This window comes from Diorhabda carinulata, chromosome X, assembly GCF_026250575.1.
Source record: "Diorhabda carinulata isolate Delta chromosome X, icDioCari1.1, whole genome shotgun sequence".
Lineage (NCBI taxonomy): Eukaryota > Metazoa > Arthropoda > Insecta > Coleoptera > Chrysomelidae > Diorhabda > Diorhabda carinulata.
Window position 1 is genome coordinate 44,647,238 of NC_079472.1, and position 288,358 is coordinate 44,935,595.

A 288,358-nucleotide genomic window follows, 5' to 3' on the forward strand; every position below is an offset into this window, starting at 1 on the left:
CATGCGATTTCAAAGAAAAAATTAAAAGTATCAAAATTCCTAATGAATATGTATTTATTTCGTTAGATGTGGTTTCTTTATATACAAATATTCCTATTACCATTGTGAAAAATATAATAATCAAAAATTGGGACAAAATTAAAGAATACACAGAAATGCCTCAAAATGAATTTATAAAAGCTATAGAACTCACACTTACAACAACATATTCCAAATATGAAAATGAAATATAGAAACAAATTGATGGTTGTGCTATGGAAGCTTCCATTTCAAGTGTTATAATTATTAATTGGTAATGGAAGATCTTAAGGAAACGGTCCTAAGCAAACTTGATATAAATATTCCATTATTTTTCCGACATGTAGATGATTGCATTTCTGCTGTATCAAAGAATCAAATTGAAAACATAAGTAAAAAATTCAATTCTTATCATGAAAAACTTCAATTCACAATCGAGATTGAGTAAAGTAACAGAATCAATTTTCTTGATGTCACATTATATGAAATTAACAATAACATAAGAACAGAATGGTATACGAAACCAACTTGGTCCTCAAGATATTTAAACATTTAAACAATTCGTGTCATTCTATGTCACAAAAAACATTAGTGATAATAAGTTTGGCTGATAGATCTATCCAACTATCAGATCCTGAATTTAGATGCTTAGATATTCAAAAAGTAAAAACTGCATTGAAAGAAAATAATTATCCGGAAAAAATGATAAATAACATATTCCATAAAGGGATAAACAGATACTACAATCAATTTAAAAACAAAATAGAAACGAAACATTAAAACATTTTTCCTTACCATATGTACAAGGACTTACTACTTATGTACAAGGAATTATTTCAATAAATATGATATTAGTATAAGTCATATAGGACATAATACATTATCCAAATATTTCACTAAATTAAAATCTAAAACACCACAAAACAAAAGAAGTAATATTATATATCAAGTGCTTTGTACTAATTTTGACGTTGTCCACATAGGGCAAACATTTCAGTATTTAGAAAATAGACTAAGAGGTCATCAATACGATAAAAAAATAGAACTGCATTAACGAACTATGAAATATCAAAAAAACAAATTTAATTATAAAGATTCAAATATTCTTGAAACGGAATTTAATGCACAAAAACGGAAATTTTTAGAAATGTTTACATTCATAATAACGAAAAAGCTATAATTGATAAAAAAGATCTAAATAATTTAGTATAATTTATAACTCTATTTTGTAAATTCTAATAAATTTAATTGATTACTGCTATATATTTAAGATGTGGAAACAAGGCAAAATTTATGTTTCTTATTGGAACAAAGTTCTAAGTTGATTTTATCATCATTTTGATATTCATGATGAAGATGATCTATAGATCAATATAAATAAGCAAATTGTCAGTGTCAATATCATATTTTGATAAAGACAAAGAAAAGTCGAAAAAAAATTTTTCTTTCTTCACTATCAAAAAATAACTAATTTTAAAACAGAAGAGACCTAAAATAAAGAACATTTAGATGTATTAATATATCAAAAGGTCATGTACGTAATAATGCAACTGTACTACGCGGGGCATATATTTTACTCATTAATACTTTCTAGAATCATTTCCAACAAAACCTAGAGCTAAGTGTAAGAGAACTAATAACAATTCAATCATACAGATCTCGATTTTTTGCCAGTTTCACTTTTATTTATACAACTCATACTTCCTATACATCTAATGTATTTCTCTATCTCTTAAATATTTTTTATTCTACTCTCACAGTTCTGAAGATGAAAATGTAAATTTTTTCCAAAGTAAGAAAAGGAGAGGTTTAGAAATAATAAATATCTGTGTTATATTAAATTTAATACCCAACAATATGAAAATGATTTTATATAACCACATATTTATTTTTTAACTTATTTTCCCCACCCCCAAAGTCCTTTAACAAATCCAGAAATACCAGCCCCTTGTTTCTGTTTAGATTTTCCATCATCCAGTTTCTCGCTGAGATCAGGAAATTCTACAAAGTTTAATGCTAAATCGAAAAAGAATGGTTTAGCAGGCACTGGTTCCATAGCAGGAGGCAAAGTGACCAAATTGGGATTTTTCAACAGTAGTTGGGTTTCTTCTCTAAATTCATCCAATCTTTCCACCAGTGGTTTTTTACTCTTGTATATTTTCTGACTTTGAGGAAACTGAATCAGATTTTCTTCTGGTTTCTGATCCAGCACCAAATTTGCTTTAGCTATTGCAAGTTCAATTTCTGATTTTTCTTTAACTCTTTGCAAAAGATCTTTTACTTCAGACTCAAATGTACCTAAAAATATCGTTTCATCAATATAAAACCATAAGAAATCAGCAATAAATATAAAAAGAGTACCGAAAGAAATGCAGAAATAATCAACCAATTATAAGACACATCTATAGATGCGTCAACGTACAAGGGAGGACACAAAAGAAAACACATAAGTATAAGCAAATCATACAACTGAACACAATCAACAATGAATAGTAAAAAGTTCTATTAAGAGACATGAATTGACGAATCACAAAAATTCAGAGCAAATGAAACAGGTAAATGACCGAAATGGTAAGAGAAAATAATTATATCTTCCTTTGTCTTAAGGAAAAAGCATGAAGCGTATCGGGTTATAAAAGGTTTGAAAACAATTTGTAACAGACAATATTAATTTTTTCTATATCTATCATTTGAATTTAATGGATAGAATGAATCACTTTATCAGGTATAAGTGAAGTTGAATAAAAATTAATTTTCAGCAATTCTGTACATTATTTTCTTAAGGGATTTCTATATCCATAACAATCTTAGACTACATTGTGTTTTTAATTTATATAATCGTATTTACCTTGATTAATTGTTTGTACTGATTTAAAAGTATAATCGAATAACACTATAGCCTCTTTCCAACGTTTCTGTGCTACCTGCGATTTGGCCAAATAGAAGAATCTAAGTGTTTTATAAGCTTTAACTTGTAAGTCATAATATTTCTGCACCTCTTCATTGTCTTTAATCGCTTCATTTTGGGATAATTCAGTAGTCTGTTGGATATTTATATCCAAAAGGCGAACACAATCCTGTGGCTTCCTACCAACCATCCGGAAAAGTAAATAAATAGAAGTATTTCAAACAATAAATAAATATTTATTAATGTGGACATAAAATAAGGAGTATATAATGGTACATAGAGGACATTTATAGCCAAAAGGAAGAAAAATGGACTGAAATTAAACTTATTACAAACTTTTATTAACTTGTATATAATATCCCATCAATGTTGGCTTTCTGAAAGGATTTTTTCAAGAAGTAAAAAAAGGTGCATATTGATTAGAGGAAAGAAAAAATTGGTTATAAAATATGAAAAAATTGTGAAATTTATTTGATGGAGAGAGGGAAATTAAATAGTATTAGAAAATAGCAAAATTAATAATTTTAAGAAGCGCAGTTAATTTTATTTCACTTAAAATGATCAATATTTATATGAAAAAGTGATTTTACAAATCAAGTAAGAAAATTGAATAACGAAATACTTTTATAGGAATTTCATTGTTAAATATTTAACCAGCTTTTTCCAATCCAACAGTATACATATCAATATATTGTCATACTACATTAGTTGCAATTTGAGCACCCAATCGAGCACATGGGTGCGCAATGCCATATTCAAAATTGTCGTTTTTAAAACAGTTGCGTTTTCTACATGTCCACACCAGACAAATGTTTGGGCTCCATGAGCTTCAAAATTGTGGTTTAAACACAAACTGTAGAATTGACGTTCTGCGGACATTTATTTGAAATTCATTTAGATTTACATTTGTATTTCCTAGAAACAAAATTTTCTTATACATATTATTGAATTCATAGAAAAATTGGGAATATGCATTATTACTTAATAAAGAAGACATAAAATGGCTTAAGAAGGTATATTTAGTAAAAAGTATAGTTTCAAAGAAGTGCTTCCATAATATTCATATTTTTTATTCAATTAATCAAGTATCTTGTATTTGTGTGCCAAGCTCATGAGCGTCGAGTCCATGGTTTTCATGCACAAAGTACTTGATAAATTAGAAAGCAACTATTATAATAATTTAAACTGTTTCACTGTATTCCCACTTAACTCTTTGAATACCTCACTTTTCTGTAACTTTATTAAGTTCATTAAAAAATGAGTATGTATAAATGACAATTTATTAAATTAAATAAATTCTGAAAAATAAATAATTTTTTTAGATACTAATTATGTTTGCGTTATAACAATTTTCGTTTAATAGGGAGATTATATTGCTTGGGCACTTTTTAAGTAGTCTTTCGTTTCTATATATATCAAGTTTTTAAATATATGTAAAAATAAAAAATAAAATACCACTAAATAAAACTTAGCATTGGTACAATGTTACCACTTTTCAAGCACGTACATCACAGAATTTTATTCAATTGACTTCTCACATGAGAAAATTTTATTTTTTTATTTTGGATAATTTTGATCTCAATCACATTTAAAATTTAGAAATTGTATTTTCCGAACTGGTTTGTAAAATCAGCCACCATGTTAACTATAAGTGGATCATATAACTGAACACGATCAACAATGTGGAAACCATATTTGATATTTGGGGGCCATATTTACCAACCTTGTCTGTAAAATCAGTAAAGCATTCCTATGTGATGTACGTTCAATACGAATTGAAAGCAAATAGGCCAATAGTTGTTGATATTCCTTAGTTTGTTTCGCTGTTAGTTTTTCAGCACGACTGCTATCCCTTGCAAGAGTTATAATGTCCCTCAAATCTATAAATAAGTTTTCTAGAATCTTAATTTTACCCTGATTGTCTTCAGCATGTATCAGAGAATCTTTCAAGCCTTCAATGCTTACAAGGAATAATCTAATTTTTTCTATTCTCACTGGAATAATGAGGTTGAACCATTTTATCTAAAATATTGAAATTAATTGAATACAGCAGAGCCATGAAAAAAAAGGTAAAATACATTTTTCATCATCAATATATTTTGATTAAGGCTAAAAGTAGTCAAAACATCAAAATTATATGCTTTTAAATGAAATTTTAATTGATAGAATCCTAAAATCAAGATAATTTATCAACAAAATTACTATGATATATACCTCATATAATACATCTTCAGTTTTTTCTTTATTCTGAGATACGAGTGCATCAAAGTTCTCCAGTACACCTTGAGTACGAAGTTCTAGCAGATCTACTGCTTTCTCATCTCCAATATTATAAGCACAGTAACGTAGGCTGGGACTAATTTCTTCTACTCTTTGTTTGTATGGTAGCTGTTCTTCCTCAGGCAGTGTAGAAGCTATTTTTTCATAAATTACTTGAGCTTTTTTAAGATTCTCAACTGCTTGTTGCCATAATTGGAGCTCAAATTGCAAGCTACCTTGTATCCAAGCAAGATATGCTTGGGCTTCCAGTTTAGTACGGGCGTCACACCTTTCTTGCTAAAAATATGGAATTGTTAACTCTTTAAATTTATATTTACTGAGAAATTATATCATTTTTGGCAAAACGTGAAAAATACAGATTTCAAGAATTATAGAAGCATAAGTTGCTGATTTTTTAATTAAGAGATTACGAAGGTATCTTAGAGTACTGGTTAATAAAAATAATTGGCTTTTGGAAAGAATTAAGTACATAAAACAATGTATTTACATTATATTTACAGGTAATAGAGTAAAAACTGAAAACAAATTAAGAAGAATACCATAAGTCTATACATTCAAAAAGCATTTAATAGTGCTGCCAAAAACAAATTTGCAGAAATATCACAAGAATGAAAATTTTGTGTTAAATTGAGAAAAAATATTGAATCAAAATGATGAGAAATACTAATGATTAATCATTAATCATGACAAACAAAGGTTTAAAACAAAGATTCCAAGAAGGACATTACAGTTGTTTTTCCAAGTTTGAAAAAAAACCTTTATGAGGTTTGTAGATTATTTGAAATTCTCAATTGATTAATATATAGTGTGAAATAATGTATTACCTACCTTTTATATAATTAATAGTTTCATTACATCATATTTGAAATAAAAAATGGATTAATTCTATAAATTTTTTTAGGATTCATCAATGATAACTTTTTGGGGCCAAAACTTCTGTTTTGATTCGATTGGCCAATTTTTTATACCAAAGGTAAAACAGTTCACAGTAGGTGAACTTTAAAACATTAAGATTTCTTTAAAGACACCAACCTATTAAACTTTATAAATATTTTCAACAAACTTTATTATATAATGATTCTCACCTTACAAAGCTCATCTAACTGAATTGCATACACACAAGCTTTTCTCATCTTCTGAACTAAGTGGAACTTCTTTCTGGGTTCAGTATTGGATTCCTGTCTCAACTGCATCGCATATGCCCAACACCTCTCTGCTAGTATTAATGGGATGTGTAAAAACCTTTCATCTGATCGAGGACTTATTATATGGGCTTCAGTGACATCTCGTTTTTTGAAGTGCCTCCTATCACCTTGAGGTATTTTTAAAACTTTCCGCAACCTACTGATCCTTCTAGAGCAATAACCCCTATAACGTTGGTAATCTCCATGTCTGAGACCATGCTGCTGTTGAATATCTTTAATTAGTTTTAGAACTGAAATATGACAAAAGTTTTATATAGTTTAATTCCAACAAAATTTTAAATATATGCACAAATCTTCAATATTTTGTATCTATACCTAACATAATAAGAAATATCTGTCCCTGATGTGATTTATCATTAACAGAGATTTGTTAAATGGAAAGTATCTTCTGTTCATATTTTATTTAAAAACAGAACAACTTCAAATATTCATATATAAAAATAAGTATTTTTTATTTGAAACTCTTGTAACAGATGTCAACAAATTAAGGTTAATTTTATGAATTACAATAAACTTACTTTCAAGAGTGAAGGGTTGCAACGGATCCGATTGAGGAGTTTTATTTTGGGTTGATTCTGATTGAGGGTTTTCAATTTTTTCAGTTCCCATTATTCTTTCCTATTAACAAATTCACGTTTATAAACGACGTTTACTAACGTCAATTTTTCACTAAAAATGTCAATGTCAGTTAACGGGACACGTGCGTATAAAATGTCAATTGAGTGTGTAAGTTTGAATTTGATTTTACATATACTTTTCTTTTATATTTAACATAATATAATGATAGATAACAATTACTGAATTATTAAAGCCAGTGCTGGCTTATTGAAATTTTGAATCAATCAATCAATAGTATCATTATTTAAAAAATAGCAGCAAGCATCCGGGAAAATTTGTTGATTAAATCAAATGTTTATTGTAAATTGGCAACATTGTCGGTTCTTGTTTATTTTCGGCCATATGACGTCATCACTACATTTAAAGTTTTCATAAGTTGTAGGTGTGCGTTTATATAAAATTTTAAGCCATTCTTTATAAAATATATTTGTTTTAAATGTGGTAAGTATACAGATAATTAAATTTAAACAATATATATATATATATATATATATATATATATATATATATAATATAAAAATTAGGAATAGATTTTCTTATACACTAATACTCCAATTAAAAAGATCCTACTTATTTAAATTTATGGATAAGTATGCAGAATTGTATTAAATCGACTTAACATATTGATAAAACTAATCAGAAGTTTCAAATATATTGATTTGATATAATTCCAGCTTAGCAAAAGTTAGAATAGCATTTATTCCAATGAATAAATCCCATACTAATGAATTTATGTAATGTAAACAATTTGTATATTCACGTTTCCTTGAGCATGCTTTACAAGATTACAATCGAGATCTTTGGTTGTCATTTTCATCTTGTAATAGTATAAGTGGAGGGAACTGACTACCTATTTTTAGAAACACACATGGGGTCATTTCTTATTTAATCTTTGAAGGCAGAGTGTACCTAAGATCAAAATGGAGTTTTCAATTTTCAGGACGAGCTTGTTATATACCTATAATGGATTCTAGATCGAGGAAATCAAGATCGAGAACACCTCACACTCAATTAGAAGCTTTCAGTAAGGAATTTGTTGATAAAGAAGTCTTGGCAGAAGAAAGTGTTCGGGTCACACGAAGCACCACTACATCTGAAAAGTAAGCTAATTACTCCTTCATTGAGCAAATATATCTACAATGTATCGTATACCTCTAGAAGTAGCAGTGATGATTTTATATACATTTGATTTTTTTGTCAGGCTAGTGTTCATCTTTTTTGGTTTTTTATGGTCAATTCTTAATATTTAGTTTAATAAAACATGTATAAAAACATGTATATAAAAAATCTATAAAAATCATTATATACAATTAAATTTTTTTGCTTCCACTTTACATGCTCATGTAAATTGAAGAAATATACAGATATGATAATAAGAATAATTTTATTCACAATTAATTATAATGGTTTAATGAAATTAAATAAGGGAATAAGGATGAAATGAAAGATAATTACCTTTGATCTTTTTTTTATTATGAACACTATTATGTTTCAACTTATCTTGTATAGACTAAAATAGCATCACATATTTGTACAATGTATGGGGCTTGTATCATATTAAGTGTTTTCAATGATGCAGTGAAAATGTCTTTGGATGATTATCATTTCTTTTAAATTGCTGAGTTGAAAAATCGCTCAATTTGCTATTGTTTTTGAGATAAAACAGAAAAGCAAAATGTTTTGGAGCTATTCAGATCATATAAACTCAATTAGTGCCATTCTCTGTTATTTTGGTTGTTTATATGTTTTATTATGTTTTTTACATTTATAGAAATGCTTGATAAGAATATTCCTATTTAATATTTTTCAATTTATGTATTATATTTTTCAATTTATATTATCAATGATAAATGGATTATACTTTTAACTGAATAAGTGGATATACTACACTTAATATAATTATATTATATCTTATTGGAAAGTGCAAAACCTACCAAAACACTCCTCAATAATGACATTATCATTGTTTCCATATTATTACAGAGTCTGGGAGGTAAAAGCGAATGCTGTTACAGTAGATGAAGTTACATCTACAAATGTTCAACCAGTGAAAAAATTATCAAGTAAGTCTGAACGAGTGAGTTACAGATGGTTCAAAACTTCGGATTATTCTTCTGAAGATGGTGAAAATGAAGTTAGTTCAACTAAAACAATATCATTAAATGAGAAAAATCAAATAATAAAAGACGCCAAAGCAGCCTCGTCTAATGGTAAAGGACAAATATCAGCTTTAGATCTATACAAACAATCAGGAAGATATTGGGAGTAAGTATAACTTCTTTTCAGAGCTACTAATATGCTATTGCAATTGTATCTTAAATATTTCCCTCCATTGAGATACAATTTTATCCAAATGAAAATGATACTAAAGACATAAGTTGATTCAAGTTGTTTCAATGTAGTATTGAAAATTCTGCATCAAATTCAAAAGTGAAATAATTTTGGAGTTATCAATAATTTTCATACCCCTGTGGAATAACCAGTAAAATATCTTCTAAATCTCAAATGGAATTGATAGTTATTGGATATTAAGGAGTGAAATGGGTTAAGGTAATATTTATCAAAACTATTTAAAAGCAATTAATCAATACTTTTACAAATAAAACAGTAATTTGAATATTCATATATTCATTGTATGCTAATCTATTAGATAAAAACATTTGGAAATCAATTTAGGATAATCTAAAGACTTATTATCATTGTTATTAGTAATTCGTAACAACCGAAAAACATTATAGATATTAGTTCTATAATCATTTATTCTATAAAAATACAGATTTCTATGGACCTTCCTATATTGCATATCTCCTATCACATTTCACAGCTGTTTGATATAACCATTTAAGATATTACTATGTGCTTTTACACAATTGATTTTTTTTATAATGTGGCTGAAAAATGATGATATGTATTGTCAAAACTTATTATGACAAATATTGAAAGCTTTAAAAATCTTATTAAAAAATTACACTATCAGCTCTGTATTTTTTAATAATAATTAATTATAAACTTGACATTAATATTAATAACTAATGAAATATTTTAACAATAAAATACTGAAATTAAGTTGTACAATAAATAATGCTATATTGCGAAACTAATTACAAAAATTTTTTTTCCAGTTTTGAAATGGTTTCAATATAATTTCTGAGTGTTGATTTAATTTTGAACTTGTCTTTGTGGCTAAAAGCTCTCTTTTCTTAGTTTGTTACTTTTTGGGAGAACATTTTAACAAAGTTTATAGTTTGTGTTCCAAATTCCCAAAGTTCCTCTCATGATTGAGTATACGAGGATGGTGCCTGAAGTACCTAGACCCACAAAGAAAGCACAAAAATTTTAGAAAAAATATATTTATTTTTCAACTTATCTCCTTTTAGCTCCATACATTTTTCCGAACGATGTTCAATAAGTTCAATACCCTTTTTATAATAAGAATCGTCAAGCTACTCAAAATAGACATCACCTCTTCATTGTTGGAAAATATTTGACCACCGAGCTATTTTGTCAACCTTGGGAACAGAAAATAATCTGAGGGGGCTAAATCTGGCATAAGGTAGCAATTCAAACTTTAATTCATTAATTTTGACCTTTGCTGCACGGATGTGTGGATGTGTAATCCAGTGTATTGTATTGATGAAACAACACTTTCTTCTTAACCAAATGCGACCGTTTTTGCTTAATTTCTTCGCTCAAACTTTGCAAAAAGTTCGCATGGTACTCGCCGTTTTAGTTTTAGTTTTTCCTTTTTCAAGATATTTATCGAAAATTATCCAACGTGCATTCTAAAAAACCGACGCCATGACCTTGCCTGCAGTTGGAACGGTCTTTGCCTTCTTTGGAGCCGGTTCTCCATTTTCAGTCCATTGTTATTTTGTTTCGGATATGAAGGAACTAAGTTTCATTCATGGTTATGAAACTGCGCAAAACTTCGGTTTTATTTCTAGGAAACATTGCCAAACACTTGATAAAAACATCTTGACGACACTTGTCCATTGTGACTAAACGTGGCACCCATCTTACGCACAGTTTTCTCATGTTCAAATTTTCAGTTAATATACGACGTACCGCCTTTTTGAAATGCCTGCTATGTCTGCTAGCTCGCGCACTTTCAGTCAACGATTGTACAGTACCGCTTCGTGGATTTTCTTCAACATTTCTGGAGTTGTTACGTAATTTGTATAACCACTCCTTTAAACTGTACTACCCAATATTTTACTGTTTTTATCGAAGGAGTAATCTCATCCAGAGTAGAAACTAGTTCAACTTTTATAGTGGTCGGGCTAATGTCTTTCAACTAAAAGTATTGTATCACATAACGATGACCGATTTTTTTAACGCTTTAATTCACTGAAAACGCTCGTATTTTTCAAGCAGCTACCGCCATCTCTAGCTCTGCCCAGGTACTTCTGGAACCATCCTCGTATACCAACTCTTCATAATACTTATCTATAAGGTTGGCAACCCAAATATTTTCGCTTTTTACTTATAGAGAGCCTTGCTCTATTTTTTGAATAACTTATGTTAGTGCTGTACCTTATCGTTTGTCACGTGATACTAGTCACATTGACGTAACTTTAAAAGCGAGTAGTGCATGATTTTTATTAAAGCTATTAGTTGTGTGTGCATATTTTACTTTTTTATTTTCCTAAAGAAAAGGAAGCTGCTGCGGCTCACAAAGAAATATGTGAAGTTTATGGTGGTGATTGCTTAACAGAGAGCACGTGTCAGAATTGGTCTAAAAAATCGGTACTGGAGATTTTTCCCTCAAAAATGAGCAACGTTCTGGTCGGCCTGCTGAAGTTGATGATGACCAAATCATAGTTATAATTGAAAAGAATTGTCATATAACTGTTCGATAGGTTGCGAAGACATGTATTGCACACATCAATTGAAAAACACTAAAAATGTCTTGGGCTAGTTAAGAAGCTTGATATTTGGGTAACTCACAAATTGAAAGACATTCATTTAACACAAATAATCAACATTTGCGATATCCAACTTAAACGAAATGAAACCCTTTCTTGAAAAGAATCATCACTGGTGATGAAATATGGGTCCTGTACAGTAACATGGTTCGTAAACGATCATTGACCAAACACGATGAACCAGTACAAACCACATCGAAAGCTGAAAAACAACAAAAAAGCTCATGCTGTCAGTTTGGTGGGGTTACAAAGATATTGTGTTTTTTTAGGTTCCAAGGAACCAAACGATCAATTTTGATGTTCTCAACAATTAATGAAACTGGATGAAGAAATTCAAGAAAAACAGTTTGCATAAGTCTTTGAATGGTCAAACTTTCCCAAATGACGATGACCTTCAGTCGCATCCGGTTTAGTTTTTTGCTGATAAAGACCAGAAAAAATATAATAATTGATTAAAAACTATTCTTTGTTAAAAAAAGTATTTTATTTTACACTACAAAACCGAAATTACTTTGTCGCCAACGTGGACGTTGAAAAAATATATTTCTTTTTGTAATAGAATTTTTATTGGTGAATAATTTCCCATTAGTGATTTTAAATTGATTCCGCACTGCAATCATCTTATCAATTAACTAATAGTACAAAAACTTACTTATTTTTTGCCTCTTTTTATTAGTAAACTGACATTCAATTTTAAATTACTATGTACTTATATGATTGTTGAATGTTTTAAAAATAGAGGATATTGTTTATAATACAAATCAGTGTATACATTTCTTTCAAAGCTTAGATAGGTATGTTCATTTACAAAATCTTTGATTCAACATAACAGTTTAAGTTTCATAAGTTATTAATTTTGTTCATGGAGCACCACATTGTCAGTTTAATTTATTTATGTTTTAAATCCAACAACTTTCTTAAAATATGTGTTGAATTTGTCATAATATAAAGCTAAGAATATCTAAAGAAAATAATACATTAGGAAAAAACTTCATCTTATTGTAATGGTATATAGTGGAAATAACATACAAGTTAGTAGGAACACTGATTAATTTCACTTATATTTGTATATATTGATTTTTAATCTTGTACATAATGAGTTGAAACTACTTTTCCTCACATATATTAGAAGTACAGTTAAAGTAATCTCTACATACCAACATCAATATCCAGTTTTATCAATTTCAGTTTGAAATGATCATCAAATATTTCCTCAGTGAATTTGGTATTTTCTGAACACCGAATTAATAAATCAATCAATTTTTGTCAAATAATCACCATATTTTCTTAAATCGCCTCCAAATGAATTATACTCCCAAAAATTTTATTAATACAACCATTTCCAATCAATAGAAGACATCAACAAAATTCTTGGCAAGTACCGGATTATAATCAAGAACCAATAAATTGTCAAATAATCACTATATTTCCTTAATAAGGCTTCAAATGACTTTTATATTCCCAAAAATCTAATTAATGAAATTAAATTAATGATTCAATTACTTGTTACTTCTAGTTTATTATTTGTGAAAAGATTCATAACAAAGACAAAGATAATGTATACCAATAACACTGTAATAAATTTTACTAGAAAAGTAAATTTGTATCCATATTGTATTTTAATTCAAAATTTAAATTATATATTGATTGTTTTTTTTTGTTTTAGCATTTACCCAAAAACAGACTACACCTATTCACCCCATTCAAGAGACAGAGTCGAAATAGCGCCAGGCGTTGTGGCTATGCGCCAAACATGTCTCGAAAACCGATCCATTCCATCAGTTCATCTTCAGACGATTCTCATTTATTCACAAGTGTAGAACATAAACAAACTAACACGGAATTATACGGTTCTCGAGGCGTCGAAGATATTTACCACAATTATAAGCCGAGGCAACTATTCAATAATAACTATGAAGGTACTTATTCAATATCTACCCAGAAGACTAGATCTGTTTGGTCGAGGATAAGAACTACAACTGTAACATGGATAACAACTATTATCACAACGTTTTTGTCGATTGCATATTTTGGTTTCAAAGTTCAAACCTCTTTGTTTACCAAGTTGCATAAACTTACCAGTAGGATAATGCTTATGGATACGTGGTTGTTATGGAAGAACAAGGTCGGCAACAAGGCTACGAAATTAGCGGCTCTGTGTGTCATCCCATTATTACTTTTAGGAGGTAAGTGGATTTTTTTTCTAATAATGAAAATGCTACTCCAACTATATTGGATAATGAACCAATTGTCATCTGTTTTAACCTGGATATTAATACTGATGTGGACTTATTTTGAAATTATAATGACGTCTATTATTGTCAATAATCTTTAAACTTCCAAGTTTGATCCAAAACTTTCTAGCATATTGATAGATATGCCTGCTGAAAGTGAAATACTTTAAGAAAATCATCAGATTGAGCAATAAATTTACTTCCTACTACTTGTTAAGGGAGAAGTGAAAAGGAAAAGAGAATGTCCACAGAAAAAAATGAGAGAAACATATAGAGAAGATTTAGGAAGAATAGGAATAGAGAATAAAAGCCATGAATAAAAATAGATGGAGGAAAGGAGCATAGTGACTCCAACCATTGGGCCTGCAATGCCTGTTGAGCTGTTTATTATATATATATATATATATATATATATATATATATATATATATATATATAATCTTTCATTCACTCAATGATGCTAACAGAAATAAGAGGCATAAAAATATATTAGGATATTCTCTTTCTACTGGTTTACCCCATCTTTTTCAGAGTTAGCTCAAATTCAAGTAAACAAATTGCCCAATTCACAAACTCGACTTTGTTCGACTTCAAATTCGACTCTGCATTGCTAGAGAGATTGGACACGACCCAATCTCCTACGTTTCTCTGCATCCGTGTAGGTAGCTTGCTGTTACAAAGGCCGGCGCATCGTACTGTGTGCCAAATGTGGTACCTCCTACTTCTCTATTCGCGTCGCAGGTCCTGGAGAACTTTTTCGGTGAAGGTTGTCGTTGCATTCCATTTATTTTCAGAGCTAATCATTGCTTCGACCAAGCTATTAGGGGTGTTGCCTTGATCTAGTGTGACTCCAGCTCATATCGGTATATCTCAAATCTTAGGCATTCCAAAAAAACATGCTCTGTTTCAATCACGTCTTTTGCCATCGTAGCATACTCGTCCGTCTCTCCTCAGTTTTGATATAGTTTGCATCTCCATTGTCGTTTTTTGTTCGGCCATGTATTCACCTCCTTTTCATAGCTAGTTTTTCAATAGGTAACATTCCTGCAATTACTTCGGCGGCATTCTTCGAAATCGTACGGAATGCACTTATTACTCAGAGGCACTCAACTGGTAAATTGCTTGGGTCTTCCTGTATTGGGCATTAGTCTTGACAATGTCACTCTGACCCTTGATGCTTGAGTGGCAGCGTTCTCCACCTGTTGCTTAAACTAAGGCAAGCGTCACTTGTCACAACCAGATATTAGATTGATGGCTGTGATGTGATCCCGTGTTTCCCCCGCGAAATGTGATCGTTTCGAGTTTCTTCTTTGCTAGTTATTAGAACCGCTTTTGTTTTATGCTCTGCTAACTCTTGAACAATATGATTAAGGTACTTCTGATATATTTTGAAAGAGACATTGAGGGGGGCTTTACAGATCTCCCAAATGAATGCTTAGAATGACAATAACTATTTCATAGGCGAATGCAATAGGTGTGACGGCTCTTGATAGTTTCAGCTGGAGCATACCGTTGTGATCTATTTGATCGAATCTTCCCATTTAAACTTTATGAATAAAAGTATCTGTGGATAGCAAATTTAAATGACATTGTTGTTGGACAAGCACTTGAAACTAAATCAACTATATAAAAAACCAATTATGTATGAGATATACAGAGTTCTTAAAAGCAACAGAAAAGGGGGTGTAATATAATATAATATAATATAATTTAATAGTATTGGATAAATAATTTGTGACTATGAACAACAATGTCAGACTCGACCATTAGAAGAAGAGTAAAATAACCGAATTTTCAATTGAAATCATAGTGCCATCTATTTAATTGTGCAGCGTTAGCAAAGTACGTTTATTTCAATGAGAAACAGTAAACGCAGGGGTGTTCAATTATATTTCGCATATTTAGGTTATGTTCGTGAGGTCACCGTAAAAAAAATAACCTCGAAAGAAAGGAAATATTTTAACATTTTGCCTAGTATGGAAGTTGATATGTTTCATAAAATTATGAAGATTATATGTAAAAATCAAGTTGTAAATTGAAATATATCATTATATTTCTGAAATAATACTAATAATATACAACAAACGATTGAAATTATTAAATTTATTAGCTTGTTTTATAAATTAAAAAATAGATATTTGTAAGGTTAAAGCAAGAAAATAATAAATATAATTTTGGGATCATTACAAATTAACTTCAAGTTTCTGTAAAGAAGTAATCGCAGGCGCGCACATTAGCCTCTGATCGCGCAGTTTAAGCAAAAAATTCTTAATCCACTAAACAGTTTGATTTAATACTTATGGTCCGTCAAGGTATGTGAACTTCATTAAATACTTACCAATTTTTTTTAAGTCGTTTAAACTTAAGAAACGACTCACTCAATCATCACTATTATATAAGTTTGGCAATTTTTTTTAAATGAAACTTAATAATTGCTCTGTGCGCTAGCTTCTTTCGAGGTTATGTATTTTACGGTGACGTCACGAACATAACCTAAATATGCGAAATATAATTGAACACCCCTGGGTTTACTGTTTCTCATTGAAATAAACGTACTTTTCTATCGCTGCAAAATTAAACAGATGGCACTATTATTTCAATTGAAAATTCGGTTATTTATCTCTTCTTCTAATGAGTACACTCTAAACTAGCGATGCACAAACTGCGAGTTGCATGCGTCCCGCGGGTGTTTTACTTGTCTGTCCGTCAGCGAATTAAATAATTTCGAAACAAAAAAAAAATATTTTGGCAAGTTTTTTGGCAAAAATATGCAACAGAAATACCGAAAAAATAGATTGTTGACAAATTAATGTGAATCAACCTTATGCGCTGCGTATGAGGTTACCAGAGATTGCACTACCTGCACTCGGAACTGTTTGGTTAGTACTCGAGTGAATACGGGCGAAAGCGGTGTCATTACTAGTATGAAATTAATAACGTATCAAGTACCTACTGTTTTTTTGTTCACTTATACAACGGAACCTCTCGTACCAGATTATTATATCAACTTCGATATGGACTAACAAGCCAGGACCTAGTAAAAAACGCAAGGTTAAAGATGAATATCGACAGTTTCAAGACATTTGGACGAAGAAATACTTTTTTGTTATGTCCCATAACAACATCGTTTGTTTAATATACAAGAGTTCGGTTTCTATTTTAAAGGAATATAACGTGAAACGACACTATGAAACACAACATACTGCTTTTGCTAACTTAACCGGCGAGTTACGGATGCAAAAAATTTCTTCATTGAAACGGGAACTAATTAGTCAACAGCTATGTTTACGAAACCCGTTCAAGATTCTGAGACTGCTACTGAAGTGAGCTTTGAAATTTCTCGATTAATAGCGAAAAGTTGTCGGCCCTTCAAAGATAGCGAATTTGTTAATAAAATGTGTCCGGAAATGGCCAAGAAGTTTGAGAAAATTCAACTCAATCGGATGACCATTCAAAGAAGGATCACGGCTTTATCGACTGATATAGAACAGCAGTTAGGTATAAAATCTAAAAACTTTGAGTTTTTTTCATTGGCACTTGACGAATCTACTGATTTTAGTTCTACTGCTCAACTCTTATCTTACGAGGTGTGACGCAAGATTTTGAAGTCTGTGAAGAGCTGATTGGTATGAGTTCTTTCACAAGTCAAACAAAAGGAAGTGACATGCTCACGGCCCGTCTGCAAGAATGCTCTAAAATGGATTCAAATTCAACAAAATTATCTGGAATTACGACTGACGGAGCTCCTTCAATGGTTGGGAGCAAATCTGGGATAATAACTTTGTTCAAAGAATATTTGAAAAGTCTAAACATAGACACGGAAGAAATAATGCAGTTCCATTGCATTATACATCAAGAGGCCCTCTGTGCAAAAATATTGGGATTTGAAGACTTGATGAAGGTTATTGTTACAACAATAAATTTTATAAAATCTTGCGGTCTTAATTACTGATAGTTCAAAAAATTTCTCGAAGACATTGACAGTGAATATGGTGATCTGTTATTTTATACTGAAGTAAGGTGATTAAGTCGTGGATTGACACTGGAGAGATTTCTTAATTTGATAGAAAAAATCAAAATATTTCTGACGGAAAAGAAAAGAGAACTCGTCAATCCTGACTGGTTGTGTGACTTAGCTTTTCTAGTCGATATCACTAGTCATTTGAATATCTTAAACACGCGCTTCCAGAGTAAGGATCAACTGATTTCTAAACTGTACGCTCATGTATCGTCTTTCAAATGCAAGTTGAGTCTTTTCAGGTCCCAAATAAATTCAGCTAATTACGCCCATTTCCCAACCTATAAAAAATTTGCAGAGAACATTTCCCCTGAGAATGCACCCTAGTCAATGCAGCTGGAATTAATAGACATTCAAAATAATGAGAATTTAAAAAACAAATTTATTGAAGGAATTTTACTCAACTTCTACAGTTGCCTTGATAAAAACAATTACAAAGAATTGCGAAAAAACGCACTAAAATGCAGCAGCCTATTTGGTTCAACCTATATATGCGAACAAACGTTTTCTCTCATGAATCTCAACAAAATGAAAAATAGGAACCGCTTAGCTCATTGGCTAAGTTTGGAAGCAATTTTACGTGTGGCGACATCTAATTTGGAGCCAGATATTAAAAGATTCGTGAAATTTATGCAGTGTCATGCATCAAAGTGAACTTTTAGTTACATAACAATTAAGTTTAGTTTTATAAGTTTAATTAAGTTTGTTTTTGATATTATATAGTTATATTTAATTTTTAATATAAATAAATATGTATATTAAAATTATATTTATTTACATTTATATAAATAATTAAATATTTAAATATTCAGTTAGTTTTGGAATTATATTATTTGAAATTAAATATTATCCGGCTGTTTTTGTTCAGAATTCAATCCATGACAGCAATATTTTTATTTCTATGGACACAAGAAAAGATCAGAAGACCAGAAGATCATTCTGGGATCATTACAACTTCAAGCCAATGTGATCCCAGAAGAAAAACAATACGAAAAGAGAACACACACAAATACACACACACACACACATGTTGTCAATCTCTACAGCAAATTTGTTATACATATCGGGTGCGGAAAATTGAGGGCGAATGATGATGATGATGATTTTTATTTGTAGCGGCCCGCCTTTGGATCTTAATCCCTCAAGGGGCCTCTGTTTTAGATAATTCTGTGCACCCCTGCTCTAAACGAATAATCGAGTCTGACATTGTTGTTCAAACAGTCCCTAATTAATTATCCAATATTATTAAATTATATTAAAATTGAAATTACACCCCTTTTCTGTTGCATCTAAAAACTCTGTATATCTCATACATAATTGGTTTTTTATAAAGTTGATTCAGTTTCAAGTGCTTGTCCAAGAAAAATGTCATTTAAATTTGCTATCCATAGATACTTCGATCAAATAGATCACAACAAACAAGAAAATATCAAGTCACCGGAGAGGTCCCCAAATCTCGCTACTAGGGCAACTTCTCTGGAACGTTATATACGACGGTATGGTTTCTTATTAATTTCTAATTATTCTAATTTCTAATAATTTCGAAATTATTAGAAAAGTATTAAAATTCTTACATATTAGTTGAGGCTAAAGGAGGATGTCAACGAAATATTTCCAAATAGAAATGAAAGCTTGGGATAGTTGCGTACGTTTCTTAGTATATTAATTAAAAACCGTATATTTCAGGTGTGCACTTGTTATTGGTTAATGGATACACTATTGTCCCTTCCTGCCACCCTAATTGCGGAAAAATTGCCTCCACTTACATAAACTCATACATAGATAGAGCATACAACTTCTTTAACAACACAGAATCATTGTAACACATGCTTTTAATATGCATTTATAATGGTGTTTTATTAACAAGCAGAAAATCCTAAGGAGATCTTTATTTTATAATTAGCAGTAATTGATTCAGTTCTTTAACTGGCAAAAACCAATAGGATCTAATTTTAAAATATTCAGTCATCCCAATTTTACAGAAATATATCGAAAAGCATCCACCTAAACATCTAGACTCAATAGTCCTTTTAAATAAATTATTATTTCTGTTTTAATACAGTTAAAATCTAATATGTAAACTTGAAGATGATATTTAGAATACATTGAGAGCTGGATGGAATCTGGAAACTATATTAAGATCATTTATGCGCGTTTCGATAACCAAGGTTTACATAGGTTTCTGAAGATGATAACCTGGATATCGAAACGCGCGCCATACCGTGTAATTGTAGTAGTTTCAGTAGTTTGTTTCAGAAATTTAGACATGGATATTATGCAAAATAATAACCGAGGATTATTTCTCGATTGTAATACTTTCAATTGATTGTTTTAGTGCCATTTAAGAATTATTTTCTGTACTGATGTTTTTGAAAAAAAAATACCATCATTAGAGTTGACTTACTGGAACCCTATTGGTTTTTATTAGTTTCTACACCAAAAGTGTAGTGTGTATTGGATATTTTGTGTTTTAATCCGTGTTTAGAAATAAACTTGGTTGCATAAATGTTTTACAAGGACCGTAAACAATGATGCTTTGAGTACATACATAGAAGTTTTCGGATAATTTGATTATTGATTTGATAATTGATTTACATGATTTTTTTGGTGACTTCAATCATTTGTTGGATAATTAATTTGCAAATTTACAATCTACTTCACTATTAACAATTATACCGAGCTTCTGTTATTAAAAAATAAATTTTATCTGTTGAAAGAAAGAAAATGTATCTTGTTTATTATTTTTTTTAAATTAATGCTTGTATATTAATAATATTAATTATTAATAAGTTTTTTTGCTAACTGTTATGAAAACATGATATAATTAGACGAGTACATAGGAATTATAAAGTCCAAACCAGCAATACTTGATTGGCCTAGAGCTTTGTTGATGGTTGTAATGCTAGACGCAGTGGAAACTAATGGCTTAAAATCAAAAAGGAAATTGGTCTAAATTATTGGAATTTCAAAGGTTAACAAAGGTTTGTCGGAAAACCCAAAACCTATCTAATAACTGGACCCCATCAGTAATTTTCAAAACCAAAATTGCGCGTTCCTAAAGTCATCATAAAGTTTGAAATTGTTTGCAGTATAACCTAACATTTAGAATTTATGAGTTTATTGGCAAAAATTTGTTGAAAAACCCAAAACCTATCTTATAACTGAACGGAATTTTTGTAGTGCTCTAAACCATCTTCACATAATTGCCTTCCTAGGTTAACGATAACCTCTGTTAATTCCTATGTCTTTTAGGATTGGGTTGATTATTTGGTGTCTGTTACTTCTAGAACATAACTTGAACTGGGGCTGATTGCATAATTGATTATGTAAGCCTAAATTTGAGCATTAGATGATGATAGAAAACTTATTAAAATATGATTATCGAAAGTAGTTATACCTAAAAATCATCCCTCAAAACAGTTTTTAGAAATTTTCAATTCAACAACGGTCAAGTGAGAATTAATGCAAGGAAGTCATTAAAACTGATTGTGAGCCTATCTTGAAATATTAGTCAGACAGTAAAAGAAATAAATTTTAATACATACATCGATAATATTATTAAAATTATAAATAAATATAAAATTAATTGAACTGTAGGTTAGGTTATTTATTAAATAATTGATCTAAATAATAGATCTATAGCGATCTATTGCCTTAACAGACTAAATAAAAATTCATATTATTTAAACAATTAGCAGTTAAATTTTCTTTTCAAATAAAGAACTTAAAGTTATTAAAAGTTCAATTTGTTTATTTAAAAGTTAATAAAAAATATAATCATCATATAATCAAAGAATCTTATTTAAATTATAGATAGAATTATACTATAATCGCTGAAAATTTCGTTATCTTCAACAACGTTTTTAAAATTAATTTTTTAATTTAAAGTATTGAAAATTTTTATTCTAAAAACGTTGTTGTTAAATTCCAAATTTTTGAAAACTGGCTATTAAAATTCATATTATTTAAACTAATACCGGGTAGTGACATTTTCTTTTGTAATAAAGGACTTATAATGCGTATTACTAAAAAAATCGATTGTCTTACTGAGAAGTTATTAAAATTTCAATTTCTTTATTTGAAAGTTAATAAAAAATATAATAATAAAGAAATGAAATTTACAAAAAAAAATGTTATTGAAATTATAGATATTTTATTATAATCGCTGAAAATTTCGTTATCTTCAACAGGTTTTTTAAAGTTAATTTTTCAATTTAGTGCACCGAAAATTTTTATTGTACAAAAATTCCAAATTTTTGATAAACTGTTTTGTGGGATGATTTATAGGTATTGATATGAGCTGAAAAAGTGTAGGTTTTGTTATTCAAATATTTTATTAGTATTAAATATGTAAATGTCATCAAAAGATTTTTTTCACTCATTCAGAGAAGTTAGTGTCCTAATAGTCATCAATGGTTGTAGGTAAAATTGAAATCATATATTTCTTCTTTGCCTGTAATTCATATAATCATATTTGTTCAATAAATGTCTGGTTAAAAAAAGCTAAGTTGATCCATTTATGTATTTGTTGCTATTTTACTTGCCAGGAAAGGTATCTTGGATATTGGTTGTGTATGTCATTTCAACAATATTAAGTGAGCTTCAGATTTAGAACACTGGAGCTTTATTATGATAATTATGAAAACTTGTTATTAAATTATGTATATTTTTAATAATTAAAAAATACAAATTCTTATAAGTTTACTGTCCAGGTAATACTGTGTGCGACCAAAGTTAGTTCTAGTTACTGTGTTGCTGTATAAAATTTATACCCTTTCTGTATAAATTTTCTTTATATTGGGATTCTAGAAGGATGATTATAATACAATTCCATGCTAATGGAAATACGTTCTTTTATGTTCCATATTAGTTTGTTTGATTTTTAGACTGTTTTTTTAAGTTTTTATATATGTTGGGACACCACGCATTGCACAGAATTAAGTGTCTAAACTTTAACTATTTTAAACTTTTTTTCCTTGTATAAGACGACAAAAACTACAGTTTAATATAGTCCTGTCGCAGTGAAGTTGACCTAACTATGAGATCTTTTCAATGGAATTTAGCTACCTATTAACGAAAACTAATTTAAAGTATATTTACCATACCATAAGAGACACATTTACTCAATTTCACTCTTACACATTTTTATAACAAGGAATCAATATGCTATTGATTACAAAAATATTATTGAAAATCAACGACACAAAATAAAGTCAAATCAACACTGTGCTATATTGCCTTTTCGACTGATTATTACTTCTTTTCGTCTTGGCATACTATCAAGTAACTTTTGACACTCATATGGTGCCAAATTGTTCCGGACTGGTTCGCATTTCTGGAATGATTCTTGAAGAAGAAAATATTGTTTCCTTACATCCAATCTTCCATTTTTTAGTCGTATAAGAAGCGGCACAATATTGTTGGAAAATATATTTAATATTATTTGAAACCTCATCCTCCTCCTCCTCCTCATTTTTCCATTATCCAAAGGATGAAGTGACATCATTTATATTTGATTCGGCAGTTGTTTCCATGCTTGACTATCCTGTGCAATCTTTTTGGCATGATGCAGTATCATATTTATTAAGGGTTTTGTTTTGTCTACCCATATAGTTGGAGATCTGCTTTTACTTTCTCTTCTATGATTAATCGTTCCATTGTTCCTGATGTAGCTATATGTCCCAGGTGCTGCAGATACGTGCGTTTTATTTTGGTTAGTAGTTTTGTACGTGGATCAATTTCTTGTAATACGGATACGCTGGTTCGTTGTTGTGTCCATGATACTCGTAAGAGTAGTCTCACATTTCGAGAGCCTATATTCGGTTTTTAACTTTGTCTAAAGTCCATGTTTCCGCTGAGTACGTTGCAGCGGGGAAGATAAGAGCATCAACTAGACGGAGTTTCGTTGCTTTAAAGTATTTTTTTCTCCAAATTTTTTTTCATATGGATGAGCCTGTTCCTGTTTCAATTGGAACACCTCGAAAATGTTGAGTGCGTAACATTTTAGAAGAAGAAACGAAAAGAGAGCCCTTTTCTATCTAATTTTTTGCTCTCTAGCTTAGAAACTGAATTCCGCGTGGGGCGCTTAACTCTGTATGTTAGTGTGTTTTTGTTTTTTTAATTTAAAGTATTTACTATTTATTATTCATATAAATTGTGATGGCATGACTATTTATATTTAATAATTATTATTAAGAATCCATATCTGATTCTTTTAAAAGGATAAACTGTAAAATGTACAATCACCTTATCTACAGTTTACTTATTTTCATAGAAAAGTTCATATAAACAGTCAAAATAGAACATATTTGGATAATTTTGTAACAACATAGTAGTTTGGAAGTAGTTTGTCTGAATAATTCAATCAAATATTTTTGAAAGATAATGAGTACATGAGACCAAACTTTTTAAGAGAGGTAAAAAACTAAATACTAAAAAAATATGAAGTCACATGGTGTTTCTGTTATAACAATATAAAATAGGCACATGTTTACATGTTGCCATGTATCTTAGACAATAAAAAAGTTTCACATTTTGAAAAAAAATATGGACTTATGTTGTTACTAGAATTTTTCTAAAAATGAAAGACTGTGTATTGGATAATTTGTCTTTAATTTAAAAAGATAATCAGCATATGCTTATGAATCAACTACTCACTAATCATCATCTTTTTCTGACGTAGGCCACAGGAATATTTCTTGATAAAAACTTATTATATTCTCAATTTTTGAAATTTTTAATATCTATTGGAATTTTGCCCAATGGTTATGCTTTTTCGGTGGATAACTGCACTAATATATTCTAGATTGTAATCAATTTGGCGAAATTCTGAAACATTGAATATTTGTTTTTTGTCCTTATGTACTTTATCTCCCTTTGATTCTTCAGATATAACCTTCTTTTTGAAATAATAAGGCCACCATTTCGTAAACGCCAATACATATTCATTCTTAACTATTTTCAGTTCGAAATTTCTTTTTTTACTTGAATTTAGTATTATTTTAGCAAATTGTTTTAATAAATAGAATCTATCTACTTTTTTCAGAGACCGTTTAATCACACCAAAATCTCTGTCACAAGCATAAATGAATGTCCTCTTATCAGAGTGACAGTTTAGAATCTTTTAGTAGCTACTAGAGCTAAGCACAGTCTTACTAACGTATTATTTTTGTTCTGCCCAACACAAGCATCTACAAAAATACATAAATGTTTGGCTTCTTGATGGATAACTTCATTGATGTAATCAGAAATGAATGAAGCAATGTCATCTGGACTCTTTCGGGCAATACCTTGATGGTATAGGTAAAGTCTTGATTTTCCAGATCCTAGATTGTGAATAATAAACAGGAAAAGACTTAGTTGCCTGTCCTGGATTGGGATGTTTGGCATCTGAATATTTTGCATGTAATCCATAGCTTTCGCATAAACTGCTGAATCTGATTCGCAAATTTCTTTCATAGACTTATTTTATCAAAAAACTTTTTGCTCTTCTTTTATGAACAGTTTGCTCAGCTATTGTGACTCTATTAGCTATTTAATTCAGACTGGAACTCTTCAATTTTGCTTCAAATACTTCACATTCACAACAAGTGTCTACTTGAGGGTGTCCACCTGTTTTAATCTAACAGGTGTTGAAATTTTCAGAAACGAGAGCGGTCTGTGAGACCGGGCGTCCATAGTTAAAAGTTAAAGCCTATAGTTTAATAAGGCACATCAGCTTTGCAAACTTTGGTTTCTCTAGCAGAATGTGAGATGCGATATAAGACATTCGTGGTTCCCTCTAAACTCGGATTTAAACTTCTTGATCTTTCTCTGGCTAGTGGTTGCAGTGATATTAAGCCTTGAAGGAAAGTATCTTGTTCATTTTTGGTAGAAAAGTTAATGAACTTTTTATCAATTTCATTACACAACTCATCAGAAACTAAAACGGGTATGTATCGAGCCCGTCATCTAAAACGATTATAAAGAGTATATCAGAATCTTATTTACGTGGGATCTAAAAGAAGTGGAGAAAACGCATCAAAAAATCTAATCTGCAATCGTCTTCACTATCACTAAGTTTTAGTTGACTTCTTTATAGTTTCGCATTTATATTCTTTTTGTTTGAATCCATTTATTGTGCCTAGGCTCCTCCTTATCACTTATTTTTACTTCAAACAATAAATTCTTATCCAGAAAATAACTGATATTACTTTGGAACGATCAACCAGATCAATGATAACAACTGTCGTGCAATATTGCCACTAAGAAATAGTCATATATGTAATAGTCCTATATGGACAATTGGTATTAGAAAAAAGTCCCTATTTTACGGTGCCGACAATATTCCTTTTCTCTTTCGTTCGAGACACTTTATCTATACTGCGCACGCTTGAGAATGCGCAGAACCAAGTTGGAACCTCGGAGGATAGAGAAATCGTTGCCTTCTGTCTTCCTTAGTCCACTTATAATAGAAACTGTCCATATAGAAGTATTATATATATATATATATATATATATATATATATATATATATATATATATATATATGTATATATTGATAAAGACTTAAAGAAGAGTCGAAACGTCAAAATCTTTCTTTTAAAAACTTTTTAACAAAATTAAATAAAATTAAATGGAAAGAAAAGGATTTGAGTTGTTTTTATTTCAATGTCAAGGGTGTACGGCATGATTGCCAGAATAAAAATGCAAGGTATCAGAGATTTACCAACACTTTACCGGTTTCTATAAACTATTTTTATGTCTAAAAGCTAAAAATCCAAAAATCGTAACTTTCATTAGTAACCCGTGAATTGCGTGATAATAATAATTAATCATAGATAAAGGGTAATTAAAACTTAAGTTCAACAACCCAAAACAATATAAACAATCAGCTAATCGTATTTACCCACTAATATACTAACGGATCATTTCGATCAGTTTCCGAACTAAAGTGAACATAACCTGGTTTATCAATCATCGCTTAGGAAAAGTAGGTATAGTAACAGAAGTTATTGTGGCACAATTTCATATCGTATATAGTTAATAACACTCAAGTTATACATGAAATGCACACGTCACCTATGGCTGTGGCTCTTAACCTTTTTAAGCCGCGACCCAAATTTGAGAAATATGTCCATGTCGCGACCCAAAAAAAAGTCAAATTTTTTTCATTGCTTTATTTTAGATCGTATTTCTAAAAAATCTTCTATCCTACGATGATGATTTTTTTTAACTTACAAATTTTTTATTTATTTTTTTAATAATAAAGTTAAACAAAAATACTTTTCGATCCAAGGAAAATTTAATTAATAATCAAGTGTTTTTAATAATTTTTATTGACCAAACTAAAATTTTTGAAAATAATTGATATTTTAACTTATTCCTAAAAAAAGAAATATCAATACATATATTAAGACTTTTAAATTTTAAATGCAAGTCATACAGTTTTAATGAGAACCTTGTGCTTGAATACATTTTGAAAGATCTTCAAACCTCGCTTGAATGCTTGTCAAGGAGCACCTTATATCTATTTCAGGATTTAACTTGTTCCGGTAATTGTTTTTGATTACACACAGAGCCGAAAAACCAGCCTCACACATATATGTTGTTGAAAAGGGCAATAATACTTTTAGGGCTTCTTTAACAATTATTGGCTTTTCGGTTTTTAATTTTAACCAGAAAGCACATAAAGATTCAGTGTTTTTGTAGAAATTGTATCGAAGTGCTTGGTCACTTTGTATTTCTATTAATTGTTCTTGAAATTGATTAATATTAACAAATTCCTCATGCAAATCACTTACATCAAAATTAAATGGCATTCGAATCCAATTATATTTGAAAACATCGTCTGCAGGGAAATATCGATCAAAGTCTGCTATTAGTTTTTCTAAATGATTAATAATAATTTTCTGTATTTCAAAATCTGTGATATCAATATTATTGTCTTCAACAAGTAAATTAAGAGTCGGGAATGAAGCAAGTTTCTTTACTTCAACCATATTTCTCCATAATTTGAGTATATTTTTAAAACATGTAATTTTTTCAGATAATTCAATAATAGTATGATTACGTCCTTGCATAGACGTATTTAGATTATTTATTTCAAATAAAATATCTGACAAATAAGCAACTTGAGTAATCCACTTCAACTCGGAGAATTTAGATGCTATTTGGTGTTTCTTTTCTCTCAAAAAAATTCGACTTTTGTCCGCAATAATAACTCTTTGAACAACTTTGCCCCGGGACAGCCATCTAACTTCAGAATAATATAATAAATATTCGTATTCTGCACCAAATTCGAAACACAATTCTACAGTTAAGAGCTCTTGATTTGATAAAATTGACTACCCCAACGATTTCATCCAAAACGATACATAACTCGGGTGATCATTTTTTTGAAGCAAGATTTTGTCTATGTAACAACCAATGAATCGATATGATTTGTGGATTCATTTGTTTTGCTCTTGTCGAAAATCCCTTTTGTTGCTATCATGGCAGCTGCACCGTCGGTGCAAATACTGGAACACTGATTCCAATTTAATCCTTCTTCTATAAAAAACGAATCGACCATAAGAAAAATATCTTCATCTCTAGTTGTTGTTGACATTGGTTTGCAAAATAAAATGTCCTCCTGTATATCTGTTAAACCTGTATACCGCACTTCCTGAAGGCCATTCGCGAAGAGCGGTAAAACCGAAACATCGTATTAGAGAATAACTCTTCTAGGAGGTGTTCGTATTACTTATTATTTGGTGTATTACTAAATTTTTTGGTTCGAAATATGCTACGCGACCCATAGGTTAAGAACCGCTGACCTATGGGGTAGTATATTCGGTTTTTTACCGTGGTTTTCTCTGTAGGCCTACTCTAGTAACTATCATGACAATTTTAGGATAATTTAAGGGGAAAATACCGGGCAAGTTCTAGATATTACCCTATTATTGATATTGATAACTATTATTTTGATTTCTTTAGAGATTGTAATTAAAATCATACTCTTGAAAATCTACTTCAGTCATGTCTTCTTAGATTTCTCCTTCCTATTCTTCTTGCTCGATGTTTATTAATTGTTCAAATGTGGCCGACTCATTGGTCTCTTCATTAAAATAACAGGAATATTTCTCTATTGTACTGAACTGGACATTTGAGGAAGACTAACCTTCGCAATTGGTACACGTTAGAGAACACAGCAACCCGACTTTTTCACAGCCACATTTGGCACTACAACCTTTTTTGCAATTGCAAAAAATATTGTTGAGAACTTTTTCTGGACCAGGTGGGAGTAAAGTTCTAATCGGTTCCAGACTATTATCTATCAATTTCCAATCCCAATCTTCTGGGCCTAGCCATGTTTGAACTTCATAGTATACGTGATACAAGTGTTGAATAGCAGATGCCGATGTTGGAGGAAGACATGATAGTTGTACTTATTTCTTGTTTCGCATGTTTTTCACAAAAGTTAAGTATCGGTAATTATGAATGTAAGTAATTTTTTGAAGCTCCATAAACCGCAAGAAGAAAGCAAATTCCTTCCGTAATTATTATTTAAGGTGTGGGATCAGTAAATAAATAAATACTTTAGCGCAGCTATTCAAATATTTTTTTTCAATAATTTAAATACTGACGTTTTGCACTTTCTGTACATTTCTGACGAAAGGTCACAGCCAGTTATCGCATGTAAAATAAAATATAATTTTTGGGATAAGCAGATAAACTTTTTGGAGAATATATTTCCGTTCGCTGTTGAGCTCTTCCAGGTTTCAGAAAATGAATAAGTTTATCCATTGGAGTCCTTGCAGTAAGTAGTACTAACAAATCAACATCTTCACCAACTACAATTGTTGTGTTTGTTGCATTAAATTTTTCTGCTTGCTATTTCAATTATGAGGACATCTGCGTCACTTTTAGCTCGTTTCTAAGACACAAATAGGTATTTATACTTGTTTTAAGTGTCTCTTAGGAAAAAATCATAACGACCATTTTTGTAGATAATTTTAAGATCTACAACTTTAGTTTGAGGTTTTTTTGATAAAACTCACTGTTTTCAATAGAAATCCAATAAACCTCAAATTTTAATATTTGACCCCGAATACCGGCGTCGCGAAGGCATTTTAATGGGGGGGGGGGGTGTAGAAGAAGTAAATTTTCTCAACTGGTACTCAAAAAATTCCCAACTAGCATGTTACTTTCATAAAGATGATTAAATTCTTGTATGAATATGAGTTATTGAAACAAAACGGATAATTCACATAAAGTTTAATTAAAAGAGTCTGATAAAATTTAATTTTAGAAATATTACAACACGAGACTAGGTCAGTTGCTTGAGGCTTTCGCGGCCATTGTCTTATGAAAATTGGATTCTCAGGTTTTTAGGCCGCCGCCGCCGGTTTACTTAGTACTCGACGTTTCGCCTGGTCCATCGCTTAGCATTTTCAAGAGAGATGTTGACTGTTGTTCGGTTTACAGTCGCTTACTAAAGTCAAGCAATGATGACGGCCTAAAAACCCGAGAATCCAATTTTCATAAGACTAGGTCAATTAAAATCAAACTTTAATGTGAAGCCGTCTCTCTTTTAATTTGGCCTATCTTGCAGACATTTCCTTTAGAATCATCTTGTCGACCAAGTCAATCTCGCTTTTCATCAGCATAAAAAAATTTAGACTTTCTTCGGCCATTGTTGTCTTGTAGGCATTTTTTACGAACTTGAGTTGGCTAAATTTTCTCTCATTGGTTGCTGTTGAATAGCCAGTAGTGAATACTAGTTTGCAAATAGTCGTGGTAGATTTTAGAACAGTTTTAAATTTAAGTGCTATATGTAAAAATGCTCGCATGGACCGTCCGATTCATTTTTGGAAAGGTCAAAAAATATTTCTAGTTCTCCTTTCAAGACACTTTCATTTGGTCTTGCAGAAATGGGACACAATGTTAATAGATCGCTGATGTTTTGATCATTTAGGTTTTTTTGTCTAGAGGAAAATTGAAAATGTTAAAAAAGCCGGCAACATTATTCATGACCGCATGTACATTTTCGAATAAAAATTTAATGAGGACGTCCAATAGGGCACAAAACTCTTTTCTATAAAATGATTGAATGTCAAATTCTGTTGCATTGTCTCTATTTACATCTATTTTTTTAGGAATTATCCGCATTTCCAGTGTTTCATAAAATCGCTTTCTGGATCAAGGCCTATATTTAAAGCACGCGTGATTGTGCTCTGAATTAAGTTATTAATTTCTTCACTATTTTCCCTGATTTGTCTTAAAATATCTATCACAGATGTTGTTATCATAGCCACATCTACTATATTGAGGTCTTCCTTTTCGAGAGTTTCTATTAAAATCTGTACTTTAAAAAATATATTTTATAGAAATGTTATACACATGAGAAAGTCAAAGGAAGTGACCTTATATAATGCTAGAGCTTTGGCTCTTGTTTTGGCATCCATATCAAAATCGTTTTTGTATTTGAATAAAAGCTCTAAAATTGCATCATATGAGATATTGATACCTTTGAGTGTCTCCGCTCTTGCAGTCCATCGGGTTTTCGAAAGGTTTTTCAAAAATATGGCATTCTCAACTGTGTTGAATTTTTGTTTCATGTTCTTAGAGCGTTTGGTGCTACTGCTAAAAAACACATAAAGTTCTTCTAAAATGTTAAATGTTTCTGCAACAATCGCACTTGCCCTGTAACTACCCCTGTTCTACTGCGGTATTAGTTCGGTGGGCCTGGCAGGGTATATATGGTATTTCACGGCCAACTAGTTCTGATACTTTCTGCCGAGTACCGTTGAATATTCCCGACATGGAAGCAGCAAAGTTGTTAATATCAACGTTTAGTGACTTAATGGTGTTGATAATATCAAGTGCTATACCTTCGCCTGTCTTTGAAGAGGCTTCAACCACCGCAAAAAGATGTTCACATGGAATGCCCTCCTCGTTTACGTATCTCAAAACTATTGACAATATATATTTATTGGAAGCGTCGGGAATATGGTCAGCCATTACTGTAAAAAACATTTTGAGACATTTCGTACTCCTTCCATTATCCAATTTGTTTCCGATAATTGCCTCCCAACGCCATTCGGAAAAAGAGAACAAATGAAACAAAATGCCGCATCTTTTACTGTACTATATTCAAAGAATTCGTACTCCCTGTACCACTCTTTTTGAAATCTATTTTTTCCATCACTGAGAAATACTTTTAGATTCGGCTGATGAGGACCTAAACTAATCAAATAATTTCTCTCCTGGTCAGTCGTGATTGGTTCTCTTGTACCAGGGTCATGACTTACTAGTTTAGATACCTTAGAGGTCTGGTCTAGATCCAGATTCTCATTAAGTTTTTTTGAAAGTGATAAGTATCTATTAAATAAATCAATAATATTTTCACACTGATAACGAACTTGTTTGTCTTCAGTTTTCAGGACTGCTAAAACAAAAATAATTATTATTTCACCACGTTCAATTAACTGGTTTTTCGTGTCTGTATGTCCGGGTTAAATTTTCTAATTGATTTTTAAATAAGTTTTTGACAAGATAAAGCTTTTAAATAGATCCAGTCTAAAGGAAAACAAAAAATAATCATATTAAGCAGGCAAAAAATAAATGGCAGTACTAGTGGCTATTTAATTGAGTGGGTACCTCCTCCCCTCTCGCGGGTAGGTACGTGTTTTTGTTTCAAAGTTACGTGAGTAATATTTTAAAAGTAAAGATTTACTTTTTAAAAAAAACTTTATTAACTCGATAACTACAACAATAGGTGTTGGAATGAATACTTAACAAACATTAAATAAAATGAAAAATGCTGAATACAGTAAAGTGTAACAAAATGATTGTTATTATAATTACAGGATGTCTACATATGTCTGCTGATAACCTAAAAAATATTCTCAGGTTTTATGAGAAAACAAGAAATGCTGAACACAATTAAATATAAAAGAAATAGTATCTAGATATTTGTTAACAGGATGTTTCTACATATGTTTGCTGATAACGTTAGAAAATTATGATCAAGTTTTGTTATAAGAAAATAAGGTGTATGAACAGTGCACTGTTATCACTCAAGTATATTGACTTATGTAATTGTCTCTATATGACTCCTCCCCTCTTCGTTGAAGGTATGTCCTCGTGACTTCGGCTTCAATAGGGATTGTGGTAATTCTGTTGGTTCACCCTGGTATCGTTCTTGTTTTTTTCTAAAAATTCTTTTATACAAATACAAAAATAGTGTGGCTACTAAAATAAAAATTATTGTTGCTGTTATTCCTAGATGGCTTTGATGGACTTCTATAGGTAACAAGTTTGGTTCGCGAAATTGTGGTAGCAATTCGATTGGATCTTCCAAATGCAAATTGTTAATATTAATTTTGTTATGAATTTCTGAAAAGTCGTTTTTTACTTCGGCTAAATTGCAGCGTGAAAGGTCTTCTAAGTTGCAAGGGTCTTCGTGAGGTTCTTCCTCGCAGTACCAAAACGAGAAGGTTTTCTTGCATTCTTCGTTTGTCCATTTTGTTGATCCTTGAGAATTTAGAGCGAATGTGTACGGGGGTAGGAGGATATTGTTTTCTTTGCTGGGAATAGGGATAATTTTGGAGATATGAAGCAATTCGTTGGCTAATATAGAAACTTTGAGAGTTTTTGAGGTAAAAATAAGATTGATTTTCATTATTTCTAATAAAGTAGGAATATCAGAAGCATTTTAATCGTGTGAATGAATAGTATATATAAAATTAATGATTTCTTCTAATTCTTTTTGTTTAATTGGTTTAATTGGGTACAGAATGATATTCTAAGTAAAATTTGAATATAGTTTCTTAGGTTCCTAATTTGTTCTAACTGAATATGGATAATAATTTCGTTGTTAAGTCTATTATTCAAAGTATTCAATTCTTTGAGTATGTCTTCTGCAAAAATTTGAATTTTACGTAAATTTGTTTGCCAAAGTTGGGTAATCTGTCCTGCAAACATATCGTCGGTTTGGAAGAAGACTATAATATCTCAAAAAATGGCATTTTTCAGGAGAGCCATTTTCATATTGATTTTTGTTAAAATGCTCAGTAGGTAATTTCATATTTCTATGATTCAATAATCAGGAGGAACAATGTGAAATATCTGCCGTGTTTGGATTCTTGCATGTCTAAAAACCTCCCCCTTATCTGCCACTTTCATCCCCTCTTCTTAAATGTGATAGTATTCCCCAAAAAGAAATTCAAATACTTTTGAATATAATATTTTGTTACAACAGGAGTTTTGATAAAAAAAAACTAATGAATTAAAAAAATTTTATTGTCTAAATCACAGAAAAACATTGTGTTTCATAATAACATGATTGTTTACAATTTTTTTTTTAACCAAATTGAATTACAAAATCATTCTTTGTTCTCTCCCTGTAGATAAGATTACAATTTATTTTTGCAACTTTAAAATGTTAATGATAACGTTATTATAGACTAGTGTAAAAACCTTGGTAAGATGATGTTAAAGCTCAAAGTTAGTCCTAGAAATAGTTAAATTCAAATTCGTAACACAAAATTCTTGTATAATTTTTTGAATTATTGATTAGTAAGTTGTTGACAATCTTCTAAACAAATTAAAAAATAATGAAAACAGACATGTAGAAAAAAATGAATAGTACAACTACAATAACATAACCTCACTTAAAAAAATAAAATAAATATAAGCAATTATAAGTTATCAAAAAACGTTTTATAATACTGAGGCATGACAGCGACAGATTTTTTAGTCTTAGCAAAAAGAGCCAACAAACCTTTCTTTTTTTTCTCACTTATTCCCACCTTCTTCTTGTAAGCCCTTTTCAAAGGTCCAAATGTACCCTGTTCAGGAATTGAAGAAACACGCTTGCCACCACGCTTTTTCTGCTGCAAAATATCCACGCGCATGAATTCCAATTGCGCATATGACGTTTTAACTAGAAGATGTCCAGGGTTTGCCTTGGTTACCTTAACAACGCTCACATCAGCAATGCGAATTGTTTCATTATTGTCGTTTTTAAAAATTTCCTTTATTCCCATGTCCTTTGACAATTCTTTGAAATCGAAAAAATCTTCAAAACCCATTTCATGGACAATGTACGGCTTACCATTCTTTTTAGCTTGCCTGACCAAGCTTAAATACTGCTCTGGTACGTAGATGGGAGCTCTTTTTTTAAACTGCCTGATTGACCGTTCAATTACAGAATGAATGTGATTCCCTTCATTTTGCGTGTGCCCGGCTACAAGAAATTTGTGCGTGATGGAATTTATATTTTCCAAAACTGAAACAGCATTGATATACAAAGCAAAAATATACCGATTTTTGTTTTGCCCCACACAATTATCTGAGTAGAAAATATCTATTTTTCCAGTCGCTTTTTCGTTACAAGTTTGCAAATAGGACCAAACGCAGGAACCTATTTCAATGGCCCCCCTGTTTGCAAGACCTTCATGCCACATGTAGCAGAAAGCGTCAGTCGTTTTCAATTCATAAATTGATAGATTGTAAACGTTCAATTTTGATACATAATAAAATGAAGAGGAATCACCTTGTGGGCATGGAAAAGCTGCTTGTAAATCGTATACTGCCACGACAGCATTGGGTGATTCCTTGTCAGTTGACATCTCAATTCTTGCTAGATCTTTCTCTTGTATGTGTTTGTTATAGTCTTCCAGCAGGTTTTGTTTCTCTTCTTCTGTGCAATTTCGAAAACCTTCACAATAGTCACAAGCGTCTTTTTTGGGAACGAAAAAGGAGATATTAAACTCCTCCTTGAAAATCTTATAATACATCAGGTAATTGACATGTGGCTTCTTCACTTCTTCACATAACTCCACATAATCTCGATGAAGGTCTCTCACAGTTTTCCCTCCTTCTATATATTCCATCTTTGATTCAGACCGGCAGTAATGACTTTCCATTCGGGGGATAGAGCGAATGTGATTTCTAACTTCATCTTTAATGGTGTCAGAAAGAGCCGGTTATTATGTTTTCCTCGCTTTTCAGGTTGAATTACACCAGCCACTGATGAACTCTTTTTCTTTAAAGCAGTCTGAATCACTTGCGAATTAATTCCCAATGTTGCCATGAAAAAATATTTGCAAACACGAATTTTTTTCTCCTAATGAAAACGTAAAATAAAAGGCATTGTTTAGACCACGACTTTTTTGTTGATGTGTAGGGTATCTATATTTTGGATTTATCCTATCTATGCAACATACTATGAACATCCTTTGTTGTTGCAAATCTGCCATTGCCCAGTACTCTCTGAAGAGTGTCTGTCGTTGTTCATCTGATATCTTATTCGCACATATTAAACGGCATTTTTCAACATCACAAGGTGGGCGCATGGTTTTGGCCTTTCTGGTTTCCAATGTTCGATCTTCTGTACCATCTGCAAGAGTTGTGGTTTTTATTGAGGAATAAGATTGACCACTATTCCTCATTGTTTTTGCAATGTTTTTCATCCATTGACCGGGATTACGTTTTACTCTTCGAACATTTTCTCGTGGATGATGAAAGTTTTTGACAAAACGATGTTTCTTCTTGTAACCTGCGTTGTTCTGTTTCACAACTTCATCTAGAGAGCCAGAGCTAGAGGATGAAGAACTACTATTTGAAGAATAATTTGGGTCTTCGCTAGTATCATCTACAGAACTTAGAGAAGAATTACTTGAGCTACTACAAGATGAACATGTCGAGCACGAAGAAGACGAGGAACTTGATAAGCTTCTGTTTTTGATCTGCTTCGCTTCGTCAACACTAGGGATAGGGGAATTGTTTTTTTGTTGGGAGCTGTTGCTTACCTCTGTAGGATTAATTAGCGCTTGATTATTCTCCTTTTCAGATTCAAGATCAGGTAAAGAAATGTTGCTCTTTGCTTTTTTGATTGTAGGGGTTGCTGTGTCATCCTCAGTAATGCGTTTTCCGTAGTCGCATGTTGTGAGTCGATCCACAACTTCTTGATGACTGTTGTCGTCAATAGGAAATGGCGGTTTCACATTCTCTTTTTCTATATTTTTGACGGAAGGACAGTCATGAACTTTATCATAATTTTTTCTCGCCAAATTGACGAGGTAGTGTCCGCGGCTTCCCTTCATTTCCTGAAAAAAGTACCAATATTTGCTTACTGGGGTGAAGATTAAAGTAATCCTAAAATTATGTTATTTGTTAATTTTTAATTTGGGGACTCCTAGGTACGTGCATTTATATCATTACAACATTGGAATCCCATTTCTAAAAGAAAAAGAAAGAAAAAAAAATTGAAAAAATACAGCAGAGTCGCGCTAATCCGAAAATCCGGTTAATACGAACACTATTTACTTGTGGAGAGAAAAAAAAATGCATCTAAACCTAATAAAATTTTGTTTCAAACAGTTCAAAAAAGCAATTTTCAATGTTAAAGGACGAAAAGAAAAGATGTTTTATCGTGGATTATTGTTGTGAAAATAAGGAAAGTAAAAAAAATACGGCTACAAAATACAAAGAACTGTACGGAACGTTAAAGAGTTAAATTTAATTATGTAAATTACAACTATTATGTAGTGTATAAATTTAAGTAATCTTAATGTGTTTAGTGAGAAAATTCGTTAGTCACAAGTAAAATACGGGTCTAGTATTTATAAAAAGAAAAAAAATTATACGTTAGTTTCATGTTAGTACACTAAAATGGCAAAAATTCGAAAAGAAATGATTGTTTCTCCTTGAAAACACGAATTCATTTGAGATATAAACATAGTAAAATTTTATAGCTGAAAATACGGAACAATAGAACATAGAATGAAACCAAAGAAAAAACAGTTCTCAGTAGCTTACAAGAATTGCTAATCTGGATTCATTCAGAGAGGAGAAAAAAAACTACGTTACTGACTCATTCTCGAGTACAGTCAATATTACAGAATCATGTTTTTATTGAGTTATTGCCCGATGTTCACGTATTGTCGGTTAATGCAAAATTTTCGTAATATGAACAGGGTTTGATTCCAATTTGTTCGAGACTCTAATATAATAATTTTTAAAAGATTATCTATAACTTTTATGCAAGACTATCACATTTTGAATTACAATTAGATAACGACCTGAAATATTTTGTTTAAAACTATAACAACACTGGACTTAAGTGTTTATCTTAAAATTGAGTAACATTCGTTTATGAAAGAGTGTAATATGTCAAAATGTAATATTATTGCACAAAAAATAGTAGTTAGCAGACTTCTTACCTTTTTCGGGAAGACAGTTATATTTTGGTTTGTAATAGTTTTGCTCAGAAAAGTGCGATGAAACTCTTTTCTTCACTGTCCACTTTTTGAGATATGATAGTCTTTCACAAAACAAACGAACTTTCTGAAGCGACTTCACAATGCTAACTGAAATGTAATGGTCTTTCTCAAAACTTGTCAAAAGGGAGGGGAGATGTCATAGTTTCAAGCAGAGCGCCCTGGCGGTTTGAATAAAAGTACAAGTTAGAACAGTGTTCCACATAATTTCTCACACGATTTTGAGTTATTCTATCGATAAAACATAAAAATCACATTTTTGAGATGTAATAGTCTTCTTCCAAACCGACGATATGTAACTTCGAAATTTCGGTCATTAGTTTATTTTCGTTTAATTTAACTTTTTCGAAAGTTTTTTGAATTTCTATTAAGTCGTTTTGATCGAGATTTCCGGAAATATATTTTATTACTATACCAAGACCGTCTACTAAACCTCTTTTGAATATTTTAGTGGGTCGTGCATACATTCTAAGTTTGTTTATATCTTCTGAAAGCAATTCAACATCTCTTTGATAGGTTTTTGCCAAAGTTACTGTTGAGTCGTCCTGTCTATTGGCTAAATGAACTTGATTTAAAACTAATTTACTATATGAATTTTCGATTTCTTCGATATTTATACTAAAATAAATCTTATGATAGTTGACCTTATGTTTTCCTAATTCTAAATTATCTAAAATGTAACCTGGTGGTTCAATTGTTTTGACTTGAAGTGCCTGGCTGGCTATCTTCATGGTTAACCTGGAAAGATTTGGTATTTTTAATCATGTGTTTGCTGATTTTTTTAAATTTTTGAGAAACTATTTTATCATTTGATCTATTTGTGTCTACTAATATTTTTTTATGTTTTGGTTTAATTTTATTCCGTGGTTCCATATCTAGGTAATCAACGTTTGTTTTGGGGATATCATCTTTTCTTTCTAGATTAATTTTATCCAGTTGTTCTGTTCTTTTTGTAAGTTGTTTTTGATAAAGGTTATTAAAAAATGGAATAATTTCTGTTTTTCGGTATTCGTTGTAGTCTTGGTAGATTTGTTTACGAGGATCGATTTCGTGTAGATTTAAACTTTCATATGGTCCATATAAGAGTGAAAATGGCGTAAAATTTGTTACTGAGTGAATGGATTGGTTATATATAAGAATAGCAGTTGTAACTAAATCAGTAATATTTTCTTTTGATTTTGTTTAAGAATTCTCAATTTTTCAGTTAAAATTGAATGTGCTCTTTCTATGGGAGAATTGCCGGTATGAGATTGGGGGGGAGGGGTTGTATAGTGAATTTTAATGTGGAAGAGTGACATGAATTCCTTGAAGGTTTCACTTGTAAACTCCCTTGCATTGTCGCAAGTTATTTGTGAAGGGTAGTTATGATGGGAAAAATAATGACGAAATTTATTAAGTATAGTGATTGAATTCGAATCATTAATTTCGTATGCTTGGAGGTATATGGAGGATAAATCGAGTATTGTTGAAAATTGTTCATTTTCTATACAGAATACGTCTATGTGAAGGTTTTCGAAAGGTTTTTTAAAAATTAGAGGGCCGGAAAATGGTATTTTTCGAGGATTCCTATCGTATTTTGAGGTGAGTCATAATTCGCAATAATTAATATGGTTCGTTACTAATTCTTGAATTTTTGGGAAATAATACAAGGATTGTATGTGCTTTATAGTTTCAGTAATACCGTTATGGATTTCTGAATGATAATCTGAAATTAATCGAATTTGTTCATCTTTACAAGTTATATCTTTGAGAAAGTTATTTGTTCTAATTATTTTCACATTTGGTTCTAAGATTTTAGAACATTGTCTAGATGCAGTATTAAGTAGCGAATCGTCAGAACAGTATATATAATATGTCTTTTTTGGATCAATTATTTCTAAAAACATTTGGCTTAAGACATTATCATCAGATCCTTTCCTAAAACTAAAAATATACCGGCTATTACCAAATAGTTTGGAATAATCGATATCATTTTTATCTCCGTATTTTAGGATTATTTGAAAGTGGGCTGAATTTAAACATTTCTCTGAGATTGGGAAACCAAAAACTGGGTTTTCTTGAGCAGAATGTCTAGTTTCGCCTGAAGCGGTACTTTTGTTATCTTCAGATATTTTACTTAAAATTTCGTTAGCGTAGCTAAGCGCTAGATTTGTGTCGGAATTTGCTCTCGCAATCATCGATATCAGCATTCGTGTATATTTTTCGATTTGCGGGGGTTACAATATCACTTATTATGTTTATTTTGGGATTGCGTTTAGGAGGATTTTTATGGATAGCGTTGACTTCAACTCTAGATAATGCGTCGGCAACGTAATTTTCTTTACCTTTCTTGTATTTGATTTCGAAATCGAATTCTTCTAATTTTAATTTATCTTATTAGTCGTTGATTGGGTTCTTTAAGAGAATGTAGCCAGATGAGTGGCTTATGGTCAGTCTCAATAACGAATTTTTTGGAGTACAAGTATGGTCGAAAGGTCGAAACTATCGATAATAGCTAAGAGTTCTTTTTCGGTGGTGCTATAATTTCTTTCTGCTGAATTGAGCGTTCGAGAGTAAAATGCAATTGGATGAGAATCTTGAGAAAGTACACTTCCTATCGCGATATTTGAAGCGTCTGTCGTCAAGGTAAATGTTTTTGTGAAGTCGGGGTATGCTAAAACTGGGGAGTTACAATGAAGTTGTTTACATTTTTGGAAGGCACTTAGATATTCTGGATCATTTAGATCTAATTTGGTTCCTTTTTTAAAGTCTTGTTTATTGGATATGTTATTTTTGCAAAATTTTGGATAAATTTACGGTAATACGAGAGCATGCCAAGAAATGATTTTATTTGTTTTTCAGTTTTGGGCAAGGGTAAGTTTAGTATGGATTCGATTTTATTTGGGTTAGGTTTGATACCATCAGGAGTTACGACGTGGCCTAAAAAGGCAACTTATTTTCTGAGGAATTCGGATTTGTCTATTTGAACTTTCAGATTATATTTTACTAGTTCGGTAAATATTTGTTTTATATGAATGATATAGTCTTGAAGGGATTTAGGGAAAATTACTATATCGTCCATGTAATGGCCATTATCTACTGTAAATGCAATTTTTTCTGCCGAATCTGGGTGTATCTCGATTTGGTGGAAACCTTGTGCTAAATCTAATGTGGAAAAATAAGTGCTTCGACCAAGACTATCGAGAATTTCATCGATACGAGGAAGGGGGTCTTCGATAGTTTTTTCATTTAGTTTTCGATAATCGATCACTAATCTAAATTTCTTCTTTCCACTGGCATCCATTCGTTTGGGGACGAGAAATGTAGGGAAACTGTACGGGGATATACTTGGTTTAATTATCTTATTGTCTAGAAGTTTTTGAATCTGACTTTGAATTTCATGTTTTAAATGATAGGGGTATCTATCTGATTTTTGGTAAATTGTTACGTCGTCGACTGTTCTAATATGATGTTTAACTGCATGAGTGAAAGTTAAGTTGGAGTTTTCGTTATAAAATATGTTTTTAAATTTTTTGCATAGAGACATTAGTGCATCTTTTTCTTCGGGATTCAGATGATCCGTTCGAAGAAGTTTAGAGATGTCAATATTATTATAAAGTAGTTTAGGTTTTGTTTCATCAAATTTTGATGGAGGTTGAACTTGAAGAGGTTCATGGAAATCAATAGAAATATTATTTAATGAAATCTCTTGTTCTATAGGTATTTTGCAATAACCGTTTCGGGCTAGAGTTATACATTCAAGTATTATCAATTTATTTAATTTTAATTCTGTAAGTACTATAGGTACATTATCTATGTTTACAGGAATATTCAAAATTCTTTTATCTAAAGATTCAGAGTAAGGGGTGAATAAGTTTGGATTAATCTCCAAATAGAAGGGTATTTTAATATAGTTGATTTGTAGTGAATTAATGAGTGCTTTTAATTTATCTAATTCTTGACTACCTATTAAGGCATCGAATCTATCACGCCAAGATACTATAAACGTATCGAATATGAATTTAATGCTGAATTCTTTCAAAAGAGGGTTAGCTGAAATTACCATTATAAACTGTTTTAATAGATTTAACGGAAAATTTGGATTTGTAAATATATTCAGAAAATAATTTATAAGCTGTTTCTGGATTTATAATAGAATTGCTTGCACCGGGATCAATCAGTATTTTCAAGTCTAAATGTGGAAGATATATAAATGGGAGTTTAGGAGCTGAATTAATATTATTTATGTTAACTCCGAGTCTGGTAATTAAAAATTTTCGTTTTCATCGAATTGTTCGTTTTGGTTGCTATCGGATGATAAATCTTCAAAATTTTGGTCGTTGTTTTCTACATTGAATAATTCTTCGGAAATTAACGTTCGGAGGTCCTGTTTGTCTAAACGAATTATGTTGGGGTCTAAAGGTATTTGCAGTAGATATACTCATTGGGGTTGGTTTATAATTACTTGTAGAAGGTTTAGATTGTCGATTAAAATTTTGGTTATTAGGAGGGTGTGTTTGTCTGTTATATGATTGATTGTTTGGCCTTTGATAGTTAATTTGATAATTAGATCTTTGAAAGTTATTATATATATTAGATTGTCTGTTATCAGACTTTTGAGTTATTTGTGGTTTTTGAAACGAATTATGGAATAATGGTTGTGGTCTCGGTGATGGATTATAAGGAGTAGTTTGTTTTGAAGGTGGACGATTTCTTTCGGTTTTCTGTGATCTGAGGAAGTGGGCGAACTCGATTTGGGATCTTTCGTTTTCTAATCTTTTGCATTCGTACAGGGCTTGCTCAAGAGATGAAATTGATATATGAAGTATATGATCTCTGTAAGGATTTAAGAGACCCGCTTTGAATACCATAAGGGCTTGGTTAGCATACATAATTTCTTTGGATACTCTAACTTCCTGACTATCAGAATTTATAGCTAGGTGCTCTTTAAGGACTTATATATGAGAGATATCGTTGTGAAATTCGGAGAATTATTGGGAATGTGATTGGATAGATGTATCCAAATCGTGTGCTAATATTTCTTCGGACCTAGGATCGCCAAAACGAGTGACAAGAGCTGATTTTAAATCGGGCCAATTATCAAAAGATAATCAAAAGATAAAATAAAAAAAGCTTAGATTTCACTTGCTCTAACAAAGGAGGGTTGAATAAATTATTATTGTCGGTTTTTAAAAAATCTATGTATTTTCAGACTGTCTCAGGAAATAAGCTAAATCTTTAGAACCACCATTATATGTTGGAACAATGTTGTTCAGTGTTTGAAGTTCGTTTTATATACAATGGAGATCAGGATCGATCATGACTTTTTGACATGTAAATTATTTGACACTAAAGTATATTTTTACAAATGGAATCAATCTTATATTATGGTACGAATATTATGAAATTCGGAATTAATTATTAGCCAATAAATTAGAAAATAAAGGAAAAGACTTACAGGAGGATACACTGGATACACCTTGTCTCGAATTCTCTGAGGAACTTGAACCGTTTCTTGCTAGAACAACCCTCTTCTTCGCTGAATGAATAATCGGGTTGGAGTCAGCTTCTTTTCACCACACTGTCACTTAATTCACCGGAGTTTTTTTTTTGAGTTTTGAGAATACCGTCTTAATTTCTTGAAAGAAAATGTAGACTTTTACCGCACTGAAGGGGTGTATTTCTACAGACAGTATCCTGTTCGCAGCGCCAGTAATATTTTAAAAGTAAAGATTTACTTTTATAAAAAAAACTTTATTAACTCGATGACTACAACAATAGGTGATAGAATGAAGACTGTATCAATGAATTAACAAACATTAAATAAAATGAAAAATGCTGAATACAGTAAAGTGTAACAAAATGATTGTTATTTTAATTACAGGATGTCTACATATGTCTGCTGATAACATAAAAAATATTCTCAGGTTTTATGAGAAAACTAGAAATGCTGAACACAATTAAATATAAAAGAAGTAGTATCTAGATAGTTGTTAATAGGATGTTTCTACACATGTTTGCTGATAATGTTAGAAAATTATGATCAAGTTTCTTTATAAGAAAATAAGGTGTATGGATTGCACTGTTATCACTCAATTATATTGACTCGCGTAAATCAACGACACTCGATACCATTGTTAGTATTATCTATTTTCAGTTGTATGCGCCACACATTTCTCGTAGTAGAATTTAACTTATTTTTTTAGCAATTAAAATTATTTTTTCCAATTTTGACATATAAAGTTACACTTTTTAACCTTTTTCGCCATTGTGAAACATCTTGCTTTTCGTAACTAGTTAAGAAAAGTAAAATATTTCGCAACTAGTGATGAAATGCATATTTCGCCACCAAATACATGACACTAAACAATAGTTACTTACGTAGTAACGAAGTAGCAAATAAAAAAAACATACGAGGGATGCTTGAATGGACGTTTCTATTACCTTTCACTTTAATTTATATAGTCACTCTTATTCAAAATTAGAAAATACATTGTGTAAAACACGTTGGGAAACACTTTTATGCTTTACGCTTTAAATACGCTCGTTACGGAAAATAGTGCTTTTCCAAACTGGTTGTACAAATAACTATTATATTCTTTAGTGGGATTTGAAAACGTATTAAAAAGTTACTGAACTAAATATTTCATATTATTATTATAATGGTACGAAAATTTATAGTCATGTAAGTGCGCGTTCAACACGAGATTTAGATTTTCTCATAATATTTAAACAACCTACCTATATTATCCGAATCCTGTGTGAACCCTGGTGTAGTGCAGGTGGTGTTTATCTTCTCAGCTGACGTATCTAAAAGTAAAAATGAGATATTTTCATTTAGTCATATCTACCATTCCCTCTCTAGTATATTATTATGTGATGCAGAAAAAGAAATCTGGAGCGCCAATTTATTTACCAAAAGTCATTACAGCATCTTCTTCAGTATTAATATTATTCTTGGATTCCTTCAGCGATTTAGATGGTGATTCGTCATATTTATTAGAAGGAAATGAGAAGTCTGTATTGATCTTTATGACTTCTTCATTTCAGTAAATTTGCTGGCCTCATAGCCGCCCTTTTCGTGTTCCACAGCATCTGCAAAGATAATAAGAATGGTAAACATTCATGTCTACGTTCAAATTCATGATAAAGCATTATCCATTTAATCCATTCATCACTCACCTGGGAGGGTATATGGTTATACTTCTCATGGATTTCTTACACCGTATTTAGAAAAAATCAGTATGCTATTGAAGAAGTTAAAATAAGCATTGAATTTATCAAAAAATTAGACATGGCACAATGTTATTTTCTTTTAGCATCTTTTATTAGTATTGAAGAAAATAGTAAACCTAGAAGGACATAGTGTATGTGTATCGTTACACGATTACAAGAGTATTTTTTACCTATCCTAAATTTCCCAACTCGCTTAAAAATTTCCAACTTTCCCAACTGCCCACTGCGAGCGGGGAGGCTTCCCCTATCCCTCCTCCCGCCAACGTGACGCCGGTGACCCCGAATAACTTTTGTGGGCACACTTAGGATCGATGGGGATTTTTAATGGTAAACACTAGTTCTCCTCCAATATTTGGCTTTCGGGAATTTTTGTTATTTGACCCCTATTCTTATGTCTAAACTGACCGGTCTACAAAGCATTGCGCCGATTGAAATTTTCCCCAGATCGTCAAAGTGTTCAAGATGACGAGGCAGTGGGCGATCGTCTTCTATCAATGATGATCTTGTTGAGCTTCGTTTCACGATAACGAAACTGAGTAGCCATTTCGTTTCGTGAAATTTATTAGAGGATTCGGAAAAAATTATGTGGTTTTTCTAACTTTCCCGATTATAATTATTTAAGATCAAATGGACATATCTAAAAAACCTGTGTGTTATATTTTTAGGTTAAAAGAACTTATTCTCCTTATTTGTAAGACCTCTTGAGATGGAATGAAACAAAGTTCATGCAATTTCTTGGTTCAAATATTGCATCCAATGAATCTGTTATTTTACTATGCAGGGTTCTTGAAATTAAAATTAATGAAATCAAGTTAAACCAAAGTTAAATGGATCTCTCACTAGAATTTTAATTTGTATGCAATTGCAAGATCTTGCATGAAGCAATCAGGTGAGTTTCATCTGCGCATGCTTTTGATCAAGATGTATGGCGTCTTGCATAGCATTGTACGTTGTCTTGCAAGTGGAGTCGAGTGGCCTTAATAAAATCTAGAGTATTTAATGGGAGGCATTAGTTTGATTACCATTGCTCGAAATACGAACAAATTTATAGTTTTATTCATATTTAAATGAACTTTTCTCTCCAAATTCTACTAAACACATTACATGTTTCATTTATAATTAACGTTTCATGTATGATCGTTTTTCATTATTTTTGCGTCCTCTTTGTCGCTTGTTATACTGTAATTTGCCATTTTTATCAGCTTTGTATGATTGTCTTTTTCCTTAGTTATATTGGTGTTTGTATTGTTTTTTTTTCTAAATAATTGTAACAATAAAGATTTTCGAGATTTTAAATAGTTTTTGTACAAATCCTTTCTCAAAAGCAATTTGTGGTGGTTAGGAAGAGGCAATGTAAATGTGATTTGTTAAACTTGAGCTAAATTGTTGTTGTTATCGTTTTTATCAATATTTATACAATGGTACAAGTACCGCTTTTATTTTTTTCATTTAATGCAATGAGCGTGTTCATTTTATCCATGGTACCGTTTTGTAAATATACATATATTATATTAAGATCTAATTGTAAAATATTCCATTTGTATTTTTATTAAGATAAATTAACTCCTATATAAAATGTGTCATTTAAATATGACATTTGTCATTTTGACAGCGATAAAAATGGTGCATAGCTTTTTATCACCGATAAAAATGTCTGTTCCTCTTAAGCGTCTACATCTACTTTAATTTCTGCCCTTTCAGTTATTTAAGTATTGTTGATAATTAATACTAATACCAACATGGGTCATTTTGGAGAAATTTCGACTCAACAAATAACAAAAAATATGGAAAAATCAATCCCGCAATCCACAAAAATACTAAAGCGTCAGTATGGAGACAAACAAAAGTTTTCTCGAATTTACGAACTATCGAAAATAATTCCATTACAAAAAGTAGCAAATATATTAAATTATCGGGCCTATAATATGAAAAAGAGGAATGGAGAAGATTATTAATCATATGCAGTTAAATCAATTTGGAATTCAACTGCGAAGATGATTCCAGAAAAATATTTCAATGAATACAATATTAAATTTGATCCTTTTACTGACAATTTTTAAAGAAGCTCGTGATGTGAGAAATAGTAAACGGGAAGAATTACAAGTTATTCCAGAGAAAAGAAAAGTAAGTTCTGTAGCTGTAGCATTGAACAAGAAAGATATAGTAAAATAGCAAAATTGTGGAATATAGACAACCCAGAGGAATTACAAAAAATATTCTTTCATATAACTTCTTATGAATTAGATTGGAGGGGGGAGAAGCTGCAAACTGTAAAATTTACAATTTTAAAGAAGACAAAAACTTCAACAAGAAGATTTAAGTACAATACAATATTTTCAAAGACGAAACAGGGTGGTTCGAAAAAAATTGGCAGACAGCAAATGGATAACAAAAAATTAATGAAATGAAATGAAGGTATTTGTCCCGTTGTTAAAATTACTGTTACAAAAAAGAAATGAAAACATAACATCCGAACGACTTTTTTTAACTCCAAATCCCTTTTGGAAAAACAAAAATTCTAAAGGTTGGTACAAAAATGTTCCACTAGGTATTAATACGATATCTACTTGGACCAAATATTATGCAATTAAAATTGGACTAGACATTACAAATAATAAAATTACCAATCATTCGAACTGTGCTAATACAGTTTCCCAGTTAGCCAAAGCAGGAGTCAGTGACCAAAAACTTAAAAAGATAACAGGACACTCATCATCATCTTTTATTAAACCCTACCTCCAAATTGATGCTGAACATCAGGAATATCCTATTAGTTCCTTACGAGTCTCGAGTGAGAAAAATCAAAATGAACATTCTACGGGTACATGTGTGAATACCAGAGAAAAAAATTTTGAAATCAGTACACCAAACCAAACACTTTATAACAATTGTGTATTCAGTAACTGTTAATTTAAATAATTTGATTGTATTAATAAAGATAATTATTGTTGTTATTCATTCATACATTCGGTCGATAATTTATCTTGCCAAAAAACACTCGAGCTTCTCTTTTAAGGATAAATTCCTTTTAAACTCAAAATTTTTCCATCAATAATTTTGCTGTTTGGCAAAATTATTTCATTACAAAAAGAAATTTATCCGATAATAAAAAAGCTCTTGTGTTTTTACTGTTGACAAACAATTGAAGCAGGTGACTTTTATTAGGTAAAAGTTCGATCTATAATTTCGAAGCACCAATTCTACATAATTCCACCAGCACACAATAAAACTTGTCGCTGGAATCGACCTCTCTGCGATGGCTTCTGGTAATTGTCGCAAGTAATAATAGGTTTGTTCTTGGTAGTCCAGTTCAGTACAGTTCCAGTGTAGCTACTAAAAACAAACCTAATGCGTCTGATAAAACGATAATCATTCAGTCGAATGTTTCGATTGAATGTCGCTTAATTCGTGTGGCATTATTTGATAACTTTTATAAATCTTACTTAATGATTTTAAATGACGATGTTTGGTTTATTTAGAAGGCCCAAGGGAGTAGGATCATCGGAGATTGCTTGTACTAGGTTGGTTTTTTACTGCTTCCCTTAAAATCTCAATATCCCACGCAAGTGGAACGATCTGAGCTGAACTGTGTCTTCCACTTCAATTTCACATATTCTTCTTGCTACTACGGCTGCTTTAAACTTGTTTCTAACAATACACGAATTTCATATTTATTGCACTGTCGTGTTTCAATAAGAGCGCAAGATTTCAGAGTTCAATAAAACATGGTTTTCTGTAGCAAAGTATTAAAATATTTTTGGATTTAGAAAATATACATTTGGGAGTTATGTATGAAACAAAATATCTTGTAAATGGCCTCCACGGCTTTGTTGGCATATGCCCCTGACAAAAATTTCAATAACGTTATTGAATACATGTGGTGGTATTTCATTTAAATAGCTTCTTATTTCAATTTTCAATGCTGCTGCATGCTTATTGGCATAAACCTATGACTTCAGATAACCCCACAGCCACAATTCTAAAGGTTGGAAGAGCGTGTAGGCCAATTCTGGTAATCAAATCGGGAAATGACATGACCAGGTGTAAACTCGTGCAATACCATCAATGTTTCACATGCGGTATGACATGTGGTACCACATGTCAAGATCAATAGTTTCCAAATAAGTCACATGAAATTATCATATCACAATAACATTCACCGTTACTACAGTACCTTCTTCGTTTTCGAAGAAAAACGGTCTAAATATTTCTCTAGACCATAGGTGGGGAACCTGCGGCCTCCGCGAGGTTCTTGTGCGGCCCTTTGCCACCTAGTACAAAATGGTAAAGTTCGTTTCAAACAACTATTGTACATCAACGCCATGACAGTTGCGCGAAAAATCCCGCCAAAGACAGTCATATTGTCTGACATGACGTCAAAATACTAGTCTGAAACGGACCCTAACACGCATGAGCGAAGAACGCAAATTACAGATGCACATTTAGAGGATCAATTAAAGCTGTGTGTTACGAAGCTTGATCCAAATATACAATTACTGTCAAACAAAAAACAAAGCCAAATAAGTCACTAACTTAGTGAATAAAAAATATTTTTTTATATTTTTATATTATTTTATATGTATACTATATTTAAAATTTTGTAGTATTATACTTTATTTTTTCTATATAATGCAATAAATTGTTAAATCTATAAAAAAACTATAATAATTTCACAAAAGTCACTTTCTTAGATCAATCAGCCTATGTGGCCTCTCTTATTGCTGCCTAATTTAAATTTGGTAAAAAGGTTCTGCTCTAGACCATAATGCACAATATACAGTAACCTGTTGTGGATGTATTGCTTTCTGATAAATCATTCGTGGATTTTCCAAGTCCCAAATGCGACTATTAACGAAGTCATCGAGTTAAAAATGGACCCCATTCCTGAAAATTATTTCTATTGCAAAAGATGCAATTGGTGAATTTCTTCCCTGTTCATGGTCTACTAGCAGAAGTTGTTGAGTCATGTGGATGTTGTAGGCATGCAGGTGTAAATCGTTAGTGAGAATTCGCTGAAGAGTGCCTGTTAAAATGTTGCCAATTCTTGTTCTAGATGTCGAATTGACGTCTTTCGCCTTTAAGTCACACTCTCTCGAACTGCCGTGATGTTTTATTCTGAACGACCTCTACCAACTGGTATCGTGTGTTTCACATCACTAACCGAACCAGTACTTTTGAATGTTTTTAATTATTCTTTTCACAGTATATGACTTAGGCACATTATTTCGATCGAAAGGTGGACGCGCACTTTACGAATAGTGGCAATTAAACTTTCACAATTTTGATAATAATTTGTGATGATCAAGACGCGTTGTTTACTAACTAGACTGTCAGTTAAAATCATGGAATATTATTACTATTAAAGATGGCGCGCAACTCAAATCTTGCTCTTTTATTGGATCACCCGACGTACAGCGTCGTCTATAAGCAAAATTAAAATTGAAATTCGAAGAAAGTAAAACAATTATTGTAGGTACTATTCATTGAAGTAGACACTAGTCTGTCATGTTTAAATTCAGGCGTAGTAGATATTATATACTTCTGAGATATCCTCCGTATGTTCATTCACGTTTATTTTACAAAACACAATAATTATTTTTTGTTTAAATAAACAATAATTTAATATTTCCAAATAGTTTTATACAGGGTGCTTCTATAAGCTCTACAAATAGACAACATGAAGGTCCATTAAAACGATTAATATATCCCAATGTTAGGGGAAACGTCTATCCTAATGATTTAGAAAAATAGAGAAATGCTTTATTGTAAAAAAATTGTCACAATTTGTAGACAAAAGCTTTTAAAAAACTAAAAAACAAACATAAAAATAATTTAATAAAGATACAAATAAAATAAAATTTCAATATACAGAAGAAAAATGCAATGAGTAACAAAATTATAGGTAATAATTAGTATAAAAGATAAAAAAGAAAAGCTGGAAACACCTAATTAAATAAATTAAAAATAAAAATTAAACTAAAACTTCCCGTACACGATTATCTAAATTAATATTTATTACTAAGAACAAAAAATAAAAAAAAACAGTTATAAATTAACAACAACTCAGATTTATACATATTTTTGATAAGACTGGGACTTATCTATGGAAATCCGGAATGGTTGCAGCCCTCAACTGGATTCAGAGATGTTGGAGTTGAGTTGAATTTGTTTCTTGTGGTGTACCGGTGGAGTTCTTTGGGTGTGGTCAACCTGGCAGCGGTATAACGTGGGAAAAAATACTTTGAAGAAGGAAACGAGAACACAGATGGAGATCATTGAAGAAGGATCACCACTTATGAAGTCTTATGAAGGCACTTCTGTGTGTTTGAATTGATTTTAATTGAAATGTATACGGCGATTGTCAAAAAAACATTGTTTGTAACACGGTAGGTACACCATACTTAGTCGATATGGAACCCAGGGATTACCGTGTATTCCGATTGCTACATTTTCTTGGTGGCAAAACTTGTTGAAAATTTAATTTAAGAGACATTATGTTCTGGTCTTCCGTTATAATTGAAAGTCTTATAATTAATATATCAATTCATTATGAATGGATGTAATCGAGTATCTAAAAATTAGCTTAAAGCTAACGAAGAGAACAATACCTACAGACATACGTTTGCGGTCGATGGGTGCTAGGTCTTATATAGTAAATAGAGTACATTCGAAAAAATCTTTGAGCCTTTCAAAAGTCTCAATCTTTCACAAAGTTTCAACTTACTGCTTCGATCCATTTAATTAAAGTAGACCTCAGTCAAGTTATTTTGAAATTAGTTTCGCACTGTTTTAAATTTTTTTACTAAAGAAGGTTTAACTAACACCAACACAAATCAAAAACAGAATAGAGGCTGTTTACGATAACTTGTGTCCATAATTTTCAACAATTAAAAATTGGGGTCTTAATTGTTTTTCTGGAGACGAGAATCCTTAGAAAATGACCAACGTATGGGAGGTACAGTGTCCACTCCTGAAAACGTTAAATTAGTGATGATAAAATTTAGTGCTTCTAGGTGGGTGCTTCGAACTATCAGCGCAATGCAAACGTATTGTCGAGTAAAATGATCTAAGTGCTTTTGTCGCAACGAACCAAGAAATGGTGAACCGTAAAAAAATTGAAAGATCTATGAAGTAAAATATTCTTTTTTCTACCACTTGCAGTTGTTTTTTAAGTTAACCTAAAACTAAATTCACATTTCAGGTTGGTGGTTATGGTTAAACTTGGCTAGTTCACTTATAGCAAATAAATCAGAAGAAATAACAACTGTTCCCATTGATACACACATAGTAGAAGAAAAAATTACTAATATTCCTCATTTATCTATCGATGGTTCACGAGAACGTTTTGATGAGAATGAAATTTTTGTCAATCAGCAAAAACTAATAGACAGTCTTCAATATGAAGTAACGAAAATAAAATCTGAAATGATGGAAGCTGAGAAGACACGACAAGAAGATATGAGTAAGATTATTCGAGATCTAAGTGTAGATAAAACGGATAAAAGTGTGTATATAACACAAAGAATTAATAGATGCTGTAAAAACCCAATGATTGATATGGAGAGCTATATAAGCAAAATCTTGGTGAAATATCTCAACGATCCTGAATTTTTGAGAAATCAAAGAGGTTTTACGGATTATTTAAGAACTATATTTGTTGCTAGTCAGGAGTTTGAGTATAGACTTGGTAATATAACTGCAAATATAGATGATAAATATACCAATTTAATCAATGAAAATAGCGTTAAATTGATGGATGGAATAACGTCAAGGATTAGAAGGGAAATCGAAAAAGAATCCAAAGTTATTGAAACTTCAACTTCTGGTGTTATAACTATTACAGACCAACGTATCAAACAAATCGTACGAAGTGTTTTAGCTATATATGACGCTGACAAAACTGGTCTAGTAGACTATGCAATGGAATCTATGGGAGCACAGATTATGAGTACTAGATGTACGGAAAACTACCATTACGGAAAAGCAGTAGTATCGGTTTTAGGAATTCCGCTGTGGTACCCTGTAAACTCTCCAAGAACCTTGATAACGCCTGGTATAAGTCCTGGACAATGTTGGGCGTTCCAAAACTTCCCTGGTTTCGTGATGATTCGTTTGTCCAAAAGAATTCAGATAGAAGCGTTTTCGATTGAACACATTAATCGTTTATTGGTACCAAACGGTGAAATAGATGCTGCTCCTAAACATTTCGAAGTTTATGGTTTAACGGATGAAAATGACAAGGAGCCGGTGCTTTTGGGTGAATACCTTTACGATTATGACGGGGAACCCTTACAATTTTTCAACGTCCAAAAAGAAAATCAAATTTTCGAAATTGTCGAGCTGAGGATAATTTCGAATCATGGAAATCCCAATTATACTTGTCTGTATAGGTTTAGAGTACACGGTAAAAGTATGTCGTAGTACAAAAAATACTTTTAGGAAACTTTTTTTATTAAAATATTGAAGCGTCACTATTTGGGGTTGAAGCGTGAAATATGACGTCTTAGGTGGTCTTATTTTATTTCTTTAATTTTGTTTTTATATTAGTTTCATGCTCTAGAATCAAATAGTGACAAAAGTATTTTCACAATATCGAAGAGGTCTTAAATTATAAGCTAACCTTCTCCTTTTGAGAATTTTGATCAGCTCGAAACGTTGTACAGTAATGACCCCATAAATCTACGAGAAATGGTAGATATTGACATAGTTTCTCATATTTATCATCAATGTGTCATAATATTGTGATTCTTTTTGTGTTATTGTAGTCTCACAGAATACTGGGGGTTGGTTTAAAATTATTTTTGACATGAAACAGAATAATTTGTATTGTATGATCCTCATAATGGTTCAAGATTTCTGAAATTCGGCATAACATGGTGCCATTTTGGGATATAATACTGATATCTTTGTCCGAAATGAAAAAAAAACATTGAAATTTAGCAACAAAAGCACTCGTAAAAATACACAACGATAAAAGACACCCTTTGAAGGAATCGTTTCTCAGGAAATCAAAAAGTATCTCTTTGCTGAATGTGTTATTTATTAAAAAATTGGTTTTTTACATACTAGTACAGAAGTTTATTAAAAGAAAAATACGTAATAAAACATACGGAACTATGATCAACAGTCGATATGCCATTCTATACTTTCCAATAGCAGATTGAAGCGCCTGTGCATTGAAATAACCAAGCAATTAATGGTATCTCGTTTCTCTTAACTTCACTGCGACTAACTCATCTGAGGTTTACAATTGTGAATGCATCTAGTGATAGAAACCTGTGTTTTCAATTGGATTCATATCAGGAGACTTGGCTGGCTAATTCAATCTCTGATATGTCTTGCTTCCAGTGCGTCACAAATCTTTTTTGCGCGATCTGGGTTACCTATGGGGCATATTTTGAGGTAAGCCCATTGATGGGGGTAGTTGAACATTATTTCTATATTTATTACAATACTGCCTTGATAAAAAGTACCTTTAATGACCTGATTCTTTCTAGATCCTTTCTATTATCGTCACTAATCAATTTTAGTTTCATCTTTAATTAGTACCTACGTCCATTTGGGCAAAAGCCTTCCTCTATGTTTTCGTGCTTCTTTAAAATGCACAGCATGATGCTAGGAAGTAGAATGGAGATCCATAATGGCCTTATAGTGGATACATTTGCATCATGGATTCCTCTTTGATCTGTATGTGTTAATAAAACATCGCGAAAAGTATCCTGAAAGTAAAATAATGTTTATTCACTTGAAAATAAACAGATTATAAAAAATTTGTTGAATATTTGGGAATTTGTCAGTTCAGTATAAATAGACAAAAACACAAAGGCAAGTCTGTATATACAAAGTCAACCCATTATATTAATATATTTTTCAATTTACTTTTGTCAAATTGTGAGTTTATATTTCTGAGGAAGGAAGACGTAGTGACATATTCTAGGACCATTGAAACTGGGCTACTTTGACCAATATCAAGGGTGATTTTAGTATTTGGTATCCTGTCAATTTTTCCCCCAATTTATGTATTATTCACGTTAAATTCTACTCATTTGACTCCATGTTTTATGTGGAAATAATTTCGTAAAATTATAATTTTCTAGAATCCATGTTACAGTAGTCAAACAGTAGTTCATTGGAGTATAATAAAGTAGTCGCACTCTTGCAAATAAAAATATCCTTTTAGATGATATTTAAATGTGAGAATCTTTAACATTTTTACTACTTCGTTACTGTGGGGTTCTAGTATCTAAATAAAAAGAACCTACCCTACGTGGTCTGTCTTCCATTGTACAAAGTTATTGATATCTGCGGTAATTTGAATCATGTGAAGCTGGTTCGAAATTTCACGGCTTGGAATTATAATCGACAAAAATTGAAAAAGTACAATCATCACCTCACTAAAAATATTGTTTTGTTTAAAACGTTAAAACGATCAAAATATTTTAAATAAAAGGGTTGAAGACGTTTCATGTATGTATAATTCGATACTGCACCACTATTTCTATATCATACATTTCCAAACATATTTTTTATTTAAGCAAATGTTGAATTTTCAATGCTCGGTGCTTTGAGTTTTACCAAAGTTTTTAGCCCAAAGTGAATCTCTATAAATGGCTATGAAAGGTAACCTGTATCTACAAGAGTGCATGAGAAAATATTCTTCAAATTTATTGGTACACATTAACCCAGTTAGGTTCTTAAAGTTGGCAAGCTGAGTTTTTAGATGAAACTTTTTCAATTATTCGATACGCACACTTTTCATGACTCCCTTGTTGTAAAAATATTTGCTCTGGTAGAGATTTAAATTTGACTATTCATTATTTGTTAGCGCACATTCACAAAGTACCCCCTTTCTTCCAAATCGTCATATTTTGATTACAGAGACCTACCGGGGAACTGTTCCCATGACCTATCCTCACCTATTCTGTATCCGGTAGGAAAATCTGTTAAAAGTCATTTTATTATTATCATAAAGTCCTGGGTGCAGTTGAATCAGATTTAAACCTATTTCTATCGTTGTTTTCATAATTCTTCACATTTTATAATACAATATGGCAAATTAATGAATGAATGAAAGAAAAGGTTCTTTATTACTTCTACAAGTCACAAAATTATGGCCGTTGAAATATATACTATGTTATTACATTATTATAAGTTAAATGGGACGTTTCAAGTTATAAATAATTACATAATTATGGTGAAAAATTAAAAATGGAGTCAAAGCAATAATTTTCCTCTATGATATTGTCTACCAAATATAAATGTATTTACAAAATTGGAGTATGTGCAGGATTCAGAGTTGGCATATCTGTGATATTTTCATAGCGGGAAGTATTGCGATTTACATATAGCCTCATGTTTAAAAATATCTTCTGTATTTAATTTTTAATAAAGTAACTTAGAATTACGAGATTTCGAGTTGCCTTATAGTAAGTATTAAGATTCACATTTGAATTGCATGCTAAATTTTATATTTTCTCATTTTTACTAACCGATTTTTATATTTGCAAATCACAAGTTATAAATTTATATAAACTATAATCACATACTGCCAAATTACTTTTCCAGCAACATTTTCATTTGACTTTAAACATAAATGTGATAATATATTTCACACTGAAAAGCAACATGACTCTTAGCACGTTTTTTTTTCTTTATCTATGACTCTATACCCTCACAGCGCCAGTTAGTTTAGATCCTAAACCCAATTTTTTCTATTTGTTTTAGCTTTTTTATGGTTTAATTTTTCATTTTCCTCCATGAATTTAAAATTCAACAATCACCATTGGAATTGTTGGTTTATAATATTTTATCCTTTATATTCCTGATTTCTTCATTTTTGTATCTCACTATTTTTATTCTTTTTATCAATTTGAATTCCATTCCATTGAATTAGTCAGGGATTTTGATGTTTGAGTCAACTCTTCGTTTTCCTTTTTAATCTTTTAAAACGTTTTTCTTTTCAAAGATGTTGGTTTTTCTCAAATTTAATTTTAAAAAATGGACAACTGTTATCATTGTTAGGTAATAAATGTATAGGACTCCACTATTATCAAAGAAGAGGAAAATATATCAGTTGACTATAATTGTACTAATAATTTTCTATATATATATATATATATATATATATATATATATATATATATATATATATATATATATATATATATATATATATAATATATATATATATATATATATGGTGTTTTTACATCATTTAATGCCTCAATTTCCTCATGTTTCCCTCTAATTCTTTCAATCACTTTGATATGGAACTACTTTTACTTCAACCTCCTGGCTCTCATTGTAGCATTGAAAACGTTACTGTACTTTCGTTTACTCTTCATCAATGCCCTAGCCATTTTATTCTTTTTGTTTTAATCGTTTTACTATAACTTCCCCTTTGAAATCCTCTGTTATTCTATAATTCATATAAATTTTCTTTAATCTTGGTTAGGCCTAATATTCTTATCATCTTTATTTCCCCTATTCTAAAGTTATCTTTTCGTCATTGTTTCTGCGCCATGTCTGTGTTTTATCATTATTTTATATATATTTATTTTGGGCTTCTTAGTTAATATTTTGCTTTTTAAGATCTTTATATTTGCACGGTATGTTCTGTTAGCTGATATTTTTTGACCATTTTTCCTCGTGGTATTAATAATTATTCGTAGTTTTGTTTTTCTTCAAATCATTATCTCCTTTTGTTTTCTGAATGGAATTGATTTTCATAAATTAATTTTTGTTTTATTTTTATTTATTCTCGATGCCATTTCTTCTTTCTCTGTTGTCAGTTTCATTAACATACTTTCCATTGTATTTTTTTTGTATTTAGTACTGTCATCTGTTCATCATAATTACCAACTTAATTATTTTGAATTTTAGGCTAGAAAAAATTATACATGAAGTACAAATTTTGTACTTAATAGTTCAAATGGAAACACTTTTTTGGTTTAAAACTAAAAGTAGTATTAAATTATTGGAAAACCTAAAAATAACTGAATTACTTTATTTTTTATAATAAAATTAGTTTGAAACTTGATACATTGACTCGACGTTTTTATATAAATACTGAAACTAGATAAATATTTTATATTTCAGTTTAGTACATAAAAAATTAAAACACGTTTTTGAGAAAATTTTTTCCAATCTTATATAATGATTAAAATCATAGTACAATATTTGAGAATAAGAATGCACAGGTCTTTTACTCAGCAATAATACTATTTTCAATAGAAAAACAATCAAATATTCTGTACTCTAATAAATTTTCAACTTATCTGAAAAATAATTTTCAAATCTTCATTATCCCTCCTGAATCCGACCTCTTCAAATAACTACATTTTGTATCGTGACTTCAATATATTTTTAACGTATATAATATATAAATAAAATTCGTCTTAGCCATTTTCTATTTTTTTGCTATTAAGTAGTTTACTGATTTTTTACAAAATATCGATCGCTATTGTTGAATAATTGTACATTTGTTATTTTTTAGTTAGTTGTATAAGATACCTACATACATACATATAAATACAAATATTATTTTATGTTTTATATATATTTTCAATGATTTTTGGTTCGACAACTTGTAGATACATAAATTTAAAAAGGGTTGTAACAAACTCAAATTAGAATCGGGTCAACCTGATTTTTACTTCTTCGTTCAAAATTATCTGAAATGATAACTCTACTAGCTCAGCATGTATTTCAGAATAATGATTATAATACATTATACATTTAAAAATAAGAACAACTTTTTTCTTCTCCTTCGATATGCTTCCTCGTCCTGGCTCTAAATTCTCATTCCACCTCTTTCATGGTTGACGTCTACTCCGTGTTCCAATTCGAGATTTATCATCTTTACTGGTATGTCATTAAACTTATATATAGGTTTCAGTTCTCAGTCTAAAGAAATCCCTCAGCTTATTTGCTCTAGCTACTTGTCCTCTTCTACGTCTCCATAAATGGTTATATCAATTGTTTGATTGAAACAACTTTGTTTTCAAGAAAGTTCTAAGATTACCATTTCAGCCTGCTTTTCTGTTTCTATTGAAGTTAAAAATTAAAGCCAATGTTTCGTATTTCCAAATTATTGTAACAAAATGACTTCTAAATTTTATTTCCAAAAACAATATCAATATAACAAATATAATGTGAATGGAAATTTAAATTATTTGGTAATCGTATCATGTTCTGATGTATGTATGTACAAGTTGGTCATTATCGTGTATTTATTTACTTAACGGTTCAATTAATTTTAAGTTTTGTGTGAGTCATTTTTGCACTTTTTACTTAAACAAAATATCACTATTTCATTTCTAATTTATAACCATATGATGTTCCCATCTACCAAAGCTTTTTGATGTTATCATTATTTATTGTTTTTATTGTATAAATTTATATGTAAATGTATATATTGTGTAATAAGTACAAATGAACAAGTCTAAATATAATAAATAGCCTATAGTCAGTACAAGAGTACATTGGAATAATTATCTTCAGATATATATCATTGAAAAAAGAAATGTATTGAAATTAAAAGAAATCTCAAATATATACAGCATATGCTCACAAAAGCAACTACAGCCTTATGACCATATACACATCATTTATATCAAACATTAATATTAAGAATAGCCATTCTTGATTTTATTATCCTTCCTAGTATATAATTTTGAATGGTGTTGCGGGTTGAGGACTCGAAATAAGATTGTCCAAGAGTTTTTTAAAATGCCAATGTTTCGATCTTTTATTTGATCTTTATCAATGCTAAAATATATATATACGTTGTGTCCTATTTATTTATATTTACATATATAGATTTTTATATTGTTATACTATCTGATTATTGTTTTACTTCTAATTTCACATTTTTATTATTTGTTTATTTTATTATTTTTATATTTTGAGTCCTCAACACAAAACACCATTCGAAATTAAACATAGCAAACATAAAAACATAGTTTAATATTATTTTAAATATAAAAATTAAAAAAAAATGAATATATTTAATAGTAGCTCAGTATTATAATAATTAATTTTCATGATTTATATTAGGTACACTCTTTTACATTCAGGTAGGATATTCTATATCTCCAAATTATGTCAAAATGAAACTATGATTATTTCAATGTACAATTTGATATTTTGTTAAATGGAATGAATAAATTTTTAATTTTATAGAGAACCACCAAGAAAAGTTTTCTACTGTCAAATTTTTAATATAAATTGTTTGTAAGTGTCGCTTTTCATTTGTTATATTACAGGTGATTTGAAAAAAGTATAAAAATATTTTTATTGTTTTTAAAAGTGATTTAAACATTTAATTGTATAATTTGAAGAAAAGAAATATTCTATTTCAGCATAGTAGTTTTCCCCCCTGTTTCCTGATTTAATTGGTGCGAGTAAAATATATTCCACTTATTCAAATTTTTACGGAAAATAGTTTGCTTAAAATGTGATAATTTTTGAAAAGAAACCATGAACATTGCAACTTTTCTAAGCAATAAACACAAAAAAATGTTTTGTTTCTATCAAATTTTTTTTATTTGTATAATGTACGTTATTACCAAAACCTTCATTAACTTTAAATAGGTTAGAGCACAACTTCAGGTAAATTGAAATATAAATTGTAAGCAATAAGAATTCCTTCAGTTTCACATAATTTAAGATATAATATTGATCGTAAACAAGAGTCTGATACTAAAAATGATCTGTTCTCTTTATTTCTGTTATTGCAGAACAAAATTCGCAATTTAATTTTTTATGTGGATCCATTTTATTTTAATTTTTTTCTTAATAACTAGAAAACCAATAACTCTGATTTTTTGATAATATTTAGGAATGCTTTGAGCATCTCGACTAACAATGAGTATTTGTATTTTCATGGTATAATGCATAACGAAGTTGAATTTTGAAAAAAGGGTTAGTGTTATAAAACCAATCAAAAATTATTTTTAAAGTATATACATCTAGTCGTTAATCTAAAGACAAATTGGAAGATTACTTGAATTTTTCCAAAATTTAATATTCTTTCTATTTAGTTCCGCTTATATACATTTTATCAGTTTCTTTTTCATTCATTAGAAACTAAAAAAATTAAATTGTAAATACATGTATGGCCTTGTAAAAGTGGTTAATAAATAATTTATTTCAAATGCAAGTTTTTGCAAAATAATAACAAAAAACTCAGTCACAATTTTGTTTACTGAACTTTTTTACAAGTATTGTATAATTGTTCAATTTTATTTATAGTAATAATAAGTGGTAAAAATATAAATGGTACTTCAGAAATTTTTATTCAGATTTGAATTTGCAAATTTGAGACAAAGAATATTAACTGACATTTGTAACCTATGATGTGAATTAGTATCAGCTGGTGTCAACTGGATTTAGCTTCAACCTTCATCTTTTCTGAGTATTCTGTTTTTCTAAATCACATTATCTGCGTTTTTACACTCTTTTAGTAAACTTTTGGAATGAAAATCCAACAAGTGATAATCTAAATGTAAGTTTGATAGGAGAACTAACAAAAACATGAAAATTTGAGAAGTACAAAATTTTATTCAGCTAATATCTAGTGTGGCCTCCCTGTGTAAAAATTACTGCATTCAGTCAATAATGTACTGAACTAATGAAGTTTATAAGCATTTCTTGAAGAGGCACCAGATTCTTTTTGAAGTGCTATTTGTAGATCATGAAGGCTATAGGTATAGCCGGTTAGTCCATAGATGCTCAATGGAATTGAGATCAAGACTGCATCTGCCAAAACTCATCAAATCAAATCTGAATAACAATTTCTTGCGTAGCAAATGATAAATTGATCTACAATCAAAATTTTTGCTGGGAATTTAATTGAAAATTATTGGATTTAAAAAACAGTCTTATTGGAAAAGTGAAAATATTTTTGTAGTTAACATTAAAATTCATACGTTTATAGTGTTGTGTGGTACATTTTTTTTATAATTTGGAAAATTGAAATTTGTATACTTCTTTTAATAAAGAATTTGTGAATTTTTTCAAATTTTCATTTCATTTGTTGGTCCTACCTTAGACTTTGTATGATGCATTCAATTTACAAGTCAAATTAATACACATTCATACATCATATATTTTCAACAAGATCCTCAAGAGTTCCTTTTGTTCTTTTGATAAAACTTTCCAAAAATCTGTTTCCAAATTAAACTACTCCTATCCAATGACTGGAAAACTGTTACTAGTGATCTAACAAGGTAGAACATACTTTGGGACATCCTGCAAGCTAAAACAAAATTTTTGATTCAATACAATTCATGTAATAAGTTGATAAATAAATTACATATATAGATACACAAAAAATTTACTCTTTATTTTAAAAACTCTACTCTCCTAACAGACACAACTAGGTCAAATAAATTATTTTGGAATAGTTTTATATATATATATATATATATATATATATATATATATATATATATATATATATATATATATATATATATATTTGTCAAGATATACTAAAAAAATTATACACTATTCAAACTTCTATTTGGAACTGTGTATTGCTTCCTTTAACCCTGATTATTATTTTATATTCCAGATGCTTATTTTTAATCAAATTTATTTGCATAATGATCTCATATTTCCGCCAGTCTTATAAAATCTAATTTGGGCTTCCAGATGGAGATGATAAAGCTCTATCCTAGCCTAACCAATATCATTCCACAAGTATATAAAGGAATTCTTATAGGGCAAGTCAAAGTTGCAATTTCCACTTATTGGAGGTATGCAAAAATAAAAATTCACTCATATGTTACCTCATGAGGTTTTAAACCAAATGTTTTTGTATCAAGTTGCTGAAAAACCACCTGTCTTAATGTAATGAATAGGTTTGAACTGAATCAGTTGTCACCAGTTTAATGATTTTGGTCACCACAGTATGTATGTAGGTATGGATTTTGGGATATTGTATATACACTGCGACCCAAATGATTTATTGTGTCCCCCTTTCTTGATGCGATACTGGAGAACCCAGTGTTTACAGCTGATCCGTTAATACCACTCCTTTTCAAAAGTCTAGAATGTGGGATGGCTGTAACTGTCAGATATCTCCGTCTTCTAAGTCAAGTGCTCCCAGGTGTAGTGCTCTGGAGCTCCTTAGTGTTTCAAACTTCGATATAACGTGGATAGGTTTCGTCCTCTGTGCAATAAAATCTGCACGCCGCATTATCTGCTAAGTCGTCTAATGTCTTCAGATTTTTGTTGAGGCGATAGTGTTCTGATAGGATTCCTGTTAGTATTCGTAGATTATTCTTACTTAGGTTGATACATTCAGCAGATCTTCTCTGGTCAGTTTCCCAGAAGAGTCGCCACTATAATTTTTGTTTTGTTCCTGAACACAATTATTTGCTGTGTAGGAGGGCAGCTGCTGTCACTAGTGCCTGAACGCTGTTACCCTTTTAGTAAAAAGTGGGCCGTTGGCCCGACCGGAAAGGGAATCGTTAGGGGGTTAGTATTTCTAACAAAAACGCTATGGGTCGCCAGAGCTTACAAACGCCAGCACGAGGTACTCTCTCTGGTTCCTTCACAAGTTTTTTGCTTTGCTCGCACCTACTTTATTCTTGGTAACTGAGCTCTTTCCCTTAAACAAAAAGTGTGGATGGTGAATATCAAAACATAGGTCCAACGATCACTCATATTGCAACGATAAAAGAACAAATAAATTATAAAGAGTGTAAGTAATCAAAAATAGAAAAAGAAGCAAACAAACAGAAAAATCTACAAAATTATGTTATGTTATATATTTTTATCACAGCTTGTCCATAAACATAAATGTTGGCAGTTCTGTTATAATAAATTTTTTGTGATTAATTCATAGCAGCTTTTTGTTAGCAGTATTATTATTTGGGATAATTCAGCAATATTATAAACAATGCCTTCTTCATCAGCTCTAGGCGAGGATTCGTCATTTCGATCTATTGTTAAGTTTTTATAGTCATTAAGTTTAACAGGAGGAATGAATTTTAGCTGGTCCATCATGTCTCTCCATTTTTCCCTTGTCACAATTCTACCTTTAGGATTTAATAAAGGCTGATTTATACTCAAACTTAGCGGTTTACTACAGATTATTTTATATTATTGGCTTTAAATTCTATATCTTCATTATGTCACATTTGAATTGTATGAGATGCGGTTTGGACCTTTCTAACTTTATCCAATGTATTTTAAGACAATTTACTAAAAACCCTGTGACTGTTTCTTTTCTGTTAATTGATTGTTCTAAAGGTTCTGTTGACAAAAAATCTTGTTGGGTCAATTGGATTAGATGAACTTGCCCTTTCTTTTTACATATTTTGATTATATTATACCAATCATCTGGTGAAAAAATTATTTGTTTTTTTTTCGCACATGACTCAATAATGGCAAAATCAGTGTCATTGAACAAATAGCTTTGTCCATTTACCAAAAATTTCATTTCAATTGATTCTGCTCTGATTTCCGTAATATGAGCAAGTTTCAATAAACAGTTTTAATATTTCTATTTTGCCTGATGCACCACCTAATATGTTATTATGTTTTCGAAGTTTGTAGTGTAAGTTTTTATTAGGCAAGATGAAATTTCCAGAAACCCACAAGATCTTTCAGTTTCTGGCCAAGCAAACATGTGGCTTATATTTTTACTAAATTCATGACATCCAAAATTTGAAAACATTTGTGAGTACATAACACTTAAGTAAGCAAATAGCAACTCTGCATAGTTGCAACTTCAGTGTTTATTTATCACTTATGAAAGTGTTTCTTTAGTTACAGGGCGTTCTAAAATTGAATTAATGTAAATTATTATTTCCACTTTTTTTCAACTAATCTTTTATATGTCCGGGTTTATTCCATTAATCACAATCAACATATAACACTACCTCCACAATAACTTAATGTTAGAAGTAACAAATAAGGCCAAGATAGTAGTTCCAATTAGTTAATGCAAATTGTTCCACTTTCATTTTATTAATATTTCATTTTTTATGTGTACAATATATAATGATTAAGATACCTGTTAGACTTCCATCATTGAAATCGTCCCAAGTATATTTCTTTAAGATTTTAGTTAAATTCGGTGTCAATTTTTGTGGACTTGGTCGAAGAATTAGCAATAAGAAAACACAGTTTATTTCGCATGTCAATAATTTATCCAATTTGGAACCATTCATTAAAGAATTTTCAATTAATTTAGAGATTTCAAAGAATGTTGCCAGTGGTGCCAAATAATCATCTAAAAAAGATATTTTTGTGAACTTTGTTAGTCTCAACAAAATCATAACTTCAGTATATTGTTCGACCTGATAAGAAAATTTCTAGAAATAAATAAATGAATGAGTTAAGTATTGAACAATCTCTGATTATACTTCCTTGAAGTATACTGTTTAATTAGGTAGAATCAGTTTAACTAATGTTGTATAAGTTTATATACAAATAAAAACCCATGAGTGAATTAATTTCTTGCACAAATAAGACTTATCAACTTTTATAAAATGAAAAGCTATCAGTTCTAAGCAATGAATATTTGAATAACTATGACCTTTACTTAGTTCAATATCATCTTTCAGATAATCTCAATATATTCTATTTTATCAATTCTTTTCAAAAAGTCAACAATTTCTAAATCTATACACAAAGGAAAAATACTTTTCTCCCCAAATCTACTTGCAACGTGAGCATAACAGACTAAACCAGCCTAAAACAAATAATTCATAAACTAATAATTACAACCATAGAATGAATCTTAATTTTATAATACACTTGCTAAGATTATACTGACTGACTATTTTTTAACTGATATATTTTTAATTAATTTTGAGCTACAGTTATATAGTTAACAATAAGAAACAACAAATTTACCTTAGAGAAATAAATATGTATATGCAGCCACCACAATACAACAAATACAAAGAACGGTTTCTAAATTCATGCGACCAAATTCAGGTGATTGCTCATATGAAATTAAGATGGGTCTTTTCTATAATGAAACTTCCTTTCCGAGACATCACCCTAAAAAGGTGGTGACTAAAGAGTTTTTATTTTTTTTTTTTTCTAAGATTTCAGTAATACTAGAAACTTGAAATTCTGTAATTTTTGAACACTCGTATAAGACTAAACACAGGTATTTTTTCATTATTCCTGTTACATTATACCAGGATGGAATTAGCAACCCTTACTCTTTTTTTATTTAAAAATATTTTTTATTCTTAAATTTTTTTCCCAAAATAGCAGAGAAAAAAAAATAACACAGTAATTTATACTGTTCTTAATAAATTGAGTGGAAAACAGTAAAGGTATAAAATGTAATGTGATTCATAATAGATGCTGGAAATGACTACCTCTACCTTGTTTTTAATCAAGTTTTAGAATATCAGAAAAAACATGTGGTTAGTGCAAAATGTTGCTTCAGTACACTTCAGTTGGACAGCTAGGCAACTTTTAGATGCAACATATCCCAATCTTTGTACTGGTCAAGGCCCAATATTGGGCTCCTCTATCCACATGGGGTAACCTAAATCATTAGTGTACAAGACCCTCATAGTTAATATCAACAATTTGAAGAATCACATTAAAATAGAGTGTGACACCATAAGAAATGACTCATTGGTCTCGTTCATGTATTTTGGCTAGAGGTGGTTATTTTCAGCATTTATTATGAATCATATTACATTTTTCATCTTTACTGTTTTCCACTCAATTTATTAATAAAATATAAATTACGGTGTTTATTTTTTTCTCTATTGGTTTTGGGACAAAAATAGAAAATACTTTTAAATAAAACAAGGAGTTCAAGTTATCATTTCACTTCATAAAAATTTATCTTGAAAATAGCCCCTGTATAATGTAACAGGAATATTGAACAAATACCTATGGTAAGTATTTGCGAATGCTCGAAATTACAGAATTTCAAGTGTAAAGTTTTACTGAAATTTTGAGAAAAAATATTTTAGTTACCATCTTTTAAGGGTGAGGAAATTTTGTTATAGGAAAAGTCCCCATCTTAATTTCAAATGAGCAATCATCTCCTAAATTGTGTCACATGAATATAGAAACACTATGTATATAGAAGTATGGAGTTATGGAAGAAAAAGGAATCAAACTTAGCGTTTAATTTACAAACCCAGCAGTTAAGATATTGTAAAACAAAACAAAGCTCAGCGAATTAAGTAGTTGGAGTATGTATGGAGAAAAAGGACAAAACCTATAGCATTCAATATGATACAAAGAGATCCCGGTAGTTAAAAAAGACATGATATGCCTATGACAAAATGGTTAAAAGAAGTGGAAGATGACTTGAGCAGAGTAGGAGTTATAAACTGGCAGAAAAAGATAGAAAATAGAATGTTGTAGAGGGAAATAAATGACAAGATGTAGACATAAACTATGGATCCACCCCAAAAACACGATCTAGAAAGCATGTTTGGGACGCTACCCCATTAGGAGTGTTAAGCCATTATTATTATTACATACATTTATTTTATTAAAGCGTTGTTCAAGAAAAGGAATTATATCTTATTTGGATGGAGAAAGTATTTTCACACCAACTATTCAATGTCAAAATATCTCCATCTTAATTGGTTATAACTTACTTGTAAGTTTTCACCAAACAATGATTCACAAATGATTTGTCACTTTCTTCAGCTTTCAATAACTGATCAGTGGATTGAGTCAAACATGTTGTTTCACCAGTTTTATTAAATAAAGATCCTTCACATCTGGCTGCAGCTATCAACGCAATCCTGCATACACAGGTAACTACAAAGTTTCACACCGTTTAGCTAAGCCAATAAAAGATTCGCAGGCTTCTGCAACATTTGGTTTTTTAAGAAATCGCCTAAAAGATAAAGACAACTCTTATCTAATAATGTACTTTATAAATTCAATGCCTTTCAGCCTTTTTGGAGTTGAAAATGAAGATGGTTGCTCCTGTACACAAAAAATATCATTTTCACCTATTTCGTAACCTACAAACAAAAATGGCAATTCTTTTCCTCCGCATAACTTTTCACTAGGATTCATAAGAGGTTTATTGTTACAGTAAATATAAGTACTTACTATGTAAATGTTGAATTGGCAGTGAAAGTTTTTTTAACCTGCCATTGGGGTTTCTACAAATTGATTCAAAATGAATATCACATATTCTATGTGATGTTAATATTGTATCTGCAATTATTAACTTGGGGTTATTTATTCTTTGCAACCAAATTCTGCAAACGTCTTCATTTGTAGGAATGGAATATCTATAAAAAAGTAAAATCAGGATAAAATCATTCACATATTTAACCATTCAACAAAATGATTTCCTAAATACAAATTAATGAAGTTAGGAAGAAAAGATTTATTCTCGTATAGATATGAATTTAATTTCAATTTAAATATTTTTATGTTGATAAATAGTAAATATTACTCTCACCTTTTCGCTTGCTTATTCGTGCATCCTAGTACACAACAGCCCTTTACTTGTTTACTCATATTGACTAAGTAAACACGACAGCACAATTCGCAACACATAATAACTTTCAAATGCACATATCAATCATATCAATGCACAATATCAAACATCTTTGTAAGATGAACGTTGTTCATTCAATAATCTTGATTCTGTCTCGATGCATGATTGCAACTTAGTTTCAGAATCCAGATTGACAAACATTCAAAAATAAAACACCAAAAAGTAAGCTTTTAGATGTAAACCGATAACATAGATGGCGTTTAAAATCGTCCTGAACTTCTATTTCAGTGCACAGGCCCTGATCCTAACCAGAATAATTTATGAGTGTCGGCGTCGCGTTCGATTTTTGGTGGAAATTTCGAATATAAAAATCCTATAAAAATTTTTATATTTTCATTACTTTAATTTCTTGCGTTAATATTTTCATGATATTACATGTTTTTATGTCTATGGCTTTCCTTTGTGTATAGAACTTTCTTCAGTTTTTTAATGGTTTCTAGGTATTTGATAATCGGTTTTTAGGAGTTAATAGCCATTTATGCACAAACAGATTTTGCGCTAAAGTTTAATACCAGTAAGCTATTTTTATAATAAGAAGCTAAAAAGTATAAAAACCACAAGCCTCAGTAACCTGTCAATTATCATTTATTTATTTTCATTATTTATTATCATATATTTAAAGTTAAAAAATACAACAACCCGTCACTTTATAACATTTACCCACTTGTATATCTAAAGTCTAAAGATTCTCCTATCATATAGGATTTGTCATTAGTTTAATCAGTTCCCGTACAACAGTGAATGTGATTCAGATTACTTTCCGAACATTTAGGTCATAATAGAGTTGACTGAGTTGATCTGGGGGTTAACCCATTCATATTTTCCTAAAACCTCAAAGTTTGTAGCATATATGTAGATTTAAAGGTCATATAGATTATCTATATTTGGGGATTGTTTTCTAAAGGTAGCTTGAAACCATAGATAAACAGTTCTATTATTTTTGCATATTATTAGATTTCCTGATGTGGGAGAATGTAATTACATTAACATAAACGTGCTAATTGCTTCGTGTTCTGCAATCTGTATAGATAACCTTTGTTACATCCATATATTGGAGTTGAGTAGGAGGATAAACTTCAGGTTCTGGTGGGGTTAGTTACAATAATCTTTACAGTTTTCAGTATTAGCTTCCAGTCATATCCTTGTTTTGTTCAAAGAAACAATAATTAAAAACTGATGTATTATGTTATCCACTGTTCTAAAATCTTTTCTCTTAGCTTCAGTATTTTTTGAAGGAAGCTACAGCCAATTGAGAAATATTCAGGTATTGTGCAATACAAATTTTATGTTGAATGAATTATTTTTATTAAGAAATATAAATTTTTATTATTATATTCTTATTACTAATATTTTGAATAATAATCAACACCATATATGTACTGTCACTCTACTGACAATAAAAAAGGTTTTGTTGCTCTCGCTGTTCTCTTCACATTTCCTGCAGAGTTACTGTTAGTTTCATTATACTTTTCAAATTGCTTACTTTATTAGTATTTCTGATACTACATAGAGTATGGAGGATACATATTGAGTATATTGTATGAACATTTAAAAGTGAAAAATGATCAATATGTTGTAGATGAATCATAAAGGTAGTAAATTATCTGGAAATGGTATAAAATACTTGGCAGGTCTTTCTAATATCAATTATATCAATGAAATATTGGACAATATCTTAATACAAAGAGTAGTGGGAACTCCTGGCCACCAGAAAGTTTTCGATTATATAAATAAAGAATTAAAGGATCTTAATTGGACTGTAGATATTGATGAATTTACAGATGCAACCCCAAAGGGTCCTTTGAAATTTAAAAATATCATAGCAACTCTAAATCCAAATGCTGAACGATATTTGGTTTTAGCTTGCCATTATGACAGTAAATATTTTGAAAATATTGTTTTTGTAGGTAAGTCTTTGGATTTATATATGTAAATTTGAAAAAGTGTTTTCTAACTTCTTTGATATTCATTAAAACATAAATGCTGAGCCTATAGTTATTGTCATAGATTTTTTTAACTAGAAATGTAGCAATTTAATCAGCCATTATACTTTTTGAATTTATCACTATTGTTACAGTTTTTTCCATTCAACATTATAGGTGCAATAGATTCAGCTGTACCATGTGCTATGATGTTGAATCTGATAAAAGTCATGGATAAAGAATTGAAATCAATTCAGTTAAATGATTTAAATTTAAAATTAATATTCTTTGACGGAGAAGAAGCTTTTGAGGAATGGGGACCACAGGATTCAATATATGGAGCAAAGCATTTAGCACAAACATATCAGAACTCAAAAACAAAGAGTTTGATTTCTGGTGAAGACATTACTGAAATTGACAAAATAGACATATTTGTACTTCTAGATTTGATTGGTCATGAAAAAACCCAATTTTTAAGTACCTTTACTGATACAGAAAGTTGGTAAGTGTTGGGTCTAAAATTGATGAATTGAAAAATAAAATATAACAAGAACCCGATCCATTTCACTTATAAAAGACAAAGCATATTGAACTACTTTGTCAGTGTAAAGAGTGCACTTGAATATTACTTTGAGAATAAAAGAGCTCTGGTACTAATTGCTAATGTTGAAGTCTATAGATCTTTTTCTTTATTTTCCATAGAATTTATCTCCTTTTATAATTGGACTCTTCTATCTTATTCAATTATTGTAGCTTTTTTCTTTTGTAAAATTTGTCTTGTTCCACCTTTGTAATTGACCTCGTTTCTCCTTTTTAATTGATCTCGCTTCTCTTTTTTAATTGACTTTGTTTTTAATATTAGCTTTGTACCTTTTTTCTTAATCGTGCTTTTCACTTATTTTTAGTTTACGTCATTTGCTTCTAAGTGACAGTTTGTATAAGTTGATCAGGCTCTTCCCGTTTAATTGATTTTGTGCTTCCTTTAAATGCATTCTTCCTTTTCAATTGGTCCCCTACTATCATTTATTGGCCTTCTTCTATTTTTGATTAGTATTGAATTATTTGTCTTGTCAACTAAATAATGTTCATTTTAAAATAAGCATTTTTAAAAATTCTTGGATTAATGACTTATTTTTCCAAATTTGTTTGTTATGTTCTAAATTTTTTCTATGTATCATGATATGTACTTAATATCTTTTGTCAGCTATTCCTGTATATTTCAGAGTATATTTGTACCTTGTTATTTGATTGGCTATTTGTAAAATAAACATTTTTTCAGGTATAAACAACATAATATGAATCTTAAATCTGACTGAATTTTTTTAATTAAAATTTATGATTACAATTAATTTTTTTTGTAAATTATCGAAGAAATTAGTAGTTCAATTCTTTTAATTCAAGGTATTTTTGCAGGTATTTGCGCCTAGTGGATATAGAAGATAGATTAAAAAATTTGAGGCTATTAGGGTATCCGAGAAAAACTTACTTTAGAAAAAGAAGAGCACAATATGAGATTGAAGATGATCATATTCCATTTTTAAGAAGAAGTAAGTAACTATGTGAATGTCATTTTTATTTTATAAAAACTATAATTAGGACTAAATAATATCTGCTCAAGTTTTCTCTAGATATCCTTAACACTGTCAGCACATAATTTTTTAAAACTGACTACCTAGTGCATAGGAATATTTCATATTGACATGTTTAGTTTTTGTTTGATAGCTTGACATAAGTTGATTTTTCTCTTTGGCAGTGTGGAAAGTTTACCTGCCAGTGGCTAATTAGGCTATCACTTATTTTGAGTCATACTAAAACGGCTATTTAATTTAAATGTTTTCCAATTTTCGATCTGTTTTATCGGGAATAATAAAACATTTATTGATGTAGTTTATAGCATTGGAACAAATAAACATTAAAAATTATAATTAAAAAAAAACTTTGAACTAATTTATTTCTTTAAATTATTATTGTTTTGTCATATCTTCAATATTTTACCAAAAATTGAGTAAAAAACTAAAATAAATATTGATATAATAAAGCTATTTATAGTTTTCCTTTTGCAAATAATCCCATTTTTTCCAAATTGAGCTGATAATATCAGCTCATTTGTTTTCACTTTGATATGGTGGTTCAAATGAAATGACAAATTAAGACATTAATTCAGTTCATTGTATTCTAACCCAAAATGTACTTGCCAAGAAAAAAGTAAAATAAAAATAAATTCGCGAATCTTAACCACTGTGTTAATCACCAGACTCACTAGGCACCAATGAAAAAACAAGTAAATATATCCTCAATCATTCGAAATAAGTGATCTGAGTTATTTCCGTAAAACAAAAGTTGGTGCCCCATCAGTAAGAGGGGAGGTAAATATCTTTTGATTTGATACATTTGAATGAGTTCAAATTATGAGATTCATGCAAAAGGAATGCAACTATTGTCCTGCCTTAAGTTATCTTAAAATTGGAAATAAAGAATGTGATATAATATGTTTATAAATACAAATATTTCTTTTATTCTTAAAATATATCTTCTTCCAGTCAAGGTAGATAGAAGTTGACATTTAGAACTAAAAACACATAAAACTGTCCAGAATAAAAATGTTCACCTTAAAAATTATAATTATGGAAATAATGCAAAATTTTGGTCTAAATCACATTATCATTTATAAATAATAATTTAAAAACTGATTATATATTAATTGGATGGTAATTTAAAATTTGAAAAACAATATTCAGAAATTAGTAGCCATTTTAGAATTTTTAAAAAAATACTAGTAATTTCTATTGAGTACGAAATGTATTATTTATTATAAATTAATACAATAGTCACTTAGTTGAAATGAGTAATTCCTATCACTTACACATTGATAGAAAAGATGGAGAAAAGCAAGAGAGATGAACTTCTCCCAAGGCTGTTGTGGCATTAGGAATTGTTCGTTTTTTGTTCCTTACATGCTTATGTTTTTTTATTCCAAACAATAATTTCTTTAAATGCCCCAAACTTTTGAATTTGCTGATATGGGAGACTTATACTACAAATATAGGTTTTGAAATTCATTAGTATTCTTAATATGTATTATTAAAACAGTTAGTGTCAGCTAAAAAATCATTTACCTTGACATAAATTATTCATTAAGCAATGAACAAATTTCTTATATACCATTAAATTTGAAGAATCTTCTGAACTGTTTCATGAATAGAATCTCACCTAATAACATAAGTAAAAAATAATACAATTATTTAAAAATCATAAATCACCATAATTTAACTCTATAAATAATAATACTCTAAAGGAGTAGTCACACTATGGTTTTACTAACTAGTATTATAATGATAAATTAACCCCCAAAGGGGTATAGGATTTTTAATATAAACACTTTAATCTATCAGTAAACATTTTAAGAAAACCCAGGAAATATTTTTCGATTATAATATAACATGGTTGGAGCTTTATGAAATTATGATTCAGAATAAAAATCAAAATAAAATTTTTTCAAAAACCCTTTGCTTATGGATGAAGTTGACTTTGCTATAAACATGGTGCTAAAATTATTTGAAAGATATTTTTAATAATAGATTTTTTCCTTCGCTTGTTAGAAGTTACCAGATTTTTATACAAAAGACCTTTTTTTCTTTGAGGTTCTAATATTTATTGACAAATCTTGATCGATTGATAAAAAATAATTCAACTTTGTGGTAGAATAACAGCTGCACCATAGGGAGATGTGAGGCTATCTCTTGTAACATGCCATTTGGCTTATGTTTTTCCTCAAACATTTTGAATATTTCTTTGTTCATGTTTTATGGTAAAGTAGTCACTTTTGATTTATTTATTCTAACATTCGAGTTTTTGAAGAAATCAAAATTGATTCGAATTCTTCTCCATCCCACCCCTTCCTCCATGAGAAAGTTGACCGTTCCAATAATGCGAATATATTCTTATTATAAATATTGTTATACGATTTACTGCAGTTTACTATCAATAGATCAACATTTGTTATATTATTATATCGATAACTTTAAAGTCGTAGCTTTGATTAGAAAAACAGCTACTAGTTAACATCTATGCTTTTTTCTTTTCATTGTTCTTTTACCATTCTTTCTTTTTGTCTCTTCAATATGGTAGCGGGTAGTTATTCTTTGCCATCCCTTAGCAAGAATTACTACTTCAGATCATGTGATCATGCCAACGAGTGCCTTGGCGGAAGAAGATTATTTTTCCATCTTTATTTCAATTTAAAAAAAAACTTATTATAAAAGATTTATTTTTGTTCTTGATTTTTTATTTATTTAGCAAGTCATTATGGAAAAAAATGGTAATTTTAAATTAATTTTGGCATGTTTTGATCTATCTAATAAATTACAAACATTGTTGACAGTATTTGTATCTCTTATGTACAAAATGGAAATAATGTAGTATAGAAAAACTAGTATTAGTTTAGTCAATGGTAATATATTTTTTTATTTTTTAGATGTTCCAATTCTCCATTTGATTTCAATACCGTTTGGCAGTATTTGGCATACAGCATATGACAATCGAAGTGCGGTTGATATGACAACTGTGGAAAATATTAACAAAATTTTACGAATTTTCGTGGCCGAATACTTGAATATGTTAGTATCTAAATCTTAAATATTTTGTTTGTGTACTACTGTGAAGTTGGCGATATACATAAAATAGAATGAGAATATTTTCTAAAACATAATTTTGATGATTTACTTTCAATTCAACAATTAGATCCAACATTATTTGAAGTATATATGGATTTTTTTATCATAAATTTCATAGAATGGCAATTTGTTAAACTCTGATTTGATTACATTAAGAACCAATTTGCTACATATTTCAAATAAAAGCCAAAATAATTCACATTCTGACTTGCTTTTGTTTTATCATACTTGGTTATGGTAGTTGTATAAATTGGGCTTATATTGCGTTGAATTCTGTCTGCTCTGTGGGTGTAGTACATTGTATTTGAATTATTGATAGCTTTATTTATTAGTACTAATCAATAATAATACATATGATATAATTGTTTGAAAATTTCTGCATTCGAATCTGTTTTAGACCAACCTCGTTCCCTTTATTCTCCTTATTTCATTACGTTTCCTAAACTATATCATTTGTTGGGCTCTTACTACATCGGCAACAGAAGGTTGTAGATTAGAAAATTATTACCACTTTTCTCATTCATCCTGTTTATTGATTTTACTTCGCCGTGTGGTCTTCTATATTTTATTCTATGTGTAGTTCAGTAAAAGGGGAAGTTTTCCTGTAATTTTATCATTACTGCAAGATCAATTGAGCTGTATAATTTATTTTAAAATTATGTCTGTATATGTACTAACTATTAAGTAACTTTTTATTTCTTGATGTTTGTTCAGTGAGTTTAGTTGGGTAAAATATCTTGGTATTAAAAATTATGTTGCATTTTGTGATGAAATAAACAGTGTAGTATATTTAAGCTCTATTCATTCTGTATTATTGGAAGGAAGAATAAGTTATGGTGTAGATTTTATAAGGTCAGTAGAAATCAGCTCTGCTAGTCGAACTTTAAGTTATCAATAAATTTTCTTTCGACGTCTAGATCCAAGATGATGGAATCAGTTTTCCTTGAAAATTTTTTAATGCATGAAATTTATTAAATGGTTTAAGAGGAAGATTCCTGCGAATATTTCTCTTTATTCCTCATTATTCACTAAGACAGCATTAGCTCTAAACTAGATAATAGAAAGGGCATTTATATTTCTTATAAACAAAAAATGTATATACAAGAAGAAATCTCTAAGTAAAAATAAAAGTATATAAAGTGAACAGTATATATATATATATATATATATATATATATATATATATATATATATATATATACATATATATAAATGTGGAAACAAATTTTCATGCATTTTTTCAAAATGTAGCGCAGCGCCTTAGACTGTTAAATTTTGTGCATGAAATACAAAGTATATAACATTATTTGTCTTGGACGTTAATTAAAAAATAGAAAAGTCCAAAACCAGCAGCTAAAAAAATATAGGACAAAATAAGAAAAAAATATTAAAATTTGAACTACAATCAATATTGAACTTTATAGAACAATGATACCTTAACGAGCGGGAACTTATTCTAAGAATGTACAAATACAGGAGAACATATAAATCAAAAATACAAATAAAAAGAAAAAATGAGACGAAGATAAACATGGAATATAGTATTTGGCAATATTATACAAGACAAATTCATATATAAGGATTAAGTAGTGAATACTTTGGCAGTTGATCCTGGTACCAAAATAATTTTATATGACAAAATAAACAATATCTTCAAATTATGTGTTTCTGTTGACACATCTGTGGGATTATACCATAATAAAAGATGTATTAAAATACCCAACAATTAAAGATTTTATTTATAATATACAATATGCAAACTCTACTACCTTTTATCAAATTGATAGTTTTATTCCAAACTATTAATATAAACAAATAATTTTTTGTTATCCAAATAAATGTAATGTTCTTTTGAGAGTTTTATTTCCAATATTTCTGACCTACCTAACCTTTTCAGTTCTCATGATATCAACACATAAACATACATGTTTTATCTTAATAATATATCGCATAATTTTTATAGCAACTTCAATATTCACACCATACACAGAATGCAGCTTCAATTTTCTATGCATGCTTGGAACTAAATCGCTATGTTAGAATAAATCTTTTTATTCTATAATTAAACCATTATTTACAGTCGTTTGGACCCTATGTGTTTCTTTCTGGTTTTTCAAAAAACTTTTTGAGATATTTATATTTGCACTTTATAGCCTTGGCCATTTGTTTGTAAATTCTTATGTACATAATTGTTGAAATTGCGTGAAGTAGAACTAGAGTAATATATAATCAAAGGTTAATGTAACCATAAAAGTTTCTTGAGATATCTCGGAGTAGTAAAAAGGTGACATGCTGATAATTAGAACTCCCTAAACTATGAATAAAAGTGCAAATTTCCTGAATAAAATTAGATTTTTAAAAAAATTTCTCGCGTGACATTAGGTTGTTTTGAAAGCAAATAAAAGAGATTCTCACTTTTATAACAAATAAGCTAATCAAATTTTTAAATTTTGTAAAATATTGATTTTATAGTATTATAGTGTAGAGTTATTTGCTACGAACCTATTTATCTAAAATATGTGCTATAAACAAATTTTATGATATGAAAGGCATTTTTACTAAAACATCCGGTACATCTCAAGAATAGAAAATTATATTTACCTAATATCAATTACCAAAATACACTATATAAACAAAGTTGAATTATTAAAAATTTGCAAAAATATCTAATGAGTTACGTTAAATTTTTGAAATTATTTGATATTTGATGACTTTATCATATAACTATATAATATTCTATTAATAACTATTTTAGTGACCTGAGAAATACTGAGTCAATACCCGAAAAAGAATTATAGTAATTGAAGTTATGAAGATATGAATTCTAGCAGGAAGAAGACTGTTTCATTTACAGACACTCAACTGAAACGCTTATTATGTATACAGATTTTTTTAAAATTTTGTTAATAAAAAGTGATAATAAAAAATTTTTATTTAAATTCTCATATTATAATTATCTACTTACAAATGAATTTATTCAAGTGTTTATATTTTTTATTTCATATTGTAGGTATTATAACTTTGTCAGTCTGAGTCCAGGAATTTATAAATTACATCTCAAGGCTAGAGAAGTAAATTTAGAGGAATGAACTAAGACAAAGTTAGTTCTAAACAATATATTTCAACAAAGTAAAAAAGTTACTCATAAATGTAAACAGTACTGCTGCAATACAATTTGTTATACTAGATCAACAACTTTTAATTCATTGTTGACATAGCACTGACACTTTCCAGTTAGATTACTATTGGTGCATTATAGTAAGTGTTCACGGTGCCAAAAATACTTTTTTGGTCGTTCCACATAGCGACTACGATGCTCGTCATGACTAACTTTCACGACGAAACTTGTCAAGAGGTGGGTAGAAGTGAACCTTGAGAGAATTGGCGGAACCCAAGCAACGCAGATTGCAACCGTGAGAATATATCTGCGGTATTGAATATTATAAGTACTTTTGAAGCATTCTTGTGACGCACCACCAAATATTTTACTATCGTCGCAGAAGATATTTTGATTTTATTTTAAAATTATCTCGTTACTTAAAACGCCTCATAAATCATTCCATGGGTTGAGTTTACGATTATAACGTTCTAGGCTAAGTGGAACGGAAAAATCGTGGTCGTGAGTGCTTAGTGGAATGCTAACCTATCTACACTGTAATTTACTAATGTGGGAGTTTTTCGTTTTAGTTACTAGCGTTTTGTCCATCCGTTGTCTGTAGCGGTGATATCTCCTAATAGAAAGCATTTAGTGAGCTCGAGTTTTTTGCAAATGACATGCATTGACGTGGATCGACATCAACAGGCATCCTAAGACTTCGATCAACAGCAAATGAGAATAAACGTCAATTGACTTTAATTCATGTTATTTGAGTTAATTTTTAATTTCATAAAATATATTATGAGAATTGTTAACAAATATTGAAGATAAAATTATGGAATAAATGAAATTTTTGGTCTTTTTCATGTTTAATTTTCTAGGGAAACTTGTAAATTGAGATTTTTGTTAATATTTACTGATTGCTAATGGTAAAAAATGCGCTATAGTCTCTCATGCCTATAGTGCGAGTTATGTGAAGAAAAACTTGAAATTATTCTAAAAATTAAAACGTAAAAAGATAGATAAAATAGGATTGTCGGAAATACGTATGAAGTTCTCGTCTACAAGTACTTCTTCGTCGTATCAACCATAAAAATCTACACTTGTACAATTCCTGCATTACGGTAGGAGAGTCCAGGACTCACACTTCTAAAAGGTCTCTTTTTAGTCGATCAATATAAAATTTTGAGAAAATCAAATTTTACAAAATTATGATAATATTTTAATGTTAATATATGAATTTAAACTACAAACTAATTTAAAAAATTAATTAATTATTATATATTATATTAATAAATATGATAATACGAACTTCAAATTCAAAATGAATTCTTTCCAAAGTTATTTTCTAGTTGCTTACAGAAAGTGCGCGCTGAGAACCGGACACAGTCTACTAAGCCCACTAGTTCTCTCTGGAGCCAAGGGATTAGTAATGACATATTACAGTCGAATGGCGAGCTAGGAGCGTGATACATCTCGGCCAATGGCAAGGCAAGTGTTCAAAAGTATCTCATAAGTCCACTAGTTCTCTCTGGAGCCAAGGGATTAGTAATGACATATTACAGTCGAATGGCGAGCTAGAAGCGTGATACATCTCGGCCAATGGCAAGGCAAGTGTTCAAAAGTATCTCATTCCTGACGCAAATCACTAACCATTTTGCAATGAGTAACAACCTTTGTATTTGAATCGAGAATTAGACACAATGCAACTGGTTGCTTTTCTTATGTAAAAAGCAAGCACAACCCTTTTACACTCGATTAATTATTATTTAATCTGAAGAATATCGGAGGTACTGTCATAGGAAAAATATATCTGCTCATATACCGATTATACAAGACGAGTTATGACGCTCTGAATTTGAGTTTTAGACACGGAAATTGCATTTTCGGAAGAAACCACATGATCCGATTCAAAAACTGATATGTTTTTGAGGATCTGCGACAACAAATACATGATATCCGATTATTTCCTATACATACTTCTGATGCGAAACCATATTTCTATATTTTGGAACGAAACAGAGAAATATTCGGAAAATTGTTGTCATCCCTTTGTATAAAATTGAATAAATTCGAAACTATGAGAGTTATCATGGTATTCATGGTATCAATCGATTAAGATAGCCTCAATCTCTGTCCTCCATTCCATTGCAACTCTACATTCTAAAACATTCGTGTATTATACAGGCTGAAAGTCGAGACACATTTTTTTCTCAAAAAAATCCACATAAAAATTCATATTGTCTACAGATCAGCAGCTGAAACGTGGTAATGAGGAAAAATCGAAAGAAGACCATAGGTACTATCATAGAAAAAATGTACTTCTTTTCCCTTGATTATGCAAGGCAAGTTATAGAGGTTTGAATTTGAGCTTTTGCAACGGATTTCGACATTTCAAAGGGTACCCCTGTGAAATGAAAATGGAGAAAAAATCTTTTTACTCCGATTTCAACCAAAATTTGTATATGAGGGTTAAATGATATAGAGATTCGAGATCCGTGAAAATCCATGAAAATTGAATTTTCGAAAAAACGTCGATTCCAATCTGAAAACTAATATTTTTTCTGGAATCTCCGGCGACGAATATATGATATTTGATTATTTTTCCCATACTTTTAGACGAACCCATATTTTCAATATTTTGGCACAAAACCGAGATATTTTCGGAATATATATATATATATATATATATATATATATATATATATAAACTACAGACATTCGAAAAACCATCATAATCGTGTTCTGGAGGTCTCAAATCATGGGAAAAATGTTGTGCCCCCCATTTTTCTTCTAGTCATGCCTACCGTAATAGTCGAATTTTTCTCATATATATATATATATATATATACATATATATGTATATACATATATACAACGGATGTATATACATATATATATATGGTCGAAAAATATTTCGAGGGGTCGCAGTGCAAAAAAAGTGGTTTTTGACCTTTGCTCACCTCTGCAGGTCTAACGAAAAGCGACTGAAAAATAAAATTTCACATTAGGTTCAATTAGTTGCGAGATGATTTCCTGTCTAAGGTCGAAACTTTCCATCTCTACCCCTCTCCATTTTATGATCATTTTTGTTATATTTTCTTATTTTTTGGCCAGAAAAAGTAAGTTTAACTAGAGGGTTCGAACTTCGCATGCAAGTAGGGGTGATGTTGAAGAATTGTCTTTCTCAAGTTCAAAGTTTTCTTCTTCAGTTCTTCTAGCACAAAACGCCCGAAATCATTTTGATCGTTGTAATTGTTGAACTGGACCACCTCCTATTTAATGAATAATACGAGTATGATCTTTGCTGGGGTGATTTTTTTTACTTTCCATTTTCGAAATTTCTTGTCATTATGGCAATTTTTTCTTTGTTGTCAATTGGAATTGAACAAGAGGGTTCGAGACCTCCGGGTCTATTGAAATTATGAATTTTCATTCGAGAGAATTATTGAGGAGTAGCAAATTTTCCATATAAAGAAATAAGATTGAGAATTGATATCATTTTCAAGAAATTCATTTTATGGAAAGATGTGTTTGTGTATTAGTTAAATTCTTCATTCGACGAAAAATTCGACTTTCGTGATGGAGCTCTGCTGCTCACGGCTTTTTATTTATTTATATGAGAGATTAATAATAACAGCGTAACAATAGTGATGGCGAGGTAGAAAATAAGTGAAAGAAGTTTCCAGGGTTATAAGAAATGCGAGTTGCAGGATGTGGATTTGATTGATCAAGTTATTAAAACGTTTAAATTCGAAGCCCAATGATGAAACAAAGGTAGATTTCGTCAATGTTGAAACTACTAGCAACTTTGCAGATATTTATATGGTGAATGGACTAGCGTTTGATTCGACAACTTTGCAATTACAGGAGAACTACGTATTTGTGTTAACTTATGTCGAAAATAACTTATAATGTACAAAACGTTTTAACAAAATTATTATATCCAACAAAAGTACTTAAACTTTTGCGAAGCTAAATATTAGGTTGTAATAAATAAATAAAGTGGATGTATTGTTTTGTTTCAAATTTTTTTAAATTCAGATTTCTTTAATATTTATTTTATGTATGTGGTATTAAACTGTACCTCATTTATGTTAACAAACATTTTTTATTGAGAAATAATTTGAAGTTTGGCACTGATAAAAATATATTTATAGATAATATATGCGAATCTCACCTTAGTTCTTAATAATACTGAAAACCTTTCAATTTTTCTATAAAAACGTATATAGCAGGGTGCGACGAATAAAGTAAAGAATTAAATCTAGAGTGAAATGACTCACATGCATTAGTTGTGTGAAATATTGATGGACTTCCATCTGACCACATAGTAGGAGGGAATTGTGAATCTTTATCTATATAAACATCTAATAAGTAATCGGCGCATTTGTCCAAAGTTGCATTTACTGGTTCATAACACATTAAGTCAAACACAAAACAATCTTCCACTTCATCGGGATTTGGATATGTTAATCCAAATGTATGTTTTATCTACCTTCCAATTTCCGAATCTCTATTATTGAATTCCGAAGTCAAACCGAGAGCTTGTATTTTTCTAAACCATGCTTGGTGTAAATGAAATCTACAACCATTTATTTTTATATTTGGCCATGTAAAATATAGAGCGTTATGTATGGCTTTTTCGAAATCCACATACACCTCGCTTGGTTTGAAACTCACATTAAATTGATTAAACATCTTAGATCTTAATAAAGAAAATCAATTGATATATGTATCAGTAGATTTTGAAGGTAGTAAACAATACGCAAGTGGAACATAATGACCGTTTTTAAACCCGTGTATGGTAAACATTTGTAAAAAATATTTTGCGGAATAAGAAAATGTACCGTCCATGTAAAAAATGTTCATATCACATATTACACGAATGTTACTGTCACAAGAAAATACAATAATATTATGTTCAGGACAGTCAATGTACAAAAAGCATTCACCTTTTCCTGTTTTAGGATTTAATTTTTCCAATGCACTAAACACTTCCGTTATATTTTTAGGTAGTGGTCCTGGTAACAACTAGCGCCTATAATTATAAATATTTCTTCGTACATATTCTACATCGGTCGTTGTCATGGTCTGTGGCAAATTGAAACTCAATTCCCTGCGAATAATCTTCGATGGTTTTTCGGATATATCATCCTCTGCCTTGCGTTTACAAGAATTTGAAAGTACTGTCCTATTTAATTTCTTCTCGTCTGCTTCATGGTTGTGATTTAAATTTTTTCTCTAAATTGTAAATTCAGGACCAACATTAAATAAATAATAATAAATTTTACATTCTTTTTCACGCACCTCCAATACAATTCTCCACGTTTCAAAACTTTATCGTTAAAAAACGCAAAATTTTCTAAGATTAGAAGAGTTTTACCACGTGAACTTTTCACTATTTGAGCCATTTCAATAATGTAAAGTACCTATACGACACAACAACTGAATCTGATCTTAGGTAAGAAAACTAGTCAACCCTCTATCTATTGGGTATTTTCAAAATATGTTAAGTACCTACTTAAAAATCTATCAACTTCCCTCTATTGGGTTATTTTATGACTCGACCTACCTGCACTTCTTAGCGCTGAAAATTCATGTCGGATTATCTACCCTTCCTGGTCAGACAGGTAAGGAAGGATGATTAGCGTCCAAATTACACCCGCCGGTATAAAATTCAACAAACATATATATGCCAAAGTTATACCTTTGTGGAAAACAAAATATATATATATATATATATATATATATATATATATATATATATATATATATACAATTTTGCCAATTAATATTGTTAACATTATCCAATGCTTCCATCAACAACTCTTTTACATCTTTTAATTTAAACGTAACGTTTTTGGCTGCCACCTCATTTTTTACTTGAGCCCAAACTAATTCTATAGGGTTTAATTCACAGTGATATGGCGATAATCTTAACAAAACTTTATTATTTTGTTGTGCCATTTCATCAGTAACATATGTGTTGAATTTTTCTTTATATTGATTTATTATATAAATAAGTTCGGATCGAACCATACCCATATCAAATTCTATATTTTTTAATCGTAACCAATCCTGCATATCTTTTTTCAATGAACATGTTGTGGGAACCTTTTCTATTTGACGGCTATGGTAGGATGCATTGTCCATTACAATTACAGCACCATTTGGCAATTTTTTTTGAAATTTAGAAAACCATTGTTCAAACACTGTCCCATTCATATCCTTATGACAATCTCCAGTTTTTTTACTTTCAAAAACGAGTAATGTGTCTTTAACAAATCCTTGTTCACATCCAGCATGAAGAATTATAAGACATTTACCTTTTCCTGATGGGCTTTTAAGACCTGTATATAATCCTTCATTTAAAGCTTGGTTTTTATTTTTGATATTTGTATTTATCCAAACTTTTGCTTTTGTGTGACCTTCATTTAGCCAGGTTTCATCTAAATAATAAATTGGTCTACCTTCTGACCTGTAACGTTTGATATATGTTAAGTATTGTCGTTTCCACCTTACAATATCATCACATTCTATTAAAACACTCTTACGGCTTCTTTTCAAATATCTAAAAATTTATACATATTACATGAATATTTAATACACACTAAATAAATAAAAGAAAATAATAAGGGACACTCACACACTACCTACTTTTATTTCTATATTTGATAAACATAGGTATATTTAAATATATTGTTGATTGTTGATGAAAGTTCATTAAAATTTCCTATACTTATACTAGATTATTTGTTAACATCTTAATAGGCTAGTCTTATGAAACTACTGAAACTTATTTTTAGTTTTATTAATTTTATCTACATTAATGTATGAATATGATACACTTTTAAATTGGAGATAATAGTACCTGTATTACAAATAATTATTTTTTGACTAAATAGATCATAAACTATAACAAACAAGTGGGCAATGATAAAATAATGATGTCCTTTATATAAAACATGACAAAATTACTTACTTGAAATTGATTTCTTTCATAAGTTTGTATAATGATGAACGAGAGATATTTTGTAAATCCGTATTTTTCTTAATTGCATTTAAAATTTTGTTCAATGTGAGGATCTCGTTTTTAAAAAAGAAACTATGTACAATTCGTCGAATGATATTTTTACTAGTTTCATCAAATGCTTTAACAAGTCCTGGACGACTTCCAGAATCTTTTGGACTAACAACTGTTCCCGTACTTCGATATTTTTTTATCGTACGATATACAGTCGATTTCGTTGAAAAGTAAAAATGTTTTAAGTTAATTTTATACAAAAATGTAATTTTTCCACAACTTACCCATCGTTGTAACAATTTTAGACACGATAGCAGTAAACTTGATTTTTGGTTGATCAGTTAAAATTTGTTTATACAAATTTATCATACTCTGTTTTTCGTTTAGTGATAAATGACCCAAACTTATCAATTTCCATCTTTTTGGTGGAGAAGAAAGACGGCTGGTACTTGGAGTATCATCCATATTTATTCAAAAAGTTATACAGCAATGCACAATAACGTTTACGGAAAACAAGTACAAAATATTTTTAGGTTAGGTATTGACAAGTATTTTGTCACAGATGTGTAAAAAGTATCGTATGAAACTGGCTGCCATCTAGCCAATCAGAATTGCCAGCTTAAATTCAATTTACTCCTTCTAGTTTTAAAACAAGGTATAGTTATAACTATTAAAAGCGTATAAATATGATGGAATAATGATTAAAGGAGATTATTCTTAATGACACCATACTGATTTCATAAGTTTTAGAAATGGTGGAGAAAAGTCGTGAAAATTGGATTTTCACGAAAACCATTGCTCAATTTCGAAAACTAATGTGATAATAAAATACATCATATCATGTAATTTTTCACATATTTTCACTATAGAGTGAGAGAGAGAGGTACAAAAATTCTCAATTTTTTTGCAGAAAACCGAATAATTTTCTTAAAAATTGTGACACGTATGAATTAAATATTCAATATTTTTGATAATGATAAGCGAAACAACAATCAAAAAAAAACATTAAAATTGGATTTTCACGAAAACCGTTGCTCAAACTCAAAAACTGATGTGATTTTAGGAATCTCCATGGGAAAGTACATGATACTATACGTTTTTTCGATACTTTTCTTTTTTTGATGAGATTAGATAGCTGTTTTTACAAATATCAAATTTGTATATAATTGATTTCGTCTCTCCCTTAAGGAGTGGCAACCAATCATACACAATGTTTAGAGCTGTTTGTGGAATAACACGAAAAAGACTATTAATAGTGTACGGCATCGCTCGGTGGACGGCGACAAAATCGTAAAATGATAGGATAAGTAAAAGGATTAAGGTTATATTTCAAAAAAATTTATTATTTTATCTATGCTAGTCGTATAATAGGTTACGGATATGACAGGCGCTACAAAAACACTTTCATTAGGAATCAAACAAGAAAATTGGATTTTCACGAAAATAGTTGCCCAAACTCAAGAGTGCAAGCACTTTCAAATCCAGCATTATTTGGTTTTCTTCAGATTCTATTCTCTTCAACTAATACCGACTAACTCATTGTACCCTACATCCAAAAAGGTACAGTCAACCATCAAACTTCATCTTCTACTCCTACTTCTTTTAGACCGATTCCTGTACAGTCTCTCCCAAGAATGATGGGTAACTTGAATTTGATTGTTACAATGTAAAATTATTTGCATTTTTGTCCAGTTCTCGTCATAAGTTCACTTACTGAAGACTACATTGTAAAATCATTCTCAAGTTCCTCCCGTATAATATTGCATATAGAAATGTGAAAGGTGAAAATTATTGTTTGTTCCGTTCCGCCATGTTGCTGGACTTGCACGGTGACTTATGACTACGTACTTTCATTCCCTGTCCTGATCGTGATGCTGTTCTACCGGCTGACGTTGAAGGTTCGTTTGGCGCGCTTCTACCATTTGCGACGCCATGATACCTAGCTTTTCCCGCCTATTTCCTCTTCACGAAATTTAAGGATTTTCCATTTTTGTTGTCATCCTTCTTAATCGCGAGTTGAACCATTTTGTTCAAATCCATTTTATTATCTTCTTCGCCCATTCTATCGAAGATCGGCCCGGCTTTCAACCCAGTTACGAACTTATCTTTCAGTAAAATCGTCAAATTCTCACTGAATTCGCAATTTACCGATAACGCTCGCACACTTGCATACCATTCTGCTACTGTTTGCTCTTCTTCTTGCTTTGCTTCATGAAACTTCCTTCTTTCTCTCCATATACACGTGTTTGGACAATATTGTAACTTTAAAATAGCTATTAATTCATCTACAGTTTTGTATTTGGGTTTGATGGATAGCATAGATCTCTTAACAGTTTAAAGGTATCACTCGATATCAAATTCAAAAGTGTACTAACTTGTATTGAATCTTTGGTCTCGTTTGCTTTAAATCATTATTTTAGCCTTTCGGTGTAAATTATCCAATAGTCGACTTCTGGGTTGAATTCTTTAAAATTACAGTTGCTTAACGGCATCTTGTTTGACGCGAATGTCCGACACGTGCTCTAGACGAGTTTGTCCGTTCTTTCCATTATTTTCACACTCGTCGCCATTTGTTATGTCCCTTTTTATTTCTCTTAAAAATTAAAAATACACTGGACTTTACAAACTAATATATTAACTTGAATCTACACTTTACGAATACTTTACAATAACAATAATTTCTTTGACGGCGGAATCGCTGGCGCGGACAACTTGCGCCTATCGCTGTTCCAGGTAGAATGGAGGTGGAGGAAATAGGTGGCTCTCGTTGTTTCATTAAACAAATTTGGTATTATCTTAGTGGTAGTCAACTAAAATGAGCTTCACGGAAAATTCCCGTTTATGAATTTTCCGAAAATTGTTACAGATAGTTTCCAATATACCTACATGTCGACCCAATAAATGTCTTTCGAACAATTATACCATATTTTCGTAAGTTATTGAAAGAAAAATGATGCGAAAATTATTTATTTTGGAAAAATAATCACGATTTGTCTTTGTTGGAATATTATTTTGAAATTTCTACAAATAAAATCTAGTATTGGCGTCGGAAGAACAAGTTACAAAACTGTTTGAAAAATTGGTCAACGATTGATTTCAAGTTTAATTACCTTTTAAGGTATTATTAGTATGAATGTGCATTCGACAACGAGGCGGTGGCGGTAACAGAATGTACATTTCCGATTGAATTTTCAAAAATCGGTTTTAAAATAACTTTATTGCGATTTTCTTTGAACGTTTGACATACGCGGAAGTTTTTAGTGAAGTAATTCGGTACTTTTGCGTGTTTAAAAATAATATGGAGTTGTGTAAAGAGGAAAGTTTCCATAGGAAATGGAAATTGGTGAATGATTTTTAAGAAATTAATTTCCGTTTATTCATATTATATGTGTATAGTTGCCCCGATTTTAAACTTATGTACGAAGAACATCCGCTCAATCTAACGCTCCATAACTTTTTTTCTGATTCTAAGAGAGGGACGAGCATCACCTGATATTTTTGAAAAATGTTCAAACTACAGCACAAATATTATACTGTCATTCTTTTACTATTATGTTTTGAAATATTATTGCTAATCATACTGTATATACGGCAATACCAATGTTACTCTTCGTGCTCCATTCTCTCAATTTTTTCAAAAAATCACAATGCAAATTCTAACAAGTATATATAAAGAATTTTGAATGAAGATCGAAAGTAATTGGAAAAAGAATATAAAGGCAAACCCTGTTCGAAAACTACATAACATTATTTTTGAACAAACTGTATCAAAAAAAACTTAGGTTTTCAAATATTCTATTTCTGGTATGTTTATTTTAGAAATATTTTATTGACCATTATTAGACCCTTTTTTTGAGAGTATCCTTTGTTGATTTTTCTACATTTCTTATCGAGAATTTACAAGAGGTATAATATATCTGAAAAACAACATGTGCTGTGTAGTTTTGGAACTCTTTTTATCTGTTTGTGGAATAGTTTGTTTATATTATATCTAGGGTTTAATACCGATAACGAAAATTGACCTTGCAGACCCTTCATAGATACCTTTGTCTCTGTTTCAAGAATTCTGTGTTTACATTTCGATCTAATTTTTGGTATTCAAGAGATAAAGTTCGACAGAATCCTTTCTAAATGTTTTTTTAACTTGAAGATAAGGACCACCCTTCAATATGAGAAATTTTAAAATCGCGGTATTCTAGATAAATAATCGAAAGTAATACCAGAATAACTATACATGTTGAGGGTTTGTTACTGGTAAGAAAAATGACCGTGCAGATCCTTCTTGGATGCATTTATCTTTGTTGGAAGAATGTTTATTATATTATTGCAGCTCTGTTTCAAGTGGTGGTGTTCGTTTTTGAAGGAGTAAAGGTTTAAATATATATAATGGAAGCTAGGAAGGATGGCTGTATATTTGAAAATATAACACGATTTAATATATATATATATATATATATATACTATGTGTAGTAACTGCTTTATTTAAAATACACCGAGTGTATATAGAAGCACGTGTTTATCGTACAAAGTTCTCTTTCAGAGTGAGTGTGTCTATGCGCACGAGCATAACCCAGAGGCCCAGATATTGTTTTTCTCATCTAATAGATGGTGCCTCATGTATGCGCAAAGCACGTCACTTCTAACACTCCCTCCCTTTGCCCATACATCTTTTACAATAATTTTAAAATTACATCTAAGATCGACTTACGATCGTGAACACATCTAATATAAAATATCAATGGCATATAATAACGAATATAAAAGTATCAATCAAATATTAAATTAAAAGTTGCCTTTGAACTCCATTGTACTCTCCACTGCGCACACTGCTATGACTGGTTATTAGTTTCTGTAAAAGAATGAATAATAAGTATACGATTTAATTCATTAATTAAAGTATTTTAGATAACATCTATATTCAACATCTATATCATCTAAATTTTATCATCTATGTTCATCATTCTATTTCTAAGGTTAATATGCAAAGTAGAAGATAAAGGTTTAGTCATGATATCCGCGACATTTAATTTAGTAGATATCCATTTAACTTTTATTTTACCCGCTAAGACACAAGATTTAATAAAATCACCATGAGTTTCAGCCATTTGAGGTTTTATACCCGTCTTTTCTCTTTCAGCCAACTTAGATTTGATGAGATCGACATCATCATCAAAATCTTTTAATTTGTGACTCCCTTCCATTTGAGTACAGTCACAAGCTGCTTTATTGTCACATCTAATAGTGACTGGATACATAGTTTTACCTATTATATCTCTAGTCGCTTTGTCTAAGGAAATTATTTCCTTACAGGATTCACTCATAGCAAGATATTCTGCTTGACACGTTGATGTAACAGGAGAGAACTGTTTGTGGCTTCTCCAAGCAACTGTATCACCATACAGTTGAATTACATAGCCACTCGTTGAAGTCGACTTTTCTCGATCTCTGAAGCTAGAATCAGTCAAAGCTTCCATGACTTCGGTTTTACCTCTATAGTACAAACCCAAGTCAGTTGTTCCTCTAAGATATCGGAAAATTCTTTTGACTCAGTCCAATCTCCTTTTGTTGGATTGTTTTGTCTTCTAGACAACAAATTCACAGCGTAAGCTATGTCTGGTCTGGTTGCACCGGCCAGATACAACAAACTCCCTATAGCCTCTCTATAAGGTGCATCAGTTGGATCATCTAATTTTGTTTTATTTTTGTTGTTTCTATTTTTAACTTGTCTAGTTATCATCGGAGTGTCATGAGTATTGCATATTTTCATGTTAAATCTTTCTAGGATCTTTTCGGTGTACTCAGGCTGAGTAATAGACATTTCACGTTTGCTTCTAACACGATGAATTTTCATTCCAAGAAAATTCTCTGGTTCTCCCAAGATTTTCATCTAATTTTTCTGGATCATTGCTAGCTGCAATCATATCATCTACATATAGGATTACAACAGCAATTTTTCTATCTTTCCTCCAAGTAAATAAGCATGGCTCATTTAAATCATTCTCTAAACCCAGCTTCAGTGCTTCTTCAGTGAATCTTTTATTCCATCTTTTAGGACTGATCTTCAATCCATATAAGGATTTCTTAAGCTTCCAGACTTTCGTCTTTCTAATCTCATCACTACAATCATAACCTTCTGGGATTTCCATAAAAACAGCTTTTTCTAAAGTACCGTACAGAAAAGCTGTTTTTACATCCATTTGTCTAGCATCTAAATCAAGTTTATTTATGATTGCTAGTGCTGATCTAATTACTGGAAGTCTTGACACTGGAGCATAAGTTTCTTTCAACTCGTACTCATTTTCATCTAAAAAGCCTCTAACAACCACTCTAGCTTTATAGATGGTTTCACCTGTTTTGCCAATTTTAGTTTTCAGAACCCATCTAGAATCTAATACATTTGCATCTACAGATCTATCTACAAGTTCATAGACTTGATTATCTTCTATTGATTTGAGTTTTTCTTTAATTGCTTTGATCCACTCAGCACTGTCTTCACGCAGTAAACACTGTGTAATTACTGGGATCTTTTCTGACTGAAGCAAGCATAGCATGAATAAATTCTTCTTCGTCTATAATCTTGAATTTTTTAGCTGTTTTGACATAAACAAAATTTTCATCTATTTTAGGTTTCGGCTTTCTCTTAGAAATTCTAAGCTTCTTAGATTTTGTATCATTTGATACATTTTCATCTAATTTACGCTTTCTAGACTTGTCTTGTTTGACTAGTTGTTCACCTGAATCTTTTGTCACTGGAATATTTACATCAGAAGATTCAGAATCGATTTTTCCATCAATTGAATCATCTACTTCAACTTCTTTTTGTTTTTCAACTGTCGGAGAATCTTCAACTTCTAAATCTTTAATTTTGTAAATATCCTTATAAACTAGTTTTTCATCAAACCTAACATGTCTAGAATTTAAGAATTTACCAGAGGTTTGCTCCCACAAGACGTATCCCGTACGTGAGTAACCCACTAGTATGGTTCTTATTGCTCTTTGATTTCTGATATTGGTTTTGTGAGGAGTAAGATTGTACATATTAACAGCTGTTTCAGCTGCCAATATCCACATCGACTTAGGTAAGCCAGAGTCAAACAATAACGCTCTAATTTTTTGTTGTATTGTTTTGTTAAATCTCACAGCTGTACCATTTAATTCTGGAGTGTATGGAGGAGCATAATCTGATTCTATCTTTTCTTTATGCATAACATCTACAAAATCACCTCCATTAAACTCCCTAGCAATAATGTATTTACAAGCACCTGGAAACGAGTTTATTTTAAATTGTCCCATAGTATCTACATGAATTGTGTGTAACGGTCTATCTGCTATCAATCTAGATTCTTTAAAGGGTAATTTCTCCATTTTAGCTAGAATACAGGTTTCGCAATCTAAGATATTTTCTTTAAAATTTACATTATACAACGACTGCTCAGATTTCTTTAATTCTTTTAGATAATTCAAGTTTGGATGCCCCAGTCTTATGTGCTATAACATACCTTCATCTAACTTTTATCATTTTCATTTGATGTATGTTATTTTCGACACTTTTAATATTATTAAACTTTTCTAGAGCATCAGCTGAATTCAGATCTAAAATTCTTCTATTTAATGTTTGTTCATCTAATATGAAATCTGTAATATTAGCATCTAAATTACTTTCATCTTTCTCCAAATAACCATTCTTCTGACTCTCCCTCCCAAGCTCAGATGGTGTTGAGTTTTGAGGAAGAACATCTACTACTCCCTCCATCCTTTGTAAATTTAAATCAACAGGTACCGTCTGAGATTGTTCGGAGAATTCATTTGGAGAAATGATTTCAGCAGTACAAGAATACGTTGTATAATCTGACTCAGTACTTTCATTAACAGATTTTACTTCAAACGTTAATAGCCAGTTAGGTTTGACATAGATTCCCGTCAAATTATGTCTCACCTATTTCTTTATCAAATATCTCTAATTTTTTATCATCTAGAAAAATACCTAAACCTGCATCTGCAAAACGTCTAAGGGAAATTAAATTGTTTGATATATTTTCTGCAAATAATACGTTTGTTAATTTAGTTTTATTTAGTTTTGATTTTAAGTAAAGGTCTCCGACTCCATCTATTTCTATGTCAGCTGACTTATTTTTATTTGCACTTTTAATAACACCTCCTGTGCAATGTTTAAAATTACTTAAAAACAAACTTTTATTTATAATATGCTCACTAGCACCTGAGTCTGCAATAAACGTAATATTATCTACATTATTAATATATTCAAACTTCATACCTGCTTGTCTGGCTTGTGGCTTCTGGTTTTCCCCATCCTTTGGTGGAACAGCTTGTTTCCCAGACGCCTTTCGGTTGGTCTTAGCAAATCCTCTGGATTTACCTCTGAAACCAGCTCTCCAAGTCGATCTTCCTCTCGACATTCCTCTACCTCTACCACGACCACGACCACCACGACCGCGTATGTAGTCGGAGTTTCTTGAACTTTGACTAGCAGCATCATATTTGGTACAGGTATTTGCATTGTGATCAGTTATCACTTGGCAAATATATCAATACCATTCATCTGTAGCTTCTAGCGGACACTGTTTTATATAATGACCCGGCTTATTAGATCTATGACAGTTGTCATGGTACCTTTTGAAGCGCTTTGCTTGGTTTGCACTCGCAACCTGCTCCTGAGAATTCCCTGATTTTTTCTTAGCCTCCATTTCCAGCAAATGAGACTTCAACTCATCCAGAGTCATTGATTTTTTGGTTACTCTTCTGTGAATTAAATCTGCAGTCCTGACTTCTGGTATGACACCGCAGACAGCTTGGTAAAAGGCTGACCTTTTCTCTTCATCTGTCAAAGGCACTGCGTTATCACAGTTTTCATATTCAACGATAGTATTTTCAAATCTGTTCCAAAAATGATCAATACTCTCCTTGGGTTGCAGTCTCATGCCATACAACTTCGTTCTCACTGAAGTGTGAGTAACATTGTTTTCAACCCTTTTAGCTTCTCTCAATTTTTTAATAACAGTTTCAGGATCTTTAATTGAAAGAGCTTTTTTATAGTATTTATCATCTAAATGGCTAGTAATGATTTCTCTTACTGCTTGCTTCCTTTTAATAGTAGCTTCTTCATCTAAATTACTAGGAGCCTTTACTGTAGAGTCAATCACATCTAATAAATCTTTAGTTTCCAATTCCGATTTAAGCTTATCCATCCAAATGTTGATGTCAGCATCTGGATTAAGAGTATACTTTCTCAGTACTGGAAAGTTAGCTTTTTTATTATTTGACTCTAAAGTAGTTCTTAAAGCAGTAATAGTATCATTAAGAGCCTTAGTAACTTCTATATTAAAGTCTTGTGGACTTGATTGAGCACTTGCCCCAGCACCTCTTTGCGTTGCTGTTTCATCTAAAAAGGCAGTTGAGCTAATCAAATTACCTCGAGTGCTTTGGATTCGTAGCCATTCTACAGCTAAAAAGTTTTCAGAAGCTTTCTGAATGTGATCCATCAAAATTTTCATTAACTCAAAACCTTTGTTTTGAAGTTCAATATTTTCATGTTGCTTACTCAAGAACTGTTGCAATTCTTGGTTAGCTTGTGAAGTATGTTGCTGTTGATCTTGATGGTGAGTACTTGGAATACCACCACCAGTCGACAGAGTTGGTGTGTTAGTACTTTGACTTGTTGAGGTGTTTGCAAGAGCTTTTGACTGACCAACTGGTGTACTTGTTGCAATTGCACTCATACTTGATTGCAATGTAGCTGGACGTGTAGTTGTTGACATTGTTGGGCTAACAGATACTCCAGGCCCTTTATTAATAAAAATATTTTAGTTTGGATTTTATTTTACGCTTACTTTAATAAACGTAACTTCTTAAGCTTCTAAACTTCTAAAATAGCATCTATTATTAACTTCTAATTAATTTGGATCCACATCTAAAATAAATAAAAATTTACTTTTATTTTTATCTTTGTCTGACGTGTCAAGTGGAGTATCTCCAGTCTCTGGATCATCGAGCATTTGTTTATCTTTCTGCTCACTCATTGTTTCTTTGCTCAGATCTTCTAATTGTCAACAAACTTCTAGTTATGAGCAATCTGAAACATACCAAACTTATCAGAGACTGATATATTTCACCCTCACATTTACAACCGCACTGCAAGTGCCACACATGCTCCCTCCCACCTTGTAACAAACGGCACAGCACGTTGAAACGTTCGGGGATGGCCGTACGTACACATGTAGCACACAAATCGCACACCAGAGCAGCAACCAATTTAATTGTAACAAAGCTTAGTACTGTACTACAGACTTTACCCTGAGACAATAATTAGTTATATATATATATATATATATATATATATATATATATATATATATATATATATATATATATATATATATATATATATATATATATATAACAACACTTTATAACTTAATTTAATTTCGAGATATAGTTTTTATAAATATTTATTTAGCGTCTAAACTTCTAAAATTTCCTTCTCATCGTAAAATAATTATAATTTTTAAACTATAATTATTATCACTTCTTCAAAATCAAACTATATCTTAAACAAGTCAACTACTTCAATTATTTTACTCTATTTGTTGTTTGAGAGTAATATTATTTTTCATCTAAACATTTACATCAATATCCGATTCTCAGAATCTGAGTCATAAACTGTCTAACGTATATGCGACAAGAGCGCTTTTGTTCTATAATATTTACGACTAGCACATTGTATATAGTAATATATTACTCGAGCCAGGCGGCATTGACAAGTTTAAACTTGACTAAGTGAAATATACACCAAAAATATTTTTATAATTTTTCTCTTTTCAGTGAAAAATTACAATTTTTCTTAAATTTAACTTTAATTTAAATTTCTTTTAATGTAAAAAAAATTACAAGAAAAGAACCAAAAAAAACCTCAAAAAAACAATTTTCTTCTCAAATTAAATTTCTTCTAAACTTTTAATTTGAATTTTGCATTCAAAATGCACTTCTTTACAATAAAAAATCAAAAACTTACCAGTTTATTTGATTTTCTTCAACTTGAAGGCAGTTAAGCCTTTTCAAAAGAACTCTTTAAGCACGATTCTTTTCACTACACAAAGCCAATCCTTTTTCTAATCCCGAGATAAGAAAACATGTGCTGGGCGTGCCCATAACCTGAAGGAGTAAAGGTTTAAATATATATAATGGAAGCTAGGAAGGATGGCTGTATATTGAAAATATAACACAACGATTTAACATATATATGTATGTACTATGTGTAGTAACTGCTTTATTTAAAATACACCGAGTGTATATAGAATCACGTGTTTATCGTACAAAGTTCTCTTTCAGAGTGAGTGTGTCTATGCGCACGAGCATAACCCAGAGGCCCAGATATTGTTTTTCTCATCTAATAGATGGTGCCTCATGTATGCACAAAGCACATTTCTAACAGTTTTGATGGAAATTTTCTTAATAACCATCATCATCTTCGATTAGTTTGTTTGACGAAAATATAATTTTTCAATGAAAAATTATTTCTCCTTCTATCACACTTAATTCAGCGAGTTTGTTTTTCTGTTCATCACCCCTTTATTTGTTTGAAAACGCTTTTAACATATTATTTACTAAAAATTCTTATCTCTTCTTTCATCTAATAAAGAAAACATCTTTCTTTATATTAGTTTGAAAATTGATAGATACTCAATACATAATTAGCTATAGGGTTGTTACTAAACTAATAATTGAATTTTCTTCCGAAGTTTCAACACAGTTGCGTGTTATTTTCATTTCATTTAATCGAAATCGCAAATTTATTCTTCAAAGTGCTTTGATATGCAAATTCTAACAAGTATATACGGGATGTTTCTCAATAAATCTTCATTTTGAGATAGGAATACGAACCCTTACGGGGCCTAGTTGCTAAGATATAGGGTGTTCAAAATTTTAAATCAAAATAAAAAATGTCCTATAAATCAAGAATTTTTTTTCAAATTTGGTTACCAATATGCTCCTTTCTAAATTAATATTTTGACATGAGCAAACTTTGGAAAATTTAACCAGTGGCACGCTGTCAGGGTTAGTTGTCACTTTTATCCCTCTGTTTATTCCATCATTGGAGAAAATTCTTTTGTTCATTTTGTTTTAAATTGCCCGATTATTTTTTATTAAAGAACTAATAAACTTTTTGAAACTAAAATGAACGGTGTTGTATGCTGTAGAAATTTCTCTCTAAACAAAAGTCTGCAAGCACATAAGTAATTTACAAATTAATTAATTATTCATTTAATTTCGAATAATGATTAAGCGTGAGTAGTTCAAAACAAATAAAAAATATTCGGACGAACGAAGAACTTACAAACCAATATGAAAAAGACATAGACAACTTGAGAATACCGATAAAAAGACAATGCAGGAACCCATGGAAAGTGAACTTAACTATAAATGGACCAAGAGAACTCACAACAGCAATTCTAAAACAAGGGTACATCTACTACGATCTTGAATACTACGAATATTTTCCACATGAAATTTTAGATAATGTTGAATATTCTTTATATCAGTTTTTCTCTATCCATAAACACTTTTTGGTATTACAACAAGTGACAAATATTTTTCATGTGAAATTTTAGATAATGTTGAATATTCTTTTTTTAGCAGTTTTGTTTTTAGATAGTAGAAAGTAGAGTTCTTACAACTAAAGCAAATGAAATCTTTGAGACATACATCTCAAGGCTCAAAGAAAATTGTATTTAATAGTAGAAGCTTGGAATAATTCATACATTTCCCACATTAAAGTCGGTGTTATACAGAAGGATATATTAGATTAATTTCAGCTACTGAGGAATTTAAAGAGAAAATAATTATGTTTGTTAACCCGAAACAAATGTGTATCTAGCATTTTTAAATATCTTTGGAAAAAAATGTAAGTGTAGTAATTAGATTCTATGTTTATTTAGAACAACTATTATATTATATTTTGTAGGGATTTAAATTTAAAATTAAAGATTTGGGTAAAATCAGAGCATGTTTGGGCATGCAAATTAATTTTGAAGAAAAAAAGGGTGTAATCATCTTAAGTCAAAGAGATTATATTAATAATTTATTAAAGAAATTTAATATGCTTGATGCCAAAACAGTCAAGACCAGGGCCGCCCCGAGGTCAAAAGGCGCCCGGGGCGAGATTTTCAATGGCATGTCAAAAAGGAAAAGTTGTTTTAGGGTCGTCAACGCTGTCCGCAAGTTCTATGAGTGCTTGCCTAACTTCAGCATATTGGTACCTGATAGCTTGGATTGAAGAAATTCTTGCTTCCCAACGAATTTCACAACTTATTTTAGAGATAATGACTGAACATGCACTAACTATGCAGTACCGTTTTGTTGATCCTGCAAAAATTGTGTAAATCCTCTGAATAACTCCAAACAGTGAGGTTGACTTCACAGAAGACCTTGCACCATCAGATACTACAAGATTCAAACTATCACTGGTACACGGTGTAAATGAAGCCCGGGGATATTCTTTCAAGACTCTAGCATGAACACCTTTGTTAATTCCGGCCAAATTAGCTCCATTGTCGTAAGCTTAGAAAAGACCTTAGATTTAGTAATTTTTTTTATTATAGCTTGCTCTAGTTAGGACCCCAAAAGACAAATAAGCTCATTTTGAATGTTATTTCCCAAATGAGTCACATGGGAGGAGCTATTAGCTACTCTCCGCAATTAATCTGACATTACACCATCAAATTGCCCAATCAACTCGATTAAACCTAAGTAATTGCCGTTATTCTTTGTGAACAACTTTGAGGATGAACCTCGAAAAGCGATATTATGTTCTGTCAAATACAAGGTTATAACTACAAGGCGCTTAAAAACTTCCTTCCATCTTTGGATCTCACGCATAATTTGTTCAATTAGCTCTTGATTAATGGAAACATTTTTTTATCGGTAACTCTGCTTCAAGCCAGAAAGTCATATATTTAAAATATTCAGGTGAAGTTTCATGTAAACCTAATCGTTCAGAGAGGTGTTTCCAGTCATTAAAACCTGACTTTTGCCCAAGTTGTGATTTTGAGTTGGGCTCAAAAAGTTGACAACAAAAACAGTAGACTGAGTTGGAGCCTTCAGAATATACTAGCCATTTACGTTTAACTTTTTCTCCATTTTCTGCATAGCTAAACTGGTAATCGTTAGAAAAATGTCTCTTTTGGGCATTTTTTGGATAATTATTTTCAGCCTTTAATGGCAAGGAACCTTTTAAAACTAGTTCATCGTTTTGAATTTTGTTTATAAATTCTGGCCAAGAGGATGGATCTGAATTGATTTGGTCAACAGGTATTTTAGGAGAAGAAATTGGTAATGTTTTGTCAGCTTCACTCACATTAATCTTATCAATAGGATTTGAATCTGGGATTGATCGTTGTTCATCAGTTCTACTCACACTCACAACTAGGAACGAAATATGATGTCAGCTTTGGCACTTTTTTAAGCAGCGCTTCAATTGTAGCCTCTTCGTCCCTGGCTATCTCACGTCTTTGCGCCCCTGACAGCTTTTTAGACATTGTACTGTACAGCACTAATAACTGAATAATCAGCGGTATGGGTATTGTAATCCACACTGCTGGAAATTACTATAATGTGTAACTGTAAGAATCAGAAAAGACTTTATAATTCGAAAAGACGAAAAAAACAAGTCGAAAGATAATTGCAACAGGCACACACGATTAGAAGTGGCGATTCCCATTAGTGTAGTGTGTGACGTATGTGTGTGTAGGGACGCGCGTGCCTGTGGGCGATGTGTTATGCGTAGTTGGCAGTGCGCAACTCTAGATCATGAGTGGACGGACGAGTTCAATAGTTTTCCCGGGGGAGTTAGCTTAAGAGTTCGGTTTGATACCTATTACTTGCGGAAAAGGTTGGCACGGCATAAAACATATTGTAGGTGAAGCATGTATTAATAATGGCGACTCGCTTACTGCGTCGGGACGGAAATTATTCAGATACTTCCAAATTTTGCAATTAAACACCGATATTTTTCCGAGATTGAACTCCGGACCAGAGAATATTTCGGAAATTTCAAAGGGGCGCCCAGCTATATGCATATTATATTTTGATTTTGAATAATATTTTATACATAAACGAAGAAATAAAACAACATTGTAAAAAAAGTTAGTTAGAGGACACAAGAATATTTCCGCAGAATATATTTGTGCACCCACGATAAACAGGATTGCAGGACGTATTTCCTTTACGCAGTGCCGCTGCCGCGGCGCCGCCCCGAACCGGAGCGGTCGCCCCTGGCGCCGCGGTATGTATGTATCCTTATCAGAAATTAATTGGTAGTCTAATGTATTTATCTGTTTTGACAAGGTCATATATTTCTTTTTCTGTGAGTTTTCTGAGCCAATTTATTAATTCATACAATGAAAGTCACTGGAAATGTGCAATAAATGGATGACTTGCATATATCTCAGAATTGGTTCTCGATTATGGTAGGTACTCACTATACCAATAGACAATCCTACAACTCCCCCAATAATTGATCCCCCACAAGCAAAATATAAGTCTCTATCTAAAGGTCCGACTGTCCGTCCGTCCCTACAAAATATAATATAATAGTTGTTCTAAATAAACATAGAATCTCATTACTACACTTACCTACATTTTTTTCCAAAGATATTTAAAAATGCTAGATACACATTTGTTTCGGGTGTACAAACATAAATATTTTCTCTTTAAATTCCTCAGTAGCTGAAATTAATCTAATAGATCCTTCTGTATAACACCGACTTTAATGTGGGAAATGTGTGAAACATTATAATTATTATGGAGTGTACACTCCATAATAATTATTAAGATGTTCAAGTAACTCGGCAACCAATTCTACACTGTGGTGTTTGTATAATCAATTGCCTGCACTTAAGGGTGAATCCAAGCATTTCAAAGAAATTTTATTCCAAACTACTTATCATATAAGTTATTTAGGTATTGTTCGAATGTTCCTAACGTAATAATGTAAACAATTATTGCTATATATATATTTTTTTATTTACATTTAATAGTAATAATCATTATAAAACCATTTAATATCCATCTAAGTAAAATATAATTATTTAGATGATTCTGCAACCAGTTCGACATGTCGAATATAGTTGGTTGCCTGTTTTTAATAGCTACATAATACATTCCAAAAATGTTCAAGACGCAAATTAAAAAACCAATATAGATTTAATTTAAAGCAAAAATCTACTGTAAAAATGTAAATATTCCACTTGTGAGAGATGATTTGTCACCAGTTATTAAGAATTTTAACTTTTAATGTTTTTTTTTCGGTTGTTGCTGTTTCGCTTATTTAGTAATGCAACAACAACTTCGACTTTTCTTCACATTATCAAAAATAATGAATATTTTATTCATGCGTGTCACAATTTTTAAGAAAATTTCTGCAAAAAATTGAGAATGTTTGTACCTATAGAGTGAAAATATGTAAAAAATTACATGATATGATGTATTTTATTATGGAAATTTCGAAAATTACATTAGTTTTTGAGTATGAGTCATGGTTTCACAGAAAATTCAATTTTCATGAATTTTCATCACTTTTACTCACTTAATACATTTTTTTCGAGAAATTGATACCTTTTTTGAGATCCTGATTTAAAAAAAATACCTGTGTGATATTCGAATGGAATCAGAGGTGCAAGATATTTTTTCCATTTTAATAACAAGGGGGTTAACGTTAGAAATTTGAAAATATGGAGACATTTAAAAAATCATCCTTTTTTTCAGATATGTCTTGAGACCAAGGTCTAGAAAAACACCATTATTGCTTCGAGTTTATAATAGAAGAAAGGACAATTTTTATTTTGTCGTTACAAAGATTTTCATTAATTTTTTTTATTGGTATTGATTCACCCTATAAGTTCTAAGTTATAATCAAATAAAAATTAGGATATTTGGTTAAAATTATTATATATAGGTGAAATTGAAAGAGAAATTTTAAAAAGCACTATTGTGATAAGTAATAATAAACTGGGCGGAAATCAATGTACTTGTGAACAAATTCAATTATTTTTTCATATCTCACAGTTCTTGTGATCCTAATGTGAAATTATTGTCTTCCGTAAGTATAAATTTATTAATTTTGCTCAATTATGTATTGCTCCTTTATGTTTTTTTTTTATTTTTGCTCGAAACTATAATTTCAAATAAATGTATGATTCAATAAAATCACGTTGGCCAACTTGTTCCTAGAACAAATTTTTGATACAATTTTGTTTTTTAATTCAGTTGTATGCTTGAATATGATCTCAAATTATATGTTGTGTGTAAAAGCATATTGCATGATAAAATGATTAAATGTATTACAAATTTACAAATAATTTTTTTATTCTCTGGTTTGAAATTTTGTCGTAATTGTATTTTATGTATTAACAATAATTAACAAAATTTAAAATTACTTGAATTATTCTTGCTTTATTTTACATATACAACCAAAATGTTAGTTCCCTATGATGAATACATATTTATTCGAAAGCTTGTAAAGCATATTCAAAGTTGGTATGGTATGTTAAGGTCATAGGTCACAGACCACACCAGACGGGAAAGTAGATCCAAAAAGAAGGCAGTTTTTTTCATCATTGCTCAGTACATTACAAATCGTATTTATCTGTCTTTATCACACTTACTACAAAACGTTTGTAGAGGCGCTTTTGTATTTACAGAAATCTTTCGAAAGTTACATTATTTGCACACAGATGTCACTACCATAATTGACATTAATAAATGGAATGTGAAATGACATTCACCGGAAAATGAGATTTTGTATTGTGTGCGGTAATTCTGAAGACGACGTAAAGCATTTATTTTGCTTTCCCCGTAGCGCAGACAGGTAAACAGAAAATTTATTATATTGTTGTGTAAGTACCCATACGTTTATGCATGTTAGATGAATGTTTGGTTTTTTATTACTGAGGTTTCCTTACTGCAAAGATTAAAATCGAGCTGTACCAGATGAAACTAAAAAACAGGTTGCTATTTTACAATGTACAATAATTACATTTCACAAAAGATAGATTTGTGCCGTGTACCTCAGTTTTACGTTTGAAAGCTGATGCAGTGCCCACAATTCTGGAAGTCCAGAAGGACCATGTTATGAAGGTTGTATTCTAATATTAATTAGGTTTGTATTTTACAATGAAAATAATAATTTTAGGGACTGGACCAGATAGCAAATAAAAAAGTAAACATTATATCCCAATATATAATAAAGCCAGAACCACAGGTACTGAATTTTACATATTATTCTAGATGATTTGCTTTTATCTTGCTTTATGCAATAAAACATAACTTAGGTGTTAATTGAAATTCAATTTCTTAGACTCTTTTGGATACCAAATCATTAAGTAATGCAAACAGTGAAGTTACTGAACATGAGAAAACAAATTCCTCGCAGTCACCATCCCAACGGGCTGTCACACCAATTTCAAGTACAGTTAGATGTAGAAGGACTCTTTTTAAGGACGTTGAAGGCTTGTGTTCAACACAGATAACACCAAGAAAGCAAAAGTTGATGGTTATTGTGAAGAGGAAGCAGGGTCGCATAAGAAAATTACAAAAAGTTTGCAAACAAAAAGGGAAAAGGATTAAAACTTTAGAAAATATAGCAATGAATAATTGTTTCAAAGGTAAACAACAAGTAATTATAATTTGTATTTACCTCTAAACTAATAATTTTTTTCCTTGCAGGCATGCCATCTACCATATCTAACTTTATGATGTCTCAGATTCGTTGTGCCAAGCGCACAAGATTTTGAAAGATTTTTTACTTAAAAGTATATGTAGAATCGGAATCCCATGGTACTGTACAAGACTTGTCCGAAATTTAAGATCTGAAGCCAGCCGGCAAATGTCAGCACGCACAAAAAGAAAAATTTTGCATAAATAGTAACAATACCATTAAATGTCTACTTCTTGGACAATTCGTACACCTACAGTACCATCAAATTCTGATTCATTGGGTCCACATTTACAAACAACTTTGTCCTCTTGCATAATGTTTTGTTTCAGTTTTCTTGGAATCCCTATGATCTAATGTTACTAGTTCTCATTCAGTCTGTGTTTGTTATGAAAAGATGTGGCATAGCATTATTATTATTGTGAATCTTTGTTGTACTTATGCAAATACAATTTGACAAAGCTCAATTTTTGTTTCAATTATTTTTCTACATGTTTAAAAACATTTCAAATTAAATTTTAATTCAAAATTAAAAATCCCGCTATTCGTCGGCCAAGAGCGCCACCTAGGTACGTTTTATATCGCGATGAGAGAGAAGAACAACAACTGTTTCTCTCGTCTACCACTTCCAGATTATTGAGTTGCGTGTCTGGTGTGGTCTGTGTTACACAGTTATCTGTTATAAATCGACTCAGATGAATATTCTATTATTTAGATGTACAATATAAGGAAAATACTAGAAAATTATGTCAATTTTATATGATATAATCAAGAAGTTCTATTTCTGTGGAAGGATTACATATGATACATTGAACAAAATTTAATTATACTACACAATTCATATTATTTCTACGGAAAAGGAATCTGAACCTCACAAATCAGGAATTTTATCCATTATCAACGTAAGTATTTTTAAATTTTATATTGTTACTATTATTATTATTGGCCAATAATATGTAAAGGAACTGACCTGAGATGATAATATTTTGCAATATCAGATCTAAAACTTGCATTTACTTCTGTGAATTGTCAGTAACAAATCTTCAACTCATTGGATTAGTAACAAATCTTCAACTCATTGGATTTTCTTCAGTCCAGATATTTATCTTCCATTCATCTTTAATAATTCGCAATTATTTTGTATTTTGATTCAATTTTAACTTCTATTTCTTATAACTTTGCACTCCCCATTCTCTTTTCTGCTGATACTCTTTTCCAATAACTGATGCCTCTCCTTTTTTTTTTACCTAGTAACCATATAATATGACTGACTAGACTTTTGCTCTTGTCTCCTCACAATGTCCTTCACTTTTCAAACACTTGTCAGTTCTTATATTTATTTTTTTAAATAAACTTTTATTTCATTAATAGTTTATGAATTTTCACTATTATGGGTCATTTTGGCAACAGTTTCATATATTTTTTTAAAAAAAATCAATCTTCCACTAAGTTTTATATTAATTTATAATTTATAATTATAATATATTATAATATTATAACATTATTCTATGATACAAATTATGATTTGTACATATGCAATCCTTTTAGAATATATCATTTTTAATAAATAATTCCTTATATATAAAATAACTATAATTAATTAACTTGCAAATATCAATTCAATTTCTTTTATTTTTTTATCGATTTTCTGCCTTTAGTTTAATTATTATCTTTAGTAAAACTAATCTCAATAAATTATAAATTTTCATTATGTACCTACTTGCTTTTAGATTTCTGATCATTTCAATTCCCCCCCATAATTAAAATTTATAATTTCACTATCCATAATCAATTCTTTATGAATTCCAATTAAATTATCTATTTAATAATGTATAAAACTCCCTATCACTAATAATTGTATGAAGTCTTCAAACTCAATTTCTTTAATATATCTGTAGTTTCTATTTCCAATCTTTTATCCATCAATCCAATTTCAATTAATCAACATTCTTATTTAAAATACTATGATTATCTTTTTCCTACTTTATACTATTCTCTCTATTCCTATAATTATCGTTTATTTCGCCATATTATTATAATAATAATCTTCATATTTCTCCCCCCATTTCTATAATTTCCCCTTTTATTTAACAATTCGCATTTTTCAATATTATCATCATATTCTTATTTCTCTCTTTTCAATTCTATAATTATTCATATATCTTTATTTTCTTTATTATAATATTATATCATTAATAACAATATAACTCAATCATCCTACCTATATCATATTTCGTCAGTTTCTTCATTTACTTTTCATAATATCTCATTAATTATCACAGTATGTTAAATAAAATCATCATAATATCATTTTTAGATAATTGATCCACAATTTTGTTACTAATTAAAGTTACTTCAGATCCTGTATCTATTAAAACTTTGCATTCAATATTCCCAATTTTACCCTCTATAAAAATTAAATTGAATTTATTATGGTTTTCAAAAAATTCCCCATTATTTATGAATTCGCGTGGATGTTCATATCTAGAATAGATAACATTATGTACATGGGAGCGATTTATGCAAAATTTCTATCCTCATCTTGTTGAACAAGTTCCTCATCTCTTTCCTTATGTATCATAACATTTACTTGTCTCACACTTTCCCTTTCATTTGGACTGTTGGCATTATTATCCCTGTTATTATCAGATCTTTGATCCCTATCAAAATTGTACTCATCTCTTCTGAAATTACCCCTATCCTGTTGCTGCAAATTCCTACTTCTATTTCCATTATAAACTCCCCTGTCATATTGTCTATTGAAATCATCCCCGTTTCTGTGACTACTATTCCTGAAATTATTCTGTCCATTATATCTTCCTCTGTCTCCATTTCCAAAATTCCTGTCCACATTTCTTTGATATCTTCTGTTTTCGAAGTTCCTGTTTCCATAATTTGTATTTCCATATCTATCGTAATGATCTTTTCTAAAAAATCCATTTCCATTTTCACCCTGTCTATCATTTCGTATATCTTCATATCTATTTTCACTTTGATATCTATTAATTCCGTTTCCATTTTGTATACTCCTTTCAACTCTTTGTAAATAACTTGACATATTATCCATAGTCTTTATATTATGTAGAACTATCGTTTCAGACATCTCAGCATTAAAATGTCTTCCTACATATAAAACTAATTCTTCCTCCTTCATTGCTGGTTCTAGATATTGTGCTATATTATAAAGTTGCATAGCATAAGAATTTAAATTTTTATTTTTATTGTAGTCAAATTTTCCGAAATACAACCGTTCTCGAAAATTGGCCTGTTGAATTTCCCCCCAGAAATACATTAAAAATTGTGTTTCAAAACCTTCCATATCTATAATCTGCTCTTCTTTATTGCAAAACCACATTAGTGCATGTCCTGATAACATTCCCCTAATTATTATTTTCATCTCCATCAAATCCTTTATTCCTTTCATTTTACTCTTCACTATTTTCATAAAAACTTTAGGGTGAATTGTATTTATATTTCCATCAAATTTTACCCCTATTTCCACATTTCCTGTACACATTATGCCTACTCCATTTCGTCTTATTTTATCTTCTATATCTTCCACAGTTTCCCGCAATTTCTTATTTATCTCCTCCAATTCCCTATTAAATTGCTTGCCTATAGTCTCATTTCTTTTAGCGCATGTCCCTGTTTTTTCTTCTACTCTAACATCTAAGTCTTTAATTTTTTTATTGAAATTTTCTTGATATTCCTGCATTACTTCTTCATTTTGTCTTGTAACTTCCATTAGTATTGTTTCTGGTAAATTTTCTTCTATGCATTTTCCTAATGCTTGAACCTCTTCCACTACCTTTTTTTCAATTTCTTCTCTGATTTTGATCCCTTTTTCTTGGATCTCTATTCTTAGATTCTTATTTTGATGTTCCATATTTTCTTGCACCTTATCAATTCTTTTTTTAAAATCTTCATTTTCTTGTCTAAGTTTCTTAATTTCCTTCAAACCTTCAATTTTAACCTCTTCAATTTTCCTCTCCAATCTATTCATATTTCCATTAATATTATCCATCTTTTCATTAAAATCTCCCCTCATATTATTCATATCTTGTTTAATTTCTCCCCTCATACTAATCAAAAATTCCATTAATTGATCATTATTGTTTCTTTGTTGTCTCCTATCCTCCTGTTCTTCCAATTCATCCCCTGTCACATTTCCATCTGATTGTTCTCTTCCTTGTTCTAAATACTGCACCTCAAAATCACCACTTCTATGCCTTCGTTCTTCCTTTTCCTCTTCTGATCTTTCTTCTGTACCTTCCTGTTTTCCATTTCTTAAGTTCATTTTCCTTTCCATGATTTCTTTGTTTATTTTTATTTTTAGTGATGTGTTATTATTATTTAAGAGCCCACGTTTTTCGTTTTATGTGAGCCCCACGTTTTTCGTTTTATGTGAGCCCCACGTTGGGCGCCAATTTGTAATTATATTTATTTCTACCTCTATTATTGTTTTTATTTTTCTATTGTTGTCGCTAGCACATTATTTGCCGGGCATGAAACTCATTCTCTCTTTGAGTTCTGGCATAAATAAATAACTTATGGATGTTTTTCCTTTTAACAAATCAATAAAAGTTTTATGTTAAAAGTTAATTGTATTATTTTTAATTCAAATAAAGTTTAATAAAATGTAGTTGAGTACGCCTATGAGTCTAACCTGAAGTTAGCCGTTCCTCTAATTTAATAATTCTACACAGTTATCTGTTATAAATCGACTCAGATGAATATTCTATTATTTAGATGTACAATATAAGGAAAGTACTAGAAAATTATGTCAATTTTATATGATATAATCAAGAAGTTCTATTTCTGTGGAAGGATTACATATTATACATTGAACAAAATTTAATTATACTACACAATTCATATTATTTCTACGGAAAAGGAATCTTAACCTCACAAATCAGGAATTTTATCCATTATCAACGTAAGTATAGGTAATATTCCTTTTTTTTCTTTTTTTTTTTTTAAATTATTTTATATTATTACTATTATTATTATTGACCAATAATATGTGAAGGAACTGACCTGAGATGATATCTTGCAATATCAGATCTAAAACTTGCATTTACTTCTGTGAATTGTCAGTAACAAATCTTCAACTCATGGGATTTTCTTCAGTCCAGATATTTATCTTCCATTCATCTTTAATAATTCGCAATTATTTTGTATTTTGATTCAATTTTAACTTCTATTTCTTATAACTTTGCACTCCCCATTCTCTTTTCTGCTGATACTCTTTTCCAATAACTGATGCCTCTCTTTTTTTTTTACCTAGTAACCATATAATATGACTGACTAGACTTTTGCTCTTGTCTCCTCACAATGTCCTTCACTTTTCAAACACTTGTCAGTTCTTATATTTATTTTTTTAAATAAACTTTTATTTCATTAATAGTTTATGAATTTTCACTATTATGGGTCATTTTGGCAACAGTTTCATATATTTTTTTAAAAAAAATCAATCTTCCACTAAGTTTTATATTAATTTATAATTTATAATTATAATATATTATAATATTATAACATTATTCTATGATACAAATTATGATTTGTACATATGCAATCCTTTTAGAATATATCATTTTTAATAAATAATTCCTTATATATAAAATAACTATAATTAATTAACTTGCAAATATCAATTCAATTTCTTTTATTTTTTTATCGATTTTCTGCCTTTAGTTTAATTATTATCTTTAGTAAAACTAATCTCAATAAATTATAAATTTTCATTATGTACCTACTTGCTTTTAGATTTCTGATCATTTCAATTCCCCCCCATAATTAAAATTTATAATTTCACTATCCATAATCAATTCTTTATGAATTCCAATTAAATTATCTATTTAATAATGTATAAAACTCCCTATCACTAATAATTGTATGAAGTCTTCAAACTCAATTTCTTTAATATATCTGTAGTTTCTATTTCCAATCTTTTATCCATCAATCCAATTTCAATTAATCAACATTCTTATTTAAAATACTGTGATTATCTTTTTCCTACTTTATACTATTCTCTCTATTCCTATAATTATCGTTTATTTCGCCATATTATTATAATAATAATCTTCATATTTCTCCCCCCATTTCTATAATTTCCCCTTTTATTTAATATTTATATATATATATATATATATTATATATATATATATATATATATATATATATATATATATATATATATATATATATATATATATATATATGTTCTAACAAAAAAATGTGTTTGTAAGAACGGAATTTTTTTGCAAAACTACTAGGAAATATAAATGATTGATTTTTCTTAGATTATATTGTAAAATACAAATTGAGAAAAACCCTGTATATCATAATTCATAAAAGTAATTTGATCAGGTGGGTGATTTTTTACTTGGAATTGAGATATTTTTTCTGAAGTCCATTTTGAAAATTTGATTCTATTGATATAATTTTCATTTATAACTAACTCACTTAAGTCGAATAAATTATAACATCTTGGGTTATATAACTTTGATTTTATAATACCGGATACCATCAAAAATTGTGGACTTGATATTATACGAGAAGAAAAATTTCAGTGGCTGAAGTAATAAAAGTTTTCCTGAGTAGTTAATTTTATAATTTTTCTTTATTGTTCATACATATTAATATTTAGAAAAAGAATTACAATTTATGTTTTTGTTTCAGGTGTTGGTGCGCGATTCTACGCGAAATTCTAACCCGTTAACGAAACGAAAGGTAAATGTAGTTAGTGCACTTCGATAATGCGGTTTGCCAAAAGGTAGGTGATTGGATTGGATTGGATAAATAACAAAAAAAAATGATTTTTTTCAATCTTCATAACAAATATTTCAAACTTCATATTTTGACATTTCCAATATTGTAAATCAAGTAAATTTTTCTCCCTCAATTGTTCCAAAATTTATGCCGAGAAATTGATATTTTCTACAAAAATTTAATGTAACACAATTTTAATATGATATACGAGGTATATCCACAAAGAAAGTTCCAATTGGTTATAAAAAACATACGTGTACGGGTCAGAAAACATTTTTTATATTAACCTAATTTTCTATGTTGTTTCCAAAATTTTGTAGATACTGTCACAAGTTTTTGTATGCCTTCTTCATGGTAGGTTGCCGCATGTGTTTGGAACCATATTGTAACATGTTCTTTCAGCTCTTCGTCAAAGTTGAAGTGTTGATCATCAGAGGAAAGATTTCAGGTGTAAAAAGAGATGAAAGTCGGTAGAAGCGAGGTCCGAGCTATACGGAGGATGATCAAACACACCCCAGCCAAATTCTTGGAGCAGTTTTTATGTCACGTCACTGTGTGAGATGGGGCATTATCGTGAAAAAAAAAACAAAAACCATTTGACAGTAATCCTCGGAGATTGCTCTGTTTCTTAATTTCAACGCATGTGCCTAAATCAAAAGGCAAAAATTTGGGGTATCGTAAGATACGAAAATTTCATCCCCTATGATTATCCAAAACATAGGTTTTCATTGTAACTTAGAAATGGAAATTGTGGATGTACCTCGTATGAAGGAAATACTAAAATCAGTTATTGAAACTTTTAATTCAAATTTTCCTAAAATTTTCGATCCGAATTATTGCATCAAATTTTGATTGAAATGATTTTTTTTTGTTATTTATTGAGTGAGCAGAACTTTGATAAATTGTTGTTGGTTTTTGTGTTTTTCGGAATTCTAGGAATATTTTATTGAGATTTATATAGTTACAGATTTTAATTAATGAAGAAAAATAGATTGAATTTATTTTTGAATAACTTTTTTAACATTCAGAAACAAACATCCAATTAAACTTATAAAACTATGTTTTCGAAATCTTTAGGGATCTTTTGAAATATAAAGTTAAATTTGAATATTTTATTTGTTGTTGTCGATAGAATTGATCATGTTGTGTTTAGAATTTCGTGTAAAAATTAGGGAAATGGAATGAAATATGTAATCGAAATATACAGGAAACAGTTTGAAAAATTAATATCTAAGAAAGATCTAAATCAATCTATAACTTTAATTTAAAGGAATCATTTGAAAACAATACGTATATAAAAGTATCTAATTCTGAATTTACAACTTTCTTGTAGTTACACAAGCTTCAAAATATGTGATGATATATGTCATCGCCTGGTTATCACTCTGTATAATTCAAAATTTGACATATTAAAATCTAGTATCTATATTTTATGACTTTGATTATGATTAATTATAATTCACATATCGAGAATTTATAAAAGGTATAATATATTTGAAAAACAACACAAGCGGTGCAGTTTTGGAACCCTTTTTATCAGTTTGTAGAATAGTTTGTTTACATTATATCGAGGGTTTAATACCGATAACGAAAAATGACCCTGCAGCCCTTCACGATGTCTTTGTTCCAAGAATTGTTTGTTTCGAATATATTTTTTTTAATATTTATGAGATTACGTTCAACAGAATTCTTAGAGAGATAAGAACCACCCTATACTATGAGAAATTTTAAAATCACAGTATTCTACATAAATAATCGATGGTAATACCATGATAACTATACATGTTGAGGGTTTATTACTGATAACGAAAATTGACCGTGCAGCACCTTTTTAGATGTCTTTATCTTTGTTAGAAGAATTTCTTATTTACTTCACACTTCGAATTTATTTTTGATATTCATGAGAAAAATAACGTTTAATAGAAAATTTTCTGACATCGTTTGTCTAATTTGGGGATGAGGACCCTAACCAAGATAACACTAATGTTTTGATTTATATGCAGCTATTCTTATGAAACTTGAAATAAATTTCAGTAACATTGTTCTAAGTTCTACGTTTTTCAATTAAGAAAAATTTTCATGTACTTGTAATCACTAATGAAAGTACTAATTCGAAAAACGAAGATATATCGTAGAAAAATTATAAAGTATATACATAGTGTCTTAAAGCAGCGGTTCTTAACCTATTGAGTCGCGAAGCATATTTCTTGGGTCGCGCTGAGTCGAACCAAAAAAGTTAGTAATACACCAAATAATAAGTAATACCAACACCTCCTAGAAGAGTTATTCCCTAATACAATGTTTCGGTTTTACCGCTCTTCGCGAATGGCCTTCCGGAAGTGACGTCCAATTCCTGTCCTGAAGCTCTTCTAGGAGGTGTTGGTAAAAATAATACACACGCCATTGCATTGCATGCGCGCAGACTCAGTAAACGTGAAGACAAGCAATTATTATTATTATAATAGTAGAGTGATCACCCTAATAATGGCAAAACGTGAATACAAGGAAGCATTTTTAGAATTAGGTTTTACTTGCATTTATGATCGAGGAGTGAACAAGCCGCGATGCGTGTTGTGCAGTGAAATATTAAGTAATGAATCGATGAAACCGAACAAACTTAAAAGACATTTTGATGCAAAACAGAAAAATTTTTCCTTTGAGGGAAAAGATCGTACTTTCTTTGAAAGAAAAGAAGCCCATTTAAAAAGACAGCGTTTGGATGTGGTTTTATAAATTCTGCTAAACAAGCTACACTTGCTTCTTTTTATGTGACTTGGCATATTGAAAAACAAAAGAAACCCCATAATATTGTTGAATAACTTATAAAACCTGCTGCCATTGACATGGCACCTATCATGTGCGAAGATGAAAGTTCAAAAAAATTACAAAAGATACCATTATCAAATACAATTCCTTTACGAATTAATGATATGTCATTTGATATTAAGAATCAACTTATTTCTGCTATAAAAATTGCTGGTTTATTTAGTATTCAACCGGATGAAACGACAGATGTAAGTAAAGATGCTCAACTCATGGTTTACGTTCGGTATTCAGGTTTAACAGATATACAGGAGGACATTTTATTTTTCAAACCAATGTCCACAACAACTAGAAGTGAAGATATTTTTCTTATGGTCGATTCGTTTTTTAAGGATTAAATTGGAATCAGTGTTTCAGTATTTGCACCGACGGTGCAGCTGCCATGACAGCATCTCAAAACGGATTTTCGACGAGAGCAAAACAAATGAATCCACAAATTATATCGATTCATTGTTTGTTACATAGACAAAATCTTGCTTCAAAAAAATTATCACCCGAATTATGTATCGTTTTGGATGAAATTGTTGCGGTAGTCAATTTTATCAAATCAAAAGCTCTTAACTGTAGAATTTTCCGCGAACTGTGTTTCGAATTTGGTGCAGAATACGAACATTTATTATATTATTTTGAAGTTAGATGGCTACCCGGGGCAAAGTTGTTCAAAGAGTATTATCATTGCGGACAGAAGTCGAATTTTTTTGAGAGAAAAGAAACACCCATTAGCATCTAAATTCTCCGAGTTGAAGTGGATTACTCAAGTTGTTTATTTGTCAGATATTTTATTTGAAATAAATAATCTAAATACGTCTATGCAATGACGTAATCATACTATTATTGAATTAACTGAAAAAATTACATGTTTTAAAAATAAACTCAAATTATGGAGAAATAAGGTTGAAGTAAAGAAACTTGTTTCATTCCCGACTATTAATTTGTCTTGTTGAAGACAATAATATTGATATCACAGATTTTGAAATACAGAAAATTATTATTAATCATTTGGAAAAACTAATAGCAGACTTTGATCGATATTTCCCTGCAGACGATGTTTTCAAATATAATTGGGTTCGAATGCCATTTAATTCTTATGTAAGTGATTTGCATGAGGAATTTGTTAATATTAATCAATTAATAGAAATACAAAGTGACCAAGCACTTCGATACAATTTCTACAAAAACACTGAATCTTAATGTGCTTTCTAGTTAAAATTAAAAACCGAAAAGCCAATAATTGTTAAAGAAGCCCTAAAAGTATCATTGCCCTTTTCAACAACATATATGTGTGAGGCTGGTTTTTCGGCTCTGTGTGTAATCAAAAACAATTACCGGAACAAGTTAAATCCTGAAATAGATATAAGGTGCTCCTTGACAAGCATTCAAACGAGGTTTGAAGATCATTCAAAATGTATTCAAGCACAAAGTTCTCATTGAAACTGTATGACTTGCATTTAAAATTTAAAAGACTTAGGTAACATAATTATGTATTGATATTTCTTTTTATTTTATTTTTTTAGGAATAAGTTAAAATGTCTATTATTATTATTAAAAACACTTGATTATTAATTAATTTTCCTTGGATCGAAAAGTACTTTTGTTTATCTCTATTATTAAAAAAATAAATAAAAAATTTGTAAGTTAAAAAAATCATCATCGTAGGATTGAAGATTTTTTAAAAATACGATCTAAAATAAAACAATGAAAAAATTGGACGGTTTGGAACACGTATATTTTGAAAGAAGTTGCCAATGTGAATTTTTTTTTTTCGATTAAAAAAAAACGTTATTTTTTCAAAATATCTAAAAAACTATTTGATCAAAATTTTGCTTGTTTTTAAACTCATGTAGCTTGAAAAGTAAACGAGATATAAGCGTTTAAAATATTGATTTCAATGCTAAAGAAGAGTCTTTTTTATTATTAATTAATTAATTCTCTGAAGAAAACGGCATAGAAGGGTTTTAACTCTCAAAAAGCTTAAAAGGAAGCCGAGTTATTATTAAAAAACTGAATACATTGATAGATAATGCTGGAAAATCACGAAACGTTTTGATCTTTTTGGAATATTTATTTTTTTATACATCTCCTTTGTATTTATATATCTGGACTCCCAAATGTATAAATGCATGTAAAAAAATAATATATATATATATATATATATATATATATATATATATATATATATATATATATATATATATATATATATATATATATATATATTCATTGATATTTATAGAGGGTAAAAAATTGTAGAAATATTTCATTAAATCATTTTCTTAACGAAATCCATCACTTTAAGCTCTCAAAAAAATTTTTCCTTAATTAAATTAAAAACTTATGTATCAGGTTTGTTATATTTAAATTATATATATTTTTATGTATATATATATATACACATATAATATATATAATATATATATGTATATATATATATATAGGGGGTAAAAAATTGTAGAAATATTTCATTAAATCAGAAGCAACAATTCTTTTTCATTTTCTTAACGAAATCCATCACTTTAAGCTTTCAAAAAAATTTTTCTTTAATTAAATTAAAAACTTATGTATCAGGTTTGTTATATTTAAATTATATATATTTTTTCTACTCAAAATCGAAAATAATGATTTCATACTTTCAGCAGTTCTTTAAATAACTGTATTAGGGTAGTTACATATAAAAAATAGAAATATCACTCACATTGTAAAAAACAACATAATGAGCCCAATAACTGCTTCCATTTAGTAATTGGCATTTTTTTCCATTCTGAGGGGTGATTTTTGATGGTTGCATTATTAAAAATATTGAGAGTCAGATTTCTGATACTTAAAGAAAAAAAATTCTCCTATTACGATCCAGAATAAAAAAAAATCATATTTTTTACCACATTTTTTAAATAATCTTTGTATGAGGGTTTGTTTTAAAGGGTAGGTGAGCTGTAAGATATCAAAATATAGTCTCAATACAAAACAATGAACATTAATTATATTTCAACATAACTACAGCTTTAATTCATTAGTTTTCAATTTATTGGAGTAAGAGGTGATTTTCACATTTTATCGAGGATACGATTTTTATAATTGTACAGATTAATCTAAAATGAGTGTATAACTTAATATAATTCAAAGACATGTTTAATAATCCAAATTTTAAAATTTATTTATTTTTAATAAGACAAAGAATGTATCAGAGCAAATATAATCTTAACAGCCATATAATATGACATTAGATAATTTAGCTTGCAATATTTAAGTTAAATAAACATGTATAAGCAAAGTATCGTTTTTAAATAGCTTTTTTATGGTGTATATAACTCGTTTTCTTTTTCGAGAGGTTGTTACGTTATCCTAGATAGACAGACAGGGTAGAGTACGATTGTTTCGGTAGCGTTACAGACAGGCCAAGAAATTTTAAAATTTCAGCGTTACGTAATTTATGAAAAGTCCCTTTACAACATATCATCAGATAACAAAAGAACACTTATCATTGGTGATTTTAATATTGACTGCCTAAAACCCACAACAGAGTCGAAGCTACTGTACAACCACCTGCAATCTAACTCAATGAACAGTGTAAGCACTACAGATCGACCAACATAGCTTTGCCTCTGAGATGCGCGAACGATAAACAAAGAGGGTTAGTGTGCGACAAAGAACGTCTTCGCCCTTTCACCGGGAAGTACAATCGAGAAAAAAATTTTAGTCGAAACCGTTGATTGAATGCAGTACCCGAATCAACGTCTAAACAAATTTGGTATCGGTCGACGATAACGATAAAACAGTAGAGGATAGGAATGCCAACATCCTTATTCATTCGCAAATAGAATATAATTAAAGGAATTATGCATAATCACTAGAGAGTATTTATTGTAGATGGATTAATAGTCACAACACATAGTGATATCCTTTGTACCTAATTGAATGTTCTATATTGTAATCCTAGTCAAAATTCATTTGAATAAAAGTTGAGGATTGGAATATATCATATTATTAGCAAGTATTTTGAGAAAAATTAAATTGATGATAATGTAATTATTAAATGATTATTTAACAATTTTTAAGAATTTTTTGAGTACTACTGCCTATAGATAATATGACTCCTACTGTTAACACATTCTCAGATTGTTTTTCGTCAGGTAGTTGTTCGAAGTAAACTTTTTTTGAGCTAAACTTACAACTAAAATAATAAAAAATATTAAAAAGCGTTAAATTCTACAAATTCTATAAAAAAAAATTTATTATTCCTTAAATATTTAACAATAACAAATTTGTAAACAAAAATAAAAAACCCAGACGAGGAATATTTAATTATAAAAATAATCATTTGTGGGATTCTGAAAATCCACATGCTATGAGGGAAACACATTTTCAGCTCGAGTTTAAGGTTAACATTTGGTGTAGTGTAATATGTGGGTATTTAATAGTTCCTTTTGAACTGCCAACCAATTTAAATGGACCTCCTTATTTAGATTTTCTTCAAGAACATTTACACGAATTACTAGAGCAAATACCTCTCGCTTTAAGACAAAATATGTAGTTTTTGCACGACGGAGCACCACCACATTATTCTTTACAAGTTCGTCAATACTTAAACGAACAGTTCCCGCATCGATGGATTGGTCGTGGAAGTGAGTTTGCTTGGCCACCAAGAGGCCCTGATTTCAATCCTTTGGATTTTTGAATTTGGTCGCAAATGAAGGCATTAGTTTACAAAGAAAAAATTACTTCTCTTCCACAACTGCGACGGAAAATAGAAGAAGCCGTGGATGTAATTAAAAATAATAGACAAGGATTATTTGATATTAAGAGATCTTTACGAAAGCGGATCATAAAGTGTATTGAAGAAAATGGTGGGCATTTTGAGAATTTGCTTCGAAGTTTTTTATTTTTGTTCACAAATTTGTTATTGTTACATATTTAAGGAATAATAAAAATTTTTTATGAAAAAATTAAAATTTATTGAATTTTTTAGGAGCAAATTTATTTTAAATTTATTAATTTAACGCTTTTTAATATTTTTTTATTTTAGTTGTAAGTTTAGCTCAAAAAAAGTTTACTTTGATTTAATTAACACAAATAAGTGTAACTAACGCCCTCTATTAGCAATGTTAAATTAGAGTGAAAATTATGATTCCTTATGCAAAAAAACGTAAAATTGCCAATTTTCAAAGAGAAATTAAAATAAATATCAAATAAAAAATTATTGCGAAAATAAAAATTTAAATTTAAACTTTGAACACCCCGTATCTCGGAAACTAGCAATATTTGCATAGGGCATGTTGAGCAGAATCATCATATTTTGAGGTCTAGAATCTACAGTTCAGAGATTGGACATTCTTAATGAATCACCCTGTATAAGTGGAAAGATCGCAGGGAGGTTTTCCCAATTTCTACGGAATTTGGAAGCGACTTGGTACCAACTGTTTCCAAAAGAGGTAGGGAGCAACTGAAACCACAGATAATTAACGAATATAATCAGTTTAAGAGTGATCAGATCAGAGTGATCATTGTGATCAGATCATTAGTTATTACAGTTATCACTTCGCTGGTATTCACATAATTCAAATTATGTTGATAAATGCATATATTATGCATTATGCACCAAAGAAGCTAAATCTCCATTGCCCAAAAGACGCAAAGGATAATACAAAAAGGCGCAGATGTAAGAACTGCTGGCAAACCCGGAGTGTGCGAAAAGCATCACTATATTTTTGTCCTCAATGTCCTGGAGAACCGGGATTGTGTATAACACCCTGTTTTAGACTTTACCACGAACAGTTGTAGATTTTATGGAATATTTTATATTTTATTATTATCCTTGATTGTTCAAATATACCTATAATTCATAATTCCAAGTGTTTTTATTATTTTATTGAAAAACTGTGAAGGACACGTTAGGCGTGTCGGTGGCACATTCCATTAGATATACTGAGTGCCTTGAACACGGCTCGAACAATTTTTTTGTCAATTTATACAAAAAAAATTGTTGTACATTAGTCTATTTGTATAAACAAAACCATATAACATAACTTAAAATTCATATTTTGGTAATCACTGCATGGCACACAGGTTGACATCTCCATGAGCTCATGGCAGTGAAAGTGTTAAGAAAGCGTTCAACACTGTGGACTGGAATATGCTCTTGGATATCCGGAATCGACTGGGGGTTAGAGGATTTGTATGGAATTGGTTCCGGAATTACCTTGAACACAGGTACCAGTATGTAAGCTACAATAATCAAAATAGCCTAACAAAGATGTGCATGTGTGGAATACCTCAGGGCTCGATAATACAACCAACTCTGTTCCTGGTTTATGTAAATTACTTGGCAATTTTACCTCTACATGGGAGGATAAGCTTGTATTCAGATGATACATTACTAACATACTTCACACAAACAGCTGAAGAAACAAAAAGGTGTATGAAGAGTGATCTGTAACTAGTCTCAGGTGGGTTTAACTACCTTAAACTGACATTAAATATACACCAAATACATCAACCTGGGATTATTTTGAACTTAGTTTTAGATCAATCCCACTAGCGAGAACTAAGCAGGTCTGGGCCTTCTTATAGACTACAAACTTTGATGGGAATCACATATAGACAGTATCTGCAGGAAGATAGCACCGACAGTTGAAATGCTTGGGAGAGCCTCCACCATTTTTTCTTCCAAAACACTTACTAACATTATACTACTCATTTATCCATTCCCACCTTTCATACCTCAATTTCTGCAAAACAAAGCTAGAAACGAGTCTTTGGTTTGCCTCATCCTCACCCTACATCAGGCTTATACCACCCAAATGTAATTTTAACTTCAGTGGAACTTCAGAAGCTAATTCAGCAAAACTTTTTTAAAGGCTTGTCATAAAAGAACACTGTACACTATTGTTTTGAAAATGGGGTAGCAAACATCTTATTTAATTTCGCTTTCAAGTCCCGTTATTGTAAATTTTTGTTTTAATACTAAAAGCTTATTATTATTATTTCTCAATGATTGCCAGCTATGAATGATTTGATAGTAGTACAAGTTTATTTTCTCAAAAAACATTAGAAAATATTCTCCCAGTCGTCTGCTTCATAGTAAAGAGCTATGCGTGAGGACTAGCTGGACTGACTACTGACTGACTGATACACTAATGAAAAACTGGAATTTTTAATAAAAAAATTTCTAATCCTGACCAATTCATAACTGGTCTAAAGTAGTTATAACTGTTCATGCTGTATTTGAAGATAGTTTTCGAAGGAAAAGTATTAAAGGAGGCTTTTATATCTTTACTTTCCATATTTTGTAATAAATTAACATTATAAAATTTGATAAGATTTAATTGTTTTTTAAACCATTGCAATTGTGTGTAAATTATGAAACCAATTAAGAATTTTATTTTATCATGTATTATAACGTGAAACTAAGACACACAAGGCTATATATTATTTGAGAATCTAAAAATAATTGTCTAATTAGGTACATAATATTTCACTTAGTATCTAACCTTCACTGCATAGATAAAGGATAGTGGGATAGATAGGAAACTGTTCACATTATATTTGAACATTGCGACTAGCGCCACCTTGCGGGTTTAGGAAACAGCAACGACTAAAGATTTGGCGGAATGTTTAAAATTTTCAGTTCAAATCAATGTTCAGGTTATTTGGATTACGAAAAGCAAAAATAAAATACTTTCCCTACAATATATTTTTATTAACACTAAGTATATAACTAGATAGGTACTTAAATTATATTCAAATATTTGAGATTTTTCATTTTTTTTTGAATATTTTAATTGCTTTTCAAATTTTTGTGCAGCATATATTTTCAGCTTTTCTTACACCGATGCTAGAAAGCAATCTTGTGGATTTGTTTAAACCTGAAAATAAAAAATATTAAACTCACATATTACAAACACAGTATATAATGGACTAAAAATTACATACTGAAACATAAAAAAACTAACCATTTTTAAAATCTGATTATGCCAAAAGTAAGGTATTTTATGAAGCATTATTTATTAAAAATCAAATTTCCTAAAAATTAAAAATGGTTTTTGTTTAATCTATATATCTTTTATCATTTATTTTACAAAAAAACTTATTTGAAATTTTTGTTGGAGTACACATCATGACCTGGGATTGCATATTTTGTTCTGGTGTAATAAGTTTAGATGAAGAAACTGGTAAAACTTCTTCACAAATCAATTTTGAAGTTGATGGTATGGAGATGTTAACTGTTTCTACTTCAGGTGAACCTATTTGCTCTGATAAACTATGCTTTGAGCGTAGTTTAACCATTTTGGCAGAAGAAACTGTAAAAAGACATATTTCTTTCATTTATCGTAAATACTTATAGTTATTATTAGTATTACTGCTTCACTGATATCCATGAGAAAGAGAAAAGAAAAGATAAAAATTTATAATTAATAGATTTGGAAATTGATTAAACTCACCTTCTTTCCTGTTAGAAGCATTAAGAAATAGAGAAGGAATTGCATCCTGTTTTAAGGTCGATTTATTTCTGGTTCCAACATAGCGGGCTTCTGCACTAAAGTGAATAGTACAAATACGGTACGACTTTCGGACTCTTTCCATAGGCTTCACCTTTAAGTCTTCTCGGCCAATTGCATTAATCCAAATATCATACAGCTACAACAAAATTTTATTTGTTAGTTTTCCTGTCTTCTGTGAACTATTATTACTATATATACCTATATAACATTATGTTGACTTAATTTTTCACACCTTTAAATATAAGCAAAAATAGGCATGCCAGATGTTATGCCGTTTTTGTTAACCATTGTTATTGTTAACTTCAGGCCACATAAAATTTCTCCAAAATATAAACCCTGGCATGGGCAAGAATGTATGACATGCACGTTAGGATAAAGTTAATGGCATATTTTTTTACTTACTATTTGATCTTTTGGAAAAATATGCATTTGGGCATCCTTGTTATAATTGTTACAGCCATTAACGCAACAGTTAAAAACCATGTTGAAAAAGTTCTTAATCAATAAGCTTAAAATCACAAAAAAATGGCGGAATCCGAATAATGAAAGAATAACACAAAACTATAAACGCTCAAATCAAACTATCCAATTTACTAAACACCAATAATAACCACAATAGTAATAACGAAATAATAAACTTGTTGCTCTACCTCTCAGCTGATAGATCGATAAATAATTGTATACCATGCACCCACTATCCTTTATCTATGATACCATGCGCAATCGCGGAGCTGTGTTGCGCCCTCTGATGAGTTTAGGAAATAAGAATATGTAGTGAACTTTCACGCTCATTAAAGTTACCATAGCATGCTTCACTGTCTGTTATGATCAGCTGATTTTATCAAGTCTACCATATCAAATATTAGGGTGGAGCATAAAATATCGATATATTAAACTGTCGATATTTTTTCAAAAAACAATCGATAAATATCGTTGATTTTTTATCGTATTATTCCACTGTACTGTCGTACTATTTTACCCTTTTTAAGTATATATTAATAAATTAATTGAATATACAAGTAAGTATACATTTAAGGGTAAACAAGAACGTGCGAGCTCTACTATAAGTGATACCTCTAAATATAACCACAGTTAATGTTAATATATTAGGTTGTGTGTGTACTGTACATACATAAGTGACAGTTTATTGGCGACAAGTTACTTTACGTGACGTAGTACTGTTATAGTTCAGCTTGAAAATGTTTACGGTGTGAAATTTTTTACCAAAAAAAGGAAGCAATCAACTTGTTTCTTGTAATTTATGCTGTAAAGAATATGAAAGTATGGATCTAATACAAATTAAGCCACTTATCTAAAAATAAAGCATTATAAAAATTTTGGAACAAGAACTGAAGTTGCTGCATCAATAGACAATGATGATCGTGATGTTGATGTATGTCTCATAAATCCTATAAAAAGGTGTTGATTTTTAAACTATCGTAATCGCACTTTGAAGTAAAAATTTCGATAAATCAAGATATCGATATTTTTTATTCTGCATAAATCGAAATTGAAAAATATCTATACGATATTTATCGATATATTATTTTTATTTACCCATCCCTTTTAAATATACCACACAGTTCGGTTCATAGATAAAAGATATACAAATACTTATGTATTACATATATGGTCAAGATCCGAGGAAAAGTTTATCTGTGGCATTCAAATAAATAATCAAAAATTCATTTCAACGGGCTGCTAAAGAGAAGAGAAAAACTAATATTTTTCATTTTATTACTTATTATGCCCAGTGTAATATGAACTATATGGTACACCGAATCCACATAAACCGAACTTTGTTTTAGTTCGATGAACCACAAGATGACAGAAAAGTAAAAACAAGAATCAAATTTTGTATTTATAAGAGTGATTAATTTGAATTAGAATAATTTCATAGGAATTCCAAGTAAGTTATTATTCATCAAAATCACATTTTACTTTACTTATAATTAATAATATAAAATATTTTGCTCTTTCAAAACATAAAATCACATCTTTAATTTTATATATTATTTAATTATGTATTAATATTCTCATTTTCAAGCCCTAAAAGAAATGTTATACGTTAAGGTAATCATTTTACTCAAGTTTTTTTAGATGCTGTATGAACAGAAAACATGACAAATAATCAGTTAACTTCCAAATGGAGCTGGACTAGCCTTTGTGGCACTGAGGAATTTCAAATATGGTCTCAAGATCGTCATGATTTTGGACTTTGTTTTCAACAACTATGTTTTCATATACCAGTACTAACCTTATTAGCTGTTTGTTCTTCCTATTATTTTGGAGTCCAAATAGGTAAACATCAAATTTCAGACAGTAATTTCGTTGCCATTATTCATATTTTACCATAGCTTAAATGTGATAATAGATTTTTTTAGGTTTCGTAAGGAGGACTAAATTTCAAAAAATTGCAATTTTAGCTAGAAGTATAATCAGTCTCATTTTATTGTTCACTCCGATATTACAAATATACAATAGTATTCATTCTAAAGAAGAAAATAAAGAAAACGCCGCGTTTTTACTTTGTGCAGTCCAAGCTATATCATGGTGCTCACATTTTCTTTACACATTGGGTTTGAGAAAGCGATTAGGAAATAATCCGAGAGGTCCAACATTTATGTGTATTATATGGTCCCTTATCTTTGCTTTAACTGTAGTATCAACAAGAAGTCAATATCTGGAATATTTATTACATCCAAATGAGACTACAAAATTGTCATTTGTGATTAGCATATGTTACCTCATATTACAATTTCTATATGCCATAACATTAATACCTGGTTCTGAAGGCTCTGTAAGCTTAAGTGAATTAGACCAATACTCAGAGGTAGGTGTATAATGGTGTATAATGATTATTTCAAAATGTTTCCTAATTAGTAAATAGAATTATCTGTATAGGTTTTTTTTTAATTAATAATAGTTAAATGTTTCAATATGATTTTTCTTCTTCAGGTGAAATCTCCATTTAATGAAGGCTGGCGATAATTTCAGCATACTTATTTCAGGATTGTGTATTTTTTTCAACCACAAATGTTGTCTGCGACCAAGTCCACGTTTTCCTTTGGTTTTTCCTTCTACTATTAATTTCAGTATATCATACTTGTTGTTAATGTATATTTGGCCCAGATAAGCGGTAATTCTTCTCTTTATTGTTGTAACTAACTCATTTTCCTTTCCCATATGTCTAAACACTAGATTTCTAATAAACTCGATGTCTTGTTTATCTAACCCATTTTTCTGTTGTGATGTCAGAAGGACGGTATGATTAACTTGATCAAAGGCTTTCTCTTATTCTATGAAACAGACGTAGACATTTTTCCTCCTGTCTCGACACTTCTGAAATAGTATCAACAAGCTGGCTAGTGCTTCCCTTGTTCCTAGACCTTTGTGTAAACCAAATTGGGTATCACTTTGATCAGCTTCACATTTATGGTAGATTCTGGGTTGTAGGATTTTAAGCACTTGGCTCATTGTCAGCTTGTCAGCCTGAATTCATCACATTTCTTGGTTTTTGATTTCTTAGGGAGGGGAATAAATATAGAGGTAATTTCTATGTGGATTTCGTCAGGACCCGTTGCTTTTCCGTTTTTATCAGTTTAATTGCTTTGATTATCTCTTGTCGAATATTCAGGGCGTATCATTAGTAGATGTTTTCCGTATATACGTTTCTTTCATCCGCTCTCCTTTTTCTATTCAAATTTTCTTTCTTATTTCTCTATTCATTTGTTTGTATTTCTCCATGTTTTTATGCTTGTGCACTCTGATTATCCATCTTCAGTAGAATTTCTTCTTTTGATTATCTGATTACATGGATTTGAAATACATAAATTACAAATGAAAGTAAAAGAAAATTGCATATGTATTAGAGAGAAAAATTAGATACTAATGGATTAATTCATTATGTTTTGAAATGTACAGGCAAATTTAGGACAATGAAAAAAAATTGGGGTCAAGAGTAGAAATAGTATACTGTGCAACAAGTGGGGAACGATGCTGCAATAGGAATGTACAAGCACACAACCAAATACTGTAAAAGAAAGAAAAATGGGTCCAGTCCAATCTAGAAAACAATTATCACAAACAGGAGGAATGTCTGGATGAACTAAATGAGTTGGGTAAGGAGAATGAAGATTCTGAGACACACTGGAGTGGTATGAAACGAAATAGCTGACAGTCACGCTAAAATAGAAGAAGATAAACCCTTTATAAGACTGAACTAACTAAAGAATAATACAGAAAATACTCATAAATAATGTAGATATGGATAAAAGATAAAAAAATGGATAGGAAAATTCTATATGGGTTCAAACAGGAAAAGACTCATGGAAATTTATAATCAGGAATGATTTGTTGAATGTATCAGCATAGGCAAGAACAATCTACAAATACTGTTAACGAAACCTCTATTCACAATCTTTCGAAGCGTGAGGGTCTATGGAGCTCCAGAGCATTACACTCTGAAGCATATGAAATAGAAGACGACACACTCTGAACTTTCTAATTCAATATATACAATAGATCCTTTGGGTCCCAATGTAAATAACACCCTAATTACATACATTAATACAACAAGTTCAACTTCAACTTTTCTCACTAGTGTTTAAATACACAAATTACTCACTATACCTTTTTCACAACTGCACAAAGTTGAATAATATAAGTAGAGTAACTAAATATATATTTTAATGGTTAGTACATACAACAAGAATAACAATCAAGTATTATATCTCTAAACTGTTAAATATTTTATTTTAAATTATAATTGAAGGTGATGGTGACATTTGTTTGTTGGGTGTTGAAGCAGCTTCACAAAAACTTGGACCCCTCTTCAAAGCCAAAAAGCCTCTATACCCTACTATACCTTTCGATACCCCACAACAGCTTCTAATCCTATACAAGGCCTAGATTCGTCCACCTTTGGAGTATTGCTCGACTTCCAAGCATACCCTAAGGATGCTCGATTCAATACAGAAGAGAGCAATTCGACTTATAGGCAATCAAGATTTGATCAGAAACTGAGATAGCGTAGAGTATAGAAGAGAGATTGCTGACTTTATTTTGCTTCACCAATACTAGCAAGGCAGATGCTCTTCTGAGCTATCTAGTATGGTCTATCTAGAACAGTATTTGTAAAACCTACTTGACAGGTAGATGTGGCTCATAAACACCCAGTTTGCATGCAGACACACAGAACGTCAATTTATTGGGACTATTCATTGGAGAAGGGCAAGATCAACATCTACAGGCATCTCCACATGGTAGGCACTACTCTTGTGCTTGCTTTTTATACAAAAAAACCAGGAAAGTTATTTTCTTTCAATAAATTTTATGTTATATTAATTATAGAAATTGAAGGTTGTACAACTCTGTCTCCATTGAAGTATAGATTTTGACAGGTTTTTCAACAGAGTTGATGATTTTATTAGCAATGTTAGTTTTATTTTTAATAGACTCCCTGATGTATTCTAGAAATAGTCACTATCGTCATATCATTTATTATTAATAGGTATTTAAATTTTTTTAAATGAAAATTGCGACTTTTACAAAATCACGAATAAAAAAAATCACTTTTTATGTCCAATATTTTATTCCAGACACCAGAACGTCAGCCGTTGATAACTAGCAATGCGTATATACGTTTTGTTGAAGAAGGTGACCCAAGTTATCTTGGAGTGGCTATGGAAAATGTTAACTGGTTCTCTTATTTATTCTTTTCTTGGGTTTATTCTCTTATAAGAAAAGGCACTGAGGACAAAATTGTTAGTCCTGAGGATTTATATGATTTGCCAGTATCAATCAACAGTGATTATAATACTAATAAATTACAAGCTTATTTAAATTTAGAAAATGGTGAGCAAATTTAACTTATTTATAATTTATACAGAAATAGATGTATTTATATTTAATTTGTTCAGTTTGCTGAAGCTGAAAAAAGTCTATTTTTGTCTTATACACGGTGTCCCACGACGAGTTAAAATTATCTGTATGTGGCAAAAACCTTATAGTAAAATCGTGAAAATCTTTATAACTAAAATATTTTCAAATATGGCTAACTTCCGGTTCTACCGGAAATCGACAGTAACTATATTATTTTAAATGAAACACTTTGTATATTAATACATTTTTGAAATTTACTTAAAATTTTAGTATACTTTTTTCTAAAAATATTTTTTGAAAAATGCATACTTTCTGAGTTATTAATTTTTTTGTAAAAATTTGCAGACCCTTTTAAATTATTTTTTACGAGGATACCCTTAAAGATATGAAAATGGTTTCTATTCGTTTACTTTTAGCAAGGTCAGACGTATTGGAATCTATGTTGAAACATTTTTCATTTATGCAGGGTGTGTATAAAAAGTATTCAAAGTTTAACTTCATATATATCAAATTTCTTTATTTTTTTAAATAGAATCACCCGGTTTTTTCAATTTCATTACATTCAGGGGTAAAAAATAAGACAAATTTATGTATACTTTTCTATACCTAAACCTCACCGTTATCCAGATATTAAATGTTTTCTAAATATTTTAAGAGATGTAGGTATGGTCTAAATTTTATTTTGACCCGTTGATACAAGCACTAAGAAATAAAAAAAGTATTTCCCTTTATCTTGTCAAGGTCAGTAAAAAAAATCAAATCAAAACAAATTGTATTGACTACTACTACTAAGTTTTAGTGGTTTCCAAGATATTTGAGGTTTTAAATTATTTTTGAACAAGTTTTAATTTTTTATGTATACTTTTAATAGGCTTTGTAATAAATGACACTTATTTAACTGTCATTTTACGAAAACATGAATTGCATCCCTATTCTTACAATTAGTGTCAACATTTAAAACCAACCGATTTTATTAAACGAGTAGAGTTTGCTGAATTTTTAATAATAAAATGCCAGGAAGACGAAGATTTTTAAAAAACATGATTTGGTGCGACAAATCGAAATTCATAAAAATGGATTGTTTAATAGACACAATTCCCATTATTGGAGTCAATTTCACCAAATAACGTGCTTTTCAAGATCGGTGGCAGTTCAATGTCTTTTGTGCTATTAGATATAATCAAATAATAACATTTCATTTTTACGATGGGAATTTAAATGGTTAGGAAACACAATCAATCAATTTATCCTTAATTAATAAAGTAAAAAATACTTTTTGTATTTTAAGACATTTAAAACAAAATTATTTAGACCTCATGCCTCCAGACGAATTAAACAAACTTTTTTTTATTCATGACGGTGCTCTTGCTCACGATTCAATCGTCATAGATACATTTCAAGAAAAGAAACTTGAAGACAGGTGGTTAGCAAATAATGCTCCTTTTCGGTGGGCCCCTCGTTCTCCCGATATGACGCCTTTAGATTTTTTTATATGGGGTCACACAAAACTAGAGGGTAACTCACAAGCTTTAACATCTAGAGAATATTTTGAGCTAAGAATTCGAAATTCCTTTAATTCCCTTTCTGAGATGATGATAAGCCGTGCGACAAATGAAGGGTTGAAAGATGCATTAAAGTTCAAGAGAGCAATTTTGAATATTCACTTTAAAACTTCAGACTATTTTCTTTTGGCTTTTAGTTTTCCATAAAATTTTGTAGTTTATCTTATTATCACAAATGGTTTAATTCGATTAACTTTTGCTTAAAATGAATCGAATACTGTAAAGAAAGCACATGTTCTTGTAACAAATTTGCTATAATTATGATGTTTTAAAAGCAAATATACATAATCTTTTTTATTTTTTAGTGCTTATATCAACGGGTCAAAATAAAATGAAAAAATAATATATAAGGATCTGCAAAGGTAAAATTTTTTACAGAAAAATTAATAACCGGAAGTCTTTGAAAATATTTTACTTAAAAAGATCGTATCCGAAAAACCAAACATAGAAATTTTCATGATTTTACAGGGATACTTGTATAGTTGGACAATTTCTTTTATTTCAACTCTCCAAAAAGTAAACTTCAATTAATAATTTGGTAATTATATAGAATTGGGGCTCCACCCCAAACTTACTCCAAAAATTTTTTCGCTCATATAGGCTTGTTTTCTTGGGCTCCGGAGGTACTTTAAGGGTGGGGGAGACACATATTTTTCATCATACCACTCATTATCTTATGCATATTGAATGTCAATAGTTATCAAATCATATCAGAATACGCGGTCATCTAGAGCAATAGCACATGAGCTTAGGCTAGCTTAAGTTAGGTTAGGTTAGGATAAGTTAAGTTAGGTTAAGTCAATGGTTGAAAGCTCATCGTGAAACATGTAAGTATTTCTTTTATTTAATATTATAGGTATTAAGGATGTGACAGTTATGTTGGAAAATATGTATCTCCCCCACTTAAAGTACTTTCGGAGCACTAAAAACAACCCTATATGAGCGAAGAAATTTTTGAAGTAAGTTTGGCATGAAGCCTCAATTCTAAATAATTACCAATAATTTGTTTAATCTATACTATGGTGATATTTCCCTATAGCTGTTAAGTTACCACTGATAAATACTAGACTACCACTATCACCACTAGTTAACTATAGACCTTCACAAAGAGCAACAACCTTCAGTAGATAAGCTTCGTTTTCATTTTTCTAACAAATATAAATCTGTAGTTGACATTACATAACTGCTTTTTACATATTATGTGTTTTGAATAGGTTTAAAATTGCTGAAACTTTTTTTATCGATTACTCGAGTTTTAAATAAAATTTCATTGAAAAGTTGTTGGTATCCAGCTTGAAATTAATTTATCTTTGTTTTAGTTATTTACTTTCTTTAAGGCAGTCAAAAAATGATCTAAAAATTTATCTCAAATGGGGAGCTTTTTAAGTGCGCTAATCAGATATTGGGTACATTTATAGTTTTTGATGAATTCAAAAAAAGGTGTGCCAGGTTTTTAAGCCTTAGCGATCGTTACTTAAAAATTTTATGTCTTTTATTTTACATAAGAATTAAGTGCAACTGATTCTTCTCAAAAACTATTCAACATTTAACCATCAAAAACTCCTTGATGAGACTGGTGCATGCTTAAAGGTCAAATCTCATTTAAAATCGATTTGTTATTTGAACAAATCTTAAAGCAATAAATTATCAACAAAATATCATGCCTCTTATAATTAATAAAGCGGGTTTTTTTAATTCACCTTTTTGGTACATAAAATTATTAAATACTGTTTATTTTGAAATAATTATATGAATAATTTTAGATCCAGAAGCTGTAAGAGAAGTTGAGATTTCTTCAGCATCAACAAGTTATAGTTTATTGAGGGCACTTCATAAGTGCTATGCTTTGCAGTTTTATAGCATTGGTATTCTTAGGTTGACTGCCGATTGTTGTGGATTTGCTGGACCAATGTTATTAAATAAGTTGGTTAGTTTCATTGAAAATAAGACAGTTGATATGAAATGGGGTTACATGTACGCTGTAGGACTCATTATTACTACCACTTTTGGTAAGTATTTTTTATATTAAAACAAACATATTATGCCTATAGAAAACTTGAATAGTGCTATTTTTTTTTTCATCTTCTCTAATTTTGAAAAATTTGACATACCAAATTGACAAATGTAGGAATGGCAAAAACTTTTAAGCAACATATTTTGAAATAAATCCTGTCAATGTATATATGGTCACACAAGTGTCTTTAAAAGATATTTGTTGATAATTCGTTTTGATTTTATATCTCTTTTCAAAATTGACGTTTTCATCTATTTATGCCTCTATTGAAACACACTGTTACACTACCGGTACACCAATACTCACTCAATTTTTTCTTTTATATCAGGTTCCAAATTATTAGATATCTTTTAGTCCCCAAGGTACTTCCAAGGTTTGCAGGATTGCACGCTAAAAAATAATGAGATAAAAAGAAGATAAAAATTACCACATTTTCAATTTCTGTATTCTTCACTTTGTTGATAAATTCTAGCAAATTCTACACTGAAAAACTTTTCGGTTTCATGGGTAGGTTTTCAAACTCCTTCGATAACTTAGGTGAACAAATTGTTGAACTTTAGGTCTCATTGCTTGATTGTTAATTTTGGAAAGGCAACAGAGCTTTGAATATGTACCTCAGTGTACTGGTGACAACGTTCTCACAATTTTTAAATGTTTCTTTTTCACTCGAGATTATTTTATTCAGAGAAATCTTTGAGATTTTGTTGTATGGTCCTGTTTCAATTAAGCTATCAATTCTCTCGAAATAGTCCTTTCTGTCCATTATAACATCTTGTTTTCTTCATCAGCTTTCAAGTAAAAGGAAAAATCCTTTTCCCTAAAACTCCTGACAGTATTCAAATCTTTACTGCTGACTGATGGGTTTTCATCCATGATAGATATATTTTTCGAGATTTGACTTCTGCGCGCCTTTCAGACGAAATTCCTAGAATCATGAGGAAGTCACTGAATGGAACTTTCAATATATTCAAGCAATTTGCCAAGATCTCCATCGCCAGTAACAGCAAAACCCTAAACCTTATTCAACAATTACATTTCTTTTCTGTCAAAAGTTTGGGAAGAAAGGATTTTTAACAATGTTAATAGGCCTGAAAGAAATTGTCTTGCATTAAATTTCTTTCAATTTCAGACAACCTCTTCTTAAATTTTGAACTCATTTTAACTTGATTACTCCATTTACTGTACAGATACATGTTTTCTAGATCCAACTATTTCTTTCTGCTCTCAAATCACAAACTCTATCTGAAACCATAGTCGTACGTCAACTTTGGAAGACTGGAAAAAAACTTAACCCAACGGCATGATTTAAGAAACCAAATGTCAGCACTTACCAATCTGATTTCAATACTAATTTTTAGGTACCTGTTTTGTGGAGTCACCACAATTAAGTTGGAATTTTTGGAAACGTTGGTGATATTCATATTGAACACACTGTTTACTGTGTTGATGTAGTGGTAGTCGAAATAGTGTGTTCAGTATGTATATCATCAATGGTTCCAAAAGCTTATTTATCAAAATTTTTGCCTAATTATATTAATCAATAGATCACGTACAACATAAATATTAACCCATTGATGCCAATTTTTTTATAAATTTTTTGAAATGTTTTTTTTGTTAATATTACTTCAAAATGTTCTCAAATATAAAAATCGAAATTTCATCATAATCAATATGGGGTTACGCCCAAGGAACTAAAGTTGCTTCTGGTCACTTGAGGAGTCACTTCTACCAAGCAACCTCAGTGCAACAAATTGAGTATAATCAGTATTTAATTTAGGAAAATGATAATAGTCTCAAAAATATTTTTATTAATAAAAATTTATTAATCTATAGTTTAAATTACACACTAAGTTTCTTACTAATATATTTCACCTAATTTATCTCTAAACGTCAACAATTTATATTTTATGATTGATGGTACCCATAAAAACATTCCGGATGGAGTAAAACATTTCATTTTCTTACAGAAGTAAATTGTTGGATTTTTGCATGATACACATACTTTATATTTAGATTAACCTTTCACAATCTAATGATCTAACTATTCTAACTGATCCAAACTAAGCTCATCTTTTCCTGTACGAGCTGGTCGTGGTCCACGACCAGAGGATCTTGTTCCATAATGCTACAGAATGTACAAAACAAACCCCCCTGGAATTGCAAAAGATCCGTGTTTAATCCTAATCATCTATTCAATAACTATCCTTGGATCATGCAAACAAATAAGGCTCAGGAAAAATAGGCCACCACCTTTTTTGGACCTTATTCCAATCCTATATGTGAATATGAATTGGTTGCACAAATTGATGCCTCCCCTATGAACACAATTTTTCAAAACAACATTATTGTCATTCCATCAATTCATTTTTCCATCGGAAATTATTTCAAATTTACCCCTTACTTAACGAGAAAATGAATGCGTACGCAGGGGTAGGACTTTATAATTTACTTTATTTTCACTTAATGTCCCTGTTCCTCCAAGACCTTTTTCGGTAAGGTTATTTACAAGTTTATAAGAAGTGAAAAAATTTTTAATAAATATTCGGCTTCCTGCCTCCCCCCGGATATTTCGGCTAAACCTAGGAGTACATCAGCGACTTGTCTGAGCCCGGTGTTGTCTAGTAGTAGTATGGGAACCAAAGGTGAAGAATTGAAGTCTCTATAGATGATAAATATATGAGGGGCTCAGAGGTGGAGTGGATTAAGTCCACCAAACTAATTATGTTACTATACTTATAATTGTTTTGTGCGATTTAAATATCTTCATTATTGTGAGTTACCCCAAAATATGAGGCAAGCTGGAGATACAACTTTGTGGACATATTAAACAGTCTTCGCGTCAGAGAATTTACAATGCAGCAGTTATCTATCATAGAAAACCGCAGAGTACCGTTGATAGGGGCATTTGACGATGGAGAAGCTGTCAGAATTTTCCCAACAACTAGACTGGTTGATGCATATAACGCGACTATGACAGAAAAGTTAGAAAAGCTCACAAAAGTATACACCGTTAGAAATCTCATTGGATCCTAAAACGCAAGATCGAGCGACGAATGCTTCCCATAATTTTATGCTGGGCAGTGACGGTGTATAAATTACAGGGCACAACTTTAGACCGAGCAGTTGTAGATTTAAGTAGAAACTTTGCAAATGGTCAAGCTTACGTTGTTTTGAGCAGAGTGGACTCTCTCCGGACTTGCTATTAGTTCTCTTGACCCTAACAAATTGCTTAATCAACCACATGACATAAACTCATTCAAGGAATTAATCCGGATACGTAATCTTAACTGAAAAGACATAAATAAAATAATAATTAAAAAAAAACAAAAAACCCGCATGCATGGATAACTACAATTAAAAATCAACTGAAAAGACTGAAACAAGATGAAAATTCAATGATAAGGTATTTTAGAAAACTAATGATTAGGTACTTAAAACCAGAAACATAAATTGAAACAGTACCAAACCAATGTACCTGCATACTGTACACTTAGAAATATCAGCACGGTAGGAGAGAAACCCAACTTGTATGTTGTACAATTTCTTCGTCATAAAAATGATTCGTTTGACCTTTCAAAGTTTTACAAATTACCATAAAAAATGACCAAATCCGTAATTACGCTGAGCGCAGCCAAAATTTTCATAATCTTTCTATCACTATATTCAAATCTTTTCACTATGATGTATTATCAAATATTTGGCTCATAAATACGATGAGAAGCTCACGCACGCATGTGTGAATGCGTATTATTATACACTATCGTATACAGTGTAGTGTGAGATGTTGTATCGTACGCTGACTCTCCGTATGTCAATATTTCACTGTCTATAATCGTTCGTCGTACTGCATAACAACGATTGTCGCTGATCCACGTAAAAATTGAGTTTTTTTTCGACATGGTTCATATATAATTGGAAAGTGTGAAAAAATCTGTATATTTTTACAGGTAATTACATACTCGTCGTGAAGTACAATCGAACTAGTAGTCGCGAAGGTTTGTTTACACTTCACGGCCTGTGTCTAATCATATTGATTCTGTTATACTTGGTTGACCGAAGTATGAGTTACAGGAAAATTTATGAGAATTTTGGCATTGCAACTGCTACTGTAACCAATATTGTCAAAAAACGAGTTAGCGTTATAAAGTTTTGGCAAGATAATTGCTCGGATGATCGTAAAAGAAAGATGCGTCAAAATGAGAACGACGAGATAAATCAAACAGTTTTGGAATTTTTCACGAAATGCCGGGCAACTGATTTTATTGTAACCGGACCCATGTTACAAGGCAAAGCAAAATAAATTGCTACTAGATTGAATAATACAAAATTTCAAGCAAGTAATGGATGGATCCACCGTTTTCTAGATAGAAACAATATTGAATTTCGAGTTCTTTGTGGAGAGGCTGCAAGTATTGATCTCGAAGAAGCAAGTGATTGGAAAAAAAAATTCCTGATTAGTTGAAAGATTATCATCCAAAAGACATCTCAGATCTTCGATGAATGGCTTACCTAGGTCAATAACGATATGAGAAGTGTCTGCCTCTGTAAAATTCGAAAAAGCACTTTCTCTCATCAGAGATCTTGAAAAACTTGCTTCTGATATACAGCCTTCTTGGATGTCGTATATTTATAAAATGAACAGTGAAAGTGAGGATGGTATATTTAGAAAGAATATGATACAAGCAAAAGTTAATGATTTTTTTAAAACTGTTAATTAATTATTTATCTGTTGGAGGATTAATTTTTTTGTTATTGTAAATTTGTTATTCGTTGCATTGACATTTTAATTATTTTTATAAATATGAGCAAGTAACTATGTATTCCATAAATATCTATTGAAGATAAAAAAGCCGTGAGCAGCAGAGCTCCATCACGAAATTCGAATTTTTCGTCGAATGAAGAATTTAACTAATACACAAACAAATATTTCCATAAAATGAATTTCTTGGAAATGATATCAATTCTCAATCTTATTTCTTTATGATTTCTTCTTATTATCGCAGATCATAAAACGACCAAATTATCAATAGTACGAAGAAGATCTTATCAATGCTGTATTAAATATAACAAAACTTATATACAAGCGTATTAAGCAACTGTTATCCCATTACCACCATGAGTGCAGCGGCCTATAGATATAGAAAAAAATTTAGTACATTGTCTTGTAGTTCGATCTAGAATGAGCTTGCCCTGCGATGAAAAGGAGATTTGCAGCTTGTTAAACAAATAAATTATTATGAAAAAATTCACACCATGAGGTCACGATTGGTATTTGGACTTCATGGTGAGACACCCAAATTTGTCATCCAAAAAGCCCGAACTTTTGCAAAAAATTGAGAAGTTGCCTTTAATCCTAATTTTTATAAGAAACTCAAACAACTAGCTTTGAAAAAGTCGTTAAACGACCCAACCCAAGCTAACTTTCTATTTAGTTACACTTATAGTGTACGAACAATTGATAAGAAGGGAAAAACATTATCAAAAGTGTCAGAAGGCTCAAGAAAAGAACCTACCACAGTTCTGGCTAGAATAGCGAATATCTCCCTCCATTCTGATCAAAGGGACTGCTGTGCAGGTTAGGTTAGAAGAACGCCTTCCCCGGCACGCTGTATCTAGCATCTAAAAACGGATGGATGGTAGAATCGCACTTTTATCATTAGTAAAGCCGTAAGACTAAAATAGGAGGTACCAACACAACATCTCTATTATTTGACGGTCATTATTTAGATTTCTCAGTCACATGACGAATACAACCATTTGATAAATTCGTATTCAGGCCAGTCAAATTCAAATTGAACAAATTATTAGTGGAGAATAGTAAAACTAAAATGGGAGAATCATCAGGACGACTAACCAACAAAAATGTGTAGAACTGTTGGGAAGAAGGTGTGACTAAAGAAAATATCGTATTAGGATTCAAAAATACTGGAGTTTTGCCCGTTGATACCTCTAAGTTTTCCGAAAATTATTTTGATCCCTTAACGCTAGAGAAATATAAGAAAAATATTTCATCTGCTTATAAAAATGTATTACGAGGATGTATTGATATCTAGTTATGCATAAACAAAATATTGCGTTACCATAGCAACGAACAATAACTTATTAGAAGTGTAAAGTTTGACGTCAAAAAAGTAAACCAGAGCTACGCAATAAATTAAAAGAAAAAACATGTCCACCGAAATTGTGAAAATCGAAAAATTGGAGTATCGAGCCATCATCAAGTACCTGTATTTAAAAGGGTTAAAAGGTAAGTAGATTTACGAAAATATGCTTAATACCCTTCGTGATCAATGTCCTCCGTATGCGACCGTGAAAATTGGACTGTAGCTTCAAAAGAGGTAAATTTTATATCGAAGATGATGATCGATCGGGAAGGCTAGTTTCTGTGTCAGTTCCCGAAGATATCGATGCAGTTCATGAGATGATTTTATCAGACTGTCGAATTGGACTAAAACGGATATTTGAAGCACTGAATATTTCATACGAACGCGTTCATCATATAGTTCACGTCAATTTGGACATGAGAAAAATTGCTGCAAAATGGATCCCTAAATGTTTGAATGTTGACCAAAAACTTGCAATTTTTTAATATATCTTCGTATCTATCTATACAAGGTTCTCCTAAATACATACAAAGTCCTGCCATCAAGAAAACAAATCTCAATGAAATGATTTTTCCTAATCAGACTCTACAGCAGAGGTGTCAAACTCAATTTTGAATTGAATTGAATTATTATACAATTTTATTTATTAAATTATATAAGTATATAATATAAGGTTATTAAAAATCATATCAAAGTTATAAAAGATGGTAGATGGTGAATTATGTTGAGCTCGAGGATCCAGATATCTGACTTTTCTTGTTATTGACAAGCTCATTGATGTCAGGTATCATATTCGTCGTAGTTATTTTAAGAATTGGTTGGAGATGTTCATTGAAATATTGTGTATAAAATGTAAGAGCGTTAATATCATTAAATTTTTCTTTCAAAATACTGTCCGATTGAAAATCTATCAACTCCATTTGCAAATGAACTTGTGTCTGTGAAGCCTCAAAATTGAATGGATTGTTAGGAATTTCATTTAATTCATTTTGTGAAAATCCTCAAAACGATTGTTGAATACGTGATGAAGTTTTGCAGAAGTTGAGAATATTCATCCAATTTTTTTTTTTGGTTCTCTGTGCCTCAACATCGGAAAACTTTTTTCGTCCAAATCTTGTAAAAATTGCCTGAACTCTCGGGGATTTAGTCCTCTGCTCCTTTAGTCCAGTGATCACAGCTCTTGTCCCACGAAAATTAGTGATTTTCTGGATTTAAGTAGTTCTGATGGTGCTTTGTCGATATAGTGAAAGTTAACATCAAAATTTTGGCCGCTAACCGATATATTTTTGTTTAAATTTTCAAAATTCCGAATTTTGCAAATAGTTCGAAATCTATGCCAAATTTCGGAGAAAGTGAAGGGATCAAAAATGTAGCTTAAGAAATTTCCCACAAAAAAGGTTACCCGTGATTTTTCCTTAAGAGATGTCATTTCTTTGTAAAATGCGCTCAAACTTCGAGGTCACATCATACTAAAAAGTTTTCGAGTCACCTAGAGACTGAAGGAAATTACGTCCCCGGCTGAAGAAGAAACTGCTATCTATATCCTCGAAAACTCAACATTTCGGGACGAAAGAAAGTACATTTTACTCGTTAGAGTCTCTACTTTTCAACTGCATCTGCAAAAAATTCAGATTTGTAAAATTTTCTTGGAAGGAAACACGAACGGGATTGTTTTTTGCTGGTTGCCTGGGTGAACTTAAAACACATGTGTCTGAGACTCTGCTATACTCAGCAGCGAACCCTTGCTTGAAGTCGTCAATTAGACGATTACCTTTAAAATGTACCTTTGAACTCACTCTGTGCTAACAAATGCTCAATTGCAGAATAAATATCATTTGTTGTTGTAGTACCTGACAATGGAACGCACTTTAATAGTTCTTCAGTTATTTCATAGTTTCTGTTAATGCCTCGTATAAAAACAGCAAGTTGAGCTGTATCAACAGTATCAGTGCCCTCGTCAACAGCCAGTGAAAAGTTTGTGAATTCCTTAATTTTCTTCGTCAGTTGAAGAACCAAATTTTAAGATAAATCATTTATTCTTGAAGCAACAGTGTTTCCTGAGAGAGAAACATTTGGAATTATTGACTTTTGAGATGGAATTGGAACATCGACAACTTACAAAATACAGTCTTCAATAAAATCACCATCAGTGAAAGGTTTTGATCTTTTCGCGATTTCTAATGCAATAATAAAACTTGATTCCAGGGCATCTTCGCTCTCTATATTAGCTTTAGTAGTCTCTTCAAATTAAACTCCTTACAAACAGCAACTGTACAAAACAGTAGTTCACCTTTCCATTCTATGAAAAAAATATCCAATTTCCCATTTAGACTGAAAAACTCTGCAACCACTATCAACTTTAAATTTTTGTGACATTATGCCCAAATCGTAACAATTATGGAACTCGACACAACACTTATAGATATCGTACGCACACGACACAAACAAATGCACAATACCTTCACAATCACTACTTCTCAGTACAATTAAAATCCTTCTCCAACAGTATCCCTTCGATTACTCGACTCAACTGTCTCACGTCGCGCCGACGCACTCTCTTTATATGGTTAGTCAAGACTTGAAGCGCGTGGAAGATTCTTTCGTTCTTGACAACAATAATAGGATATTTCCGCTTACTACTAAGAGATGGCGATACTATCTTTTTCTCTTGCTTGTCTAGACACAAGCTCTAAAAAACATGATTCTTTTTTCTGTGACACATTACAATCGCGGGCCTTTTGATACGTTCCAGGGGCCGGAAGTGTCCCGCGAGCCGTATCTTTGACATGTCTGCTCTACAGCCTGTTGTTACCGTAAATCATTACAGGAGGCACGGATATTGTTGCTGATCTGGTTCCTGAAAAAGTGGTTTCCCATTTCAAGCAATCCACATACAACAACAACTGCAAGAAGCTGATAAAGAGAATAAAATCAAAAAGTTCCGTACAGATATGAGAATTATAAAAAAGACAAATACTGAAATTATGTGATACTGTAAGAGAACATGCAAAATCTTTATATGAAGAAATCGAGTCAGATGGTTCAATCTCACCAAACACTCAAATATAAGGAGGTAAAATGGGATGAATTGCAAACAAAACACCTTTTTTTATTAAAATACAAAGGGTTTGCCAAAGTTACTGCACGGCACTGTTCTGAGTATGAAAACATTTGTAGATAATGTTGATTGTAGATGACGATGATGGTGAAATTGGTATAGTAGGTCCAAGGTCATTGGATAAGACTTTTACATCAACGAAATTTCAATATTGATCTGTTCAAAACAATACTTCCAAAGCCAGAAACCAAATTTTTGGTAAGGAAGATAGTATATTCCTCCACTGGAGTAGATGTGTTTGAAAATGCTTGAGAATTATTGTTTTCCAGGTTGTATAGTATTTAAATAAATATCGCCGTAAAAGAACAATGACACACAACTGCTAAAACTGAAATTTTACAGGAGACCAAAAAGAGGGAAACATTATTTGAAATACTGTGAAAATAAATCAAGTGAGTGGAAGTATTGACAAACGTGAATTTATTCTTTAATTGGAATTAAACAATGTTAATTTTTAATCAATTATGCCATTATTTAATTTTTCTTACTTTATGGTGCGTAACTGTTTTAAAAAATGCATACATATTTATTGATTTATGTAACTGATAAGTTCATGTCTCTAAATGTTCTTTATTTTAGGTCTCTTCTGTTTTAAAATTATTTTTTTCTAATAATTTTTGAAAAATTGATAAAAAATTGACGTTTTCTTTAAGTCTTTATCAAAAATTGATAACTGATTATTAGGCAAACTAGGGTATAAAGAAAACAAAAAACATTAAAAAAACCAAAACACATTGTATTTTTTTCCGAGAAAAAGATACAATTTAAATTATCATTGCTTAACATTGAAAAATTAATATAAAATACATAAAAAAATAAATAATAGTGGGGAATCATGTTGCTATCACACAAGCTGATTGAATATTTTTTTTGTGTAGTCAGGCAGGATTTGATTTGCTTGTGCAGTTTTCAAACTAATATTTTCAATTTGTTTTGCCTGACCACCTATCCCTAGCTGGTTTGAATGTAACTTCAATCCGCAGTTTTGTTTATATCTGAATTTTTACAAAAACTTGTCAGTTCCTTTTTTAAATCGTAATACTATCACTTCTAAAAACTTAAAAATATTCCCGTTAAAATGCTTATAAATGTTTATCATTATATAATTTTTTAAAGTCTTGAAGTCTTCGTATACCAATTCTATAATGTGAAGAGGTTTTCTCCTTTTCTCGCATTTCTGATTTAGGAAACATATTGATCAGGTACATACAAGGATATATTGAAAAATTCTCAGCCTACTATAGAACCGAACAAAATTTCAATCTCAAAATATTTTATTACTCAACATATTCTCCTCTTAATTGGATACATTTATTACATCATTTATTGCAACGTCTCCAAACCTTTCAAATAAATGTTTCTTCTTGAGATTATAGTCGGACGGAGCCAAATCTGGTGAATAAGGGGGGTGTTCTAGTAATTCAAACCCTAAATCCCGACTGTTTTGCATGGCAACATGAGATTTGTGTGCAGGGCCGTTGTCTTGCAAAAACACAACACCTTTGAATAGCTTTCCGCGTCTTTTCTCTTCAATTTTTTCCCATAGAGTGGTTTAGTAATGTTGAATAGTAATCTCCAGTTATTGTTCTACCCTTATTCAAAAAATGAATCATGATTACTCAATGGCAATCCCAGAAACTGAAACAAGAACTTTTCCAGCAGATTTTTGAACACGAAACTTCATTGGTCTTGGAGAACCAGAGTGTCGCCATTCCATCGATTGTTGCTTTGTTTCTGGATTGTAGAAATGTACCCAAGTCTCATACATAGTAACCACTCGGTTTAAGAAGTCTACATAGCTTTCAAATCGAGCATAGATGGAACGCAATGCTTCTACTCTTGCACGCTTTTGGTCAACATTCAAAAATTTGGGGAAACAGTTTGCAGCAATTTTTCTCATGTCCAAATTGACGTGAACTATATGATAAACGCATTCGTATGAAATATTCAGTGTCTCAGATATCCTTTTTAACCCAATTCGACGATCTGATAAAATCATGTCATCAACTGCGTCGATATTTTCGGGGACAGACCCATAAACTGGCCACCTTCCCGATCGGTCATCATCTTCAATGGAAAATTTACCTCTTTTGAAGCTTGCAGTCCAATTTTTCATGGTCGCATACATTAATCACCAAGGGTATTAAGCATATCTTCGTAAATCTGCTTACCTCTTAACCCTTTTGAATACAGGTACAATTTTTCGATTTTCACAATATCGGTGGAAAATTTTTTCTTTTAATTTATTGCGTAACTTTGGTTTACTTTTTTGACGGTAAACTTTACACTCACACTTCTAATAAATTATTGTTCGTTGCTATGTTAACACAATAATTTGTTTATGCATGGAACTGGTCTAGTCTAACTAGATATTAATACATCCTTGTAAATGCTGACAATGATTTTTTTTATTTTATTTTAGCTGCTCTTTGTGATTCCCATTTTAATTTCTTGATGTCGGTGGTTGGTCTGAAAATGCGAGGTGCTATAATAAATAGTATATACAGAAAAGTATTATCTGTTCGATCAACAATACTTTTATCAAAATTGTCTGTTGGAGAAATAATGAATTACATGTCAACCGATACAGATCGTATCGTGAATTCTTGTCCAAGTTTTCACGCATTATGGAGCATACCGTTTCAGGTAAATAAAAAAATAAATAAATTTCTCTTTATTTTAGAATTTCGTGATAATTTCAGCTCGTCGTAACTCTTTATTTGCTTTACGAACAAGTTGGTTTAGCATTTTTGGCCGGTGTTATATTCACCATAATACTTATTCCGATAAACAAATACATTGCTAACAAAATAGGGCAGCTCAGTACTAAAATAATGGAACAAAAAGATGAAAGGGTGAAATTAATATCGGAAATTTTAAGAAGTATCAGAGCAATTAAATTGTATGTTTGGGAACAGCATTTCGTTCGAAATATTACAAGTTAGTTGTAAATGTCGATGCTCAATAGAAAAATTGATAAAAACTGTTTGTTTTAGAAAAACGAGATGCGGAACTGAAGTACTTGAAAAGTCGTAAATATTTGGATGCACTTTGTGTATATTTCTGGGCAACTACTCCTGTAATCATATCCATTTTAACATTTATCACTTACGTTCTTATGGGAAATAAGCTAACAGCTGCGACTGTATTCACTAGTATCGCATTATTGAATATGCTAGTTAGTCCATTAAATGCGTTTCCTTGGGTATTGAATGGTATGACCGAAGCTTGGGTATCAATAAAGCGCATCCAAAAATTATTAGATGTAAGTAAAAATGTGAACATCTCATATTTTAACATTTATAGAAGTATCATTAATATATTAATAGAAATATCTACTTCTTCTTCTACTGCCTTCCGCCTACAGTGTCTTGGCGATTATCTTATGGTCAGCAATCTATTTATAGCGACATCACACAGCTCACCGGTTTTATTTATGCCAGTCCAGTTTTATATCGCGTAGCCAATTTATAAAAAAAATCGAACGAATGGCTTAATAGTAATGGCTTAATAATACAAATAACTTAAGGCAATTCTACAAAAAGATAAAATATCAAAACTATAAAACAATAATAAAAACAAGAGGGATAAAAGCGAGAGACGGCAAAACAAAACACCTCCCACAAGAGATAAGAAATATATGGAAAGAATACTATAGAGAAAGACTTAGCGAGAAAGAAAAAATCAAAGTAAATAAAAAAATAATGTTAACAGAGGAAGAAAATGAAGAGGTAAATGCCCCACAGAAAATGAGGTAAAAGACGAAACAAAAAACTGCGGAATGACAAAGCCCCGGGAGATGAAGAAATAGAACCGGAACTTCTTAAATATGGTAGAGAAAAACTATTCATATTCATCAACTAATGGAGCAGATATGGAAACAAAAGAAAATCCCAAACGAGAGCGATATTTAAGAAAGGTAATAAGGAAACATGTGAGAACTATAGAGATAAAGGTTGAAGGAATTAGCAGAGACAGAACTAGGGGATTATAAAAACGGCTTTAAAGCAGGAAGATGAACTATAAACGCAACCCACACTATAGACCAAATAATAAAAAAGACAGCGGAATTTAAAAGAGAAATTCATGTAGTCATTATTGACTTCATAAGTGCTTTCGACTCAATAAAAAGAGAGAAAATAACAGAGGAATTAGAAAGACAAGGATATCCAAAAATATTGAGAAAACTCATAAAAATAATACTAAATAAGAGTGAAATTAAAGTGAGATTCCAAGGTACAACATCAGATAAAACGCACACAAATGAGGGCGTTAAGCAGGGAGATCCAATGTCACCAACGCAGATGATGTAACGATCATAGCAAATGGAAAGAGAGAATTAATAAAATTGATCAACAAATTAGAAAAAGAAGCAAGAAATTACGGACTGGAAATAAATGCATAAAAAACACAATATATGAAAATAGGAGGAAAACTAGAACAGAGAGCAAACCAACTGAAAACTTGCAAATACAAATTTGAATTTTGAAACTATCTAGGAATAACGTTGGGACAAACAACCAGAGAGAGGATAAGGGATAGGATACAAAAGGGCTATCAAACTTATGGAAGAAACAAAAATCTACCAAAAAACAAAAACATAATTAAGCAAAACAAAATAAAAATGTACAAAACCCTAATGAGACCAGTAATCACATATGCGATGGAAACAACAGTAATAAACAAAAGAGAAGAAGAAGAACTTAGAGGAACCGAAAGGAAGATAATGAGAACTATAACACAGGAAGGAGAAAGAAGAGCAAAGAAAAACGAAGAAATAAAGAGAGAACTGGGGAAGGAGAATATAGTGAGATACCAATTGAAATGATCAAAAGAATAACGCAAGGGATCCCATTGTGGTCAAGGAAAAGGGGCAGGCCGAGAAAAACTTGGAGAAACGAAATAGAGGAGGACATAAGAGCACTCAATATAGTAAACTGGAGAGCAAAATACCGGAACCGAAAAGAATGGAAAATAATAACAAAAGCAGCCAAAACAAACGACAAACTATAGAGAAAATAAAGCAGCCAAAACAAACTATAAAGAAAATAAACATTAGAAAACGAGGAGTAATCCATCTCAAAAAAAAAGAATTCAAAACGCCAAAGCGATAGCCATAATCCACGTGGGATTGAAAGGCTTGATGATAATGATGAAGTTACTATCTGACTTTCTCATATTTTAACATTTATAGAAGTATTATAAATATATTGATAGAAATATCTTCTTCTTCTCCTACTGCCTTGCACCTACAGTGCGTTGGCGATTATCTTATGGCCAGACATTTAATTATAGCGACATTACACAGTTCATCTTTGTTGTTTATGCCAGTCCAACGTTTTATATTACGTAACCATGACATTTGTTTTCGGCTTACGCCTCTCTTTCCTTGTATGATCCATTAGGGTATTGCATATCTTTCTCCTCTAAGAACGTGCCCCAAGTATCCAACCTTTCGCACCTTGATCAATTTGTCTCAGTCCCCGCTCTTCTAAGTATTCTCGTTCCTCACTCTGTCTGTCCATGGTATACGCAACATTCTTCGAAGGGTCACATTTCGAAGGTTCTAGTTTATTGATGGGCGATATCTTTTAATGTCCATGTTTCCATGCCGTACAGTAAAATTGACCACACATAACATTTGATCATTCTATATCGAAGGTCAAAGGAAAGGAGAGATTAAGGTTATACAACATCGGTTTAAATTTAATGAATGCCTGTATTGCGTGTTTAATTCGGCATTTAATTAACTGCTAAGGGTCCCATTTCTCATTTATAGTTATCCCTAGATACTGAAACGTCTTCACTTGCTCGATAGACGTGTTATCTATATGCAGTTGGGCACTTAAAATTGCATTTCTACTTATTAACATGCACTTGGTTTTTGTTCCATTTATTTTAAGCCATATGATTTCCCAATATTATTTAGTAATAATTGCATCTCGAGTATGTTGTCTGTGATTGCCGTATCGTCCGCATAGCGAATATTATTCAGCAGGTATTCATTAATTTTAACGCAATAATCAGAGCCCTCAAGAGCCTCAGCAAAGACATTCTCTACATTGAGGTTGAACAGCATAGGAGATAAAATACACCCCTGGCGTACCCCTAAAAAACTTCTGTGTTGATTCTCTGACTCAGCCTAACCCGTGCTTTCTGGTTCCAGTAGAGGTTTTGAATAATTCTTATATCTCTATTGTCGATGCTGACGCTCTGCAGCGTTTTTATCATAGTGTCATGTTTGACGGTATCAAACGTCTTCTCGTAATCGATGTAAACGTATTTTCGTTGGTCAATGCAGTTTTGAAAGAGGGTATTTAGGCAAAAAACCTGCTTCGCGTGTACCCATACCAAACTGGGTCACTCCACTTAGTTCTTCTAACTTTCTGAACATCCTTGTGTGAACGATACGGAGGAATAGCATGATGATGAGCATATGACTCATCAAACTAATCAGTCGATGATCTTTCCATTTTACCGCTTTTGATGTCTTAGGAATCATTATAAAAGTTGAGTAACCCGTGCTATAGATGTCTTTGAAAAGGTTTACCAACATGTCTAACAGATTTATAGCTGTCATCTGGTCCAGTAGCTTTACCCAGCTTTGCTACTTTTATCGCGTGTTCTATTTCACTTCGGATAATGGGACGGCCGGATAAGTTTTCAGTGGGCAGGCTTATGCTAGGATGTTTTGGTCTGTCATCACTAAATAGAGATGAAGCGTAATCTCTCCATGTCTTGGCCAGTTCCTCCTGGGTATTTATAAAATCATTTTGGTCATTTTTTAGGCGGGAGGTTTGATATTTCGCGAGATCTCTTTAACCTATTTGAGTGATTCGAAACTATCGCCCCTCGTTTGTAAGAGTTCTACTTCTTCGCAACGGTCCTTTATCCAATTTTCCTTTGCTACCTTATTTTTGTTCTTATCATTTGTATTTTTGTTGGTTTTATCGAGTTTTGTATAGTCTACGTTTTTATTGGTTCTTTTTATATTATTTGCGACTTCAGCATTAGCCTCAGTTACAGCTGTCTTTATTTTTCCTTCTATATCCTGATGATCTTGTTCTATCTTTCTTAGGCTCTCGTTGATATGTCTACTATAAGTTGCTTTAAGATGTTCGTCTCTCACTCGTGTGCATATATTTGTTATTAGCTGTTTTCTTGATCTTTGAAGGACGAAATTTTATATTCGCAATCAGTGGATTATGATCAGATGCAATATCTACATCGGGATATGGAGAGAAATATAACTTTCTCCTTTTTCTAAAATTCAATATATCAACTTCATCTTGTCATGTGCAGCTATTACAGTCAAATCGATTCTCCCTCTTTGGTTTTTCAAACAGGACCATCAAAGGTGAAATTACAGTGGAAAGAAGAATCTAACCAATTCAACAACCTATATAGTTGTTGTTATTTTCAGTGGGTTTGGGTTCTTAGTTGAGAAATAATGAAGTCCAAAGTTGACAAAATGTTCAGTTTATTGAACAAAGTTTGAAAAAGTACCTGTCAATGTACACAAAAATCAGTATCTAACTTTTACAATTTTAATAAGAAAAATATTCAGGACTCTATATAAAAGCAACTTATTTGTTTGTTTACAATTCTGTGAAAACAAATTAACGAACAAAGTTTTGGCATGTGGCGACAAGATTTGAATACAAAAATAAAGCTTAATTTGATACGAAACGAACATACCTTTTGAATCGATTGAAAATACTTGTTTTGATTAACAAAACTCTTGCTGAACAATCGTCGGATTGTTGCTCAATACTTAAAAATTCTTGAAATTAAAGTAAATTAAAAATCAACTTGAACATGGTTACCAACTTTGATTCTATATAAAATAAAATAGTGTGAGGTAAGTATAAGGTCAAGGCTGGGATAGGTCGGGTCAGCTGTTTGATCAATTCTCAACAATAGCTTCGTTTTATTAGCAAATCTAGATTCAGTTCCCTATACATATTCAGAATCATCAGGAAGGTTGAGGAACTCGATTACGTGGAAGTGACTGTATCGATTTAAGGCGACCAGCTGAAATAATTGGACAAGTTTGTGATGTGAAATTGAGGGAAACCATGCAAAAAAATGAAAATCGAAAAACATCCTTAAGAGGTGTTAAGCAGGACGGTATTTCAGCCTACTACTGAATACAATGTTGTATATACATTTCAGCAATTATCTTTTAAATTTCACTATTAGAGAATGAAGCAGTGGTGATGGTTTCAGCATTCACAATTTGAGATGAAATTTGATTGACATTAGCCATGCAAATGTGAGAAGTTCCAAGATTGAAGGCTGCGTCGGCTGAAATTGTCGCCCGATGAACCAAAACTCTGGAAAAACCATCTGCGTCAGCATTTAGACGACCGCTCTTGAATACTACGTTGTAGTTGAACGCAGAAAAGTATGTTGCATATGTCAAAAATTTATCGTCAGTCAGGATATTTGGCATTAGGACTGATGATTTTGCTCAACGGTTTATTGTCAGTTTCTCATCTTATTCAATCTTATTTAATCGGTGAGATTCACACAATTTACACATAAATCATTTCGAAGAATTAAGTTTAAAATAATTATTACAATAACTCTACTTCGAGTTGTTACAGTATTGCCCAGATATTTAAAAAAATGATTTTGCATTGTTATTATTTGTTTGTTATGTTACTGTATTGCACTTAACATAACATTTTTGATTTGTGATAATTTCTTATAGGACTATTATAATCCTATAATAGTATCCTTACGGCAAAGGATAAAAAAAGGCAAGATTTTTTAAATGAAATTGTAAGATTAGGCTACAATTTTTTTATATAAAAGATTTTATTTTGTTGAATTAGTTTAGTCATCCTCGTCTTCAGATTGTTCGTCGACTTCACCAACAGTGAAAGTTCACATATTTTCGAAAAAAGAATGATATGGACGGGAAATGAGGTTCTCTATGCACAAACTCAATAGATCCGCTTTCTTCAAAACAGTAAAACCTGGGGGAATTGGGTATGCTTGTTTGACTCTAAGAGTTGGAGTGTTGAGTGTGTCATTGTTTACTGAAGAGTCAACACATTACTTTTATTTCACTTTCCTCGACGTTGGTCTAGGTGTTTGAAGTGATTTTGGACGATAAACCTCTGGGAATTATTGTTATAGAGCCTTCTCTTTTCTTTACCATCTTGTCAATCAGATTAAATGATGTCTTTTTTTTTCATAAGATGTTTTGTAAAACACACTGCTTCCTGTATCCTTCCGAACCTCAAACATTATAACATTAGCCCACACTATTCTTTCCCCCGATGTATCATATTGAAGGTGAGTAGCTCCTCTCCAATCCAGGACATCTCGTGTGTCCATTTCTTCGACAATAAACTGATCACGTTTCTGTTTTGATTTAAAATTTTTCTCAAAAAATGTAAGTACAATAAGTACAGGTACGATAATGGCCGTTGTTAACAGGAGCTCAAAACACGTGTTAATTCACATGAGAGTAAAAACTGTATTTTCACTTATTAATAAATACGTATTGCACTGTAACTTAATGATACATTTACGATGAGAGTAAAATTAAATGAGAGTTGCACAGAAAAATCAAAATGATACCTATAACAGTCACTGCTACTACGATCGATACAAAAAGGAAATTGACATTATACAATTAGAATTTATGATACTACAATTATTATAGTCCATTGCCATCTTACAATCCTATTGCGGATTTGAGGATATAATTAAAAAATTAAAAAACCGCGAGGGAAAAATAGGGGTTGACCGTAGAAGGGTGAAAAATTTAGAGTAATATAATATTTTTTATTCTAAGCCATGACAAAAAAGCTGTGAGCAGCAGAGCTCCTGTTAATTAATTATTTATCTGTTGGAGGATTAATTTTTTTGTTATTGTAAATTTGTTATTCGTTGCATTGACATTTTAATTATTTTTATAAATATGAGCAAATAACTATGTATTCCATAAATACCTATTGAAGATAAAAAAGCCGTGAGCAGCAGAGCTCCATCACGAAAGTCAAATTTTTCGTCGAATGAAGAATTTAACTAATACACAAACAAATCTTTCCATAAAATGAATTTCTTGGAAATGATATCAATTCTCAATCTTATTTCTTTATATGGAAAATTTGCTACTCCTCAATAACTTTTTATTTCACAAGTTCACTCTCTCTCTCGAATGAAAATTCATAATTTCAATAGACCCGGAGGTCTCGAACCCTCTTGTTCAATTCCAATTGACAACAAAGAAAAAATTGTCATAATGACAAGAAATTTCGAAAATGGAAAGTAAAAAAAATCACCCCAGCAAAGATCATACTCGTATTATTCATTAAATAGGAGGTGGTCCAGTTCAACAATTACAACGATCAAAATGATTTCGGGCGTTTTGTGCTAGAAGAACTGAAGAAGAAAACTTTGAACTTGAGAAAGACAATTCTTCAACATCACCCCTACTTGCATGCGAAGTTCGAACCCTCTAGTTAAACTTACTTTTTCTGGCCAAAAAATAAGAAAATATAACAAAAATGACCATAAAATGGAGAGGGGTATATATATATATATATATATATATATATATGCCAAAGTGTTAGTTTGGGGACAAAATATTTCTGTAAGTGATTGTTTGAGGACATTTTGTCAATTTGAGGACTGTCCCCAAAGTTTTTATATGCCTAACTGTTTTGAGGACTCGGGCAGTTTGGGGACTATCAAATTTGGTGTTTGAGGACACTATTGAGCAAAATGGGGACCACACTGAGCAATTCGGGGACAGCATATAGCAATTCGAGGACTGAATCGAATAAGAGAACCATTGTTTATTTAGCATTAAATCCAGCAACTCTAAGGAGGATTCGCGTTAGCAACTATTCTAATAGAGACTCAATCATCTGGACGATTATGATTTTTCTATTAAAACTTAGGAAAGTGGCTAAGATAGTCAGACGATTTTTGTTATTTGCCTAATAACAAAACCCGTTCACTCTCATCAGTTCTTGAACTTTGGCCAAAAATTTGAACCCCAAATTGTACTTTATAGCTACGTATTAAAATTTTCAGTTTTAGCAAATTGATAATAGAGACGTTACCATTGACCAAACATACCAATAGATCCCCAACCGTCTACTTCAAAGTCAGATAATCATAATGAAAGTTTTCAAGAAGCTTAAACTTCATCGACCTTAACGGCAAACGCCAACAGTCTAACGAAGGAAAATAATTTTAACTTTAAAAATCGTACAATTAATATTAACCCGTTCGGTATTACTTGACTAAAGTTTAATATGCATCCAATATATAATAATTTTAAATAAGTAACTGAATAATCTAGTTTATGTTTAGAATTAAGTTATTGTTTGTCGGCTGGATTTTGGACGGGTCACTAGTCACTCCCGTTTCACATAACAGCTGTGCACAAGGAAGGCAACTCAATACAATAATTTTTGTTTTGGTTTCATAATATTGTTGTTGTTGTATACATGGACAAAAATTGTTACAATCAACAAATTCTTTTGAACAGTTTAAGCCTTATTTACCATGCAAATCAAAGAAACATTTTTATTTAGAATTTCATGAAAACCATTCAAATATTTTGAATTGTATGTATTTATGTGATGTTATAGAATATACAGTGTTAGGAATATTTCTTGGAAACTTAGGATTTAACACACGGTCCATAAGCGACAATATGTTAGAAAGAAACAAATGTACATTCGGTGTATAATCTAGTATCCTTATTTTAACTGTAATAATCTACGCTGACTTCAGATTGTCTATCTCACTATGTCTCTAACACATTGGTAATGCTGTGTAACCTTTGCATTTTCCGTTGAGAGTGGGACGATTATTGTTTTACGTTAAAATCAAATGACGAACGATTTTTGTTATCATAAAAAGGAATATTGTATGGGAACATACACTTTCAACATGTAGATTGAAAATGAAGAGGAAGGATAGATAGAAATAGAACAATTACGGCTCTAGACCAAATCGTTTTATTATATATTATAACATTTCACTTTCCGTACTTGAGATGGTCTTTGTAAGCCTTTAAGGGATATAGATAAAATTTGTACAATGACAGCACAATTAAAACCGAAATCATTTCATCAGTTACCTATAATGATAAAACCTATTCGAAAAATAAATATTTCCAATATACTAATTACCATCATTTTTGGAACACACCAAAGACCAGTATCACTATTTTACTCGTTTAAAGTATTTCTTTAGTTCTTAATTAAAGTAGTGTAATGATATAGATTCCTTTTATGCATGATCGTGCAACGCCGCCTAATCGCCTAAAGGAACTGGCGTATATTTCGCATATATATTGTTTTTTGTATGGACAGACCTTTTGATGTATGAAGACCGATAGAAAGACCATTTTATTTCGTAAAAGAATTTTTTTAATTGTCCTTTGCTTTTGAAAACGACAATGTATTGTGTTGATGATATTTTTAATAAATACCTACATTTTTATTTTTAATACCTACATTTTTGGTTGAAGTTCTCTTTTGCTAAGAAATGGTTAATACAAGTGTCACTCTCCACTTATCATAGTTGAATGATTAAACTACTTTTAAACCAAATGTATACTGGAATTACCTACTGTTTTTCATCGTTCCAACCTAATGAAAACTATGCCCTTTTTTATACAAATGATCACAAATACATTATTCTGCTAAAATGTATCACAAAGATATTTTGGTGATATATTTCTAGAACATAAAGATATTTGTATTTTCAAATCGAACATGTTCTTGTACTTGTACTGTTAATTCATACATCATACTTGAAGGTGTCAATTTAAAACACTTCAACTGATGTTTTGATAAATTAAAACTTCAATTATTCATGTGTAAGAAAATTTGTCAACTGTTAAACCTTACAAAAGTAGTCGTCGAATTTGCAATTATTTACAGATTTAATTTCACATTTCGTTGTATTGTCTCTTCCGTTTCAATAATACCTATGCATAGGTCCTCTCGGTTACGATGTGTCTATTAGCTTAATTATTATTTATTTCGAGCATATTATTGAGTCTGTAATTTATGATTTTTTGTTCATCCAGGCTAAAATTTAGTATTACTAGTATTTTATGTTATTGCTCCCAATCTAGTAACTATATCAATATCAGTTGAAACAAAATTTATTTCAAATTAACTTGTTTGATTTAAGAATACAAATAGGAATTTTTTGTCCTAGAAAGAAATAAACAGAAGATTGATGATTTGTCATCTCTTCTTCTATATATTTCTTTTTTATTATTAGCAAGATCAGGTGTCTACTACCTATATCAAACAGAAAATTTTGAAATGGTATGAAAAACGGCCTAGTTTTTCATTAACCTAATACTGAAAACAGTGATTTTGGTACTAAATAATTCGATTTCGTATGAAAATAGTTAAGTCATTGAGGTATTTGCATAATGTTTTATCAAACATTATTTGTAACAAATAAATATTTTACAGAATATTTGAACTAGTACTTATATTGTCTCTAATATTTATTAACCCATGAAACAGTAAATACGTTCATATGAAATCACTAGAAATATCTTTAGTAACTTTATGCAATGATAAACGAGACATTAGTGGAAAATTTGAGCATTACTTTATTTCCGTCAAAATTCTATCCAAAGTTGGGATTTTATTTTTAAAGAAGAATTTGTGAACATTATGTCAAATATTTTTTTAGTTGTTTAGTACAAGGTTTTTACAATTCCTGGACGACCTCCACGATTAGAAAAACAATTGTTCTAGTGTTTCTATATTCTTTGCTAGCAGCCGATTTAGCAACTCCTCATAAGGCTTACAAAAATATTTTGAGTATTAACACATCACATAGGTATGCAAAATTTATCATCATTCATGTATGAAAGAGCCTGTACGCTTTATGCAGTAGCATACAGATATGGAAAAATTTTATCAACATATACGATTGTCAATGCATTTGTCTGAAACTAGTCGACCAATACAAAATATAACAAATACACGCGATGTAGATTCAAGCAGATCACCTATGAACACTTTCATTCTAAAGTACTATGCAAATTTCATTCTTTGTTATTGAATCTTCTAGCTTTCTGGAAGATGAGATGTTTAATACTGACACTAAGCTACAAAGTCATATTTTGTATAAAAAAAGTTATTATATTAACTAATGTTGTACCCCGTATATATGTGAAATGAGAATCAATTCCTTATCTATTCACGTATTCACTAAATTGCTAAACAAAAACAAAACAAATTTTATATAGGTACCTACATAATTTAATAAATGATTTTTATTGTTTTCTCTTTATCACTCTGTAAGCTGAGCAAAATCACCGTAACATAAATTTACGGGTTTGTATTGTAAAATCATCGTATAAAGTTTTACGGACATATTGCTTATAATAGTTTATTTATCAAGCAAAACTATCATAATCCCTTGTACGAGACATATTTCAAAGTTAGTTGGAAATATGCGTTTTTTATAAGCACATACAATTTTTTATTTAAGAATACCTAACGCAAATAGGCACACTTTTTCTGTATAACCATTATTTTACGCGGTATGATTAAATCCATTTTAAAGACGACTTTCTCCAAAATATAAAACTTCTGGTGGCCTATTTCCTTTGTAGGTTTAATTAAGAGTGCCAAAAATTTCTACTTGGCGATTGTTTTACGTTCTACTAGACAAATATGAAAGAATGCGAATAAAAAAAACCCCTCTGTTTATGTATTGTTTTTGTCGATATCGGAGAGCTTTGTTGTCGCTTAGACCGTGTTTTTATCTGTAACGTTCGAATTCCAGTTATTCATTTTTCAATTTTAAATAGGTAGGTATATCAAGAATAAATATATTAGAAACATATATAATATTTGGGTAGAGTGGAACTTATCGATTTTACAGCGGTTTAAATGAGTGAATGTCACCAAATGACCAATTGACAGGCATCTTCGTAATCGGTAGAATTTTAAATATTTCTTGATTTGTCATATTAAAATTTGGCAACAAATATCATACAATATTTTTTCTAATTTTTAATTGGATGTGATTATTTGAATTCAAATTTGAAGTACTTGAAACGTCCCTACGAGCGTCCCTCGTATTTCCTTTTAAGTCGCCTAGTAAAATTGGAGACATTTATTTGTTACTATGGAAGCAAGAAGTATTGTTTAATGTCATGTTTCGTGATTTTGATTATCAAAAGAAGTAGAAATTAAAAATCGTACCGAGCGACATTGAAGAAGCGGCTCAATCTGCATTATTTACAATTATTCCTAAAGTCGAAGGGCGAGTGTGATTATTTGTCCTATAAAACTTTCTTGATATTATGTTAGTACACCATATTTAACGACAATAAAGAGGTAGTCAAGTAATTTAGTCTTACAATTATTCTGTACTTTTCGCAATTAGAGGCGAAATTTATTTTCCATCACCAGTTAGGGAAAATTTCACTTTTTTTAAGACGTTTCATAAAGTCAACGAGTTTTATAAAGTGTCATTTTATATGTCAAAATTAGAAAAAATAATTTTAATAATAATCCAAAAAGATTGATTTCTCAATTTTAAAACTATAAAACTGTGAGGAGTATTATATTTTTTAATAATTGTATTTTTCTCATAAATCCGTCGCAAAAATATTTTCGAAATAATTTGACCGTTCTGCGAAGTGGACAATAACTACTTTCCTGACTAATACCACACCGAACATTTAATTCCATCCACAAAGAAGAACGTGATGCCGATCGACCTCTCGAGACAGACATCTCGATGTTTCACAATCGTAAGGAGAGAGGTGTAACTGCCGACTACTTTCGATCTTATTCCGATGTCATCAATACGCTCTTATCTGAGACATAAACCAAATAATATGAAGGGTTCTGGAGAAAAATTGATAACGAATTAGAATATGGTAAATTACCCCTGGGGGAGGGGGAAGAAGCAAATGGTACTTATTAGGTATTGTGCAATGGGCATGTATAAATTTACAAAAGAACCTAGGTATGATGAAATGAGTAAAAACAGCAAAGGATAAATAGTTGGATTGAGCTTGTGCAAAACAAGTAAAAAAGAGAATAGTTGGAAAATTGATGTTGTGTGGGCAATCCAATTTGGTGGTCGATATCTCCGATATTTTCACAGACCTAATTTTTTCGAAATATTTCGCTGGTTTGAAACTGGTTCTGAAATTTCATAATTTTGAATAAGGATAAACTCTTAATTCCCTCTCTCCTGGGGAACTAATCCAATTCGCAGAATATTTGTCATTTATTACTTACTGGCTGTTATAATAAGTTTACAAAACATCATGCGATCGTTGTATCAGTTGGCTCCACCTCCATGCGTGTGGGAATCAATGTAATGTTGCGCAATGGAAAAATTGGAATAGAGATCAAAGGTGCCGACCACGAGTGAACAATTGCTGTAAACTGTGACTTAAATAAGTCATACGATTTAAGTTTATCTTTGCCAACACCAAAGTCCGTCAAAATTCAAGTTAACTAGTCCATCTAACTGCATGACATGAAAAATTACTTAAACAAAGTTACAATGATTATTTTGTGAAACACTGTTCCTACTGTCACAATAACTCGTTTTGTAGCACGAGTACTACAAAAAGTAAAAATTTTTTATAATAATAAAATGACATTAGTATCAATACCTATTTTGTGTTCATTATCTTTGTACTGAAGTGATATGTGTAAGCTGTATAAAGTTTGAATCTCAAATTTCAAGTCTTGGTTTGACTCATCGTAAAATTAACTATAAAATGTAAAATAAAAATACATACAATGACCAACTGTATGATACTAAAAATTTCCAAGAATTTCAATTGTATCACTGTAAATAATGATATACCTAATAAAGTCTCTCATAAACACGAACTACAAGAAGTAATTTCTTAATAATTCACATATATACAAAATTTACTCTGTGACATCGGAAACAGATTCACAAAATAACCATTTCAGCAACGTTTTTGGTAACTTTTTATACAGTTTAACTCATGGCTGACAGACTGAAATTTATAGCTAACATTGGATATTTGGTAGCTATTGGGGTAATCAACCCCCTTCACATAAGATTATGGAATTTAGAAGAGAAAGAAAAATCAGTTTCAACCTAAAATACACATACACCCAATAATAACAGAATGCACAAACTCATTTTAAATTTTTTTTAAAATATTAGTAGTGTCAGGAATCAATTGAAGGCGCCTACGGGAATGAAATACTATAACAAATATTACGTTGAATTATGCTAAGCAAATACTATAGCGTTATTTTTGACGAAACGACAGATGTTGCCACGCATCACAAATGTCTATTGACTCACAAGAAAGTTTGGTAGGATTCATTGACTGTCATGCTAGTAATTAAGGAAGTACGACGCATGAGACCTACTTTGGTGGTGAAGTACTGGATAATAATATAACAACATGCTGATACATGCAACTTATTGTTAGGTGAACAAAAGGGAGCTGTTACAGTACTGATGATGCTGTTCTTCATATGTAATTGTGTCTTTGGGGACAATTGAAGGTTTATACTTTATACCGTATAAGTTTGTTTGAGGACCTGACATTTTTGATATGTAAATGTGTATTTGGGGTCACTGGAAAGGTATATACGGTATAAGTTTATACCGTATATGTTATACAGTTTAATCTTATACTGTCCCCGTATAAACACTTATCCATATATATATATATATATATATATATATATATATATATATATATATATATATATATATATATATATATATATATATATATATATAAACTACAGACATTCGAAAAACCATCATAATCGTGTTCAGGAGGACACGGGAAAAATGATGTGCCCCCCATTTTTCTTCTAGTCATGCCTACTGTAATAGTCTAATTTTTCTTTGAAAAATTCGACTAAAAATCTTGCCAAAAAAGTTTATAATGAACAAATAAAAAATAGGGGTAGAGGATTGAAACTTTGGGGTTGTATGTATTTTTTAATGCTGTATCACTCACAAAGTATTTAGAATGTTTTACTTCGAAATTAAAATTTCAAAATTCACAAAATTCAATTAATCCGTGATCACTGTTTATTTTTAGCTTCCTTTCATGGATCTTGATAAAATCTATGATCAATCTGCACTAGATGAAGGAAATACCGATAATGTGATTATTAATGGTACTTTTGAATGGGAACAGGCGGTAGCCCCTATAAAAATTTCAAAAGGAAAAGGTAAAATGACAAAAAATGTCACTGTTCCAATTATAAGTGAACATGAACAATCTTCAGCCAGTGAAACAACGGACAAAGTTATTTTTAAATTAGTAGATATAAATTTGAAGATTAAGAAGGTAAGGAAGATTTATGGTTTTATTGATAAATTCTGACTTGTACTGCCACGTGTATACTTAATTATACCCCCTTTGTTCTTTACATAAGTCCATGTGTATGCCAGGCCTTTTCGTTATTTTGTTGAGGGACTTATGTTGGTATGGCTATGGTTTGGTTTTGAAAATTTACGAGGATTTTTAATGATGCTTTCGTTCTGGATGTAACTTTTTAGAAAATAATCAAAAATATACATCAATTTAAGAATAGTATACAAATAAACAAATTGAAAAATGTACCAAGAATATAAGAAATGAAAAATAAAAATTATTTTCTTTTAAAAGATGAATTCTAAACTGTTTTTCAGGACAATATTGGCACTTGGGTGAGACTTGATTGGTTTTTCTTATACCATATTTTTGCCGTTGAACTGCTCTATTTCGATGATGATAACTCACGCATCTACTCTTCTTCTCTTGTGACATATTCTGGAAGATTGTTATACATTAATAGCAATTGAATACTTGGGTGATTCCATTATAACTGTGATATTCAATGTCCTGTATTGTTTTTTTGTACTAGTCATTAATTAATAATCAATTAATAAAAATTTTGTGTTAATTGAATAATTCTTAAGATATTTAAACATTATTTTTATACAATATAACTTGCCACTTAAAGAAAACTTATACTACATCACTTGAATGTCAGTACCGTGTCATGTCCATTCCTAGAATTTACCGATAAATTATTAATTTTTTTTGTCGTAACAAATGATTTAAACTAATTACCTTATAAATTCTAATGTTTATGATCAAACTGAGGAAAATTGATGCACTTGTTGTTTAATATCTTAAGTTACCATGTCAGTACCGTGTCATGTCCATTCCTAGAATTTACCGATAAATTATTAATTTTTTTTGTCGTAACAAATGATTTAAACTAATTACCTTATAAATTCTAATGTTTATGATCAAACTGAGGAAAATTGATGCACTTGTTGTTTAATATCTTAAGTTACCATGTCAGTACCGTGGATAAATGAGTCAGTACCGTGGAACTCAAAATCCGACATTTGTGTCTTGCTCGTGATACTTTGAAGTTGTAGTAAATTCCTCTTAGAGTTTTATTTTTACAGTAAAATAGATGAATAATATGCATAAAAAAGTTAGAAAAGTTAAATTTTAAAATCTTGAAATTTTGAATACAAAAAATCACAGTTAGAACGGAATCACCCACTTATATTTTCTTTGAATTGACTTATACCCATTTTCTTAGCAAGAAATTAAGTATTATAAACATAATGAGCATTTACAAGCGCTGCCCCGGTTATCAATTCAACTGCAATTGTTTTGATCCACATTAGGCTTCTACTTAATTATAGTCGAGTAGGATGAAAGTTGATCTAAAGCATCTATAAATCCTTTGGCTTTATTATATTCTATAACTGCTTGAGGTTTCTGATGATCTTCGATCTTCATTTCTGCCAGTGATGGTGATCAATATGTCTCTGTGGTTTGTAATCTGCATTGAAACCTCTCGATAATCTTTCCATTAAGTACGCCATTAAGTGACGCCATTTTTTCATCTGTACACATGCTCATCTGGCAATTTAACAGTTTTAAAATTTGCGGTCAATATATCCACCAAAATTAAATTTTTTTGTAATTTTTTTCCATTAGGGCACAAATCCTTGTCAGCGAAATGCAAGAATTCTACTAGTATTTCAAATATATTTTTTGACATCTGTGAGGCAGCTTTAGACCAAAACAAATCAAAACAAATTTTCTCCAATAGTCTGACAGTTCAACATTTTTTATCCAAACCCATTCAAACTAGAATACAACACACCAACGCACACTGAGACGAAACACCAAATTATTAGATGTTGTCATGTTAAAATCAGACTGTTAGATGTACGAAAAAAAAGTAAATGCAAATTCCTATTGTTTTTTAACGAGGACTCAATCTCTGTATTCAAATTTTAATTTTGATGTTCAGGGTGGCTCGGGAGACACTCGTTTGTAATTGAAACCCTCCTATTTGACGTAGTAAATTGATTCCACACCCTACTTCCAACAAATTTTACTTGGATCCCTTTTTTAATAGGAGCAAGCGTATACAAAATGTTACGGGGTTTTTCGACAAAACAAAATCCTCCTTTTCTATTTAAGAGGAGTAGGTATCATTTAATGTACAATAAATTTTTCGCGCACACAAATCTGCTTTTTCTTAGTAATATTTTCGAGTTCAAAATCGTGAATCCATTGTCCATATACCCGGTCATAATCTTTGTTCTGAAAAAAAATTGAAAACGCCGCGATTTTTGTTTACCAGAATTTACCAGAACGTGATAAAGATAAATACGACCCAAACAAAATTTCAATGTCAAAATATTTTATGACTCAACATATTCTCCTCTTAATTGGATACATTTATTACAGCGAACCTGCAACGTCTCTAGACCTTTCCAAAAAAATGTTTCTTCTTGCTCTGCAAACCAGACCTCCACAGCTTTTATCACCTCCTCGATGGAAGAAAATTTACGACCTTTTAAACTTTTTTTAAGTTGAGGAAAGAGACGATAGTCGAACGGAGAAAAATCTGGCGAATAAGAGGGGTGTTCTAGTAATTTAAACCCCAAATCACGAATTTTTTGTATAGCAACATGAGATTTGTGTGCAGTGGCGTTGTCCTGCAAAAACAAAACACCTTTCTCATCAATTTTTTCCCGTAGAGTGGTCAGTAATGTCCAATAGTAATCTCCAGTTGTAAGTAGAAATGTACCCAAGTCTCATCCACAGTAACAATTCGGTTTAAGATGTCTACATCGTTTTCAAATCGAGCGAGGCTTCTAACCTTGCACGCTTTTGATAAACATTCAAACATTTGGGGATCAATTTTGCAGCAATTTTTCTCATGTCCAAATTGACGTGAACTAGATGATGAACGCGTTCATATGAAATATTCAGTACATCAGATATCCGTTTTAGCCACACTCGACGGTCTGATAAAATCATATTATGAACTGCATTGATATTTTCGGGGACTGACACAGTAACTGGCCGCCTTCCCGATCGGTCATTATCTTCAATGGAAAATTTATCTCTTTTGAAGCTTGCAGTCCAATTTTTCACGGTTGCATACGGACATTGATCACCAAGGGTATTAAGTATATATTAAGCGTAAATCTGCTTACCTCTTAACCCTTTTAAATACAGGTACTTGATGAATCGATACTCCAATTTTTCGATTTTCACAATTTCGGTGGACATCTTTTTTCTTTTAATTTATTGCGTAACTCTGGTTTACTTTTTTGACGTCAAACTTTATACTGACACTTATTTTATAAGTTACTTATAAGTTATTTTTCTTTGCTATGGTAACGCAGTATTTTGTTTACGCATGGAACTGTCTAGGCTAACTAGATATCAATACATCCACGAACGTTTTTTTTTTTGTTATAACTCTCTAGTTTGAAGGAATATATCATTGATTGACTCATTACCAATTAATGTAAGCAAAATGCTTGTTTTTCCTCGTATCCTCTGCCGTTTAATTATTACAGAGGTTGTCGCTCCATCTCTTGCGGGGTCTTCCAACGCTTCGGCGCCCCAACGGCGACTTGTTTTAGTTATTCGATCTATGTGTTCGTTCCACTCTCTCTTCCCAATATCCATTCGTTTATGTTGTCAATCTTACATGTTCTTCCAATGTCATCGCTTCTCTCCTGTCAAAAAGTTTTTCCAGCGATCCTGCGCATAATTTTCATTTCGGTGGTTTCTAATATCCTCTTTGTGATCGAAGTGTCTGGTCTGGATTTCGCTGTGTATGTTAATATAGGCCGGATGACAGCCTTGTAGATTCGGGATTTGGTCTCGATTGTATCGATTCTACCTTGATATTTCTATGCCTAGATATTTAAATTTCATTCATTCATCTTTGTTTTCTGCAATCAGAACAGCATCATCTGCATAGCATAGGATATTGACATATTTGTTCCCCATTTAATACCCTTTCAGGTAACGAGTGCTTTTTATTACTTTATTACGATGTTAAACAATACGGTCGTAAGAAGATCTCCTTGTCGAACACCATTGTTTACAGGAATTTCTTCGGTAGTTATGCTATTGATTTTGACCTGTATTTTGTTTCTTTGGTAAATGTTTTCGATGGGTTTTATGATGTTATGTGGGATTTGCCTGTTGTATAGAAGGTGTACCATATCCTCCAGTTGTATTCGGCCAAACGCCTTTTCCAGCCATATAAAAACAGTTTGTTTTACTTGATGGATTTTTCAGTTATTTGTCGCAGGACAAATATTGCATCTATACAAGATCTTCCTGATCTGAATCCTTGCTGTTCATCACTCAATCATTTATTTTGTTTGTCATGATATTTGTTACTAGCTTCAAGGTTGTATAGAAGGTTTATGCCTCGGTAGTTTGCGTGTATCTTTTTGTCTCCTTTTTTTCAACACTGAAATTGTGATACTTAGGCGCCATTCATCCGGAATTTTTTGATATAATAGGATTTTGCGAGTTATAGCTGTTAGCTGCTGTGTCAGGCTTCTCCCGCCGTATTTAAGAAATTCATTCGGAATACCGTCTGGGCCTGGACTGTTCTTAAATTTCATTAATGCAGTTTCTATATCTCTTTCTTCTATGTCAGCTACTTAGTTGTGATTTCTGGAGTATCCGGTATGCTTTCTGTACCTTCTTTTTTATACAATTCTTCAAGATATTGGACCTAAGCTTCCTTCGTTATATGGTTTGAGATAATATATTCACTTGCTTCTTTTCTCTGAGTTCTGATGAATCTCCACATCTGTTTTTGGAGACCATAAAAGTCATTTTTTTTAATGCTTCCCAATACTGTTCTTTTTCTGCCTAGTGTATTGGTGTCGTTTCTTACCCTCTTATAGTTATCGTAGTCTTCCGGCGTTTTTGTTGTCATGTGTTTTAGATAAATCTTCTTTTTTTATTCATTGTTTTTTGACTTCGTTGCAGAACCATGGGGTTTTATTGGGACCGTGTTTTTGTTGTTTTATATTTCGGGTGACAAGGGCTTCTGTTGCAACTTCTATTATGTTCCGTTTTAGTTTTTCTCAGCTGTCATTCACTCATTCTGCTCCGCTTATTGGGCTCTTATTAATTTTCTCCTGTAATCTTTTTTGGTAAAGTACATTTATACTAATATCTCAAAGTGATTAAACATTTTTTTTTGCGTTTGTGTCTCTGGTTCTAATTTTTCCTTATTTTTCACTTTTATTCCAATTTCAATTTCTAATAGTAGTAATCTGTGATGGCTGCCCACATCAGCCGAGTTTGGGGTTCTTATATCCTATTTGTGTCGGATGTACCAATCTGTTAGTTACGATGTAGTCGATTGTTGTTGTCTGGTATATCTGAACGTGTACTTGTAGTTTATTTTGTGATGAAAGAAGGTGTTATTAATTCTTAGTTCATTGAATGAGCAAACATCATAATCTGTCCGTTATCATCAATCACCTCTTAATCTCTTAAATCGTTGTTTTACACCTGGAATTATTTCGTTGCCTATACAAGCATTAAAATCCTCTAGTACTAGCATTGATTGATTCTCCGATAGTATCTTTATAGTATTTTGTAATTGATCGTAAAAGTCTTCCCGCTTTTGTTTTGGCTTATTGTCTTCAGGCGAATATATGGACATAACAATGAACTGCTTGAGTTTAAGAACTATTATACTGACATTATTTTAATGTCAGTATAATATAATGTTTTATTGTCCTTGATATTTTTTTTTGTATTGCAACTGCTTTTCCTTCCTTTGCTCGTTCATTTTTGTCTACTCCTCTTCATACGATTATTTAATCTCCTTAAATCCTTTCTTCTTTGTCTCTTGTGGTACACAGATCTCCATGTTGTTATCCTGGAGCTCTTTAGCAACTTCTTGTTCCTTGTTGCTAAGTGTTCTTATGTTCCAAGTAGCGAAGCGAAGTATATTTCTCTTTTTCCAACTCGTTTTCCTTTGCATGGTTCGTCATCCTTACATCCGTCTTTGTCCAAGGTACAGCTTCGGTTCTGTGAGCTTGCTGTTGTTGTTTTTTACCTTGGGCAAGGAGCTGGCCTGACCCATGAACCTTCCTCCTTTTACCGGGTTTGGGACCGGCAACGTAATCACAGGGCTACTCAATTCACCCGCGATCGTGCAGGCGGAATAAATACCTTATATAAATTAGTGCTTAAAACATGTAGTATTTAAAAAGTAAGATAACAACATTTATTTTAGGGAGATTTTATTGGAGTCATAGGTTCTGTAGGTTGTGGAAAATCTACACTTATTTCTTCCATTTTAGGAGAACTCTCGAAAGAAAGTGTTACTATTGCAGTGAAAAATCTCGAAGCAGGTAAATGGATTTTTAAAGTCCCTACAAATATGACATAATACGCTTAGATCAATGACGTCGTTAAGTCCTAATTCCGTGCGAGCAATTGACTTCCTTACCTATTAATAAATTTCGCATCATATGACAAATTAAAGCTTTATGTACGCAAGACCATTAAACAGTGTAAAGATATGTAAGTAGGTATGGTTATTATTGAAGAAAGTCGCAAAATTATATTATTACCTGCATCAAGTCACACAACTTAGCACTGAGCGGTAAACATTATGGTGAAGATATTCTCGAGGATTTATAGAGGCTGTGAATTGACGCGGGAGATTTGATTTTAAAGAAACACATTGAAAAGGGGAAAAAGAATGTAAGCTACCATTCAGTGGATATTCAAAATGAAATTATTGGTGTTTGAGGAAGCGGTCTTAAGCTACTAAGAAGCAGCACTGAACAACTATCGATTGGGATGCGATCTTTTGATGAAACACAGGAAGCTCAAGAAATGTTTGTCGGATTCATTGAGCTTAAAAGATTTGAATGCGAAATCGATTGCATATAGTATAGATGATTTTCTGGTTTTGGTTTTGATGGTTGTCAGGAAAAGGCGAAGAGGTACAAGGGATCTCACGCAAAAAGTACTCCAAAGCCCTCTACTTTCATTGCTTGTTCCACAAACTGAATCTAGTTATCAATGATCTAAATTCACTTCCTGAAATTAGAAATGCCATTGGAACCACCAAAGATACTATAAACTTTTTTCGGGAATCAGTTTCGATGTTGATACCTAATATTTCAAGACTTTGCCTTACAAACATTATCTCAGGAAGTAAATAGTGCAACTTGGAAAAGTGCCTTCCAATTGCATGCGGCTACTTCCAGAATTTCTTTTATTCTCGGGATTATGTTCATAGCCAAATACTCGGCTATCTAACCAGTTGCCAAAGTACTCCAATCTGTAGCCTCGGAACACGTTAAAAAGATTTTACTTTTAATTAAAAACCACCGTGAAAATCCGGAAAAAGTGACAGCTGCTGTTGTTGCTGATACTTGGATTCAATTACCACCTCTCTTGAAGTATGTTTTGCTGAAGACACGCCATCATTCGCATTATTCAAGTTACACCCAGATGCAATTGATGATCTATTGTCCAGTTTTATGATTTATCGAACATAAAGTATGAAATCGAACTTTGGCAGCAATTGTGGCACGATAGGCTTAATCTAACAAACAGTTGATACCCTAAAAGAAACAAATTCCTTCTTTCCCGAAACAGAAAAAGCATTAAAAATTTTGATAGCTTTACCATGCACGACCTGATACAGTAGAGCGATCCTTTAGCAGCCCCCATTTTTGATTTTGATTTATTTAATTTAAATCTTGGATTTATTCTGAAAAAGCAACAAATTAACAATTTGGGCGAAATTCAATATTTTGTTGTTAGGGAAGATATGGAACGATCAAAATGAAAAAACTTGACACTAATAACGTCTATTCCCTCCTCTTGCATTGATGACTGCTTGAAGTCGGCACGGCATACTTTAAATTAAGTTGCGGATCACCAAAAAATGGTCATCTCATTTATTACTATTTTTCGCTCAGACCCTAGTTTTCGAATGATCAGGCTAGTATCCAGAAAGCGCTAGTACACCACACCACAAAGACTAGCACCAACAATTCTTGCAGATTCATGTTGCCCCCGACCATCTTATAACAGCAAAACTATTCTTGCCACAACAATCGGATCTAAAGGCATTATGGGCCTGTTAAATCCCTACACTTTGCAATCGTTAGGTTTTACAAAGAATCAACAGTAAACTGGATAACGGGCAATGGAAATGTTAATGTTCAATTAGCGCAAAGGCACATTTTCCATCAAAGTCGTACTCTAATACATCGAATGAGAGCTGTCAAATCTCGGAAAAAATTTGCGTCAACGCCTACTAATCCTTATCAATATTGACGCTAAAATTATTAATAAATAATTATTGGTTGCTATCAATTGATTAAAATAGCTGAGTCTATTAGAAAATCCACTGATTGTAAAATGTGATGAGTGACCTGTTTCGCAAGAAAGTTCAGGTCAACTATGACAAATGTCTGAGTTGAACAGAGCAACTACGATAAATAATTTAATGGTGAGAAGCTCAACGAAAGTTCAACGGTTCAAAGAGCTCCTACGGAGCTTGATATCCTCCCGACCACCACACTGCTAGTTACTTCTATTTTTTGCAGTATTTGAAGATTCTCCTTTAACGGTTATCGAGCTACATCAGAGATAAGAACTCTAGGATCATTGTACAGGTGGCAACGTTCCTTGAAAGGGGTGTACAAAAACTTGTATCACACTACTTACATCTTGTTTTGATGTTTAAAGTTTCCAATCATACGAACATTATATGTATACTTTATTCATTGGTTCATTTGATCAAATTCAGATTTGACAACGAATCTGTAATAGGTCATGAAATCTCAAAAAGTACAGGAAATCTTGAATTACCAAGAAAAGTACAAAACTGTCACAATAAATAATTACATTCTGTGGTAGAGATTTCTATCTTTTAGAAATTTTCTTGATATACGTAGGATAGTTGCTCCAGGACGTTACAGAAGAAGATAACATTGTGGAAAAAGAAATAGATTCCACAAACCTGGGCTTACCAAGTATGGAAACAAAAACACAAAGAAGAAAAGGAATCAACCAGGAATAATGTGCTCTCTTGGACATATTTAGATCTAGAAAAGGTGAGAATTAAGTATAGAGATCCAGATATAATCATGAGTTATACTACAAATACAAGAAACTACAGCGCTCACAATGTCTCAGAGTATAAAACTGCAATGGACAAACCTTATAGTACGATTGCAACGTTAATAAACATATGGATACCTAGGCACGATCATCACAAGAGAAAACAAAATAAACGCAGAATAGACCAACAGGGCCAATATATCAACGCTATTTCATAGATAAAACCATCCAAATAAATATTTTAAGAAACAACATATAAAAGAAATGATATAATAACATACGACATAGTATTGAATTATTTAAGGAAACACCAAACTAAAATGGGTCAGAATTAGAAATAACTGCATAAAAGAGCTAACATCATGAACATATGAGAATGAGTCGATAAAGAAGAGCCAGGAAACTAATGGAGATATGTAAACAAAGGAAAGAGGAATATCAAAAAGACAATAGATTGACGAGGCAAAAGAAATAGAATTTAAAAAAATGGAATTTAATGTAACCAAAGAAACAGAAAAGTATGAACAACGGATGGGAGAGGACACAAACCCCTAATCTAACGTCTGAAAGACATAAGAATAAGACAAGATGTACTTCAGAAACTAATGTCGTCCTTTTGACGAAAAAATGATCGATAGTTCCTTGATTCACAATTTTGCATAGATAAATGATGACATATATTCAAAATCGGTTTTAATGCTCATAATAACCAATTTTGACATTTATACGCCAATTCATCGGGACTCCTTTCTTTGGAGAAGCTAAAGCCTGTGGAATCAGCTACCAAGGAACGTTACTACTTACAGCAGTTCAAGATCCATATCCACATAGCAGGCACCACTCGAACTACTCGAGTGTAATTGGGTTCACTCTCTTGTGCTTACTTTTTAAATAAGAAAAAAAAGATCTTATTGACTGCTGACACTAATTGGAATTTCTGGAACTGTTGATGATATTCATCATCAACTGATCACATTGTTCAAAATCAGTTTATCTTCAGTCTCTGAAGACAAAAACTTATCAGAACGCACTTCAGTTATTGTAATTGAGAATTTTGGTGTAGTAGTGTAAACAGTGTGCTCAGTACAAACTGTTCATTGCCGTCATTGACCAAACTTTGTATAGTATTAAGTTTTGAAATTTTGTAGGATTTGGTCTGGTTACTCAACAGCCGTGGTTGCAGAGAGGTACTATACGAGATAACATATTATTTGGAAAACCTTATGAAGAAAAAAAGTACATGAATGTTATTTTTGCTAGTGGGTTAGTTGAAGACCTAATGATGTTACCGTCTCGTGACAACACAGGTACCCTTTTCTAATACCAAAGTATTTTTATTTCTTAGATCTTTTGATATGTTTATGTTTCTAAATGTTCTTGATTTTAGGTCTCTTTTGTTTCATAATTAGTTTTTTTTTAATAATAAAGATAAATATTGACGTTTCCACTAATTTCTAAAAATCTTTTTCCTATATCAGATTCCGTTTAAAAAATTTTTGAATCTTTATAATTGAATTTATGTTTTTTTGATATTTCATGGTTCGTTAAGGCAGTTCTATCTTTTTTATCGTATTGATGACCTCTTAATCTATTTTATAAATACTGAGATGTCTGCCCTGTGTAGGCAGTGTCACAATTAGTAAAAGGCACTTGATATATAATATTTTTTCTTTTGTTTTTTAGTGTTTTAGATTTTAGTTTATTGAAATATTTGGATAATGTATTATGTCCTTCATAACTTATACTAATATCATATTTATTAAAATAATTTGATAGTTGTTGGGAAAGTCCTTGTACATATGTTAAGGAAAATGTTTTAATTGTTTCCAGTATCTGTTTGTCCTTTTCTTGAATATGTTATTTATCATTTTATCCAGATAATTATTTTCTTTCAATGCAGTTTTTGCTAAGCATCTAAATTCAGGATCTGATAGTTTGATAGATCTATCAGTTACACTTATTATCACTGATCTTTTTTATGACATAGTATGACACGAATTGAAGTATAAATATCTGGATGACCAAGTTGGTTTCGTGTACCATCCTGTTCTTTTGTTATTGTTATTTTCATACAATGTGACATCAAGAAAATTGATTCTAGTATTTTTATTGTGACAACTTTGAAATTGGAAGTTTCATTGATTAATAAAAAAAATCATCTTCTATTTAACAGTTACTATTTGGAATATAATAAACTATAGTTAGATTCTATTTTCTCAAGTAACTTGTGCTTCGCCTATACAATTATTTAGTTATTGAATATTCTGGAACTATTGCAAGAAAATCAGATTGGTTATACGAGGAGTCAGAATGTTGAAGGTAGATTTGAAAGAAACTACAAAATAATAAATGTTAATTCTCGAAATATGTCAATAAATACAGATTCAACTCTCCTTGTGTTAAAATATTGACAGCTTGCTTCGATATTTCAAAAGAAATTCCGATTCCAAACTTGCCAAAAATCAAAAATAATACAGGGTGAGTCATGACGAATTTTACACACTTCGATCATATATAGAGCCCCTCAGGGAGGATATCATGTGGCTACTAAAAAATATCAACTCCTCTTCTTTATTAATTTATAGGGTGATTTGTGAAATTAATAGTGTTTATACAGCTTATTTCATTTTTAAAAATTGTTCTTGATCCAGTACACTACTATTAAGCATTTGACTGGTATTAGCTAAATTTCCACTATCGGCTCTGGAAAATACATTTGGGGTTTCTTATTAAGTAATATTAAAACTACATAAATAACCAATCGAACCACTTAAGTTGCAAACATCGTAACTCCATAGCATCACATTTTACAGTAGTAAAAAAAAACGATGAAAAATGATTAAATGAAGGTTTGAAATGTTTCTTTCAAATAAAAGATCGATGTCCAAAAAATTATTGAAATAAAACAGCTTAAATAAGTTAACACGGAGTGCGGTTAGCTTTGAACAAAATGGCGATCTGAAGTTTTGTATTTAGACTTTTAAATTATAACGTTTTTTTAGTTTTATCGAGTTTTTTAGTTAGATGCGTTGAGAAATTATCAAATGGTATCAAAATGTTGATTTTGAGAAAAAAACGGGGTCGCATGGCTTGCGACTTAAACCGACGATATGCGACAATGTTGTCGCTCTTTTATCCAATTTTTAGTGAACGATCAAATCTTACCAAAAATAGAACAATCACGATGATAACACCTAACCTAACCTAATCTAACGTAACCTAATTAGCTTGAACAAATGTTATAAATTTCGAGTATTTTAATTAAAACGATAAACTGTATCGAATTACAATAACGACAAACATAAAACAACAATAACAGTAATCAATAGCAATAACGAGTAACAAGACGCATAAATAACGGGCAAAAAATACGAGAATTGTAACAAAATAAAAATAATTTGAGGTAGATTCTCAAAATAGAAACTAGCAGCCTCTACAATTTTTTTTTGTCGAATTCTTGATTGTTGTATTAAATTACGGAAAGTCCACATAAAAATACAAAAAAAATACTACATTTGTAACAAAATAAAAATAATTTAAGGTAGAAATGATAAAATTAATTTCTGTAATTCAATACAACAATTCGGCAAAAAATGTGTAGGGGCTGCTAGGTTCCATTTCGATGCTTTTAAAAGTCCAATCCAAGGGCTAGAAAATGTTTAATCGACCCTTGAATACGCTGGGTGTCGTTTCCGTTCGAAGGATGTCTATAGTTGAGAGGTATATCATACAACTGATTCAACAGAACATACTAAAGTAATTAAACGAAAAATTTTGAAATTTGTATAACAGAGAGGATTTCAAATCTTGTGTAACAGTGGTTTTTACCCTCACTGAAACTTCCAAGAAAAATATTCTTAATCTGACCTGACCGCTAAGAGTTCCCGGCTGTTATCAAATGATTTACAAAAATTGCGATTTCTCAGTACTTCTATAAGTATTGTACGTTTTCATAAGGGACAAGTCACATAGTCTTATATAAAATTGAATTCTATACATTTATTTATTTTAATTCAAGATCCCATGATCTCGATTTTCAATCTGAAAGTTTGACCCCTTAGGAGACAGTGCAGATACTCCTGAAACACAGCTATCAATTTGACTAGAGTTTTTTCCAAAATCCAAATGTAATTAATATTCAATAAAAGTATTCAATAAAACTTAAACTGTATTAGTGCTTCACTCCACTATCTCACTCCAGTTAATTCCAAAGTAGTTTTGTGATATTGACATTAATCTTCTTGGGAGTATATAATAAATCAAACTGCTCATCGTTATGACAGTGTCTATCGTGCCCTTAATCAAACTGTATTAGTTTGTTCTTTCATTACCTCTAATTATGGTTAAAATGGTGAATATTAATTGAACAATTTTCTTACAGAAGTAGGAGATAGTGGCGGAACTTTATCGGGTGGACAAAAAGCTAGAATAGCTCTGGCCAGAGCTCTTTATCAAGAAAAACCCATATATCTTTTGGATGATATTCTTTCGGCAGTTGACGTTAAAGTTGGCAAACATATTTTTCAGCATTGCATAATGGATATGTTACAACATAAGACCAGGATACTATGTACGCATAATATGAAATATTTGTTGCAAGCTGACCAAATAGTTGTATTAGAAAACGGTAGAATCACAACTGTGGGTAAGTCTTTTATAAATATTACTTTTTGCATAAAAAATTGTTTCGTCACCACGCAATTGATTGGTATACATAATTGGGGGACAAATGAAACAAGTGCGTCATTGATGCCACAAGAACTACTTCGATCGAATAATACATTGAAGAAATCAAAAGGTTTTACTTCTGCAGCTGTTTTTTATTTGAACATATTTAATTGTTGTCTTCACAGACATTCAAAAAGCACTAAAGGTACTCGATTGCGTAGAGATCATACCTAAGCTAGTATGGTACTCTTAAACAAGTTGGTTGATCATAGTAAAGTCTGGCTGGTCTGATTACCTGGGCATTAGTGTCATCCGGACAACGAAATGGCCAAATAATATAAGTCAAGGCCATTCGTAGTGATGGAAAATCAAAAATGAGGCTTTTGAAGAAGGAATTTATCAGGTCAAAAGAAAGCAACAGTTTATATTAAAGCAATCGCCAAAATTCACAGGAGGCTTGATAACACAGGAGATGGTTAAAACTGTTGTGAATCTATCAACAAGACATTGTGACATCGAAGATTGATGGAGAATTCGATCTACACCCCATTTTCAAAATAGTAGGACCAGAATTACACCACTAGAAATCACAAAAAAGTTACTAGTTACTAGATTGGAAGCATAAAATACTAGTCATACTAAAATTATACATTGTGGAAATAATGAACCACAAACTAAATAATAATTATCCTAAAAGGCCCACCAGAAAAGATATATTGCGTATTATTGAAAATGAAATAAATATACAACGAATTGTAAAATTAACTCTATAAAGAATTTCAAGGTCGGTGACTACGTTTGTAGGAAGGTTGTTAAATTTGGTGGCACGTGAAGTTTTCAAAAAATTTGTATTTATTTGAGAAATAAATTATAAAACAATAATAAGATCCGATTTCTGATCGAATTTAAATAATTTATAATGAAGAAATCACAATAATCGAAAATTGCATTATTCAGAGAGCATAATTTTTTATTAACTATTATTTGTGACAAATAAACAATTTACAGTATATCAGAACTATTAATTACGTTATTTATTATTTATCAACTGAAGAAACAATACATAAATTTATATAAAGTTACTAGCTGACCCGGTAAACGTTGTTCTGCCATATAAATTATATCAACGAAATATTTTTCTAGTTCACATATGCTACATATAGGTCAATAACCACTTTGCAATGAACCTAATATTCTACATCAGGCTCATACTGAAATGCTAGTCGAAGAAATATATCTGATGTAAATGCTCGAAGAACTCGTTGGTTAATTCCTCTACGTCTTTTTACTATGAATCGACGCGTTTCTCTTCTTTCTAATTGTTGATTTCGTGCCTGTTGTGATTGTGATTGACATAACTGCGTCGTGCTCACACGCACATCTGCATTGTTTTGTTCGCCTGATGTTCGTGCTCTTATATACATGAGATTTTATTATTCGACGACTCAAATTGGTCTCTTTAACTCTTGCTGGCATTGCCGAATGTACATATAACCTGTAAATAAATCAAGTTAAATACTTTTGTGAGAAACAGTGACTCAATATTGTATTCGTTTGCTCATTTTTTGACTTACCTTTCACAATAATAGAATACGTATATTTATTAAACACGTACACTTTCTGTTTTGATTTGAAACTATTAAAAAAAAAATGTTGAGTACGATATGTACAGGTACGATAATGGCCATTGTTAGCGGGAGCTCACAACACGTATTTATTTACATGAGAGTAAAAACTGTCTTTTCAATTATTAATAAATAATTATAGCATTGGAACTTAATGATAAATTTACGTTGAGAGTAAAATTAACATGAGCACTTAAAAATCAAAATGATAAGTATAACAGTCACTGCTACGATCGATACAAAAAGTAAATTGAAATTATAAATAAGAATTTATCTTACTATAATGATTATATTTCATTGCGATCTTGGATAAAATAAAAAATTCGCAATGGAAATATAGCGGTTGATCGTAGAGGGGTGAAAAATTCAGAATAATATAATATTTTTTATTCTAAGTCATGACAAAAAAAAATCTTGCCCAAAAAATTAAAGTTTATAATTAACAAATGAAAAATAGCGGTTGATTGGAGAGGGTTGAAAATTTAGGGTTGTATGTATTTTTTAATGAAATATTTTAACTAAAAGATGGGAAAAGAGGGGTTGATCGTAGGAGGGTGAAAAATTCAGAGTAATATAATATTTTTTATTGTAAGTCATGACAAAAAAAATAAAAAACCTCCAAAAAATTAAAGCTTATAATTAACAAATGAAAAATAGGGGTTGATCGTAGAGGGTTGAAATACAGAGTAATATAATATTTTTTATTCTAATTCATGACAAAAAAAAATAAAAAACCTGCCAAAAAATCAAAGTTCTTTTCGATTCTCAGACCTACCCGGTATGCACACAAAATTCATGAGAAACAGTCAAGCCGCGACACGAGAATTTTACATATTAGATAAATAAATTATTCATTGAGAATCTGCTTCACTGTCATTTCTAGAAAAAGAAACGATTGTCGGTTCGTCTATAAGATCGTCCACAATCATATCTAACTTGAACATTTCATCTTCTTCTTTTATGACATGTGCAACACAATTTTGGCAGTGAATGTTTGTCACATTTTCCAAGGCTTGCATCCTTTACATTTTTTAGTTTTAAATTAATATTTTTGGTTGCCATTTCATTTTTAACAAATCAACTCTATAGGCTTCTTTTCATAATGATATGGTGACAGCCTAAATACAGTTTTATTTTTTTTTGTGTCATTACATCGATAACATATGAATTAAATATCTGTTGTTTCATAACATATACAAGTTCAGATGGAACTATATTCATATTAAACTGTATATTCTTAGATTGTAACCATTTTTGCATATCTTTTTTAATGTAGATGTTGTTGTAACCTTTTCTGGTTCCGTCTGGCAATTTTTTTAGAAATTCAGAATACCAGTTTTCAAATACCAATCCATTCATATCCTCATGATAAGTTCCAGTTTTTTCACTTCCAAATATTAGCCATACATCTCCAACAAACCCATTGTCTTATTCCGCATGGAGGATTATTAGTTGTTCGTCTTTTCCAGATGGATTTTTCAAACCTATAGGCAATCCAAGAAAAGCATCTCTTTTATCTCGAATAGCTGTATCTATACATATTTCGGAATTTGTATGACCTTCATTTAGCCAGGTTTCATAAAGATGATAAATGGGTCTCTGTTCCCACCTATACTGTTTGATGGATCTTAGATAATTTCTTCTCCACCTTACAATAACGTCACATTTTAACAGAATACTCTTTCTATTTCTTTTCAAATATCTGGAAAATTCAATTTTCTTAATTATTTCACATTTTCGAAATTTTTGGACACATGCAGTCCTCCACTAAAAAAATTATATTTCTAAGTTTAAGTGAGTCAGGTCTAATATTTTTGGGATTTTGACAAATAACACTTACAGCTTTCAAAATCTGTGAAAACCTTGACAAAAATGTATATGGGGTGTTCAAAAAATGGTGCCGAATTTCGCTATCTATAAACTTCGAAAACTTAATTTTGTCAAATAGCAAGCCCCATTTTTCTCTTTACCATTAAATTCTAGGCTTTAAATTAAGGGGACTTCGTTAGTAAATTTATATATCTCAAATTAACTGCTTTTGTAGAAACTTGAAAAAACTGAAAAGAATACTTTATTAACCTAAATAAAACTTTCGATTATAAGTACATCCCTATACACTTATAGTATATTAGTTATTTTTATTGAACTAGAAAAATATTTCGTAGATATAATTTATATGGGGGAACAACAACTAAAGTTCACTTCACTACAAAATGTCTTGTTTATAGAATATTTAGTCAATTGGTTAGACGCAAATATATCTAACAGTTCCACGAATTTTTTAATGTCCACAACTCTACTCAAACCATCGTCAACCCGATACATTTTCATGATTCTTCTTCCCAACTGCCACTTGCATGTTGGAATATTATCACTTTTGATCAGCACTAAACTGCTGATCTTGATCAATTAATCTGAATGTTTCTTCCATTTTGTACGTGTGTGTAGCTCATTAAGAAATTGCTGCCATCTCGACCAATAGTGTTGCATGAGAGCTTGTAATTTCTGCCACTCGAATCAATATAGTAGAAAAATCCTCAAATGTAAACGAACTATTCCTTAAAATCCGCTTGAGATGGTATTTTGTGCTCTTTATTCCCGCTTCCCAAATTCCTCCAAAAATAGGAGACCCAGCAGGGATGAAATGCATTTGACACATTCGGGAACCAATTCATAGATTTCAAAATTTTTCTTTTTTGCTCCTACGTAGTTTGTATCGTTATCGGAAAAAAGGTTTTCCGACAAATCTTTTAAGTGTAGCTAAAAACGCTGCGGTAGTTAATGCTTAAACAAGTCCTGTCTAAAATCGGTTGTGATTTGACTTATCAGGAATCTACAGAACTGCCAACTTAAATTCAAATCAGTCCTGTTAGTTTAAAAACTGGGTATAGATTTAGATACCACCATATATCTGGGAAAGTCGCTGTGGTATAAGCCACCTCTTAGAAACCTTATTTCAAAGCAATCCCATTCACGTTGATGATGAAATGCTCAGATGCTTTTTTATTTATCTATATTATATTTTTTCGTCGCAAGAAATCGGTAAAAAAATTGAAAAAGTGAATTTTCCTAAACCTGAGTCGAACCTAGCACCTGTAGTTTGCAGGCAAGGAACATTAACACTGAGCTATCATGAATGTGTTTGACGTATTTCTGTTTCTTAACGTACTATGGTTTTATGAAATAATTAATACATTGAAATAGCTTTTGAAATAAAATAAATTTGATTCAAAACTCTTGAGATCATCGTGTGTTCAGATTTCTCAGTGTTTCAATATTTTATGCAAAATCATGTCTAAAAACCAACTAAAAATTGATAAAGAAAATGACACTTTTCTTTAACATCACTAGAAATTAGAGAAGCTACCAAAGTTGACTAATTAAATTTATTGCCGGAAAAGTTAAGGAAACAGAAAGAAAACAGAAATATCTACTTTAACAAACACAGGCAAATCAAAGGTTATTCAAACAAGCATTAGACTTTAAGAAGAGAAATAAGCTGCGGACAGTCTACTACAAAAATGGCAAGATTTTTCTTTGGAAAAATGAAGGGGATCCAGTTATGAGAGTGTGGAGAGAAGATGAATTGAAAATGTAAATAAGAAAGAGTAAAACAAGTAAAAAATTGGTGCGAAAACAGAAAGAAAAGTTAACTGTAGTGTATATAAACATAAGAAGCTTAAGGAATAAGATGGAAGATCTGCAGTATATACTGAAAAATGGCAATGACAGGAACATTCATATCATAGCTCTTCTGAAACCTGGTTATATCAAAATGAGTATACCTATTCAATATTGACTCGTATACAGCAATCCGTAACTGTAGATATAGTCGAAGAGGAGGAACCAGTTTATATATAAAGAACGAACTAAATTTTAAGCACCCCATTTTATAAGTAGGTAATGTGGTTGATTGTAATATGTTATAAGTTAAACTGATGTTTACAGACCACTTACAAATAAGGCTTCTGACTTTGTTAGGGCCATTGACATTGGAAGTAACCAAAAGTAACTGTATCATTCTCGGAGACATAAACTTAGAACTTCTGCAAGACACAGAGATAGTGAGAGAATACAAAAATACTATTACATCAAATGCATATGAAATACAAAACAAAATCAGAGTGGATGCGGCTACTCGAAAAAAAAGGTCTTCAATCTTGGACCAAGTACTTTCAAACAATAGATTGGACTGTGATATTGAAATCTAATATCACATGATTTCTTATCACAAAATTATTTATATAACTGTAAATGAAGCAGTTAAGAAAGATGAGAAAAAACAAATTATTAAAACTAAGCTTAATATAGAACAATGGATTGAAATGACTAAAGAAGCATTAGAGCGGGACTCTACCTGCTCTTTTAAGCAGCTGGCAGATATTATAAATGTGGCAAAGCAAAAATGCACAAAGAGATACACAATGAGGATACACCAAGGAAATAACTGGATTACCAAGGAGTATTTGGACAAGATAAAGCTGAGAGACAAATTATATGTTAGATGGAAAAAGGTGCAAAATGAAGAGGCTGAAAATGAGTTTAAAAAAACTAAGAAACAAAGTCAACAGCATGAGAAAATACCTCAAAAAGCAATATGTGGAGAGAAGAATTTTGGAAGTAAATGGCGACTCAAAGAAAACTTAGAAAATACTAAATGAGCTGACAAACAGACAGAAGAAGAGTAGTAATCAGAAGATGAGATTAATAAATAGAGACATAGTAAAAATTTTAGATGATACTAAAATAGCAAACTTGTGTCAATTATTAAAAAACCTGAAAATTTTTATTTTCAAGAAGAATAAGGACACAAATTATGAATCAGTGAAATATGACATATTTAAGAGAAATCAAGGAAGTTATTGAGGAACTGAAAAATAAAGCTACACCAGGAGGCGACCACATATCAAAGGAAGATATAAATCTCTTGATTAACGAAATAGGAAATAAAATAGTACAACTAACTAATGAAATACTGATAAGTGGCAGAAGAACTGAAAGTAGCAAAAATAATCCCCATACACAAAAAGGGTCCCGAGTATGTTGCCTTGAATTACAGACCAATTTGCTAACTAAGTACATTATCAAAAATAGTAGAAAAGCAAGACTAGTGACTTTTGTCCAGAGCAGTTTTGTATTTGATAGAAAGCAGTATGGATTTCAAAAAGGAAGTTACACACTTAATGAAATTGATAAAAATAAGTATGTATAAGTAAGTGTATATAGATTTGCAGAAAGCTTTTGATACAGGGGACATAGAGCTAATGTTGGAAAAGCTAAACAAAATGGGACTCCAGGGAACTGGTCTTGAGTTATGAGGACTTACTGTACAAATAGACAGTACTGTACCAGAATAGGTGAAACTGAAAATAAAAAATTTGGTGTTGGAGTGGCACAAGGGTCAGTACTTGGATCACTGCGATACTTACTCTATGATCACAGTCTACAGTTAGTTTGATTGAAGATGTTTGAAGATGACACTGTAATTGTTACATCCGGATACACAAAAGAAGAACTTGAAACATCTGTAAACAAAGATCTAAAATTTACTACAAGTGGATGTAAATGTAAATGTAAATATAAATAAAACTGAGTACATGTTAATAAAACACAATCAGAAGGAACACTGTCATTTAAAATTAGTATTATTTGCAAGATCAAAAAAATCCCAAGACGCGCCTTTATACATAAATATAGAAATCTACAACAGAATACCGCAGAATAACAGAACAAATGTTGTGAAAAAAATGTTCTGTTTTAAAAAGTTATCTCCTGAAAATAGGCTGAAATATTTATTTATTAAATTTGATTTTTATTTTTTGTTATATTTAGAATATTTTAGCTGTTTCATTAAATTTTAGGCCGTGTTGCCAGTAGCATTGAACTGTTTAAGGGTTAAAAAATAAAGATTTTTTTTTAAATATAATATGGCATATGAATTTTTAATAACTATAAATAAGTACCATCATAGCAACGAAAAATAACTTATTAGAAGTGTCAGTGTAAAGTTTGACGTCAAAAAAGTAAATCAGAGTACGTAATAAATTAAAAGAAAAAAGATGTCCACCGAAATTGTAAAAAGCGAAAAATTGTAGTATCGATCCATCATCAAGTACCTGTATTTAAAGTGGTTAAGAGGTGAGCAGATTTACGCTTAACATATGTTTAATATCCTTGGTGATTAATGTCCTTCGTATGCGACCGTGAAAAATTTAACTGCAAGCTTCAAAATAGGTAAATTTTCCATTGAAGATAATCGATCTAGAAGGCAAGTTTCTGTGTCAGTCCCCAAAAATATCGATGCAGTCATGACAGGATTTTATCAGATCGTCGAATTGGGATAAAACGGATATCTTAAGCACTGAATATTTCATACGAACGCGTTCATCATATAGTTCACGTCAATTTGGACATGAGAAAAATTGCTGCAAAATTGATCCCCAAATGTTTGAATGTTTATCAAAAGCGTGCAAGGGTAGAAGCCTCGCTCGATTTGAAAACGATGTAGACATCTTAAACCGAATTGTTACTGTGGATGAGACTTGGGTACATTTCTAAGATCCAGAAACAAAGCAACAATCGATGGACTGACGATACTCTGGTTCTCCAAGACATAAGAAGTTTCGTGTCCAAAAATCTGCTGGAAAAGTTCTTGCTTCAGTATTTTGGGATTGCCATGAAGTAATCATGATTGATTTTTTGGATAAGGGTAGAACAATAATTGAAGATCACTATTCGACATTACTAACCACTCTACGGGAAAAAATTAAAGAGAAAAGACGCGGAAAGCTATCCAAAGGTGTTTTGTTTTTGCAGGACAATGCCCCTGCACACAAATTTCATCTTCTCATGCGAAAAATTCGTGATTAGGGTATGAATTACTAGAACTCCCCCCTTATTCACCAGATTTGTTTCCGTTCGACTATCATCTCCTCCCTCAACTGAAAAAGTTTAAAAGGTCGTAAATTTTTTTCCAATGTGGAGGTGTGGTTTGCAGAGCAAGAAGAAACATTTTTTTTAAAGGTCTATAGACGTTATAGATTCACTGAAGTAAATGCGTCCAATTAAGAGGAGAATATGTTGAGTAAGAAAATATTTTGACATTGAAAGTTTGTTTGGTTCTAAAGTAGGCTAAGAATTTTTCAATATATCCTCGTAAATAGTTTTTTTTTTGTTGATTATTATGGAGATACTAGTTGACCCGGCAAACGTTGTTCTGCCACCTAAATTATATCAACGAAATATTTTTCTAGTTCAATACAAATAGGTCGAAACGTCAATTTTACCTATTTGTCAAAAATTATTATAAAAACTAATTTTTAAATAGAAGAGACCTAAAATCAAGAATATTTAGCAACATAAGTAACTAACTAGAAGTGTGTAGGGATGTACTTGTAATTGAAAGTGTTGAAATATAGTTGTCCGTAAAAGCATGGTGTTTCCAAATCTAAGTCACATACAAACAATGTCTGTGCTTTATTGATCGTCATAGCAAATGCCAATCTACAGTTCAGAGATTGGACATTCTTAATGAATCACCCTGTATTTTGTTTGTTGATGTGGTCGTTTAGTTGCTTTTATGAACATTTTAAAATCAATTAATAAGCTCTGCTCAATAATATTATTAGACAATATGTCGAAAATGTTTCTTATTTAAAAAATCACAGAGAAAGTAGGGGTTGAGTTGTCAGTACCACGAGTCACTCAAAAGCAAGTACACAGAAGTAATCCACCATCTGAGTCTGCAGTTGAATACTGGAAGCGGTCAATAATCATCCCCTAACTTGATTCTTTAACTTCTTCTTTGAATGCTAGATTCTCTGACGAAAATACACCTCCTTTTGCTTTAACTTGCAAAAGTCCGTCTGTAATTTTATGCATCATCCAGTATTTTCATGTACAGCAACTTTCCCATCGCCAACAGTTGCTTAGTGAAAGTTTCGGCGGAGGGATGGAGAAGCTCACAACACGTGTTTATTATCACTTAATTAACTGAGGGCTAAAACTGTCTTTATCAGTTATTAATAAATTGTGAATATAGTTATTTTCCTAACAAGTGCGGAAAGTGATACTTTCCCGCACGCGACTGCAGAGTTCGGGCAAGCGGTCAAGTGCGGGAAAGACACTTTTCGCATGAGTTAGGAGCATTATTTTTTCTACGACCGTATATACAAAAAAGTGTACCAACCCATTTTCCTAAAATTATTTTATTCCAACAAACATAATAATATACAAAACTTTAACTTAAAACTACTAATTATTATAAATATTAATATTGAAAACACAATTTGTTGTATTCTGTAGACTAGTAAGAATTGCCGGTCCAGTGGAGTTATTTGGTTTCAACTGGAAGGTAGATGACGTCGATGAGGATGGCATCGGTTGCAGGTCGCATAAAGATGACGATGACGGTGACGGCAACGGTTTTAAGTCATTTGGCAGGTAACAGCTCGGAATTAATTTCATTTGCAGCCTTCAAAATGGCTTCGGGAAGTTCTTCGTCGAATGAATCCATTAATATTATTGTATCGATTCGGTTTAATGTGGTTTAATTTAGAAGAAGATTGCACATATTCGGTCACTTCCAAGACGTTTTGAACAACTTTGACGTTTTAGTAACAATCACATTGTTATATAAAAAATATCTGTACTATTTTATGTTTTCAAAAAAATTAAAAATGTTACCAAAAGCTAGACAACGTTTAAATTTTATTTGATGGACTATTTCGTAAATATTTATTTACCTGTAGCAACAATAGTTATAATCTCAGAAGTGAAAAACTATCTAATAAGGTCAAATTTTGCATAATTCCACTTTCCCGCACTACTGCGGGAAAGTGACATTTTCAAAACAAATGCGTGCGGAAAGTGGGTTAAAACGTACGGTCGTAGAAAAAATAATTTTAGCATTGAAAAATTCGTTCATTAGCGACTCATATCTATCAAGAAGGACACAATATGAATTATGAATCTGCCAACAACTGAAAAAAATTAGGAAAAACGTCTATTTTTAAAAACAATATATATTGCCCAAAATGATCAATGTATTTATAAGAAAACTGATTTAAATTTAAATAACCGGGGATAACTGATCGATTGATAATTGAGAAAAAAAATCAAAATAAAAGGAAAAAAATGCGATGGAAAATAGGGGTTGATCGTATAGGGATGAAAATTTAGGGTTGAAAATTTGAACTGAAAAATAAAAATTAGGGGTGGACTACCCTTAACATTTGGGGGGATGAAAAATAAATGTTGTTCGATTCTTTGTCAAACAAAATGTCACGAGAATTCACGTATTAGATATGCGATTATTATAATTTTCCATAATTATGTACTATGTTTATATATAATAGTGTTTCTAATAATGTAACAAAATTTGAAAACAAAAAAACTACAACAAAAATATTCAGTAGTCATGGAATAAGTATAGTATTCTAGTCGCGTATATAATGAGTTATTAATCACTAGGTGGTTTATGCCACTCGCGACAGTAAACCTCACCTCATTAATAATAACATCCACTATACACATGTGAATAATATACTATTTCAAATGTAGGAAAACCCACTGAAGTTCTTCGAAATATCAACGACACCCTTTCCGTTGATTTGGAATTGGAGGATTCAGTTTCCACTGATTTTGGAGAGTTGACTAACTTTGTTAACATCGAAAATATTTTTTGCGAGGATGATTCCCAGGATGATCAAGATACTGGATTATTTGAAGAAATTAGCGAAAGAGGCAGTTTGAATTTTAATGTCATAGTTTCTTATTGGAAAGGTATCGGACATTTGATCAGTTGTTCTATTTTGATTGCTTTAGTTGCGATGCAGTTCTCAAGAAATTTGACTGACTGGTAAGTATAAATAGGGAAAGAAGAGAAGTCGTTGTATCTTTCATTTGTACAGATGGATCCTACTATTATTTCTGATCGTTTTTGTAGAATAATAATTCGAAGAAAATAACTACCTTTCTGGCTATATGCCTCATAGCATTACCAATTAAATCTCAATGAAGAACATGACATACATTTATATTACAGCCCATGGCTAACTTTTCACAATTAATAGAAATTTACAAAATATATATTTCGAACTCTGTTTTCTTTTTCTTCCTCATCCTTGATACTCTTCGTTGTCCGTTCTGAAAATTCTGTTTTTCCCCCAGGTTCTTCCTTTTCCTTTGCATTTCCATGTATTTAATTTTTTCGTCATTCACCCTTAGGTCGAATCTGTTTGATCACGTTTCCAATCAACTATAGACTTTCCAGTTCCCCCGTGGGATAAACTTTGATATTTCCAGTAATAGATTAACACTTGTGTCCGTATTTGCGCTTTTTATTACTTTTAAGGTGAGGTTGAAAAGTAAACGTGTCCCCTTGCTTCAGCCCTCTTTTTCCTCAAAAATTTTCGATAGCCTTCCTTAAGACAATAAAATGGATCTAAACTTTATTCCAAGTCTCTTTCACAATTCTTTTCTTGAGACACCAAAAAAGCCTCATATAAGTTTGGCCTCTTTATTGTATCGTAAGCTTGTTTATAATCTATGACAGTAGATATTGATCTTACTATTAATCTGTATTGTTTTGAAGGTAAAAATTTTGTCCGCAATGCTTTTCGCCCCTTGCTAAAGCCTCCTTGAAATTTACTGACTTCTTGGTTATAACTTGGTCCCAGTTTTTTTCTGGCCAAAACTTCGTAGGTCACATCCAGTAGTGTTATGCTCCTGTAGTTCTCGCATCAGGATTTGTCACCTCTCTTATAGAGCTTTGAAACCATCTGGTGACCGCTCTTCATCCCAAATTCTCCTCATCAATCGGCAGATCATTTTATGCAGCTGTTGCTTACCCATGTTTAATATCTTCACTGTGTTACCATTTTCTCCTCCAATTTTATTAATTTTCACTTAGTTTCAACTTTTTGGCGGGAATCCTCACATTCATTTCTTAATTACTAAACTATAGAGTGGGCTGAAAAGAATTGGCCCTTTGTCCCTATTTAAGCTACTCTTACATCTAGCAATTTCAATGCTTTCAAATGCATCCAACAATTCATTATTGGATACATTTTTTAACAATTTTATTATTATTAATATTTATGTCGATAAAGAGATCCGTTATTCTCCGTTTTAAAGAGCACGTAGCTCATTCGAAATATAAACAGGCCGGAAAATCAGTTATTGATGATCTTGCTGCCAGAATTTATACAAATTATTTCGCATACAGATGTTGTAGTTTCGGTCAAAATAAGCAATGAAAAACAAGTAGAAGAAAAAAACTGAAAATTAAGGGAGAGAACTATAGAGAGGGCTGAAAGGAATTGGCCCTTTGTCCCTATTTAAGCTACTCTTACATCTAGCAATATTAATGCTTTCAAATGCATCCAACAAAGTAGTTGAAGCTAGGAGAGTTCTGGACCACTTTCCTGCTTAATAGGCCTTTCTATTGTCGTGTTTCTAGTTGTGTTTGTGACTGGGTAATATCGTTTCTAAGACTCTTGTATTTCTTTCTAAGAGCCTGCCTAGATTTAATTAACTGTGCAGTTAATTGATTATTCATTGTGACTGATGGATTTCAAACATCTCTTCGTTATATATATTCATCAAATCCTTTTCGATATCTACCAGAAGATAGGGGGCAGTCTTTATCCATCGTAAGAAACCCATATTGATTCTGCCAACAATGAGAACACATATTTTTGAAATTTTGAAAATACGTGTCAACATTCACATGGCCATCATATATGTGCTTGAGGTTCGTTAAATCTTGTTTGAATATGACTAAAAAGTTTGCATTGTCCCTAATTAATTGTTTAGGGATTGCTGAATATGTTTGACATAGATAAAAACAGTCTGTAGATCTATGGCGACCAAAACAAAAGTAGTTTTGAATAATTTTTTGATCGCATGTAGCCACATCATCAAAAATAATTAGTGAGTTATTCTTAATATCTTCCAGATGAATTACATCTTGTGAAACATTAAATTCTTCATAACCAATTTCTTTCATGGGTTTGATGAGATTTCGCAAGTAAGTATACTTTGGTTGTAGGCTCTTAGAATACACGACGTAAACATTTTTAAATCTCTATCTGTGGGGTTATCAATTAACGACATTCGTTTTACCACATCCGCTGGGTCCAATGATTAACCCTCGTTTTGAATCACCACCAAATAATGCACCGTGTTTGCAATTTTATGTTCACATGAAAGGTCGTGGTTAACCACGAGTAAAGATATACGGGAATCACTCTGCATTGTTACCACCTATCGAAGATACTGGGAGGTACATATATAAGATAGTGATATATATATATATATATATATATATATATATATATATATATAAAATATAAACCTAAAAATGGTAGGTTTCTACCTCCTTCGCTACCACTCCTTGCATATTTATGAGCAGTTGATACAGGTGCCGCGTCTATAGTGCCAGCCATCAATAAAGCAAAATCTGATCGACTTTAAGATAAACAACGTCATGATCAGGCGATTAAGGGCAAAGGACTATATTTGAAACCATACAAAGGATACGGTATACAACCAAAAAACTTAAGATGCCCAATCGGGCGTTTACTGACAAAATTTGCGATAATATGTTGAACTATTAAAAATTCCACATTTTAAGGGAGTATTTATGAGAAATACTTTATATAAAAAAATCGAAAGAAACGAGTGTAGGATACTAAACACCGATTTACAAATAGGGCAAGAAACTCACTGGACTGCTTTTGTGAAAACTGTTTACCGCCGCCAACTGAATTGATAAATTATTTCAGAAGTAGCGTGATTGTACAGATTTTACAATTATGGTAGAATCCAAAAGACTTCCTATAAATGTGGACATCACTCACTAGATTCTTTATATAAATATTTCAACTAAGTAATGTTTTCATTCTTACATTTACCTCCATCACACAAATATGTCCTTCAGTTTCACTTTTTGCGGTAATTTATCAGAACAAAGCTACAAACTTAACCCTCCTATTTATTTGGATGATGCAACAGACTATGAAATAGGTCTCATCAATTTCAGTACGTATAATTATATACCAAATATCGATGAAACGAACAATTTTTTTATGTGGGGAATACTGGGAAAACAGTTTTTCCTTTATAATATACCTCTTGGCGCATATGAATTGAAAGATATAGCTAAAGTCTTGAACAATCACATGAAAAGCATAAACGTTAACACAAGTCACATATTTTTAACACACCCCGTGAAGAATTGAGGATTTATCATAGAAAATGAAAAAAGGGTAAAAATGATAATATATGCAACTAAAACAGCACATTTAGTTAAACGATAAAGTGCAGAAATGAAGATTTATGAAATAAAATAAAAAAAGAGTAAAAATTATAATATATGCAACTAAAATAGTACATTTAGTTGAACGAAAAAGTGCAGAAATGAAGATTTATGAAAGAAAATAAAAAAAGAGTAAAAATTATAATATATGCAACTAAAATAGACATTTAGTTGAACGAAAAAGTGCAGAAATGAAGATTTATGAAAGAAAATAAAAAAAGAGTAAAAATTATAATATATGCAACTGAAATAGCACATTTAGTTAAACGAAAAAGTGCAGAAATGAAGATTTATGAAAGAAAATAAAAAACATAGTAAAAATGATAATATATGCAGCTAAAACAGCACATTTAGTTGAACGAAAAAGTGCATAATTGAATATCTATGTACCTAAAGGCGTTAACTTGGTTATCGAAATGCGCGTCAGACAGTGTTGGTGTAGTTTTGGTGTAAATAGTGTATTCATTATGAATATCGCCAACGGTTCCAGAAATTCCAACTTAGTTGGTCTCCATGATTGCTCCCTGTTTATCTCTACCATATCTTATTGCTCTCCGGTTATGAACATGACATATATGTGTCATTATCGACACATTATCTGATGACTTAATATTCCAAATAGTTAAGCATAATCCATTAATTTACTAGGGTCTAGCCAAGCAACAACAGTTCGTAAGAAGGCACGATATTGTCATGACCACATTCAATTAGGTCCCACTACACCGATTCTCTTTTATTTTACTCATTGCAGTTGCAAGCAATCAGAGATATCGATAAACGTCACGTTCTTTCAATAAAAAGGTCTCACTTTCCTCAGTTACTCTTCGAATTTTTTCAGGTGGCTAGCCAATGGAGTAACAGATACATCTCAGAATTCCACTACTAACTTTACATTATATCATGAAGTAACTAGTATTAGAGATGAAAACTTGTATTGGACGATTTCTACAGATAACATGGCAACGTTTTTAAAGGTTTATATCGAATTTGTGTGTATCAACACATTATTCACATTGTTAAGGGCATTTATATTTGCCTATGGTGGAATAAGGGCTGCGATCAAATTCCATAAAATTTTGCTACGGACAGTGGTGAAAGTAAGTATATGTACTCTATTAAGGGAAGCTATTATACTTTTTTATGCGTAATTATAAAATTTGTAACTGCAAGGGCAGGTAAATAAATCTGTAAATTTTCCATTTTCCTACTCCTTAACTAACAAAACAAAGAAAAAGTTCACATTGTGAAGTGTAAGATTGTTATACATATTTTGAACTGCTCAATTGTCCCAATTTAAATAATTAATTGGGCATAATCGAGCCTTCCGCTATATGGGTGCAGCATCTGCTCACAATCGACATCAAATGTAATCGTGTGATGGCCTCGAAAGAGTTTTTGTATACCGTAATATGGACGAGTTCTTACGCCGTTTCGTGGCAGTTGAAGGAACGTGGATGCATCACAACACATGGTAGGTTTGTTGGAATGAATCGAGGTCACAAAAAGTCAAGGTGACTTTGTCCCGATAGTGTCATAGAGACAGTTTTTTGGGTGCACATTGGCTAGCTTCAAGTGTAAAAAAAATCAATGGAGGATTATGCCGGATTATTTTTTAATATCAATTATTGAGAATCCATTGGACAAGAAAATATTAATTTACACCAAGACGATGCGAGAATGCACATACAATTCCCATGTTGTAAATTCACGAATTACTCTATGAATTGCATCCACCATATTCAGCCTCAATTGAAAATAAATTTCGGTGTGAGAATGGAATTATCTCACAAATATATATTTTCCTACGACCACTTATGAAAATGATTGATTCCACACTCATTTTTACCTAAAAAAGTAGCTTCACACGTGTACTAAAAAATAACAAAACATACGTACAACGAAAAGTTTGCACCTAGCTTTTCTCCTTTTTTTGTGTTTGAATTTAGAAATGTTCGGACCCGTCGATTTTCTTTTTGAGGGGGACAAATACTAAAATAGTAAATGCGAAAACGGTTTAGAGACATTAAGCCGATAATTTTGGTATTAACGAAAAATACAAATAAGTTTTATTTTGAGTGAAAACAACTACAATCATTTCTAAATTATTTAATTTAAAGGAAAATGGGATTTCAAAAACACCGCATTATTTATCAGAACTAAATTCCTCACAAATCGTTTACGGTTTTTTATTGAAATAAAAACTGAAGATACATGTAGGAAAAGAATTTACACAGTTTTAGTCCCTTCATTGATTCAGTTTTTTTAAAAGTTATTTTAATTTCATGGTACAATTTGATTTATTCTACTCCAGAACGAGTTGAAATAGTTAAACTTCATTTTCAAAATAATAGTTGTGCCAGACTTACGGCTCGCTTATTTAATGATAGTCATCTCGATAAAAATGTGAATGATGTGTTAGTTAAAAAGTTTGTAGATACCGAATTTGTCTGTAATGTAAAACACCAGCCGCAGAAACCGATCAGAAATGAAGCTGTGGAAGTCGCTGTGTTAGGGTATGTTGAACTGAATCATACTCAAAGTACTCGTCAACTAGCTGAAGCCTCAGGACTCTTCCGTTCGTCCAGAATACGAATTTTAAAAGCATACAAATTTCATCCGTACATAATCAAACTAGTACAGGAACTAAATGAGGATGATCCTGATAGAAGGCTGCAATTTTGTGAAACAATGAGCCAGCGTTTAATTGCAGATCCGCAATTATTATTTAACATTTATTTTTCCGACAAATGCACATTTTATTTGAATGGAGCTGTAAATAAGCACAATTGTCGTTACTGGGATAATATTAACCCACATTTATTCCACGAGGTTCATACCCAATATCCTCAAAAAATAAACGTCTGGTGTGGCATATTAAGAAATCATATCATAGGACCACTTTTTATTCCTGGAAATTTAACTGGTGAAATCTACCTAAACATGCTCGAAGATACAATTGATCCTTTAATAACATAAGTAATTGAAGATGGCCAAAATCATACTGCTGATCGGCTTTATTTTCAGCAAGATGGAGTACCTCCGCACTATGTGGTTCCTGTAAGACAGTTCTTAGATCACCGGTTTCCTGGATGGTGGATTGGTGGATTGAAGGTAGGGATCAATTGAAAGGCCTGTCAGGTCACCGGATTTATCGCCTTTAGAATTTTTTCTTTGGGGACACTTAAAAAATAAATGTTTTGCCACAAAGCCCGAGTCCATAGAAGATCTTCGCCAACGGATTACAGCAAAGTGCAGAAACATAACACCTGATATGCTACATAATGTTAGAAATAGATTTGAACAAAATCTGTATTATTGTATGGAATTAAATGGGTCACATTTTCAACATTTGTTAATGTAAGGTCTTAGTAAATCAATTTAACGGCTAGTTTACATTTTTACAAAGCATGTTAAAAATAACAAACATTGGAATGGACTAACGATTGCAGTTATTTTCACCCGTGATAATTAAAACTTATTTGTATTTGTCATTAATACCAAAATTTTCGGCTTAATGTCTTTAATGCCATTTTCGCATTAACTGTTTTAGTAAGATTCAACAAATAGGGTATCATTAGAAAGACAATTTTGTGCCCTTTTAAATGATATATCAGTCGACCCCTTTTTCTATTTAAAATTTTAGGGTTGTTACTCACCCCCGCTTGGGGGTTAAAGGCGCAGATCGAATAATATGTTTAAAATGTGTCCCCCTCAAAAGGAAAATCGACGAGTCCGAGCATTTTTGAATTTAACTACAAAAAAAAAGTGAAAAGGTAGGTGCAAACTTTTCGTTAGACCACCCTGTATATTGAAATGTTTCTTTTTCTTATGTTATATATGGTCTCGAACGATAGAGGGAATACGCGATTACAATATGAATCTGGCTGGATGTAGAAAGGCAAAAGGCCAAATTTAAGAAGACTGAAAAAATCATATTATCTACATAATATGATTTTTTTATGTTATATTACAGTTTTCCTACGACCACTCACGAAGACGATAGATTACACAATCATTTTTACCTAAAAAAGTAGCTTATCTCACACATGTACTAAAATAGTATAGTGTGCAACAAGTGGGAAAATTCAACTTTTATCACGAGTGAGAAAATTACTTTTATAACATGTTAAACACTATACTTTTTCCACATCTGCATAAATTGAAAGAATAAAAGTAATGGAACTTAATTTTTATTTTTATGATTAGTAAAACCAAAATAATACTCAAGTATCCTCTTAACTGATGAATAATATTTAATTTTTTTTTATTTAATATTTAATTATTAGCAATTTTATTTTTAATAGACTTTCCCCTCCCGCATTTACTAAAATTGTTGTTGCCGAAGAACGTCTAAAGCAGTTACCTGTGTATAGATGGAGGTTTTCTAATTCTAAAAAAATGCCATACTACCGAATTTATTAATGCCAACTACGTGTCTAATACATTTTCCGTAATTGTAATTTAAAAAGAAACGTTTTTTTGGCAAATCAATCGGTCTAAGAGCAGCATATTTTTTGTATATTATAAAATACTCCCGTTACAGTGAACATTTTTGGCTTTTTTGTTTTCGTGTTATCTAATTTCACAAGCTGAATTTAAATCCTGTAAATTATCTAAATATTTAAATTTTACAAAAAAATTCTTGACACCCGAGAGTTTTGAACTCGGGACTACTGAGTTCCAAGCGGACACACTATCATCCACTGCACCATTGACCATTGATTTAAATGATTGGTTAAAAGTACAAATATCTATCTACCATAATTTAAAATAGAATTTTTTATGATTATTTGATTCTTCCATCTCCTAAAAAACCACTAAATAGAAAAATCTATGTTAAATCAAGATGAAAATACAATTAAATTCTAAAAATTATTCCTTCTAACTAAATTCTCTTTTATTAGTAGATATTCCTTGCCTGGAGCTTCGTTTAAAAATCTTTGCAATTGGTCTGCTGTCAATATGTTTGATTTTTTGGAGACGTAATTGTAGGACTTTCTTTTCAAAAATGAACCTAATTTGTCATACATGGACATATCAATGTTATTTTTGATAGTACCGATAGTACTTCGCAGCATTGAATATTGTGACCAAAGTGTAGACGCTTTAAAGTTTTCGACAACTTTTCAAAGTATACTAAAAGTACAGTCTCCGAAAAAGATTTTATTTTTGTAGTTTTTCTCGTAAGCTAATTCATATTTTTTTCTTGAAATATCCGGCAACAAATCTAAAGCCACTTTTGCTGCTTTTTTCGATATCTCTAGCGGAGTATTATCAAAATCGTCAACACTGTCAATATCCATATTATTGGTATAATTATACCCTACTAAAATAATATATAATGAAAATTATATCCCTTCAGGGTACTCACTAGTGGTATTACTAGTATGCTTTAAGTTTTTATAAAAGTCATGGCAAACTGTAGGAACATATGGTAGTAATGCCAATAGATCATTATACTTTTGTTGTGATATTGGTATTGGACTTGGTGTTACCAGTTGCAAATCGTTTGGCAATGTAAGGTGTCGCCTTCGAAACCTAACAAGGTCAATCTCCTGGTTTTCATCAGCGAAATTACTTTTCAAAAACAGAGTTCCCATGCTGTTCTGTTTTACTTGCAGTTGAACATAGGTTGACAGAAGAACTTGTTCTTTGTTGACATCTTTTTTTCTATTAATAAAGGGTGGATTTTCACATGTTTTGACATCGTACAAAGACCTAAAATTTTTAAAATCCTCCAGTTCCATATTATGCACAGTATATTTCATTGAGGTATGTCTGACTAACTGCTGCCAATCCCAGGGCGTTAGAATTGTCATGTTGTTAAGTTTTTTTTTCTCTTCCGCTCTATCAGTGCATGGACAGTATCCGCCTCCATATGCGTGTGGCCCTTTAGTAGAAACTTTTGAGTGATGATTTTTACTTGAGGATACTTATTGAGTATCCAAAAGAAACACATAATAAGGCTAATATTCTTATTCTGGCCGTAACAATTACCCACCACAGAATGATTTCTTCAATGTCACTGCCAGGAATGACGGTATCTGCCCATTCCAGTAATGCAGATCCGATTTCATTTCCGCCACGAGCTCCTTTGGATTCGTCCCACATAATACAATGGACTGACGAATCAGAAGAATCAAAAAGGGTGTAATTCAACGTCCAAAGTTTTCTCTTGTAAAAGCTTATGCAATTTGTTATAAGGGGTGACGGCAAACATTTTTGAAGATCACCCGTTAATACCTTAAGGGTATTGTTAGCCCTTTTGGTGTCCTCGCTTTTCAAATCATACCTTAATTTAGATTCATCCAGATGTGCATTATGGTCTTCCTCAATAGAATTTTTTTCATCTAGAGTCAAATTATTTTTTAATTTTGCTTGAAAATAATCACATGTGTCTATTTCTGGTGGTTTGAAATTCAACTTAAATTTTTTGTTGAACACATCGTAGTAGAGCCATTTTTTAGCTATTAACCAAGGGTTGAAATCATTTTCATTACAATCCTCTACATACAGTTCATATATTTTCTCTATGTTCAGGTGCAGACCCAAATACTTCATATCACTCTTTTCCCTAGTGTAATGACTGCTATAATTTGGGAAGGAAGAGATGTATCTTACTACACTTTCAACGGTGTCATTATGTGTTTTATTGACGGGAGTTTGCTTACCCCTTTGATCAATTTTTACAATTCCACCTGGTTCAATATTTTTCAAAACATTAACTACCACGGTGTTTGATATAGATAGTGTATTTAAAAACATAAGTTTACATACTCTAGTTCGTATGCCTTTTACTGTAAAATAATATTGTAGAGTATTTTGTTTTGACTTATTGGAGGTAAGGTCTCGTTTTCTTGAACGGACAGTACTAGTTCACTAACAATCCGCCAGGCTGTGTAGAGGTATACAACACTATGTCCAGTAGTAATTCACATGCTTAGGAAGGATAAAACACCAAGTCCACATTCTATCCCTCTAAATGAAAGTGGACTTGGTGTTGTTTTAAAACATGCTATATCCGGTTCTAACTTCTTTTTGACATAGTGCTCTATTCCTCTAAGAAATATGAGAAAAGCTGATTTTAACTCTGTAATAAAGTCAATATGGAAAAAAATGGACATAGTGTTGTATCCCTCCGAGGTACAGTAATATTTCTCACAATGTGAGCAATATGTGATTGTGAAATTAAGTTAGCTATGAGAAAAACGTCACTTTTCGTAACAGTTTCAGAAAAAATAACAAAACATACATGTATTGAAATACTTGAAAGATAGAGGCAATATGCGAATATAATATGAATCTGGCTGGGTGCCGAAAGACAAAAGGCCAAATATAAGAAGTCTGAAGAAGTAGACAATAAAAATTAAGTTTGTTGTGATTTGTGTTGAAATACATACTAATATCTGCAAAATAATTTAAACGTTAAAATTAAGTGCTATTACTATTACAGGGTAATGTAGAAAGTAGTTTAATGAAAATTTAGTCTCCATATTTTGTTGGATTTTTTAATTTCTCAGCATACGTGTTTATATACTTTTCGATACATGTGTGAAATTGTTTAATTGACTTTCTTATTTAAAAAATACGTTTTTTGAAGAATTTTTTAGTGTAAATCTCAAAGAAGACTATGTTAAAAATCGAATGTTTTTTACAAAAACCTCTGTTCTATTCAAAACCTTAAAAAGTTATCAACATTAATTTGTCTAAATTCCTTTTTATCTTCGTCAACTGGAAATGAGTGCTTTAAAAATTTAATATTAGAACCAGAGTTGTTTTCTGATACGTAAATTTGAATTTTTGTAGAGGTATTATAGACTAAAAAAACAAGGTCGATAAGGTGCGCGCCATTTCAGCTTGTAAACTGGCGACCCCAACTTGCCCCAACTTAGTACATCACCAAACGCCACTACTTAAGGTCAGCACAGGTCGGATATGAAAATGCCAGCCGGTTTTCCCGAACGAAAAAATTGGCTGAAAAACCTCATAACGGGCGCGCGTGAAACCTTTTGTAGCGTGCGGCTTAAATCTCAAAAAAGTGCGTTGTAATAGTGCAAGAAGTTTTGCAGGCCGGAAAACACTCGTAAGAAGAGATTGAAAGTGCCGGAAAACTCATTTGAAAAACCTCATAACGTGCGCGCGAGAAACTTTTTTATTAGGTTTTTGAGGTCTTAACTAAGAGCAATGGGATAGTGCAAGAAGTTTCGCAGGCCGTTTTCATCGTATCCTGATGATTTTTTTTTTTAATTTTGGATAGCTCAAACATATTTAGATATTATAGATAATTTTTCATTAAGCCTGCAAAATTTCTTGCACTATTACAACGATCTTATTAGATGTTTAAATCCCATATTACGAAAGGTTTCACGCGCGCATATCATGAGGTCAGCCAATTTTTATATTCGGGAAAACCGGTTGGCATTTTCATATCCGACCTGTGCTGACCTTAAGAAGTGGCGTTTGGTGATGTACTGAGTTGGTGCCGCCAGATTACATGCTGAAATGGCGCGCACCTAATCGACCCTGTTTTTCTAGCCAGCTCTGGGACTATTAGTCACTTAATGATATCCTTTAGATTAATGATGTCGTGTAACATAAAATTCTTTGTAATCCATCACGAATTTGGTTTCAACACAGATTAAAGACTTCCTAGATATACAAAATTGATGAACATAAATTAAAAGTAACAAATTTTTTGAAAAACAAGCTTTTATTAAAATGTACTAAAAAGAATAGATTTAACATTTTCCATGGGATCTTAGTGTTAACTTTAATATATTCACACAATTTTTTTAATATAAAAACTTACGGCATTGTTGTTAGATTCAAGTAGATACTCGTATTTGTTTGAGAAAATCAGTTAGATCATGTTATATGATTTACGGCCGGTTTCATAATATATTCAACACTCCAGTACTCGCGCTCCCTAATGTGGCAAATGTAGTCGCCTGTCATCTGTCAGATGATTCTGTCTTTTTATTGGGTAATAAATACCAAATACCATTTTTGGTTTAAAAAATACGTAGGGACAGTCCGGGCAAATTGGTTTTTCATAATATTTCCTATTTCCCAGCGACATCTATGAGCAGTATGCCATGCAACGATTCTCTTTACAGTCCTAAACTAACCAGTACGTAGTCAGCAGTCGTCAAGTGAATGTTTATTTATTTGACCATTCAAAGTTTTTTCTAGCACGTCATATTTAGATGTAAGTTCGTAAGCATTTTAGCCTAATCTAAAATTAATCTACAAAAAACGAATCTAATATGACGTGTTTTTTGATAACTTAGTTTTTATATTGGATTAGGGGGCAAACTGGAATATTCGGACTCATCATCAGACACTTCAACCAAAGTTGAGCTAGCAGATTCTAATGATTCTGGTAGTGATTTCAAATATCCCTAAGCGCTTTTTATGTGTCCTTTTAGAATTCGTTATTATAGCGGTTTATTTACAGTATTTATTTATATCTTTTGCTTCTTTTTGTTCTAGAACTTTGCAGAATTTTATTTGTGGTATATAAATAAGTTTATGTTGCTCAGTAAGTCAGTTTTAAATAAATAGTCGTAACGAAAAGAACGAAATAGTAAAAGTAATTACAGAAATTGTTTAAGTGATATTTATAAGTAAATTATTTTAAGTTAAGTGTACTTAATAGTGTGAAAATAGATTGAAAATGTAAGAGAGAGTGTTCGTTTATTCACCTCACGAATAGAAAAAGTTTAAATAAATACGAAAAAAATTACATTAGTCTAACTATTGCTAGTTGGTAAATAAACAGCATTTATTTTTAAATAAAAGTTAAAAGCCGATTTCTATTGGTTATTTTCCAAATGGATGCGGTCGGACGTTTTTATTATACTAACATACATTATAGCAACATACTAACTTATTAGAAACTTAGTCAAAATTTACGTTGTGAATCTTCGTTTCTATATGCTAAATACCAAGTTAGCGAAATCTGTGAAAGAATTGAATGTGTGGTGGATCGAAGATGTTCTCAACATTTTCTATTATTTTCAATTAGTTGGATTATTATTATTTCCCCCTAACTTTGCCAAGATGATTATGCAACTATCTGATGTTCTGAAATATTTCCAATGTTTTGGAACTAGAGAACTTGATTAATATTATGGACCTTCGGCTTGATTATAAAAGTAACGCACGGCAGGAATAACTAGTTAAAAACCCCATATTACAATAATTATTTGTTACATACGCATATTTCAAACAAGATTTTCATATTGATCTATGTGTAACTAATTAATCAAATATTTTTTTAGGCCAGAAGCTCGTTTTTTGATGTCACTTCAATAGGAAGAATTATAAACAGATTTTCCAGTGATACATACACTGTTGATGACTCATTACCATTTATTCTAAATATTTTTTTGGCTCAATTGTTTGGATTAATTGGTGAGTATTCAAAAAAGAAATTGTGTGGTTTTTGGAGAAACTGCGATTAGAAATGTGTGGTAATCAGTGGTATGGGAGGTAAACACAATTTATCTCAGTTCTCTCTAATAAACATCATATATTCATGCAAACAGATTTAACGCTCGCTCAATTTTTCCAAGTTAAGGTTGTTAAAAAATACTCACCATCGTTGGGGTCCCTTCCGAGCTTTTTTCAGCCGAAAACAATTGCAGTTGGAAGATGGAAATGAACCTGGAAAGGAACTAAGAAATTGACACAAAGTTCTCGTGTTATTGATTCGAAGCTGGTATGGAACTGCCGAAGAAATAGGTAGGAGGCCAATACTCGTCAGACTAATCAGAAAAATTATTGGCACACAACTTCTTTCTACATCTACTTAATTTTCTTACACTGCTTGGTCGGGAAGAAACCGATGAGATTAGCTTTTGCAGAGACAGAGATTGAAGAGTGTTAGTAAATACAAACTATGCTTTGAACAAGAAATTTTTAACATTGAGAATCTAACCTCGTTGAAGTCCACTGATAGATGCTAGAGTTCACTACAACTCTGGATGTGGAAGTTGAGTTACAGTGGTGAAAAAAGTTCTGATAAGGGAACACAAAAGACTTTTATGTTTATTCTATGCTAATTTCTATAATTATTCATCTATTATATATATATCGATGTCTTAATCTGGAAATGTATTAAATCCAAAACCACAAATTGTCAGGAGAGACAAAAAAACTGTTCAAAAAAATCAGCTAAAAACTTTTTGAGCATTTTCCTTTCCTTTTTATCTTATTATTTCTTATATGCCTTTCTATTATTGAAAAAGTTGTGTTTTGTCTCCTTTATGATATTTTTGGAGTTAAAACTCATGTTGTACCTATGAGGAATTTATGCTATTTTCTAGCTATATTTTTCAAGTATAAGCAGTAGTTACTAGTATTTTAGATTGAATATAAAATTTAGTTTAGTACAGAGTTTGCTTTTTCTAACTAAGTACGTTCATTTCTTTGATTTGTATAAGTGCGACAAAGAGTAGTAAAAATGGTGAGAGGTAGAGTCAATTGTAGGCTTCAACGTTTTGTTATTGGTATTTCTGACTTATTCAGGGTGTCCCATGACGAGTTAAAACTATTTGTATATGGCAAAATACTTATAGTAAAATCATGAAAATTTCTACGTTTCGGTTTTTGGATACGATCTTTTTAACTAACATATTTTCAAAGATGGCCGACTTTCAGTAGAACCGGAAATCAACTATAACTTTGTTATATAGAACACCCTATACTTTTGTCTAAAAACTTTCTTCGAAAAATGCATACTTTTTAAATTATTAATTTTTTGTACTGAAAAAGTATGCACCCTTTAAATTTGGATTTAATCCTTTCCATAGGTTAAAAAGGTCGCTTTTGGTAGTAAATGACTCCTCCAAATAATCCTTGTTGGATGTTACTCGGCAGTAATGTGATTGAAGCTGGGAAGGGTTTTCGAAAACTAAACCATGCTTTCATAAGTGCTGCGCTTGATGTTGTTCTTTCTTTTTACGGGGCTTTCAGGTGGCTGGATAGGGCAAACACTTTTTCCCTAAGATTTGAAAGTTGCCGGCCCTAGAGATAAAGTATTAAGGAACATCGTTTTACTCAGTTTTACATGAGTATTGGTATCACTTTTTGGCAAAATTTAAATGTTATCTTTGTTTTTCTTGTTTTCTAGGCATTAGTAGGCGTTCTACGCTGAACTTCGACGGGTTGGAGCAGCACAAATAATTGCTTCTCATTCCATCACAATTTCCAAAATATGTTAAAAATCATATTCATCAATTGTTGAAAATTTGTATGTTTTCGGCATACAATTGCACCGTGATTTCATTTTTTATTTTCTTCTCTGCCGCGTCTTTCTAGTCTTTCTCCCAACTGTGTCATTCATCTGAGCTTCTGAGTTATTTCCGATTTGCTCATTAATAGGTGCATTCATATCTAAATTTTCCACAGTGTGATATTCAGGTAACATTGCGCCTTTGTCAAAGGCGTCTTCATTTGTCCACAAAACAACATTTTCACTGTTCGCAAATTCATTAGACATAATAAAAACATTGTCTTGGTCGCCTACTTCATCGGTGTCATCATACTTTTTTTCTCCTTCTTATGCCAAATTAAAAATATTGTCCTGGTCGCCTACTCCATCAATGTTATCATCTTTTTCTTCTCCTTTTGTGGCAAAATAAACATATTGTCTTGGTCGCTTACTCCTTCAATTTGATATCTTTTTCTTCTCCTTCTGTGGCAAAATAAACATATTGTTTTGGTCGCTTACTTCATTAATGTTATATTTTTATTCTCCTTCTTAAAAAAATTGTATTGGTCGCCTATTCCATCAATGTTATCATCTTTTTCTTCTCCTTCTTGTGCAAAATAAACATATTGACTTGGTCACTTACTTCATCAATGTTATCATCTTTTTCTTCTCCTTGTGACAAAATAAAAATATTGTCTTGGTCGCCTATTTAATCAAAGTAATCAAGAATAATGTTTAAAATTTCATAAATATTCAAAAATTTAACAATTTAACTCATAAAATAATAAAAATCTTGACTCAACTTGACTTGAATATTTTCCTGTCCGCCAATTTGCATGTACACTGTTGTATTTAAAATATTCGCTACGGTGGCCGCGCAGCATTTTTTTCGGAACACAATGGCACCAATAACTCATTTTCGCATTTTTTGGATTTAAGACATTAGCAGATTAAGGTATCGATATTTAGAAAAGGTAGAAAAATAAAATGAGAATGATTTTATAATAACAGAAAAGTGATTTTTGTAATTTTCAGGTTCAATTTGTGTAACTATTTATGGTCTACCATGGATATGTGTATTTCTAATTCCATTAATTCCGGTTTATACATGGTTATTGAATCAGTACAGAATAACGTCAAGAGAACTCAAAAGAATATCAAGTGTAACACTTTCACCTATATATAACCATTTCAGTGAAACATTACAAGGTAATAGACTCATTCTGTATATTTTATAGTCAACAAGTAATTCGATTCAATCTATCAAACTTGTATATTCATTTTAATTTGGATGGCTTAGTAGTATGATGAAAGTAACTGAAAATATAGTATCAACAGTCACCAATCCATTTTTTCAATAAAGTGGGGCTACTTTTAGTCCAGTGAGTAGAGCCCAATTAGAGCCAAAACCCACCAAAAATAGTTATGTCGATGATTTTCTGGATTTAGGTAGTTCTGAGGGTGCTATATCGATACAGTAAAAGTTAACATCAAAATTTTGGCTGCTAAGCGATATATTTTTGTTTAAATTTAAAAATTTCTAATTTTGCAAATAACTCGGAATCTATGCCGAATTTCGAGAAAAGTGAAGAGATTAAAAATGTAGTAATTTTCTACTTTTCTAGTTTCCTGTAATTTTTTCTTAATCTCAAAATTACAAAAAGCGAATTTTATGTTACTGGTTTTTTTCAACAGTGCATTTTTTATGGATAACTCAAAAAAAACTTGAAATTCAGAGGTAAATTTCCGAAAAAAAATGCCGAGAAGGAAATTATCTTCAAAGAACCTCAAATATGATTTTTCCCAATCTACAAAAAACTCTAAAATTCCAGAAATCCTTTTTTAAAATCTTGATTGTTGTAAGTACTCTAAACCTAAGTGTGGGACAGGGATAATCCTTAAAAACGCTATTCTTGTGATTTATCAAAAAGTATAGAAAATATTAAAAATCTAGTCGATTTCATCATCACTCTCGAACATTTCTTCCAAAAGGAATTCCGTGCTCGTCAGGGTGTCTTTACAGTCTTCTCCTGCAGGACTGGTCTCTTCTTCAAAAAATTCTTCTTCCCCCAAGTCAACAGGTATCAGATTCATGTATGAATTTTGTAAACACGACCCGCACATGCTTCTATATAGCAGTCCAGCCTTCTTGCAAGTACACAACTTACTACAACCTTTTTGGCAGTTACAAAAAATCATTTTTAAAATCTCCCATCCCCACTTTACTGGATCTAAGGTGATATATGAGAGCCATTCTTGAACCAGGAAATACACTCTTAAGCAATGAATCTGAGGTTGGAGGAAAAGGCCCTAGATTGACCACATTTTTCTCAACAACAGCCTTTAAAAAAACACGTATATCTATACAAATCGAGGTCAGATATATTACGAGGCGCATTATATAAAGCAAGAAATGCATTCACTCCATTTTCAACTATACACTCTTCTGTACTGTCAAACCTTCGAATCGCTTCAAGAGCTTCTCTGAAATTAGATTCAACTTTTAATTTTTATTCAAACGACTTGACAAACACCTTTCTTACCTCTCTTGAAAAAACAAGAAGTTGTATCGCAACCATTAAAAGCGTTTAAGAAGAGAAAATTTTGTGAAAGAGAGGCTCTACAGAGTCAAATTTAGTTGGCTTATCAAGATCACAGTTTAACATCGTATAATCCATCATTAAATTATAAATATATAGCAGCTCCTTGTTCTCCTGCCCACTTAACTAAACTGCTAACCAAATTATATAGCAAAGCCTTATTTCACGACTTGAGACTCTGGGCTACACTTGCTATGAATATTTACACCAGACTCGTCAAGAAAGTCTCCTTCATTCTCATATTTATCGAAGAAAATCGCGATCAAAGCAATAAAAACAATTCAACCTTTCACTAATCAAAGAGTATTTTGTTGCATTTACGACACTTTACGTACTAAAAAAAGACAATTAATTTTTTATCTTGAAGCACTCCCATTAGGTCCTTTTCTGGCATTTTCACTATTTTTTTTCACAATTGCTATCCAACAATTCTACTTTACACGTGCACTAATAAGATGTCTTCTGCCGTCTGTTTGTTTTGCTTCGACAGCGCCCTCTACACCCGTAGAATCTTTGGCTGATGTGTTGAAAAAACTCTCCCAGTAGAAAGAGGTTTTTTTTGTTACGTATATCTATATAGAAGGTGATGCCTCGAAAATAAGAAAAAGATTTGAGAAAAAAATGTTGTTTAGGAGCTCTTGGCGAGTTTTCAAATTTTTGATGGAAGACCGTAGGTTTAACGAACTTATTTGGGGAGGATATTAAAGCTCGACAACTTGTATACTTTAGTTTTCTCATTATTTTGCGAAAATGGTTGGTTAGGTTCAACAACTTATAAAAAAGTAACCAATCTTGTCAACTATAAAAAATCTAACATTAGTAAAAGTAGTTTTTTGCCTATCACAGAGTGAGTTCAAAGGTATAATTTTAAAGGTTATCGTTTAATTGACGACTTCAAGCAAGGATTCGCTGCTGGGTGTAGCAGAGTCACGACACATGTATTTTAAGTTCACCCAGGCAACAAGCATAAAACAATTCTATTCGTGTCGTTTTCCAAGAAAATTTTACAAGTTACATTTTACATTTTTTGCAGGTGCATTTGAAAAGTAGAAACTCTAACGATTAAAATTCACTTTTTTCATTTGTCCCGAAATGTTGACTTTTCGAGGAGATACAGCAGTTTCTTCTTCAGTCGGGGACGTAATTTCCCTCAGATTCTACGTGGCACGAAAACTTTTTAGTATGATGTGACCTCGAAGTTTGAGCGCATTTTATAAAGAAATGACAGCTCTTAAGGAAAGATCACAGGGAACCTTTTTTGTGGGTTTCTTAAGCTACATTTTTGATCCTTTCGAAATTTGGCATAGATTTCGAGCTATTTGCAAAATTCCGAATTTTGAAAATTCACACAAAAATATATAGCTTAGCAGCCAGAATTTTGATGTTAACTTTCACTATATCGATAAAGCACACTGAGAACTACTTAAATCCAGAAAATCAGCGTCATAACTAATTTTCGTGGGTCAGGAGCTGTGATCATTGGACTATTTGCACAAAATTTTTTTTTCAATATCCATGGTTCTGCGGGGAATTATAAAACCCACTTTAACTATATGAAGATTTGATACTTTGGCTACATAGTTTTATAATTAAATAGCATAAAAAATTGAAACCAAATTTTTAAAGAGTTTGAAAAGTTGGCAAAGTTACCTCGACTTTGGTATTATTTTGCCGACTGGCATTTTTGCACGTTTTTATAGGCAAAGTTAACAGTCTCGAAGGGTTACTTCGCCCTCCTTTAATGTGTTTCAACAAAATATTTAAATAAACATAATTCATTATTATATTAAAAGTTAATAAAATAATAATAACTCTTAGGTAACAAAATGATAAGAACATAATTCTTAACTATTCTAAGTAGCTAGTAAGTCATAAAAGAAACTTAACGAATGCTTTATAATAAATATTTGAATTTTTACTTAACAAAGAACTAAAATATGTTATATTTGGAGACATTAAAATTTTCGAATGTAAAAATTTGTCTTTATGTCGATGCAAGTTTTGGATATTCTAAAATAGTCACAATACCGTGTTCAAGAGTGAGACCTGTGTCATCGATATTAGAAAAACAAAAATTGTTTTCTGATTTTAGTCTCAAAAACTTTACATTATAGCGGTAATTTTCTTTGTCTTTGCATATACTGAGGATGTATTAATATCTAGTTAACCTAGACCAGTTCCATGCATAAACAAAATATTGCGTTACCATAGCAACGAACAGTAACTTATTAGAAGTGTCAGTGTAAAGTTTGACGTCAAAAAAGTAAACCAGAGTTACGCAATAAATTAAAAGGAAAAAGATGTCCACCGATATTGTGAAAATCGAAAAATTGTACCTGTATTCAAAAGGGTTAAGAGGTAAGCAGATTTACGAAGATATGCTTAATACCCTTGGTGATTAATGTCCTTCGTATGCAACGGTGAAAAATTGGATTGCAAGCTTCTAAAGAGGTAAATTTTCCATTGAAGATAATGACCGATCGGGAAGGCGGCCAGTTTCTGTATCAGTCAGGTTTTCTAGACCATCGAATTGGGCTAAAACGGATATCTGAAGCACTGAATATTTCATACGAACGCGTTCATCATATAGTTCACGTCAATTTGGACATGAGAAAAATTGCTGCAAAATGGATCCCTAAATGTTTGAATGTTGACCAAAAGCTTGCAAGGGTAGAAGCATCGCGTTCAATCTGTGCTCGATTTGAAAACGATGTAGACTTCTTAAACCTTATTGTTACTATGGATGAGACTTGTGTACATTTATACGATCCAGAAACAAAACAACAATCGATGGAATGGGGACACTCTGGCTCTCCAAGTTTCCAAGTGTCCAAAAATCTTCTGGAAAAGCTCTTACTTCATTTTTTTGGGGTTGCCATGGAGTAATCATGATTGATTTTTTGGATAAGGGTAGAAAAATAACTGGAAATTACTATTCGACATACTGACCACTCTACGGAAAAAAATTAAAGAGAAAAGACCTGGAAAGCCATCCAAAGGTGTTTTGTTTTTGTAGGACAACGCCCCTGCACACAAATCTCATGCTGCCGTGCAAAAAATTCCTGATTCACTAGAACACCCCCACACTCATCTTTTTCCTCAACTGAAAAAAAGTTTAAAAGGTCGTAAATTTTCTTCCAACGAGAAGATAATAAAAGCTGTGGAGGTTTGGTTTGCAGAGCAAGGAGAAACCATTTTTTTGAAAGGTCTAGAGACGTTGCAGATTCGCTGTAATAAATGTATCCAAATATTTGATTCTTTAGTAGGCTAAGAATTTTTCAATATATCCTCGTATTTTGCCATATACAGATACTTTTAACTCGTCGTGGGACACCCTGTATATTCAAAATCGATCTGCTACATCATCTACTTTTCCTTGATCTATTTCAGCATTGAACGTATATCTTTTATGAAACGAAGAATTATCTGATATATTTTTGAGGTATCACGTTTACAGAAATAATAAAAATTTGTTATTTGCAGGTCTTACAACAATTAGAGCAATGAGAGCTGTTCAAAAATTCAAACATGATAATGACGAAAATCTCGAAGCTAACCTCAAAGCCCAATTCGCAAGTCAAGCTGCGGCTCGTTGGTTAGGAATAAGACTGCAATTTATCGGCGTGGTTATTATTTCTGGAGTTAGTTTAATAGCTGTTATTCAACATCAGTACGACATTGCAGATTCAGGTAATTAAATTATATGGAATAACTAACCCATCCTAATGCCGAAATTTCTACCTGGCCAATGATGTTTTTAAAAAGAAATTATTCATCAATAATATTTGTGGGCACACGACATGTTAATACACGCAATAAATAAATATGGTCAATTTATTAAACACAAAATTACAATAATTTTATGAAGTTGAATGAACAGAATTAATGCCACAAGCGAGTTACGAGTAACTAACATTCAATAAAACGTTTACAATAATCCTATTTTATTTTAAAATAAATGCTGATACATTTTTATGAAATAAGATCATTTTACGTATTATTTTTGAGAATAATCTAGAGTTTTCTTCATATAACTCCTCCATCCCTAGGACTGAAAAATAACGGAGATCTTGTCCTTCGGTTCCTGTTCTTGCTTTAAGTTCAATTTCTTCTTTCTTCTTTTCTTCAATTTTCTTAAAAATTCTCCTATATATTCCCTAGTTAACCAAAATATTGAAATAGTTACAAAATGTATTATTATTATTGAAACGAGTCCAATTGATACATGGCTTACGGATTTTGTATTTCTTGAATTGGTTTTATGTTTTTAGCGATTTTATTTATTTCATAAAGTTTTTCAAAATTTTACTTAAGTTTGAAGATTTGTATATTTGATTATTCAAAAACCTGAAATCTATATTTGATAATATTACTGATTTTCCTTTTTTAATTTGTATATCAGTTGAGAAAATCTCACTTTCCATTTGAATGCTACATTTTTTGAAATTTTAATAATTGATGGATGATTTATTTTTAAGTAGCGGTCTGAAGTACATTTAGATATCACTTCAGTTTCTGAATTTGGAATCACTAAAATTTCATTGTTTGTCACTTGAAGATTCACGTAACTAACAACAGTTTTTAGGAGAGCGGCCATTCAACAGTGCTAACTATATCAAAAGTATCACAAGTGTTACTTTTGAAAACTAAACCGCATCTTACCAACCCAAAAAACACTCTGCATGTTGTCAGTATTAAATTGGATAGGTTATGAGTATATATATATATATATATATATATATATATATATATATATATATATATATATATATATATATATCACCACGGGCGGAGCCAAGTGAGGGTTGCATGCTGATAAGAAGACTGCGATGACAAGCGGGCCCTCGACCTCAATCAAAGTACCGAATATCGAAATCAATGCCATGTCGCTGGTTTTTACGCGAATCGAGAAAAAATCTTAGCTGAATACTTGAAAGTCCAAATTTTGAAGACGCCATGGAACACACCAAGTTTTCTATTTCCTCAAAACGGAACTTGCGCTTTCAATTGAAATGGATGGAGAGATTCCCCTGATTGTCTAGTCATGATATAAAAGTGGAGCATTCTGCAGAGTTTGCGTGGTAATGGTACGTTCGCTTGATGAAGGTAAGGGCGGTCACCAAAGGATCGGCCAGCTGGTAACCGAATCTTTTTGTAAATGAAAAATGCCCTAGAAGTATTTAAAGCTCATGCGAAATCGGGATACCAAAAGCGAAATACAGAACTGGCAGATAACTTTCTGAAAGTAATGTCTTCGCAGGATTTTTCGGTCACTGAACAGCTGTCTTCTGAAAGACTACAAGAGGAGAATCGAAAGAAACTAATCCCCATCATAAAAGCAATAATATTTCCGGCAAACATTTTTTGGTACAAATGTGAACTCATTACAGGCAAATCGCAAAACCCCAATTTTTCCTCTATTTGTGCTAAACCACCACCAGTGGATATTGCACCTAAGACAATCGCTTGATTCACATTTAACATAGTAGGATCGGGATCAGTGTCCACCCTCTTAGATTCAAGACAGTTAGTGCACTTAATTGTAAAAACACTTCGAAATCCCTGACGATATTCACTCACTATTTCTAAATTCTCATTTCTACAATTGAAGATGTCTAAATGTTTAAAGTTTATAATGTCATTGAAAAAATGTTTCACATTCACAATTCGCCGGCCTGTTACTTTGAATTGTAACTTTTCTTGAGGTCCTTGTAGTAGGGTGGTGGTATGTAAACTTTCTCGCTGTTTTGGAACACCATTTTCTATCTGCAAATACGTGGAGCTTGTTGCCGCAACATTGACTCGTACGTCCTCTCTAAAAGGTAGTGGTGTAGCACTACTACTACTAGCCGCAACTTCTTCTCGTACATCCTGGTGTGATGTTGTAGCACTACTACTAGTACTTGGAATGTTTATTTCTTCTGTAGCCACGTTTATCGGTCTGGGAGTTACATTTTCGTCACAAAGTAACTGCCTTGTTCTGCAAGTAAGTGAGTGGAATGTACATACTGTATTGTTTTTAATCAGTTAAAATACATTGAAGAAATTTTTTCGGAATCATTTCCGTAAACACATCATAACAAGAAAAGTGGCATTATATGTATAACTGAATAAATAAACTTATAAAACAGGTATTATACTAAATCTGACATATGTATCAAACTTGGCGTTAAAATTTTTTTCTGAAAGTATCAAATTTACAGTCAAGGTGCTAACAAGTACCATAAATAAAAGTGTACAATTCAATTCTACTTCAACTGCATTCAGTATTGATACAATTATTCAATTCATGTAAATTAACATAATTCAATTAATCCCAAACACATTTTTCCAAATCATTTGGAATCTGATTTTATTCGTACCAATTCAAATGCAATATTCAGATTCAATTCTTACCAACTCAAATGAAATCTTTACTAATTTTAATTCAATGTTTAACAATTCGAAAAAATTCCATCGTTGCATAAAAAATTACTTCATTTCAATTCTTTGTAATCTAATTCAAAGCAGTTCATTACAATGCAATAATAATTCTTTTTTGAAGTGATAATGAATTAATCTCTTTGTGACTGTACCAACCAATTCTTCAGTTCTTAGACCCCCGTTTACAGTTTTTCGGAAATGATTACGAAAACTCATATTCAAAAGTTGATAAATAAGTGCACCTGCAAACCTCGCCTTCGGCTCGGCTTTTGACACTTTGCGCTCGGTTTGCAAGAGAGATCACTTTTTTATTTTGGTTTGAAGCACTTTCACCTACCTTTTGCTATCACGAATTTTTTTCATTCTCTGACGTATACTTTGCTTGCGTCCACTGCCAGGAATTAAATTGGTCTTGTATTTTGGCATATTTGCTTGAATAAGTCTCGCCACACAAATATAGTCAAATTCACTTTTGTGTTTTTTGCACTGCACTAAACTGTAAGATAATTTCGTGAAAATGCGAGAATGAAAAGACGTGTTTTCAAGACAAAGTTCACTAAACGACTGTCCTTTATATTACAAGGTCAAAATCTCTCCACTTTATGTGGGGAGCTTGTTTATATTACGTAAAACAGTTCATCTCCTATTATTATAGCTTTGATTCTCACCCAAGTGCTCAGCTAAGGGTGGTTTACCACCAAAATCGTGCATCCAGACTAAACAACCGGCCACGCTTCCCTTCGCGTTGATTTTACAAACATTCAACGTCCACTTTTATTCGCAATTTATCGGGTTTATATTGTTAATAGTAACTGACACCGATGGGAAATAAAAAACTGTTTAATAGTATTAAATTTACCAAAAGGTGTATAACAGAAAATTTTAAACGTTAAACATATTATTGAGAAACTATATGTACCTAGATAATTAGAAATATAATATTTTTAAACTAAGTAAATATTAATTTTTGTTTTCTGTCCAGTCTGTTTAGACACCACCCTGATATTTCAAGTATTTTTGTTATTAACAATTTAATTGTTTAAACGGCCATAGTTTATTATCTACAATGGTTACGGAGTTTCCCATGAAACATTCTGGTTGTAAATCTTCTAAAGAATATTTCCGTTTTTGAATTTTGGAAAAATTTTAGAAACAAAGTTATAGGCAAAGTAGTCTGAAAAAATGCAAAAATTAGCTGATTTCTCTTTCAATCGGTTGTATTTCGGCCTGAACAAATTCTATTGAGATCCATTTTAAAGAAAATATTTTTCCCTTCAAAACTAGCCCTCATATGTATATTTTCAAGTATTTGGGATAGTTTTATAGCACTTGGAAGACAAAATTTTAATAGGAAAATAGAAATAGAAAAAACACTTTTATGTGATTATAGACCATTCGTGCAAAGAAGACCAAACATTTTCTAAAAAAAAAAACATTTTATTCCACATATTAAAAGGCAACTTTTTATTCCTCACTTGAAGTGCCGCCGCATGTGAGTCTACGAAGCTTGCAATCTAAGCGAAAAATAAAATACAAACAAAATAAATTATATTGTAGTATTATTTTTCAACAATATTTTTAGTTAGCTTTCAGGATATTAATATTAATATCCTGGAAGAATTTAATCTTTTTACATTATTTACACGTTGCAATGGTTTTCATAAGTTTTAGTTTTACTACAAGCGCAGAATGAAATGCAAGGTAGTCCATCCATTTTTTTACACATTTTTTTCAATATATTAAGTTGCTCATAAGTTACATAAAATATTCTCAATATATGTAGTTTGATAGAACTTGACAAGGGAAAGACCTCCATTATTGTTTTGTTCACATAAAATTTTTGTTTGTAGCGAATATCATCAAACGTGATTGGAGTTGTCATCGATTTTTTTTTGAGTATGGTGTTGTTACCGCGGGCAAATCTTCATTTATGCAGTGATACAAATCTTCTCGATCCTGCGCCGACTCTTATCAAAAATTCCTAAAAAAATTGAATGTTTTAAAATTACCTTAAATAAAATGAATATTGCTTTAAATGCTTGCTTGAAATGCATGTAAAATTATTCTTGAATCTGCTTCATCCATGTTCTCATCTTGTTATATATTTAAATTAACGTTATCAGTTGCTATGTTAGACTGGCAAGGTATTCCATTAGCAGCACTGCTTAAATTCCTGGCCATCATTTTTCACAGTTCTTAAAAATATATTCACAAAGAAAGTTTTGTAGAAAAATTTTATTTTTACTGTAACCCCAAAACAAGATGTCGTCTTTCGGCATGGTAACTTTGGAATTTATTTCTTGCAGCTCTATAAAGTGAGACTTATACCTATGTTATCTTTCTCCAATTTTTATTGAATCTTATACGTATGTATGTATGAAATCTATTCGGCAAACATTTTTTGACAAATTTGAGATCAAATTACAAAAAGCTACAGCAAAATCATCAAATGTACTCATATTTGTCCATTTTAACTGGTAACAGATATACATGACATCTACGATCCGTATAGAATGGCAACCGGCCGTGCTCCGAAAATCGTCTGAAGTCTATTAACCAATTGTCATGGAACTTCAAGTGAAAGCTGTTTTTTTCTCTTTTTTTTTTAAACTAGTTTACCGACACGGCATACAGCTTTTATATAATATAGAGAAAGCATCCCTTTAATGCGTTTTAAAATTTGATATTTCCGCCGTGTTCCATTTCAAGGAAATATAATACTTTAAGTTATCACTGAAGAATGATTCTCACTATATGTGAAATATTCTTGAATGATGAAGCTATAAAAACCACTACTGGTTAGAAAACTATCTAAACTTTGTCTATCTCAAAAGGTGCTACTTGAACTTAAGACAAACCTTGCTATATTAGTTCTATGACTATAGTAATTCTTGACTGCAAAATTTGTATGTTCCCGAGCGTTTTGGACTATTTCAACTAATAAAATTTAGTAATTGCATGTCAAAGTACAAAATGAACTTATTACAGCATTTCTATGAATATTATATATTCAAATTACCACCACATGAATACAGTGTCTTAAAAAACTATAGGGATATCGTAAATTCGCTGCTTACGTATCCTCTCTAAAAATAGTGAGAAGACTTTTTCTTCAATGCTTGCAGAAAATTATCAATTCTTCATCAAATGTATTACCTGCCCGAACAAGTTTTTTAGTTATATTTTTCCTACAAATATAATAATCAGGAACTAATAATCTTATTTAACTAGATGTTCATTCATATGGAGTTTTTTGCTACTGTTGATTAATAATTTAAGGGCTGTTATCAGTAAGTTATTTATTAATTCATGTTATTCATTCCACTTATTCAAAAAGTTTCGCATTACTTCAAACTGCAGTTTTGCTAATTTGCAATTTTTTGTACGAATGCCTATAAACAAATAAAAGTGTCATTTTCATATTAAATTTTTGTCTTCCTACGTATGAGGGCTGGTTTTTGAAAGGAAAAATATTTTCTTTAAAATGAATCTCAATAGAATTTGCTCAGGCCGAAATACGACCGATTGAAAGAGAAATCAGCTAATTATTGCATTTTTTTAGACTACTTTGCCTATAAATTTGGCTGTAATAAATATTTTTTTAATATTCAAAAACATAAATATTCGATAGAAGATTTACAACCAAACTATTTCATCAGAAACCCCGTAACTATTTTAGATAATAAATTATGGCCGTGTAAACAATCAAATTGTTAATAACAAAAAACTGACCAGGGCTCGCAACCCCCAAAAATCGATTCTCCCAACCAAAAAAACAATCATTTTTTCGTGGCGACCCATAAAGGGCTGCCCCTGCCAGCGCCCGGGATATGTCGCACAAGTTTGAACTTACTACTTCTGAATGTAATTTTATATTTCTTGTTGATATGTTGATGCGATATTTGTTCCAAATGTGCTACCACTCTTTCAACTTAATTTTTATCTGGGTTTTTACATTTTTCCACAATTCTTTTCTTCTTTATTGACAGTCCATTTCTGTTTGTCAGATTGTCTACATGTTCGTCATGACAGAGTCCGATATGTGCTTTTATCTACAAAGCTCACTGGCTTTCAGTTTAATTTTGAAAAGCTTCATTTATATCAAAAGATTGTGACAACTGATATAGAGTCCGATATTATGAGGGATTTTTTATAAACAAGTTGTAACTCCTACCATCACTACCACCAACGCAACATCAAAATAATAAGTAGAAAAACATTTTTTTAAATAAATAATTTGAACCCTCCCGGGTAATAATGTATTTATAATTTATATGTTCCATTTTTTTAGGATTCATTGGATTGGCTATATCCTATGCACTAGGAATAACAAGTGCTCTTAGCGGTTTTGTAAATTCCTTTACAGAAACAGAACGAGAACTGGTAGCCGTAGAACGTGTTAATCAGTACATCGAATTCATAGAATTGGAAACTAAATATTTTGTTATGGATCCTCCTTTTGCGTGGCCAAGTCAAGGTGTTATTAGTTTCGATAACGTCTTTTTGCAGTATAGGTTTGTATATTACTAATAACAATAATTACATTTTTTCATTTTCCATAGCGGTTGCTTTATCGGAGAAAACATTTTATTTTTAAACTCACTTTGTACCATTCACTGTTAATGACTGAATCATAATAGTACATGCGATGAAAAAAATTGCCGGTTATTTTTTAGTCATTTTGAAACCTTAGATACCAAATAAGATGAATTCAAATACAACTGACAATCCCTAAATGTCAGAAGAGGTAGCATGTGGATTTATATGCCATATGGGAGGAAATTTCTACTATAGAATCAGAATTGAAATTCAACTCAACTAGAGTTGATGTTCATGAATCTATCCATCTTTTTAGAGATCTTCCTAAAGGTCGTGTGTTCCTGGTTTACCGTCTCGAGCGATCTTTGCTAATCTTTTTCTGATCACCCTGTCCACGTGTTCGTTCCAAGCTCTTCTACGTTTACGTCCCCATCTGATTATGTCTTCGATGTTTTTGGTTCTTTTGTTCGCTCTTGTTCCTATAGCACGCAGGTTTTGATTATTTTAACTTTTGCCCTTTTGCTCATACTGATATTATTCCAGATAATGCCCCGAAATGCGCCTGATATTCGGCTTTGTTTGCTTGTCCTTTTTTCTTAATTTATTCTGTTCTGGTCTGCGCTAATTTGTGTACTTGTTCTATAGTTTTATTTTCTAGGGCGAGTTTGCACCTCATTGGTTCTTTAGAAATGACAAAGTTTTTGCGGTAGATACTTGCATGTTAAAAGTTTTAGCTCTTACGTAGAATAAATATAAGAGCTGCTGTAAGTAGCACTATCACATATAAACTATAAATTTATGTTTTGTTCTTCTCCATTGGCCTTTTGTCTAACAACATACCCCCAAGATCTGTGTATGCTTGCTACCAGCTTGTTTGAAGAGTGTACCGTGAGGTACGTCTGAAGATCTGCTTCACGTCCTTCAAAAGTAGTAATAGGTGACTACAAAGGGTAACAAATATAGACTCCTCACGTCCTGTGGTGTATCCAAGATATTACATAAAATATTCTCTACCATTCTACAACCATTATAAGCTAAGCCATGCATTAGAGAATTGGATATGAACGCCTTAGACTATTAAGCCATTTCGTATTAGGTACTTGATTAAAAGCTCCACTGACTTCAACCCTGGAAGTAGAAGTAACGAATAAATATTAATGGAGGTTTGATTACATTTAAGCAGTTCTTTGTTTTGAGATGATCTAATCGTGACGACAAGAAATATGTGGTTCAAGTCTCCTAATTGTTCACAGTGGTAGTAAGGATTTTCAGCATTTATTTTATTTGTTGTGGAGTACCACAATCTGTTCATCTCATTCTATTGATAATTGTAATGACTTTCCTTGGTAAATTAGCTGTTAAACCATGGTATTTTTCTAGGTGTATTTTGTATAAAGAAGAAATTTCTTCTTGATTAAATTCTCTTGTCTTCCTTGATTGGCTAATTCTCCTAATAGCTAGCTAATCCCTGATCTAGCTTTTCCCATGTCACTTTGAAGCCTTGCAGATTATTCCAATATCGTACTCAAGATGTGGTCTTACAATTCCCTGTAGATATTGAGAAAAACTGAAGGGTTTGCTCCCCGATAAGTTCTGGTGAGAGCTCTCATCCTCTACCTGCTTTCAAACAGTCATTATTTATATGTTCTTTCCAAGTCATCTGTGTATCAAAGGTAACTCCTACACATTGTATATAAGTTTGTAGCAGACCAATAGGTTCCACTTAATGCCGAAGTTTCCTCTTACTAAATATCATTGCCTTAGTCTTATTAACTGAAAATGCCATGCCATGTTCAATCAGCCATTTATTAACTTTGCAGTGCTTCTTCCATAGTATGCCTTCAATGTTCGATGTTAGTATGTAATCCCACAACATTCCTTATACTGATTGTGTAGACATGTGCCCTGTAGTAATCCCTCCATGGATTGTCTAGGACCAACTAACCTGGCATTTGGCGATCTGATATTTTCCTGGCTGTCAACATGTCTGTGATCAACCGAATTAAGTCTGTATTGATTTCCATTTCATTTAGATGTTTTGCTAATTTATCCAAATGAAAATTATCGTAGGTTGCAGAAATATGCAAAAATATGCATAATGTTATTTTTCCTTCAGTAAATGTGCCCTAGTATTTCACGTACACACAATGATAATGCTATTGGGCGGTAGTTATTATGACAATTAGCGACTTTTTCCGCTCTTAGTTTCGGTATTATTTGAGATGTTTTCTATTGCTCAGGTAAGGACAGTTGTCCCTTGATAATGTTGTTGTAAATATTTAGCAAATTTGGTCAGTTGGTCAGCATTGAGTGAGTTAGATGATCTTTTCTTGGTTCTGTATACCTCTTTTTCTTCATAAAAAATGATCGTCGTGGTCATCGCGTCCAATATTGTTTCTAACCATTGCTCCGTATCGGTACAGGGTGTTCCAATTTCTTTACCTCCTTTTGCAAATTTTCTCACAACCTTCGAAACTTCTCCAATAGAATAGTCTTTGCTTAAAGATTTCGTAAAGGATTTAAAACTCTCCTGATTTCTATTCTTCATGATCCTCGTAGCCATGGCCACCATTTTCTTATATTCTACTTAGCTTTCTTGGGAACAGTCGTTAATATATCTTCAATGTGCTACTTTTTAAACTCGGAGCTTTTCCACAGTCACGCTTGTTTCTGGGATATCTATATTAGGTCCTTCTTCAATTTTTATTTCCCTCTACTCATATATTAAGCCTATTTCAATGCTTACCAGTACCTTCTTGTATTTATTCCAATCAGCTTTGTTTGTCCTACATCTTCTTATAGATTGGTTACCATATGTTGAATAGATCCCATCTCTTACGTTAATTGTGGTAGCTGTAGGCATGTGATCTCTAATTTCGGCTATTTCCAATACTTCTCATGGACTATAAAAGCTAATTCTGGAGTCTCCAGTGTTATTTTCGTGACACTTCGACTTTGACCTAGTTGTGAAGATAGTACAACCGTGTTGCTTCTCCCGTACTTAGGTATAAGTACTTTAATCACATCCATTGAGTGGTCCGTGTATTTTTCTAAATATCTCTAGATAGTTTTGCTTTATATTGTACAAGTCCGGTGGAGAATAGATGGTAACTATTCAGATTTGTTTTCTTCCATCATTTCTACCTTGCCGAATGATTATGTAGTGTCGGAAAACGATGCTTTGGTCCAATTTCAGGAATGTTTCATTCAGAAAAATTATGTCCGGCTGTTTTTCATGATTTAAAACGGTTAACTCAGTTAATTCGAATATAAGCTTCTAATGTTCCATGGTAGAATAATTAATTCTTTGTAAGTCGGATTCATCAGGGGTGTTTGGTATTAACTGTATTCACGTTTTGGATCGTTTCAAAAGTCATATCCTGTTGTTTTTGTTACATTTCTATATCTACCACTTCAGGCGATTCTAGAATATGCGAGTGTGCAATTCTCTCTATTTCTGAAAGAACTTCCCTTTTTGCTATTTCCTTAATTTTTGATTGTTCTAGTAATCTCTAAAGAAATCAACTACAGTACTCGTATAGGATCTGGTTGGTACTCCAGTATCTATTATTGTTTCTGTCTCTGCGACTTATTGAATATCCTAGATGGTGGAGGGAGTAGTCACCTTTTGTGCAGTTCCGCATCATATCCTGATGTTGGAGATTGTGGTTTTCTTTTTCTGTCTACTATTTGTGTATACTCCATTCTTGATGAGGAAAATTGTTAAAGTTGTTACTTCTTTGATGCACTTCTATTACATTTTGTTGCCTTTGACTCGGTGTTTTTAATACAGGGACTCGGTGTTTTTAATACAGGAAAATCTCTACCTGTAAATATGACTGTATCTCTTTGTCGTTCAATTTTAGGAAAACTCTGACTAGGTTCAAAGTATGAGCATTTTTTTGTCTTTCATGCTCCTTACAATTTCTGTCCGTGGATATATGTGTATTACAAAAAATGCATGTAGGTTCCTTCAGTTGACATTCCTCTTCCTCGTGTTAATTATCACATATGGCGCATCTCTTCTGGCTCTGACATATTTTTTTTTGGGTACTCGAAGCCTAAAAAGTTCATACTGTACCTGGACTCAAAGTAATTTACGTCGATCATTTCTGGTAATTGCCTCTAAAGGTGACTACTATAGTCTGCGTTGGTTTATAATTAATTGTATTATCTTATTTATGATTCTTTTACTTAATCTTTTTGCTACTGTGATCGGTCTTCTAGCCACTTCCTCCGAATTACTTCTTCCATTGAGGTGTTGATAACAATATCACTGACTATCCCTTTTACTGAAACTAGTCAAGAAGGGATGAATGCGTCCCAGTCTTTTTTTATTTTTGGTTTCAACTACTTCAATGTACGTGGCTTTATCGTATACTTCACAACTCTTTATTGAGTTCTTGGTTAAGTTATGATTATCAGGTGGTTAACGATGTGAAGACCCAAGGCCCCTCGAATCTAATGACATGAGTGCTTAAAATTAAGGTTAGGAGGTTAGGTTATAATATGAAAATACTGAAGGAATTGAGCAATGAAATGGAACTTAAGCTGTAAATTTATTGCGTGTTCTAGGTCATATGTACACTATTAACAACTTAAATATTCCAAAATACAAAATTTAATTTATATTTTAAGGAAAAATCAATTTCACACGTGATCACTTCAGAAGTTAAGCTCGGAATCGCATTTCTTTTTAGTGTATGTAAATGAATATTGAATCTTATGTTGTCAAATTTGTAACCTGTAAAGAAAGTAGGAGATCACTCTCAGAGTATTATAAGAGAACAGACTCAGTTAAAGAACACATTTATAAAAAAAGACGATTGTCGAATAGAGTAGAAAAAGCGGAAAAAAAAGTTGTGAAGAGTTACGGTAAGATTCTAAACTAGTTACTTACTAAGTGTAAGTAGTAAACCAAAAATAAAGATCTTGAATGAGTGAATTGGGAAAAACTAGTCAGTAACCATAAAGTTACTGTAATAGTAATACAGTTACCGTAAAGTGGAGTAAAACCAATCAATTTTCAGAGTTATTTTAGACATTTTTGGTTGTAATTTAAAAATTGAAAGTCTGACAAACAATATTTAAAATCTATGATTCTTTGTCAGTCAAATATGCAAAAACCAATATTCAGATGTTGCAGGATTTGTTCTATAAAAAAAATATGTATCATGATTGGTTTTACCCCTCACTTTGGGGTAAAACCGATCAGCATCTAATTTGTGTGCTAATTGGTTTTAGAAATACGTACGATTAAAACTGATCAGTTAATTAGTATTAAAATAATATTGCATTATTTAACAAAAAAAAATCTGACAATACAACACTTAAAGGCATAAAATGTGCCAAAAATACAAATTAAAATGAAATATGGTTGTAGTAACTAAAATTTGATTAACAATTGTGCAGATATTATAACTTTTGGTCTTATTCGACAGTATCGATTATGTCTTTTATATTGGCCGCGTCCTATATCTTTGCAATGCAAACGTTCAATTATTTGATCTGTAGTTACTTCATTGACATTCCTGACATCAGGAAAGTAGAAATAATTTTGTTTAGAATTTCATTTCTTTCGCATGAAATCACTTTTTATTTTTTTCTTACAATCATCATACATGAATTCAGTAACTCTTATTGATAGGCAAACCTACTAAAACCTATTTATTTTTTTCAATTGATTCGTCGTCTTTATTTCTGTCATTTTGATTTTTCAGCTTCTTCATTTTCATCTTCTGTGTCCGCATTTAGTTCCTCACTTTCACTGTCCTCTTCTATATCAATTCTGACTCTTTGTCATCGTCTTCCTCTCTGATAATCACGCTTTTTCCGGGCTGAACATCAATCTTTTTGGCTCTACTAACTCTAAGTTTGGTTCCACTGGGTGAACCCATTCTGGTGTCTTAAATGCCTAGTGAAAGCATTTGTCCACGAGAATGTTCAGCATTCTCATATTCTTGAGTTTTGGGAATGAGACTGAGCACCTTATCTGGATATAACGGCACTATACCTTTTTTTCTAAATCCTGCAATGACGTTTCTTGCAGTTCGAATTCCTACTTTTTCTAAGGTGTCTCTTAGCAAACGTGGGAATTCACTTTTTGGCAAAACTCCACGATTTCTTTGTTTCCAGTTATCAAGCACGGATATCCAAGCCACATTCAGTGGCCTAAAGAAGGCCACGTCTAGTGGTTGGCAAATATGCAAAGTAAACTGGATCTCGTGTTTTTGGAATTCCCTTATAACATCCAATGACAAATGGCTGCTTAAATTATCGCCAATCATAACTTTTTTACCTTCGAGTTTTTTAAAGTATGGTAAAAGTATACTTGTAAACCAGTCCTCAAACATGATCACGTCAAACCAACCGCTACTGTTTCTATTGTAGCCCGAGCCATTTATTCCACCTTCTGTCTGTGTTATTATTCAGCTTGCCTCCAGGCCCAATCTTCTTCTTGTAAGTTCTCGGCATGATCGGAATTATCCTAAAAAATATGTATTTTTAAGGTTATTGCTAAATTATGTATTGTTAATCACGTAATTTCTGTTGTGGTAGGGTTTGAAAGTCTTCTTAAGGGATGCGCTTAACCTTACCCCATTTTACGGTACCGAAAATTAATAAATTCGGAAATAATAACACACACACACAAAAAGATTCACACATTCGAGTTATTGAAAAACAAGCAAAATCCTGAAACGTGTAACGAGAAACATTGCATAATCAATGAGGCTCCGTAAATATAAATATTCATCACTTTCAAATCGCCATACATAATTAGAATAGTGCAATCAAACATAACCTAGATAGGCTATAGCTTTTTTTTAGAATTTAACATTATTAAGTTGTCGTTATTTAAAACAACGTTTTTTAAACTTTTTGATAAGTGGAGCCCTTTTAAATGTCCACTTTTTCCGCGGAGCCCTTGGTGCGCTCCAATTCCATGGTTTGAATAAATAATTTGAAATAAAAGTATTTATAATTACTTAGAATTTTTAAATTAAAATTAAATTCAAAATTTAATTTTAAAATCAATTCAAATTTTCTCAAAATTTAAATAAGGAAAATATTATTGATATGACTGATATTGCTTTTTATTTTCACTGATATAATATTTGGTATTATGGATGAGAGCTGTATTCTCATATTAGGTTCGGCATCTAATCTGTTGCGGTATTTATTTTAGTAGATACATAAGCGGAGAACATATATGTAATCGCAAATGGTAAAAGGGTTGACAAATTCTTCAAACTATATCAGAACTCGTCTATAACGATGAATCTGTTGTCATTTCTAAAAAATTCTAAAACTCCTCCGTTGACAAGGTAGACGGTTTTGTGTGGACACTAAAACGATTTTTAACCCACAATGAATTTTGATATTTGATATCTTGTTTTTTAGGAAAATAGTAATTAAGGCTTCTCTCAAACCTTCCAAGTATTGAATAATTTCCTTTATATTTCGTTCTTCTATTTCGACACCAGCTTCTTCTAAAAAGCTTTTTACAGATGGAAAACAATCCAAGTCGTTGGAGATTACACAAGTCTTCCAGAATCTTATTTTTTTCTTAAACTCAAGAACTTTTTCTTATGCAGAAATTACCAGTTTGCCCTATAGAGTTGGATTAAGTTCATTTATTTTGTTAAAAATGTCGCTCGAGTAGGCAATTTTGAATGACCAATTTCTATCGAATAATCGATATTTCAATTAAAAATTTTGTTCCTGAAGAAATACACGGACCTCGTCCTTTAGTTCAAAAATAGAATCTTTTCGTGAGTTAAGTTTCAAAAGTAAAGATTTACTTTTTAAAAAAAAAATATTTACACGATGACTATAACAATATATATAATTCATTAATAAAGTTAGTCTTCATTCTATCACATATTGTTGTATATATATATATATATATATATATATATATATATATATATATATATATATATATATATATATATATATATATATATATATATATATATATATATATATATATATATATATATATATATATATATATATATATATATATATATATTAATATTAAATAAATGGAAAAATGCTGAATACAGTAAAGTGTAACAAAATGATAGTTATTAAATTAACAGGATGTCTACATATATTTGCTGATAACATTAAAAAATACCCTCAAGTTTTATGAGAAAACTAGAAATGCTGAATACAATTTTTTTTATTTAAGTTTAACGTGCCTCGACAGCGCTGGTCGTTGGCACACAAAAACAAACATAAGTTAAATAGAGGACTGTTACAAAATCTATTACAATGAATAAATTAATTATATTTTCTTATACAGCTTGGTGGCTTTAAGAAACTCCACGATTTTCCTTATTTCCGTCGAGCAATTAAGTGTCTTCTTAAGGTTGGTTGTGCTTAACAGTCACAGGAACTTGACAAGGTCGGCAGACGGAACGACTCTCTGACGACATCAAATAGCCGTGAGTAAGTTTCGTGTGGTTGATGCGAAGTCTTCTTATTGTCACAGCTTCTCTCCTATTCAAAAAGTTCAGGGAAATGTGAGAAGTAGATGGGTGAATGTAATGTAGTGCTGTAGTACTCTTGCTCCATGTATCGCGCCAAGATTTTTTAATGAGGTGTTTAAAGTTAATCTTCAGATCATTAGCCAATTGAACTGGGATTTCAGGATTATTCTTTGTGGCTTCTTTGGCATGGCGATCGGCACATTCGTTTCCAGTAAATCCAGTGTGTGATGGAAGCCAGATGAGAGAGACTGTTATATCAAGAGCAATGAGAGTTTAGTAGATGTCATAAATGTTTTGGACTATTGGATGGTCGGTGAATATGGTTGTGATTGACTATATGGATGAGTCAGTACATATGGCGATATGTTTATGGGGAGGAGAAACATATTTGAAAGCTTGAAGGATACTGTATAGTTCACCAGTGTAAACACTACACCTTGAGGGTAAGCGGAAAGAACTTATGAGTTCGAGGTTTGCAGTGACTGCGCAACCAACACCGGATTCAGCTTTGGAGGCATCCGTATAAAGAATTAGGTCGAAGAATTTTTTATGCAGAATTTCCAAGAATGCTTTCTCTACAAGGACGCTTATTGTAGATGGTTAGTGAGGTATCTACTATGGAAATGTTTTTTATCCAAGGGGGAGAAGAAGGCAAAGAAAGTGGAAAGGTCAACGAGAGGTTGATATTTTGGAGAAGAGGTGCGAGCAATTGAGGAATTCTATTTACAATTGTTCGTGAGTTAGTAGGTACGGAAGTGGTGGTAAGCAGCGAATGGACAGGATTAGAAGGATTGGAAGATACTTTAGCAGCATATGACAGGAGAAGAGATTGTCGCCTTATGGATAGAGGTGTCTCATTAGCTTCAATATTGACACTAGCAGCGGGACTGGAGTGAAAGGCATTAAGGCAAAGGCGAAGAGCGGTGTTGGGTACGCAGTTCAATAAGTCAGTTTTAGACTTGGAAGCGGACATATAGATAAAACAACCATAGTCAAGATTTGAGCGTATGAGAACTCTGTAAACTCTTAGCAGTATATTTGGTTGGAGCGCCATTGAAGGTGACTAAGGGTTTTATTTATGTTCAGCCTCTTTAGGCAAATGCCTTTTACATCAGTAATATGTTGATTCCAGTTGAGTCGAGAATCAAAAATCATACCAAGGATTTTGTACTGATTCACAAAAGGTAGAGGGGAGTTATCAAAGAAAATTTGAGGTGAGTGAATAGATGTTCTTCGAGAGAATTTTATCAGCATAGATTTGTTTCGGGAAAATGATAATCCTAGATAGGGGGATCTCTCTTGTAGTAAATTTATTGCGTTTTGGTGCAGTTGGCATGTAGAGGGGACGTGTTTACCATGATAATAAATGATTAGGTCATCAGCGTATTGGACATATTTTACGGGAGTTATCACATAGCTCATTTATTGTGAGGATAAATAAACTAGAGCTTAATACTCAACCTTACGGGATGCCACTATTTTGTGGATGAGGAAAGGAGAGCTTATCGTTTGCGGAAACCCTGAAAATTCTATCAGTTAGGAAATTATGGATGAATGATAATATGTTACCATATAGATTGTATTGAGTAAGTTTATTCAGTATTGAACTTCTGAATTCAAAAGCGCCTTCAATGTTGAGAATAGTTGCAATGACGTCCTGATGGTTATTTAATGCAGAGGAGATATTTGTTTGCAAGTCGAATGTATGGTTGGGGAAGCTGACGAATTAGGTCTGTTAACTCTTTTTCATCAAGGCGGTGGTTCGGTGGAATGTATATACTGCAAATGGTAAGTTTATTGGGGCACCAAGTGGTGACAGCTACTACTTCAAGGTTTGTTGATAACGGGAGGTGAGATGAGTATATGTCGCTGGATACAAATATTGAAGTACCGCCACTGGCTCTTATGCAATTGGCACGGATGTAATGATATCCTTCAAAGTTTCTCAAATTTCGTTTATGATCAATTTTGAAGTTTTGTTTCTTGGAGACAAAGAAAGTCAGATTTGTTGGAGAAAATGATTTTCTAAATTCTTTCTAGTCGAGGATAAAATCTATCGTAGTTTCACTGTATCAGAGAGAATGTACTTGTTTAGAAAGAAGGGAGAGAGTATTTACTGGGATCATCATCATCAGGAATAGATATTTCGAGAGGAGTTTTTTGCTTGGGGTGAAGTTTAAAGTTAATTCTATTAATTAGACGTGTAATACGGTTTTTTAAAGATCTTTCTTTTATATTAGGATAAATTGGAGACAAGTTTTTCAGAAGAAGGGTTGTGTCAGAAATAAATTCGTTGGCTTCGGGAAGGGGGTCGTTGATGCCATACGTATTTTCAAGAAACGCAATAAATTGGGTGCTGGTAAGGAAAAATGATTCAGGAGAATCGTCGAATTGTTTATGTATAACGGAGCGAGCGTGATTCAGAGCTTATGAAGTGATAATCGTTTTTAGTCAGTTTAGTTTTAGTCTTCTTTTTCGCAGGGTTTCTGGAGCTAGATGTTGAAAATTCGGGGGGAGGCATTGTATCTGGATGAGTATCAGTAGGAAATTTAGACTGTGGCGAGTCGAGGCTGCTGTCATTCGAACGAGGACGTTTTTCGCAAGTTTTTGATAAAGAAATTAGAGAGGGAAAATGAGAAAGGATACAGCACAAGAGGAGGGGATAAGATTGACTGGATCATTTAATTTTGGAGAAGGATCTTGAGGGCTGGAAGTGTTGGGGCATGAATCAGCAGTGTGCCCAGCCTGTTTGCTGAAAAAGCATTCAAGTTTGTCTTTAGAAATGAATATTCTGTGTGTTGTATTTTCATGACTAATGACAGTCGAAGTTTGAAGAAAAAATTCATTATTGGTTGGTAATACGTAAGTTACTCGACGGAAGCTGAGCACATGTGCGTATTCATCATCAGGTGAGCCACATTTGACGTATGATATAGGAGAGGTGAGTGTTGTAGCCTTTGACGGAAACTGGCCTCAATTCTTTACAGCATGTCTATATCAATCTGGGTGACGCGTTGACTAATTGCCATCTTTAGGTCCTCCAAAGTACATTCAGATGAAAATAGGCTTCGTCACTCATTAACAATATCAAATTTTCATTCTCTACAAAAATGGTAAGCATTTGTCGACATATTGTAATCGCTGCTGGAAATCTTGCCCTTTGAACTGCTGCACGTCAGCTATCTTGTAAGGATAGAAATTTAGATCTGTATGCAAAGTTACTCTTACCGTACTTGTGCTCATATGAAGTGCTGCTGAATGCCTCTGAATAGAGCGGCGTGGGCTTATGTCAAAGGATTCCCTTACTCGTTCAATGTTATCCAGAGTGCTAGCAGTTCGTTGGTTGTTTCTTCTTGTTCGATGGTTGTTCACCCATCGCAATATTGTGTTACGAGAAAGGTAACTTGCATTACGATGGATTTTAAACGGCGGAAATCTCGCTGAACAGCAGTTACGGATTCGTCATTTCGCACCAAATTGTCATACGTGTACAAGTGTTGATCTAGCGTCCACGGCTACATCTCAATGACTGAAATGTAAATGCTATGAACAAAGGAAACGTTAGATAACAGTCACGTGCCCCCACCATTAGCGCCCGTGTACAATCCACTTCAAAAACATCCGGTTCCTGTGAATAACCCAGATGTTCGAACTTCGAACAATACAGTTAATCGTTTTATATCTATTATGCAGAATTGCCGATCATACTGTGATTGTGAAAACGTTTCTTCCACCCTATTGTTGACGATAGATTTTTCATTTCTAACTTTTACTAACGCACTAATTTTTATAACTTATTTAATTGTTAGAACTAAATAATGCAACATCATAAATCAATAAGTAAATATTTGTTAAACAGTTCAATGTACCTTTGAATAAAATATTTATTTCACGTTAGGTTAGACAATAATAATCCACCACTAATGATAGGTAGAGGTAGACAACCTCACTATTAAACTCAAAAAGGCACGATAATTCAATTTGTAGAAGTTCCTATGAATATAATGGGACGATTGCTTTCGATTCATTTCTCAATTTCATACAGCGTCAATTTCTCTATTTTATCTGAATTCTGAAATATTATGAGAAAATCAAATAAGCTTCGCGGAGCCCTTGAATGGTAACCATGGAGTCCTGGGGGTCGCGGAGCACATTTTAAGAAACGCTGTCTTAGAATCAATCTTCATACCCAATTAAATAATATTAATACACATGTCAAAAATTTATTTGTCACAAATGACAGATCCAGAATAACAACAATTTATAATATATTTTTTATGTTTCCAAATGTTTTTGATTTTAGATCTCTTCTGCTTGAAAATTAGTTTTTTTTCTATCTTTTAAAAGTTATATAAAAAAAGAGAAGAAACCTAAAATTAAGAATATTTAGAAAAATAAACTTTAAAAATTTGTGTCTAAAAAATTAAAGAAATTTATATTTTATCTAGATCATTATCTTCGAAAACATATAACTGTTTAAATTAGTTAGGAAAAATGTGTTCCTCAATTTAAGTATCGTTACTTTGTTAAGAAATATTAGGTACATATTTTTAGTATACAGGGCAAGTAAAAATTTTTGAACCAATATTAATGTTACAGCTACCCTTATTAAATTTGTTTTTTTCTATATTTTATATCGTGAACGATAATACGTCGCGATTGTAACCCAACGGTTCCTCTTCTTTTTCTCAATTATTCAACAGACATCGCCGAACAATAATTTGGCTCCCAACGCGGGGCCATGAAACGAACATTCCAATATATTATCTAGTTATTAAGGTTATTCCTTGTCCTTGTCCTTAACGGATCTGATGACATAGTTGTTGACGTTAAATAGATTATTTTTCTTTTACTAGTAACATGTCTTTAACGTATATGACAAATATTTTGTGAAAGTCCACTCACTGTTTTTGTCTATCCCATTTATTCCTACGTTTTTCAGTTCATTATTGGTTCTTTTCCATTCTTTTACTGCGTGTTGACATATTTTTTCCGCTTTGTATTGTTCTCAATATTTTCTTTACCATCATTCAATCTGTTGTTTTTCAATTTGATTGGAGACCCAAGCTTCACAAGCTTAAGTTGCCTTGGATCTATTTTTTTATTAATGTCCATTCGCTATTCTACCTTGTTTTCTTTTTTTTTGGCTCTTCCATTATTACCGCCTTTGTTAATTGTCCTATTTGTTCTATTACATATGTAGTTTTATTTATTTATTTAATTTCTTATTTGATATATTAATGCATCTAAATATTCTTGATTTTAGGTCTCTTCTGTTTAAAAATTAGTTTTTTTTTGGTATTTTTTAAAAGAAAGATAATTTGACGTTTGTACTTTTCTTCAAGTGTTTATTTATCATTTAATTTTTATTCTAAAATTTGCAGATTCCTCTTTTAAATTTCTGCCTTACCCTCTTAATAATCTTAATAAGTAATAATTAATATTATTATATTGCTGTATCTATCACAAATTATTTAGAATGTATTTAATTAGGTTTCATCGATATCCACATATTTTATATTTTTAGGAGGCATTTGAATCCGTCTCTTAATCACATTTCATTTACTACTAGACCCTATGAAAAAATTGGAGTAGTGGGTCGTACTGGAGCAGGAAAAAGTTCACTTATATCGGTTTTATTTAGACTATTTGATCAATATTCAGGATTGATAACTATAGATAGTGTCGATATCAAGAATATATCCCTTGCTGCCTTAAGGTATGTACATTCAAACACATATAAAATTTTTTCGTGTCTTTTTTCTTCGTTCTCTATAAAAAAAATCATATGAAAATGTCTAAGAAGTAAATTACAGATCTTTCGGTATGATTTAATCATTTATTTTTTGTTTTTCAAGAATGTAAAGAATATAAATCGAATCCGTTTATCCACTTTTGATTCCTATCATTTTATTGTTGTTCATTGAAAAGTACTCAATGGAATGTCACTCTAATATCAATTTAAATTCAACTACACCAATTGGTAACAATATTTTCTCTTATTGAAAATGGACGGAGCCAAAGAAACGTAGCACATCTGGCAGATGCGAAACATTCAACAATTTCACTTACAATGGTTAGATACACAGTCACCACCATGAATTGGTTACGATCGCTTCAATAATCACAAAGAAGCACCATACCCCCCAACATTTGCTAGGAAATATTCGAACTGGAGTAACAATCCAGCAAATTTTTTCTAATTCACGCTCTTATGTAGCAAAGATCATTACCAAATAACTCCAAGATTTAAACATACTAGTTTTAAATTGACCAGCACGCAGATTTAATCCTATTGGAATCACCTTTATAATAAAATGAAATCTTCAAATAATGTTCTAGTAGCTAATCTGCACCTAAAAACTACGTAATGGATTAATTTCGATAAATATCACTTGAGAAAATTGATTGGAGGCATGTATGCATTCATGCCACAATAATAATTGAAGATGTCGGTACTTATAAATTGGGAAATATTTGCTAATGCGTCGAGAGATTATCACTAAAATTGCAGATATTATGGACGCTTGAAAATCTTGTAAGAGTCATACACAAATAAAACGGATTTAGATACTGTGGGCGGAGACGCCGCACCATAATTAACAATACTTTTGGGTAGCTAAATTCAAAAATGGCCGTATCAGCTTGACTTACTTCGAGTGTTCTCGACAACTGCGACAACCAGTTGTTTAATTTCCAAAATTCACCAAATGGTACTGGACAACCGTGGGATTAAATTTAGAGAAATAGAAGATGCTATAACAAATGAACGAATTTGCTAACTGATTATGTATGCGTAAGCTATCCGCGCCTTCGGTGCCGCGTTTACTCATAGTGTACCAAAAGTGCATTCGGATGAACAATTCCCTAGTCTTATTGACGCGGTTTAAGCAAAATGAGTCGAAGTTTTTTGAATCAATTCGTAACTGTAGATAAAACCTGGATGTAACGATTTTTTTGCTGGTATATTTTTGGCAACACTGTTTTTGACAGATCACGCGTGAATCGTGTCTTATGTCATTGTCAAACTCGTTCAGTTTGATCTAGAATGTTATCATTAATCGACATACGTAACGAACAACGCTTACAAATTATTGAAATTTACTATCAAAATTCATGCTCGGTTAGGGAGTGCATCGCGCACTTCTTCCAAATTATGGGCAGTTTGGTCAGTCTACTGAGAGAACTATTCGGAAGCTTGTGACTAAATTTCGAACTCAGTTTACACTATTGGACATTAAACCACTAACACGCAAACGTACAGTGAGGACCGAAGAAAATATTGCGGCTGTATTCGACAGTGTTACTGATGACCATGAAATGTCCATTCGCCGCCTTTCGCAGCAATTGGGCCTCTGATAATTGCATTATGTGGAAAATTTTGCGAAAAGATTTGTGTGTAAAACCTTATAAGATACAGCTGGTGCAAGGATTGAAGCCACACGATCTCCCACAACTTCTAACATTTAGTGAATGGGCGCTGGCAAAGTTGGAGGGAGATCCACTTTTTTATCGTAAATGGAAGAATTGGACATGCCTGAATTATGGTTTCAACAAGACGGTTCACATTTTTTCAATTTTTTTGTAGTTTTTTCAAAATCCAATCCTATACTTCTTTAAAAATCACTGATTCCTACTACACTCCTGAAACGAAAAAATAATCAAGACAGTGTACTGCAAAGAGCAAACCTGCTTCGAAAGGCAAGGACGCTATCATTGGCCAAATCTGGAAGCCAGTGACTTAAAATTACACTTGCAGGAGAAATACTTTCATCAAAGAAGTTATCACATAAAGAAACGCCTATTTTGGCTATAGTTTCTCTGAAATAACTGTATAGACTTAGAAGAACTGTTGAAAAACAAAAATGATTATATAAAAAATGACTTGTTTCTTTATTAGGTCAGAAACTTTCCAGACAACCCTCGTATGTACATAAATAATATTAATGATTGATTTTTAGCATTGTTTGTATTATTAGTGGTAATGCAAATTATATATTTCGAACTGAAGTGATTTTTAAAAAACTTTATTCACAAAAAATATTACATTCACAAATTAAAATTTTACAATGAATGATTAACTTCATCCAACGATTGAAACAAATAATTCCATTGAATAGTATTTCGCAACAATATTTATTTTTTATTTATATTAAAATTTATGCTAATTGAGTGTTTACAAAATATATTTTTTTACATTTTTGAATTAACATCATCCATATTTTTCTAGATATAACTCCTGCATCCCCCAAAAATACAAAATAATGGACGTATTTTTCCTGTTCTTGATTTGTTTTTCAATTATGATTTCTTCTTATTTTCCATTTCTTTATTTTGCATTTTTGAGTTAGCCAAAAACATTATACAGATAATTATTATTAATGAAAATATCCCATTGTTGTGCACCTTTGTGGAATTTTTATCTCTTGAATTGGTTTTATATTCTTTTATCAATTTCATAAAGTTTTTAAAACTTGATTTTTCTCAAATTCGGCAACTTATATGTTTAGTCTGGTTTTGTCTTTTAGAGCTCCAGAAGACAAAACCAGATTGAGTAATGCTAACCAACAACTGAAAAGAAAAATCCAAGATATCAAGAATAAAACTATAAGTTCTTAAATGAATTGACAAACAACAAATCTGCGGAAAACTCACTATGAAAGGCGACCAAAAAATTAAAGAGGCCAATCGCCCAAAATCTGGGCTGGGACAGAAACAATCAATAAAAAGCAAATAGATTTTTATAATATTTAGCACACACTTTTACAATTATCGAAGTAGATGAACGACTTGAACTATTAATTCAAAATCAAGACAACTTGAAAATAACTTATACTACTCTAAAGAAAATATCCACAAAGATTAAAGTAAATATCAACCCGAAGAAAGCTCCTGGCTTCGACTTAATCACAGGGGAAAATATTAAAACTTACCAAAAAAAACCTATATAATCAAATTAACGCATATTATAAACGCATCCTTTCGCCTTGAATATGTACCTACCTTGTGGAAAGAAGCTGAAGTCATAATGATTCCCAAACCAGGAAAATCACCAAACGTAGTATCTTTATATAGGTCAATATCACTATTACCAATGATAGCTATTTGAGAAAATATTATTAAAAAGATTAAGTCCTATACTTGAAGAAAGAAAACTAATACCTTCACATCAGTTAGGCCTCAGTGCAAACCACTCCACCATAGACTAAGTACACAGGATTCGATTTCATAGAAAAATCACTAGACTCCTCTGTTTTCTTAGACTTGGCTCAGGCATTTGACAAAGTTTGACATGAAGGGCTCAAATAAAAACTGAACAAACTCTTGCCTAACCAATATGCGAAACTGTTGCGTTCTATATGAGAGAACAAGCCGTCAGAATAAAACAAGAAGATGCTCGCTCAGACTTAGAGGAAATAAACGCGAGGGTACCACAAGGTAGTGTTCTTGGGACGATTCTTTACCTCTTATACACTAGTGACATCCCTCAATTAGGAAACCACAGTATCGTCATACAGACATCAATTAATAAAATCAATAATTGGACTAAAAAATGGAGGATAAACTTTGACAAGAAAGAAAAAAAGGAGCAATATATACCAGTAAAAATAAACGATGAACAGGTACCATATGCTAATACAGCAAAATATCTGATTCTAACACTAGATGCGAAGTTACGCTGGAAACCTCACCTAAAAAAGAAACGAGACGAACTTGGTATTAGATACAAGAAATGGAAGACAATCCATTCTGTCAATTTCTAATAAACTACTTGTATATGAAAAAATTCTTAAACCGGTATGGACTTACACATACATATAACGAAAACAACAACCAAATAATCCAAAGAATTCAAAATAAAGTGCTAAGGAACATCGTTATGCACCCTGGTGTTTTCGAAATTGCAATCTTTTTCGGGACCTGGAGATAGACACAGTAAGGCGGGTATCCATTAAATTTGCAAACAGTCTCTTGAAGCATGGGAACATCGAAGCAATACAAACCAAGAGAGAAGACTGAAGAGAACAAATCTTTTTGAGTTAGTTATCTGAGAGCTTGGTGTAAGCAGAGCAAAGTGCCGAATTATAACATTAAACAATAATAATTGAAGAAGCTTCTATTGAGTAAAACTCTTAGTTTACAGACATTTATTGTAATTTAAGATAGAAAAAAATTGTTTAGGATCGTGATGATTATCAGATCACAATTATAGGGAGGTCTTCCAGGTCTCCTTAAAAAAATATATATATGTTTGACTATTTAAAAATTTAAAATATAATTTTGGTAAAATTAGGTTAAATTTGTATATTAGTTGAAAAAATTCATTTTCTTTTGGAATTTGAATTCCTAATGATTCATGAATTTCTTATAACTTTGTCTTTACAATATTTTTCTTCAAGAATTGGACATTCTTCTTTTATTAGTATCAGTTTTTCTAAATTTTTGTTCGAATAGGTTTGTAAAGGAATTTTTTGGTTTTGAACAACAGGATAGCAGAAATTATTTTGGATTTGGAAAAGGTTACTTGAGAGTGCAGAAAGAGATATGTGGAAATATTATTAATTTTTAGAATTTATTCTTTATAAATAGCACATAAATATTTTATCATTTCTGTAATTTTTTTACTCTAAATTACTGAACTATGAATTCTATTTAATTTAGAAAATGTAATTGCGTTCTCAATATTTTCAATTAGTGTAATTAGATTTTGACAAATCTTCTATTTTATAGGGATATATTTCCAAATTATGTTGAAGATTTTGTTGATTAAGCTATAAAGTTGTTATTGATTTATTATAATCATTAATAAATTTTTTATGTAAAGATATTTGCATATTTACTTCTTGAATTATTTTTTTAAAATTTGTTGTGAAATGTTTATTGCATTATCGTGTCTCTATTCTTCATCTGAATCAAAAGTTTTTTATCTAAAGTATTAATTAAAATTGTCTTTTCCATCATTTGTTCGGCTGGGTATAGTACGAAATAGGATTTATTGCATTAACTTCCATTAAGCTATTTCTTAAACTATAAAATATTCTTCCAAATTTTCTATCTGCTTATTAACTTCTCTTAAAACTATAAAAGTACGTTTGGAATATATAAGTTATAATCCTGAATTAATCGGTAAAAACAAATTATTTATAATTTTCAATATTTGTTTTAAGATCAAGAATGTTCTGCATACCTCAAGAACCATTCTTATTCAGTGGAACTTTGTGGGAGAATCTCGATCCGCTGGGAGAATTCAAAGATTTTGAAATATGGAATGCTTTAGACAGAGTTTATTTGACTGGTATAATCAAATCACTTGGTGGATTAGATTACAAAATAGACGGAAGCGGTTCAAATTTTTCTGTTGGACAGAAACAATTGGTTTGCTTAGCCAGAGCAGTACTTCATAACGCAAAGGTAAGTTCTAATTGTACATGGTAAGCGTTTATAAAATTATATTTGAATAACAGACATATACAGATGTCTGGATGAGATGAAAGTGTCTAGAGAACTAAATGGAGCTATAACAAGCACATATAAGGCAGTAAAAAAATCACTACTACGTTTGATGATGTAGTATTGATAACAAATACTAAAAATAAGTTTTAATGAATATATGGACTAAAGAAATAGAAAATATGAAAATACAAAATACAAATAGAATAAAATGCAAAACAACAACTGAAAGAGTAACAGCGTATGAATATCTAGGAACTATTTTCACAAAGAATGGGAAATTATAGAAGAAGAAGACCATTTAGATATATAGATATTGACATGGAAGTGAAAATGAGGATCCACAATACAATAACGATACCAATAGTAAGAATAATTAAACCAAAATGAATACAATTAAAATGATAAGCGTAGGAATAGTAGCGGGGAAAACAGAGTGAGAAAATTATAGAAATTAAGAGAAGAGAAAAAAACAAAACATGTGATAAGAAAATAATATAATTGCTATAGACATATCCTCAGAATGAAAACAGACGGACTTACAAGGAAAGTGATGGAAGTTGCCAGGAGAAGAGGTAAATCGAGAAGAAAGTGGATAGATCAAAAATAGAAGTTATGAGAGAGGAAAGAATGGAAACATTAGGAACAAGAGATTGAGTTCATGACCTACCTATTTTATAATAAAATTTTCCACCAATGAACTGTGAGAAATAATTCCAGCGGGAAAATCTCTTCGACGGAAAATTCCACATTCATTCTTTTACTACTAAACTGTAGAGCGGATAGTAAGGAATGGTCTCTATTCAATCTTTATGCAACAAATTCTTATTGGATAGATTTTCAACAATTTTACATGAACTATGTGCTCTTCAAATCGAACATAACAGATATCTTAGTCTGTCCAACATAATTCCTGTCACAATCATTACAGTTAATTTTATAGTTATCGGTATCACCAAAAAATTGTTTTGACGTATTGATTGGATTTATAAACCCATTTTAATAAAATTTTAAACCCATTCTAATAAAAATTCCTTCTAATCCTTTTGTATAGAGAGCACCAGAGCAAATATTTCCTTATTAAATCGTTCGATGTTAAGTGGAAAATTAATTGAACGACGTACCAGAAAATGTACCAGATTTTGGGTGCAATGGAAAGAATCTATTGGATGTACCTGAAAGTAGCGGTGTTATTCCTAAATACATCAAATTCTAGCCTATTTCCATTTATGAATGGACAATTTGTATTGAGTTTCAAAATAAAATCATCTACATTTTTCGTATCAAATATAGCAAAAATATCATCTAAATACCTGCACCATATCATGAGAAAATGTTGAAACTCTTGACTAATCAGTTTTTCAAAGTAGCTCCTGGATAGTTCAGCCATAAACGGTGATAGGCAATTGCCCATAGCTATTCCTTCGTGTTTTTTGTAAAATTCGTTTTTGTATTAGAAATATCAGCTCTCTAATTATTGGATCCAGTAAGTCCTCAAACTACTCCAAGGCCTACGGGATCGGTAAGTTGGACTTATATCAAATTTTCCCATCTTTAATATCTATTCAATTGTTAAAAATGTATCCAATAATAAACTGTTAGATGCTTTGAAAGCATTATAAGAACAGTTTAAATAGTGACGAGGGGCCTATTCCTTACAGCCCACTCTACAGTTTAGTAGTCAATGGATGAATGTGGAATTTTGCGCCGAAGAAATTCTCCCGCTGAAATTATTTCTCGAGAAAGGAATTTCATTCGTGGAAAATTTAGTATAAAATAGGTAGATCCTGTTAATAGGTTTTAGTTTACCTTCGGTGTGGTGTAAACAGTGTGTTCAGTGTGCAACAGAAACTGGAATCCTCCATCAAATGAAAAGGTAGAAGAAAAGAAAAAGTACACAAAAGCCAGCTACTAATATGAATATTATATACATGCAAAAACTATATTTAAAAAAAATTTTTTCTCTTTCAATAGATTACAGTAAACTTCCTTTTAAAAAAATCGTTTGTTAAGGTTAAAAAAAATTCGTTTCAGTTCATTTCCAATTAATTCTGTAGATAATTATTGTATAATATAATAACCAATGATCCATGTTTTGAACAATATATTTATACTTTCAGCTCCTACAAATGGAGGCTTAAAAATATATTGTAATTGGTTTTATTTCGATGTATATGTAGTTAACAAACTACATACCTAATATTTTCACAACCAAAAACTAAACATGATGCTTCCTCATTTGATTATACTTTGTGTGATATTTTTAAACTATTTTGTAATCTATAGGATAGATTTAATTGAAATTAACGAAATTAATTACAATGTACCAAAGTAATTTTTTTTAGAAGGTCGCTCTAATTTCTAATAAAATTAATTATTCCACAATATTCCTACTTCAATACCTATAGTAGGGGAGCCCAAGCGGGGATTTTTGAAGTGACTCGAGCGTGTCAGAAAATTATATAGGGAGAATCCTTGCATCCTTTAATGTACCTCTACCAAGTATGAACCCTCCATATGGTGGGGTGTGTTGAGGGGAACCCGACTGATTGGTAAAAAAAAATCGATCCATAGAAAAACTCGAGCGTGTCAGATTAAGAAAAAGTTGATTAATTACATTGAGAAGATTGTATATCTCAATAATCTGACAATTTGAGCGTGACATTAAGAAACAAGCGAGTTTCGAAGTTGTAAAAAAAAACGTCACCTTGAAATATTCGAGCGCATTTCAATTTTTTTTTATTTTGAAGGAAACACTATTAGAATTACAAAGAACTAATAATCTGACAGTTTTCATGGGGCGATGTTAGTAGAATCGTGGAGCAAAGGTGAAGCGTACAGCGGCTGAGAGCTGTGTATTCCCCACTCCGCGTCTCACTTTTTTTCTCGCTCTTTCTCTACTACTACCAGCTCTGCATGCTCTAACGGGATGTGATTACAACCCAGCTTTGTACAGGCGAGGTAAAAAAAGGCCTCTACAGATTCTAATGGGATCTGTAAATATACAAGAAGTATTTGCAAACTTGGGCTCTGAAGCATATAATATTGAGGCATTATCTTCCACCGTGGAATCGTTCATCTGCCATTTGTACGGGTTTAAAAAACTAGCTGACGTTAATATTGCTAGGATTGAAATATTTAATAAAACGTACAAAGTAAATGATACGTCTCAACCCTTTTCACTGAATGTGCGTAATTACGATGCTTGTAATTTGCCACCATGTCGATCGGAGCTGCAACAACATTTATTGCGAACGAAATATATTGCTTGTTTGTGGAGGAACGCTCACAATCGTATTCCTACGGAAATGTCACCACTAGAATACGGATGGAGAAATGTGGATGGAAAATTGGAGCCAACTTGGTTCCTAGGAAACCAACTTCCTGAAGCGTACGAAGACATCGTCATAACACCTGACATTTTAGGAGATACTTTAGATTCAGGTACGTTTTTTTTTCCATATTATACTATCATAACATAAATATAACATTATAATGTATCATAACCATTCTTAGTTACAGAATCACGAGATGACGAGGACGTCCAGGAAGTTGAAGTGGAAACAAACTTCAAAGATGAGTCTAGTGGAGATGAAGACTAAAATATGTATTTTAAATTTTAATGATCTGTAATTTATTATAAATTGTAATGATCTATATTTAATTTTTTATTAATAAATTATCCAATTTCTGTACGTAAATGCGGAGATATTATTTCTAAATTTCCTTCAAAATGGTCAGACTAGCGATATCCCTCTATATAATTGTCAGATTATTATTCAGGAGAACTATGACATCAACTTGACCCTCCTGCATAAAAATCTGACGCGCTGGAGTATCTCAAGATCACCTTTTTTTTACATATATAAAAATATATTATGTCATGTCCAAATCGTCAGATATTTTAATAGGACACTTTTTAAGCTTTAGTTGACATACACTTTGAATGTCTGACACGCTCGAATAACTTTTTTTTTTTTTTTTTCCAACTGCTCGTTACGGCCAGCCCCCTTGAATTAATCGTCAGATTAATATCTAATAGTTACCAGAAATATAATGCGCGTACATACTGTAAATGACTGACGCGCTCGAGTTTTTCTAAAAATCGATTTTTTTTTACTAATCAGACGGGTTCCCCTCAACACACCCCACCATATGGAGGGTTCATACTTGGTAGAGGTACATTAAAGGATGCAAGGATTCTCCCTATATAATTTTCTGACACGCTCGAGTCACTTCAAAAATCCCCGCTTGGGCTCCCCTACTACTATTCAACTGTTTGAAATCTGTCAGTATTAAAACAAGAAGAGACAGGAAGGTGTACGTAGGGTCCATAAAAATGAGAATTTTAAAATTACAATTTATCAAATCAAGAAAATTAAATATTAATTTAATTATATCAAATTAATTAAGCATGTCCAAATAATTGTAAAATAATTGCTTGGAAATAAATTAGATTTTTAAAAATAAATAGAATAGAAATTTAAAAAAATAAATGGAATAGAAATTTTAAAAAATAAATTTAAGGATAATTTGAAAAATTATCAAAGCTTATCGTGATAAGGGCTCAAATAATCTCATTCTATTATACAAAGCTAGTTTCAATCTCACTAACTTGGACTATCTAAAATATACCAGGAAACATTAAAAAAAAAAACAAAGAAAAAAATTATTCGAAAATAAATCTGGTGGTAAACTAAAATAAATTTCTTCACAATAATGTTTAACCTCACGTTCATTGTGATTTTGAATAATATCACGTGCATCCTTATAATATTGTCCTCTTAAAGAAGTTCCTGTAGTCTAGTTATTTTAGGTATATAGGCAAGAATTTCGGAAAATCGAGATACTCAGTCGTTTAAACTTGTTCATTTGATATTCTAAAACTTCTCTCAAAACTCATATAATTCGATGTGAGCAACTTTAAAAATCGGGAGTCAAAAGTCAAAAAAATCTTTTTTTAGTATATTTATTATCAATATTGTAGAGCATTGAATTATCTACAACTTTTTTTTTCAAAAATGTTTCATACCGTTTGAAATCAACTGGTAGTCCCGATCAAAATAATCTTATAGTTTATAAACTATTGCTAAATATATAATTATAAATAATTCTCATTTTTTATTGATAATCACATTATAATAAATATTATCTCAAATGTGCTTAAAAACGTTTTTTCCCCTTTGTTAAAGAGCGCAGAAGTCGTGTCACAGCCACTTAGTGCATGAAGAAACAAAATATATTCATATTTATCGAAACTTCTTGAGGAGTATATTTCCGTTTTAACATTTGCTTTGCCAATTTCTTTGAATTAGAGATGTACTAAATTATATTCTACTTAAAATGTAATTGGTATAAACGAGAATACAATTAAAATGTAATCAAAGTATGTCCCTTAGTGATTGTTCATGACAGAAATAAATTACAAGTATTTTTGAATTCATAGATAAGTTCAATACTGAAAAAAATATTTAAATATAATGTAATTGTTAATAAAAAATGAAAATTATTTATAATTATATATTTAGCAATAATTTATAAACTTTATATCGGGTTGCCCTCTATCTCAGAAATGATTCACCGTCTGAGAAAGTTGTAGAGAATTTTAATGTTCTACAATTTTGATAATAAATACAAATAGCGTAAAACCCATAGGAAACAATTATTTGCAAAAAATGTCAAAAAACGATTTTTGTTTACTTTTGACCCCCAATTTTGAAAGTTGTTCACATCTGTGAGTTTTGATAGGAGTTTTATGATATCACACGAACAAGTTAAAACGACTTTATAGCTGGTATCTCGATTTTCCTAGGTGAACCTTAAATAACTGGACTACTGAGTTAACTTGAGGTAAAACTACCAACTTTTCCATCTTTTCAATATATATTTTAAAATTACAATTTCTGCTTTATTCATTTCTATGTTTAATGAAAAATGTGATCCAATGCCATATATATATTATTGACTATATTTTTTAGATAATATGTATCGACGAAGCAACTGCAAATGTGGACGACGAGACTGATGGACTTATACAAAATACAATCCGCACTGCATTCCGAAATAGTACAGTAATAACCATAGCTCATAGAATCCAAAGTGTGATCGACTCGGATAGAGTGTTAGTCATGGATAAAGGAGAGATAGTGGAATTTAACAAACCTGATATATTATTATCAAACCAACAATCTTATTTTTATAAATTAGTTGAGGAGATGTAAGACTAACTGAAATATAAATATATTATTCGGTGATTTATGTTTTATTTCTCATCTCATAAGAATTGACCAAGTTAGATGCAAATTCACCAAAGATATAAGAATTGATGTATTTGGACTAAAAATGGCGGAAATAGATTTCGAAAATTTTCAATTAAAACAATGTGACAATCGGCCTCATCTGGTCTCAATGGATGTAAATCGACGATATCTGACCAAGTTAGATGCAATTTCACCAAAGATATAAGAATTGATGTGTTTGGATTAAAATGGCGGAAATAGATTACGAAAATTTTCAATCAAAACAAAGTGACAATCGACCTCAACTGGTCTTGATGGATATAAATCAACGAAATCTGACCAAGTTAGATGCAAATTCACTAAATATATAAGAATTGATGTTCTTGGACTAAAAATGGCGGAAAAAGATTTCGAAAATTTTCAATCAAAACGAAGTGTTAATCGACTTCAACTGGTCTCAATGGATGTTAATCGACGATATCTGACCAAGTTAGATGCAATTTTAACGAATATATGAGAATTGATGATCTTTTAGTCGCTGTGCTCGTAGTTTGTCCTATATGCAAACGTCTTAGATGAAGTTTGCGCCAATTTGGAGTTATCCTATTGACTGCGCCATATCGTGAAAATCCTGTTGACTGCCCTATATCGAAAAATTTCCATTGATTCCGTCTTGACTAATTTATTCTATGTAATGCGTCATGTCGACAAGATCCTAATGACTGCGCCATAAAAAGACTGCTTCATGATCATTTTATCATACCGATTCCTCAACTCGAAAATATCCCGTAGACTGCGCCAAATCAAATATATATCATTTACTCCGCTCAATCTGAAATATCCTATTGACTGCGCCAAAATTATATTTATCGTGTTGACTGCGCCGTTTAATGTTGTCTTATTAACTGATTTGGCTTGATGATGGAGTTGTTTGTTAGGAACGTGTTTTTTAATATAGAATTTTATGAAAAATAGGGAACAAAAGTACGACTGAAAAATGTAGAACTTCCATTTTTGGGTATTTAGCTGTTTCATGGTCGTTTCGACTTTTGCTTTATTGATTTTTTAGTGTTTTAGCTAAAAATTAGGACTAGATAATATGGTTCAATCTCATAATGGATTCTTAGCCGCGGCGTGGTTTTTTAATACAAATATATTTCAATGAATATTTTTGAAAATTTAAATTCAACAAATATATCAAAATTTACGATTTCTTACATATTTATCAAATTTGTTTCTAAAAAACCCGGTATACATTATTAATATTTCGAATTTCATCAAAATATTCATTGAAATTTGAGGTTATTAGAAAATTAGTGAAGAAAAATGTAACGCGTCAATTATTAAGATACACAATAAAGCAAAATGCAATTGAAATTTTCCTAAATCATTTAACGAAAATGTTCCCGATCATGAAAAAAAATCAACATAACACAAAAAAAATTCTTCGAATTTTTGCAAGAACTTTTGTACCACCCCCGGTAACACAACAATTCTACTTCAACGTTATAAGCATTGCGCCGTAATTGTCGCTGTCATAAAACGCAAGAAGAAAACTGCACGCTTAAATAGTTGTATCCACTATTCCTTAATAGATGGCGCCACAATTAAAATTTTTAGTCGCGGTCATTGATTTGATCGTAGAAAAAATCAAATCTACCTAAAGACAAATGAATTCTTAGAAAAAAATTATGGCAAGAGCTTTTGTATTACCTCCGGCTACATAACAATTCTATTGAGCATTGAGCTATCATAAAATGCGAGAAGAAAACTACACATTTGAATAGAAGTATTTATTATTGCTTAATAGATGTCGCGGCATGATATATTAGCGAGCTATAGGTGAAAGGTGGACGAATATAATTATAATTTTGATACAATCAACACTCAAATAGATAAAACAGGGCCCTCAATTGAAATATTTTTAAAAATTCATTCAATAGTTACATTTATAATATAGAAATATTAAATTGTCTATATACATAATAATCTACTTTTTTATAATCCAATTATTCTCCTCCCTCGTACGTATTGTTTTCAACAACTATGTTTTTCATTTTGTTCGTCCTTGAATAAAGAATTCATTAACATAAAAAATGATATTATTGTGTTCCAAATTCCTCGAGATATATGCAAATGAATCTCGAAAAATCCGCCTATTCTTTCCATCCCTACGCTCTTCATTATAGAGATGGAACCAACAACCAAAAAATATAACGTATTCTTTTCGATTTTTTATATTCAATATTTTTCATTTCTTTATCAATATCCTTCCCTACGTATTAAAGGTGTTAAATAAATTAATAAAATTTCAACTATAAATCAATGTTATAAGACTTGAAAGGAATTATAATTAGGATAATAAAACAACAGTTCCGGTAACGTTATTTGTTTCTTCCAGCTCTACACGCGAGTCTGTTTTAATAAAAGCTTCTGGTGATTCATTATTCGAAAAAAGTGGAAATACTTAACCACAATCGATTTCAACAATTTTCAATCAAAACAATGTGACAATCGACCTCATCTGGTCTCAATGGATGTAAATCGACGATATCTGACCTAGTTAGATGCAAATTCACCAAATATATGAGAATTGATGTGTTTGGACTAAAAATGGCGGAAATAGATTTCGCAAATTTTCAATCAAAACAAAGTGACAATCGACCTCAACTGGTCTCAATGGATGTAAATCGACGATATCTGACCAATTTAGATGCAAATTCTCCAAATTTACAAGAATTGATGTGCTCGGACTAAAAATGGCGGAAATAGATTTCGACGATTTTCAATTAAAACAATGTGACAATCGACCTCATCTGATCAATGGATGTAAATCGACGATATCTGACCAATTTCGATGCTAATTCACCAAATATATAAGAATAGAAGTTTTTGGACTAAAGATGGCGGAAATAGATTTTGAAAATATTCAATCAAAACAAAGTGACAGTTGACTTTAACTGGTCTCAATGGATGTAAATCGACGATATCTGACCAATTTAGATGCTAATTCACCAAATATATAAGAATAGAAGTTTTTGGACTGAAAATGGCGGAAATAGATTTCAAAAATTCTCAATCAAAACAAAGTAACAATCGACCTCAACTGATCTCAATGGATGTAAATCGACGATATCTGACCAATTTAGATGCTAATTCACCAAATATATAAGAATAGATGTTTTTGGACTAAAAATGGCGGAAATAGATTTCGAAAATATTCAATCAAAACAAAGTGACAGTTGACTATAAATGGTCTCAATGGATGTAAATCGACGATATCTGACCAATTTAGATGGTAATTCACCAAATATATAAGAATAGATGTTTTTGGACTAAAAATGGCGGAAATAGATTTCGAAAATATTCAATCAAAAAAAAAATGTCAGTTGACTATAACTGGTCTCAATGGATGTAAATCGACGATATCTGACCAATTTAGATGCTAATTCACCAAATATATAAGATAGATGTTTTTGGACTAAAAATGGCGGAAATAGATTTCGAAAATATTCAATCAAAAAAAAAATGTCAGTTGACTATAACTGTTCTCAATGGATGTAAATCGACGATATCTGACCAATTTAGATGCTAATTCACCAAATATATAAGAATAGATGTTTTTGGACTAAAAATGGCGGAAATAGATTTCGAAAATATTCAATAAAAAAAAAATGTCAGTTGACTATAACTGGTCTCAATGGATGTAAATCGACGATATCTGACCAATTTGGATGCTAATTCACCAAATATATAAGAATAGATGTTTTTGGACTAAAAATGGCGGAAATAGATTTCGAAAATATTCAATCAAAACAAAGTGACAGTTGACTATAACTGGTCTCAATGGATGTTAATCGACGATATCTGACCAATTTAGATGGTAATTCACCAAATATATAAGAATAGATGTTTTTGGACTAAAAATGGCGGAAATATATTTCGAAAATTTTCAATCAAAACAAAGTAACAATCGACCTCAACTGGTCTCAATGGATGTAAATCGACTATATCTGACCAAATTAGATGCTAATTCACCAAATATATAAGAATAGATGTTTTTGGACTAAAAATGGCGGAAATAGATTTTGAAAATATTCAATCAAAACAAAGTGACAGTGGACTTTTACTGGTCTTAATGGATGTAAATCGACGATATCTGACCAATTTAGATGGTAATTCACCAAATATATGAGAATAGATGTTTTTGGACTAAAAATGGCGGAAATAGATTTCGAAAATATTCAATCAAAACAAAGTGACAGTTGACTATAAATGGTCTCAATGGATGTAAATCGACGATATCTGACCAATTTAGATGGTAATTCACCAAATATATAAGAATAGATGTTTTTGGACTAAAAATGGCGGAAATAGATTTCGAAAATATTCAATCAAAAAAAAAATGTCAGTTGACTATAACTGGTCTCAATGGATGTAAATCGACGATATCTGACCAATTTAGATGCTAATTCACCAAATATATAAGATAGATGTTTTTGGACTAAAAATGGCGGAAATAGATTTCGAAAATATTCAATAAAAAAAAAAATGTCAGTTGACTATAACTGGTCTCAATGGATGTAAATCGACGATATCTGACCAATTTAGTGCTAATTCACCAAATATATAAGAATAGATGTTTTTGGACTAAAAATGGCGGAAATAGATTTCGAAAATAATCAATCAAAAAAAAATGTCAGTTGACTATAACTGGTCTCAATGGATGTAAATCGACGATATCTGACCAATTTAGATGCTAATTCACCAAATATATAAGAATAGATGTTTTTGGACTAAAAATGGCGGAAATAGATTTCGAAAATATTCAATCAAAACAAAATGTCAGTTGACTATAACTGGTCTCAATGGATGTAAATCGACGATATCTGACCAATTTAGATGCTAATTCACCAAATATATAATAATAGATGTTTTTGGACTAAAAATGGCGGAAATAGATTTCGAAAATAATCAATCAAAAAAAAATGTCAGTTGACTATAACTGGTCTCAATGGATGTAAATCGACGATATCTGACCAATTTAGATGCTAATTCACCAAATATATAAGAATAGATGTTTTTGGACTAAAAATGGCGGAAATAGATTTCGAAAATATTCAATCAAAACAAAGTGACAGTTGACTATAAATGGTCTCAATGGATGTAAATCGACGATATCTGACCAATTTAGATGGTAATTCACCAAATATATAAGAATAGATGTTTTTGGACTAAAAATGGCGGAAATAGATTTCGAAAATATTCATAGAAAACAAAGTGACAGTTGACTCTAAACTGGTCTCAATGGATGTAAATCGACGATATCTGACCAATTTAGATGCTAATTCACCAAATATATAAGAATAGAAGTTTTTGGACTAAAAATGGCGGAAATAGATTTCGAAAATATTCAATCAAAACAAAGTGACAGTGGACTTTTACTGGTCTTAATGGATGTAAATCGATGATATCTGACCAATTTAGATGGTAATTCACCAAATATATGAGAATAGATGTTTTTGGACTAAAAATGGCGGAAATAGATTTCGAAAATATTCAATCAAAACAAAGTGACAGTTGACTATAAATGGTCTCAATGGATGTAAATCGACGATATCTGACCAATTTAGATGGTAATTCACCAAATATATAAGAATAGATGTTTTTGGACTAAAAATGGCGGAAATAGATTTCGAAAATATTCATAGAAAACAAAGTGACAGTTGACTCTAAACTGGTCTCAATGGATGTAAATCGACGATATCTGACCAATTTAGATGCTAATTCACCAAATATATAAGAATAGAAGTTTTTGGACTAAAAATGGCGGAAATAGATTTCGAAAATATTCAATCAAAACAAAGTGACAGTGGACTTTTACTGGTCTTAATGGATGTAAATCGATGATATCTGACCAATTTAGATGGTAATTCACCAAATATATGAGAATAGATGTTTTTGGACTAAAAATGGCGGAAATAGATTTCGAAAATATTCAATCAAAACAAAGTGACAGTTTACTTTAACTGGTCTCAATGGATGTAAATCGACGATATCTGACCAATTTAGATGGTAATTCACCAAATATATAAGAATAGATGTTTTTGGACTAAAAATGGCGGAAATAGATTTCGAAAATATTCAATCAAAAAAAAAATGTCAGTTGACTATAACTGGTCTCAATGGATGTAAATCGACGATATCTGACCAATTTAGATGCTAATTCACCAAATATATAAGATTAGATGTTTTTGGACTAAAAATGGCGGAAATAGATTTCGAAAATATTCAATCGAAACAAAGTGACAGTGGACTTTTACTGGTATTAATGGATGTAAATCGACGATATCTGACCAATTTAGATGCTAATTCACCAAGTATATAAAAAAAGATGTTTTTGGACTAAAAATGGCGGAAATAGATTTCGAAAATATTCAATCAAAACAAAGTGACAGTTGACTTTTACTGGTCTTAATGGATGTAAATCGACGATATCTGACCAACTTAGATGCTAATTCACCAAATATATGAGAATAGATGTTTTTGGACTAAAAATGGCGGAAATAGATTTCGAAAATATTGATAGAAAACAAAGTGACAGTTGACTTTAACTGGTCTTAATGGATGTAAATCGACGATATCTGACCAATTTAGATGCTAATTCACCAAATATATAAGATTAGATGTTTTTGGACTAAAAATGGCGGAAATAGATTTCGAAAATATTCATAGAAAACAAAGTGACAGTTTACTTTAACTGGTCTCAATGGATGTAAATTGTTGATATCTGACCAACTTAGATGCTAATTCACAAAATATATGAGAATAGATGTTTTTGGACTAAAAATGGCGGAAATAGATTTCGAAAATATTGATAGAAAAAAAAGCGACAGTTGACTTTAACTGGTCTTAATGGATGTAAATCGACGATATCTGACCAATTTAGATGCTAATTCACCAAATATATAAGATTAGATGTTTTTGGACTAAAAATGGCGGAAATAGATTTCGAAAATATTCATAGAAAACAAAGTGACAGTTTACTTTAACTGGTCTCAATGGATGTAAATCGACGATATCTGACCAATTTAGATGCTAATTCACCAAATATATAAGAATAGATGTTTTTGGACTAAAAATGGCGGAAATAGATTTTGAAAATATTCAATCAAAACAAAGTGACAGTGGACTTTTACTGGTCTTAATGGATGTAAATCGACGATATCTGACCAACTTAGATGCTAATTCACCAAATATATGAGAATAGATGTTTTTGGACTAAAAATGGCGGAAATAGATTTCGAAAATATTGATAGAAAACAAAGTGACAGTTGACTTTAACTGGTCTTAATGGATGTAAATCGACGATATCTGACCAATTTAGATGCTAATTCACCAAATATATAAGATTAGATGTTTTTGGACTAAAAATGGCGGAAATAGATTTCGAAAATATTCATAGAAAACAAAGTGACAGTTTACTTTAACTGGTCTCAATGGATGTAAATTGTTGATATCTGACCAACTTAGATGCTAATTCACAAAATATATGAGAATAGATGTTTTTGGACTAAAAATGGCGGAAATAGATTTCGAAAATATTGATAGAAAACAAAGCGACAGTTGACTTTAACTGGTCTCAATGGATGTAAATCGACGATATCTGGCCAATTTAGATGCTAATTCACCAAATATATAAGAATAGAAGTTTTTGGACTTAAAATGGCGGAAATAGATTTCGAAAATATTGATAGAAAACAAAGTGACAGTTGACTTTAACTGGTCTCAATGGATGTAAATCGACGATATCTGGCCAATTTAGATGCTAATTCACCAAATATATAAGAATAGAAGTTTTTGGACTTAAAATGGCGGAAATAGATTTCGAAAATATTGATAGAAAACAAAGTGACAGTTGACTTTAACTGGTCTCAATGGATGTAAATCGACGATATCTGGCCAATTTAGATGCTAATTCACCAAATATATAAGAATAGAAGTTTTTGGACTTAAAATGGCGGAAATAGATTTCGAAAATATTGATAGAAAACAAAGTGACAGTTGACTTTAACTGGTCTCAATGGATGTAAATTGACGATATCTAACCAATTTAGATGCTAATTCACCAAATATATGAGAATAGATGTTTTTGGACTAAAAATGGCGGAAATAGATTTCGAAAATATTCAATCAAAACAAAGTGACAGTTGACTTTAACTGGTCTCAATGGATGTAAATCGACGATATCTGACCAATTTAGATGCTAATTCACCAAATATATAAGAATAGAAGTTTTTGGACTGAAAATGGCGGAAATAGATTTCAAAAATTCTCAATCAAAACAAAGTGACAGTTGACTTTAACTGGTCTCAATGGATGTAAATCGACGATATCTGACCAATTTAGATGCTAATTCACCAAATATATAAGAATAGATGTTTTTGGACTAAAAATGGCGGAAATAGATTTTGAAAATATTCAATCAAAACAAAGTGACAGTGGACTTTTACTGGTCTTAATGGATGTAAATCGACGATATCTGACCAACTTAGATGCTAATTTACCAAAAATATGAGAATAGATGTTTTTGGACTAAAAATGGCGGAAATAGATTTCGAAAATATTCATAGAAAACAAAGTGTCAGTTTACTTTAACTGGTCTCAATGGATGTAAATCGACGATATCTGACCAATTTAGATGCTAATTCACCAAATATATAAGATTAGATGTTTTTGGACTAAAAATGGCGGAAATAGATTTCGAAAATATTCATAGAAAACAAAGTGACAGTTTACTTTAACTGGTCTCAATGGATGTAAATCGACGATATCTGACCAATTTAGATGCTAATTCACCAAATATATAAGAATAGATGTTTTTGGACTAAAAATGGCGGAAATAGATTTCGAAAATATTCAATCAAAACAAAGTGACAGTTGACTTTAACTGGTCTCAATGGATGTAAATCGACGATATCTGACCAATTCAGATGCTAATTCACAAATATATAAGAATAGATGTTTTTGGACTAAAAATGGCGGAAATAGATTTCGAAAATATTCATAGAAAACAAAGTGACAGTTTACTTTAACTGGTCTCAATGGATGTAAATCGACGATATCTGACCAATTTAGATGCTAATTCACCAAATATATAAGAATAGATGTTTTTGGACTAAAAATGGCGGAAATAGATTTCGAAAATATTCAATCAAAACAAAGTGACAGTTGACTTTAACTGGTCTCAATAGATGTAAATCGACGATATCTGACCAATTCAGATGCTAATTCACAAATATATAAGAATAGATGTTTTTGGACTAAAAATGGCGGAAATATATTTCGAAAATTCTCAATCAAAACAAAGTAACAATCGACCCCAACTGGTCTCAATGGATGTAAATTGACGATATCTGACCAAGTTAGATGCTAATTCACCAAATATATAAGAATAGATGTTTTTGGACTAAAAATGGCGGAAATAGATTTCGAAAATATTCATAGAAAACAAAGTGTCAGTTTACTTTAACTGGTCTCAATGGATGTAAATCGACGATATCTGACCAACTTAGATGCTAATTCACCAAATATATGAGAATAGAAGTTTTTGGACTTAAAATGGCGGAAATAGATTTCGAAAATATTGATAGAAAACAAAGTGACAGTTGACTTTAACTGGTCTCAATGGATGTAAATTGACGATATCTAACCAATTTAGATGCTAATTCACCAAATATATGAGAATAGATGTTTTTGGACTAAAAATGGCGGAAATAGATTTCGAAAATATTCAATCAAAACAAAGTGACAGTTGACTTTAACTGGTCTCAATGGATGTAAATCGACGATATCTGACCAATTCAGATGCTAATTCACAAATATATAAGAATAGGAGTTTTTGGACTGAAAATGGCGGAAATAGATTTCAAAAATTCTCAATCAAAACAAAGTAACAATCGACCCCAACTGATCTCAATGGATGTAAATTGACGATATCTGACCAATTTAGATGCTAATTCACCAAATATATGAGAATAGATGTTTTTGGACTAAAGATGGCGGAAATAGATTTCAAAAATTCTCAATCAAAACAAAGTAACAATCGACCCCAACTGATCTCAATGGATGTAAATTGACGATATCTGACCAATTTAGATGCTAATTCACCAAATATATGAGAATAGATGTTTTTGGACTAAAGATGGCGGAAATAGATTTCGAAAATATTCATAGAAAACAAAGTGACAGTTTACTTTAACTGGTCTCAATGGATGTAAATCGACGATATCTGACCAATTTAGATGCTAATTCACCAAATATATAAGAATAGATGTTTTTGGACTAAAAATGGCGGAAATAGATTTCGAAAATATTCAATCAAAACAAAGTGACAGTTGACTTTAACTGGTCTCAATAGATGTAAATCGACGATATCTGACCAATTCAGATGCTAATTCACAAATATATAAGAATAGATGTTTTTGGACTAAAAATGGCGGAAATATATTTCGAAAATTCTCAATCAAAACAAAGTAACAATCGACCCCAACTGGTCTCAATGGATGTAAATTGACGATATCTGACCAAGTTAGATGCTAATTCACCAAATATATAAGAATAGATGTTTTTGGACTAAAAATGGCGGAAATAGATTTCGAAAATATTCATAGAAAACAAAGTGTCAGTTTACTTTAACTGGTCTCAATGGATGTAAATCGACGATATCTGACCAACTTAGATGCTAATTCACCAAATATATGAGAATAGAAGTTTTTGGACTTAAAATGGCGGAAATAGATTTCGAAAATATTGATAGAAAACAAAGTGACAGTTGACTTTAACTGGTCTCAATGGATGTAAATTGACGATATCTAACCAATTTAGATGCTAATTCACCAAATATATGAGAATAGATGTTTTTGGACTAAAAATGGCGGAAATAGATTTCGAAAATATTCAATCAAAACAAAGTGACAGTTGACTTTAACTGGTCTCAATGGATGTAAATCGACGATATCTGACCAATTCAGATGCTAATTCACAAATATATAAGAATAGGAGTTTTTGGACTGAAAATGGCGGAAATAGATTTCAAAAATTCTCAATCAAAACAAAGTAACAATCGACCCCAACTGATCTCAATGGATGTAAATTGACGATATCTGACCAATTTAGATGCTAATTCACCAAATATATGAGAATAGATGTTTTTGGACTAAAGATGGCGGAAATAGATTTTGAAAATATTCAATCAAAACAAAGTGACAGTTGACTTTAACTGGTCTCAATGGATGTAAAACGACGATATCTGACCAATTTAGATGCTAATTCACCAAATAGAATAGAAGTTTTTGGACTGAAAATGGCGGAAATAGATTTCAAAAATTCTCAATCAAAACAAAGTAACAATCGACCTCAACTGATCTCAATGGATGTAAATTGACGATATCTGACCAATTTAGATGCTAATTCACCAAATATATAAGAATAGATGTTTTTGGACTAAAAATGGCGGAAATATATTTCGAAAATTCTCAATCAAAACAAAGTAGCAATCGACCCCAACTGGTCTCAATGGATGTAAATCGACGATATCTGACCAATTCAGATGCTAATTCACAAATATATAAGAATAGATGTTTTTGGACTAAAAATGGCGGAAATAGATTTCGAAAATATTCATAGAAAACAAAGTGACAGTGGACTTTTACTGGTCTTAATGGATGTAAATCGACGATATCTAACCAATTTAGATGCTAATTCACCAAATATATGAGAAAAGATGTTTTTGGACTAAAAATGGCGGAAATAGATTTCGAAAATATTCATAGAAAACAAAGTGACAGTTGACTCTAAACTGGTCTCAATGGATGTAAATCGACGATATCTGACCAATTTAGATGCTAATTCACCAAATATATAAGAATAGAAGTTTTTGGACTAAAAATGGCGGAAATAGATTTCGAAAATATTCAATCAAAACAAAGTGACAGTTGACTATAACTGGTCTCAATGGATGTAAATCGACGATATCTGACCAATTTAGATGCTAATTCACCAAATATATAAGAATAGATGTTTTTGGACTAAAAATGGCGGAAATAGATTTCGAAAATATTCAATCAAAAAAAAAATGTCAGTTGACTATAACTGGTCTCAATGGATGTAAATCGACGATATCTGACCAATTTAGATGCTAATTCACCAAATATATAAGATAGATGTTTTTGGACTAAAAATGGCGGAAATAGATTTCGAAAATATTCAATCAAAAAAAAAATGTCAGTTGACTATAACTGTTCTCAATGGATGTAAATCGACGATATCTGACCAATTTAGATGCTAATTCACCAAATATATAAGAATAGATGTTTTTGGACTAAAAATGGCGGAAATAGATTTCGAAAATATTCAATAAAAAAAAAAATGTCAGTTGACTATAACTGGTCTCAATGGATGTAAATCGACGATATCTGACCAATTTGGATGCTAATTCACCCAATATATAAGAATAGATGTTTTTGGACTAAAAATGGCGGAAATATAATTCGAAAATTTTCAATCAAAACAAAGTAACAATCGACCCCAACTGGTCTCAATGGATGTAAATCGACTATATCTGACCAAATTAGATGCTAATTCACCAAATATATAAGAATAGATGTTTTTGGACTAAAAATGGCGGAAATAGATTTTGAAAATATTCAATCAAAACAAAGTGACAGTGGACTTTTACTGGTCTTAATGGATGTAAATCGACGATATCTGACCAATTTAGATGGTAATTCACCAAATATATGAGAATAGATGTTTTTGGACTAAAAATGGCGGAAATAGATTTCGAAAATATTCAATCAAAACAAAGTGACAGTTTACTTTAACTGATCTCAATGGATGTAAATCGACGATATCTGACCAATTTAGATGGTAATTCACCAAATATATAAGAATAGATGTTTTTGGACTAAAAATGGCGGAAATAGATTTCGAAAATATTCAATCAAAAAAAAAATGTCAGTTGACTATAACTGGTCTCAATGGATGTAAATCGACGATATCTGACCAATTTAGATGCTAATTCACCAAATATATAAGATTAGATGTTTTTGGACTAAAAATGGCGGAAATAGATTTCGAAAATATTCAATCGAAACAAAGTGACAGTGGACTTTTACTGGTATTAATGGATGTAAATCGACGATATCTGACCAATTTAGATGCTAATTCACCAAGTATATAAAAAAAGATGTTTTTGGACTAAAAATGGCGGAAATAGATTTCGAAAATATTCAATCAAAACAAAGTGACAGTTGACTTTAACTGGTCTCAATGGATGTAAATTGACGATATCTGACCAATTTAGATGCTAATTCACCCAATATATAAGAATAGATGTTTTTGGACTAAAAATGGCAGAAATATAATTCGAAAATTTTCAATCAAAACAAAGTAACAATCGACCCCAACTGGTCTCAATGGATGTAAATCGACTATATCTGACCAAATTAGATGCTAATTCACCCAATATATAAGAATAGATGTTTTTGGACTAAAAATGGCGGAAATATAATTCGAAAATTTTCAATCAAAACAAAGTAACAATCGACCCCAACTGGTCTCAATGGATGTAAATCGACTATATCTGACCAAATTAGATGCTAATTCACCAAATATATAAGAATAGATGTTTTTGGACTAAAAATGGCGGAAATAGATTTTGAAAATATTCAATCAAAACAAAGTGACAGTGGACTTTTACTGGTATTAATGGATGTAAATCGACGATATCTGACCAATTTAGATGCTAATTCACCAAGTATATAAAAAAAGATGTTTTTGGACTAAAAATGGCGGAAATAGATTTCGAAAATATTCAATCAAAACAAAGTGACAGTGGACTTTTACTGGTCTTAATGGATGTAAATCGATGATATCTGACCAATTTAGATGGTAATTCACCAAATATATAAGAATAGATATTTTTGGACTAAAAATGGCGGAAATAGATTTCGAAAATATTCAATCAAAAACAAAATGTCAGTTGACTATAACTGGTCTCAATGGATGTAAATCGACGATATCTGACCAACTTAGATGCTAATTCACCAAATATATGAGAATAGATGTTTTTGGACTAAAAATGGCGGAAATAGATTTCGAAAATATTCATAGAAAACAAAGTGACAGTTGACTCTAAACTGGTCTCAATGGATGTAAATCGACGATATCTGACCAATTTAGATGCTAATTCACCAAATATATAAGATAGATGTTTTTGGACTAAAAATGGCGGAAATAGATTTCGAAAATATTCAATCAAAAAAAAAATGTCAGTTGACTATAACTGTTCTCAATGGATGTAAATCGACGATATCTGACCAATTTAGATGCTAATTCACCAAATATATAAGAATAGATGTTTTTGGACTAAAAATGGCGGAAATAGATTTTGAAAATATTCAATCAAAACAAAGTGACAGTGGACTTTTACTGGTATTAATGGATGTAAATCGACGATATCTGACCAATTTAGATGCTAATTCACCAAGTATATAAAAAAAGATGTTTTTGGACTAAAAATGGCGGAAATAGATTTCGAAAATATTCAATCAAAACAAAGTGACAGTTGACTTTAACTGGTCTCAATGGATGTAAATCGACGATATCTGACCAATTTAGATGCTAATTCACCAAATATATAAGAATAGATGTTTTTGGACTAAAAATGGCGGAAATAGATTTTGAAAATATTCAATCAAAACAAAGTGACAGTGGACTTTTACTGGTCTTAATGGATGTAAATCGACGATATCTGACCAACTTAGATGCTAATTCACCAAATATATGAGAATAGATGTTTTTGGACTAAAAATGGCGGAAATAGATTTCGAAAATATTGATAGAAAACAAAGTGACAGTTGACTTTAACTGGTCTCAATGGATGTAAATCGACGATATCTGACCAATTTAGATGCTAATTCACCTAATATATAAGATTAGATGTTTTTGGACTAAAAATGGCGGAAATAGATTTCGGAAATATTCATAGAAAACAAAGTGACAGTTTACTTTAACTGGTCTCAATGGATGTAAATCGACGATATCTGACCAACTTAGATGCTAATTCACAAAATATATGAGAATAGATGTTTTTGGACTAAAAATGGCGGAAATAGATTTCGAAAATATTGATAGAAAACAAAGTGACAGTTGACTTTAACTGGTCTCAATGGATGTAAATCGAAAATATCTGACCAATTTAGATGCTAATTCACCAAATATATAAGAATAGATGTTTTTGGACTAAAAATGGCGGAAATAGATTTTGAAAATATTCAATCAAAACAAAGTGACAGTGGACTTTTACTGGTCTCAATGGATGTAAATCGACGATATCTGACCAATTTAGATGCTAATTCACCAAATATATAAGAATAGAAGTTTTTGGACTGAAAATGGCGGAAATAGATTTCAAAAATTCTCAATCAAAACAAAGTAACAATCGACCTCAACTGATCTCAATGGATGTAAATTGACGATATCTGACCAATTTAGATGCTAATTCACCAAATATATAAGAATAGATGTTTTTGGACTAAAAATGGCGGAAATATATTTCGAAAATTCTCAATCAAAACAAAGTAGCAATCGACCCCAACTGGTCTCAATGGATGTAAATCGACGATATCTGACCAATTTAGATGCTAATTCACCAAATATATAAGAATAGATGTTTTTGGACTAAAAATGGCGGAAATAGATTTCGAAAATAATCAATCAAAAAAAAATGTCAGTTGACTATAACTGGTCTCAATGGATGTAAATCGACGATATCTGACCAATTTAGATGCTAATTCACCAAATATATAAGAATAGATGTTTTTGGACTAAAAATGGCGGAAATAGATTTCGAAAATATTCAATCAAAACAAAGTGACAGTTGACTATAAATGGTCTCAATGGATGTAAATCGACGATATCTGACCAATTTAGATGGTAATTCACCAAATATATAAGAATAGATGTTTTTGGACTAAAAATGGCGGAAATAGATTTCGAAAATATTCATAGAAAACAAAGTGACAGTTGACTCTAAACTGGTCTCAATGGATGTAAATCGACGATATCTGACCAATTCAGATGCTAATTCACCAAATATATAAGAATAGAAGTTTTTGGACTAAAAATGGCGGAAATAGATTTCGAAAATATTCAATCAAAACAAAGTGACAGTGGACTTTTACTGGTCTTAATGGATGTAAATCGATGATATCTGACCAATTTAGATGGTAATTCACCAAATATATAAGAATAGATATTTTTGGACTAAAAATGGCGGAAATAGATTTCGAAAATATTCAATCAAAAAAAAAATGTCAGTTGACTATAACTGGTCTCAATGGATGTAAATCGACGATATCTGACCAACTTAGATGCTAATTCACCAAATATATGAGAATAGATGTTTTTGGACTAAAAATGGCGGAAATAGATTTCGAAAATATTCATAGAAAACAAAGTGACAGTTGACTCTAAACTGGTCTCAATGGATGTAAATCGACGATATCTGACCAATTTAGATGCTAATTCACCAAATATATAAGATAGATGTTTTTGGACTAAAAATGGCGAAAATAGATTTCGAAAATATTCAATCAAAAAAAAAATGTCAGTTGACTATAACTGTTCTCAATGGATGTAAATCGACGATATCTGACCAATTTAGATGCTAATTCACCAAATATATAAGAATAGATGTTTTTGGACTAAAAATGGCGGAAATAGATTTTGAAAATATTCAATCAAAACAAAGTGACAGTGGACTTTTACTGGTATTAATGGATGTAAATCGACGATATCTGACCAATTTAGATGCTAATTCACCAAGTATATAAAAAAAGATGTTTTTGGACTAAAAATGGCGGAAATAGATTTCGAAAATATTCAATCAAAACAAAGTGACAGTTGACTTTAACTGGTCTCAATGGATGTAAATCGACGATATCTGACCAATTTAGATGCTAATTCACCAAATATATAAGAATAGATGTTTTTGGACTAAAAATGGCGGAAATAGATTTTGAAAATATTCAATCAAAACAAAGTGACAGTGGACTTTTACTGGTCTTAATGGATGTAAATCGACGATATCTGACCAACTTAGATGCTAATTCACCCAATATATAAGAATAGATGTTTTTGGACTAAAAATGGCAGAAATATAATTCGAAAATTTTCAATCAAAACAAAGTAACAATCGACCCCAACTGGTCTCAATGGATGTAAATCGACTATATCTGACCAAATTAGATGCTAATTCACCCAATATATAAGAATAGATGTTTTTGGACTAAAAATGGCGGAAATATAATTCGAAAATTTTCAATCAAAACAAAGTAACAATCGACCCCAACTGGTCTCAATGGATGTAAATCGACTATATCTGACCAAATTAGATGCTAATTCACCAAATATATAAGAATAGATGTTTTTGGACTAAAAATGGCGGAAATAGATTTTGAAAATATTCAATCAAAACAAAGTGACAGTGGACTTTTACTGGTATTAATGGATGTAAATCGACGATATCTGACCAATTTAGATGCTAATTCACCAAGTATATAAAAAAAGATGTTTTTGGACTAAAAATGGCGGAAATAGATTTCGAAAATATTCAATCAAAACAAAGTGACAGTGGACTTTTACTGGTCTTAATGGATGTAAATCGATGATATCTGACCAATTTAGATGGTAATTCACCAAATATATAAGAATAGATATTTTTGGACTAAAAATGGCGGAAATAGATTTCGAAAATATTCAATCAAAAAAAAAATGTCAGTTGACTATAACTGGTCTCAATGGATGTAAATCGACGATATCTGACCAACTTAGATGCTAATTCACCAAATATATGAGAATAGATGTTTTTGGACTAAAAATGGCGGAAATAGATTTCGAAAATATTCATAGAAAACAAAGTGACAGTTGACTCTAAACTGGTCTCAATGGATGTAAATCGACGATATCTGACCAATTTAGATGCTAATTCACCAAATATATAAGATAGATGTTTTTGGACTAAAAATGGCGGAAATAGATTTCGAAAATATTCAATCAAAAAAAAAATGTCAGTTGACTATAACTGTTCTCAATGGATGTAAATCGACGATATCTGACCAATTTAGATGCTAATTCACCAAATATATAAGAATAGATGTTTTTGGACTAAAAATGGCGGAAATAGATTTTGAAAATATTCAATCAAAACAAAGTGACAGTGGACTTTTACTGGTATTAATGGATGTAAATCGACGATATCTGACCAATTTAGATGCTAATTCACCAAGTATATAAAAAAAGATGTTTTTGGACTAAAAATGGCGGAAATAGATTTCGAAAATATTCAATCAAAACAAAGTGACAGTTGACTTTAACTGGTCTCAATGGATGTAAATCGACGATATCTGACCAATTTAGATGCTAATTCACCAAATATATAAGAATAGATGTTTTTGGACTAAAAATGGCGGAAATAGATTTTGAAAATATTCAATCAAAACAAAGTGACAGTGGACTTTTACTGGTCTTAATGGATGTAAATCGACGATATCTGACCAACTTAGATGCTAATTCACCAAATATATGAGAATAGATGTTTTTGGACTAAAAATGGCGGAAATAGATTTCGAAAATATTGATAGAAAACAAAGTGACAGTTGACTTTAACTGGTCTCAATGGATGTAAATCGACGATATCTGACCAATTTAGATGCTAATTCACCTAATATATAAGATTAGATGTTTTTGGACTAAAAATGGCGGAAATAGATTTCGGAAATATTCATAGAAAACAAAGTGACAGTTTACTTTAACTGGTCTCAATGGATGTAAATCGACGATATCTGACCAACTTAGATGCTAATTCACAAAATATATGAGAATAGATGTTTTTGGACTAAAAATGGCGGAAATAGATTTCGAAAATATTGATAGAAAACAAAGTGACAGTTGACTTTAACTGGTCTCAATGGATGTAAATCGAAAATATCTGACCAATTTAGATGCTAATTCACCAAATATATAAGAATAGATGTTTTTGGACTAAAAATGGCGGAAATAGATTTTGAAAATATTCAATCAAAACAAAGTGACAGTGGACTTTTACTGGTCTCAATGGATGTAAATCGACGATATCTGACCAATTTAGATGCTAATTCACCAAATATATAAGAATAGAAGTTTTTGGACTGAAAATGGCGGAAATAGATTTCAAAAATTCTCAATCAAAACAAAGTAACAATCGACCTCAACTGATCTCAATGGATGTAAATTGACGATATCTGACCAATTTAGATGCTAATTCACCAAATATATAAGAATAGATGTTTTTGGACTAAAAATGGCGGAAATATATTTCGAAAATTCTCAATCAAAACAAAGTAGCAATCGACCCCAACTGGTCTCAATGGATGTAAATCGACGATATCTGACCAATTTAGATGCTAATTCACCAAATATATAAGAATAGATGTTTTTGGACTAAAAATGGCGGAAATAGATTTCGAAAATAATCAATCAAAAAAAAATGTCAGTTGACTATAACTGGTCTCAATGGATGTAAATCGACGATATCTGACCAATTTAGATGCTAATTCACCAAATATATAAGAATAGATGTTTTTGGACTAAAAATGGCGGAAATAGATTTCGAAAATATTCAATCAAAACAAAGTGACAGTTGACTATAAATGGTCTCAATGGATGTAAATCGACGATATCTGACCAATTTAGATGGTAATTCACCAAATATATAAGAATAGATGTTTTTGGACTAAAAATGGCGGAAATAGATTTCGAAAATATTCATAGAAAACAAAGTGACAGTTGACTCTAAACTGGTCTCAATGGATGTAAATCGACGATATCTGACCAATTCAGATGCTAATTCACCAAATATATAAGAATAGAAGTTTTTGGACTAAAAATGGCGGAAATAGATTTCGAAAATATTCAATCAAAACAAAGTGACAGTGGACTTTTACTGGTCTTAATGGATGTAAATCGATGATATCTGACCAATTTAGATGGTAATTCACCAAATATATAAGAATAGATATTTTTGGACTAAAAATGGCGGAAATAGATTTCGAAAATATTCAATCAAAAAAAAAATGTCAGTTGACTATAACTGGTCTCAATGGATGTAAATCGACGATATCTGACCAACTTAGATGCTAATTCACCAAATATATGAGAATAGATGTTTTTGGACTAAAAATGGCGGAAATAGATTTCGAAAATATTCATAGAAAACAAAGTGACAGTTGACTCTAAACTGGTCTCAATGGATGTAAATCGACGATATCTGACCAATTTAGATGCTAATTCACCAAATATATAAGATAGATGTTTTTGGACTAAAAATGGCGAAAATAGATTTCGAAAATATTCAATCAAAAAAAAAATGTCAGTTGACTATAACTGTTCTCAATGGATGTAAATCGACGATATCTGACCAATTTAGATGCTAATTCACCAAATATATAAGAATAGATGTTTTTGGACTAAAAATGGCGGAAATAGATTTTGAAAATATTCAATCAAAACAAAGTGACAGTGGACTTTTACTGGTATTAATGGATGTAAATCGACGATATCTGACCAATTTTGATGCTAATTCACCAAGTATATAAAAAAAGATGTTTTTGGACTAAAAATGGCGGAAATAGATTTCGAAAATATTCAATCAAAACAAAGTGACAGTTGACTTTAACTGGTCTCAATGGATGTAAATCGACGATATCTGACCAATTTAGATGCTAATTCACCAAATATATAAGAATAGATGTTTTTGGACTAAAAATGGCGGAAATAGATTTTGAAAATATTCAATCAAAACAAAGTGACAGTGGACTTTTACTGGTCTTAATGGATGTAAATCGACGATATCTGACCAACTTAGATGCTAATTCACCAAATATATGAGAATAGATGTTTTTGGACTAAAAATGGCGGAAATAGATTTCGAAAATATTGATAGAAAACAAAGTGACAGTTGACTTTAACTGGTCTCAATGGATGTAAATCGACGATATCTGACCAATTTAGATGCTAATTCACCTAATATATAAGATTAGATGTTTTTGGACTAAAAATGGCGGAAATAGATTTCGGAAATATTCATAGAAAACAAAGTGACAGTTTACTTTAACTGGTCTCAATGGATGTAAATCGACGATATCTGACCAACTTAGATGCTAATTCACAAAATATATGAGAATAGATGTTTTTGGACTAAAAATGGCGGAAATAGATTTCGAAAATATTGATAGAAAACAAAGTGACAGTTGACTTTAACTGGTCTCAATGGATGTAAATCGACGATATCTGACCAATTTAGATGCTAATTCACCAAATATATAAGAATAGAAGTTTTTGGACTTAAAATGGCGGAAATAGATTTCGAAAATATTGATAGAAAACAAAGTGACAGTTGACTTTAACTGGTCTCAATGGATGTAAATTGACGATATCTAACCAATTTAGATGCTAATTCACCAAATATATGAGAATAGATGTTTTTGGACTAAAAATGGCGGAAATAGATTTCGAAAATATTCAATCAAAACAAAGTGACAGTTGACTTTAACTGGTCTCAATGGATGTAAATCGACGATATCTGACCAATTTAGATGCTAATTCACCTAATATATAAGATTAGATGTTTTTGGACTAAAAATGGCGGAAATAGATTTCGGAAATATTCATAGAAAACAAAGTGACAGTTTACTTTAACTGGTCTCAATGGATGTAAATCGACGATATCTGACCAACTTAGATGCTAATTCACAAAATATATGAGAATAGATGTTTTTGGACTAAAAATGGCGGAAATAGATTTCGAAAATATTGATAGAAAACAAAGTGACAGTTGACTTTAACTGGTCTCAATGGATGTAAATCGACGATATCTGACCAATTTAGATGCTAATTCACCAAATATATAAGAATAGAAGTTTTTGGACTAAAAATGGCGGAAATAGATTTCGAAAATATTGATAGAAAACAAAGTGACAGTTGACTTTAACTGGTCTCAATGGATGTAAATCGACGATATCTGACCAATTTAGATGCTAATTCACCAAATATATAAGATTAGATGTTTTTGGACTAAAAATGGCGGAAATAGATTTTGAAAATATTCAATCAAAACAAAGTGACAGTGGACTTTTACTGGTCTTAATGGATGTAAATCGACGATATCTGACCAACTTAGATGCTAATTCACCAAATATATGAGAATAGATGTTTTTGGACTAAAAATGGCGGAAATAGATTTCGAAAATATTGATAGAAAACAAAGTGACAGTTTACTTTAACTGGTCTCAATGGATGTAAATCGACGATATCTGACCAGTTTAGATGCTAATTCACCAAATATATAAGATTAGATGTTTTTGGACTAAAAATGGCGGAAATAGATTTCGAAAATATTCATAGGAAACAAAGTGACAGTTTACTTTAACTGGTCTCAATGGATGTAAATCGACGATATCTGACCAATTTAGATGCTAACTCACCAAATATATAAGAATAGAAGTTTTTGTACTAAAAATGGCGGAAATAGATTTCAAAAATTCTCAATCAAATAAAAGAAACAATCGACCCCACTGGTCTCAATGGATGTAAATCGACTATATCTGACCAATTTAGATGCTAATTCACCAAATATATGAGAATAGATGTTTTTGGACTAAAAATGGCGGAAATAGATTTTGAAAATATTCAATCAAAACAAAGTGACAGTGGATTTTTACTGGTCTTAATGGATGTAAATCGACGATATCTGACCAATTTAGATGCTAATTCACCAAATATATAAGAATAGAAGTTTTTGGACTAAAAATGGCGGAAATAGATTTCAAAAATTCTCAATCAAATAAAAGAAACAATCGACCCCAACTGGTCTCAATGGATGTAAATCGACTATATCTGACCAATTTAGATGCTAATTCACCAAATATATGAGAATAGATGTTTTTGGACTAAAAATGGCGGAAATAGATTTTGAAAATATTCAATCAAAACAAAGTGACAGTGGATTTTTACTGGTCTTAATGGATGTAAATCGACGATATCTGACCAATTTAGATGCTAATTCACCAAATATATAAGAATAGAAGTTTTTGGACTAAAAATGGCGGAAATAGATTTCAAAAATTCTCAATCAAATAAAAGAAACAATCGACCCCAACTGGTCTCAATGGATGTAAATCGACTATATCTGACCAATTTAGATGCTAATTCACCAAATATATGAGAATAGATGTTTTTGGACTAAAAATGGCGGAAATAGATTTTGAAAATATTCAATCAAAATTAAAGTGACAGTGGACTTTTACTGGTCTTAATGGATGTAAATCGACGATATCTGACCAACTTAGATGCTAATTCACCAAATATATGAGAATAGATGTTTTTGGACTAAAAATGGCGGAAATAGATTTCGAAAATATTGATAGAAAACAAAGTGACTTTAACTGGTCTCAATGGATGTAAATCGACGATATCTGACCAATTTAGATGCTAATTCACCAAATATATAAGAATAGAAGTTTTTGGACTAAAAATGGCGGAAATAGATTTCAAAAATTCTCAATCAAATAAAAGAAACAATCGACCCCAACTGGTCTCAATGGATGTAAATCGACTATATCTGACCAATTTAGATGCTAATTCACCAAATATATGAGAATACATGTTTTTGGACTAAAAATGGCGGAAATAGATTTTGAAAATATTCAATCAAAACAAAGTGACAGTGGACTTTTACTGGTCTTAATGGATGTAAATCGACGATATCTGACCAACTTAGATGCTAATTCACCAAATATATAAGAATAGATGTTTTTGGACTAAAAATGGCGGAAATAGATTTTGAAAATATTCAATCAAAACAAAGTGACAGTGGACTTTTACTGGTCTTAATGGATGTAAATCGACGATATCTGACCAATTTAGATGCTAATTCACCAAATATATAAGAATAGATGTTTTTGGACTAAAAATGGCGGAAATATATTTCGAAAATTCTCAATCAAAACAAAGTAACAATCGACCCCAACTGGTCTCAATGGATGTAAATTGACGATATCTGACCAAGTTAGATGCTAATTCACCAAATATATAAGAATAGATGTTTTTGGACTAAAAATGGCGGAAATAGATTTCGAAAAAATTCATAGAAAACAAAGTGACAGTTTACTTTAACTGGTCTCAATGGATGTAAATCGACGATATCTGACCAATTTAGATGCTAATTCACCAAATATATAAGAATAGATGTTTTTGGACTAAAAATGGCGGAAATAGATTTCGAAAATAATCAATCAAAAAAAAAATGTCAGTTGACTATAACTGGTCTCAATGGATGTAAATCGACGATATCTGACCAATTTAGATGCTAATTCACCAAATATATAAGAATAGATGTTTTTGGACTAAAAATGGCGGAAATAGATTTCGAAAATATTCATAAAAAACAAAGTGTCAGTTTACTTTAACTGGTCTCAATGGATGTAAATCGACGATATCTGACCAATTTAGATGCTAATTCACCAAATATATAAGATTAGATGTTTTTGGACTAAAAATGGCGGAAATAGATTTCGAAAATATTCATAGAAAACAAAGTGACAGTTTACTTTAACTGGTCTCAATGGATGTAAATCGACGATATCTGACCAATTTAGATGCTAATTCACCAAATATATAAGAATAGATGTTTTTGGACTAAAAATGGCGGAAATAGATTTCGAAAATATTCAATCAAAACAAAGTAACAGTTGATTATAAATGGTCTCAATGGATGTAAATCGACGATATCTGACCAATTTAGATGGTAATTCACCAAATATATAAGAATAGATGTTTTTGGACTAAAAATGGCGGAAATAGATTTCGAAAATATTCAATCAAAACAAAGTGACAGTTTACTTTAACTGGTCTCAATGGATGTAAATCGACGATATCTGACCAATTTAGATGCTAATCCACCAAATATATAAGAATAGATGTTTTTGGACTAAAAATGGCGGAAATAGATTTCGAAAATATTCAATCAAAAAAAAAATGTCAGTTGACTATAACTGTTCTCAATGGATGTAAATCGACGATATCTGACCAATTTAGATGCTAATTCACCAAATATATAAGAATAGATGTTTTTGGACTAAAAATGACGGAAATAGATTTCGAAAATATTCAATCAAAAAAAAAATGTCAGTTGACTATAACTGGTCTCAATGGATGTAAATCGACGATATCTGACCAATTTAGATGCAAATTCTCCAAATATATAAGAATAGATGTTTTTGGACTAAAAATGGCGGAAATAGATTTCGAAAATATTCAATCAAAACAAAGTGACAGTTGACTATAACTGGTCTCAATGGATGTTAATCGACGATATCTGACCAATTTAGATGGTAATTCACCAAATATATAAGAATAGATGTTTTTGGACTAAAAATGACGGAAATATATTTCGAAAATTCTCAATCAAAACAAAGTAACAATCGACCCCAACTGGTCTCAATGGATGTAAATCGACGATATCTGACCAATTTAGATGCTAATTCACCAAATATATGAGAATAGATGTTTTTGGACTAAAAATGGCGGAAATAGATTTTGAAAATATTCAATCAAAACAAAGTGACAGTTTACTTTAACTGGTCTCAATGGATGTAAATCGACGATATCTGACCAATTTAGATGCTAATTCACCAAGTGTATAAAAAAAGATGTTTTTGGACTAAAAATGGCGGAAATAGATTTCGAAAATATTCAATCAAAACAAAGTGACAGTTTACTTTAACTGGTCTCAATGGATGTAAATCGACGATATCTGACCAATTTAGATGCTAATTCACCAAGTGTATAAAAAAAGATGTTTTTGGACTAAAAATGGCGGAAATAGATTTCGAAAATATTCAATCAAAAAAAAAATGTCAGTTGACTATAACTGGTCTCAATGGATGTAAATCGACGATATCTGACCAATTTGGATGCTAATTCACCAAATATATAAGAATAGATGTTTTTGGACTAAAACTGGCGGAAATAGATTTCGAAAATATTCAATCAAAACAAAGTGACAGTTGACTATAACTGGTCTCAATGGATGTTAATCGACGATATCTGACCAATTTAGATGGTAATTCACCAAATATATAAGAATAGATGTTTTTGGACTAAAAATGACGGAAATATATTTCGAAAATTCTCAATCAAAACAAAGTAACAATCGACCCCAACTGGTCTCAATGGATGTAAATCGACGATATCTGACCAATTTAGATGCTAATTCACCAAATATATGAGAATAGATGTTTTTGGACTAAAAATGGCGGAAATAGATTTTGAAAATATTCAATCAAAACAAAGTGACAGTGGACTTTTACTGGTCTTAATGGATGTGAATCGACGATATCTGACCAATTTAGATGCTAATTCACCAAATATATAAGAATAGAAGTTTTTGGACTAAAAATGGCGGAAATAGATTTCGAAAATATTGATAGAAAAAAAAGTGACAGTTGACTTTAACTGGTCTCAATGGATGTAAATTGACGATATCTAACCAATTTAGATGCTAATTCACCAAATATATGAGAATAGATGTTTTTGGACTAAAAATGGCGGAAATAGATTTCAAAAATTCTCAATCAAATAAAAGAAACAATCGAACCCAACTGGTCTCAATGGATGTAAATTGACGATATCTAACCAATTTAGATGCTAATTCACCAAATATATGAGAATAGATGTTTTTGGACTAAAAATGGATTCAATGGATGTTAATCGAAGATATCTGAAAAAGTTAGATGCAAACTCACTCAAATATTTGAGAAATGTTGAAATTCGACTTCAAATTAGGAAGATAGACTTTGAAAATTTTCAATCAACACAAAGTGACAATCGACCTCAATGGGCTTCAATGGATGTTAATCGAAGATATCTGACAAAGTTAGATGCAAACTCACTCAAATATATGAGAAATGTTGAAATTCGACTTCAAATTAGGAAGATAGACTTTAAACTGGTCTCAATGGATGTAAATCGACGATATCTGACCAATTTAGATGCTAATTCACCAAATATATAAGAATAGAAGTTTTTGGACTAAAAATGGCGGAAATAGATTTTGAAAATATTCAATCAAAACAAAGTGACAGTTGACTTTAACTGGTCTCAATGGATGTAAATCGACGATATCTGACCAATTTAGATGCTAATTCACCAAATATATAAGAATAGATGTTTTTGGACTAAAAATGGCGGAAATAGATTTTGAAAATATTCAATCAAAACAAAGTGACAGTGGACTTTTACTGGTCTTAATGGATGTGAATCGACGATATCTGACCAACTTAGATGCTAATTCACCAAATATATGGGAATAGATGTTTTTGGACTAAAAATGGCGGAAATAGATTTCGAAAATATTCAATCAAAACAAAGTGACAGTTGACTTTAACTGATCTCAGTGGATGTAAATCGACGATATCTGACCAATTTAGATGCTAATTCACCAAATATATAAGAATAGAAGTTTTTGGACTAAAAATGGCGGAAATAGATTTCGAAAATATTCAATCAAATAAAAGAAACAATCGACCCCAACTGGTCTCAATGGATGTAAATTGACGATATCTAACCAATTTAGATGCTAATTCACCAAATATATGAGAATAGATGTTTTTGGACTAAAAATGGCGGAAATAGATTTCGAAAATATTCAATCAAAACAAAGTGACAGTTGACTTTAACTGATCTCAGTGGATGTAAATCGACGATATCTGACCAATTCAGATGCTAATTCACCAAATATATAAGAATAGAAGTTTTTGGACTAAAAATGGCGGAAATAGATTTCGAAAATATTCAATCAAATAAAAGAAACAATCGACCCCAACTGGTCTCAATGGATGTAAATTGACGATATCTAACCAATTTAGATGCTGATTCACCAAATATATGAGAAAAGATGTTGTTGGACTAAAAATGGCGGAAATAGATTTCGAAAATATTCAAACAAAACAAAGTGACAGTTGACTTTAACTGGTCTCAATGGATGTAAATCGACGATATCTGACCAATTTAGATGCTAATTCACCAAATATATAAGAATAGAAGTTTTTGGACTAAAAATGGATTCAATGGATGTTAATCGAAGATATCTGAAAAAGTTAGATGCAAACTCACTCAAATATTTGAGAAATGTTGAAATTCGACTTCAAATTAGGAAGATAGACTTTAAACTGGTCTCAATGGATGTAAATCGACGATATCTGACCAATTTAGATGCTAATTCACCAAATATATAAGAATAGAAGTTTTTGGACTAAAAATGGCGGAAATAGATTTTGAAAATATTCAATCAAAACAAAGTGACAGTTGACTTTAACTGGTCTCAATGGATGTAAATCGACGATATCTGACCAATTTAGATGCTAATTCACCAAATACATAAGAATAGATGTTTTTGGACTAAAAATGGCGGAAATAGATTTTGAAAATATTCAATCAAAACAAAGTGACAGTGGACTTTTACTGGTCTTAATGGATGTGAATCGACGATATCTGACCAACTTAGATGCTAATTCACCAAATATATGGGAATAGATGTTTTTGGACTAAAAATGGCGGAAATTGATTTCGAAAATATTCAATCAAAACAAAGTGACAGTTGACTTTAACTGATCTCAGTGGATGTAAATCGACGATATCTGACCAATTTAGATGCTGATTCACCAAATATATGAGAAAAGATGTTTTTGGACTAAAAATGGCGGAAATAGATTTCGAAAATATTCAAACAAAACAAAGTGACAGTTGACTTTAACTGGTCTCAGTGGATGTAAATCGACGATATCTGACCAATTTAGATGCTAATTCACCAAATATATAAGAATAGAAGTTTTTGGACTAAAAATGGATTCAATGGATGTTAATCGAAGATATCTGAAAAAGTTAGATGCAAACTCACTCAAATATTCGAGAAATGTTGAAATTCGACTTCAAATTAGGAAGATAGACTTTGAAAATTTTCAATCAACACAAAGTGACAATCGACCTCAATGGGCTTCAATGGATGTTAATCGAAGATATCTGACAAAGTTAGATGCAAACTCACTCAAATATATGAGAAATGTTGAAATTCGACTTCAAATTAGGAAGATAGACATTAAACTGGTCTCAATGGATGTAAATCGACGATATCTGACCAATTTAGATGCTAATTCACCAAATATATAAGAATAGATGTTTTTGGACTAAAAATGGCGGAAATAGATTTTGAAAATATTCAATCAAAACAAAGTGACAGTGGACTTTTACTGGTCTTAATGGATGTGAATCGACGATATCTGACCAACTTAGATGCTAATTCACCAAATATATGAGAATAGATGTTTTTGGACTAAAAATGGCGGAAATAGATTTTGAAAATATTCAATCAAAACAAAGTGACAGTTGACTTTAACTGGTCTCAATGGATGTAAATCGACGATATCTGACCAATTTAGATGCTAATTCACCAAATATATGAGAATAGATGTTTTTGGACTAAAAATGGCGGAAATAGATTTCGAAAATATTCATAGAAAACAAAGTGACCGTGGACTTTTACTGGTCTTAATGGATGTGAATCGACGATATCTGACCAACTTAGATGCTAATTCACCAAATATATGGGAATAGATGTTTTTGGACTAAAAATGGCGGAAATAGATTTCGAAAATATTCAATCAAAACAAAGTGACAGTTGACTTTAACTGATCTCAGTGGATGTAAATCGACGATATCTGACCAATTTAGATGCTAATTCACCAAATATATAAGAATAGAAGTTTTTGGACTAAAAATGGCGGAAATAGATTTCGAAAATATTCAATCAAATAAAAGAAACAATCGACCCCAACTGGTCTCAATGGATGTAAATTGACGATATCTAACCAATTTAGATGCTGATTCACCAAATATATGAGAAAAGATGTTGTTGGACTAAAAATGGCGGAAATAGATTTCGAAAATATTCAAACAAAACAAAGTGACAGTTGACTTTAACTGGTCTCAATGGATTTAAATCGACGATATCTGACCAATTTAGATGCTAATTCACCAAATATATAAGAATAGAAGTTTTTGGACTAAAAATGGCGGAAATAGATTTCGAAAATATTGATAGAAAACAAAGTGAAAGTTGACTTTAACTGGTCTCAATGGATGTAAATCGACGATATCTGACCAACTTAGATGCTAATTCACCAAATATATAAGAATAGATGTTTTTGGACTAAAAATGGCGGAAATAGATTTCGAAAATATTCAATCAAAACAAAGTGACAGTTGACTTTAACTGGTCTCAGTGGATGTAAATCGACGATATCTGACCAATTTAGATGCTAATTCACCAAATATATAAGAATAGAAGTTTTTGGACTAAAAATGGATTCAATGGATGTTAATCGAAGATATCTGAAAAAGTTAGATGCAAACTCACTCAAATATTTGAGAAATGTTGAAATTCGACTTCAAATTAGGAAGATAGACTTTGAAAATTTTCAATCAACACAAAGTGACAATCGACCTCAATGGGCTTCAATGGATGTTAATCGAAGATATCTGACAAAGTTAGATGCAAACTCACTCAAATATATGAGAAATGTTGAAATTCGACTTCAAATTAGGAAGATAGACATTAAACTGGTCTCAATGGATGTAAATCGACGATATCTGACCAATTTAGATGCTAATTCACCAAATATATAAGAATAGAAGTTTTTGGACTAAAAATGGCGGAAATAGATTTTGAAAATATTCAATCAAAACAAAGTGACAGTTGACTTCAACTGGTCTCAATGGATGTAAATCGACGATATCTGACCAATTTAGATGCTAATTCACCAAATATATAAGAATAGATGTTTTTGGACTAAAAATGGCGGAAATAGATTTTGAAAATATTCAATCAAAACAAAGTGACAGTGGACTTTTACTGGTCTTAATGGATGTGAATCGACGATATCTGACCAACTTAGATGCTAATTCACCAAATATATGAGAATAGATGTTTTTGGACTAAAAATGGCGGAAATAGATTTCGAAAATATTCAATCAAAACAAAGTGACAGTTGACTTTAACTGATCTCAGTGGATGTAAATCGACGATATCTGACCAATTCAGATGCTAATTCACCAAATATATAAGAATAGAAGTTTTTGGACTAAAAATGGCGGAAATAGATTTCGAAAATATTCAATCAAATAAAAGAAACAATCGACCCCAACTGGTCTCAATGGATGTAAATTGACGATATCTAACCAATTTAGATGCTGATTCACCAAATATATGAGAAAAGATGTTGTTGGACTAAAAATGGCGGAAATAGATTTCGAAAATATTCAAACAAAACAAAGTGACAGTTGACTTTAACTGGTCTCAATGGATGTAAATCGACGATATCTGACCAACTTAGATGCTAATTCACCAAATATATGAGAATAGATGTTTTTGGACTAAAAATGGCGGAAATAGATTTCGAAAATATTCAATCAAATAAAAGAAACAATCGACCCCAACTGGTCTCAATGGATGTAAATTGACGATATCTAACCAATTTAGATGCTGATTCACCAAATATATGAGAAAAGATGTTGTTGGACTAAAAATGGCGGAAATAGATTTCGAAAATATTCAAACAAAACAAAGTGACAGTTGACTTTAACTGGTCTCAATGGATGTAAATCGACGATATCTGACCAACTTAGATGCTAATTCACCAAATATATAAGAATAGAAGTTATTGGACTAAAAATGGCGGAAATAGATTTCAAAAATTCTCAATCAAATAAAAGAAACAATCGAACCCAACTGGTCTCAATGGATGTAAATTGACGATATCTAACCAATTTAGATGCTAATTCACCAAATATATGAGAATAGATGTTTTTGGACTAAAAATGGCGGAAATAGATTTCGAAAATATTCAATCAAAACAAAGTGACAGTTGACTTTAACTGGTCTCAGTGGATGTAAATCGACGATATCTGACCAATTTAGATGCTAATTCACCAAATATATAAGAATAGAAGTTTTTGGACTAAAAATGGATTCAATGGATGTTAATCGAAGATATCTGAAAAAGTTAGATGCAAACTCACTCAAATATTTGAGAAATGTTGAAATTCGACTTCAAATTAGGAAGATAGACTTTGGAAATTTTCAATCTACACAAAGTGACAATCGACCTCAATGGGCTTCAATGGATGTTAATCGAAGATATCTGACAAAGTTAGATGCAAACTCACTCAAATATATGAGAAATGTTGAAATTCGACTTCAAATTAGGAAGATAGACTTTAAACTGGTCTCAATGGATGTAAATCGACGATATCTGACCAATTTAGATGCTAATTCACCAAATATATAAGAATAGAAGTTTTTGGACTAAAAATGGCGGAAATAGATTTTGAAAATATTCAATCAAAACAAAGTGACAGTTGACTTTAACTGGTCTCAATGGATGTAAATCGACGATATCTGACCAATTTAGATGCTAATTCACCAAATATATGAGAATAGATGTTTTTGGACTAAAAATGGCGGAAATAGATTTCGAAAATATTCAATCAAAACAAAGTGACAGTTGACTTTAACTGATCTCAGTGGATGTAAATCGACGATATCTGACCAATTTAGATGCTAATTCACCAAATATATAAGAATAGAAGTTTTTGGACTAAAAATGGCGGAAATAGATTTCGAAAATATTCAATCAAATAAAAGAAACAATCGACCCCAACTGGTCTCAATGGATGTAAATTGACGATATCTAACCAATTTAGATGCTGATTCACCAAATATATAAGATTAGATGTTTTTGGACTAAAAATGGCGGAAATAGATTTCGAAAATATTCATAGAAAACAAAGTGACAGTTTACTTTAACTGGTCTCAATGGATGTAAATCGACGATATCTGACCAACTTAGATGCTAATTCACCAAATATATGAGAATAGATGTTTTTGGACTAAAAATGGCGGAAATAGATTTCGAAAATATTCAATCAAAACAAAGTGACAGTGGACTTTTACTGGTCTTAATGGATGTAAATCGACGATATCTGACCAATTTAGATGCTAATTCACCAAATATATAAGAATAGAAGTTTTTGGACTAAAAATGGATTCAATGGATGTTAATCGAAGATATCTGACCAATTTAGATGCTAATTCACCAAATATATAAGAATAGAAGTTTTTGGACTAAAAATGGCGGAAATAGATTTTGAAAATATTCAATCAAAACAAAGTGACAGTTGACTTCAACTGGTCTCAATGGATGTAAATCGACGATATCTGACCAATTTAGATGCTAATTCACCAAATATATAAGAATAGATGTTTTTGGACTAAAAATGGCGGAAATAGATTTTGAAAATATTCAATCAAAACAAAGTGACAGTGGACTTTTACTGGTCTTAATGGATGTGAATCGACGATATCTGACCAACTTAGATGCTAATTCACCAAATATATGAGAATAGATGTTTTTGGACTAAAAATGGCGGAAATAGATTTCGAAAATATTCAATCAAAACAAAGTGACAGTTGACTTTAACTGATCTCAGTGGATGTAAATCGACGATATCTGACCAATTCAGATGCTAATTCACCAAATATATAAGAATAGAAGTTTTTGGACTAAAAATGGCGGAAATAGATTTCGAAAATATTCAATCAAATAAAAGAAACAATCGACCCCAACTGGTCTCAATGGATGTAAATTGACGATATCTAACCAATTTAGATGCTGATTCACCAAATATATGAGAAAAGATGTTGTTGGACTAAAAATGGCGGAAATAGATTTCGAAAATATTCAAACAAAACAAAGTGACAGTTGACTTTAACTGGTCTCAATGGATGTAAATCGACGATATCTGACCAACTTAGATGCTAATTCACCAAATATATGAGAATAGATGTTTTTGGACTAAAAATGGCGGAAATAGATTTCGAAAATATTGATAGAAAACAAAGTGAAAGTTGACTTTAACTAGTCTCAATGGATGTAAATCGACGATATCTGACCAACTTAGATGCTAATTCACCAAATATATAAGAATAGAAGTTATTGGACTAAAAATGGCGGAAATAGATTTCAAAAATTCTCAATCAAATAAAAGAAACAATCGAACCCAACTGGTCTCAATGGATGTAAATTGACGATATCTAACCAATTTAGATGCTAATTCACCAAATATATGAGAATAGATGTTTTTGGACTAAAAATGGCGGAAATAGATTTCGAAAATATTCAATCAAAACAAAGTGACAGTTGACTTTAACTGGTCTCAGTGGATGTAAATCGACGATATCTGACCAATTTAGATGCTAATTCACCAAATATATAAGAATAGAAGTTTTTGGACTAAAAATGGATTCAATGGATGTTAATCGAAGATATCTGAAAAAGTTAGATGCAAACTCACTCAAATATTTGAGAAATGTTGAAATTCGACTTCAAATTAGGAAGATAGACTTTGAAAATTTTCAATCTACACAAAGTGACAATCGACCTCAATGGGCTTCAATGGATGTTAATCGAAGATATCTGACAAAGTTAGATGCAAACTCACTCAAATATATGAGAAATGTTGAAATTCGACTTCAAATTAGGAAGATAGACTATAAACTGGTCTCAATGGATGTAAATCGACGATAGCTGACCAATTTAGATGCTAATTCACCAAATATATAAGAATAGAAGTTTTTGGACTAAAAATGGCGGAAATAGATTTTGAAAATATTCAATCAAAACAAAGTGACAGTTGACTTTAACTGGTCTCAATGGATGTAAATCGACGATATCTGACCAATTTAGATGCTAATTCACCAAATATATGAGAATAGATGTTTTTGGACTAAAAATGGCGGAAATAGATTTCGAAAATATTCAATCAAAACAAAGTGACAGTTGACTTTAACTGATCTCAGTGGATGTAAATCGACGATATCTGACCAATTTAGATGCTAATTCACCAAATATATAAGAATAGAAGTTTTTGGACTAAAAATGGCGGAAATAGATTTCGAAAATATTCAATCAAATAAAAGAAACAATCGACCCCAACTGGTCTCAATGGATGTAAATTGACGATATCTAACCAATTTAGATGCTGATTCACCAAATATATAAGATTAGATGTTTTTGGACTAAAAATGGCGGAAATAGATTTCGAAAATATTCATAGAAAACAAAGTGACAGTTTACTTTAACTGGTCTCAATGGATGTAAATCGACGATATCTGACCAACTTAGATGCTAATTCACCAAATATATGAGAATAGATGTTTTTGGACTAAAAATGGCGGAAATAGATTTCGAAAATATTCAATCAAAACAAAGTGACAGTGGACTTTTACTGGTCTTAATGGATGTGAATCGACGATATCTGACCAACTTAGATGCTAATTCACCAAATATATGAGAATAGATGTTTTTGGACTAAAAATGGCGGAAATAGATTTCGAAAATATTCAATCAAAACAAAGTGACAGTTGACTTTAACTGATCTCAGTGGATGTAAATCGACGATATCTGACCAATTTAGATGCTGATTCACCAAATATATAAGATTAGATGTTTTTGGACTAAAAATGGCGGAAATAGATTTCGAAAATATTCATAGAAAACAAAGTGACAGTTTACTTTAACTGGTCTCAATGGATGTAAATCGACGATATCTGACCAACTTAGATGCTAATTCACCAAATATATGAGAATAGATGTTTTTGGACTAAAAATGGCGGAAATAGATTTCGAAAATATTGATAGAAAACAAAGTGACAGTTGACTTTAACTGGTCTCAATGGATGTAAATCGACGATATCTGACCAATTTAGATGCTAATTCACCAAATATATAAGAATAGAAGTTTTTGGACTAAAAATGGCGGAAATAGATGTCGAAAATATTGATAGAAAACAAAGTGACAGTTGACTTTAACTGGTCTCAATGGATGTAAATTGACGATATCTAACCAATTTAGATGCTAATTCACCAAATATATGAGAATAGATGTTTTTGGACTAAAAATGGCGGAAATAGATTTCGAAAATATTCAATCAAAACAAAGTGACAGTTGACTTTAACTGGTCTCAATGGATGTAAATCGACGATATCTGACCAATTCAGATGCTAATTCACAAATATATAAGAATAGATGTTTTTGGACTAAAAATGGCGGAAATAGATTTCGAAAATATTCATAGAAAACAAATGACAGTTTACTTTAACTGGTCTCAATGGATGTAAATCGACGATATCTGACCAATTTAGATGCTAATTCACCAAATATATAAGAATAGATGTTTTTGGACTAAAAATGGCGGAAATAGATTTCGAAAATATTCAATCAAAACGAAGTGACAGTTGACTTTAACTGGTCTCAATGGATGTAAATCGACGATATCTGACCAACTTAGATGCTAATTCACCAAATATATAAGAATAGAAGTTATTGGACTAAAAATGGCGGAAATAGATTTCAAAAATTCTCAATCAAATAAAAGAAACAATCGAACCCAACTGGTCTCAATGGATGTAAATTGACGATATCTAACCAATTTAGATGCTAATTCACCAAATATATGAGAATAGATGTTTTTGGACTAAAAATGGCGGAAATAGATTTCGAAAATATTCAATCAAAACAAAGTGACAGTTGACTTTAACTGGTCTCAGTGGATGTAAATCGACGATATCTGACCAATTTAGATGCTAATTCACCAAATATATAAGAATAGAAGTTTTTGGACTAAAAATGGATTCAATGGATGTTAATCGAAGATATCTGGAAAAGTTAGATGCAAACTCACTCAAATATATGAGAAATGTTGAAATTCGACTTCAAATTAGGAAGATAGACTTTGAAAATTTTCAATCAACACAAAGTGACAATCGACCTCAATGGGCTTCAATGGATGTTAATCAAAGATATCTGACAAAGTTAGATGCAAACTCACTCAAATATATGAGAAATGTTGAAATTCGACTTCAAATTAGGAAGATAGACTTTAAACTGGTCTCAATGGATGTAAATCGACGATATCTGACCAATTTAGATGCTAATCCACCAAATATATAAGAATAGAAGTTTTTGGACTAAAAATAGCGGAAATAGATTTTGAAAATATTCAATCAAAACAAAGTGACAGTTGACTTTAACTGGTCTCAATGGATGTAAATCGACGATATCTGACCAATTTAGATACTATTCACCAAATATATAAGAATAGATGTTTATGACTAAAAATGGCGGAAATAGATTTTGAAAATATTCAATCAAAACAAAGTGACAGTGGACTTTTACTGGTCTTAATGGATGTAAATCGACGATATCTGACCAACTTAGATGCTAATTCACCAAATATATGAGAATAGATGTTTTTGGACTAAAAATGGCGGAAATAGATTTCGAAAATATTCAATCAAAACAAAGTGACAGTTGACTTTAACTGATCTCAGTGGATGTAAATCGACGATATCTGACCAATTTAGATGCTAATTCACCAAATATATAAGAATAGAAGTTTTTGGACTAAAAATGGCGGAAATAGATTTCGAAAATATTCAATCAAATAAAAGAAACAATCGACCCCAACTGGTCTCAATGGATGTAAATTGACGATATCTAACCAATTTAGATGCTGATTCACCAAATATATGAGAAAAGATGTTTTTGGACTAAAAATGACGGAAATAGATTTCGAAAATATTCAAACAAAACAAAGTGACAGTTGACTTTAACTGGTCTCAATGGATGTAAATCGACGATATCTGACCAACTTAGATGCTAATTCACCAAATATATGAGAATAGATGTTTTTGGACTAAAAATGGCGGAAATAGATTTCGAAAATATTGATAGAAAACAAAGTGAAAGTTGACTTTAACTGGTCTCAATGGATGTAAATCGACGATATCTGACCAATTTAGATGGTAATTCACCAAATATATAAGAATAGATGTTTTTGGACTAAAAATGGCGGAAATAGATTTCGAAAATATTCATAGAAAACAAAGTGACAGTTGACTTTAAACTGGTCTCAATGGATGTAAATCGACGATATCTGACCAATTTAGATGCTAATTCACCAAATATATAAGATTAGATGTTTTTGGACTAAAAATGGCGGAAATAGATTTCGAAAATATTGATAGAAAACAAAGTGACAGTTTACTTTAACTGGTCTCAATGGATGTAAATCGACGATATCTGACCAATTTAGATGCTAATTCACCAAATATATAAGAATAGATGTTTTTGGACTAAAAATGGCGGAAATAGATTTCGAAAATATTCAATCAAAACAAAGTGACAGTTGACTTTAACTGGTCTCAGTGGATGTAAATCGACGATATCTGACCAATTTAGATGCTAATTCACCAAATATATAAGAATAGAAGTTTTTGGACTAAAAATGGATGTTAATGGATGTTAATCGAAGATATCTGACAAAGTTAGATGCAAACTCACTCAAATATATGAGAAATGTTGAAATTCGACTTCAAATTAGGAAGATAGACTTTGAAAATTTTCAATCAACACAAAGTGACAATCGACCTCAATGGGCTTCAATGGATGTTAATCGAAGATATCTGACAAAGTTAGATGCAAACTCACTCAAATATATGAGAAATGTTGAAATTCGACTTCAAATTAGGAAGATAGACTTTAAACTGGTCTCAATGGATGTAAATCGACGATATCTGACCAATTTAGATGCTAATTCACCAAATATATAAGAATAGAAGTTTTTGGACTAAAAATGGCGGAAATAGATTTTGAAAATATTCAATCAAAACAAAGTGACAGTTGACTTTAACTGGTCTCAATGGATGTAAATCGACGATATCTGACCAATTTAGATGCTAATTCACCAAATATATGGGAATAGATGTTTTTGGACTAAAAATGGCGGAAATAGATTTCGAAAATATTCAATCAAAACAAAGTGACAGTTGACTTTAACTGATCTCAGTGGATGTAAATCGACGATATCTGACCAATTTAGATGCTAATTCACCAAATATATAAGAATAGAAGTTTTTGGACTAAAAATGGCGGAAATAGATTTCGAAAATATTCATAAAAAACAAAGTGTCAGTTTACTTTAACTGGTCTCAATGGATGTAAATCGACGATATCTGACCAATTTAGATGCTAATTCACCAAATATATAAGATTAGATGTTTTTGGACTAAAAATGGCGGAAATAGATTTCGAAAATATTCATAGAAAACAAAGTGACAGTTTACTTTAACTGGTCTCAATGGATGTAAATCGACGATATCTGACCAATTTAGATGCTAATTCACCAAATATATAAGATTAGATGTTTTTGGACTAAAAATGGCGGAAATAGATTTCGAAAATATTCATAGAAAACAAAGTGACAGTTTACTTTAACTGGTCTCAATGGATGTAAATCGACGATATCTGACCAACTTAGATGCTAATTCACCAAATATATGAGAATAGATGTTTTTGGACTAAAAATGGCGGAAATAGATTTCGAAAATATTCAATCAAAACAAAGTGACAGTGGACTTTTACTGGTCTTAATGGATGTGAATCGACGATATCTGACCAACTTAGATGCTAATTCACCAAATATATGAGAATAGATGTTTTTGGACTAAAAATGGCGGAAATAGATTTCGAAAATATTCAATCAAAACAAAGTGACAGTTGACTTTAACTGATCTCAGTGGATGTAAATCGACGATATCTGACCAATTTAGATGCTAATTCACCAAATATATAAGAATAGAAGTTTTTGGACTAAAAATGGCGGAAATAGATTTCGAAAATATTCAATCAAATAAAAGAAACAATCGACCCCAACTGGTCTCAATGGATGTAAATTGACGATATCTAACCAATTTAGATGCTGATTCACCAAATATATAAGATTAGATGTTTTTGGACTAAAAATGGCGGAAATAGATTTCGAAAATATTCATAGAAAACAAAGTGACAGTTTACTTTAACTGGTCTCAATGGATGTAAATCGACGATATCTGACCAACTTAGATGCTAATTCACCAAATATATGAGAATAGATGTTTTTGGACTAAAAATGGCGGAAATAGATTTCGAAAATATTGATAGAAAACAAAGTGACAGTTGACTTTAACTGGTCTCAATGGATGTAAATCGACGATATCTGACCAATTTAGATGCTAATTCACCAAATATATAAGAATAGAAGTTTTTGGACTAAAAATGGCGGAAATAGATTTCGAAAATATTGATAGAAAACAAAGTGACAGTTGACTTTAACTGGTCTCAATGGATGTAAATTGACGATATCTAACCAATTTAGATGCTAATTCACCAAATATATGAGAATAGATGTTTTTGGACTAAAAATGGCGGAAATAGATTTCGAAAATATTCAATCAAAACAAAGTGACAGTTGACTTTAACTGGTCTCAATGGATGTAAATCGACGATATCTGACCAATTCAGATGCTAATTCACAAATATATAAGAATAGATGTTTTTGGACTAAAAATGGCGGAAATAGATTTCGAGAATATTCATAGAAAACAAATGACAGTTTACTTTAACTGGTCTCAATGGATGTAAATCGACGATATCTGACCAATTTAGATGCTAATTCACCAAATATATAAGAATAGATGTTTTTGGACTAAAAATGGCGGAAATAGATTTCGAAAATATTCAATCAAAACGAAGTGACAGTTGACTTTAACTGGTCTCAATGGATGTAAATCGACGATATCTGACCAACTTAGATGCTAATTCACCAAATATATAAGAATAGAAGTTATTGGACTAAAAATGGCGGAAATAGATTTCAAAAATTCTCAATCAAATAAAAGAAACAATCGAACCAAACTGGTCTCAATGGATGTAAATTGACGATATCTAACCAATTTAGATGCTAATTCACCAAATATATGAGAATAGATGTTTTTGGACTAAAAATGGCGGAAATAGATTTCGAAAATATTCAATCAAAACAAAGTGACAGTTGACTTTAACTGGTCTCAGTGGATGTAAATCGACGATATCTGACCAATTTAGATGCTAATTCACCAAATATATAAGAATAGAAGTTTTTGGACTAAAAATGGATTCAATGGATGTTAATCGAAGATATCTGGAAAAGTTAGATGCAAACTCACTCAAATATATGAGAAATGTTGAAATTCGACTTCAAATTAGGAAGATAGACTTTAAACTGGTCTCAATGGATGTAAATCGACGATATCTGACCAACTTAGATGCTAATTCACCAAATATATGAGAATAGATGTTTTTGGACTAAAAATGGCGGAAATAGATTTCGAAAATATTCAATCAAAACAAAGTGACAGTTGACTTTAACTGATCTCAGTGGATGTAAATCGACGATATCTGACCAATTTAGATGCTAATTCACCAAATATATAAGAATAGAAGTTTTTGGACTACAAATGGCGGAAATAGATTTCGAAAATATTCAATCAAATAAAAGAAACAATCGACCCCAACTGGTCTCAATGGATGTAAATTGACGATATCTAACCAATTTAGATGCTGATTCACCAAATATATGAGAAAAGATGTTTTTGGACTAAAAATGGCGGAAATAGATTTCGAAAATATTCAAACAAAACAAAGTGACAGTTGACTTTAACTGGTCTCAATGGATGTAAATCGACGATATCTGACCAACTTAGATGCTAATTCACCAAATATATGAGAATAGATGTTTTTGGACTAAAAATGGCGGAAATAGATTTCGAAAATATTGATAGAAAACAAAGTGAAAGTTGACTTTAACTGGTCTCAATGGATGTAAATCGACGATATCTGACCAATTTAGATGGTAATTCACCAAATATATAGGAATAGATGTTTTTGGACTAAAAATGGCGGAAATAGATTTCGAAAATATTGATAGAAAACAAAGTGACAGTTTACTTTAACTGGTCTCAATGGATGTAAATCGACGATATCTGACCAATTTAGATGCTAATTCACCAAATATATAAGAATAGATGTTTTTGGACTAAAAATGGCGGAAATAGATTTCGAAAATATTCAATCAAAACAAAGTGACAGTTGACTTTAACTGGTCTCAATGGATGTAAATCGACGATATCTGACCAACTTAGATGCTAATTCACCAAATATATAAGAATAGAAGTTATTGGACTAAAAATGGCGGAAATAGATTTCAAAAATTCTCAATCAAATAAAAGAAACAATCGAACCCAACTGGTCTCAATGGATGTAAATTGACGATATCTAACCAATTTAGATGCTAATTCACCAAATATATGAGAATAGATGTTTTTGGACTAAAAATGGCGGAAATAGATTTCGAAAATATTCAATCAAAACAAAGTGACAGTTGACTTTAACTGGTCTCAGTGGATGTAAATCGACGGTATCTGACCAATTTAGATGCTAATTCACCAAATATATAAGAATAGAAGTTTTTGGACTAAAAATGGATTCAATGGATGTTAATCGAAGATATCTGAAAAAGTTAGATGCAAACTCACTCAAATATATGAGAAATGTTGAAATTCGACTTCAGATTAGGAAGATAGACTTAGAAAATTTTCACTCAACACAAAGTGACAATCGACCTCAATGGGCTTCAATGGATGTAAATCGACGATATCCGACAAAGTTAGATGCAAACTCACTCAAATATATGAGAAAGGTTGAAATTTGACTTCAAATTAGGAAGATAGACTTTGATAATTGTCACTCAACACAAAGTGACAATCGACCTCAATGGGCTTCAATGGTTGTTAATCGAAGATATCTGACAAAGTTAGATGCAAACTCACTCAAATATATGAGAAATGTTGAAATTCGACTTCAAATTAGGAAGATAGACTTTGATAATTGTCACTCAACACAAAGTGACAATCGACCTCAATGGGCTTCAATGGTTGTTAATCGAAGATATCTGACAAAGTTAGATGCAATGTCACTCAAATATATGAGAAATGTTGAAATTCGTCTTCAGATTAGGAAGATAGACTTTGAAAATTTTCACTCAACACAAAGTGACAATCGACCTCAATGGGCTTCAATGGATGTAAATCGACGATATCTGACAAAGTTAGATGCAAACTCACTCAAATATATGAGAAATGTTGAAATTCGACTTCAAATTAGGAAGATAGACTTTGAAAATTTTCAATCAACACAAAGTGACAATCGACCTCAATGGGCTTCAATGGATGTTAATCGAAGATATCTGACAAAGTTAGATGCAAACTCACTCAAATATATGAGAAATGTTGAAATTCGACTTCAAATTAGGAAGATAGACTTTAAACTGGTCTCAATGGATGTAAATCGACGATATCTGACCAATTTAGATGCTAATTCACCAAATATATAAGATTAGATGTTTTTGGACTAAAAATGGCGGAAATAGATTTCGAAAATATTCATAGAAAACAAAGTGACAGTTTACTTTAACTGGTCTCAATGGATGTAAATCGACGATATCTGACCAATTTAGATGCTAATTCACCAAATATATGAGAATAGATGTTTTTGGACTAAAAGTGGCGGAAATAGATTTTGAAAATATTCAATCAAAACAAAGTGACAGTGGACTTTTACTGGTCTTAATGGATGTGAATCGACGATATCTGACCAACTTAGATGCTAATTCACCAAATATATAAGAATAGAAGTTATTGGACTAAAAATGGCGGAAATAGATTTCAAAAATTCTCAATCAAATAAAAGAAACAATCGAACCCAACTGGTCTCAATGGATGTAAATTGACGATATCTAACCAATTTAGATGCTAATTCACCAAATATATGAGAATAGATGTTTTTGGACTAAAAATGGCGGAAATAGATTTTGAAAATATTCAATCAAAACAAAGTGACAGTTGACTTTAACTGGTCTCAATGGATGTAAATCGACGATATCTGACCAATTTAGATGCTAATTCACCAAATATATAAGAATAGATGTTTTTGGACTAAAAATGGCGGAAATAGATTTTGAAAATATTCAATCAAAACAAAGTGACAGTGGACTTTTACTGGTCTTAATGGATGTGAATCGACGATATCTGACCAACTTAGATGCTAATTCACCAAATATATGGGAATAGATGTTTTTGGACTAAAAATGGCGGAAATAGATTTCGAAAATATTCAATCAAAACAAAGTGACAGTTGACTTTAACTGATCTCAGTGGATGTAAATCGACGATATCTGACCAATTTAGATGCTAATTCACCAAATATATAAGAATAGAAGTTTTTGGACTAAAAATGGCGGAAATAGATTTCGAAAATAATCAATCAAAAAAAAATGTCAGTTGACTATAACTGGTCTCAATGGATGTAAATCGACGATATCTGACCAATTTAGATGCTAATTCACCAAATATATAAGAATAGATGTTTTTGGACTAAAAATGGCGGAAATAGATTTCGAAAATATTCAATCAAAACAAAGTGACAGTTGACTTTAACTGGTCTCAATGGATGTAAATCGACGATATCTGACCAACTTAGATGCTAATTCACCAAATATATAAGAATAGAAGTTATTGGACTAAAAATGGCGGAAATAGATTTCAAAAATTCTCAATCAAATAAAAGAAACAATCGAACCCAACTGGTCTCAATGGATGTAAATTGACGATATCTAACCAATTTAGATGCTAATTCACCAAATATATGAGAATAGATGTTTTTGGACTAAAAATGGCGGAAATAGATTTCGAAAATATTCAATCAAAACAAAGTGACAGTTGACTTTAACTGGTCTCAGTGGATGTAAATCGACGGTATCTGACCAATTTAGATGCTAATTCACCAAATATATAAGAATAGAAGTTTTTGGACTAAAAATGGATTCAATGGATGTTAATCGAAGATATCTGAAAAAGTTAGATGCAAACTCACTCAAATATATGAGAAATGTTGAAATTCGACTTCAAATTAGGAAGATAGACTTAGAAAATTTTCACTCAACACAAAGTGACAATCGACCTCAATGGGCTTCAATGGATGTTAATCGAAGATATCTGACAAAGTTAGATGCAAACTCACTCAAATATATGAGAAATGTTGAAATTCGACTTCAGATTAGGAAGATAGACTTAGAAAATTTTCACTCAACACAAAGTGACAATCGACCTCAATGGGCTTCAATGGATGTAAATCGACGATATCCGACAAAGTTAGATGCAAACTCACTCAAATATATGAGAAAGGTTGAAATTTGACTTCAAATTAGGAAGATAGACTTTGATAATTGTCACTCAACACAAAGTGACAATCGACCTCAATGGGCTTCAATGGTTGTTAATCGAAGATATCTGACAAAGTTAGATGCAATGTCACTCAAATATATGAGAAATGTTGAAATTCGTCTTCAGATTAGGAAGATAGACTTTGAAAATTTTCACTCAACACAAAGTGACAATCGACCTCAATGGGCTTCAATGGATGTAAATCGACGATATCTGACAAAGTTAGATGCAAACTCACTCAAATATATGAGAAATGTTGAAATTCGACTTCAAATTAGGAAGATAGACTTTGAAAATTTTCAATCAACACAAAGTGACAATCGACCTCAATGGGCTTCAATGGATGTTAATCGAAGATATCTGACAAAGTTAGATGCAAACTCACTCAAATATATGAGAAATGTTGAAATTCGACTTCAAATTAGGAAGATAGACTTTAAACTGGTCTCAATGGATGTAAATCGACGATATCTGACCAATTTAGATGCTAATTCACCAAATATATAAGATTAGATGTTTTTGGACTAAAAATGGCGGAAATAGATTTCGAAAATATTCATAGAAAACAAAGTGACAGTTTACTTTAACTGGTCTCAATGGATGTAAATCGACGATATCTGACCAATTTAGATGCTAATTCACCAAATATATGAGAATAGATGTTTTTGGACTAAAAGTGGCGGAAATAGATTTCGAACATATTCATAGAAAACAAAGTGACAGTTTACTTTAACTGGTCTCAATGGATGTAAATCGACGATATCTGACCAATTTAGATGCTAATTCACCAAATATATAAGATTAGATGTTTTTGGACTAAAAATGGCGGAAATAGATTTCGAAAATATTCATAGAAAACAAAGTGACAGTTTACTTTAACTGGTCTCAATGGATGTAAATCGACGATATCTGACCAATTTAGATGGTAATTTACCAAATATATAAGAATAGATGTTTTTGGACTAAAAATGGCGGAAATAGATTTCGAAAATATTCATAGAAAACAAAGTGACAGTTGACTTTAAACTGGTCTCAATGGATGTAAATCGACGATATCTGACCAATTTAGATGCTAATTCACCAAATATATAAGATTAGATGTTTTTGGACTAAAAATGGCGGAAATAGATTTCGAAAATATTGATAGAAAACAAAGTGACAGTTTACTTTAACTGGTCTCAATGGATGTAATTCGACGATATCTGACCAATTTAGATGCTAATTCACCAAATATATAAGAATAGATGTTTTTGGACTAAAAATGGCGGAAATAGATTTCGAAAATATTCAATCAAAACAAAGTGACAGTTGACTTTAACTGGTCTCAATGGATGTAAATCGACGATATCTGACCAACTTAGATGCTAATTCGCCAAATATATAAGAATAGAAGTTATTGGACTAAAAATGGCGGAAATAGATTTCAAAAATTCTCAATCAAATAAAAGAAACAATCGAACCCAACTGGTCTCAATGGATGTAAATTGACGATATCTAACCAATTTAGATGCTAATTCACCAAATATATGAGAATAGATGTTTTTGGACTAAAAATGGCGGAAATAGATTTCGAAAATATTCAATCAAAACAAAGTGACAGTTGACTTTAACTGGTCTCAGTGGATGTAAATCGACGATATCTGACCAATTTAGATGGTAATTCACCAAATATATAAGAATAGATGTTTTTGGACTAAAAATGGCGGAAATAGATTTCGAAAATATTCATAGAAAACAAAGTGACAGTTTACTTTAACTGGTCTCAATGGATGTAAATCGACGATATCTGACCAATTTAGATGCAATTCACCAAATATATAAGAATAGATGTTTTTGGACTAAAAATGGCGGAAATAGATTTCGAAAATATTCAATCAAAACAAAGTGACAGTTGACTTTAACTGGTCTCAATGGATGTAAATCGACGATATCTGACCAACTTAGATGCTAATTCACCAAATATATAAGAATAGAAGTTATTGGACTAAAAATGGCGGAAATAGATTTCAAAAATTCTCAATCAAATAAAAGAAACAATCGAACCCAACTGGTCTCAATGGATGTAAATTGACGATATCTGACCAATTTAGATGCTAATTCATCAAATATATAAGAATAGATGTTTTTGGACTAAAAATGGCGGAAATAGGTTTCGAAAATATTCAATCAAAACAAAGTGACAGTTTACTTTAACTGGTCTCAATGGATGTAAATCGACGGTATCTGACCAATTTAGATGCTAATTCACCAAATATATAAGAATAGAAGTTTTTGGACTAAAAATGGATTCAATGGATGTTAATCGAAGATATCTGAAAAAGTTAGATGCAAACTCACTCAAATATATGAGAAATGTTGAAATTCGACTTCAAATTAGGAAGATAGACTTAGAAAATTTTCACTCAACACAAAGTGACAATCGACCTCAATGGGCTTCAATGGATGTTAATCGAAGATATCTGACAAAGTTAGATGCAAACTCACTCAAATATATGGGAAATGTTGA

General features: G+C 31.3%; 11 protein-coding genes and 2 long non-coding RNA genes across 42 annotated transcripts; 6 read left to right on the forward strand and 7 right to left on the reverse strand.

Annotated features, from left to right (window-relative positions):
• Positions 1-1,845: 1,845 nt before the first annotated feature.
• LOC130902168 (signal recognition particle subunit SRP68) lies at positions 1,846-7,140 on the reverse strand. Its single transcript, XM_057814059.1, has 6 exons — positions 6,930-7,140; positions 6,292-6,641; positions 5,141-5,482; positions 4,650-4,948; positions 2,867-3,105; positions 1,846-2,316 (listed from the first exon to the last, which is right to left on the reverse strand). Exons 1-6 carry the CDS (start codon positions 7,018-7,020, stop codon positions 1,916-1,918), a joined length of 1,722 nt encoding a protein of 573 aa, XP_057670042.1. The 5' UTR covers positions 7,021-7,140; the 3' UTR covers positions 1,846-1,915.
• Positions 7,141-7,183: 43 nt separating this feature from the next.
• LOC130902167 (klaroid protein-like) lies at positions 7,184-54,733 on the forward strand. The gene is given in 6 exon segments (XM_057814058.1): positions 7,184-7,470; positions 7,970-8,129; positions 9,013-9,294; positions 13,621-13,699; positions 13,702-14,140; positions 52,872-54,733. Coding segments are annotated over 5 exon segments (2,157 nt in total). The 5' UTR covers positions 7,184-7,470; positions 7,970-7,992; the 3' UTR covers positions 54,092-54,733.
• LOC130902171 (uncharacterized) lies at positions 17,503-48,126 on the forward strand. Its single transcript, XR_009060363.1, has 2 exons — positions 17,503-19,702; positions 47,372-48,126. It is a non-coding gene; the product is annotated as an uncharacterized LOC130902171 (long non-coding RNA).
• Positions 54,693-69,332, reverse strand: LOC130902170 (uncharacterized). The gene is made up of 6 exons (XR_009060362.1): positions 69,099-69,332; positions 68,741-68,925; positions 68,275-68,649; positions 65,700-65,918; positions 62,719-62,930; positions 54,693-55,389 (listed from the first exon to the last, which is right to left on the reverse strand). It is a non-coding gene; the product is annotated as an uncharacterized LOC130902170 (long non-coding RNA).
• A 120-nt stretch (positions 69,333-69,452) lies between these two features.
• On the forward strand, positions 69,453-78,731 carry LOC130902169 (glutaminyl-peptide cyclotransferase). Of its 4 annotated transcripts, none has more exons than XM_057814060.1 (6): positions 69,453-70,461; positions 70,777-71,104; positions 71,297-71,621; positions 72,533-72,666; positions 75,594-75,735; positions 78,548-78,731. In XM_057814060.1, exons 1-6 carry the CDS (start codon positions 70,381-70,383, stop codon positions 78,588-78,590), a joined length of 1,053 nt encoding a protein of 350 aa, XP_057670043.1. In that variant the 5' UTR covers positions 69,453-70,380; the 3' UTR covers positions 78,591-78,731. The 4 variants fall into 4 exon arrangements, with proteins under 4 accessions (XP_057670043.1, XP_057670044.1, XP_057670045.1 ...); XM_057814061.1 differs by lacking the exon at positions 78,548-78,731 and adding an exon at positions 77,217-77,642; XM_057814062.1 differs by having other exon boundaries at positions 69,916-70,101.
• Positions 78,732-81,768: 3,037 nt separating this feature from the next.
• On the reverse strand, positions 81,769-86,456 carry LOC130900968 (uncharacterized). 2 transcript variants are annotated; one of them, XM_057811999.1, is made up of 3 exons: positions 86,201-86,456; positions 85,875-86,099; positions 81,769-85,463 (listed from the first exon to the last, which is right to left on the reverse strand). In XM_057811999.1, the coding sequence occupies exons 2-3, from the start codon at positions 85,892-85,894 to the stop codon at positions 84,515-84,517; spliced, it is 969 nt and encodes a 322-aa protein (XP_057667982.1). In that variant the 5' UTR covers positions 85,895-86,099; positions 86,201-86,456; the 3' UTR covers positions 81,769-84,514. The 2 variants fall into 2 exon arrangements, with proteins under 2 accessions (XP_057667982.1, XP_057667983.1); XM_057812000.1 differs by having other exon boundaries at positions 81,769-85,370; positions 85,875-86,456.
• Positions 86,457-90,361: 3,905 nt separating this feature from the next.
• Positions 90,362-97,265, reverse strand: LOC130901100 (uncharacterized). Of its 3 annotated transcripts, none has more exons than XM_057812197.1 (3): positions 96,946-97,265; positions 94,192-96,006; positions 90,362-90,765 (listed from the first exon to the last, which is right to left on the reverse strand). In XM_057812197.1, the coding sequence occupies exon 2, from the start codon at positions 95,690-95,692 to the stop codon at positions 94,463-94,465; it is 1,230 nt and encodes a 409-aa protein (XP_057668180.1). In that variant the 5' UTR covers positions 95,693-96,006; positions 96,946-97,265; the 3' UTR covers positions 90,362-90,765; positions 94,192-94,462. The 3 variants fall into 3 exon arrangements, with proteins under 3 accessions (XP_057668180.1, XP_057668179.1, XP_057668178.1); XM_057812196.1 differs by having other exon boundaries at positions 90,370-90,765; positions 94,192-95,844; positions 96,946-97,247; XM_057812195.1 differs by lacking the exon at positions 96,946-97,265 and having other exon boundaries at positions 90,370-90,765; positions 94,192-96,056.
• LOC130900538 (uncharacterized) lies at positions 91,378-91,734 on the reverse strand. Its single transcript, XM_057811233.1, has one exon. It carries the CDS (start codon positions 91,732-91,734, stop codon positions 91,378-91,380), a length of 357 nt encoding a protein of 118 aa, XP_057667216.1.
• A 6,423-nt stretch (positions 97,266-103,688) lies between the features above and the next one.
• Positions 103,689-240,454, forward strand: LOC130900405 (ATP-binding cassette sub-family C member 10). Of its 24 annotated transcripts, none has more exons than XM_057810981.1 (24): positions 105,274-105,545; positions 109,393-109,579; positions 111,325-111,418; positions 124,541-124,641; positions 124,824-125,033; positions 125,117-125,565; positions 128,333-128,588; positions 131,941-132,186; positions 143,836-144,059; positions 144,116-144,353; positions 144,410-144,678; positions 159,502-159,753; positions 166,004-166,121; positions 170,007-170,165; positions 173,240-173,503; positions 184,713-185,010; positions 189,311-189,569; positions 198,756-198,888; positions 201,725-201,898; positions 206,773-206,979; positions 214,004-214,226; positions 228,277-228,468; positions 233,918-234,161; positions 240,179-240,454. In XM_057810981.1, exons 5-24 carry the CDS (start codon positions 124,853-124,855, stop codon positions 240,419-240,421), a joined length of 4,629 nt encoding a protein of 1,542 aa, XP_057666964.1. In that variant the 5' UTR covers positions 105,274-105,545; positions 109,393-109,579; positions 111,325-111,418; positions 124,541-124,641; positions 124,824-124,852; the 3' UTR covers positions 240,422-240,454. The 24 variants fall into 24 exon arrangements, 23 of the variants coding, with proteins under 23 accessions (XP_057666966.1, XP_057666959.1, XP_057666977.1 ...); XM_057810979.1 differs by having other exon boundaries at positions 105,275-105,545; positions 124,833-125,033; XM_057810983.1 differs by lacking the exons at positions 105,274-105,545; positions 109,393-109,579 and adding an exon at positions 103,689-103,797 and having other exon boundaries at positions 124,833-125,033.
• On the forward strand, positions 103,811-105,110 carry LOC130900424 (uncharacterized). Its single transcript, XM_057811040.1, has 4 exons — positions 103,811-104,066; positions 104,122-104,190; positions 104,287-104,593; positions 104,655-105,110. Exons 1-4 carry the CDS (start codon positions 104,061-104,063, stop codon positions 104,720-104,722), a joined length of 450 nt encoding a protein of 149 aa, XP_057667023.1. The 5' UTR covers positions 103,811-104,060; the 3' UTR covers positions 104,723-105,110.
• On the reverse strand, positions 107,162-108,952 carry LOC130900540 (uncharacterized protein PF3D7_1120000-like). The gene has a single exon (XM_057811235.1). It carries the CDS (start codon positions 108,950-108,952, stop codon positions 107,162-107,164), a length of 1,791 nt encoding a protein of 596 aa, XP_057667218.1.
• LOC130900541 (zinc finger BED domain-containing protein 5-like) lies at positions 114,258-114,575 on the forward strand. Its single transcript, XM_057811236.1, has one exon. It carries the CDS (start codon positions 114,258-114,260, stop codon positions 114,573-114,575), a length of 318 nt encoding a protein of 105 aa, XP_057667219.1.
• On the reverse strand, positions 121,796-123,258 carry LOC130900422 (52 kDa repressor of the inhibitor of the protein kinase-like). The gene is made up of 3 exons (XM_057811037.1): positions 123,135-123,258; positions 122,673-122,868; positions 121,796-122,531 (listed from the first exon to the last, which is right to left on the reverse strand). Exons 1-3 carry the CDS (start codon positions 123,213-123,215, stop codon positions 122,278-122,280), a joined length of 531 nt encoding a protein of 176 aa, XP_057667020.1. The 5' UTR covers positions 123,216-123,258; the 3' UTR covers positions 121,796-122,277.
• Positions 240,455-288,358: the final 47,904 nt, after the last annotated feature.

What these genes read in the sequence shown, in the direction of transcription:
- LOC130900424 (XM_057811040.1), top strand. An exon ending in TAATAAAGCCAGAACCACAG is followed by an intron (nt 104,191 to 104,286) that starts GTACTGAATTTT and finishes TCAATTTCTTAG; the next exon opens with ACTCTTTTGGATACCAAATC. An exon ending in AATGAATAATTGTTTCAAAG is followed by an intron (nt 104,594 to 104,654) that starts GTAAACAACAAG and finishes TTTTCCTTGCAG; the next exon opens with GCATGCCATCTACCATATCT.
- LOC130902169 (XM_057814060.1), top strand. Translation starts at nt 70,381, where the DNA reads ATGTTATCCACTGTTCTAAAATCTTTTCTCTTAGCTTCAGTATTTTTT. An exon ending in TTTACTGATACAGAAAGTTG is followed by an intron (nt 71,622 to 72,532) that starts GTAAGTGTTGGG and finishes GTATTTTTGCAG; the next exon opens with GTATTTGCGCCTAGTGGATA. An exon ending in TATTCCATTTTTAAGAAGAA is followed by an intron (nt 72,667 to 75,593) that starts GTAAGTAACTAT and finishes TTTATTTTTTAG; the next exon opens with ATGTTCCAATTCTCCATTTG.
- LOC130901100 (XM_057812197.1), bottom strand. Translation starts at nt 95,692, where the DNA reads ATGTCAACAACTACACGTCCAGCTACATTGCAATCAAGTATGAGTGCA.
- LOC130900968 (XM_057811999.1), bottom strand. Translation starts at nt 85,894, where the DNA reads ATGAAAGAAATCAATTTCAA. An exon ending in ATGAAAGAAATCAATTTCAA is followed by an intron (nt 85,464 to 85,874) that starts GTAAGTAATTTT and finishes ATAAATTTTTAG; the next exon opens with ATATTTGAAAAGAAGCCGTA.
- LOC130900540 (XM_057811235.1), bottom strand. Translation starts at nt 108,952, where the DNA reads ATGGAAAGGAAAATGAACTTAAGAAATGGAAAACAGGAAGGTACAGAA.
- LOC130902168 (XM_057814059.1), bottom strand. Translation starts at nt 7,020, where the DNA reads ATGGGAACTGAAAAAATTGAAAACCCTCAATCAGAATCAACCCAAAAT. An exon ending in TTACTGATTTTACAGACAAG is followed by an intron (nt 3,106 to 4,649) that starts GTTGGTAAATAT and finishes GATGGTTGGTAG; the next exon opens with GAAGCCACAGGATTGTGTTC. An exon ending in AGTACAAACAATTAATCAAG is followed by an intron (nt 2,317 to 2,866) that starts GTAAATACGATT and finishes CGATATTTTTAG; the next exon opens with GTACATTTGAGTCTGAAGTA.
- LOC130900405 (XM_057810983.1), top strand. Translation starts at nt 124,853, where the DNA reads ATGACAAATAATCAGTTAACTTCCAAATGGAGCTGGACTAGCCTTTGT. An exon ending in CATTATTACTACCACTTTTG is followed by an intron (nt 132,187 to 143,835) that starts GTAAGTATTTTT and finishes ATTTTATTTTAG; the next exon opens with CTGCTCTTTGTGATTCCCAT. An exon ending in TCAAGAAATTTGACTGACTG is followed by an intron (nt 185,011 to 189,310) that starts GTAAGTATAAAT and finishes GAATTTTTTCAG; the next exon opens with GTGGCTAGCCAATGGAGTAA.
- LOC130900538 (XM_057811233.1), bottom strand. Translation starts at nt 91,734, where the DNA reads ATGTCTATTACTCAGCCTGAGTACACCGAAAAGATCCTAGAAAGATTT.
- LOC130900541 (XM_057811236.1), top strand. Translation starts at nt 114,258, where the DNA reads ATGGCACCTATCATGTGCGAAGATGAAAGTTCAAAAAAATTACAAAAG.
- LOC130900422 (XM_057811037.1), bottom strand. Translation starts at nt 123,215, where the DNA reads ATGGTTTTTAACTGTTGCGTTAATGGCTGTAACAATTATAACAAGGAT. An exon ending in TTTTTCCAAAAGATCAAATA is followed by an intron (nt 122,869 to 123,134) that starts GTAAGTAAAAAA and finishes ATTTTGTTGTAG; the next exon opens with CTGTATGATATTTGGATTAA. An exon ending in TGCTTCTAACAGGAAAGAAG is followed by an intron (nt 122,532 to 122,672) that starts GTGAGTTTAATC and finishes GTCTTTTTACAG; the next exon opens with TTTCTTCTGCCAAAATGGTT.